This window comes from Saccopteryx leptura, chromosome 5 (genome assembly GCF_036850995.1).
Source record: "Saccopteryx leptura isolate mSacLep1 chromosome 5, mSacLep1_pri_phased_curated, whole genome shotgun sequence".
NCBI classification, from domain to species: Eukaryota; Metazoa; Chordata; class Mammalia; order Chiroptera; family Emballonuridae; genus Saccopteryx; species Saccopteryx leptura.
The window spans coordinates 119,354,648-119,643,005 of record NC_089507.1 but is presented as its reverse complement, the minus strand read 5'-3'; the positions used below and the strand labels follow the sequence as shown (position 1 = coordinate 119,643,005).

The 288,358-nt window shown below is 40.2% G+C and overlaps 3 protein-coding genes, 1 long non-coding RNA gene, 4 other non-coding genes and 2 pseudogenes across 10 annotated transcripts; 7 read left to right on the top strand and 3 right to left on the bottom strand.

The window, feature by feature from the left end:
• Positions 1-22,819: 22,819 nt before the first annotated feature.
• Positions 22,820-41,707, top strand: LOC136405604 (ankyrin repeat domain-containing protein 7-like). Its single transcript, XM_066385103.1, has 7 exons — positions 22,820-22,946; positions 23,650-23,707; positions 29,077-29,191; positions 29,317-29,490; positions 32,537-32,708; positions 35,870-36,095; positions 41,672-41,707. Exons 1-6 carry the CDS (start codon positions 22,820-22,822, stop codon positions 35,884-35,886), a joined length of 663 nt encoding a protein of 220 aa, XP_066241200.1. The 3' UTR covers positions 35,887-36,095; positions 41,672-41,707.
• A 46,595-nt stretch (positions 41,708-88,302) lies between these two features.
• On the top strand, positions 88,303-88,408 carry LOC136407291 (U6 spliceosomal RNA). The gene has a single exon (XR_010751846.1). It is a non-coding gene; the product is annotated as a U6 spliceosomal RNA (small nuclear RNA).
• Positions 88,409-92,785: 4,377 nt separating this feature from the next.
• Positions 92,786-93,501, top strand: LOC136405603 (RWD domain-containing protein 1 pseudogene; annotated as a pseudogene).
• A 4,055-nt stretch (positions 93,502-97,556) lies between these two features.
• On the top strand, positions 97,557-97,630 carry TRNAP-UGG (transfer RNA proline (anticodon UGG)). Its single transcript has one exon. It is a non-coding gene; the product is annotated as a tRNA-Pro (tRNA).
• A 3,733-nt stretch (positions 97,631-101,363) lies between these two features.
• LOC136406756 (uncharacterized) lies at positions 101,364-106,791 on the bottom strand. The gene is made up of 4 exons (XR_010751697.1): positions 106,751-106,791; positions 102,174-102,316; positions 101,720-101,743; positions 101,364-101,638 (listed from the first exon to the last, which is right to left on the bottom strand). It is a non-coding gene; the product is annotated as an uncharacterized lncRNA (long non-coding RNA).
• TRNAG-ACC (transfer RNA glycine (anticodon ACC)) lies at positions 102,091-102,170 on the bottom strand. Its single transcript has one exon. It is a non-coding gene; the product is annotated as a tRNA-Gly (tRNA).
• Positions 106,792-106,838: 47 nt separating the features above from the next.
• On the top strand, positions 106,839-260,526 carry ARHGAP12 (Rho GTPase activating protein 12). 3 transcript variants are annotated; one of them, XM_066386878.1, is made up of 19 exons: positions 106,840-106,988; positions 131,025-131,063; positions 132,764-133,515; positions 180,693-180,956; positions 196,494-196,634; positions 198,328-198,408; positions 213,722-213,847; positions 217,676-217,750; positions 227,081-227,142; positions 234,314-234,395; positions 248,497-248,598; positions 250,784-250,882; positions 252,558-252,660; positions 254,015-254,131; positions 256,245-256,343; positions 257,598-257,675; positions 257,779-257,913; positions 258,135-258,237; positions 259,015-260,526. In XM_066386878.1, exons 3-19 carry the CDS (start codon positions 132,841-132,843, stop codon positions 259,187-259,189), a joined length of 2,517 nt encoding a protein of 838 aa, XP_066242975.1. In that variant the 5' UTR covers positions 106,840-106,988; positions 131,025-131,063; positions 132,764-132,840; the 3' UTR covers positions 259,190-260,526. The 3 variants fall into 3 exon arrangements, with proteins under 3 accessions (XP_066242976.1, XP_066242975.1, XP_066242977.1); XM_066386879.1 differs by lacking the exon at positions 217,676-217,750 and having other exon boundaries at positions 106,839-106,988; XM_066386880.1 differs by lacking the exon at positions 196,494-196,634 and having other exon boundaries at positions 106,841-106,988.
• Positions 169,763-172,086, bottom strand: LOC136406753 (nucleolin-like). The gene is given in 3 exon segments (XM_066386896.1): positions 169,763-171,276; positions 171,279-171,921; positions 171,923-172,086. Coding segments are annotated over 3 exon segments (2,091 nt in total). The 5' UTR covers positions 172,070-172,086; the 3' UTR covers positions 169,763-169,975.
• Positions 210,860-211,019, top strand: LOC136407187 (U1 spliceosomal RNA). The gene has a single exon (XR_010751796.1). It is a non-coding gene; the product is annotated as a U1 spliceosomal RNA (small nuclear RNA).
• A 10,140-nt stretch (positions 260,527-270,666) lies between the features above and the next one.
• LOC136407208 (U2 spliceosomal RNA) lies at positions 270,667-270,808 on the top strand (annotated as a pseudogene).
• The last annotated feature ends 17,550 nt before the right edge of the window (positions 270,809-288,358 follow it).

Here is a 288,358-nt window from a genome sequence, read left to right as displayed (position 1 = left end):
ATCTGGCTGATGGGAAACCGGTGTCCGTTGGTTCATCTTGGGCCCACCTTGGTTTGTCTTCCTCTAAATAGGGAGACAGCTACAGCCAGGGAAGTCCTCGCTCGCTCAGTCTGAAAACCTTGTATGTGCAAACCCTATGGAATGGCCAGTGAATTTGTCCCAGAGCATGGGACGCGGTTGACTGAACCACAGCCGTGAAAGTGGCTTCGAGCTCCTCCACAGTCGCACTGCAGTCCAGGTTGCCAGCACAGGTGTCCGGAGCATCAGCCTCCAGCTTCTCCCCAGCAGATGTGAACACTGGGCCAGCACTGCACGCTTCCACCTCATTCTCTAACTCCTTCTCTTCACAGCTGCTTCCTCCAAAACTCCAGGTCCAGGTGTTCCGTGGCTCCGTACCCCAGGTCAACTGCTAAGCTGCTTGTTCTCCTCCTGGTTGCCAGGGTCTCCGGGAAAGCGAGCAGGGAAGAGGGACCCGGGCGCCTCCAACTTCACTTCGCTGGGGCTCCAGTCCCTCAGACTCCAGGCTGTCCCCCTGGTCCCTGTGCCCCGTCCCCAAGTCACTCTCTGCCTGGAGGTGCTGGCTCACCCTCAGTCTGGGCTCATACAGGAACAGATCGATACAGATCAATGCTTCCCTCTCTCTTTCTTCCTCTCTCTCTCTCTCAAATCAATAATAATTTTTAAGAAATCTTAAAAAAATAAAAAAGATGCACCGTCACCCCCAACCAGGAACACCAACCACCTCAGCCATCCGCAGCAGCCGCCTGAGTCAGAAGTTTTAGGTTCGTTATCTCAACTACTCTGCCCCAAAACAGCGTGTGTGTGTGTGTGTGTGTGTGTGTGTGTGTGTGTGTGTGTGTGTGAGTGTGTGTGTGAGTGTGTGTGTGTGTGTGTGTGTGTTTGAGATATCGATCTATTTTCACAGGTGACAGACCTGAGGACGTTAGAAAAGTGTATCAATGGCCTGATATTAAAGAGGTTAACCCATTGGATTTCTGACCTAGACTGCTGCTGATGTAAACTAGGGAGTTTCACTCAGTCTGTACATGTTCAACTAGTGGTTTCTACAACATTTCCCCTGTTGGGCCCTCCCCAAACACAAGCTTCATGTCTAAACCCAGACCCCCAGCCTTCACGGAGACATATCCATAGTCTCTATATACTCCAGGTCAGGCACACCGGAAGAATGGCAAGTCCCACTACTGCTTACCCCTCATCTCTTGGGCGCTTCTCATGGGTGGGTGGGCACAGATGTTAGGAAAGTTTTGTTTGCTTTGTTTTATCCAGTGCTCTGGAAGGACATCAAACTGTTCTGCTTGTTACCTTCCCTCCACCCTTTCCATTACTCACACTGACCTCCTGCCTGCTCCTGCCCTGCCAGGTCACCCACCCACCCCACCCTTCTCTGCTGGCTCATCCCCTACAGATGGCCTGGTGATCTACTTCATTTCCTTTTGTGTTTCTTTTTCTGTTTTGATTGTCTTTCTTTTCTTCTTTTTTTTTAAACTACTTACCATAGTTCTTCAAATATACATTATTTTTTCTTTTTGATTGATTTTTGAAAGAAATAAAAAGAGGGAGAGAGATCTATACAAACATTTATTTGTTGTCCCACTTATTTATGTATTTATTGGTCACTTCATGTATGTGCTGTGGCCAGGGATCAAATCTGCAAACTTGGTGTTTCCAGACAACACTCTAACCCACTGAGTTAACTGCCCAGGGCCTACATTCTTTTCCTTCATCCTGGATCTGTTTATTGTTAGTCAACTGAAGTAACTCTGCAATATCATTTTAACTACATAACTACAAAATCATCTGCAACCATTGCACATCAGTAATAAGAAGAGATAGATCACTGTCTTTGTCCTTGGCCTGCCCTCTGACTCTGACAGAGTTCTGCTGGCACTCTTCCTCTTTTTAGACACAGGTGACCCCTGTAATAGATGGTAAATGGATCAACTCTTTCCATTTTCCCCCTTGTGTGTCTGGCACTGTGGACCATGTGAAATGCCTTTTGGAATCATCCTATAGATCTTATAATCAAGGTTTCTAGAGCTCACCTTTTGGGAGCTCATTAGAAACAACAAATTGTTCTTTGAATAGTCCCATGGTTTGTCCCATTTTCTTTTCCTGCTTTCTTTTTTCTTTTTTAACACCTGTTGCATTCCTTTCTCCTGTTTGGAACCCCAGGAGAAACAGCAGACACCAGACCAGTGCTGTTTCCTCTTACCTTTCAACTCCTGTTAACACAATGTCTGCCTCATTTATCTCTGCAGTATTTCCTCTGTGACTGACCTCTTTCTCAGCACCTGTCCTCCCCATCACCAGCATGTGCCTGCTTTCTCACACTTTGCACACCACTACCCTCCCCAGCCTTCCAAATCTTTCTCCTCCAGTCTTCCCAGTTCCCTTGTCCTATGCCCTCCAACCCCCATCCTCTCTCCTCCTTAGTCTTCTCAGAAACCTTCCCTTTCCCAATAGGTAGCACATTTTAGTTTTATGAAAATAGATTATAAAAGAATGTTGTCACCATGATTATCATATAATACCATGTTACCTTTTACATAAACCATTTAAATCTCTTTTTTTGCCATTATTCATGAGTCTACAGAATTTAACTTAAGAAAATACAGCCCTGGCCAGTTGGCTCAGTGGTAGAGTGTCGGCTGGCATGTGGATGTCCTGAGTTCAGTTCCCGGCCAGGGCACACAGTAAAAGCACCCATCTGCTTCTCCACCCCTCCCCTTCTTGTTCTCTCTCTTTCTCTCTCTTCTCCTCCCCTCCTGCAACCATGGCTCGATTACAGCAAGTTGGCCCTGGGCACTGAGGATGCCTCCGTGGCTTCTGCCTCAGGTGCAAAAAAGTTGGCTCTAGTTGCACTCTGGTTGCAATAGAGCAAGGGCCCCAGATGGGCAGAGCATCACTCCCTAGTGGGCTTGTTAGGTGGATCCCAGTCAGAGCACATGTGGGAGTCTGTCTCTGCCTCCCCTCTTCTCACTAAAATAAAAATTAAAAAACAACAACTCACAGAGATGTATGCCATATTATAACAGAGTATAGGTAATTCCATATACATATAGAGATTGATGTATTATAGAAGTTGGCTTACATAATTATGGAAGCCAGGAAGTCCCACCATCTGCTATCTGTAATCTGGAGAGCCAGAAAAGTTGGTAGCATGATTTAGCCTGAGAACCAGGGATCATCAATGTCTAAGGGCAGAAGATGATGTTCCTCCAACAAAGAGCAGATTTGCCCTTCTTTGTCTGTTTTGTTGAGGCCAGCAACGGATTGGATGATGCTAGCACCCATTGAGAGGGCCATCTACTTTCCTCAGTGAACCAATTCAAATGCTGATATCCGCTAAAAACACCCAGGCAGGCATACCCAGAAATAACGCTCCACCAGTGATCTGGGCATCCTTTAGCCCAGTCAAGTTAAAACATGAAATGGACCATCTCACCATCCAAGGCAGTAATATGGAGGGCAGTAAACAAGACCCGGGCTACTTAAATCAGGGGTCGGGAAACTTTTTGGCTGAGAGAGCCATGAACACCACATATTTTAAAATGTAATTCCGTGAGAGCCATACAACAACCCGTGTACGTTACACTTTATCCAATAAAAATTTGGTGCTGTCCCGGAGGACAGCTGTGATTGGCTTCAGCCACCGCAACCAAGAACATGAGCGGTAGGAAATGAATGGATTGTAATACATGAGAATGTTTTATATTTTTAAGGTTATTATTTTTTTTATTAAAGATTTGTCTGCGAGCCAGATGCAGCCATCAAAAGAGCCACATCTGGCTCGGAAGCCATGGGTTCCCGACCCCTGACTTAAAGGGTTCTCTCATGGAAGATGGGAGAACTTGCACAAAAAGGTGAAATAAAACTTATAATTAGGAAACTACTCTGCATCTTAGCCTTGATTTTTAAAATAGTACAGAAACATTTACAATTCAAAAATTCTTAAATTTTGTGGGGTTTTTTTTTTCTGAAGCTGGAAACGGGGAGAGACAGTCAGACAGACTCCCGCATGCACCCGACCGGGATCCACCCGGCACGCCCACCAGGGGCGACGCTCTGCCCACCAGGGGGTGATGCTCTGCCCCACCTGGGCATCGCTCTGCCGCGACCAGAGCCACTCTAGCGCCTGGGGCAGAGGCCAAGGAGCCATCCCCAGCACCCAGGCCATCTTTGCTCCAATGGAGCCTTGACTGCTGGAGGGGAAGAGAGAGACAGAGAGGAAGAAGAGGGGGAGGGATGGAGAAGCAGATGGGCGCTTCTCCTGTGTGCCCTGGCCGGGAATCGAACCCGGGACCTCTGCACGCCAGGCCAACACTCTACCACTGAGCCAACCGGCCAGGGCCAAATTTTGTTTTTAATAAATATTATAACACTGCAATTAAAAATTCTAGCATAAGGAGACAATATGGAGATATAAAAGAGATTTTATCCTAAGTATCACCTTAAGTCTCTGTAAAACTTTTAAAAGACTATTGTTTCCAGACCAGGCAGTGGTGCAATGTATAGAGCACTAGCCTAGGACACTGAGGACCCAGGTTTGAAACCCTAAGATTGCCAGTTTGAGAGTAGGGTTGCTTGCTTGAGCGTGGGATCATGGACATGACCCCAAGGTCGCTGGCTTGAGCCCAAAGGTCACTGGCTTAAGCAAGGGGTCACTGGCTTGGCTACAGCCCCCTGGTCAAGGCACAAATGAGAAAGCAATCAATGAACAACTAAGGTGCCTCAACTATGAGTTGATGCTTCTCATCTCTCTCCCTTCCTGTCTGTCTGTCCCTGTCTATCTGTCTCTTTCTCTCTCTCAAAAAAAAAAAGGAGATTCTATTGTTGCTACCAATAAACTGAACTGGTTTTATAGCTTGTTCCAATCTTAGGCTGTGGGACATGAAATCTAGAACTTTTTCTCACCTACTGCCTACTGTTGGGGATAGAAAAAATTATGGGGGAAGGAGACGCTAAAGGAGAAAACAAGGAAATCAAATAAGAAAGAAGGAAGATAAGGAAGGAGTTAGAGGAGAAAAAAATGAAACAGGTTGAGAAAAATAAAAGGGGAAAAGTTGGATGCAGGAGAAAAAGTGTGATGAAAAGAATATAGGAAAGAAACTGAAAAATGAGCTGCTTATGCAAACAGTGTTTACATAAAACTGGCTTCTACCTTTACAGATTGGGGTATACCATCTTGAGGGTTTTTTAAACTTGGCTTTCATTATATCTGTGCTTTAAAAAGCTAGGAATTCTTATCATTTTCCTTTTCTTCTCTCCCAGTCTCTTCTCACCACCACCTCCCCACAACATTAGCCTAGAATTGAGGGGAGCAGAAGAAGGGGAAAGAGAGAAAGACACAGTTGGGCATCTGGAAATGTGAAGCTAGTCATTAGTGGCCCAGTTCTTACAGAGACTATGGGGAGAATGTTTACTTGGAAAAGGTGAACCTAATGGAGTCTCCCCTGTGATGTAAGCAGCTGAGAGACATGAATACAGATATGTGGTTTCTAAGGCACACCCTGCTGTCTGGGCAGTCATAACGTATCTGCTCTGGACAGGGCTTTTCCTCTGGAGAGTCAAACCTCTTGCCAAACCATCTTTCAGCCAAAAAAAAAAATGTCATTTTCCTCTAATTTACAGGAAAAAGAGGAAGACAACATCCCACCCATCCTTTTTGGAGCTGGTTATTTTCCATTTCAAATTAATGAGCTTCCCACAGTGTGCTGAATTTGCTTGGCTCAGATAATAAAATCATACTTTTGTTTCACATGAGGCCATTTGAACTGATGTGGGTCTCAGCCACTTAGAGACAAAGCTCTTCATGTGGCTGAGAAGGACCACTACCATTTTATTGTGATAAAAGTTATCTCTAAATTTCTCTGCTCAACATGGACATAAAAATCAACAGTAAGAGTTTAATATTCATTCAAGGTATTTCAAATATGCATCTATATTTTGAGAGTCTTCTCGTGGCTGGTAAATGTTTCAGAATGCACACTGAGCCCTGGCGGAGTAGCTCAGTTGGTTAGAAAATCTTCCTAATGCATCAGGGTTGTGGGTTCAGTCCCAGGTGAGGGCACCTACAGGAAGCAGCCAATGAGTGCAATGAATGAATGGAACAACAAATCAATGTTTTTCTCTCTCTCTTTCTCTTTCTCGCTCTCAAAAAAAAAAAAAATACACACACACACACACACACACACACACACACTGAAAACACTAAAGTGTGGTGATTCTAGACCAGGTATTATCCATCACCATCCCATTTCCACAGAATACTAACCTCACAGAAAAAGTCACACCTCTCTGTGTTACTGTATGAAGAAACACACTCTGAGTGGAAATGTGTGAGGCTATGCACCTGGTAATCATGACAGACTCACACCTTACAAGGAGTAACTCACAGAAAAAGTAAACAATGAATTCCTGTTTTGCTCTACTACCACCTTGGAGTCCTTAAAGTGAAAAGAATTAAAAGCCAAGCTAAAATTTATTCCTGGGCACAAACAGGAATTACTTTCAGTTAGGAGAATCAGCAAAGCGATCTGTAATGAAAGTCCTCAAACCATAGGTATCAGAAGGACTAGCTTCTTTGAAAAAGAAGGGATCTGGTAAGGGTATGGAGATTGTATATCAGAGAGTTCAGAGAGACAAAAATAAGGGCAGCAAGGGGAAAATCATGGTGGAGTTGAGGGCAGGGACACACGTGGTTCTTCCTCAAATATTGACTTGAGGGATTAGAATAAAATCTAAGTGATTAGTTTTCAAATGATTAATGTGAAGTACAAGCATTTTTTATTGGTAAGCATGAGTTTGCAATCTGAATAACTGGTAGTTTTTCAGTTGAAGAAAAAAAGGTCAAAGAGTAGAAATTTACATTGGTCAACTTTTTTTTAAGAATTTTTTTTAGATTTGTATTTATTTATTCATTTTTATTGGGGGGGGGAAGATAGAGAGAACAGGGGGAGGAGCAGGAAGCATCAACTCCCATATTTGCCTTGACCAGGCAAGCCCAGGATTTTGAACCAGCAACCTCAGCATTCCAGGGTGATCCTTTATCCACTGCGCCACCACAGGTCAGGCTACATTGGTCAGTTTTAAGCACAATGATTCATTTTATTATATGCTTCATTATGTTTTAGCCACGTCCTAGAAGATGGTGCCACCAATAAAAAGTAGACTAGGACATATCCTGAAGCAACACACTAATCACCCTTACTTTCACATCTATGCAGAACCAGGGAGTAAAATTACACACAAAAGAAGCCATGAAACACCTAAGCATCATATTGTGGAAGGCTGGTTTAACATAAGGAGAAAAGTTCACTCATTCAACCAATATGTATTTAACATATACTATGTGCTAGGGTATTGGGTGCTGAGGGTGCAGCGGCAAGTGAAATAATGTACTTATGGGACATTATTCTAGTGGGGTAGACAAATGGCAAACAAATAATACATTGTTTGGCAGTGAGAAGCTATAGAAATAAAATTAAACAGGCCCTAGTCAGGTAGCTCAGTTGGTTAGGATTGTCTTGATACACCAACGTTGTCTTCAATTCCAGGTCAGGGCACATACAAGAATTAAATAATGATGGCATGAAAAGGTGGAACAACAAATTGATCTCTGTGTGTGTGTGTGTGTGTGTGTGTGTGTGTGTGTGTCTCCCTTCTCTAAAAATCAACTTAAAAATGAAATAATATTAAGCAGATTAGAGGAATAAAGAGGGAGGGTGATGCTAATTAAGTAGAATAATCAGTGAAGAAAGATCTCTCTAAATGGCTGCCTTCCAGCAGAGACCTAAATGAGGTAAGGAAGGGAGTTAGGTGCTAGGTACAAAAAAAAAGAAACACAGTGAGTGCAAAGGTCCTGAGGTAACAGGTATATGCTTGAGGCAAGAAGCATATGCAGTATGAAATACGCATGTGTTACATGCAAGAAGGCAAGCAGGGCAGGAGTGGAGGTAAGGTGAGTTCACTGATCTGAATGAAGTCTCCCTTTTATAGTAAAGAAATTGAATGGCAAGGAAGTTAATTACCTAATACTCACAGCTTCTATCCAAAAGGATTACTGGTAACAAACTTGTAAAGGTGAACTGACTTATGTGAGTTTAATCCATTGGTCCTTGACAGAATCAGGACAAATCTTTTAAAACTACTGCTATTTTATCTGGTAGCTTTGAGCAAATTAGGAAAAGGTGTCTCTTCCTCTCAGAAAATGCCACTTTGCGCTAGGATGTACCACTCGGCTGATGGGGGTTGGCCTGGATTTCAGCTCTCACTTGCCCTCTCAGTCAGGCACCTAGGGCTGGGCTCAACCTGCACAGTGTCATGCCCAGAATTGATAGTTTATTCCCTGCACCATAATACTTCTCCTAGTAACGATCATATAGTCCCAAGTAATCAGTGTCACGGTTGAACTCTTAATGAATTCTGATCATATAGCTCATTGCACAATAGTTGTGCAACACCACACTCCCTGAAACCCCTTGGTCTAGGCTGGAAATGGTTGACTAGTGGAAAAGATGAGACAGTTTGAGCATAGATGCAGTACAAGATGTGTCTAAGTCTTTTGCTGCTGTAACAAATTACCACAAATTTAGTAGCTTGAAACGACATAAATTATCCATGGTTCTAGAGGTCAAAAGTCTTGAATCAAGGTGTCAGCAGAGATCCTTCCTTCAGGAGACTCTAGTGGATAATTCATTTCCTTGCCTATAGAGGGGTCAGGGTCATTCTCTGGCCAGTTCCACCTTCAAAAAATGTTACCTGGCTCTGGCTGGGTAGCTTAGTCGGTTAGAGTATCATCCGGAAACACCACGGTTGGATGTTTGATCCCTGGTCAGGGCGTATGCAGGAAGCAACCAATGAGTGCATGAATGAGTGAAACAACAAATGAATGCTTCTCTCCCTCTCCCTCCCTTCCTCTCTCTGTCTTTCTAAACTCAGTCAATTGAAGGAAGGGAGGGAGGGAGGGAAGAAAGGCAGGAAAGAAAAGAGGGAGGGAGGGAGAGAGAGAGGAAGAAAAAGAGAGAGAGAAAGTAAGTCACTGAAGAGGGATCAGGACTGAGGTGGTTTGCCCCTGCATGGTCTGGAATGTGTAAACCATTTGACCCCAAGTATCCTTGGTTAGGATAGATAATATCTTGTGGTTTATTTTCTGGGCTGTAAATTGCTTGGCCATTTAACTATCTGCCTCAGTTTCCCCACTCCACTTGCCAAGGAATTTTCCTAGCTTCTTACTATCCTGCCTAACTATTATTACCCCCATTTAACAGGTGAGGAGACTAAGATTTGGGTCAAACAACCTGACAAAGGTCAGATAGTGAGGAGGTAGCCGAGCTGAAATGTGAACCCAGAATCACTGAAGTCCAGGGTCTCTGCTTTTTCTCAGTATAGACTAGACTTCCTCTAAAGCATCAGTGGGAAACTGCACACCAACCTGGGATACAGGGCTGGGCATGGCATTTGGGTAAGGATACAGAGATGAGACTGAGAAAAGAAAGCCAGGTTATCTTGAAAATGACAAAGGCAGTATTCTCAAAGTGATTGAGATTTGCAAAGGAAATAATTGTAGTCCCAGGGTTGACATTATGAGCCATTTTAAAATTCAGGCATCTGGGATTCAGGCAAGCTTGCCCTTCCTTCTGCTCCTCTGCTCCTCCCCTCCCACCTCTGCGCTTGGGGAGGCCACAAACAATGGCCAGCTCCAGGAAACTACACAGTGATTTTGTTTCTAAATTATTAAACACTCAATTCAAGACTTTAGAAAAGAGGAAAAGAAAAAAAGAAAATCCTGAAAATAGCAGAAGGAAGAAAGTAATATGATTTATAAATGAACAAATTAGAAACAGTACATAATTTAAATGAACAAATGCACTCAAAAGGGATTTCTTTAATAAGAAAACTTCCCACCAGAAAGACTAATCCTGAAGTTTCCATAGAACAAAACACAAAGAAAAATCATAAGAAATAAGAAAAACCATGGAATAGATTACATAAGATACCATTATAAACAATTTTTTTTGTTATTATTAAATGATTTGGCAGGGAGGGGGAGCATTTTTTTGTTATTCCCCTTAGTTGTGTCTTCACTGGTGGTTTCCATATGTGTCCTGACCAAGGATGGAACCCGCAACCTTGGTGTTTTAGGATGATGCTCTGAGTAGACTGGCCAAAGCTGATCATCATAAACAATTTAATATATGTTTTAACCTAGACAAATGTAATTTCCCAGAAATTAACAACAGAAGAGATGTAAAACAGGAACAGACCAAATAGGAATGTATTCCCCTGGCCTAGGTCCCATTAAGTCCTCCCATGAACATTCAAGAATGCTCTGTGCATCTCTGCAGCCTGAACTCCTACCCCTGGCTTCCTCCTTTCTTTTTCTGCCCTGCTTCCACCCTGCTTATCCTGCCCAGAGCCTCCTGACAAAGCCTTCCGGGAGCACTAACACTCCCATTCCACCCTGCTTATCCTGCCCAGAGCCTCCTGACACAGCCTTCCGGGAGCACTAACACTCCTCCTGTTCCACCCTGCTTCTCCTGCCCAGAGCCTCCTGACACAGCCTTCCGGGAGCACTAACACTCCTCCTGTTCCACCCTGCTTCTCCTGCCCAGAGCCTCCTGACACAGCCTTCCGGGAGCACTAACACTCCTCCTGTTCCACCCTGCTTATCCTGCCCAGAGCCTCCTGACAGAGCCTTCTGGGAGCACCACCACCCCTGTTCCACCCTGCTTATCCTGCCCAGAGCCTCCTGACACAGCCTTCCGGGAGCACTAACACTCCTCCTGTTCCACCCTGCTTCTCCTGCCCAGAGCCTCCTGACACAGCCTTCCGGGAGCACTAACACTCCTCCTGTTCCACCCTGCTTATCCTGCCCAGAGCCTCCTGACACAGCCTTCCAGGAGCACTAACACTCCTCCTGTTCCACCCTGCTTATCCTGCCCAGAGCCTCCTGACACAGCCTTCCGGGAGCACTAACACTCCTCCTGTTCCACCCTGCTTATCCTGCCCAGAGCCTCCTGGCACAGCCTTCCAGGAGCACCACCACCCCTGTTCCACCCTGCTTAACCTGCCCAGAGCCTCCTGACACAGCCTTCCGGGAGCACTAACACTCCTCCTGTTCCACCCTGCTTATCCTTCCCAGAGCCTCCTGACACAGCCTTCCGGGAACACTAACACTCCTCCTGTTCCACCCTGCTTATCCTGTCCAGAGCCTCCTGACACAGCCTTCCGGGAGCACTAACACTCCTCCTGTTCCACCCTGCTTCTCCTGCCCAGAGCCTCCTGACACAGCCTTCCGGGAGCACTAACACTCCTCCTGTTCCACCCTGCTTATCCTGCCCAGAGCCTCCTGACACAGCCTTCTAGGAGCACTAACACTCCTCCTGTTCCACCCTGCTTATCCTGTCCAGAGCCTCCTGACACAGCCTTCCGGGAGCACTAACACTCCTCCTGTTCCACCCTGCTTATCCTGCCCAGAGCCTCCTGACACAGCCTTCCGGGAGCACTAACACTCCTCCTGTTCCACCCTGCTTCTCCTGCCCAGAGCCTCCTGACACAGCCTTCCGGGAGCACTAACACTCCTCCTGTTCCACCCTGCTTATCCTGCCCAGAGCCTCCTGACAGAGCCTTCTGGGAGCACCACCACCCCTGTTCCACCCTGCTTATCCTGCCCAGAGCCTCCTGACACAGCCTTCCGGGAGCACTAACACTCCTCCTGTTCCACCCTGCTTCTCCTGCCCAGAGCCTCCTGACACAGCCTTCCGGGAGCACTAACACTCCTCCTGTTCCACCCTGCTTATCCTGCCCAGAGCCTCCTGACACAGCCTTCCAGGAGCACTAACACTCCTCCTGTTCCACCCTGCTTATCCTGTCCAGAGCCTCCTGACACAGCCTTCCGGGAGCACTAACACTCCTCCTGTTCCACCCTGCTTATCCTGCCCAGAGCCTCCTGGCACAGCCTTCCAGGAGCACCACCACCCCTGTTCCACCCTGCTTAACCTGCCCAGAGCCTCCTGACACAGCCTTCCGGGAGCACTAACACTCCTCCTGTTCCACCCTGCTTATCCTTCCCAGAGCCTCCTGACACAGCCTTCCGGGAACACTAACACTCCTCCTGTTCCACCCTGCTTATCCTGTCCAGAGCCTCCTGACACAGCCTTCCGGGAGCACTAACACTCCTCCTGTTCCACCCTGCTTCTCCTGCCCAGAGCCTCCTGACACAGCCTTCCGGGAGCACTAACACTCCTCCTGTTCCACCCTGCTTATCCTGCCCAGAGCCTCCTGACACAGCCTTCTAGGAGCACTAACACTCCTCCTGTTCCACCCTGCTTATCCTGTCCAGAGCCTCCTGACACAGCCTTCCGGGAGCACTAACACTCCTCCTGTTCCACCCTGCTTATCCTGCCCAGAGCCTCCTGACACAGCCTTCCGGGAGCACCACCACCCCTGTTCCATCCTGCTTATCCTTCCCAGAGCCTCCTGACACAGCCTTCCAGGAGCACCACCACCCCTGTTCCACCCTGCTTATCCTGCCCAGAGCCTCCTGACACAGCCTTCCGGGAGCACTAACACTCCCGTTCCATCCTGCTTATCCTGCCCAGAGCCTCCTGACACAGCCTTCCGGGAGCACTAACACTCCTCCTGTTCCACCCTGCTTATCCTGCCCAGAGCCTCCTAACACAGCTTTCCAGGAGCACCACCACCCCTGTTCCACCCTGCTTATCCTGCCCAGAGCCTCCTGACACAGCCTTCCGGGAGCACCACCACCCCTGTTCCACCCTGCTTATCCTGCCCAGAGCCTCCTGACACAGCCTTCTGGGAGCACCACCACCCCTGTTCCACCCTGCTTATCCTGCCCAGAGTCTCCTGACACAGCTTTCTGGGAGCACCACCACCCCTGTTCCACCCTGCTTATCCTGCCCAGAGCCTCCTGACACAGCCTTCGGGAGCACTAACACTCCTCCTGTTCCACCTGCCCCTCCCTACTCATCTTGTGTACTGTGGAGCTCAGGTTCAGTTCCGAACAAACTTCCTTACAAGTCAATGTACTTTTAACTAGTTATTTACTTGAGTTATTGTGTTAATCATGAACAAAAACAGAACAAAGTCCTTGTTCTCTGATCATTTTATTTTCAGTGGTGGAAGTATGATTAGTGTGATACAGGTGACGAGGGAATGAATGAAACTAAAGTTGGCACTGAGACTCCCCGGTGCTGAATGTCTGGCTGCCTGAATGTCGGTCAACAACTGCTAGATGGATTGCCTTCTGCCTCCTCTGTCACTGGATTCTCTCAAGATTCTCTGACACATCTTGCTCTGACTATCTAGAATAAAGTTAACACATAGGCATAGCAGGTCCTCGTGACAAGCTGGTAAGGTAAATATAATTGTTATCAGCACATTTTTTTTAGAGATGCAGAAACTGAGATACAGAGGGATCAAGGAACTTTCTCCAGGTCTCACAACTGAGTGGCTGAACCGGTATTTGAGCCAGAGTGCCTGTCCCAAGAGTCCACGCATGTCACTCCTCCAAGTCGGTCCGCATACCTGACTGAAGTAATCTGACAAGAGCTCCTTCCGCTGTCCTCTATGCTACAAAACTGCTATGTGTTTTCTTCTCCATATTTGTTCAAAAATCATCATTTCTCATTCTCAAGCTTCACCCCTGCACCTGTCCCTTTCCTTTGTACCTTCCGAGACCCTTTCACATTCTTCTTTTACCTTTTTCAAATAAGGAGCAGGTTACTAGTATGAGATTAGTGCACTGTCTTGTTCTCCTGCTCAGGGCAGAGGCCTTTGCCCTTGCTGTCCAGAGTTGTCTGTAAACTTGAAAAGAGATTAGGATTCTTATCACAATAATGGGAGCAATTTCTAAAAGAGAGGCATATCATCTTTTGACCTGCAACATAGGATGATACAACAAGAATGTTGCCTTTGTTTGTCCCCACCCCTAGCAGTACCGGGCCCTGACTTCTGAAGGCCCCACAAAAACTCAACTTGACACTTTTTTCTAATGACACCAAGTTTGGTTTTATATGTGCAATTTTAACATTAATAGTACATAATATCTTTATTTATTTAAAAATATGGTTAACCTATATTTTTATTTTCCCTGCCTCTCTCTCTTTTTTAAGGGGCCCAATACTTTTCTTCTGTGTCTGGGGCTTCAACTGACCTGAATCTGCCTCAGCTGAGGAGGATGATTGTGTTGGGGAATGGCTGCTGCCGACTGCCCACCTGGGCCTCTGAGAGGTTACCTCTTGCTTTTTTTGCCAGTTCATGGGGCTCAGCCACTTTGAGGGAGATTTGGTTTCCATGACAAAACATCACTTTACACTACTTTAGTTCTCCTGTCTTTCTTATTTCTGCTTCTAATATTTTACCTTTTCTTACACTTTCCCTAGTTCCATGTCCTTCTTTTGTTCTTGAAATGTGAGTATTCTCCAAAGTTTTGTCCTCAGCACTTTTTCTTTCCTTTACTGATCTCATTTTTTTTCTTGTGATATTAACTGTTTATACTTCATTTCTTAATACATCGAAACATGGAGAACACAATGGCAGCACACGTTCTTCTCAACAGAGAAATAACTTCCACATCTCTTTCACATCTAATCCTTCCCTTCCGTTTCTCCGTCCTGGTTCTAGCGGTTATCGCCCACCCAGATAACTCCTATATGATTCCTACACGCCGGTGTAATCTTTTTAAGACAATGTTTTCTCTATTATCACTTTCCCATTCAAAGGTTTTACGTCTTCCTGAACTCATGGAATTCAAATCAAACTCGTTAGTCTGGCATTAGATTTGTCCACACTCTGTCCCTAACCTTCTCCGTAGCCTTTTCTTCCATTTTTTCTCCTATATGGTTCCTGTGACGCCCTCCCCTCCGCCCCATTTCATCCCTTTGCCTTGCTCTTTCCCAGCTCCGGGCACCTCCTAGGTCCCGAGAGAATCCTGAGAGAAGTGACTAGTCTAAGCCAGCGTGTGCAGTGCTTTGGATTAGCTCCTGCTTTGCGGTGGCCAGTGTCTGCGAGTCCGGGCAGATCTTCCGACTAGAGCATGGCTCCGCCTGCCATTCTTCAGTGTCAGAAGCCAGGGGCCAGGAGTGAGTCTCAGCTTTGCCGACTCTCCTTCCAGATTAGCTCTTAGCCCCGCCTGTGCGCTTGTCCTGCTCTTTGTTCTCCTCTGTACTTCTGCGTGTTTCCTTAACAGAAATGATGGCCTTGTGTTCTGCACAACTCTGGCCAGACTTGAGTTTGATTCTGCCCAGCTCTCCCGACTACTGCATGGTACTAACAGCTGAATTTCTCTGCGGAAGACTCTGCTGCTGAATCAGACCTTTGTGAATCACCTGACCCTGTTTAAAGCCATTGGGTACTGGGAGAGAACATGACTTGAACTACTTTACTTAACTGTTCTCGCGGACCTCAAATGCTACTGCCTTACACCAACTCTTCCAGACTTGTTCATAGTCACTGTCAGCCTCTGCTGCCAAAGGTCACATAAGGTACCTGAGAGTCTTTCTGAGATTGGTCAGTTTCTGCCAAAAAATATTCTCCTCAATCTTTTCTGCCCAGTGAGCCTTTGATGATAGTGTTTCTTATGCCCAGACATCTCCACGAATCACGAATGCTTATAAAGTTTCTACCTATCTTTTTTTGAGTGTGTGGTAAAATATATTTAACATAAAATTTACCATTTTTAAATGTACAGTTCAGTGGCATTGAGTACATTGTTGGACAATCATCACTATACCCATTTCCAGAAATTTTTCTCTTTTTTTAAAAATGGAATTTATCAGGATTACTTTAGTTCACAAAACCATACAGGTCTTAAAGTGTACAACTCAGTAAAACCTGATCTGCACCCTGCACCATGTGCCCATCAACACGAGCAGAGCCTCTTTCTGTCTGCATTTCCTCCCCTTCACCCATTTCCACTTCCCCCAGCCCCTAATATCTGGCTATCACTTTATTGTTGTCTGTGTGTTATGTGTATGTTTTTCAGCTAATCCCTTCACCTTCTTTCATCCAGTTTCCTCACCCTATCCTCTCTGACAGCTGTCCATCTGTTCCATGTGTCTATGCCTCTCCTTCTATTTTGTTCAGTTTACTTTGTTCATCAGATTCCACGTATAAGTAAGATCATATGGCACTTGTCTTTCTCTGACTGACATATCTAGGCCATCCATGCTGTCACAAAAGGTATCATTCCAGCACAAACTCTGTACCTAGTAAACAATAACCCCCCATTCCTCTCCTCCCAGCCCCTGGTGACCACCATTCCACTTTCTGTCTCTATGGATCTGCCTATTCTAGGTATCTCATATAAGTGGAATCATATGATTTGATACATTAAATATATTGAAATGAATACAATGCCCATTTCAAATGCCACATCCTCTAATAAACTTACCACACTATAAACTTCAGGGAAAGGACCATTCTCCTATCCCCATGAAGCCCAGCACAGTGCCTTTCACATAGTAGGTACCCAATAAATATTTAATGAATGAAAAGTTAATGAGTGAACATAATAAATACAAATAAGAATCCTTAACTTTTTCTACCTTTTTATTAAAAATGACTAGATTTAGCCTCCACAATCTTATTATTTAAAGAAGAATATGTATAGTCTCCTTATCAGCTTGTCAAAAATAATTATTTGTAATCATCTGATTATCTAAATATTATCTAATTGTTCTGTTAAGTCGAAATAAACCCGTGCTTTCTGTGGGGAGGAAAAATTGACCCATATAAGTAATTATATAAAGAATTTTATTTAACTATCTAATCATATATCTGATCCTTTTGAGAAGCCACACTCTCAGCAAAGTTATTTAATTATGGAAAATGAAGAAGCCATATGGTTATTGCACGAAATTCAAAACCTTGCCTAATGTGAATGTTACTCAACAAAGTTTCAGATTGAGCAAAACAAGTTGTTCCTCAGTAAAACTCAATATGCAAGTTAAAATTGTTTTTAGAGAGCTAATGGTGTGAAAGAAAGGAGAAAAGCAATGAATATTTTATTACTAACTAGAAATACACATTATTCCATGCACATTTGAATTCTATGATTCAAATTATGTGAACACTCTTTTGAGCTAAAAAAGTAAATGTGAAAAACAAGTTTAAAAAGCAGTTCAATACCCTTGCACGCTGTTGGTGAGAATGTAAATAGGTTAAACCACTATAGAAAACAATATGGAGGGTCCTCAAAAAATTAAAAATAGAATTACCATGTGATCCAGCAATTCCACTTCTGGCTCTCTCCTCAAAGAAAATGAAAACAGAGTTTCAGAGAGTTATCTGCTCTTCCATGTTCATTGCAGCGTTATTCACATGAGCTAAGATATGGAAACAACTTAAGTGCCCATCAGTGGATGAATGGATAAAGAAGATATGATACACCTATATATCGTAGTTCCACACACATTCGATGAAATATTACTTAACCAAGAGAAAGGAGGACATCCGGCTATTTTCAACAATATGAGTGGAACTTGAGCATATTATACTAAATGGCAGAAGTGAGACAAAGACAAATACTATATGATATCACTTATTTGTGGAGTCTAAAAAACAAACAAACAAACTCATGAAAACAGAGAGCAAAATGGTGATTACCACAGGACGGGGGCAGGGAGACAGGTCAGATACTGTTTAAAGACACAAACTCACAGACTGCAGTAAGTATGCTCCAGAGATCTAAAGCACAGCATAGTGAATAAAGACAACATCGGATAATGACCATCAAACATACTAAGCGATTAGAACTTATTTATTTCAACTACTAAAAAGAAAGTATAACTATGTAACATGATAGAGGTGCTAATTATTGCTACATGGCAATCATATTATAATACATAAGTGTATCAAATTAACAGGTACACCTTAAATTCACATAGTATTATGTGCCAAATATATTTCAATAAAAGTAAGATTTTTTTAAAAAAAGATCTTAAGCAAGTGAATACAGAGATTTATATTAGAATATCTACCTGTGCCTTAACTGTAATGTCATTACCACAATCCTGTAATTTTCTCATAAACTGCCGGCAAGTGGCAAACAGATACGACTAATATTTTCAGCTAATCTTCCTCAGTTGAGTTGCTGAAACTTATTGTACAAAGTATTAGGCTGCCATCTGCTGGTTTCCCCTAATATTCATGGGAAAGTAGGGGTGGAATCCACAGAGCTCTCTCCTAACCCTTCGCCTTTTGGATCATCACCCAGATGTGGCCACAGTAAACTGGAAGGAGAAAGTGGAGGCCTTTCATCTTGGTACCTGGTAGTATACCCCGTATTTCCCCATGTAGAAGATGCTCCTGTGGATAAGATACACCTTAATTTTGGAGCCTGAAATTAAAAAAAAAAAAATGTATTACATAAAGCTATTGAACTCAAGTTTTTTTCTTGTTTTTTTTTTTTTTTGGGTGGGGGGAGTTATTCATCATAAAATTCATACAACTTCTCATCACTGTCAAAACTCCCACCCATTAGCTTGTCCTCATCTGTGTCTGATGACGAATCACTGTCTTCACATATTGCCTCATCCTCAGTTCCATCTATGGCATCTGAAATGTCACACTTCTTAAATGAGACTTGACAACGATCTCAATCTTAATATTATCCCAAGATCTTTTTACCCAGCTACAAACTTCTCCTATAGTTGGTTTCTTCACTCTTCCTGCTGGTGCCAAATTGTCCCCAGAAGACATCATCCATTGGTTCCATTTGTCTCTCACGGCAGCTTTGAAGGGTTTGTTAATGCTGACATCAAGTGGTTGGAGCTGGAATGTCAAGCCTCCAGGTATGACGGCAAGTGTTGTTTTTAGCTCTGCAGCAATCTTCTTTGTTTTTTGTTATGTGTGCCCTGAACTGATCAAACACCAATAGGGCAGATTTGTGTAAGAGCCCACCTGGTCTCCTTCTCCAAACTTTCTCAAACCAGATCTTCATCCCAACCAGATCCAGCCAACCCTTGTCATGAACATGGACAATCACTCCTCGAGGAATGTCTTCTTTTGGCATTGTTTTGCATTTGGAAATCAGCATAGGAGGCAGCTCAGTTCTGTCAGCACAACAAGCTAGAACAACTGTATAATGGCTCTTTTCATGTCCACTGTCTTCACAGTTACAGTTTTCACCCCCTTCTTATCAACAGTTCTATTACTTGGGACATCAAACTAAAGGGGGACTTTGTCCATATTTGCAATCTGTCCCAACTCAAAATGATGTATCTTCCTACATTGAATGACAAAATGACAAAATTCAAGGTCCTTCTGCTCATATGTTTCAGGCATCTTTTGGGGAAGTCTGGTGCATGTACGCATGCTTAGTCCATTCTATTTCATGAACCTGAAGCACCAATTGTGTCCTCATTTGAAATTAGTAACTTCTTTTTCATCAGTAATTCTTCTTGCCTCATGCTGAACCATCTTTGTGGACACAGGAATTCCAATTGCCCTTTGCTCTTCAATCCATATTTTCAATTCCTTCTCTAAATCAGGCCATTTTGCTGACTTGCCTCTCATGGCCTTCTTCTGCCATGGCGTTTTCAGTAGGGTTTCTTCTTCCTGTAGCCAGTCTCGGATTGATTTCTCAGTTGGAGGAGGACCCAACTTACATTCAGCAACACAATTTCCATTCACTTTTGCAAACTGGATTCCTTCTAACTTGAATTCAGCACTACATGAAAATCTTTCCTGAGCCATTTCTGGGCAGAATGTGGCAAAATGTAATCTATCATAATAGACTGGTGACAAGTGCGAAAAAAGCAGGAAATGCAAGTAAAAAAAACTACAACCACTGTATAAGATGCATCCAGTTTTTAGACCCCAAATTCAAAAAAAGGTGTGTCTTATACATGGGGAAATATGGTAATTCAGCCTCTGACTTCTATAACGATTCTTGGGTAACCAAATAGCACACTCTAACACTATGGAGTGATGACAATACTCTAAGACCAAGAGATTTCAGAAAACAAACAAATGTCTTGTTTCACAGCAATAACATGAGCATTTCCAGGGAGTAGGGTATGGGGCTGGGGAAGAATGAGCCAAACCAGAGAAGATGACTTCACCTGAAAATTCGATGGTGCTCATTGCTGCTTTTCTGTGCAACAGGATCAGTGGCAGGCCGTGAAGAAATTTTCCAGCAACAGCCTGGACTCTGTCACTGTCAAAAAGGAGTTTTGCGCAGTGTGGGGCCATTGGATGGAATTCAAGGACACAAGTCAGACCTGCACTGCCCAATACAGTAGCCACTTAACCACAGGGTGCTATTATGCAGTTGAAATATGGCCACCCTGAATTGAGCTGGGCTGTGAGTAGAAAATACTCACTGGATTTTAAAGACTTAGCATAAAAAGTAATGTAAAAATATCTTGCTAATTAGCCATAGTGGTTAGATGTTAAAGTGATGATATAATGAAGTATTGAATTAAATAAAATATATTATTAAAATTGATTTTATATGTTTAATTTTTAATTTTATTACTAGAAAAATTTTAAATTACATATGTGGCTCAGATTGTTTTGCTTCTCCACAGAGTTGACAATTGTGGCTAATGTTAATTGAGCACTTACTGAGTGATCTGATGGGTATGTTATGCCAAGGGTTTTGTGCACACTGGTTTTTCACTTAATCCTCCTAATAGCAGTATTAAAAATATGTATTATTATGCTTTTCAACTTTACAGGTCATGAAACTGAGACTTGGAGAGACTCAGGACCAAGACTTTATAGTTGGTAAGTGGCGGCTGTGTCTGGACTTGAACCCAGATGCTTAAGAATCTGAATCCAAGATGATCTCACCCATGATGCACACTCTTCCTGCAGGCCAACTTTGATTTCAGCCTATGAGAGAGTGTTCCTTGTTCTCATTCCCATTCCAGTTCTGTGGCTTTCCTATCAGCCATTTTACCTCTGTAAGGACACCTTATAAATGCTATAGTCAGGTGAAAAGAAGTTTCTCTCACTAGACCCAGATTAAAAAACAAATTTGGAGGTGAATGGTATATGAAAATAGAATTCTTTCCAAATACTCCTTATTTTTGTCCATTTTGGCTTTCAGTGTCTCAAGGCATAAAACTTCTCAGATATCATAAGTCCTTGAGAAAGTGCTTTAAGTGGTTTTAGACAAAAACAAATTTTCCAGATTTGCTTGGAATTTTTGTCGCTCTGTTCAAAGAAGGAAAATTCTGTTTATACAAGAGCACTAGAGAGAATATCTATAAGCCTCAATTTTTTCTTGTTATTTTTATACATGGAGAACACACACACACGGTCATTTATAATCTCTCTTACAAAGACTTTTGATCTTTTTTTTTTTTTTTTACTTTTGATCTTTTTAGTTTTTGTAAAGCAAATCTTAAGTTTCTAAAATAAGCAAGAACTGTTATTGATGGAAACATTATTCAGGAATGAATAAATGTAGCCTCTCCTGTGTGTTCAATCATTTCCTGATTTATCTCTAATTGCTTTTGGTTCTCTCCAGCTGTAAAATGCCAAGAGATTGTTAGTAGTGTACTGCAGAGTAAAACCCCAACAAATGCTACACAGAACACAGTTTTCTAGCAAAAGCAGAGGAAACAAAGATTACATTTGAACAGTCTGGGCCATCTATCCACCTGTCCCTCACCCATCAATCCATGCCGGGCACAGGGACTAGATATTCAATGAAAAACAAAGCAGAACTCAACCCTGACTTCTCAAGAGTTTAAGAAAGACAGACAATAAGCAAATAAACCCCTACAAATGGATTTTAGTCCTATAAAGGAAGCAAATTGGGTTCAGAGATAGAGAACAACCTACTTTATTTATTATTTAAAACATATTTTTATTTATTGATTTGAGAGAGAGGGAGAAAGAGAGAGAGAGAAACATCGACCTGATGCCCCGCCCATTCATGCATTCACTGGTGGATTCTCATATGTGCCCAACTAGGGATCAAACCCACAACTCTGGAGTATTGGGAAGGTGCTCCAGTCAACTGAGCTACATGTCTAGGGCACAACCTACTAGAGAGAGAGAGAGAGGGAGAGAGAGAGGTGAAGAGAAAGACAGAGTGAGAGAGAGAAACGTCAATTAGTTTCTTTTTGTTAGGACCCCATCACTTCCAAGCTGTGTAATCTGTACAAGTTCCAGTCACCTCTATGAGCTTCCATAGTAAACCCACTTGTAAATTCCAGGATAATAACAACCAAAAAATATACATTATAAAGGACTTGGCATACCAGCAGGTACAATATAGATTCTCAAGAAAATATAAAATCCTTTCCATTTTCCATCTTTTCTTCCCTCCTTTCTCCTCTTTCCACAAGTGAAATGGCAAAACACTGGTAAAATTCCAAGAATGTGAGTCTTCAAGTAACAGTTCATATTCAGTCTTTGTTTCTACAGAGGTAGGAGCTGGGCCACCCAGCCAGATGTCACAAAGCAGACATTTAGAACCAGTTTTGTTACCCTTAACCCAATAACACCTTGAGGATGTAAAATACTTGCAGTTGGAGATTAGACAAAATATCTCAGGAGGGTGTGATTTGATGTGCTGTGAACGGTTCTTTGCCAATGATAATTGCCCAGGGCAGATGGTGTCTGATGTGTACTTCAGAAATGGTAATCTACAGGCAACTGCATAGCTGAAACTGCCAGCAGCACCAGGGTGGGCAAGGGGGTGTGTGGGTGTCGGGGGTGTTTTGGAAGAGACAGTACTGGGCGGTGTTGGGAAACTGCCTGTGCGCCCTGTAATGGTGGAGCGGCGGATCAAAGGGGAGTGTTTCCTATGGGCCAGATGGGGTTCACCTGGGAGAGTCTTGCTCGGACTGTCGTAAATCCTATAAAACAGCGTAGCCCAAAAGATCCAGAGAATCTCAGCAGAAGGAAACCAGAACTGTTCTCCAGATTCAGAGATCCAGGAGGTAATTTTGCTTGAGTACAGTGTGTCCGTAAAGTCATGGTGCACTTTTGACCAGTCACAGGAAAGCAACAAAAGACAATAGAAATGTGAAATCTGCACCAAATAAAAGGAAAACTCTCCCAGTTTCATACCTATTCAGTGCAGTTCGATGTGGGCTCACGCACAGATTTTTTAGGGCTCCTTAGGTAGCTATCCCATATAGCCTCTACAGACTCGTCCCTGACTGATGGCCTACCAGAACGGGGTTTCTCCACCAAACTGCCGGTTTCCTTCAACTGCTTATCCCACCAAGTAATGTTATTCCTATGTGGTGGCGCTTCGTTATAAACGCGCCGATATTCACGTTGCACTTCGGTCACAGATTCGAATTTAGCAAGCCACAGAACACACTGAACTTTCCTCTGTACTGTCCACATCTCGACTGGCATGGCCCTGGGCTGCTCTGCTGTATACACGGTGTTACGTCATCATCTGCACATGAGCACATGCTGCCACATCATCCTACAGAATCTGGGAGGGTTTTATTCTGGGTCTGGTGGTACCCATACTCTCTGGGTACCACCGGACCTCTGTGTACCTGCACTGATGTCATTGGCTGAGGCAGGCGCATGCGCACTTGTGTTTAGTGGCGTTGCTTGGTTACTGAGCCTAAGGGCAGAGATTCTAAACTGCCAGACTACGCTGCTGGGACATGGTGGCGTGAGGTGGTTGGCTCTTCAGGAGAAAGATTACTGTGCTCAGGAGGGGCAAAAAGCAGAGGAGGTGAGTCTTCTCTTAAGCTTATAGCTTCTTTGCGGTGAAGATGCACCCCTTTGTGGGGAGGTTGAGGCTGTTAACATCCAGCCCAGGGAGCAGCAGCGCGGGAGGCAGAAGACTCGCGCTCCGCCTCCGAGGCAGAGATGGGGAATGATCCACAAAGCTGCCGGTGCCGGTGCCGGCAACGTCCGGAGAGTGAAGCTGATTATGTTTTTTGTTGTTGTTGTTTGTTTTTTTGGGTTTTTTTTTTTTTTTTTTTTTTTATAAATGGCGTAGATGATGGAGATAGAATGAACAGGTAATCGAGTCAGCCGGGCGGCGGCCATTGGTCACCGGGAGGGGGCGGGCGCACCTGGGAGAAGTGTTCACCTGCCGGGGCGCAACCAGGGGGAGCTCAGCCTTCCTGTCACCAGCGCTTGGCTGTCTTCCCTCCTGGGCTTTTTAGAGCACCTCGGTGATGGAGACCTTTCCTGGGGTCTAGGGCTCAGGCTGTTTTTATGAGCAGCAAAAACCAGAACTTAAGGACCCACATAATTCCCCACAAAAAGGACTTTGCTGAAGACTTTAAAGTGATTTAACTAAATATCAATAATAGAAACAAAGTCTGTACAGCATTTATACTTGATGTTCACGTTTTTATACTGTGATGTCACATATCATAGAAAAGTACATAATGAGAGAGAGAATTCCCAAGTAGATCAACTTCAGGGCTCAGTTCTCTGGATAAAATTCACTAATCATTTTATATCACTGTCCACGGATGCATAGATGTTCTTTACTGAGAGACCTCAGAAGGGAACTGGGAAGTGGGAAGATGGCTGTGGCCTTCATCGGTGTAATGCTGGTGGCCGAGGCCAGGCAGGTCCACATTGGATTCTGGCAGATGGTAGAGAAACTGCGGAGCTGGAAAGTGTCAGGCCATACCCGTTTATTGGAGGCTCACAGACAGAAGAGCTAATAAACAAAGGAAAACCTGCTATTTGCAGTAAGGGCAAGGAGCAAGGAAAACCACACCTCACAGTGGTGGGAGAGCAATCTGAGAGAATCGCACCCGGGGAGAAGCACCCATAACCTTATATAGGCTATGCACTCGTGCCTCTGCCACGTGCTCATGCACTAATCAAGCAAAGTGCTTGCAGCTGGTAAACCTGTGAGCAAGCCTAACACAGCTACCCCACAATCAGGAAGACCCAATTTCTCAGAATGTGTGTTCTCCCTATAATTTTCAATTTTACAAGCAAAAGAAATAAGATTTAAAATTTTTGTGTACATGTTATCTCTTATTGTGATAAAATTAAGAAAAATTGTGTATAGTTGACAAAGGTCTATCTTTATACACACATGCTACAAATTATTTATTTACTAATAGCTGAAAAGACAGATGAATGATTCCAACATAATGAAAACTGACCACCCACCCAAATATATGTAAGATATTAGCACTTGATAGTGATGACATTTCATGTTCATAGGAAAAGGTGATTGCCCCATAAGTGGTGGGGAAATATCTGTTGAGTATTTTTAGAAAATGAGCTAAATTTTTATTTCTCCCAAATAAGTTTCAGATTAAAAAATTTAAATATATGAAATGAGAAAAGTACCAGAAAAAAATCACAAATGCCTATTTATACATTTTTTAATGTTGACAAAGACTTCAAAAGCAAGATTTCTAGAGGTTGATTGAGCAATATAAAAAAGTAAAACCGGCCCTGGCCAGTTGGCTCAGTGGTAGAGCGTCGGCCTGGCATGCAGGAGTCCCCGGTTCGATTCCCCACCAGGGCACACAGGAGAGGCGCCCATCTGCTTCTCCACCCCTCCCCCTCTCCTTTCTCCCTGTCTCTCTCTTCCCGTCCCGCAGCCAGGGCTCCATGGGAGCAAGGTTGGCCCGGGCGAGGATGGCTCCCTGGCCTCTGCCTCAGGCGCTAGAATGGCTCTGGTCGCAACAGAGCGACGCCCCAGTCCCAGTTGCGCAGAGCATCGCCCCCTAGTGGGCATGCTGGGTGGATCCCGGTCGGGCACATGCAGGAGTCTGACTGACTGCCTCCCCGTTTCCAGCTTTGGAAAAATACCAAAAAAAAAAAAAAGTAAAACCTATCAGAAAATAATATTTTCTGTTATATGTACTGTTATAAAGTGAATTACCTTAATTCCACGGGTTACATAGAGACACCAAGGCAGGATACAGAAGAAATTTTAGGAGGAGATTTATGAATAAACTGGCTACATATGTCTTACACGGGGTATAGCTAACCCAAATTGTGCAGCTTCGAATATAGCTCTGAGGCTAGTTATATAAACTTGATCACATACAGGTTGGGGGAAAGGAGGGGGAGCATGACATAATAGTCAATCATTAACAAGCTTACAACATTTATTTATAGGATCTATTAAAAGGAAAAAAACATCCCTACACATTAAAACTTACAAGGTAACACAATAGTGATAAATGTTTTACATATTAAAGATATTCCCAAATTTTCTAGGGTCGTTGCCACAACAGTGAAAAGTTTTAGCTTAGGATAAGGAAATAGGAAATCACCTTTGCTAAAAGTGTTGGGGCTAGCTTTAGTTTACAAGTTTTATACATAGAAAGGATTTCAAAAGGGATGATTATTATGATTACTAGAAAGCATACGCAGGTTTTTCAGGCAAGGGGAGTGGCCTCGTGATCCCTTTGACTAGAGGTATACTTTACTCTGAGGACTCCAGGAGGGGAGGAAGAGTTAAAATCAGTGTGGGATATGTAAACATTGTCTCCTAAAGGATCTTATTGAAGGGGAAGAGAAAGTTCTCAGATAACCTTTATCATCTTTGTTGTCTAGCAAGTAGTGGCCTCAGTCCTTCCAGAGAACTATAGTTAAATTATGACTAGATGACCCATTTGTCCTTGTAAGCCAGGAAGCTTCTGCATTCTTTTCCCTCCATTCTCCACAGAAAGGAGGGGGCAAGAAGCCTGACTTTTCCTCTTTTTTTTTTTTTTTTTTTTTACAGAGACAGAGTCAGAGAGAGGGATAGACAGACAGGAATGGAGAGATGAGAAGCATCAATCATTATTAGTTTTTCGTTGCGCGTTGCAACACCTTAATAGTTCATCGATTGCTTTCTCATTATGTGCCTTGATTGCGGGCCTTCAGCAGACTGAGTAACCCCTTGCCTGAGCCAGTGACCTCGGGCTCAAGCTGGTGAGCTTCGCTCAAACCAAATGAGCCCGTGCTCAAGCTGGCGACCGTGAGATCTCGAACCTGGGTCTTCTGCATCCCAGTCCGACGCTCTCTCCACTGCTCCACCGCCTGGTCAGGCCCTGACTTTTCCTCTTTAAAATGGCGTTGCCAATACTAAGTTTTACAGTTCTTATCACAGTACCTGCCAAATATTTACAATGTAGGTATATCAAAGAAAAAGTTTTATCTTCCTTTTACAGAGAAGTCTTTGAACTCAACAAGAAAAAAACTAATTTGAAAATTGACAAAGTACTTTTAACATATCTACAGTGAATACATATCTACATACTAAAATATCTTGATAAAATAATTAAATTGTATACAATTTTTCTTAGCATTGCTTAAAATTGCAATGTATTAACAAAAAAATAAGTTTGATTATACATACACACAAACAGACTATGATCTCACACTAGCCAAAAATATGTGTAAAGTGTGATAGAATTTATTTATGAACATTTGTATTTTTAGTGAAAATTTCCTTTTTAAAAAATGTGATTCCTGCAATAAACCTGTATAGAAATTCTAGTAAATGAAATATTAGTATGAATGAAATAATCTGGGGAAGAGCAGTCATATGAATCTTGCACATATAAAAATAATTTCTCACTTTCTGTATTATTTTTACTTTTATTTTTGAGGGTTGGTATCTTCTGACAACTCTTAGCCTTTTCAGAAGTAATGGGAATCTTTATCTGTGCTTGTAGAGTGTGTATATATATCTAATTATGCTCATATGCTTTTTACTTTAAGTACCTTTATTCTATAAACATGTTAACAATTATAGATTAATCCTTTTAGTTGTATGCTTATGAAAATAAAAAATAGTAAAAAGTGATGATTACTATTGCAGAAGTATTGCTATACTTTATAAAAGTTTTCTTTAAAAATATTGAACTCCGTCTATCCATTCTTTCAATCCCTTTATCCATGAAATATAACCGGAATGCCTGCTATGTAGCTGACATACTCTATTCAGGACCCTTCCAATTTCTCCCTCGGGCCCTTTTCTTCCTTAAAATCTCCTTGTTGCCCAGTGGACAAAATGAGAAATTTAAAATTAAACTATTAGGACCTCATCACAGTTGATGCTTTTTCTCCATTATTTCAAACAAACATGTATTTCTGAAGGTAGGAAATTGTAAAAGGTAACTTTTTCCTGCCCTCTGAAAATGTTAATAGCAATACAGTAAATACTAATATTGATCATTGGAAATATCTGATTTCCATACAATATAGAAATCTAAATATTGAACAAAATGAGCCATCCCTATTTATTTGAGTCCTGATTTTCCTTTGGCTCAAATTTTCTTGAAAATTAAAGTAAGAATTGCTTTTTTCAAAAAATTCTCATTTTGCTCTTTTAGTTCTCTTTCACCTGTAAGTCTTTTAAGAACTAAAATTTAAAAGCTAACCGTATGACTGGAACTGCAAGAGATCTGTTGTATTTCTCATTATTTTACTTAATGTGAGACCGCAGGGATGGGATGTATGATGCCTGGTTTATTATGTACCAGTAAGAATTTTTTTTAAATGCTGCCAATTATAGTTTTAAGACATTCTGAATTAGGAATTGCATTCCAATGTCAGAGATATTAAAGTGTGACAAATGAAGCATTTTAGAATCTTTGAAATACTATGTTCTTTTTAATCATTAGAGCATCTGCATAGTAGATATAATAATATTGTTTCACTTAATTGAAATGTTGTCTTTGTAAAGTCGCAGTAATAGTAGTGATAATATTTTAACAATTATTGAACTGTCTTTTTGTGCTAGGAACTAGAGTACACACTTTGTATAGATTCTCCTTGAAACACACAATGATGTTCTGTGAGATAAGTTTCTATCCCCACTTTGCTGATGAGAAAGTCCAGGCACAGAAAGGCTGAGTGGTAGCTAACACACAATGGAGTTAAAATAGGATCAGACCCAAGTTGAGCTGAATTCCCAGGCCATGCTCTCTCTAGTCATTTAGGCTGCTCCTTCACTGATGTGGTGAGTAACAAGAACTAATAAATAGTGTAGTCTCCAGAATAAAACTGCTATTTGTTTTGAAGGCATAGGGATAATATTTAATGTTTACAGTTATGTGAGTAATTGTATGTTTTGAGATGATGAACTCTAAGTTCCTAAAGAGTCCTCTCACTTTGTAGGACTGCTCTGCATCTGGCCTGTGCCAATGGCCACTCAAGAGTGGTAAAGCTCCTCGCAGACAGGAAATGCCTGTTGAACCTCTGTGACAATGGAAACAGGACAGCTCTGATTAAGGTATGTGGTAGCCAACTATGTCATCGTGAGATGGATTTATTTTAATTATTTAGAATAAAAATGAATTTAGTATTTACTTTAAATTTCTAGAATTTACCATCTATTTCTTGGCATAATTCTTACAGGCCGTGCAATGCCAGGAAGAGGAATGTGCAACTCTTCTGCTAGAGCGCGGCGCTGATCCAAATGTAATGGACATTTATGGCAACACTGCTCTCCACTATGCTGCCCTTGGGGAAAGTCAGGCCCTTGTAGACAAGCTGCTTGAGTACGAGGCCAATATTGAAGCAACAAACAAGGTATATACAGATCAACTAACTTTATATACAACATATCTGAAATACATGTGTTTATTTTAGCCACAAGCCATTTCTTCTTTACACACATATACTGACTACAATCTATCAGGCCCTGTCACCTTGGAAACACCTCCAAAGCCAAGTCAGGAAGGGCTGGAGGAACGTGGTGTCCCCAGAAAAGGCAAAGCTCTGTCTCCCAGCTATCCTCTGCCCCAGAGGAAGAACTTCCTGTTAGGGCCTGGGGGTGGGTGATGGGCTCAGAGCCTGCGGGGCACTGAAGGGCTGGGGGGAGTGGAGTGATGGTGGGCTGCGGGTGGGTGGGAGGAGGAGACCTAGCACCCAGCAGGGGAGCAGGTCCATGCAAGGGGAGGGAAGCAGCAGTCCACAGGCAGTGTAATAAGGGCAGTGTGCCAGGTAGGTACTGGGACAGGAGCAGAGAGCTTCTGGGAGCCTGTGCTGTGAATGTTTGAAGTGAGGTTTGGAGAATGATGTTGCAGTTAACCTGCTGAAGAGAGAGAGGAGGGCATTTTAAAGAGAAGGAGCAGCAGGTGGCAGCACAGGAGCAAGGAGGAAGCGGCCACTTTTTAGTCACTTTCTATATTATACGTCTAAGTTCAGAGGATCTTTTTATAAGTTTTAAATTCAGTTTGGATATACGTAACTTGATAAGCTATAAATTGTTTTTGCTGCTTTACGGGATAACCTCACACAACTTTTGTGAGGTCGGTTGGCAATGGGGGAAGGTCACATGAGGAACCACCCACACCCATGACCGCCAAAAGAAACAGCCCAGGAGCATTTTGAAAAAATCTGTCAGCCAATGAAATTTCGCCACGACCTATCACCCCCCCACCACCCCCCCCAATGCTATAAATTACCCCCCCCCCAGCAGGAGAAGCTGCACGACTTCCCTGGCCCTGTCTTGTGGACCAGTGAACCTCGCCCGAGAGCGCTCTAAATAAAGCTTTTGCTATTCCACATTTGGTGTCTACGTCCTTCTTTCTTCCTCTGTGGAAAATACCTTACAACTTTCACTTGCTAAAAGTGAAAACTAGAAGTAAATGGTGGAACTTTTTTTTTATTTAATTGTGTTTACATAGATTCTAGGGTCACCCTGAATGCCTCCCCCCTCCCCCCTATTCCCCTCAACATCTCCCTTGCCCACCTCCCTACAGCGCCCTCCTGCTTCCCTTCAGGTTTATCCCATCCTATCATCCCCTTTCCCTCTGTTCTCTTTTCCTGTGGTCCCTTTGATCTCTCTGTCTCAATTCTGTTCCTCAGTTCTCATTATTCCTTGGATTCCTCAAATGAGTGAGGTCATATGATATTTTTCTTTTTGTGCCTGGCTTATTTCACTCAACATAATTGTTTCCAGGTCCTACCATATTGTTGCAAAAGGTAAGATTTCCTTCTTTTCATGGCCCCATAGTATTTCATCATATATATGTACCACTGCTTTTTAATCCACTCGTCCACTGACAGATACTTGGGCTGTTTCCAGATCTTCACTATTGTGAACAATGCTGCCATAAACATGGGGGTGCATTTCTTTTTTTCAGTGGGTGATATGATATCCTTGGGATATATTGCTATAAAATTAGAAATGGAACTGCCCTTTGACCCAGCCATCCCACTTAGAGATGGTGGAACTTTTATTGAATAGAGGGGCAAGGGTCAATCAGATGGAAAGGTACAGTTGTTTGTTTTTGGAGTTCAGGGGGTTAGCCCAAACAACCTTGCCCTGCCCATTGCTTTTCTGGTTCCAAGTTTGTAGGATCCCTTAGAGTTTTGGAGATGCATGTTGGTTGGGGAAGGAGCGAGGGAAGGGAAAGGTGAGGGCGTGCTTCTGGGAGGGAGAGTACTCTCTCTCTTTTCTTTCAGTGCTAGTATTGTCCTAGAATGATAGCAGTAATTCAAGTCAGGAAGATTTAATTAATCAGAAGAGGATTAACATAATTGTGAAAAATAACACATCATCAGGTAGAAAAGCAGTTTTTCTGACTGGATTACTGGAAGGACAGCACACAGCAGGACTCATCTTCATTTACTTTACTGACTATTGTCATTTGCAATCTGATCTTTTTGGTCATAGGATCTTATATTAGCTAGAGAGGTTTCATATTAGTTTTACTAGTTTGATATTGTGTAGACTCTATTAGTTCTCTTTATGATGCAGTAGTGGGCTTAGTCTCCTTACTGCTCTTTAACCTTTACTTTGTGTATAGCTTCCCTTAAAGGTGCATGGGAAACATAAATAGCAATTGGTCTTGTCTTTTGGATGACTCTTTGCTTTAAATTGCTTTCTGTGACAAATACTGATGTTATTAGGTTATCCCTAAGCCGCTGTTAACTGCTACCAGATAGTATGGGCTCATCAGTTTACCTTCTTTTTCATTTCTAGTATATTTTGACATTTCAACTTTTAATTGGTATGGTGGGAGGAAGAAAGGCAACTTTTTTAGTTTTTAATTTTTTTATTTTTCCAAAGTAAGAAGTGGGGGGAGGCAGACAGACAGACTCCTGCATGCGCCCGACAGGGATCCACCCAGCATGCCCACCAGGAGGCGATACTTGGCCCCTCTGGGGTGTTGCTCTAGCACCTGAGGTGGAGGCCTTGGAGCCATCTAGCCATTCTAGCACCTGAGGTGGAGGCCATAGAGCCATCCTCAGCGCCTGGGCCAATTTTGCTCCAATGGAGCCTTGGCTGTGGGAGGGGAAGAGAGAAATAGAGAGAAAGGAGAGGGGGAAGGGTGGAGAAGCAGATGGTTACTTCTCCTGTGTGCCCTGGCCCGGAATTGAACCTAGGACTTCCACACATGGGCCAATGCTCTACCACTGAGTCAACCGGCCACGGCCAGAAAGGTAACTTTTTTTTTTTCTTTTTACAGAGACAAAGAGAGAGTCAGAGAGAGGGATAGACAGGGACAGACAGACAGGAACAGAGAGATGAGAAGCATCAATCATTAGTTTTTCGTTGTGCGTTGCGACTTCTTAGTTGTTCATTGATTGCTTTCTCACATGTGCCTTGACTGCGGGCCTTCAGCAGACCGAGCAACCCCTTGCTGGAGCCAGCGACCCTGGGTCCAAGCTGGCGAGCCTCCGTTCAAGCCAGATGAGCCTGCGCTCAAGCTGGCGACCTCAGGGTTTTGAACCTGGGTCCTTCCACATCCCAGTCCAACGCTCCATCCACTGTGCCACCGCCTGGTCAGGCCAGAAAGGTAACTTTAATTGAACAAACTTTCATTAATGAAGACAAGACATAGGTGGGCGATAAAGAAAAAAGAGATGGACTTTCAGGTCACACAAGATGGCATGTAATGCCTAGCGTTCCTGCTTGCCAGGTCTGTGACCTTGGGAACATTACTCGTCACCAACTATGTTCCTAGTGTAAAAAGGAGAATAAGAGTATATCCTTCCAGGGTGGTTGTGCATAACATTATCTAGCATTTAATTTGATGTCTAGCACATGCTTATCAGCATCATTAACTCTAAGTATGATAATTATTATTATAACTATTAATATTATTGTTTCAAGTCTGCCAAAGAGTTGTTACTTACCTGACCTTTGTCTGACTTTGAAGCACAGTATGTCAGACTAAGGATGAGACAGGAAATCCCACATTTAAGTCTTTGCCTTCTTAAATGAGACTACTAATCTCAGCATAGTTTCGTCTCTGTCAGAGGACTTGAAGCTAGCAGCTTCTACTATGTAACACCCAAAAGGGACAAGAGGCTGCCTCTCATCCCTGCATTTTAGCCTTGGAAGTAATTTACAAAGATGAACACTTCAGCATGTAAATGGCCGGTGTACACAGACAAGCAGGGTATTAACCTGGTGATGTATATCCAGTTAGCAGTTTAAATAACTTAAAGTTCCTGAGGGCGCTGTAAGAGAGCAGCCCTCACACTGCTGTGAGTGACCAGTCCACCAATGCAGTCGGCTTCTCAACAAGATGCGGACGTCTGTTCTCAGGGTGACTACGATTGGGATGCAAAAGAATGTGCTTTCCGTGGTGGTTTTAATTTGTAAGTGTTTGCATTAAAGTGTTAGTTATCACTGAAGTGAGGTTGAAACCAATATAACTGCTACTTTTCATGGAACATGTGAGATTTCATAGTTTGATTCAGGCAGTTTGGGAATGGCAGTGAGTTAGTCAATGTCATCAGCCAGAAACCAAGCAACGGGCTAGACTAGTTAGAAGTTGCAATGGGTACAGGTTCTTTATCTCAGAACTTTTAAGATCTTTATCATCAGGGACCCTGACATTATCCATTTCATTCCACATAGAACCCCTGTGCATGGGGTACAAATAAAGTCACATCTCTTTATGCTGCTGAAGTTCTCACAAGTTCATTGAGCATCCTTATAACTAGTGTTTTGAACTCTGCCTCTAGTATATTGCTTGTCTTCATTTTGTTTAATTCTTTTTCTAGACTTTTGTTCTGTTATTTGGGATATGTTTCTTTGTCTCCTCATTTTTGCAGCCTTCCAGTGTTTGTTTCTGTGCATTGGGTAAAGCTGCTACATCTTCTGGGCTTGAAAGAGTGGCCTTATGTAGTAGTTGTTCTGTAGGGTCCAGTGACACAGCCTCCCAGTCACATAAGTTGGGCACTCCAGGTACGCACTCCCCCTTATGTGATCTGTGTGCAGTCTCCTGTTGTAGTTGAGCCTTGATTACTGTTGGCATATCAATGGGAGGGAATACTGGCTGCAACCCCCAACCACCATGGAGAATCAGCTGTGCAGAGCCCACCTCATGGAGCAGGACTTACTTCAGTGGGGTCTGCTGCCTGTAGAGTCCACCCCTTGAGTGTGTCACTGTTGGAGGAGGTTGAGTGGTGCTTTGATATGATCTGAAGCTGTCCACTGGGTGCACTGTCTCTGGGCCTCCTAGGAGCTGCATGCCAAGGTCAGCCACTGCCTATGTTCTGCCCGGGGCCACCCGAAATGAGCTACAAAGCCATCTGCAGATGGCTGCTACTTGTGCTGGGCTTGCAGGTGCCCTGGTGAAGCCAAGCTGCGAACCAAGGTCAGCTGCTGTTCAATGCTGGGCCTGGTGCCGCTTAGCAAGATAGGGGACATGCTGAGGCCACATGCTTGTTGTTTGAAAAATTTTAGTAAAGTCTGAAGCATGACACAACTCAGGCCATTGGTATGGAAAAGCCACTGAAAAACAGCTTAAATGGGCCCACAGTTTGGGTACAATGTGGTTCAGGAAATCACCAAGGTTGGGCAAACAGTGTGAACAAAGTTTGTTTGTTTGTTTTTAGCGAGATAAGAGAGGGGCAGGCTAGGATATACAGACAGGAAGGTAGAGAGATGAGAAGCATCAGTTCTTCACTGCAGCACCTTAGTTGTTCATTGATTGCTTTCTCATATGTGCCTTGACCAAGGGGCTCAGCCAACCCAGTGACCCCTTGCTCAAGCCAGTGACCTTGGGCTCAAGCTGCAACTTTGGGCTTCAAGCCAGTGACCTTTGGGCTCAATCCAGAGACTGTGGGGTCACATTGTGATCCCATGCTCAAGCCAGAAACCCCATGCTCAAGCTGGTTACCTTGGGGTTCAAACCTAGGTCTTCAGGGTCCCAGGTCAATGCTCTATTCATTGCACCACCACCTGGTCAGGCTTGATTATGATCTTTGTTATTATCACTAGAGGGAGCCTTGAGACAAACTATCCTTTGTTTTTCTAATCTACATAAAGGCAAGCATGTTAATAGGGAAAGATTAATACAGCAGTGGAGGGCAACATAATTGACAAAGTGGCTAAAAATAATTAGGTGGTCTGCCCTATGGGGTGGGGAACACAAGCAGGTCCCACCTCCAGTGCCTTGGTGACAGTGTTATGAGCAAATTGCCCCTGGGACTGTTTTAGTTCATTTTGATCACCAGCTAGGTCATCTTGTTCTCCCTTAGAGGTCGTTGCTCTAAATTATGCCTCGGTGCTGAAGGGTTAAAATCTCCAAGGCAATGAGTGTGCTGTGCGGGGTGGTGAAAGCAAATCCCTGACAGTGTCTTTGAGGGGTGGTTTGCTTTTTAATCTTAACCTGGTTTACTAAGCATGTCCAACTGCATCCTCAAGAATCTGGTAAACACAGCCTTTCAAGAGGCAGCAGGTGTTTTCCTGATAAGCTGTCTACATCACTGATGGCCATCTCTTTCCTCCAAACTAACAAGAAATTCGCCTCCCAAACATATGTCCTTCTTTACAACAATTTAGAACCTAAACTTGTACATAGTAGGTCTGCTAGGACACATTTTCAGTGTTAAAATGTTTTTTAATGGAAAATTCCATTTACTACTGTGGCAACTTAAAAAAATGCAGATACCCTTGGGAAAAAATTGAATACTAAGCACTTGTGTTTTACAATCTTCACAGGACTCAGGAGAAGCTAGCAGAGGTCAACACTGAACTTCTGCAGAAAGAGCGGAACACGTCTTTACTCAGCACTGTTAATAGGAGGCCTGACCCAGAGACGCCTTGTGTGGGAAATATTAGAAATAGTTTTGTACTCAATAGAATTTCTACTCCAGGAGAAAACTTGGTAATTCCTACCTCAAAGCCATGGACCTCAAATAATAACATGGAGACTTACTTAATCAAGGTTTGTTGTATTCTCTTTTTTTCCCTTGGGTTTCAGATTTCTGATATTCTTGTGTTTCTTTTGGTGAAAATTTTTATTTTTAGTGAGAGGAAGGGAGGCAGAGACAGACTCTCACATGCGCCCTGACTGGGATCCACTTGGCATGCCCACTAGGGGGCAATGATCTGCCCATCTGGGGATCTTGCTCCGTTGCAACCAGAGCCATTTTTTAGTGCCTGAGGCATAGGCCATGGAGCCATCCTCAGTGCCCGGGCCAACTCACTGTAATCGAGCCATGGCTGCAGGAGGGGAGGAGAAGAGAGAGAGAGAGTGAGATAGAGAAAGGGGTGGAGAAGCAGATGGGTGCTTCTCATACCAGGCTGATTCTCTACCACTGAGCCAACTGGCCAGGGCCTCATTTGGTGAAATTTTGAGTTAATTGGCACAGTAAGGAAAAGTCTTAATTATTTGTGCTAATAGAGAAAGGAGACAGAAATTTTACAATCTTTTTTACGTCCCTGGGTCTCTCATTTTTAAGAGATACCTATCATTAACTTTATTCAATAAGTGAATAAGTGACACATTTTTATTTTTTTGAAAAGCTACATTAAGTTCCACTTTGGAGATGAAGCATTATTGTCTAATAACCAAGGCTGCACTCGGAGATGCTCTGGCTTCCTTTCTAATGGAGTTCAGTTTGGCCGTGGTTCATAACAATTTAAAAGTTTTGCTGCACCCCAATTTTTTCATCCCTAAGCATAAGTGAATGATGATATCCAAACACTTAACCATATATGGAAGTTTATGTTTTAAATAAAGTGGAGATAAATTGTTTTTATGAATTAAATAAACTTGTATCACTAAAAGGATTAATTTTTGTTAACTGAAAATTTTTGTCATCTTACATGAGAGAACATTCTTAATTGCTATTTACTTACAACATTTTTATTTCAATTTTTATAAAATTATTTGCTGAGCTATTGTACATTTTCAAATAGTAAAATTAAACAAATATGTGAATTTTTATTTTTTCAATTTATTTTTTTTAATATTTTAATTTTTAAAATAAAGGTCTCTAATGTCTGTATATCTTGCCAGCACTGGAATGATTGATGACTAAGATGGCAATGATGGGGAGTCTTGAAATAGCAACTATCTTTCATTGATTATCTTTGTTATTAATATACATTCTTCATCTTATTTGTTGACATTTCAGCTCCAGAATTTCTGTTTGGTTCTTTTTTATAGTTTGGTAAAGCACTCTGCCTATACATTAATTTTATTCCTGAGCTCACTGCACTATCTTTTGAGTTTTCCTGTATCTTGTTGAGTTTCTTCATGACTGCTAGTTTGGTTACTGGGATTTAATTAACGCCACTAAGAAACAAAATAATTGTATCAGAGGTGGTTGCATGTAGTCTAAAGTGATAGAACTATGTGGGTTTTGGGTGGGACATTACAAACCCACAGACTTCTAAAGGTTTTTAGCCATGATGCTAGAGAGTAAAATGTTAAAAAGTAACATTAATATTGATTTGTTCATCAATCCTCTTTATTTGTAAGGCTTTTATGTAAAACTTTGGACTATTCCTATGGTGAGGTTCTGTCATATCCAGCATTGTTACTCTAACCATAAGAACAATAATTACAATATTGTTCTAAGTCTGTCTTATCAGTTGTAATGGTTGCTGAAGCAAGTTTTTCCACTTTCAGAATATTTAGATTTGTTGCCTCTCTCACCATGACATGAAGTTCAGCTTTGCCCACTGATTTTATTGTAGTGGTATAGGTGACTACATATCTGTTTTGCTAATTTTTACCTTTAGTTTTCACATTCTAGTTTAATTCTGGGATGTTTGTCCTAAAAATCAGAAGTAATTTTGCAGTTTTATTCAACTGTGTTATTTAATGATATTATAAAATACAAAAGTGAGTATTTGCTTGAACAGATATGTGACTATATTTTCTTACACATAGAATTTTTTTCTTAGAACTGAAAACTTAAAAATTTATTTCAGACAATTCTTTAACGTGAAATTTCTCTGGTTTCAATTTTTTTTTTTTTTTCAGTATTTGTGTTCCTAATGCAATGTATGACATGATGGCTTCTCAATCAGTGTCTTTAAATCTGTGTTTAACAAATAGGAAGACTCAATTTTACATTGATTGATTTGGACTTTTGGTCCACTCCTGACACTTTCAGAAAATTTCTCTTTTATTTAAGTAATTTTTTACATTTCTCAATGTATATTCAATTTAGCAACTTTTTTTACACAAATTGATGAAAACTAAAACAGTTAATATTGCTAAGACTTTATTTAGAAAATTAAATTTAACAGGGTGACATTGATCAACAAGAGTACATAGATTTTGGGTAAACATCTCCACATCATTTGGACAGTCGATTATGTTGTATAACCATTACCTAAAAGTCAAATCATCCCCCGTCACCTTATATTTGTCCCTCTTTCTATCCTTTCCCCAATCACCCTCCCACATCTTTCTCCCCCTGGTAACCACTGCACTCTTATCTATGTCCGTGAGCCTAATTTTGTATCCCACATATGTGTGGAATCATACAGTTTTTAGGTTTTTCTGATTTACTTATTTCACTCAGTATAATGATATCAAAGTCCATCCATGTTGTTGTAAATGATACAATGTCATAATTTCTTATGGCTAAGTAATATTCCGTTGTATATATGTACCACATCTTCTTTATCCAATCCTCTATCAAAGGGCACTTTGGTTGTTTCCATGTCTTGGCCACTGTGAATAATGCTACAATGAACATGGGCGTGCATGTGTCTTTATGTACCAGTGTTTTCAAGTTTTGAGGGCATATACCCAGTAGAGGGTTTGCTGGATCATATTGTAATTCTATTCTTAATTTTTTGAGGAACCACCATACTTTCTTCCAAAATGGTTGTACTTATTTACATTCCCACCAACAGTAATGAGGGTTCCTTTTTCTCCACAGCCCCTCCAAAACTTGTTATTACCTTTCTTGTTGATAATAGCTAATCTAATAGGGATGAGGTAGTATCTCATTGTAGTTTTGATTTGCATTTCTCTAATAGCTAGTGAAGATGAGCATTTTTTTCACATATCTGTTGGCCATTTGTTATTTTATTTTATTTTTATATATTTTTTAATCTCTTTTTTTTCAAAGATTTTATTTATTCATTATAGAGAGGGGAGAGAGAGAGAGAGAGAGAGAGAGAAGGGGGGAGGAGCAGGAAGCATCAACTCCCATATGTGCCTTGACCAGGCAAGCCCAGGGTTTTGAACCGGCAACCTCAGCGTTTCCAGGTTGACGCTTTATCCACTGCGCCACCACAGGTCAGGCTCTGTTGGCCATTTGTATTTCTTCTTGGGAGAAGTGTCTGATCATATCCTCTCCCCATTTTTTTACTGTATTGTTTCCTTGTTTGTTGCTGAGTTTTGTGAGTTCTTTTATATCTTGGATATTAACCCCTTATCTGAGCTGTTGTTTGCAAATGTCATCTCCCATTTAGTTGGCTGTCTGTTTTTTGTTTGTTTGTTTGTTTTGTTTTGTTTTTGGTATTTTTCTGAAGTGAGAAGTAGGGAGGCAGAGAGACAGACTCCCGCATGCGCCCAACCAGGATCCACCTGGCATGCCCGCTAGGGGGCGATGTTCTACCCATCTGGGTCATTGGTCCATTGCAAATGGTGCCTGAGATGGAGGCCATGGAGCCATCCTCAGTGCCCGGAGCCAATTTTGCTCCAATGGAGCCTTGGCTGCAGGAGGGGAAGAGAGAGATAGAAAGAAAGGAGAGGGGAAAGGGTGGAGAAGCAGATGGACGCTTCTCCTGTGTGCCCTGGCTGGGTATTGAACCCAAGACATCCATACACCGGGCCAATGCTCTATCACTGAGCCAACTGGCCAGGGCCTCGCTGTCTGTTTGTTTTGATGTCAGTTTCTTTTGCTGTGCAGAAGCTTTTTAGTGTGATATAGTCCCATTCATTTATTTTTGCCTTTGCTTCCCTTGCCTTTAAGGTCAAATTCATAAAATGTTCTCCATGGCCAAGATCCATGAGTTTAGTACCTATGTTTTCATTTATGTGAGTTATTGTTTCCAATCTTATATTTAGGTCTATGATCTATTTTGAATTAATTTTGGTGCAAGGGGACAAATTGTAGTCAAGTTTAATTCTTTTGCATGTGGCTTTCCAATTTTCAGAGCACCATTAACTGAAGAGGCTTTCTTTTCTCCCCTGTGTGTTTTTGGCTTCTTTGTTGAAGATGATTTGCCCATATATATGTGGTTTTGTTTCTGGGCTCTCAATTCTGTTCCATTGTTCTGTGTGTCTATTTTTCTGTCAATACCTTGCTGTTTTGATTATCATGGTTCTGTAATATAATTTGAGGTCAGGTATTGTAATGCCTCTGGCTTCGTTCTTTTTATTCAGGATTGCTTTGACTATTGGAGATTTTTTTATGGTTCCATACAAACATGGTGATTTTCTGTCCCATTTCTTTAAAAAATAACATTGGAATTTTGATAGAGATTGCATTAAATTTGTATATTGCTTTGGGTAATATGGCCATTTAACTATATTTATTCTTTCTATCCAAGAACACTGGATATTTTTTTATTTCATTGTGTCTTTTTCGATTTTATTTAATAACACTTTGTAGTTTTCAGTATATAGATCTTTTACATTCTTTGTTATGTTTATTCCTAGGTATTTTATTTTATTTTTGTTGCCACTGTAAGAGTGATTATTTTTTTAGTTCATTTTCCAAAGTTTCATTGTTGGCATATGTGAAAGCAATAGACTTCTGTATACAGTGGTACCTTGAGATATGAATTTAATTCATTCTATAACTGAGCTCGTAAGTCAGTCAACTCGTATATCAAACTGCCAATACTGGACCCGTGCGCCAATGCACCTACCAGTGGCAGCTTCCCAAATCAGGACTCGTATCTCGGAATTTCACTCGGATCTCGAACAAAAATATGGACTGAGTTGCAGCTCGTATCTTTAAAAAATAAATAAATAAATAAAAATAAAAAATAAAAAATTTGTATGTTGATCTATTCTTATCTCAAGGTACTACTGTATTAATTTTGTATCCTGAGATCTTATGGTATTGGTTTATTGTTTCTAAGAGTCTTTCAGTGGAGTCTTTGGGGTTTTCTATATACAAGATCATGTCATCTGCAAATAGAAAAACCTTTATTTCTTCTTTTTCCATATGAATGCCTTTTATTTCTTTCTCTTGTATGATTGCTCTAAAACTTCCAAGACTATGTTGAATAGGAGTGGAGAGAGTGGGCAGATTTGTCTTGTTTCTGATTTTAAAGGAACAGCTTTCAGTTTTCACCAGTTAGTATGAAGTTAGCTGGTGATTTGTCGTGTATGGCCTTTATTATGTTGAGGTATTTTCCTTCTATACCCATTTTATTGAGTGTTTTAAACACTAAAGAATGTTGTATCTTATTGAATGCCTTCTCTGCATCTATTGATAGGATTATGTGACTTTTGTTCTTTGTTTTGTTATGGTGTATTACGTTAATAGATTTATGTATTTTTTAATTTTTTTAATATTTTTTATTTATTCATTTTAGAGAAAGAGACAGACAGACAGAAAGGAGGAGCAGGAAGCATCAACTCCCATATGTGCCTTGACCAGGCAAGCCCAGGGTTTCGAACTGGCGACCTCAGTGTTTCCAAATCGACACTTTATCCACTGCGCCACAACAGGTCAGGCAAATAGATTTAGGTATATTGAACCATCCTTGTGCTCCTGGGATGAATCCCACTTGATCGTGATATGTTATTTTTTTAATGTGTTGTTGCATTTGATTTGCTAGTATTTTGTTTAGGATTTTTGCTTCTGTATTTATTAGTGATATTGGTCTATAGTTTTGTTTTGTTTTTTTTGTATTGTCCTTGCCAGGTTTTGGTATGAGTGTTATGTTGGCCTCATTTTTTTTGGAAGACATTGAGAAGGATAGGAACCAAATTTTCTATGAATGTTTGGTATAATTCACTACTGTAGCCGTCTGGTCCTAGACTTTTATTTTGGGGAAAATTTTTTATAGTTATTTCTATCTCCTCCCTGCTTATGGGTCTATTTAGGCTTTCCACTTCTTTGTGACTCAGTCTAGGAAAATTATATAGTTCTAGGAATTTATCCATTTCTTCTAGATTGTTGAATTTAGTGGCATATAGTTTTTCGTAGTATTCTACAATGATTCTTTGTATATCTATGATATCTGTGGTGATTTCTCCTCTTTCATTTTGTATATTGTTTATATGAGTCCTTTCTCTTTGTTCCTTAGTGAGTCTTGCCAGGAGTTTGTCAATTTTATTGATCTTTTCAAAGACTCAGCTCTTTATTGTATTAATTTTTTCTATAGTTTTTCTGTTCTCTATTTCATTTATTTCTGCTCTAATTTTTACTATTTTTCTTCTGCTGGTTTTAAATTGCCTTTGTTCTTCTTTTTCTAGTTCCTTAAGATATGGTATTGTTTACTTGGGCTCTCTCTTGTTTCTTGATATTTTCCTGTAATGATATGAACTTCCTTCTTATTACTGCTTTTGCTGCATCCAAGAATATTTTTTTGTGTGTGTGACAGAGAGAGAGAGAGAGAGATATGGGGACAGACAGACAGGAAGGGAGAGAGATGAGAAGCATCAATTCTTTGTTGTGGCTCCTTAGTCTCCTTCGTTGTTCATTGATTATTTCCTCATATGTGCCTTGACTGGGGGACTTCAGCAGAATAAGTGACCCCTTGCTCAAGCCAGTGACCTTGGGCTTCAAGCCAGCAACCTTTGGACTCAAGCCAGTGACCATGGGGTCATGTCTCTGATCCCACACTCAAGCCAGTGACCCCATGCTCAAGCTAGTGAGCCCATGCTGAAGCTGGATGAACCTGTGCTCAAGCCAGTAACCTCCAGGTTTTGAACCTGGGTCTCCTGTGTCCCATTCTACGGTGCCACTGCCTGGTCAGGCCTAGAAATTTTGATATGTTATGTTGTCATTTTCGTTTGTCTGTATATATCTTTTTTTTTTTTTCTGAAGTTGGAAACGGGGAGGCAGTCAGACTCCTGCATGCGCCCAACCGGGATCCACCCAGAATGCCCACCAGGGGGCGATGCTCTGCCCATCTGGGGCATTGCTCTGTTGCAACCAGAGCCATTCTAGTGCCTGAGGCAGAGGCCATAGAGCCATCCTCAGTGCCCGGGCCAAGTTTGCTCCAGTGGAGCCTTGGCTGTGGGAGGGGAAGAGAGAGACAGAGAGGAAGGAGAGGGGGAGGGGTGGAGAAGCAGATGGGCGCTTCTCCTGTATGCCCTGGCCAGGAATTGAACCCAGGACTCCTGCATGCCAGGCTGACGCTCTACCACTGAGCCAACCGGCCAGAGCCGTCTGTATATATCTTTTGATCTCTGCTCTTATTTCTTCTTTGACCCAGTCATTTTTTAGAAGTGTGTTGTTTAATTTCCACATTTTTGTTGGTTTCTTTACTTCTCTTTTTGTAGTTGAATTCTAATTTCAATACCTTATGGTCAGAGAATATGCTTGGTATAATTTTAATCTTTCTGAATTTGTAGATGTTAGTTTTGTTGCCCAACATATTGTCTATTCTTGAGAATGTTTCATGTACACTGGAGAATACTGTATACTCTGAAGTTCTGGGATGAAATGTCCTGCAGATGTCTACTTTGTCCATTCTTTCTAGTGTTTCATTTAAGGCCAATATCTCTTTATTGATTTTCTGTTTGAATAAATGATCTAGAACCATCAATGGTGTATTGAGATTTCCAAGTAGGATTGTATTTTTCTATTTTTAAATCAGTTAGTAGATGTCTGATATATTTTTGTGCTCCCTGGTTTGGTGCATATATATTAAGAAGTGTTGTGTCTTCTTGATACAATGTCCCCTTTATCACTGTATAATAACCATCTTTGTTTCTGGTTATTTTTGTTGTCTTGTAGTCAGCATTGTCAGATATGAGTATGGCTGCACCTGCTTTTCTTTGGATACTATTTGCTTGGAGAATCTCTTTCCAACCTTTTATTTTGAATCTATTTTTGTCCTTACAGCTTAGTTGTGTCTCTTAAAAGCAGCATATGGTTGGATTTTTCTTTTTGATCCCATCTTCTACTCTGTGTCTCTTTATTGATGAGTTCAATCCATTTACATTTAGAGTAATTACTGACACTTGAGGATTTCCTATAGCCATTTTATATATTGCTTTCTGATAGCTCTGTGTCTCATTTGGTTCTTCTCTTTTGTTTTTCTGTCAGTTTGTTTTGTTTTGGGGTTTTTTTTGGTGGTATTCCATTTTTCTTTCCCCAGTTTTTTCTTTTGTTATGTTTCATTAGTGGCATTTACGTGGGTGGTTACCATTGGGTTATTAAAAGAAAAATTGTCATATTAAAGAATCCATTATCTCATGAGTGCTTTGGCACTCCATCCTCCTTTGCTACTGCTTGTCATTATCCGCTCCCCTCTTATGTTATTGTTGTTACAGATTATCCTTGTTTTTATCATGATCTTGTTGGAGCTTTTACTTGTTGTTTTGTTTTGTTTTCTTCTTTGTATCTGGTTATATCCCCTTTAGTATTTGCTGCCATGGGGGTTTTCTGGTGATAAATTCCCTTATCTTCTCTACGTCTGTAAATGTTTTTATTTCTCTTTCATATTTGAAGGATAGCTTTGATGAATATAGTATTCTTGGCTGGTACTTCCTCTCTGCCAGTACTTTAAATGTTTGGGTTCACTCTCCTCTGGATTGTAGAGTTTCTGATGAGAAATCTGATGACAACCTAATGGGCCTTCCTTTATGTTGTTATATTCTTCTTTTCCCTAGCTACCTTGAGAATTCTTTCTTTGTCATTGATTTGTGACAGTTTCATTATGATGTGCCTTGGAGTAGATCTGTTTGGGTTGAGGTAACTCAGTGTTCTGTTTGTTTTTTTGGATTTGAAGTTCTCTTTCCACAGGCTTGGGAAGTTCTCATCAATTATTTGTTTGAATAGGCTCTCCATCCACTTCTCCTTCTCTTCTTCTTCTAATATACCCATTATTCTTATATTGCTCTTTCTGATGGAATCAGACAATTCTTGTAGGGCTCTCTCATTTTTTTAAATTCGTGAGTCTCACTTCTTCTCTCTGTAGTATCTCTAGTTGCCTGTCTTTGTTGTCACTAATTCTCTCCTTTATCTGGCCTGTTCTATTAGAAAAGCTTACTACCTCATTTTTCAGTTCATATATTGATTTCTTCATCTTTGTTTGGTTATTTTTTATACTTTCAATCTCCTTGGTAAAGTACTCTTTTTGTCTATTTTTTTTTTGAGCTCACTAAATTGCCTGCCATTGTTTTCTTGTATCTCATTGAGTATTTTTATAACTTCAATTTTGAATTCTCTGTCATTTAACTCCAGGGTTTCCATGTAATTGAGATGTTTTCTGGAGATTTTTTATCATCTATCTGAGCTATGTCTCTGTCTTGTGTACCCATGATATTTGATTTCTCCTTCTTTGATGGCATTTGAAGTGGTATTATTAATAATGCTAACAAGAGACAATTAAGAAATTAAAAATGAAAACTGAAAAAATAAAAATTCTAAAACAGATAAGTAGAAAAAACTATAGAGAACATAGAGCAAGAACTGAGAAATAATAAAAAAAAGAGAAAAATGAAATAAAAAACAAATAAAACACCACAAAAAGAGTAAAAATACAATAATTTTAAGAAAAATGAATTTCATATGAGAGAAAAAAGAAAAAGGAAGAGAGAAAAAAGGTTTAAAAAGTATCAAAAATAAAATCCTCACATAAAATAAGAATATAAATATAAAAACTAAGGATAATGAAATTCATATGGGAAAAAGAGAAAGAAGAAAAAAGAAAGGAGAAAAAACAAGAAAAAGAAAAAAGTATTTTTTTGTTTTGAGAGGGTACTTTTTTCTTTTTCCAGTAGGTGTCGCTGTACTACAAGTTTTGGCTCTGTGAGATTCTCCGCGGACCTCTACTATGGCATTGCTGTTCTAATGATATAAGTAGGGCCACAGTAGTGTTTGTGGGTGGGGCTGCTTGTTAGGACTTTACAGTTTCCACTTTACAGCTTTAGCAGTGGCTTTGCAGTTTTATGGCTCTAGCAATGGCCATCCTGGGCACTCTTCCATAGGTCCCAACAGACCAGGGGATCAAATGCGGAGGTTCCTTTGCCTCTCAGGGGAGAGAGTGGCCCCAGAGAGTCAGCTGTGGGGGATCTGCCACGGCCACTCCTCCTACTAAGGGGAGTAAGGCGGCACCTGGGTAGCTGGAGAGCCACACTTTGGTCTTCTTTCCAACATTGCCCAAAGTGCAGAACGTGTGTAGAGCTGGGACTGCCCATTGCGAGCTGATGGCACCAAGCATTGCACCCGTGGAACTCAGCACACCAACCCAGTGCAGATTGAGCATGCCTCAGCGCTGCATAGACAGAACTCTGCTGGGCTAAGCAGGAGCAGATTGAGGGCATACTGCAGGCTGTGTATGCACCCTGGTTCAGGGAGCTCAAGTGAAACCCAGTGATGCAGACAGGCTACAGGAACCCTGGGTGTGTCCCTGCCCTTGGTCGCCCAACCTTATTTCAGCTCCTTCCCTTCTGCCCCTCAGTCTCTCCACCTCTCCCTTCTCCAAAACAAAACCCATGCTGAATGTGTTTCACTCCCTCAGATCATCAAGGAAACAGAAAAATTTGGTCTGCTAGCTTCTCTCCTTTCCAGAGTCTACTGGGAATGCATTCTATTTTCTGCCACCCTTTTAAACTTATCCCATCTTCAGTCCCTTCTGTGGGTGGATCTTTCAGGCACTATTGTGAGCTCAGCTGGGGTTCCTTCTTCCATTATAGTTGTTCAATTTGTTGAAATTTCAAGGGGAGAAATCAGGAGTATCTCTCATGCCGCCATTTCTCTCAAGTGGCCCTAAGACTTTAAAGTCTTACATGGCAGGCCCTGGCCGGTTGGCTCAGCGGTAGAGCATCGGCCTGGCATGCGGGGGACCCGGGGTTCGATTCCCGGCCAGGGCACATAGGAGAAGCGTCCATTTGCTTCTCCACCCCACCCCACCTTCTTCCTCTCTGTCTCTCTCTTCCCCTCCCGCAGCCAAGGCTCCATTGAAGCAAATATGGCCCGGGCGCTGGGGATGGCTCCTTGGCCTCTGCCCCAGGTGCTAGAGTGGCTCTGGTCACGGCAGAGCGACGCCCCGGAGGGGCAGAGCATCATCCCCTGGTGGGCGTGCCAAGTGGATCCCGGTCAGGTGCATGCGGGAGTATGTCTGACTGTCTCTCCCCGTTTCCAGCTTCAGAAAAATACAAAAAAAAAAAAGAAAAAAGTCTTACATGGCAGACAGAACATTGTGTCTCAACAGAATTTGGAGTCATACTTCTTCCCAACTGAAAACAGTCTTCACGTTTCCATTCCCAAGGCAGTGCTTCTCTACTCTGAATATTAATGCAATCAAACCATCACAGCAGGTGTGCTGCTTTCTCCTAAGGCAGAGACAGAGTTTATTAAACTTGTTTATTGTAGCAATGATATGCTCTATATAATTTCTCATGTCCCTACTTCACTTTGTCCACTTTGACAAATACCCTGTAGTCATTTTATTTTTTGAGGGATACAGATAATTGCTCAACTTTTTTTTTTTTTACAGAGACAGAGAGTCAGAGTGAGGGATAGACAGGGACAGACAGACTGGAACAGAGAGATGAGAAGCATCAATCATTAGTTTTTTGTTGCGCATTGCGACACCTTAGTTGTTCATTGATTGCTTTCTCATATGTGCCTTGACCGTGGGCCTTCAGCAGACTGAGTAACCCCTTGTTTGAGCCAGCGACCTTGGGTCCAAGCTGGTGAATTTTTGCTCAAACCAGATGAGCCCATGCTTAAGCTGGCGACCTTGGGGTCTTGAACCCGGGTCTTCCGCATCCCAGTCCGACGCTCTATCCACTGCGCCACCGCCTGGTCAGGCTCAACTTTTTCTTTTATTCATTTTCTCTGTAACTAAATTTTTAGCTCTTTGATCAACAAATTTTTTCTCAGTCCTGTTCTCTGCAGCAAAATACATGTTTTAATATTTACAAACTAATCAATATTTTCTTCTAACATTTAACCTGTTTACACTTGGATAAATTATTCTTGGATACAGTGGTTCAAATGGGCAAATGTACTTGATTTTATTATTTTTTATATTACAGTTCTTTCTAAAACTTGTGAAATAAGAATGGTATCAAATTTTAACTTGAAAGTATCAATAGTTACTGAAATATATTAAATTTGAAAGAGTGTATGTGTTTATCAAATTGGTCTTAAAGAAAGAATGCAACATCATTTTTGAACCTGTAATCTCAAATATAATTTAACAGTAGCCTGTCAATAAATTAGTGTGATATAAATGAAAATATATATTATTTATTGTGCTTTGCTGTTGTTATTGGCTTTACTATCTTTCTCTTTCTAAAATGTAACTTTTCCCTTCTTTAAAGTGGGGGTTGTTTTGAACAATGTACATTAAGTATAAAGGGAAGGAAGAAAAAACATTTCTCTAAGTGTTGTGCAGTCCTCTCCCTTGTTGGAGCTGTCGTGGGGTAGGTGACAAAATGACTCCCCTTCTGAGATGAGAACACAGGAGTCAGGCAGATGGAGATGAACTTACTAGCCTGGTTACCAATGCGTAGTGATGCATTGGAGGATGAGGTTTACACGTGCTGCCACAGTGGGCTTCTGAACACTTATCCCAAGGGAGGCACTTCCATGCACAGGTGTCAGCAGAGGAAAGAAATGCTTGGCCCCTGTCCAGGGGCAGGCTGCTTACTGTACAGAGGAGAGCAGACCCGAATTCATGGTACTATGGGCAGATGCAGCTTTTCAAAGGAGAGATTTGGAACCAGGCGAGCATTCTTAGTTCCTTCTCTCAAGTTCACCCATCAGGTAAACCTCTGCTTCTCCTATGAGGAAGATAGGGAGAGTCTAAGTCCTCATATGGAAACTGGAGGACAGAGAAATGAAGGCACTCATTTCTGATTGGGTTTAAATCATAACCGAAATTAAGCTCATGTCTTTTGTACACACCAACTAAGGATGAGAGATGGACAGAAGTACACTAGATGGTAAGAAGAAATCTGTTTTGTGTTTTAAATTTTACTGTAGAAAACCCACACGTCAATTCATTTTTTGATTGATTTGAGTAAACCAAGTTTTAATTGGAGGGAATAAATAGTTCTTTTAAGGAAGTTTTTCTTGGCCCTGGCTGGTTGGCTCAGTGTTAGAGCATCGGCCTGGTGTGCAGGAGTCCCAGGTTTGATTCCCAGCCAGGGCACACAGGAGAAGCAACCACCTGCTTCTCCACCCTTCCCCCTCTCCTTCCTCTCTATCTCTCTCTTGCCTTCCTGCAGCCAAGGCTCCATGGCAACAAAGTTGGCCCGGGCGCTGAGGATGGCTCCATGGCCTCCACCTTAGGAGGTGAAATGGCTCCAGTTGAAGCAAAGCAATGCCCCAGAGGGGCTGAGCATCGCCCCCAGGTAGGCATGCCGGGTGGATCCTGGTTGGGCACATGCAGGAATCTGTCTGTCTGCTGCCCCTGCTCCCCTTCTCACTTTGGAAAAATACAAAAAAAAAAAAAAAAAGAAGAAGTGTTTTCTCAATCTCAGTTTGCTTGTTTTAACCAAAAGATTTTCTCCACGTTTCTTATTCTGTGGTTTAGAAAAAATTTGTGATTTCTAACTTGAGTGTATTGACTCCTACTAATAAGAGTTATGATATTAATTTCTGTTCCTTTATTTTTTTCATAACTTTAAAACTTGTAACTTACTTAGAAAGCTAATATTTTGTTTCTCATGCCTCAACATTATGGAGCTACATGACAAGGTTGTATGTATACATGTTCTCTGAGTTAGAGTTAAAAATCTATGTATTTTTCCTGAGTGTGGGGAAGTAAGAAGACATAAAGGCCATGTCTGCCATGCAGCTCACTGGTTTTGTGACCTCAGGCAATCTGTAATCTCTCTGAGCATTTATTGCCGCTTATGTAAAATTAGGCACTTAGACTAAATCAGTGATTTTCATACCTTGAAGTTTTGTGTTTTTTTAAAGACAAGACTTTCATTTTTTAATTTTGCATGGAACAGTATTACAGAGACCAGAGACGAACAGAGCTGCCTAGCTGCAGGGGGATGGGGACCGAAGCTCTGTGATCCTGCAGGAGTCCCCGGGGGACGGTTCCCATGGGCACAGCTGGGGAACTACCAGTGATGAGAAGACCTAATTATAAATCCTATGAATTAAAAGTTCCTGATCCATTTTTTTATGTGTATAATTTTCTTACCTTTTTATATTTTTGATAAATGGAAAAATTAAATTACAGATGTGTTCTTATTATCGTTGGACTTCAAGCTACTTCCATTGTTTGAACAGTCCTTACCTAGAAATAAACATAAACATCACAGAAGTAAATATTTAGTTAAAGAGCTTTTGGGGGGAATGATAACAATGTTATATTGGTAGTTTCTTCATGTTGTATAAAAATGTGGTTTACTAAAAAAAAATGTGGTTTACTTTATACATAGTGTTTGTTAATTAAAACAGAAAATTGATTCAATAAAGGCCTATTAGTTAGTATTGAGTTATTTATTTTACAAGGCCTGTCTAGTAATGTTGTCACATTATTCATTTTATAAGGCCTGTCTATAATGCTTTGTTTAAAAAAGTGTTATGAAGAGCAGCCTCTGAAAACATTGGGGAACATGTTATCCAACAAATTTGTCTTCACACCTAAAATTTGTAAAGACATTGGATGTCATACTGTCATTGTCATTGTCATTGGTGCTTTATAAATTCAGTATACTATTTAAACCCTGTCTTGGGTGTTTAAGAGGATACCTTTTATAAGAATGGTTTAAATCAGAACAATCTCAATTGGGACATTTGTAATATAATTTGTAATACTCCCACACATTTCATAATTATGTAGACTATAATTAGTTGAATGTTTCCAAATTTAGTTCAAATTACTAATAAGCAAAATTAAAATTAAAGAATTACAGTTTTTGTTCTTCAAATAAAATATTTTCTGAAATCTTTGTGTCCACATGAATAAAGTGTTTCAGTCATAATACGGACAGCAAAATAGTTTTAGGGGGTTTTTTGCCAGTGGAATTTTTACATGACCTTTTGACAGTACCACTTTCATTATTTTAGGCTGAAAAATTAATAGCATAGAACATACCTTAAGATTTTAATTTTTAAAAGTATAACAAGAAGTTCATTTTAAGGAAAATTCCATTAAAGTAAAATAACTAATTAAACTTTTATATAGTGTAGTTTGTCTAATAATTGCAAAGTAATGCATTTGGTATCAAATATGGCTTGACTTGTTTAAACTTGTTTGAACCAGGGTATCAAACATTACTTTTACTTTCCTGAAGTTATGTTTATTCAGTAGACCAATATTAATTGTATTTTTTATCAAATTAATTAAATAGCATTACATATATATGTTCTCTATTATCTAAAATTTTAATAATAGGAATTGATTTATTTTATTTATGAGTTTATTTTTTTCTTTACACATTCCCTGAGTTAGGTCTAGTCTCTGAAAGTATTTTTTTTTATTCATTTTAGAGAGGAGAGGGAGAGAGAGAGAAGAGAGAGAGAGAGAGAGAGAGAGAGAGAGGAGGGAGGAGCAGGAAGCATCAACTCCCATATGTGCCTTGACCAGGCAAGCCCAGGGTTTCGAACTGGCAACCTCAGCATTTCCAGGTCGACGCTTTATCCACTGTGCCACCATAGGTCAGGCCTGAAAGTATTTTTTAAATGACATATTTTATAAGTTGTATCTAATTCTTATAATAATGTCTCTTGTTTAACTCAAATACTACAAATGATATTTGACTTATTTCAGATATGGCAGGAGTTTCAAAAGTTTCTAAGTAAAGAATTAAAACAAGGTATGTTTCCATAATTTATTAATTAAATTTAGAGGGCATGATTTCTGATATAAACTGTAGAGAGTAAATTGTATCCGTTTCCATGTTTGGACAACAGATACTGTGTGAAATAATACTTCCTTATACATAGTGAATGAGAAATATGAAAGCATAAACATTCATAAGGAAGATACAGTTATTGTGAATTAATTCATCACATTCCATAGCTTTTTAAAAATCTCGAAAGTCCATGTACGTCTTTTCATTCCTGGCTGTCCCTTCCTCCCCTCCCCACGCCAGTCAACCTGCACACGGAGCTCTGGTCAGAAAACCGGCTCCATCCACCTCCCGTGTTCTTGCTAGTGACACAGGCCTAATAACCAGACTCATCTAGTAACACTTAGTCTGGCAGTTTCAGTTCATGTAGCTGTCACCCGAGGGGCAACATTTAAATCTCCAGTCATTGACTCTGTCATTGGTTTACCTTTGACACCCAGGAAAAACTCCAAATTCCTTTGCATGAAGTAAAACTACAGAAATACAGATAGTCCCTGGCAAATAAGTCAGCCTTCTCTCTGCTACTGCCCCTCCTCTGCCCCTTTGCTAGCATCTCACCAAACTGGACTTCTAATAGCACCGGTGTTCCCCTCACCTCCAGTCTGGGGGTCTGCTTCATTTCTCTTTCTGGCTACTCCTTGTTTTGTCCTTCTGGTGTCAGCTTACACATCACCTCCACCAGGAAGCCGACAACATTGACACAAACCTGGGTGTCTGTTCTGTGTGTTCCAACAGTGCCCCGTTTTATACTTCTCCTGGTTTATATGACTCTGAGTGGAAATTGCCGGTTCCCCTGTCTTTTCAGTTTATAGTACATGACTGTTCACGGGTGAAACATGTCATCTTTATCTTATAACTCCAGTACTTGTCAACCTTAGCACATGGTTGTTGAATAAATGAAAGAAGGACAAGAAAACCAGAAGCTCTGAGACTCGGCCACAATAGCAATCAATTCAGTGTGCAACCGTGGGCAGATTTATCTTAGTAATCTTGTGCTGTGAGTTGTAGCCATTGTTTTCCTTCTTCTTAACACTTACTTTAAATAAAGAATATAATTCTTTCATTTTATTTCCAGAAGTGGCTGAATTTGAATATGAATGCAATATAGCATATCATGCAAGACAGTGCTATCAGTGATTCAAATGAAGATCGACTTTTGAAAGCAAAACAAGAATTTTCAAAGATTTTAAAGAAAATTATATGACATAAAACAAATAGCATATGGCCTGACCTGTGGTGGCACAGTGGATAAAGCGTCGACCTGGAAATGCTGAGATCGCCGGTTCAAAACCCTGGGCTTGCCTGGTCAAGGGCACATATGGGAGTTGATGCTTCCAGCTCCTCCCCCCCTTCTCTCTCTCTGTCTCTCCTCTCTCTCTCTGTCTCTCCCTCTCCTCTCTAAAAATGAATAAATAAAAAATTAAAAAATAAAACAAAAAAACAAACAGTATCATATATTACAAGTAGTAAAACAAATTTACTGTTTATATCACATTTTAATTGTTTTCTATTAAACATATCATATGTAGAAAATTTTAATAAAGAAAAATCTTTTTGGGCATATGTATGTGATGTAAACTTATCTAGTATTTTAAACTGTTTCTTGGCATCTGTTTTAAGCAGATTTTGTTAATGAAAGCCAGCAGTATAGAGTTTTATATACTCCAACTTCCCAATTTAATACCAGCTGTTTAAACCACACTCAAATAACCAAATTGTCATTCATACTTTAGTGCTGTTAGTTTATAGCTTTTTAATATATTCCAATTTTATCTCTATATTTGGTCCTAAAGATTTAGACCTCCTTTTAATATCTGCTGCATTGGCTACCATCAGAGTTTGGAGGGATTACAATTTTTTTTTTAATGTATTTTTATTTTAGAGAAGAGAGAGAGAGAGAGAGAAGGGGGAAGTAGCAGGAAGCGTCATCTCCCATATGTGCCTCTCTACCAGGCAAGTCCAGGGTTTTGAACTGGCTACCTCAGCGTTCTAAATCAACACTTTATCCACTGTGCCACTACAGGTCAGGCAGGATTAAAATGTTTATAGTGCCATTAGACTTATTATATGTAATTTAAAACACTGATTCATAGATCTTTCCTCGTGGAGGAATAGTTTGCCAAAGTATTTTCACCTTTTCTATTGACTTACTGATTTTTTATTTATTTTTTTGAAACAGTTTTAAAAATTAGAAGTTCTACGTTTAGGTAAAGGGAACTCTTTCCCCCCAAACTATCTGAGAGCAAATCTCTGGCTCTATGCCGCCGCCCCTGATCCTATGATGTCTACTTCCTACCAGTCAGTACAGTCCACCCAGCCCACCACCCTCACAGTCAGAGGGCTAACACTAGTACATCCCATTATTTCATCCTCACAGTCTTTTTAGTGTGCCACCTGTCCATAGTATGGGTTATAGCAAATTATCCTGGTCAGATCCATGGATTCCATTTAGTTGTCATGTCCATTTGTCTCCTTCAGTTGGTAACAGTTTCTTAGTATTTCCTTGACTTTCATGAGTATGAATCTTTTGAAGAGTAAGACCCAGTAATGTAGAATGGCCTTCAATATGTATTTTTCAGATGTTTCCTTACGATAAGATTCAGATCATACGTTTTTAGCAAAAGCGTCACAGAAGTGGTCCTGTACTCTTCTCATTGCTTCCTGTGATGTGACCCACACTTTCCAATGTGCCATGCTTGGTGACATGACTATTGGTCACTGAAGGTAGTACTGGCCGGGTTTCTCCTCTGTAGGGTTTTCTCTTTCACTTTGCAATCAATTAATGTTGTATAAGAAAATACTTTGACACTATGTAAATACTTCTTTAATAAACTTTTGATTTTTTTAAATCAAAATGGATTCATGGTTTATTCAATGGGTAATAGTTTGTTAAATTTTTTTTAATTTATTGTTTTTAGAAATATTCTGCATTGGCAATTTCTGACTTCTAGAAAAGTTGCAAGAATAGTAGAAATAATTCCTGAATGCCGATCCCCAAATGTTAACATTTTACTGTATTTGTTTTAATCCTTTCACTCTTCTTCTCTCCTTCTAGATAAATATAAATGCAGGTAGGTTATAAATATGTATATATGAACCATTTGTAAGTTGTAGACATGATGCCTCTTTACTCCTAAATGCTTTAGTGTGCATTTCCTAAGAAAAAGAAATTACCTTACATAATGTAGAATATTTTATCAAAATCAGGGAATTAAAATTGGTTCAGTATTAATATTTAACCTTGGATCTTATTCATGTTTTCCTACAGTTTCCATAATACAATTTGTAAGGTCGGTGGATAGGGGCATGGTCACGTAGGAACTCAGACCCGCCCACTTTGGCTAGGACCGCCCACAATCAAGCCCGCCAAGGGAAGCTTCCCAGGAACCATTTGGAAAGAAGCTATCGTCTGCCAGCCAGTGAAATTTTACCACGTCATAGTAGCTCCACTTCCCTAGAGGGACCCTTTAAATATCTGCCACGCGGTTTAATCTTTGCAACTTCCCTAGCCTCCATGTTTCTTTACTCGGGGCCAGGGAACCTTGCCGGGCGGGGTGTGCGCTCTGTACTCAATAAAGCCATTTATTATTCCACACTTTGCAGCTCCGGCCCTCTTCCTTCCTTCTCGGCGGGGAAAAATACCTTACATTTTTGGTGTCGAAAACCGGGAAGGAGTGAGAAGTCTGCAAGGACCGCTCCTTTCTTCTCCCCTCCGAGAAAGAACCAGGAGAAAGAACCAGGATCTCCGATCTCCAACCCACTTCGGCGCACGGTGCGGTAAGTCCCCTGCCTCCAGCTTTCCTCTCAGTTCTTTCTTCCGTCCGTCCGTCCATCCGAGTGAGCCTATGCTTGTGGAGACCTCCCCAAGCACATCCACTTTCATCCGTGGCTGGACATTGAGTTTTTAGGACGCTAATGCTCAGGTCTGACCACTCCGAGAACTGAGTGCGGCTGTTGGGGCACAGGAATCTCCCTCCCTAAGGAAGAAGAAACTGTTCTTCTTCTCCGCTATGGCCAGGCCACAGAACCCACTCAATTAGCCTCCTGAAGGGACTTTCGGTGTTAACACCCTCACCAATTTAACTATCGCCAAAAAAGCTGGGAACTGATTGGAGATCTCTTTCATACACGGTTCCTAATTATTTGCGCAACTGTCCTTAATCTCTGTGCTGCCTGTTCCACCGCACAGGCCTTTTTCTGGCCAGAGAAACCTTACCTAAAACCTCTATTCCTAATCTTTCCTTCTCCGCGGACTCCAAACTCTCTCTCTCCTCTCCCTTCGCAAAAACCTGCTTCTTATTCGCCATCTACTACCATCTTTTTCTCCTCCCCTGCAGGCCAGGGGCCCCTCCCTTCACTGTGTTCTCTAATCCCGCCTCCGTCAGGCCTTTCTCAGCCTGGCATTGGCTCTTACACCGGTTTTCAGGACGTCCAACCCCAATTTTCTTACAGGAAGTTCCTGCCCGTTCCTGCCTTTGGCTTCAGCGTATCCTGCAGGATCTGGGTGCCGGGCTCCACATGAGGCCCCCCCCCTCTTATTTCCAATCCCCCAAACCCCTATCCGGAACCTGTGAACACGGCATTTAAAGTTTTTAACGGTCCCAACTAGTAGAAACAGGCCTGTTCGCCAGGCCCCCATGCAGCAGAAGGTAATGCTCCAAACCCCGACTCTTGTGGCAGCCCTGAGACCAGCAGAGCCACCAGCAGCTTGCTTCAAGTGTGGCAAGCAGGACCGCTGGTCCCGGCAGGGCCCCTGCCGGTGGCTGCCCACTGAGCCCTGCCCTGACTGCAAGCAGCTCAGTCACTGGCGGAGTGAGTGCCCCTTTGGGCAACAGGTTTTGTCCAAATGGAAGGCCAATCCAGCCAGGTGGGTGCATCGCTCAAACTCCTAGGACACGGCCTGGACTCGGAGAACCCAGGGTTCTGCAACAAGTGGGTAAGTCAGTCCATCTCATTTCTTGTGGACATGGGGACTGCCTTCTCTGTTTTTGCCTTTATACTCTGGACCTCTAGTTCCCTCACAGGTTTCGGTTATGGGAATGGATGGGACCCTCTTCTTTTCCCCTTTTTACGCCACTCCTGACATGCAGTTTTGCCTCAAGCTTGCCTCCTTATAGGACCTCTGGCAGTCGGAACCACTGGACTCCATCCATCTCCAGCTCACCAAAAGGCTAGACCCTGCAAATTCCCCTATTACTCCTCTCTTTTTTTTTTAAATCCTTACAGGACCACATCTGCGAAGTTTCTACTGTCACAGCCACCACCTTCTGATCTCCCCCTCCCCACGACACCCCTATTCAGCAGGAAGTAGCCAGATGAATAAATGGCGCCCCTTTTTCTATTTTACACAAAAGGTCAGAATGTAAGGTCGGTGGATAGGGGCATGGTCACGTAGGAACTCAGACCTGCCCACTTTGGCTAGGACCGCCCACAATCAAGCCCGCCAAGGGAAGCTTCCCAATTTCACCACGTCACAGTAGCTCCACTTCCCTAGAGGGACCCTTTAAATATCTGCCACACGGTTTAATCTTTGCAACTTCCCTAGCCTCCATGTTTCTTTACTTGGGGCCAGGGAACCTTGCCGGGCGGGGTGTGCGCTCTGTATTCAATAAAGCCGTTTATTATTCCACACTTTGCAGCTCCGAGCCCCCTTCCTTCCTTCTCGGCGGGGAAAAATACCTTACACAATTTATAGTCAAAGAACATCCAAGATGATGTTTTGTGTCCAACTGTCCTGTTCCTTTAGTCTCCTTCAACCAGGGACAGTTCTTTAGGTTTGCTTCCCTGGCTTTCAGGGTGTTGACATTCTGAAGAGAACAGGCCAGTGATTTTGTAGAGGTCCTCTCAGGTTAGGTTTGTGTGAAGTTTCCTCCATTACGCCATTCGGGCAGGAACCTCACACAAGCAATGAGAGTTCCCGGTACAGCACACCTGGAGACAGGAGCTCGGTTCCATCACTGGCAGTGCTGAGTCTGGTCATGGGGTAAGAGCGTCTGCCAGGTTCTCCCACAGTGAGATGACTGTTCACCTGCTGTATTTAACAAATGCTCGTGAGGAGGCGCTTTGAGTCTCTGTCAATACTTGGTTTGGCCTCAGAATCCCCCCCCCCCCATTGTAGATTTAGTATCCATTGCTGATTCTTGCTTGAATCAATTATTATTATTACATTTTTGCCCAAATGATGTTATTTTATCCTTCCTCCTGGATTGCTAAACACATAAAGTCAAACCAACCAAACAATGGGGGAGATTGGAAAACTTTATTTTGGTGCTTAATGTCCCCCAGCTTTGGCCAGTGGTAGCCATTTCGAGCTGACTTCATGTCTTTTGACCTGTCCGCATTATTCCTTGAGCACATCCTTACTCTGACAACAGGATGTTCTGAGCTCATCTTATAGTTTTCTGCCCCAGCCCCGGAGTCAGCCACTTTTCATAGAAGCCCTGATTCCTTTCAGGGGCGAGTGATATTTAGAAACCAAGATCCAGGCACGAGTTGTGGTAGGTGTGCATATTGCGTTAGGGGCTGTCATTGCTCACAAGCCCCCTCAGTGAGCATCAGGGAATCGTGTGTATACACATAAATACACATACATGCACACATTAATCTGTAGTTCTGAATCAATATTAAAAAGCTGAAGTTTTTACCAATACTTCCATTCTGATCCAATCCCACACGGTTCATTCTAGTTTTTCCTTTCAATATCTACCTCCCCAAGAGTAAGCTGGCTCCCATCTTACTAAGTAGGTTAGTTATTTGTTCAATCTTCTTGTTTGTGACCCATGTCTGTTGTCCTGGCCCCTACGCACATGTCTGTCTCACTCCCACTTGGATTGCAACCCCTCACATTGGGTTGTCTCCACTGCTGTCCTTTTCAAGTATACGCCCCCCTTCACCCCATCTCTTCCCAGACACCCTGTGCCAGGCCACCTCTTTTGCAGATGATTTTCCCTTGCGAGGCTCTGGAAACCCAAGCTGGGCGGTCCTTCTGTCGCTGTTGGATGCCTCCTGACCTCGTTTTGACCTTGACCTCTCATCCTATGTCATTCGCCTGTCAGGGTTGCCCTGACTAGAGCTCCAACACCGAGCAGAGCCGGGGGCTCCCAGACTGACACGTGCCTCGTTCCAGCCAGGCTCCAGCGCCTCACTCTGGGCCACCCCCCATCCGGCTACTGTCCACGTGCCCTTGAACTGACATGCTTGGGAAGGAGAAAGAAGAAAATGGAAAGGGCTCCATCTCTCTCTTACAATCAACTTGTCAGACTCTACAAATACACCACAATAATTTTCACTGGACTTGTATAAGTAAATGGTGGAGAAAGGGCTTTTATAATACTGAGTTTTCCAAATAATTTAATAGCCTTTCTCATTAATTCTTAACATTTAAAATATTACTGAGACATCTTGCATGCATTTTTTAGATTTATTTTCAGTTATTAGTACATTTGATCCTAGTATAAATGTCCTTTCAAAATTCTATTGTCTTTTTTTTTTTTTTGCTGGCTTTTAGGAATAAAATTGCTACATTGCATTTTGAGCTTGGATTCACTATCTTATTAAACACTCATTTTTTTAACTTAAATATTTTATCTTTCAGATTTTCAACATAAACAAACATGTAATATATGTAAAACATGTAACATATGATAGTTCTGTTTCTTCTTTTCCAGTTCATAGAGTTTTCTTTTTCTTTCCCATTGCAAGAAAGGTCTCAAAACAGTGGGGATCATCGGTATCCACGCCTTGTTAAAATTGCAAAGGAGAAACTGAATATAATTCTATAATTACATAAATAGTGAATTTTAAAAAAAGTATAATTCTTTATTAGTGCCTTAGTTTCTCTTGCTCTATTACAGATCACCTACTACTTAGCATTTTAAAATCACACACACGTATTCCTTCATACTTTCATGGGTCAGGACTATGGGCGTGGCTTAGCTGGGTCCTTAGCTCAGGGTCACAAGGCTGCAGTGAAGGTGTCAGCCGGGCTGCTTTGTCATTTGGAGTCTTAACTGGAAGAAACTGCTTCGAAGCTCATTTAGTTTGTTGGCAGAATTTTTAATTTCAGGACTATATATGTATCTTCCCATCTGTTTGCTGGCTGTCAGGTGAAGGCTGCCCTCAGGTCACAGGGGTCGCCAACAGCTCCTGAGAGGCTTGTCTGAGGACGTGTGGACTGCTGTGACAAGTACTACAGACTTATAAGCAACAGAGATTGACTTCCCACAGTTCTGGAGGCTGGGAATTCCAAGATGAAGCACTGGCAGGTTGTGTCTGGTGAGGGCCCACGTCCCTGTTCATGGAGACCAATTTTCCGTGGCTCATGGCAGAGAGTTAGGGATCTCTCTTAGCCTGTTTTATCAGGGCACTAGTCTTGTTCATGACATCTCCCAAGGCCTCCACGTCCAAATATGATCACATCGGACATTAGAATTTAATATGAATTCTGGTGTGGGGAAAAGATACAAGCATCTGGTATACAGCAACGTCATTCAAGCTCTTGACCATATGGGCTCACTCCATATGGCTGCCTACTTCATGAGGCCGGCAGAGGGACTCTCTCACTGCAGGGAGGGCTCAGTGTTCTCTAATGGTTTTCACCTGATTAAATCAGGCTCATCAGAATAATTCCCCCTTTGATTAATATAAAATCAACTGAATTAATTAACATTTGCAATATTTCTTTAGAGTTGACATATTCTAATGACTAGAGAGAAGTCACAGACCAGCCCACAGTCAAGGGAAAATGATTTAATGCAGGGGTCTCAAACTCGTGGCCCGTGGGCCGCATGCGGCCCGCCGAACAATTTTGTGCGGCCTGCAGACTAATCCACAAAGTTCAAAATATTTTGGATAAAATTAAGTAAGCCTAGGGGCCTACTTGTATTTTTCATTTCTCTAGCATCCTAGCTAGATATTAGCTTAGTTAACAGCAGTTGTGATGCAAACTACAGTTTCTGGTCGTTTTGTGACACTGAGTAAACTGCATGTACGATTGTGCTTGTTGTACTGATTTTTTTTTGTTTTCAACTGCAGTGAGAAAAGTGTTGCGTAACAGTTGCCTTTTGTAGACCTAGTGCGGCCCGCCGAACGGCTGTGATCTTGCTCTGCGGCCCACATGCTGAGTTGAGTTTGAGACCCCTGATTTAATGGATGGGAACACCAAAAGGCAGATATTAGGAGGTCATTCTATTATTAGGTCCTTCTACTACAATTATGTTAAGGAAGTTCACTTACAATACCAGTTATCTGAGTTTTAATCATGAGTGAGTGTTAAAAGTTTTTCTTTTTTTTTTTTTTGTGACAGAGACAGAGAGAGGCAGAGAGAGGGACAGATAGAGACAGACAAACAGGAAGGGAAAGAGATGAGAAGCATCAATTTTTCATTGCAGCATCTTAGTTGTTCATTGATTGCTTTCTCCTATGTGCCTTGACCAGGGAGCTACAGCAGAACCAGTGACTCCTTGTTCAAGCCAGCAACCTTGGGCTCAAGCTGGTGAGCTTTGTTCACACCAGATGAGCCCACGCTCAAGCTGGTAACCTCAGGGTTTTGAATCTGGGTCTTCCACATCCCAGTCCGACGCTCTATCTGTTAGATTCAGGGAGTACTGACATGCTGGGGCTGCCAAGAGTGTACAAGGTCCCTGTGACGCTGAGAACAAAGAGTTCAGCAACATCCTGCATTGAGTCAGAGACCCTTATCAGAAGTTTATGTTTGAAATTCTCCACTGAGCAATACCCCCCCCCCCATAACTGCGCACGACCTCCCTAGCCAATGACTAACAGCCACATCAGCTTCTGTATGATGCTTGTTCATCCTAGACAGCCACCCTATAAAAAGGAGCCATTTTGGAAGCTCGGAGCTGCAGTCCCTATGCAGGTTTGGGGGGCTGCAGTCCCTGCGCAGTTTGTTGGCTGCGCAGGTTTGGTTGGCTGCAGTGCTCCAGTCTCTTCGGAGGCGTGGGTTGCCTGCAGTCCCTGCGCAGGTTTGGGGGGCTGCAGTGTTCCCCTGTGTGGGTTACCTGCATCCCTGTGCAGGTTTGGGGGGCTGCAGTGCTCCCTTGCATGGGTTGCCTGCAGTCCCTGTGCAGGTCTGCAATAAAACTTATAAAATTTACTTTGGGTCTGCTGTAGTCTTTCTCGCTAGGATGTAACACTATCCACTGCGCCACCACCTGGTCAGGCTGAATGTTGAATTTTACTTGATGTATACTTTGCATTTATTAAGATTTGTAAAAAATTTTGTTAATTTGAACAAAAAATAATGAAATTATTTTTTCTTTTTAAGCCAACATTGTATTTCTCAGGAAAACTGACCTTGGTTATGATTTTTTGTTGTTGCTGGTTTGTTTTATACATTGATGCTTTTGGTAACTAATATTTTGGTGAGGACTTTTCCCTCTCTGTTCATGAGTAATGATAATACAAAGAGTTTGTAATGCTCAACTTCGTTTGTAATTCTCCAAACTTCTCTGTATTGTTACTTTGTGTTTGAATTCTGACTTGTACTTTTAAAAGGCACTAGACATACTTATAACGTTTTTTTGAAGAGACAATGTTCATTTAGCCTGACCTGTGGTGGCGCAGTGATAAAGCATTGACCTGGAATGCTGAGGTTGCGAGTTCAAAACCCTGGGCTCGACCAGTCAAGGCACGTGTGGGAGTTGACACTTCCTGCTCCTCCCCTCTCCCCTCTCTCTCCCTCTCTCTCTCTCTCTCTCTCTCTCTCTCTGTCTCTCTTCTCTAAAATAAATAAATAAATAAAAATAATTTTAAAATAAAAATATTTTTTAAAAAGTCAATGTTCATTTAAATTTACTGTTGGGCAGATAAAATGTATTATGCTCACTTTGTTAAAGATTACGCTGCCCACGAGGAGGCCGTCACCCAGGTGATATTAATGTGTGTTGAGAATCCTTGTAGCCTGGGGCTTGGTTTTGGGATTAAGCCTTTCCCACCCTTTTTGATGTGGGGTGGTACAATCCAATCATGCCTCAGAGAAGTGACTTTGTATTAGGGACTTCCCTACTTTGTATATTGGATTAGAGGTTGTGAAGCTACAATATAAAATGGGGGCAGAACGAGAGTTTGCGCTCTTGGTTCCTGAGATTATCATTAGCAGAGAGAGTAGAGCCAGCAGCGGAAGGAGGCCACGTGGAGGAGGCCAGGAGAAGCAGCCAAGATGACGGAGTGCTGAGTGAGATGCCAGTTTGTGTAGTATTTGTATCTGGGATAAGGAAGGAGATGGGGAACTGAGGAGAATAAGGCTGATGAGCTAGAAACCTTTGATTCTAGGAAACTTGGATAAGTCAGTGGCTTTGTGAGCACTGAATGTGAGTGGGTTTTGGAGCCCAGTGTATGTTTTTACTTGCCCGCCGGGTGCAAGCTAGAATTAAAGATGACAACCCATCAGATATTGGTTCCGTTGTTTCTTTACTGACTGTCCGAATCCAATGCGAACCTGCAGGGGCCAGAAGGCTGCTTTGATAGTAGTGGCCCTGGCTGTGCCTCCTGGCTTTACATTTACCAACATTTTTTATTTCTATCTGGAATAATTTTCCTTTTGTTGGTAGTGTACAACCTTCAAAATTTTCATCAGTGAGACACCTGGGCCATGAATCTCTGTTTGAAAATGTTCTTACTTCTTTTACTTGAGGCATACGTTTTGAGTGCACAGAGAAGTTTAGGTTGGTGGCCGTTGTCTTTGATGGGAGGAAAGATGTCGTTCTGCTGCTTCTGGCTTCCATAACTACTGTAGAGAACCTGGCTCTCCAACTGTTCCATCTTTGAACATGATCTATTCCCCACCCTGACCCCGAACTTTGGTTACTTCGAAAAATTTCCAATTTGTTTTTGGTTCATATAGCAGGAACAAAATAATATTCAGAGTCTAGGGCTTTTATAGGGCTGGGTTTAGAAGTTTGCAGCACACTATTTTATGCCATCTGATTGTGGCAAATTTGTTTTTCTTTCTATCCTCTAATGATTCCTGGCTAACACTTTATGTCTTACACAATGTGAGGATAGACATGGTGCCAAGCAGACTGGCTTCAGAATTTAGATTACTACAGCTTTAGTCAAACTACACTGATGTCATACACAAGTGTGTAAGGGCATTTTAAGATGTATGTAGAGGTGTGGGTTGGCTTCCCCTGTTTAATATGGTTTTAAACTGAATTCAGAGCCAAGAGAGGAATCTACAGAGGGCCAACTCGTGGATTCATATGGCTTATACACAGAGTTTTAAGAGTCATTGCCCATAGAAAGGTGCTAGAACATTATTAACCAATCTACAAGACGTGTGCTTTCTTCTGTATATATATAAAACAATGGCACATTCTTGGTTTGAGGTAGAGAAATATGTTTGTGAAGCTATTTCAAGCCCAAAACCCCAAAAAGCAATTCAGAAATCCTGTGCCTGGAGGCATTGATATCAAGGAGTCAGTTTGCAAGGTGAAACCGGAGTGTTTTGAAAAGTGTGCTTCCACATAGGTGGGATGTAAAACTGAGACTCATGGACATAGATAAAAGTGAAGTGGTTGCCAGGGAGAGGGGGTTGTTAGGGAGGGGGGTCAGGGAAGGAGAGTAAGGAGGGAAAAATATATGGTGACAGAAAATGATTTGACTTTAGGTGATGTGTACACACATAATCAACAGTTCAAATACTATAGAGATGTTTACCTAAAACCTGTGTACTCTTGTTGCAGGAGAGCAAAACCTTGGAAGATTGACATTCAGACAACTTATAAGAGGAAAAAAGAGAATTTATTAAGCCAGCGGAGTACATGGTGCTATAGCTCCAAAGACACGTGCTCCCCGAAATTAGATTTCTTACATCTTATATACCCTTTACAGAACATAAGTTCACATTCATCGGTCCCTTATTCCTCTGTCGTTAATTACATGATTTCAGGATGGAAGGGGCCTTAAAAGATACCAAGGATAAGCATTTGTAAATCGCCCATTAAGGAGAAAGAAAGGGGAAGAGGAAAGGGCTACTCAAGGCTCTCTTCCCCCTCCCCCATTCCTGGCTGTTTTACCTTCTTTAACCCAAGTGTGGAGAAGGGAGGGGGTCCAAGCTTACTGCCTCCTTCTATTCAAAACCTTCCAAGTATGAAAAACCTCTTTATTTACATTATAACAGCCCTTCCTAAGCAGAAATATAATTGGCCATCTTGAGATTTTGTAAATTACCCAAAAAATCTTATTTACAAACTCTTTCTGAACTCTTGGCCTAAATTATAAACTATCCTTGAAGCCTCTTATTTAAAGGGGGTCTCCTTCCTCACTCTTATAGATCAACTGTTTGTTCATCTAAACCTGGATTAGAATTCCTCTGTAGATTCCGTTTAAATAAACAGCTTTGATGAGAGGGTCATAAAGCATCACATCACATCTTGCTGATATCAAGTTTAAGAGTTGCTACGACAAGTAACTCTAAAGAAGTCCATACTCCAATATTTATTATGAACAATTAAAGGATAAATAAATTTTCTAAATAAAAATTCTTTTTGCTATTTTTCCTACCAGTCTTTTGGTTTAGGAAAAAAGCAACCTGTAGACGTATAGATTTCCAAACCCACCACGCCCCCCCCCCCCCAATACAGGCACACAACTCTTTCCTGTCTTATAGTCTGTTGGGCAGATAAAATATATTATGCTCACTTTGTTAAAGATGGCGCTGCCCACATGGAAGCCCGTTGCCCAGGTGATATAAATGTGTGTTGGGGGCGGGCTGTGGGCAAGCAGGATCCTTGTAGCCTGGGGCTTGGTTTTAGGATTAAGCCTTTCCCACCCTTTTTGATGTGGGGTGGTACAATCCAATTATGCCTCAGATAAGTGACTTTGTATCAGAGACTTCTTATTTTGTATATTGGATTAAAAGTTTTGATTTCTACACTATAAAATGGGGGCAGAATGCGAGCTTGCTCTCTTGGTTCTTGAGATTTGTATTAGAGAGCAGAGAGCAAAGAAAGGCCACATGGAAGAGGCCAGGAGAAGCAGCCAAGATGGTGGAGTGCTGAGTGAGAAGCAAGTTTGTGCAGAGAGAAGGAAGGAGATGGGGCATAACAGAGATGAGTAAGTCTGGTGAGCTAGAAACCTTTGACTCTAGGAAACTCAGATAAGTCAGTAGCTTTGTGAGCACTGATTGTGAGTGGGTTTTGCAGCCCAGTGTGTGTTTTTACTTGCCCGCCGGGTGCAAGCTAGGATTAAAGATGATGGACCATCAGTTTTTGGCTCCTACTGTCCGAATCCAATGCGAACCTACATGTGAATGGCCATGATGGAGGCTCCTGGCCTTACATGCTTACTTTGTTAAAGATGCCACTGCCCACATGGAAGCCCGTTGCCCAGGTGATAATATTAGTTACCCTTCTTGGTTGGGATGGGTGTGATTATATTAATGTGTGTTGGGGGAGGGCTTTCATGCCAAAAGGTTTTAAAAGGAAGAGAGATCACGTTGTTCCGGGGAAGAGTGATTATGTTCTTCACTAGTGGCCATTCACATGCAGGTTCGCATTGGATTCGGACAGTTGGTAAAGAAACAGTCACTAGTGGGCCTTCCAGCTTTCATGGTGGGCCAATCGTGGTGCCGTTTAGTTGCTCTGCTATGGCCAACCATGAAAGTTGGAACGCCTACTAGTGGGTGGAGGGACCAGGTTGACCAGCATTGTAAAAGTGGGCGGTTTTTATAAAAAGGTTCGCAATCACGGTTCTAGGACGAGTCCATGATGGAGGAAAGCAGAGAAAGATCACGTAGAGGAGAGGAGAAACAGCTAAGATGGTGGAGTGCTGAAAGAGAGGCCAGTTTTTGCATAGAGAAGGAGATGGGGAACAGAAGTTGTAAGGTACTTTTCCCCGCCGAGAAGGAATGAAGGGGCCAGAGCCACCAAGTGTGGAATAACAAAAGGCTTTATTGAGTACAGAGCGAGCATCCCACCTGGTGAGGTTCCCTGACCCCGAGGAAAGATGGAGGCCAGGGAAGTTGCAAGGATTAAACCACGTGGGAGATATTTAAAGGGTCCCTCTAGGGAAGTTGGGCTAATATGACATGGTGAAATCTCACTGGCTGGCAGACGGTCGCTTTTTCCCAAAGGGTTCCTGTGAAGCCTCTTTTGGGGCGCTTGGTTGTGGGCGGTCCTAGCCAAAGTTCGTGGGTCTGGGCTTCCCACGTGACCATCCCTCATTATCCACTGATCTTACATTCTGACCTTTTGTGTTAAATAGAAAAAGGGGCACCGTTTATTCATCTGGCTACTTCCTGCTGATTAGGGGTATTGTGGGGTGGGGGAGATTGGAAGGTGGTGGCTTTGAGAGGTGTCAGGAGGAACATCTGTGTGGCTGTGAGTTGATAAACTTTGCGGATGCAGTCCTGTAAGGATTTTAAAAAAAGAGTAATAGGGGAATTTGCAGGGTCCAGCCTTTTGGTGAGCTGGAGATGAATGGATTCCAGTGGTTCTGACTGCCAGTGGTCCTGTATAGAGGCAAGCTTGAGGCAAAACTGCATGTCAGGAGTGGCATAAAAAGGGGAAAGGAAGGGGTCCCATCCATTCCAATAACCGAGACCTGTGAGGGAACTAGAGGTCCAGAGTGTGATGGCAAAACAGAGAAGGTAGCCCCCATTTCCACAAGAAATGAGATGGACTTACCCACTCGTTGCAGCATACCCTGGGTTCTCTGAGTCCAGGTCGTGTCCTAGGAGTTTGAGTGATGCACCCACCTGGCTGGATTGGCCTCCCATTTGGGCGGCTTGTCCTCCACGTAGAGGTGCTGAGGAAATGCCTGATGCCCAAAGGGGCAATCACTCTGCCAGTGACCAGGCTGTTTGCAGTCAGGGCAGGGCTCAGTGGGCAGCCACCGGCAGGGGCCCTGCTGGGACCAGTGGTCCTGCTTGCCACACTTAAAGCAAGCTGCTGGTGGCTCTGCTGGCCTCAGGGTTGCCACAAGAGTCAGGGTTTAGAGAGTTACCTTCTGCTGCACGCGGGCCTGGCAAACAGCCTTGGCCTGTTTCTACTAGTTGGGACCATTAAAAACTTTAAATGCCGTGTTCACAGGTCCAGGATAGGGGTTTGGGGGGGGGGGTTGAGAATAAGAGGAGGGGGGCTTGTGCAGAGCCCGGCACCCAAATCCCACAGGAAACACTGGAGCCAAAGGCAGGACAGGGCCAGAACTTCCTGCAAGAAAATTGGGGTTGGACGTCCTGAAAACCAGTGTAAGAGCCAATGGCAGGCTGAGAATGGCCTGATGGAGGAGGGGTTTAAGAACACAGTGGAGAGGGAAGGGCCCCTGACCAGCAGGGGAGGAGAAAGAGAGTGGTAGTGGTGAATAAGAAACAGGTTTTTGTGAAGGGAGGGGAGGGGGCTCTCAGAGGGAAGAGACCCGAGCACAAAAGAGGTCCACAGAGGGGCCAGAGAAAAGTCCCGAGAGAGGGGCACCCCCAGGGGTCAGACAGGAAAGAGAGAGAGTTGGGAGTCCGCAGAGAAGGAAAGATCAGGAGTGGAGGTTTTAGGTGAGGTTTTAATGGCCAGAAAAAGACCTGCGCAGTGGAACAGGAGGCACAGAGATTAAGGACAGGTGCACGAATAATTAGAAGTGAATGTAAGAGATCTCCAATCAGTTCCCAGCTTTTTTGTTGATAGTTAAATTGGTGAGGGTGTTAAAACCGAAAGTCCCTTCAGGAGGCTAATTCAATGGGTTCTGTGGCCTGGCCACAGCAGAGAAGAAAGACAGTTTCTTCTTCTTTGAGGAGGGAGATTCCTGTGCCCCCACAGCCACCCTCAGTCCTCAGAGTGGTCAGATTTGAGCATCAGCATCCTAAAACTCAAGGTCTGGCCATGGACGGAAAAGGTAAAGTGGATGTGCTCCGGACGTCTCCATAAGCACATGTACTTGGACAGAAAAGACTTCCCTGACATAGCTACGGTTTCGGACAGGGAGTCTCGGAGGAAAGAACTGAGGGGAGATTGGAGGCAGGGGACTTACCGCACTGTGCGCCGAAGTGGGTGGAAGGTCGGAGATCCTGGTTCTTTTGCGGAGGGAATGAGAAAGAAGAGCGGTCCTTGTGGACTTCAACTCCTCCCAGGTTTTTGGCACCAAAATGTAAGGTATTATTTTTCCCCGGTGAGAAGGAATGAAGGGGTCAGAGCCACCAAGTGTGGAATAACAAAAGGCTTTATTGAGTGCAGAGCACGCATCCCGCCCAGCGAGGTTCCCTGGCCCCGAGGAAAGATGGAGGCCAGATGGAGGCCAGGGAAGTCACAAGGATTAAACCGTGTGGGAGATATTTAAAGGGTCCCTCTAAGGAAGTTAGGCTAATATGACATGGTGAAATCTCACTGGCTAGCAGATGGTGCTTTTTTCCAAAGGGTTCCTGTGAAGCCTCTTTTGGGGCGCTTGGTTGTGGGCAGTCCTAGCCAAAATTCACGGGTCTGGGTTCCCCATGTGACCATTACCCATTATCCACCAACCTTACAAAAGTGAATAAGGCTGGTGAGGTAGGAACCTTTGATTCTAGGAAACTCAGATAAGTCAGTGGCTTTGGGAGCCCTGAATGGAAAGGGAAGTGTTTTCTAACTGTGTGTATTTCTCACCCACTGGGTGCAAGCTAGTATTAAAAGGTAATGGCCCACCAGTTCTTGGCTCCGTTGTTTCATTACTGTCTGTCTGAATCAACGTGAACCTGCATGGGCCAGGTGGCTGTGATGGTGGCCGTGACTACTGGCTTTACACAGTCATTTCCCAATGTTTTCCTCAGATTCATGGCTTTTTTCTTTTTAACTATTTACGGCCTTAATTGCCACTTCATTTTTGTCAATGTCTATATTGTTGCCTTATGAATAAAAGATTGAAAGTCAAGGTTATGTCTAGCCACTAAATATCAATATGTTTTCATTTTAGTAGGTGGAAAGAAATAGGAAAGATGACAGGTATCAAAAATATGGTTTAAGAGATGACCACAATTGGGATTTTGTAAGTGGAAGCCGTAAAGATCCCAGATGTGACTGTACTGCTGGAGATTTGGTGTATCTTGAAGATGCAAGTTAGTGGTATCACGGAAGTCAAAGAACCACGAAGAGAATGTGTCACACATGTCCTCAATGTTAAGGGGACCACTCATCCTCCTTTAGGGAGGACAGTCCTTCTTTTGTAAGTTCCGTCCTCCCTCAAAAAGTGTCCTCCTACATGTCCTCCTTTTTGCTATTGGAAGACTAATCTGTAAATGTCCGTATTCGATCATCACAGAGTCGATACATTGCGTGTGATGTGACATATTTGTATTTGACATGATGATTCATGAAGGATCAGTACAGTGCTACGAGATGTGATTCTGAGACTCATGTGCTCTGCACGGGAGACTTTGAGAGATTGTGCAATATATGGACATACCAAGGGTGCAAATGGCTGTGTACTTTTTACTGAAACACGACATGGCACATCCGACATTGTAGACTCACGATTATTTCTTTCTCAGTAAATATTCAATCATAGACAGGTAAGCACAATTCACATTTCATTAATTCATTATCTATTTAATAATTTCCAAATACATATAATTTTATTTACAAGTATTTTCCCAAAATTCGAGTTTTAAAATGGAAATCTAACCTCAAACCATATCTATTAATAATGCACTTTGATTAAATAGTTGCATAAAACAGATGTTTTTTTAAACAGATGTTTTTAAATTAGAAAATGATAAATACACCCGAATATCACTCCATATTAGTGGTTTTGTTTGATATTTCATTTTGTTAATTTACTTTCCAAAAAATTTGCCTACTATGATGTAACATTTTCAGTTCCTAATGTATTTGCATTGTTCATGTAGCTCTATATTTTATTTTTAATTTTAAATTTCATTTAAAGATGGAAAAATAAAAAAAAGAGAAAATACCATTTCAACGATAAATTGAAAAAAGGAATTTCCATTCCTCATATCAAAGAAAGATACCATTGTTTTCTAGAATATTTGCAGCAGAGAATTTTGCATTGCAGTTGGGGGCAGAGCTATGATAACGAAACACTTGACCACCAACAAACAAAAGCAATCATTAGATGCATCAGCTTCCAGTTGTAAAGTACCAAGTTTTTGTAAAACTTTAAATTATTCTGAAGATTAAAAACAGTTGGCTGCAATGAATGGAGGGAACATTTGCATTTCATACCATAATTCACAATCAAAGTTTTCGTAGTATGGATTCTGCAACTAAATTATTGAAAAAGTTTCACAATGCAAAATTTTCATGTGCCAGGACAAAATACAAGGCTATTTTGAAATTAGTGTTTAAAAATTACTGTGACAAAATACTTATAGAGGACTTGGAAACTGCAGCATTTGTAACAGTTTTATCTGATGCATCAAATCATAATGAAATTAAATTGTATCCAATAATAGTAAGATTTTTTTTTTTAAATTGATGATTTTAATTTCTATATAAAGTTCTATTTTTATTTATTCATTTTTTTTTTAGAGAGGACAGAGAGAGGGAGAGAGAGAGACAGGAGAGAGAGAGAAGGGGGGAAGAGCTGAAAGCATCAACTCCCATATGTGCCTTGACCAGGCAAGCCCAGGGTTTCGAACTGGCGACCTCAGCATTTCCAGGTCGACACTTTATCCACTGCGCCACCACAGGTCAGGCAATAGTAAGATATTTTAATGTTACCAAGGGCATTCAAGTAAAAATTTCAAATTTAGAATTCATTGAGGGCAAAACTTCTGAATTTTGTCAAACCATCTATACAGAGTAATAAATGAAAACAATTTGAAATCCAAAGTTGTTGCACTAACGGCTGATAATACAAATACAAAATTTGATGGGCAAAGACGCAAAGGGGTGAATAATGTGTATGTAAAATTACAAGAGTTATTCAAAAAGAAAATACTAGGAATAGGTTGCAATGCACATATTTTATCAAATGCAAATAACACAGCATCATGTGCCATGACAATTGATGGAGAAGTAATAATAACTGTTGTAAGGTACCGAAAGTTACAGAATTAATATTAATATTTTACGAAGCTTAAAGAACATTTTATTAATTTGGGCTAGGCATGTGGAGAGATTTTGTAAATGATCTTTGTACTTGTGTGTTTAGCATCAAAACAATGATGGCCGATAGCATTGTATTGAAATGCAGAGGGAAGGAGAGTTGGATTCTCTGACCTCCCCCCACACCTATAAGGAAGCAAGTGAATACTAGCCAGGTGCAGAAAGAGAAAGATTAAATTAAACCTTTTCTTATATTGATGGGCCATTTACAGGCATTTGTCCCCATGGAAACTACTGAACCCCTCTCCTCCTGAAAGCATGTAGTTAATGTGTATATATATCTGAACAAAGGAATGGCAGGTGAACACTAGAAAATATAGGAATATCTTTTAATATGTAGAGTGACATTTTTTGCTATTGTGTTACCTTGTAAGTTTTAATGTGTAGAAATGTCTTTTTATGAATCCTATAGACCAGTGGTAGTCAACCTGGTCCCTACTGCCCACTAGTGGGCATTCTAGCTTTCATGGTGGGCGGTAGCAGAGCAATCAAAGTATAAATAAAAAGATAGATTTAACTATAGTAAGTTGTTTTATAAAGATTTATTCTGCCAAACTTAGCGAAAATCTGACATAAAGTACTTGGTAAGTAATTATTATTATATGCTTTAATTTGCTGTAACTCTGCTTTATTAATTTTATAAAGTAAAGTTACTTCCCTACTTTATAAATCACCATTACTGTGGAACTGATGGGCAGTTAGAAAATTTTACTACTGGCCTGACCTGTGGTGGCGCAGTGGGATAAAGTGTCGACCTGGAACACTGAAGTTGCCGGTTTGAAACCCTGGGCTTGCCGGGTCAGGGCACATATGGGAGTTGATGCTTCCTGCTCATCCCCCTTGTCTCTCTTTCTTTCTCTCTCTCTCTCTCTCTCCCCCTTCCTTTTTCTTTCTCCTCTCTAAAAATTTAATAAAGTCTTAAAAAAAATTTTAAAAAAGAATGTCTGATATTATAAAAAAAAAAAAGAAAGAAAATTTTGTTACTAACGGAGATATAAAAGTGGGTGGTAGGTATAAAAAGGTTGACTACCCCTGCTATAGACAAATGTTATAAACTTGCTAATGAATTGTGTCCCACTTCCCCTTCATTCTTTTCCCAAACCTGTATAGGTGAAAACAATGGTTATAAGCTTATGCCGTGATGTCAGGCTTTTTCTCCTCCCATGTATAATTAAGGGTATATAACCAGCCCCTAGAATAATAATCAGACACATGATTTGGGATTGCTGCCCTGTATAAACTATATGCGGTTGGCATATTTAATAAATTTCCTCCTTCAATAAAACTTTTCCAAATTCATCTGAATTGGGTGTCTCTACGTGAACTTGATGAAATGAAGTATGGTACCTTTCAGAATCTGGGGTGCAGTACTTTATAACATAACTACAATTTATTTGCATTTTAGTCATTTTACCATTCGTGTTGCTACTTTAAAACAATTTTGTGAAAAAGCCAATATTGAATACAAAAACTTTTAGGATATTCAAAAGTTAGATGGCTTGCCTAACACCTCCTATGGAGCATGTTCTACAAGTATTTGAGCCTAGTGTTCACCTGCCATTCCTTTGTTCAGAGATATATATATATATATATATATAAACTTCATCCTTTCAGGAGGAGAGGGCTAGTTTCCATGGGGACAAATGCCTGTAAATGGCCCATCAATATAAGAAAAGGTTTAATTTAATCTTTCTCTTTCTGCACCTGGCTAGTATTCACTTGCTTCCTTATAGGTGTGGGGGGAGGTCAGAGAATCCATATGTTTAGACAAATGTCCTAAAATTCTGGAATTGTTTTGCAATAATAAAATATCTCAGATATTAATGTATTTTGTACATAATCAAGCATCTATTTTTCACAGAATGATTCAAAAGATTGAAGGTGAACACATTTCAGCTACGGAAATTATTTTTATTTTGAATGACTTTATCCTTCAATATAAATCTCATTTTGAAGAAAAATTTCTTCCTTTAATTATAAAAAGAAAATTGTCAGACTTAGAGGAATCAAATCCGGGCATAACAGAAAACGTTATCAAAGAAGTGCAGAATATTTATCAGACATGTTTTCAATATATTGAAGAATGGTCTGAAACAAACATCACGAGAAATAACAGTTTTCAATGGTGTTTTTATACTTCATTGCAAGTATATTGGACAGATATTGAATCTCATCTTGAGTTTTTATCTAAAGAAATGCCAGACATCAAAATAGATGACAATTGTCTCCATGAAAAAATTAGAAGACTGAATGTATATTTAAATTTTGAAAAATTAATACAATGGAAAAATGAACACATCGAAATTAATAAAAGATGGGTGGAAATATTCAGCCATTTCAAAAATGAAGAGAGATTTGAGTAGCCCTTTCCTCTCCCCTATCTTTCTCCTTAATGAGTGATTTAAAATTGATTATCCTCTGGCATCCTGTAAGCCCCCTCCCATCCTGAAATCGTGTGATTGATCAATATACCTCAAGACAAAGGAATCACGAGATGGATGAATGTGAACTTATGTTCTGTAAAGCAGTAGTCTCCAACCTTTTTGGGGCCATGGACCTGTTTAATGTCAGAAAATATTTTCACGGACTGGCCTTTACGGTGGGATGGATAAATGTATCATGTGACCAAGACAAGCATCAAGAGTGAGTCTTCGACCAGAGGGAATCTGGTCATTTAAAAAAAAATAAAACATCGTTTAGACTTAAATATAAATAAAACAGAAATAATATAAGTTATTTATTCTTTCTCTGCGGACCAGTACCAAATGGCCCACGGACCGGTACTGGTCCGCAGCCCGGGTGTTGGGGACCACTGCTGTAAAGGATATATAAGATGTAAGAAATCTAGCCTGACCAAGCGGTGGCTTTTGGGCAGATAAAATGTATTATGCTCACTTTGTAAAAGATAACATTGCCCACGTGGAGGCCGTTGCCCAGTGATATTAATGTGTGTTGGGGGCAGGCAGGATCGTTGTAGCCTGGGGCTTGGTTTTGGGATTAAGCCTTTCCCACCCTTTTTGATGTGGGGCAGTACAATCCAATCATGCCTCAGAGAGGTGATTTTGTATTAGAGACTTCCCTATTTTGTATATTGGATTAAACGTTTGGATTTCTACACTATAAAATGGGGACGGAGTGGGAGCTTGCTCTCTTGGTTCCTGGGAGATTAGCATGAGAGAGCAGAGAGAGTAGAGCCAGCAGCGGAAGGAGGCCATGTAGAGGAGGCCAGGAAAAGCAGCCAAGATGGCGGAGTGCTGAGTGAGATGCCAGTTTGTGCAGAGTTTGTACCTGGGATAAGGAAGGAGATGGGGAACTGAGGAGAATAAGGCTGGTGAGCTAGAAACCTTTGATTCTAGGAAACTCAGATAAGTCAGTGGCTTTGTGAGCACTGAATGTGAGTGGGTTTTGGAGCCCAGTGTGTATTTTTACTTGCCCGCCGGGTGCAAGCTAGAATTAAAAAAAATGGCCTATCAGTTTTTGGCTCCATTGTTTCTTTACCGACTGTCTGAATCCAATGCGAACCTGCATGTGAATGGCCATGATGGCGGCTTCTGGCTCTACATTTGGCGTAGTCTGTGGCAGGATTCGATACAGATTGGCAAGGAGCCTTTGAGTAGTGGAGTAGAGGACTGACTAGTGTTAGGGTTCCCCATGGCTGTCCTCTTGGGGATTGTAGGCTGGCTGACTTTTAAAGCCAGGCGTGAGGAAACTGAGAGCTCTGTGGAAGAGGCTGCCTGGGACCTGCAAACCGAGCAGGGGAAGGAGCTGGAGCAAACGTGGGAGAAAGAGATGCTGACCCTGGAGCTGAAGGAAGTGCTGGAGGAAGAGGCCGACCAGGTTTGCGAGATTCGCCTGGAAATGGAGCAAACGCTGGAGGAGGATTCAGAGGTTCATGAGTTGCAGATTGCCCTGGATGTTGTGGAGAGCCAGCAGCGGCAGGAGGCCGTGGCTGAAGCTGAGCCCGGGTCTGGAGCTGCAGGGTCTGCGGAGCAGAAGGCAGCAGCGGCCTGGGACTTGAGCCCGGCAGTGCGAGCTGGTGTTTTCAGTTCCTCTTTGGAGGATGAGGAGAATTGGGCTGGAGTTGTGATCTGCAGTCTTCAGAAGATGAAAGCCCAGCTGGAAGGAGCACCTACTGCGGCCCCGGTAGGTCTGCAATGTTGGGACATAGGGCTGGACAAGCTTGCCAGAGCAGAGATGGAAATGCTGACTGCCATTGCCATGTGCTCCTCTTTGGGACAGTGTAAGACCTGCCAGGATGGCAGGAATGAGGGGGGTGGCTGACGCCCTGTTGGGCGGATAAAATGTATTATGCTCACTTTGTTAAAGATGCCATCGCCCAGGTGATATTAATGTGTGTTGGAGGCAGACAGGATCATTGTAGCCTGGGGCTTGGTTTTGGGATTAAGCCTCTCCCACCCGTCTTGATGTGGGGTGGTACAATCCAATCATGCCTCAGAGAAGTGACTTTGTATTAGAGACTTCCCTGTTATGTATATTGGATTAAGGGTTTGGATTTCTACACTATAAAATGGGGACGGAACGAGAGTTTGGGCTCTTGGTTCCTGAGATTAGCATGAGAGAGCAGAGAAAGTAGAGCCAGCAGCGGAAGGCGGCCACGTGGAGGAGGCCAGGAAAAGCAGCCAAGATGGTGGAGTGCTGAGTGAGATGCCAGTTTGTACAGAGTTTGTATCTGGGATAAGGCAGGAGATGGGGAACTGAGGAGAAGAAGGCTGGTGAGCTAGAAACCTTTGATTCTAGGAAACTCGGATAAGTCAGTGGCTTTGTGAGCACTGAGTGTGACTGGGTTTTGGAGCCCAGTGTATGTTTTTACTTGCCCGCCGGGTGCAAGGTAGGATTAAAGGCTATGGCCCACCAGTTTTTGGCTCCATGGTTTCTTTACCGACTGTCCGAATCAAATGCGAACCTGCATGGGCCAGGCGGCTGTGATAGTGGCCCCGGCCCTGGCTGCTGGCTTTACACGCCCCATGTACATGGACTGATTTCCTGGACTACGACCGGAGTGGGCATTGGCTCCTTTGTTGGATGGACTTACGGATTACGGATTTTGGACAATGTAAAATACCCTGATGGGGGTGGGGGGCGGCTTTGCTGGAAGCACTCCCCTGCCCCAGTGTTGGGCAGATAAAATATATTATGCTCACTTTGTTAAAGATGACGCTGCCCACGTGAGGCCGTCGCCCAGGTGATATTAATGTGTGTGTTGGGGGCAGGCAGGATCATTGTAGCCTGAGGCTTGGTTTTGGGATTAAGCCTTTCCCACCCTTTTTGATGTGGGGTGGTACAATCCAATCATGCCTCAGAGAAGTGACTTTGTATTAGAGACTTCCCTATTTTGTATATTGGATTAAGGGTTTGGATTTCTACACTATAAAATGGGGTTGGAGCAGGAGCTTGCTCTCTTGGTTCCTGGGATGACTAGCATGAGAGACGGAGGGAGCAGAACAGAGAGCAGAAAGAGGCCATGTGGCCAGGAGAAGCAGCTAAGATGGCGGAGTGCTGAGTGAGATGCCAGTTTGTGCAGTTTGACGCTGGAGAAGGAAGGAGATGGGGAACTGAGGAGAATAAGACTGGTGAGCTAGAAACCTTTGATTCTAGGAAACTTGGATAAATCAGTAGCTTTGTGAGCACTGAATGTGATTGGGTTTTGGAGCCCAGTGTGTGTTTTTACTTGCCCGCCGGGTGCAAGCTAGAATTAAAGACTATGGCCCACCAGTTTTTGGCTCCGTTGTTTCTTTACCGACTGTCCGAATCCAATGCGAACCTGCAAGGGCCGGGCTGCTGTGATAGTGGCCCTGGCCGTGGCTCCTGGCTTTACACCCGGGAAACTTTTTCCGTGGCTAGAAAAAAGGCTGAGGACATTTTGCGCTTTTGGGCTAAGTGCTGAGAGACTGGTGAAATGTACCTTTGTGATTGTTGAAACTGTATAATTTCTGCTGTTGTAATTTGTGTAATGTGCCTAATTTCCTTGCACAGGGATGCCGGTGATGTAGATTGTGGGTAGTAAAGTGAGCATAGGAGTGGATTGTTGGGCAGATAAAATGTATTATGCTCACTTTGTAAAAGATAACGTTGCCCACCTGGAGGCCGTTGCCCAGGTGATATTAATGTGTGTTGGGGGCAGGCAGGATCATTGTAGCCTGGGGCTTGGTTTTGGGATTAAGCCTTTCCCACCCTTTTTGATGTGGGGCGGTACAATCCAATCATGCCTCAGAGAGGTGACTTTGTATTAGAGACTTACCTATTTTGTATATTGGATTAAAGGTTTGGATTTCTACACTATAAAATAGGGGCAGAACGGGGGCTTGCCCTCTCTTGGCTCCTGAGATTATTATTAGAGGAGAGAGCAGAAGGAGGCCATGTGGAGGAGGCCAGGAGAAGCAGCCAACATGGCGGAGTGCTGAGTGAGATGCCAGTTTGTGTAGAGTTTGTATTTGGGATAAGGAAGGAGATGGGGAACTGAGGAGAAAAAGACTGGTGAGCTAGAAACCTTTGATTCTAGGAAACTCGGATAAGTCAGTGGCTTTGTGAGCACTGAATGTGAGTGGGTTTTGGAGCTCAGTGTGTATTTTTTACTTGCCCGCCGGGTGCAAGCTAGAATTAAAGATGACAGTCCATCAGTTCTTGGCTCCGTTGTTTCTTTACTGACTGTCCGAATCCAATGTGAACCTGCATGGGCCAGGAAGCTGCTGTGATAGCGGCCCTGGCCTTGGATACTGGCTTTACAGTGGTGCAGTGGATAGAGCGTTGGACCGGGATGACGAGGACCTAGGTTCGAGACCCCAAGGTCGCCAGCTTGAGCGCGGGCTCATCTGGTTTGAGCAAAAGCTCACCAGCTTGGACCCAAGGTCGCTGGCTTGAGCAAGGGGTTACTCGGTCTGCTGAAGGACCGCAGTCAAGGCACATATGAGAAAGCAGTCAATGAACAACTAAGGTGTCGCAATGCGCAACGAAAAACTAATGATTGATGCTTCTTATCTCTCTCCGTTCCTGTCTGTCTGTCCCTGTCTATCCCTCTCTCTGACTCTCTCTCTGTCTCTGTAAAAAAAAAAAAAGTAAGAAATCTAATTTCGGGAAGCACGTGTCTTTGGAGCTATAGCCCCGTGTATTCCGCTGGCTTTTATTAATAAATTCTCTTTTTCCTCTTATAATTATCTTAGTGTCAGTCCTCCGAGGTTTTGTTCTCCTGCAACAACCTTATCAATGTATATGTTGGAATCACCGTGAAGTTGAAGGAAGGAGCATAGCAAAAACAGCAAGGGAGTGGAGGATGAGCTCCTTGCTGAAGTTACCTAGGCAACAGATAGTGCGGAGGATTGCAGAGATAAGGAAGAAGTGTCCAGGGCTTGGAATGAGAAAGGGGACTTTTGTCATGGAGATGAAGGTGTGGAAGCTGAATGAAGAGCAGGAAGTTGGCCACGTCCTCTTCTCACCGGGTCAGGGGTTATGTGAGAAGAGGCAGGCAGGGAGAAAGACAGGCTTGTGTTAAGGCAAATTATTCAATCACCCATTTGACAAATACAAATCAGGCACCTGACCTATGGCAAGTGATACACAAAATGACACTGTGTGTCACTGTGAAGGGTTTGGGTAGATGTACTTATGCCTGTGAAGCATCATCCTCTCTTCAGCGATGTGGACTGGGAAAATCTGCAGCATCAATCCATGCCTTTCATCCCCCAACCGGATGGCGAAACAGATACGTCCTATTTTGAAGCCAGAAACAATGCTCAGCACCTGACTGTCTCTGGATTTAGTCTCTAGCACATAGTTTGCCCTTTAGTCTAACCTTGTCTTATAGAGTAAGATACCACAGTTATATACTCCTTACTACTAGATTGATTTAAGGGGGGAAGTCATTATTTTACCGGGATCAATCAGCTTTTAATGTATGTTACAGCTTCCACAGAGGTAAAGGGCTATCAAGAATATAATCAATAAAATGTTAATTTCAGAGTTGTACATAGATCTTCACAGCTGCTTTCATCTTACTTATTTTGTCACTGCACTTTATGAGAATTAATGTATCAATAAAACTAGGGTGGCACCACCACTTGAGAGAAAGTGAGCCTGGAGCTTGATGTTCTTCCTCATCTGTTCATTTCAGTCCACCATTCAGTTTGGTGTTAAAATAGCAATCGCACTGTATGGTTTTATTTTAACGTAATTTATTTGTATATGATTTCCTCAAGGGCAGTCCTTTCAGGCTGGTCTTATGACCTCCAAATGCAGCTGGAGAATCCTCCCCTCAGTCCTGCAGCTCCTTTTGGGAATGAGGGATAAACAAAAGAACTGCAGTCTTAGCTTACTGTCCTGTGAATACAGTTTTGCTAACTTAACTGCTTCTGGAACTTTCTCTACAATACATTGTAATACATTTTCCCCTGTGGAGTAAGAAGGAAGGGGCGTAGCCATGAAGTGTGGAAAAATAAAAGGCTTTATTGAGTATAGTGCTTCCCGCCTGACGAGGTTCTTTGGTCCCGGGGACAGAGGCCAGGGAAGTCACAGAGGGTGACCCATGTGGAGGATATTTAAAGGGTCTCTAGGCTGACCTGTGGTGGCGCAGTGGGTAAAGTGTCGACCTGGAAACACTGAGGTCGCCAGTTCGAAACCCTGGGCTTGCCTGGTCAAGGCATATATGGGAGTTGATGCTTCCTGCTCCTTCTTTCTGTCTGTCTGTCTGTCTCTCTCTCTCTAAAATGAATAAATAAAAAATAAAAAAAATAAATAAAAAATAAAGGGTCTCTAGGGTGGTTGAGCTAATATGACGTGGTGAAATCTCACCATGCTTTTTTCAAAAGGGCTCCTGGGAAGTTTCTTTTGGCACGTATGGATGTGGGTGGTTCTAGCCAAGTTCCCAGGTCTGGTGTCTCACGTGCCCTTTCCCCTTGCCCAACACCCTACATTCCGACCTTTGGTGTTAATTAGGGGCGCCGCTTATTCATCTGGCTACTTCCTGCTGATTAGGGGTGTCATGGGGAGGGGAGATCAGAAGGTGGTGGCTTTTTTTTTTTTTTTTTTTCATTTTTCTGAAGCTGGAAACAGGGAGAGACAGTCAGACAGACTCCCGCATGCGCCCGACCGGGATCCACCCGGCACGCCCACCAGGGGCGATGCTCTGCCCACCAGGGGGCGATGCTCTGCCCATCCTGGGCGTCGCCATGTTGCGACCAGAGCCACTCCAGCGCCTGAGGCAGAGGCCACAGAGCCATCCCCAGCGCCTGGGCCATCTTTGCTCCAATGGAGCCTTGGCTGCGGGAGGGGAAGAGAGAGACAGAGAGGAAAGCGCGGCGGAGGGGTGGAGAGGCAAATGGGCGCTTCTCCTGTGTGCCCTGGCCGGGAATTGAACCCGGGTCCTCCGCACGCTAGGCCGACGCTCTACCGCTGAGCCAACCGGCCAGGGCCTAGAAGGTGGTGGCTTTGAGGGGAGTCAGAAGGAACATTTGTTTGGCCGTGAGTTGAGAAACTTCGCGGATGCAGTTCTGTAAGAATTTAAAAAAGAGGAGCAAATATGAGTTATATGCTGATAATTAGAAGAAGATTTAGGATAGAGGCAGCCTAGGTAAGAATGGGTGGCTGCCATTAAGAGTTAAGTGGCTTGAAAAAGAAAAAAAGAGTTAAGCGGGTTGTAGGAGAGATTTTTGCTTAATTTTTCTCACAGACTGTTGAGATTGAAGCCTCTTTTTTCAGGCCAGTCTTACTGAACAGCATTGCTCCCTGCTTCAGCTCACGCTGGTGGCAGGTTCCTGGTGGGAGAGACAGAAGCAACAGGAGGGTCTGCTCTTCCTCAGGAGTGTAGGAAGGTTTCAAGGAGGTGGAGAGAAACATGAGAGGAGAGGGGAGGCTCCCAGGATGAGGTTTCGAGTTGTCGGGTCAGCCCGATCATTTCCCAAGGTCATCGGGTCTTGAGTGGTTTGATAGCCCCTACAATGTACCACAGCCACCTCAGCGGGAAGCTGTAATGTCTGCAAAAGTTTAGAAATGAGGGTAGCATTGATTATGGGGGAGCCCTTGGTAGTGAGGAAGCCCCTTTCCTTCCAGAGGGCAGAGTGGCTGTGGGTGATAAGAAAAGCATATTTAGAGTCAGTATATATAGTTATGCGTTTTCCCTGGACCAAGTTAGTGCCCTCGTGAGGGCAATCAGCTCTGCTTTCTGGGAGGTGGTGCCCTCTGGCAGCTATTGGGCTTCTAGGGTGGAGGAGGAGGTGACCGCCGCGTCGGCCACTCATCGTCATCTGTCAGGTCCCTGTACAGAGCTCTCATCTACAAAGAGTATTAGATCTTTCAAAGGAGAATCTGATAATCCATCTCGAGGTCTGTTGAGGAAATCTATTACCTCCATACAAGAGTGGGTGGGTTCCGGAAGTGTCGTTGGAGCTGGCAGTAGAGTGGCTGGGTTGAGTCTGGGAGAGGGAAAAGAGTGACTGAAGGGTTTTCGATGAACAGGAGGTGAAACTCTTGTAGGTGGAAAGGACCCAATAGAGAAAGAGATTTTTCCAAAAGGAGGTCAGTGAGCCTGTGGAAGGAGAAGACAGTGATGGGTTGGGAAAGGGTGAGTTTAGTAGCCTCCTGGGTGAGTTCAGCTGCCGTGCCCAGTGCCCGGAGGCAGGGCTGCCAGACTTTGACGGTGGTGTCTAATTGTTTAGAGAGATATGCCACAGGGCGGTATGTAGGCCCCACAGGTTGAGTTAACACGCCAACAGCATTACCGTGCTTTTCATCAGTGAAAAGATGGAAGGGGCGTGTGGAGTCGGGTAAAGCGAGAGGGGGAGAGGAGATGAGGGCGTCTTGAGGGTACAGAAAGCCCTTTTGATGGTGTTGGGGGATGTGAGAGGTCCCGTGGGAGTCTCTTTTGCAGCCTCGTAGAGGGGTTTGGCTAAGAGAGCAAAATTGGGAATCCAGTGTCTAAAGAAGTCATTAGACCAAGGAAAGAAAGAATCTGATTAACGGTGGTAGGTGGTTGGAGACTGTGGAGGGCCTGAGTTCGATCTAGAGTGAGACCTCGGGTGGTGGGGGTTAACGTGATGCCCAGATAAGACTACAGACTGAGAGTGAAGTTGAACCTTAGTAGGGAGACACAATATCCCTTCATGGCGAGGAAGTTAAGAAGGGTGACAGTGTGTCTTCTTGAGGTGGACAGGGAAGGGATTCTTTAAGTGGATGTGTACAGGTGGGTGGTGGGTTGCTACCACAGGGGTAGAAGTGTCGAGACCTGAGGGTCGACAACATCTGGTGGAATAGGAGGTGTGACTGGGTTAGGTCAGGAGTGGTAGAAGTAAGTGGGAAGATGCTGTCAGCTGGATAATGGCTCTGAGACTGTGTAGAATGTCCCGACCCAGAAGGGGTACAGGGCACGATGGCACAAAAAGGGGATTCTGTTTAAACTACATGTCAGGGGTGGTGTGTGAAGAGGAAAGGAAGGGGTCCCATCCACTTCCATAACTGACACCTGTGAGGGAACTAGAGGTCCAGAGTGTGATGGCAAAACAGAGAAGGCGGCTCCTGTGTCCACAAGAAATGAGATGAACTTACCTGTTCCTGCAGCATTACCCTGGGCTTGCGAGGGTGATGGGGGGTCTCTGAGTCCAGGCCGTGTCAGCCGTCGATGAGGTCAAGGAGTTCGAATGATGGGCCCATCTGGCTAGCTTGGCCTCCCATCTGAGTGGCTTGTCCTCCATGTAGAGATGCTGAGGATGAGCCTGCTGCCCAAAGGGGCAATAGCTCCATCAGTGACTGGGCGGCTTGCAGTTAGGGCAGGGCTTAGTGGACAGCCACGGGCAGGGGCCCTGCTGGGACCAGTGACCCTGCTTGCCACATTTAAAGCAAGGTCCTGGTGGAATTCCTTTTTCCGGCCTGGATTTGGATCAGGCACTTTTTATGCCTTGCCCTGTTGCTCTGCTGGCCTCAGGGCTGCCACAAGAGCCTGGGTTTGGAGCGTTACCTTCTGCTGCATGCGGGCCTGGTGAACAGCCTCGGCCTGTTTCTACTAGTCGTGACCATTAAAAACCTTAAATGCCATGTTCTCATGTTTCAGATAGGGATTTGGGGGTTGAGAATAAGAGGAGGTGGACTCCTGGGGAGCCTGGCACCCAGATCCCGCAGGAAACACTGGAGCCAGAAGCAGGACAAGGCCAGAATTTCCTACAAGAAAATTGGAGTTGGGCATCCTGAAAACTGGTGTTAGGGCCAGTGGCAGGCTGAGAATGGCCTGAGGGAGGAGGGGCTTAAGAACACAGTGGAGAAGGGAGGGGCCCCTGGCCAGGAGGGGCCCCTGGCTAGCAGGGGAGGAGAAAGAGAGAGACTAGTATTTGCAGGTGAATGAGAAACAGGATCCTGCGAAGGGTGGGGAGGGGCTCTTGGAGGGAAGAGTCCAGAGTGAAGAGGTCTGCAGAGGGACCAGAGAGGGGTCCCGAGAAAGGGGCACCCCCAGGGGTCAGGCAGGAAGGGCAGAGAGTTGGGAGTCAGGCGAAGGAGGAAAGATTAGGAGCGGAGGGCTTAGGTGATATTTCTCTGGCCTAAAAAAGGGCCTGCGCCATGTAGCAGGTGGCACAGAGATTAGAACGGGAGCGCGAATAACTAGAAGCCCTGAATGTAAGGGATCTCCAACCAGTTCCCAGTTCTTTTGGCAATAGTTAAATTGGTGAGGGTGTTAACATCGAAAGTCCCTTAGTTAACATCGAAGCTACCTGGTTCGATTATCCAGTGGGTTCTGTGGCCTGGCCACAGCAGAGAAGAAGAATAGTTTCTTCTTCTTTAGGGAGAGAGAGATTTCAGATAAGGCACTCCAGGGGTGTTTTTGGATTAGATTTAGATTCCTGAGCACCCATGGCTGCCCTCAGTCCTTGGAGTGGTCAGAGTTGAGCATTGGCGTCCTGCAACTCAAGCTCTGGCCACCAGATGAATAAGGTAAAGTGGATGTACTCGGGACGGTCGGGCACACACACACTTGGAATGGAAAGAGGTCCCTGATGCAGCTGCAGTTTCGAATAGGGAGTCTCAGCAGAAAGAACTGAGAGGAGGCTGGAGTCAGGGGACTTACCGAACCGTGTGCCGAAGTGGGTGGAAGGTTGGAGGTCCTGGTTCTTTCTCCGAGGGAAAGGGGAGGGGAGCAGTCTTTGCAGACTTCTGACTCCTCCTGGGTTTCAGCACCAAATGTAAGGTATTTTTCCCCACTGAGGAAGAAGGAAGGGGCTGGAGCCACAAAGTGTGGAATAATAAAAGGCTTTATTGAGTACAGCGCTTCCTGCCTGACGAGGTTCCCTAGTCCTGGGGACAGAGACCAGGGAATTCGCAGAGGGTTACCCACATGGGGGGTATTTAAAGGGTCTCTAGGGTGGTCGAGCTAATGTGATGTGGTGAAATCTCATTGGCTGACAGTAGTCGCTTTTTTCCAAAGGGCTCCTGGGAAGTTTCTTTTGGCACATATGGATGTGGGTGGTTCTAGCCAAGTTCCCGGGTCTGGTGTCTCACGTGACCTTTCCCCCTGCTCACCATCCTACATACATATTGTACAGTACTGAAAGCTTAGGCATGATACACTGTAGCAATTTTAACAGCTCTTTCAGTTATAATAAAACTCATGATGGCCTGACCAGGCAGTGGTGCAGTGGATACAGCATCAGCCTGGGTCGCAAAGGACCCAGGTTTGAGGCCCCCAGGTCACTGGCTTGAGCTGGGCTTACCAGCTTGAGCACAGGATCTCTGGCTTGGGTATGCGATCATCGACATGATCCCATGGTCTCGGGCTTGAAGCCCAAGGTTGGTGGCTTGAAGCCCAAGGTCACTGGGTTGAGCCCAAGGTCACTGGCTTGAGCAAGGGGTCACTATCTTGGCTGAGGCCCCCTGGACAGGGTACATATGAGAGGGCAGCCAATTAACAACTAAGGTACTGCAACAAAGAATTGATACTTCTTGGCTCTCTCCATTCCTGCCTGTCTGTCCCTATCTATACCTCTTTCTGTCTTGCAAAAAAAAAAAAATCTGTGATGGTTTACATTTATTTATTTTTATTTATTTATTTATTTATTATTTTTTTTTCTGAAGTTGGAAACAGGGAGGCAGTCAGACAGACTCCTGCATGCGCCCGACCAGGATACACCCGGCACGCCCACCAGGGGGCGATGCTCTGCCCATCTGGGGCGTCACTTTGTTGCAACCAGAGCCATTCTAGTGCCTGAGGCAGAGGCCACAGAGACATCCCCAGTGCCCGGGCCAAACTTTGCTCCAATGGAGCCCCGGCTGCGGGAGGGGAAGAGAGAGTCAGAGAGGAAGGAGAGGGGGAGGGGTGGAGAAGCAGATGGGCGCCTCTCCTGTGTGCCCTGGCCAGGAATCAAACCCGGCACTCCTGCATGCCAGGCCGACGCTCTACCACTGAGCCAACTGGCCAGGGCCTGTGATGGTTTACATTTTAAAATAATTTGTTTAAAGCATATGTATTATTATCAGAGACAGCCTGATTCTTTAAAAAAATTTACTTTAACTTAATATAATTGTAATGTAATATATATATACACACACACATTAATTTTCAGCTTCAAATGTCATATCTTAAAATAATTGAAGCTCTCACCAAAAGAGTAGAGTTCAAATTTAAATAATTTTCTGTTAATCTATAAAGACTTTGTTCTTTTTGCACTTGGCTTTATGTTTTTCCTCTCCATTACCGCTCCAGTAAGAATCCTGCTAATGAGTTTGAGAAAGATTGTATATGTGTAAAAATCACAGAGACAAACCATTATAATAAGTGCTATATAACTGAATTCATGGATTAATGTTTCTACTGAGCTCATTTTAGTGATGATTAGTTTTAATAATCCTAATACTCACCTCTTCTAAGAAAACATTCAACATAAGTTTTTTAATTTTTGTTTAATATAAATTACCTGTTTCCCCTAATTAAGCAAAAGCATAAAATTATTCTTCTTCTCTGGTATTTTCAAGTAGTAGAAAGGACAATGACTATAGAATCAAGCAAAAAGTTTAAAGAAGCACATTTCAACTGGTGCACCACAAGAACTTGAACAGCATGGGATACCTGACTATTCCATCAGAGGCACTTACCTCTCTTCCCTTAGATTGTCAAATAAAAAAAACAGCAATAGTTGTCCAGTATAAACGAATCAAAATTACATCTATTTTATGTTAGATTGGCAAAAAAATTTAACATTGTTTGGTGTGCTGCAGAATTTTAATTAGTTTTTGTGCCATGAGATGAAAAGGTTGAAAACCACTGGTCTTAACCATTGCTCTGCTACATTAAAATACATTGGGCAGGTAAAACTCTTAAGCAACTGACTGTTTACCTGTACATTGTATGTTAATAAGGAACAAGCAATAAAATATGAATAAACTTTAAAAATAAATAATAAGGAGCCTGACCAGGCAGTGGCACAGTGGATAGAGCATCAGACTGGGATGCAGAGGACCCAGGTTCGAAATCATGAAGTTGCCGGCTGGAGCATGGACTCACCTAGTTTGAGTAAGACTTACCAGCTTGAGCCCAAGGTCGCTGGCTTGAGCAAGGGGTTACTCGGTCTGCTGTAGCCCCCTGGTCAAGGCACATATGAGAAAGCAATCAATGAACAACTAAGGTGCCACAATGAAGAATTGAGGCGTCTCATCTCTCTCCCTTCCTGTCTGTCTGTCCATATCTTTCCCTTTCTCTGTCTCTCTCTGTCTCTGTCACAAAATGAATGAATGAATAAATAAATAAATAATAAGGACCAAGCCAGTTTCTTAATGGAACTGCTAAGGACACTGCTCTTATCAGAGACTTGAAACATTCCTGAGTAATAGGGGAAATGTACAGTAACCCTATTCCCAAGGCAAGCAATGGTGCCTTTAAGTAGGAACATTTGCTGTTATGACCTAGCATGTGCAGCTATAGTCACCTGAAACTCTGAATGCTGTAAAGGTGTTTACTGAAAACAAATGATTTATTATCTAAACTTAAACCCTTTAACACAACTGTAAAATGTTGTAGATTCAGACACTCATTAAGACAAACCCTGAGGCTTCAGATCAAGATGGCAAAGTGGTTAAACATGATACTAGCATGCTCCCATCAAAATTACAACTAAACTTCAAAACAACCATCATTGAGAACTACTTGAAGTCTGACTGAAAAGAAATATCATAACTAAAAATACACAGAAGTGTTCATTTAAGCAGCACATGTACTAAAATGGTAATGATACAGAGAAGGTTAGCATGGCTCCTGAACAAGATGACACACAAATTTTTGAAGTATTCCTTACTTATAAGACTGCACTAGAAAGAATCAACAAAAGGTTAGATGAAGTGGAGAATTGAATCAGCAATTTGGAGGACAAGATAAACATTATAAGCACAGAAACACTGCATCAAAAAGAAAAGAGTCGCAAGAAGGCTGAGGAAAGTCTAAGAGCCCTCTGAAACATCAAGCAAAACAACATCTATATCATAGGGGTTCCTGAAGGAGAAGAGAATAAACAAGGGATAGACAACTTGTTTAAAGATATTATAGCTGAGAACTTCCCTAACATAGTGAAGAAAAAGTCACACAAGTTCAAGAAGCACAGAGAGTGCTATTAAAGATGAACGCCAAAAGGTCCACAATAAGACGCATTATAATTAAAATGAGAAATGCACTGGCTGGAGCCCCCCTGGTCAAGGCACATATGAGAAAGCAATCAATGAACAACTAAGGTGCTGTAACTATGAGTTGATGCTTCTCATTTCTCTCCTTTCCTGTCTGTGTGTCCCTGTGTATCACTCTCTTACTAAAAAAAAAAAAAAAAAAAGGGAAAAAGAAAAAGAAAAAATAACCATGTTTGTATGATTTGAATTATTTTGAATTTATTGAAATCTGTTTCATAGCCTATGTTATAGTAACTCTTGAGAAATGTTTCTTGTGCTATTTTAAAAGCATGTGTTTTTGGCCATGGTTCAGTGTACTGGTTTATAACTTGGGTTAAGTTTGTTGAAAGTTGTTCTAGTGTACATTATTCTTATTGATTTACTTGTTCTATCAATTAGTGAGAGATGAACACTGCCATCTACATGATGTTGGACTAAAGTTGTGGATCTATTTATTTCTCTCTGCTTTCTGTCAGTTTTCTTGCTTCATGAATTTTGAAGTGCTGATATTAGCTACATCACATTTAGAGTTTTATATCCTTGTGATTTTTTGACCCTTTTATTATGAAATGACCTTCTTTATTCCAATTAATATTCTTGGCTCTGTAATTTATTTTGCCTGACATTTACATGGTTACTCTATATTTCTTGTGATTAGTGTTAATACTATTTTTTCATCATTTTACTTTTAAACTGTGTTTTTATATTTAAATTGTATATAAAGGTTTTATGTTTAAAATGCTGCCTTTTATTTTGGTTGTTTAGAACATTTACAGCTAATGAAATTTTAAACTTATTTTGGGTTTAAACTTCCTTCTTGCTGTTTGTTATAAATTTATCCCATCTGTTCTTCACTCCCTTTTCCATGTTATTATCCTTCCATTTTAACTTCTTTATTGGTTTATTGGCATAGCTCTTTTTTTGTATTATTAGTGTTTCTTATTACGGTTTAGAAATTATCATACGTCTTTAAATTATGACACTCTACCTTCAAACAGAATTTCATGTGAATTTAAGAATCATAACAACTTATCTACATTCCTTTTCTCAATCTTTATACTATTATGGTTATTCATTTTATATGCACTTATAAGCACCAACATTCTTTATTACACTTTAAGAGTAAAACACATGAACAAGAAATTTAAAAATGTTTACCCATATATTTACCATTTCCTATTCTCTTCACTCCTTGGTGTACATCCTGATTTGCATGTGGATGAAATCCTCCTCTGCCTGAAGGACTTCTTTCACATTTCTATTTTTATTTTAATTTAAAATATATATTTACTTTGAATTGACTTCATATTTACAGAAAAGTTGTAAACACTATTGTTTTCATCTGTCAGAAGAGTGAGAACATGAAACTTAAAAAGTCATTCATTTTGTTTTGTAGCATCGAGGCTAATATGGAATTAGATCCTAAAGATGGATTGTTAAAAGTGCACTATTAAGTCTGAGAGAAGTTGTCCACACTTGGCTTTGTTATTCCTGTCAAAATACAGCAAGTTGCAAACATTGCACAGAAATTCTGCAAGCAAGCAATTATTCTTAAACAGGTATAATATTATATTTTTGAAAACATGGCTATTTTGAGTTCATTGCATTAGAATATTTTAAGGGCTTCTAAAATTCAACATCAGAAAGGTAAACAATCCAATTAAAAAATGGGCAAAGGAACTGCATAGACACTTCTTCAGTGAGAACACACAGATGGCCAATACACATATGAAAAATGTTCAACATTGCCTGACCAGGCGGTGGCGCAGTGGATCGAGCATTGGACTAGGATGTGGAGGTCCCAGGTTCGAGACCCCGAGGTCGCCAGCTTGAGCATGGGCTCATCTGGTTTGAGCAAAGCTCACCAGCTAGGACCCAAGGTCACTGGCTTGAGCAAGGGGTTATCGGTCTGCTGTAGCCCCCTGGTCAAGGCACATATGAGAAAGTGATCAATGAACAACTAAGGTGTCGCAACAAAAAACTGATGATTGATGCTTCTCATCTCTGTGTTCCATTCTGTCTGTCCCTATCTATCCCTCTCTCTGACTCTCACTCTGTCTCTGAAAAAAAAGTGTTCAATATCACTAAATATAGAGAAATGCAAATTACCAGATTTTTCGCTCCAAAAGTGGAGGGGAAAATGCCTGTGAGTCTTATGAAGCAAAAAATATGGTATTTTATCGTATATTAAATATTTTATTTGGTTCAGAATATTTTTTTTCTTATTTTCCTCCTTCAAACCCTAGGTGTGTCTTATGGTCAGGTGCATCTTATGGAGTGAAAGATATGGTAAAACTACAATGAGATACCACTTCACACCAGTCAGACTGGTGCTCATTAACAAAACACTCAATAAGTGCTGGCGAGGATGTAGAGGAAAGGGAACCCTCCTGCACTGCTGGTGGGAATGCAGACTGGTGCAGCCACTGTGGAAAACAGTATGGAGATACCTCAAAAAATTATAAATAGAACTGCCTTTTGACCCAACTATCCCACTTTTAGGAATATGTCCTAAGAATTCAAGATCACTGATTCAAAAGAAGATATGCATTCCCGTGTTTATTGCAACGTTGTTTACAATAGCCAAGATCTGGAAACAGCCCAGGTGTCTGTCAGTGGACGAATGGATTAAAAAGCAGTGGTACATATACACAATGGAATACTATGTGACCGTGAAAAAGAAAGAAATCTTACCTTTTGTGATGGCATGGATGGACCTGGAGGTTATTATGTTAAGTGAAATGAGCCAGGCAGAGAAAGACAAATATCATATGATCTCACTTATATGTGGAATCTAATGAACAACGTGGACTGAGGAACGGAATAGAGGCAGAGGCGGGGTCGCAGGGAGCAGAGGGACAGCTGTCAGAAGGAGGGGGGATAAGGGGAGGGGAATCAGAGAAGGTGAAGGAATTAGTGAAATTATATATACATAACAGAGATACAGATAACAGGACAGCAAATCCCAGAGGTAAGTGGGGAGGGGGACAAAGAGGGTGTAATGGGAGACATAGGGGTGGGGGGTGAGGGTGTTATATTCAGCGGGACACTTGAATCCATGTTAACACAATAAATTAAAATTAACAAAAATATTTTAAAAAGTTATTTGCACACTGCACATAAAATAAGGAAAAATCAATTAAAAGAAGACATAACAAAGTGAATTTTGAGCTTGGAATTAAAGGAAGACTGAGTTTTTGAATCAGAAAGAACAGACATACTCAAAGAGCCAAGGCACCAAGTTTCAGATGCTACTGAAACACAGGGTGCCTTATGAGGGAAAGAGTTTGGTGGTGAAGGTCACAGCAAGGTTAGTGCATAATGAAGAACGTTCTTGTACACCGTGTCAAGGAGACAGATAATGAGATGATAATAGCTGGTTTTAAACAGGTAAGTGATATGATGGCTATGTGCTGAACAGGTAGACTGTGGAAATGACCAAGAAGAGAGACCAGTGCATCAGCCTGGTGATTCTCTAAGAATCTACCCCTTGAAAGCAGGCAGAGGACTCCTTTAAATAGAAGATCCTTTAAGACCCATGCAAGTAACATGAAAAAAATGAAAAAGGAGAATATAATATTCTGTTTTTCTAAAAGTTTTCCAAATGAAAAGCAATAATAACACCTTAAATGCCTGTTACAAAGCCAATTTGGTACCGTGGTCACTTAGCAAATCAATTTCACAAGTGTTAATGGTGTTCTACTAGCCTAAAAATACCAAAGGTAGAAAACAAAGTCCTTTCACGTTTCCTGAGGGGTTGGTCAGCTGGCAGCATTTCTAGGTCTCAGAATGTCTTTATTTTACCTAGTGTTGTGCAAGATCTCGTCAGTAAGTAAAGAACTCTTCCACACTAGGTAGCGATCAGAGGCCTGCACAGGCTGCTGCCCCCCTGATGGGGACCTTGGGCCAACCCCCTGCCCCCGTCTGCTTCATGTTGGGCTGTGGTTCCAGTTGGCTGAGGCCTCACTGCAGCACCCGCCTGGGTGTCCAGGCATTCCGTGGGCAGCAGCTAGGGCCCCAATGGCAGATTACAGCGAGGAGTAGCACAACAAGCTGGAGGAGCTGGAGTCTATCTGCAGTAACTCCTTGACAGTATCATCAGACAGTCTTCCCAGCTTTGCTATTACTACAGTGACAGCTGAGGCTGGAGAAAATGATGGAACTGCCCAGATGGCCCTCAGTTTACATACAGAGAGAAATACCCAGATGGCACCCCCCTTTGTGAAATATTCTCCCAGGAAAGTCTACAAGATAATGATGTGTCAGGTATTTTAAAATTATTAGCATTAAAGGCAGAAGAAAACCTTGGTATGGTGATGATCTTCAGTGACAGATATGCAAGAAAAATTAAAGAAATAGTGGAACAAATAAAAAGTGGAAAGAAGAAACAATCAAACAAACAAATAAAAAGCAGAAGCTGAAAAGCAATTATTTCATGGCACTCCGGTTACAACTGAGAACGCAGTTCGAAAGCCAAATTTGATGCAGAATTCTTGGAAATTAAAAAGAAACAAATGAAAGAAGAACAAGCAGGAAAAAATAAATTAAGTGAGAAACAGCTATCTGAAACAGGTCATAATCTTGAGACATCTTTCCAGTTCTTGGAGGATGCTGGAAACAACGTGGAGGTAGATGATGAGCCTTTGTTCCAGGAACCAGAGGACAAGTCACTGGGGGATGAGGACAATGGTCCAGGCTACAATCCTGCGGAGCCAGATGATGGCTTGTCAGGCTAATGGACTATCCCTGTCTGCAGAGAGGCTTGATCGCCACAGCACATGTGGCTGTGCTGAGAGGGTGTTGATTTTTCCTTTTTTATCTAAGAAAATACAATTTTCAGGTAGTTTTCTGATAGTTTTCTTATTGAACTTAATAAACTGACTTTAACATTTTAAAAAAGAAAAAGAAAAAAGAATTCTAGGTTGGCTGTTCTTATTTTTTAAATTTTCATTGCTTTAAGGATATGGCTGTATTCTTTTCTAGTTTGCATTATTTCTGAGGAGATGTCTGTCTATTTAAGGTGTTTTTTTGTTTGTTTGTTTTCAAGTGAGAGGAGGGGGGAAAGAGAGAAACACTCTCACATGCACCCCAACTGGGATCCACTGGGCAACCCAGTTTGGGGCAGATCCTGGATTGACAGAGCTATCTTTAGCACCTGGGGCCAAGAGAGAGAAGGGGGAGAGAGAGGGGAAGAGAAGCAGATGGTTGCTTCTCATGTGTGACCTGACCCTGGATCAAGCCTGGTAGATTTGCAGTGGGGCTGGCGCTCTATCCACTGAGCCAACCAGCCAGGGCCTCCTGTTTTTTTTTTTTTTTTATGCTATAATTTTTAGATGCTAGATTTTGTGAATTTTCCATTACTTTTTTTCCCTATAAATATCTTTTGAGCTTTGATCTGGGATGCAAGTAAGCATTTTGGCAACCATTTTTTGTGACAGAGATAGAGAGAAGGACAGATAGGGACAGGCAGGCAGGAAGGGAGAGAGATGAGAAAGAATCAATTTTTCATTGTGGCTTCTTAGTCTCCTTAGTTGTTCATTGATTGCTTTCTCATATGTGCCTTGATTGGGGGGGGGTTCCAGCAGAGCTAGTGACCCCTTGCTCAAGCCAGCGACCTTTGGGTTCAAGCCAGTGACCATGGGGTCAAGTCTATAATCCCACACCCAAGCCGGAGAGCCCCCACTCAAGCCTGATGAGCCTGCGCTCAAGTCAGCGACCTTTGGGTTTCAAACCTGGGTCCTCCGCTGTCCCAGTCCGATGCTCTATCCACTGTGTGATCGCCTGGTCAGGCACTATTTGATTCTTTTGAGGCTTACTTTTACCCTTTGTGAGAGGAAATCAAAACAGCCTTTAGTTGACAGCTTATTTGGGCCCTAACCTAAGGCAATACCCTTCTGAGTACTGAGTGTATTTCATGTCTAATAGTTATGAGGTTTTCATTTTGGCTGGTGGGAATACATCCTCTTCCCAACCCTGTTTGACCTCTGAGGATTATTCTGCCTCCTCTCTTCTTGTGTCTTTCTCTAGTCTCAAGGAGTTTCCCACAGGTATGTGCTGGTCGATACTCAGCTGAAGAGCTGAGCGGAGCCCTCCATGGCTCTCTGAAGCTCTCCTTCTGTGCAGTTTTCTCTCCAGCATTCCACCCAGCACATTCTAACTCCCTTTGCCTAGACTCTGTCATGTTCAGTTCTGGTTCCTCAACTAAGGAAACCCACTGGGTACTGTTTGTGTGTCCCCCTCCTTGAGCTATAGCCTGGAAACTTCAGACAGCAAGCTGGGACAACAGGAGGGCCCACCTCATTTGCTTTTCTTCTTTAAGAAACAATGTCCAGAATCTGTGAACCTGTGTCTTATATATTTTTCCAATTTCTTAGTTAAGGTGGGAGGGTAAATCCAATTCTTGTTTTATCATGGCCAGAAGCAGAAACTACTTTATGATTTTTGGCTCTACTAAAATGACCTTATTCATAGTCTGATACCTAATAATAAAACAAACAGGCCTATATAATTGGAAAAATACACTCAGTTAGTTAGCCACTGTTTATTAGTAACATTTTTGTATTATGTGCTACCAAAGAAGCACTCTTCCTTTAAAGTTTTTAAAAAGACTATTCTCTTCAGTTTTGGATATTTTTCCTTCCAACTTTTTATTTTGAAAAATGTACAGCCTATGGAAAATTTGAAAAAACTTAAATAATAAAAAAAATAGTACTTCACCTAGATTCACAAATTAATATTTTGCTACATACGCTTTATCTCCCTACACATATTTATCAACCATTTGGAAGTAAATCTCATAGCTAAACATTTATTTTGCATCTCCCAAGAAAATCACTTTCTCTTATATAACCCCAATAGCATCCCACCTAAGAAATTTAATACTGCTACAATAATATTAGGTAATATAAAGCTCACATTCAAATTTCTCTAATTATTCATTTCTTTTTCTAGAATCACAATCCATTCAAGAATCACTCTTATCTGAAATAATCTCCTTTCTACTACTATATTTTATAATGTTGGCAATATTAAGGAGCTCAGGGTTGCTATCTTGCTTAATTAGATTTTTTAAAAATTGATTTTAGACGGAGGGGGAAGGAGAGAGAAATATTGATTTGTCATTCCACTTCTTTATGCATTCATTGGTTAATTCTTGTGTGTGCCCTAGATCAAATCCACAATGTTGGCTTATCAATTGCATTAGTGTTAGTAAATTTAATGTCAATTTGGGAAAGAGAAACTCCTCATTATTTTGGAATGTTATTCATCCTGACACTTTAAAGACTGATAAATTTTGAATATGAATAAATTGTATTTTATTTATTTTTTAATTTTTTTTAACTTTAGATTTTATTCATTTTAGAGAGAGGAGAGAGAGAGAGAGAGAGAGAGAGAGAGGAGAGGAGCAGAAAGCATCAACTCCCATATGTGCCTTGACTAGGGAAGCCCAGGGTTTTGAACTGGCGACCTAAGTGTTCCAGGTCGATGCTTTTACCCACTGCACCACTGCAGGTCAGGCATGAATTGCATTTTAAACGCTAATATACCTGAAAATTGCTCAATGACTCAAGTGTGCTATGACAGAACTTGTAAGTGGAAAATATCTAACACTGCATTTTTCCCTGATGAAGAAAAAAGCAACTGAGACATTTTAGCTCTGGTTTGTCAGTTTTGTTTTATAGTCATAGGGTTTCTTAAGAATCTGGCCCAATTTTTTCACAAACACTATTCTTGCATGATCATTATGGAAGGTCATCTCTTTCATCTACTCAGCAGCTGAACTAGTACACTCCCCCAAGTGAAATGGAGTGGAAAAATGCTTGTTGTTTTAGAACCCCAGATTATGCATGAAAGAAAAGAAATCTGTACTTAAAAAAAAACTTTTCTGCTGATGAAAACCACTTCATTTTACCTCTGAAATTTTCAAAATGAACATCTGGTAGTCAACCCTGTTCTTCCACCAGATGGCAATAATCCATAATGGGTGAGCAGGATGAATGGAATGTACACAAGGCGTGAGCTCTCAATGTGGTCATGTAGGAAAATGATTCCTGGGAGAAGAGGATAAATAATGGGTTGCTAAATCTGGCATGCTGGGAGCTAACAACCACCATCATAAAAGGATCATATCATTCATCTTTATTAGGATAAAATTTAAGAATAAAACAAGTTGCTCCATTTGTGACATTTTTTTGTTTTCAGAATCATATATTAAAGAACAGCTCATAGAGTAGAGAAGTTGTTGACATTCAAGTAGAATTAGTCAAATTCAGCAGCAAAGAGACACTGTATGGTTCTAACAGAAATCACAAATTCAGAGAGTATTTTAAGAAAAAAGAGGAGGAAAGGAATCATCAGGAACCACAGTTGAAAACTGGAGGGCATTTCTCTACCATGACTTATTGAAGAACCCTGTTAACACCTTTTCATTGGTCTTTCAAAATCTGTTTAATTGGATATACCTATTTGATTTTGATTTTAGGTGTTATCATAAAAATCCAACGCAATGTTATGCTATTGCATACAAATAATTCACAACGTGGTATAGACCAAAATTCCTGTACAATTCTATTCTTGACAGACTTTATGAGAAAGGACTTTTCCCCCACAAAATATCTGCCATTTTTTCCTCTGGGTTTTTTTTTTCTAAATACTGAACACTCCTCTGAACACTCCTCTAACAGAGGCCATACCGTTCTTTATGAGTCTTAATTGCACCTACTTTTATCACTTTTTAAACTGTTTTCCTTTCTTCTTGAAAAATAACAATATGGTCACTTAAATATTTTTAGCCCTGGCCGGTTGGCTCAGCGGTAGAGCGTCGGCCTGGCGCGGGGGACCCGGGTTCAATTCCCGGCCAGGGCACATAGGAGAAGCGCCCATCTGCTTCTCCACCCCCCCCCTTCCTCTCTGTCTCTCTCTTCCCCTCCCGCAGCCAAGGCTCCATTGGAGCAAAGATGGCCCGGGTGCTGGGGATGGCTCCTTGGCCTCTGCCTCAGGCGCTAGAGTGGCTCTGGTCTTGGCAGAGCGATGCCCCGGAGGGGCAGAGCATCGCCCCCTGGTGGGCAGAGCATCGCCCACATGCCGGGTGGATCCCGGTCGGGCGCATGCGGGAGTCTGTCTGGCTGTCTCTCCCCGTTTCTAGCTTCAGAAAAATACAAAAATATTTTTAAAAAGTTCTAGCTTGTGAGATATGGATTCAAATTATTTTAAAGGCATTTTCTTTAAACAATTTTTTTATTGATTGATTTTAGAGCGGGAAAGAAACATGATTTGTTGTTCCAGTTATTTTTGCACTCACTGTTGACGCTTGTATATGCCCTGACTAGAGATGGAACTGCAACCTTGGTGTATCAGGATAATGCTCTAACCAACTGAGCCACCCGGAACAGGGCTGAGATTTGAGTTTTAAATCTCAGTCTGAAAACAACTATTATTAACATTTTAGGTAGTATACTTCTTCCAAAGTTTTTTTTCAGGAGATAAGTTTTTCTTTTTCCATCTTAAAAAAAATCTGTTTTTGTTTTCATGGTTGGTCCATGGTTTGTATAAACTGATTTCTCACACTAAGTGATAACATATGTGTTTTCCTTTGGAATTAGAAACCCTTAAAAAATAACTTGAATTGCTTTACTGTGTTTTGGTAAGGATGAGCCATCCTTTGACATTTTGTTGGACATTTACTCAGTTTCTCCTTTCTGGTATTAAAATTGCTCTGTGATAAATGTGTTAGTATATACAAAATATTTTCTACATTTAGGCTATCTTAGAATGAGTTCCCAAGAGTGAAATTACTCGTTCAAAAATCACAAAAGATTTTGATCCTTTAATTTTGATTTGCATTACTGCCAATTTTCTTTTGAACAGCTGAATGGGTTTCCAGTGCTACAAGCAACGTGCAGGAAAGCAGCTTTCAAAGGATGCCATTGCCTAGAACCATAAAACACCACCGCTTTGCTAAAAGTCTTTCATTAGGGCTTTAATTTACATACATTGGATGAGTAGTGAAATGGAACCATTTCCCACTGTATGTTAAATGGGTGAATTTCCTCTTTTGCGAATCGTTTACTTATGTTATTTGTCTGTTCATCTCTTGGGGTCTTTGTTATCCCTATTACCAAGAGGATTAACAAGTACAGCCCAGAGAAGGCCTTCCGTATGCTGTGCTGTGGAATTCCTCCCCTTGAAATCATTCCAGACAGCATTTGAGTAGCAACACAAAGGGACAACCAAGAAGAGTAAGAAAACTAAGTGATATATATTTCTCTCTGCTGAACAAGGAAAACGATTTGTGTTACCATGTAAAATGACACTGTTCCTTACTCAACCCAGCACTCATTTTAATACTGCATTCAGTATGCTTTGACCACTTAGCTAGCAATCCATTGTATATGATACACCAGGAATACACCTCAGCACGAGTCACCGCAAAGCCATGCTAGTTCCCAAAATGTTGCCGTTCCAGGGTCATCTTTTAAAATCACTTACTTAAATGTGACTTAATTTAATTGACCTTAGAGTGCCATCTTTTATTCTGTAACCACGTATTGAAAGGCTGGCACTTGCATGTTTACTTTTGTTTATGGATACAACTAGAGCTAGGGCCAGAAGGGGACTTCAGTGTAGTCTTGCTGTTGGACCAGCTGAACTAGCCTCATGCTGAGCTGGTGACTATCCAGACTCAGGCTCAAATAACTGGCAATGGAAGGCTCAACACCATTAAATAGGATGCAATGGCTAAGAATGGCTCTCTGTTTTTGTTCCATTTGGTCAAATAAGGAACCTCCCTTTTTCTCCCTATTTAAAAAATGGATTATAATAGTTCTGCTTCTTATCCAAGGGATATTTTAAAGATTAGGTAATAAAAAATGTTTTGAGGTTAAAAGGAATAGCATTAAGTGCTATTATATTGTGGTAAATATTGTTTTAAAATATAACTCAGAATCCAAAAATGACTTCCTGTGTCAAATATCTTGAGGTCATAAATAGAATCAAGGAATATTGGGAATGAATAGAATCTTAGAATCATACAAGCCAACTCTCATTCGATAGAGGAAGAAGGCTATGAGAGGTATCATCTAATACGACGCTTGTACAACATATACTACTAATTAACGACAGCAAGAATGCTAATCTGGGAGTCTTGAATGCCCTCAAGAAATCATTCCGCTGCCTCCCTTGCTTCTATCCTATAGGTAGAGAGTTACTAAGAACCATCAAGTAAAGAATTCAGTTTTATTTCCTTATCACCTTTAATAGAAACTCTTTCCAATGGCCCCTTTATGTCTATGAATTAAAAATTTTGTTTATAGCCTGACCTGTGGTGGCGCAGTGGATAAAGCGTAAACCTAGAAACATTGAGGTTGCCGGTTCAAAACCCTGGCTTGCCTGGTCAAGGCACATATGGGAGTTGATGCTTCCTGCTCCTCCCCTTTCTTTCTCTCTATCTCCCCCCATCCTCTCTAAAATGAATAAATAAAATTAAAAAATAATTTTGTTTATAGTAAAAGTAATTGTTCAATAGACTAAAATAGGCACATAAATTTTTCTGATATACAATGTTTTAAAATTTTATTTATTGATTTTAGAGATAGAGGATAGGTGAGAGAGACAGAAACATCCATCTGTTCCTGCATGTGCCCTGGCTGGGGATTGAACCTGAAAACTCTGCACATCAGGATGATGCTCTAACCAACCAAGCTATCTGGCAAGGGTAAATGTGGATTTATTTAAATGTAAAACATTATATGTCTAAAATGTTAAGCATCAGAGAGCAGGTTTTAATCAAAAGCAGGCGGCTTATACCACTTGCAGCATAATACGTTTCTCTATCAGGTGGTGAGGTACTGCAAACCCACAGGAGAATGAAGGGCACTAAAATGAAGTGGAACCAGTTTGACAGAGAGTGTGCAATCTCGTTTCAACAGATTGATTAATATGAGAAGAAATAAATTTGTTAGCCACTAAGGAAGAGGGCTCTGGAATCTTTGTGACTTTAGAGAACACACCCTTATTTTCAGCTAAGTGGAAGTGTGTGTAAACTCTCTGCAGAAATACTGTGGATTGCAATAAAGAAACTGGATATCAATACCTTGGAGAACCCTCTTTATCAAGGACTGCGAAAACAGGCAGCAAGTTGCTATATTTGTGAAGCTATTGGAAATTTTATTAGTAGATACTTTTAAATTGTCAAGAACTCAGACATGAAATAATAAGTGGTGTTAGCAAAGCTGAAACTAACTTTGCCAAATCAAGGGGAGAGGGTTTTTCTTCCGTACCTTTTTTAACTATTAAAGAACTTTTGCTTTCTTTCATATATTTTCCCTAACCTAAGTAGGATTTAATATAGGCTTAGATAGAAAAAATTCCCTTCTCTTTCATTCCACACATAGACACACATACTACCAATGAAATTTGGCAAAAAATAGTTAAACAGAAAAAAATGGTAAGAAGGTTCTACAACAGGGCAAGAAGTTTTTTGGTGAGTTTTCAGAGTAGCTGTATTATTTGCCTGTTGCTTATTTTAATTCCTTTAATTAAAATAAATCTTTGAACTTAGCACACTGTGAATACTCCATGTTTCAGATCATTAGACAGTTGATTCTGATTTTACGGATTTTGTACAATATGCAAAGAGCACAGGAGCTTAAACCACAACTTAGACTTGAATTTGGTAGTTCTGATAATTTTAGATTCTGTGTGATATTATAGCAGAAAATGAAGACAAAAGTGATCTCGTTTTAGCCAATTAGCCATTAATTTCAATCTCTTCTCTTGCTTTCAAACAAAACTGGTAAGGTGGCAAAGAAGTGTTTTACTTTCTCTTTGACCTTGCATTCAAAAGATGAAAGTGAAGAATATATTGTAGATTGCCTAGAAGACAAAAAGAGAAATAAAGGCTGCACAATAGCATAAAGTAAAAATTTGTATCAAAATCAATGAAAATCGACTTACAGGAATATTTAATGAAGCCAACACCTTGCTTTTTATTTTTATTTTTTTATTTTTATTTTTTTTGCATTTTTCTGAAGCTGGAAACAGGGAGAGACAGTCAGACAGACTCCCGCATGCGCCCGACCGGGATCCACCCGGCACACCCACCATGGGGCGACGCTCTGCCCACCAGGGGGCGATGCTCTGCCCATCCTGGGTGTCGCCATGTTGCGACCAGAGCCACTCTAGCGCCTGAGGCAGAGGCCACAGAGCCATCCCCAGCGCCCGGGCCATCTTTGCTCCAATGGAGTCTTGGCTGCGGGAGGGGAAGAGAGAGACAGAGAGGAAGGCGCGGCGGAGGGGTGGAGAAGCAAATGGGCGCTTCCCCTGTGTGCCCTGGCCGGGAATCGAACCCGGGTCCTCCGCACGGTAGGCCGACGCTCTACTGCTGAGCCAGCCAACCGGCCAGGGCCACCTTGCTCTTTAAATGTCACAGATCACATAGTAGCTGCACTTTACATCTCATTTGATGATGCCTATACAACACTGAATGAGAGCATTGGTATTTTCCTGACGCACACGACAGCAGCATGCTGCCTGATGAACTATTCTTGCTTCCTGGGTGTTTCAAGACATTAATGAAAGATTGCATTATGATTTCCATGACCACTACCTAAATGCTATTGTGATAATACCAACAGCTGTAGTATAGTGTTCCCTGGAAGTTGAATTTTTTTCCCTTCCAAAATCTCAGTAATTTTAATCCTTAAAGATTTTCAGTTACTATGCAAAGTTGACTTAAAAATTGGTAATGTCTTTTTTTCTTAACTAGATAGATGACCATATTAAGATATAACTTATCTTTTTACTTAAAATTTACATAAAGTTTATCTACAGATTTACTTGTTCCTGGATACCTGGTAAAACCACCAGTACAATGTTGACTAGAAATGGTGAAAGCAGATCACCTTGCCTTATTTCCAAAGTTAGAGAAGTATCTTTATTTTTAAATCAAGAAATATTATTTCTGTCTTACCTGTGTTTCACATGGAAACTTTGCACTACTGCCTAATTGTGGCAAATACAGTTTTTCATGCAGTGTAACTAGGCTAATGAATTACTGATTATTGATTTTACTAATTTGAGGGTCATTTCCATAGTGACTATATTTATGTTTGAGTTATATATAAAACTGAAATGAATGCATATTTAATTTAAAGGGTATAAGCAAAACAAATTATCAATTAAAAGATATCTGAATTATTGATTAGCTAATTATATAGCTTAAATTGTAAGGCCAATTACAAATTTTCTTGTGTTAGGCCAGGGGTTGGGAACCTTTTTGGCTGAGAGAGCCATGAACGCCACATATTTTAAAATGTAATTCCATGAGAGCCATACAACGACCTGTGTACGTTATGCATTATCCAATAAAAATTTGGTGTTGTCCCGGAGGACAGCTGTGAGTGCAACCATGAACATGAGCGGTAGGAAATGAATGGATTGTAATACATGAGAATGTTTTATATTTTTAACGTTTTTAAAAATTTTTTTTTATTAAAGATTTGTCTGCGAGCCAGATGCAGCCATCAAAAGAGGAGAGGTAAATCATTCTCATGGCTTGGATATAAAAAGTTTAAATATGAATACATTGAAAAGTTTCCTATGTCTTCCATCCACTGATTTCTCATACCTCAACAGTTAGTTTATCCTAGTTTAATGCATATATAAGCCAATACATTATTTGGCACCATTTTCCTTCTTATTTCTCATTTAACAGAAAAATCTTGGTAATCTTAATATTATACATAAGAAAATTTGTCTTTTTTGTTAACAGCTATATAGCACATACTCAAAAGTATAAATATATCATAATTTTTTATTATTATTATGTGAAGGCAGGGAGGCAGAGACAGATTCCCAAATGCGTCCAGCTGGGATCCACCTGGCAAGCCCCCTACCAGGCAATGTTCTGCCTATTTGGGGCCACTGCTCTGTTGCTCCGCAACTGAGCTATCTTAGTGCCTGAGGCAAGATCATGGAACCATCCTCAGCATCCAGGACCAACTTGCTTGAACCATCCAAGGCATGGCTGCAGGAGAGGATGGGAGGGTCGAGAAGCAGATGGTCACTTCTCCTGTATGCCCTAACAGGGAATCGAACCCAGGACTCCTACACGCTGGGCTGATGCTCTACTGCTGAGCCAACCAGCCAGGGCTGATATATCATAATTTAACTAGTGTCCTGTTGATGGATATTTAGGTTGTTCCCAATAATTTTCTGCTTTCAGCAATACAAGAAATACCTCATCATTTTTTAGAAGTGAAATTCGAGGTTTTGTTTAGAGTACACATACATTTGAAAATTTGATAGCTACTGCCAAATTACTGTTTTTTTATAGTGTAGCCAAAGCCGTGATGCCAGATATAATTTTATGCTTTTTCATTTAGAAATGAACAAAGAAAAATGGGTTACCTATTAAAGAATGAGAAGGAAGGCAGGATAAGCTTATCCAGCAATTTACAGACTACATTTTCCCTCAAAAATACATTCAACAGAAATTTATTGTGCATGCCAAGTGCTTTAAGAACTTGGGAGATATGTAATCAACCACACACACACAAATTCAAAATCTCTTCCTTTCTGGAGCTTATATTTGATTTTTTTTTTTTTTTTTTTAAGATTTTATTTATTCATTTTGAAGAGAGGAGAGAAAGAGACAGAGAGAGAGAAGGGGGGAGGAGCAGGAAGCATCAACTCCCATATGTGCCTTGACCAGGCAAGCCCAGGGTTTTGAACCGGCGACCTCAGCATTTCCAGGTTGACGCTTTTATCCACTGCGCCACCACAGGCCAGGCTGGAGCTTATATTTGAATTCTACACTTTGGAACTCTATGCTACTTCATAAGAAGCCAATTAAATGTCAATATCCTGAACACAAACTGCTGAGATTCTGAGCACAGGGGCCCATATGCTATCACTGTTATTTAAAAACTAACTAGAGGCCCTGGCCGGTTGGTTCAGTGGTAGAGCATCGGCCTGGCGTGCAGGAGTCCCAGGTTCGATTCCAGGCCAGGGCACACAGGAGAAGCGCCCATCTGCTTCTCCACCCTTCCCCTTCTCCTTCCTCTCTGTCTCTCTCTTCCCCTCCCGCAGCCAAGGCTTCATTGGAGCAAAGTTGGCCCGGGCACTGAGGATGGCTCCATGGCCTCTGCCTCAGGCACTAGAGTGGTTCTGGTTGCGACAGAGCAACGCCCCAGATGGGCAGAGCATCGCCCCCTGGTGGGCATGCCCGGTGGATCCCGGTTGGGCACATGCAGGAGTCTGTCTGACTGCCTCCCGTTTCCAACTTCAGAAAAATACAAACAACAACAACAACAAAAAAAACCTAACTACAGTCACTGTTGCATTATGATTTCACAGCTCTCCATCAGGTCCTTTTAAAACACCACACTTGGATGAGATCTTTTTATCTGACTCCATCTGCTGTGGGTAGTGATCAGCAAATTGTGGTATCATCTGAGATTAGGTTGTGAAATAGGAAGTGGAGTTACAGGCAGATCAGCAAGTACATGCAGACTGTTGCTGAAACCAAGGATATCCAATTCAGGTTTAGAGTAGGCAAGATAAGGTTATCAGTACATTCCCATCAAGGCACAGTTTCCCTTTTGCAGTCTGTCCTTGTTTTGATTCTATAAACAGATCACAAGGGAATTCAACAAGAAATAGTTTCAGAAGCATACAGCAGCAATAGTGGGTATGCTGAACATACTGAGGGAATGGAAAAGGCAACGAGTTAGAAACTGAGGGAGACAGAAAAGACCACTGGTACCCTGGAAAGGGTGGTAACAAGTACAAGAAAGAGACAGTACGGTCTCAGGCTCATTTTAAGTATTTTTCCTTTGAAAAAGGAGAATTTTAAAACTTTAGCCCTCCATTAGATTCAATTTTCTAAGAGGGTCGTTCATAAACTACAGCTCTTCAAGTCTTGCCAATATTCTAGTGGGTTCCTTGCAGCCTTTAAAGAGCAATTGGGAGTTCAACTTTGTGATAAGAAAGCCAGACACAGTGTCATCTTCAAGTATGAGGTGAAGAACAGAAAAGAGTTAATTCCGGGGAGTGGCTCTTGATTCATGTTTTGGCTGCCCACCACCCCCATTATTAAAATTTCATCCTGGCATCTTAACAGCCACAATCAACAACTGGTTACTAAATGGGTGGTTTCTGAAATCCTAATACTTATCAGTTATGTTTTCAGTCAGTCATTGAATTTTAGAACCAGAAAAAAGAGACTTTGAGTTCAATCAACAAGTTTCTTTGATAGCTGAGGTCGAGAAGGGTGGAGTGACAATGGCAGAAGTCAGGTCCCTTTCTAGATTTCCAGTCCAGCAGAACTCTGCCGCAGGATCACCATGAAAAGCCTTTAATGCCTTTGACTTCTGGGCTGCCACACTGCAAACTGGGATGACTTTGGACAATGTCACCGTGGCCCATAGTGGGGAACCGTAAACAGCAGACCCATGGATGGCTAAATGCTGAAAGAGTGGTCGTGCTGCTCTGAAGCACCTGACCGTAGGGCCTGGCCTGTGTACCCAGGGGCCTCCAGTGGCCCTGAGTGCGCACAGCTGGCCCCGCACCGTTGCTCCTGTGGTTCCGGCAAATGACGGCTCCGCATGGGCCGGGTAGTGGACTTAAGAGTCTCCAGAGTTCCATTTCAACGCACTGAGGTAGCACATGACACTTATTTCTGAGTCTCCCCGGGATTTCGGGCCAGAAGCCTAACCTAGCCCAGCAGCAGCTCGCAATAGGCCAGGGGGCAGAGGACGGGAGCGCCGGGGGCCACCGCCCCACTATCTCAGCTGGGGCTTCAATTCTGCTTCCCCAGAGCTGGGTCCGTTTCCCGCTCGGCCTTTCCTCATTTCCCACTGAGCGTTTTCTCAGCGCTTCCCCCTCCGTGTTTACCAAGTGCTCACACCCACTAAGTCAGCAGCGCCCTCACCGCCGTTCCCTCTGCTCTCCCTCCCTCTCCCGGATCAGCAGAGGCCGACTCACCCCGCGCTGCCCCGCCGTCACGTGGCCTGAGCCCCGCCCCCGCATCACGTGAGCCGCCGCCCCGCCCCCGCGCCGGCGCGCTCCGACGTGCCCTGGAACTTACCCTCCTGTGGAGACTCGCCTGCAGGAACCGGCCAGAGGCGGCCGCTGAGGAGTGAGCGCCCTCCTGTCGCTTCGGCATCCCTGGCTCGGTGCTAGGTGAAGGGGGTGCTGCCCTTGTGAGTCCGCCGGGCCTTCGGTAAGGAAATGGGCGCGGGTCCTGTGGACGACGGGCGATTAGCGGGGCGAAGCACAAAGGCGCTCGGGCGCCGGGGCTGCGCCCGCTGAGGGCGACGGAGTTGGGGAGGGCGTGTGCGGGAGGGGCGTCGGTGCCCAGGTGCGCGAGGTGGGGCCGGGGTGCCGCCCGAGGGCTTGGCCGGGCGCGGGCGTTGGAGGCGCTGCAGCCCGCCCGGGGCTGACGTGGGCGACAGGGTTTAAATGGCTGAAGGTTGTGGCGCCACTGCCCCCCGGGTTTCCTGACTTCCTGTGTGAGGGCAGTGCCCGCCCCGCCCCGGGAGGGAGGGTGTGTGTGGGGGTTTGTGCGTGTGCCTGTGTGGTGCGTGTGCGCCTGGTGTCTGGGCGTGTGTTGTGTGTGTTGTGTGTGTGTGTGTGTGTGTGTGTGTGTGAGTGAGTGTGGTGTGAGTGTTACAGGCTGCCTGGTCCGCCCGCCCGCCCGGCCTCCTGCCGTTGGGTGCGGCCCCCCGCCTGCTGCAGGTGTTGAACCTCCGCCCACCGGGGAGCCCCCGGGCCCCTGCGCGGGACTGTGGGCCGGAACCCGGGCACTGGCCGCTCTGGGTCTGGAGGCGCCGCCCCTGCGCAGTGGGTGTCTGCTCTCCCCCACTTTCCTGGGGGCAGTCTCCTCCAAGTCCTTGAATTGAAACCGTCCTTGTCCAAGCCGCCGCCCTCCTCCTGTCTTAGGGAACTCGGGTGTTTTCCACGACAGTCACTGACCCTGCGTGTGTTGTGTCTAAGGTTGCTGCCGACCTCTGAGAAGACATGCCCACAGGTCATGGTGCGAGAAATAGGCATGCCTTCGGTTCGAGGCCTGTGATGTTGCCTCTGGTTTCTGCAGCGGTTTTATATGCTTTTGTAAAGGCCAGAAATGCAAAATGTTTACAGCCTGACTTTATGGAAGTTCTAATGTGAAGGGTTTGTTGTGGGTAAAGGCTGTTCACACTTGCATTGCTTTATGGTTAAGAATGACGTGGATGTAGATGTTATTGACCATTTATGTATTACTAAAGGGAGGGTAATGTGGAGAAAGGAGCGTGGAATGAGGAGTCATTTGGGTTCTGGTTCAGATTATCCCACCCATTTCTAAGGTGAGAACTTGCAAGACTGGGTGTTACAATGAGAGGTTGTTAAAAAGTATATAGTCCTCAGCCAGATCTCTTTCATACTTAAAAGTTGGGAAATGGTTGCCTGGATATGTAGTTGTCCGTATCCAGTGCTCCTTATCTGATCTACAGGAAGGTGTATTAAAGAATGGTTATCTTTCTCTACCTTTTCTGGCCTGGTTGTTGTCAGTATTTTTCTTTCTCTTTGTTCTAAAAATGCTCCTGAAGACGTTTTAGAGCAGGAATTAGGGAGCCCGGAGCAGTGCCTAAGAGCAGGCTGTGAAGATTTGACCAGGAGCCGCCGAACCTCAAGAGCCAGACAGGCTGGGCATGTAGGCGTGTCCCATAGTTCCACGTAGCTCCGTTGCTGTGGCGGTGTTCCTCAGTGGTGAAAAAATGTAACATACTGTGGGTGGGTGTTATGTGTGTAAGTATATGCTCCAGCCTTTGTTGATAGGTCTTTTGTAGGAGTTGAAGAAGATTGCTAGCTCACTGATTCTCAATGCCATCTGTATACATCAGTTCGTGTATGGTCACTATTTACATAACTTCATACATTTTTTAACTTACTACACTGGTTGTTGTGACACACATGTGCATGTATGTAAATCCTGTAGAAAAACAGCATATAATTTGTAGTTGATCATGTGGCTTTTCTAACATTAATTAGAAAATAACTGCTTAGAGCTTTTTGTAAATGGTCTTAGAAAGTGGGCTTTACAAATTTAAGTACTTTAATTGATGCAGTTGACATTTTTGAGAATAAAAGGCTAATAAAATTTTAATTTAACTAAGAGTTAATATGGCATGTGTAAAATTATTAACTGATAGTACTAATGTTTTGCTTATCTGAGAAAATTTGGTGCTAGGAAAAATCAGCTTAAGGTGAATCTGCCTAAAACAGGTATTATAATTTTATTATAGTCGGAGAGAAAAATGAAATTGGACTTTTATAACAATTTTAGTTTTGTGTTGCAAACGTTGCAAATATGCACTATTTTGGGGAATGAATTAGATATAAAAAGGTGTAATGGTACCATGTAGCATCATTGTACTTCAAACCCTGCTCTTTTGAGGAACCCATTGGGCCACTAACTTTGTGGTTTTTCATTTCTTCAATTATTAACTGGTCTAATTGTGCCACATCCTCATTTGTGGATGGCTTTGCAGTGATTCAGCCATTTTCCTATTACTGTTATTGACTTATTAAAAATTCTGCAGTTTCAGTTTGCTGTTGATACAGCTTTTTCTTTGAACTGAACTGCTAATTCTTTTTAAAAAAATTTATTTATTCATTTTAGAGAGGAGAGAGAGAGAGGAGAGACAGAGAGAGAGAAGGGGGGAAGGAGCTGGAAGCATCAACTTCCATATGTGCCTTGACCAGGCAAGCCAGGATTTCAAACCAAAGACCTCAGCATTTCCAGGTCGATGCTATATCCATTGCGCCACCACAGGTCAGGCTGAACTGCTAATTCTTTTAAGTGCCTCTCCCCTATTGGTAATCTAGTGCTTTTGTGGGGGGAGGGGAGAAGAATCAATCACCTGACCTCTAACAAGACCCCAGGTGATACCCATGGTTGCTCTTCTGCCCAGAACATAGTACACTGCTGTTGGTTAGAAATAAATGCCAGTCACCTGTGTGATTTTGAAGTTTTAAGTAGTTCCCTGATAAAAATTAAAAAGTAAAATAACAAACAAGAAAAGAAAAACAAAACCCAAGTAAGTTTTTATCATTTTATCATGTAATCAATATGAAACTATTAATGAAATATTTTACATTTTCTTTTTCAGACTAAGTCTTCGAAATCTTGTGTGTACTTCACACATCTCGGTTTGGATTAGCCACATATTAAATTCTTGGTAGCCACATTTGGCTAGTGGCTGCTGTATTGAACAGAACAGGTTTGGAGTCTAGAATCTGTATCATTGCTATTTTAAGTGTATTTTTAGTATACAGTCTTTGGGAAATTGAGGCCCTACCTCATACTTACTCTCTTTAGAATATCTGGGTTTCAGTAACTTGTGATTTCCCCTAATGTTAGATAGTAGGGGAAATTGTGGACAGGGAACTCTGTTCTATTTTTGCAGTAGTCCTGTAAATTTGAAATTCATCACAAATAAAGTTTATTTCTTTTTTCAAGCAGCTCACTGGGTGATTTCATTGCTCACTAAAATTTTGAGCAACAGTGATCACTATCAGTGGTTTTCAACCATTTTACACTTGGGGACTGGTGAAAGTAAGAGAATTATTTCAGGGACTGCTAAGGTGGAAATTATCCTGAGCATTATTATGTGAATTCGATTAAGGTCACTGGATCTATAATGTTCATACAACATCAGGGTAGTTAACTTTTGTGGGCTGGTCTGTGGACTGATGGTTGAAAAGCACTGATTTAGATAACTAATAATGACCTACACTACTGCAGCTTGGGTGGGTGGGATAGAGGCTAGTATTAAATCTGGTAGGGTAATAATAATAGAATTTTTGTAATAAGAGCTAAAACTTATAAAGCACTTACATGTACCAGCCATTATACCGTGTGCTTTACACATGTCTACTCTAATGAGTTGTTTTACAAATAGAAAAAAGCTGAGGCTGTGACTTAGGTCACATTGCTAGCAAGAGGCAGAGACTGATGTTTGAGAAGGGAGTAATTGTGTAAGTGATCAGTTCATTTGTATTTTTCTACTTTCACAACTTTTGGTGCTTTGAGTAAGCAGTGATTAGTGTTGATACTTTGTGTAATTCCTTATAGTTTATAAAATACTTTTTCTCTTGGGTTTCTCATAAAGATCTTTTGAGGTTTGTCTTGTTTCCTTTTTCAGGTAAGTTAAAGTGCTCATGATCTGAGAGCAGATAAATGGCAAGTCCTAGGGGCCCTGGCTGGTTGGCTCAGCGGTAGAGCGTCGGCCTGGCGTGCAGGAGTCCCGGGTTCGATTCCCAGCCAGGGCACACAGGAGAAGCGCCCATCTGCTTCTCCACCCCTCCCCCTCTCCTTTCTCTCTGTCTCTCTCTTCCCCTCCCGCAGCTGAAGCTCCATTGGAGCAAAGATGGCCCGGGTGCTGGGGATGGCTCTGTGGCCTCTGCCTCAGGCGCTAGAATGGCTCTGGACACAACAGAGCAACGCCCCAGAGGGGCAAAGCATCGCCCCTGGTGGGCATGCCGGGTGGATCCCTGTCGGGTGCATGCGGGAGTCTGTCTGACTGCCTCCCTGTTTCCAGCTTCGGAAAAATGAAAAGAAAAAAAAAAAAGGCAAGTCCTAGATATACATTTCAGGCCTCTAACACTTAAGTTCTTTGTTCTTTCCCTTTATTACAAGAGAATTTAGACTACATTTTGAAGGTTGAGGGATATCTTTAAAAGTTTGCTGAAAATTACCTATATTTTGCTATATATTAGTGATTTGTTTAAAGATTCAGTTTTGTTGCGGTATAATGTATGTACTGAAGTACACTGACACTCAACAATGAAGAGTACAGATATATACACCAACATGACTGAGTCTCAAGAGCATCATTCTACGTGAAACAAGCCAGACATAGGTTACACACTAATTTATGACTACTTTTCTGACAGTTTTGCTTCCTTGACTAAGCAATATTTAGTGTGATACTTTATAGTTAACCTTTTCTTTCCACATTTTTTATTCTCACAGGATTTTTTTTTTTTTTTGTATTTTTCTGAAGCTGGAAACAGGGAGAGACAGTCAGACAGACTCCCGCATGCGCCCAACCGGGATCCACCCGCACGCCCCCCAGGGGGCGACACTCTGCCCCTTCGGGGCGTCGCTCTGTTGCGACCAGAGCCACTCCAGCGCCTGGGGCAGAGGCCAAGGATCCATCCCCAGCGCCTGGGCCATCTTTGCTCCAATGGAGCCTCGCTGAGGGAGGGGAAGAGAGAGACAGAGAGGAAGGAGAGGGGGAGGGGTGGAGAAGCAGATGGGCGCTTCTCCTGTGTGCCCTGGCCGGGAATCGAACCCAGGACTTCTGCACGCCAGGCTGACGCTCTACCATTGAGCCAACCGGCCAGGGCCTCTCACAGGATTTTTTGAGATTTGTATTGTTTGTTGTTTTACAGTTGGATGTATCACAATATGTTTAGGCATTCACCAGATGATAGGTCTTTGGGTTGTTTACCATTTCTGATTCTTATGAATAAAGCTGTTATGAATGTCCATGTAAGGCCTATGCTTGAACTTTTTTTTTTCCTCTTAGGTGAACTACTAGAAGAGGAATTGCTAGTTTATATGGTAAATATATGTTTAACGTTAGAAGAAACTGCTGAAATGCTTTTCCAAAGTGGCTGTATCACTCTGCGTTCCCACCAGCAATGAATGAGAGTTTCGGGATGTTATCCTTACTGAATACAAATATATATGTTTAATTCCATTCTGGTTAGCAGGATAGTGATATCTGGGAATTTTAATTTGCATTATTATGGTTTTATTAACAGCCTTATTGATGTATAATTACTGTATAACAAACTGCATATTAAAGTGTGCAATTTGATGAGTTTTCACGTGTGTATTTGTATCTGGGAAGTGTATATCATTATCATCACTATTAAGGTAGTGAACATATTTATCACCTCCCTCCAAAAGGAAAGTTTTTCTTTGTAATTCATAGCCCTTGTTCTATGGTGACGTTTTAAAACAGATTTTAGAGAGGAAGTGATAGAGATAAATACATTAATTTGTGTTCTGCTTATTTCTGCACTCATTGGTTGATTTTTGTATGTGCCCATATGAGGGATCGAATTGACAACTTTGGGATATTGGGACAATGCTCTAACCAGCTTAGCTACCTGGCCAGAGCCTTCCTTGGTGACTCTTGCTCTGCTGTCACTATAGATGTTTATATATTCTAGAATTTTTTGAAGATAGAATCTTTATGTATAGTATGCTCTTTCTTGTCTTTTTTTTTTTTTTCTTGTCCCAGTAGAGCCCATGCTCTATGTCGATCAGGCGTCCCTGATTCGACTTCCCCGTGCAGTGGGACACTCCTGCTGTTTATCAGCAGGCCTGGCAGCCATTTTGCTATGAGGATTCTACTTATCAGTGCCGACACTAACTGCCACCAGAGGAAAAACACGACCGACACAGAGTTAATTGCAATAATCACACAGGCAATTTATTACTCAAAAATCCTTTTGGCATGCCTAGGTACAGCTTAAGAAGGCCTAGTTGGTGTGCTCCTTTCTGCTGTCTTTGGTCAGAGTTGCTTGGAGACAGTCCACGTTCATGTTGGAGTCTGGGTGACTACTGCAGCAGGTACCTTTTCTGGCCAGCGCCTTCTAACAGGTGTCAATCTACAGGATTATCACCTCAAACCACCTTTTTGGGAGTTCCTAGTAGGGAACTCCTTTTATGTTAATCTGCCGAAATGTTTACGTCAAATTACTTTTTAAGATGTTCTTATTTACGTTAACTTACAAAGTTATGACACCAAGCCACTTCTTATCTATGTATAACTTCACACACACACTAACTGGGCCCTGCTCGAAAGTCAGAGTCTGTTTATCACATCTGCACCCACTATATTAATTCCTATCCAGAAGGCGTAACTTTAATTTTAATAATTATTTTTAAAATTATATTTTAATTACTTTTATATATCTTCCATATTTTTGTTTTTTATATTTCTATATATTTAATTACTATAACATATTACTAAAAATTCCTCCACTCAGCAAAATTATTCTGAGATTCATCCAGTTTTTTGTGTGTATGAATAGATTATTCCTTTTTATTGGTGAATGATAGACCCATTGTAAGGCCAGCAGCTGCTGCTGTTGTGGCCATGCACGTTTACATTGGATTTGGGCAGATGGTAACGAAACAGTGGAGCCAAAAAATGGTGAGCTATTCCGTTAAAGTCTTGCACTGGTGGAGCAGCAAACAGGCAGGGAAAACATTTTCCTTCATTCAGGGCTCCCAAAGCCCTGACGCATTCTCTGATTCCACAACCAGGAGAATCTTCTCCGTTCCTCCTAGAATCAAAGGCCCCAACCAGCCTCAGTGGAGCTCTCAAAGTCCCTCAGCTCTGGTTCCTCATCTGCACACCCTCTCTCTCCCTGCAAAAACTGCAAAGAAAAGAAAAGAAAAAAAAAGACTCCTCTGCCAGCAAACATTAGTAAAACAGTGGCCCCTCCCAAGCAGGAATGCAATCAGCAATTTGCAATGAATTGCCCTGCTCTGAGGGCAAGCACACACATGGCTGCCCAGCGCCATTTTCTAAGACTAAAAGTGAGGAAACTCAAAAAATACAAATTTTATGAACTCATTTGCCCAACAGTTACAAATACATATTTCTATTTGGGAACAACCCAAATGTCCAACAGGTGAGTAGATAAACTAGTAGTAGTATTTCCTACACCACTGAGTGAAAGGGAAGTGTTTTCCCTATGTGTTTGCTCCTCAGCTGGTGCGAGACTTTAATAAAGGAATGGCCCACCAGTTTTTGGCTCCACTGTTTCTTTACCACAGGGGTTCCCAAACTTTTTACACAGGGGGCCAGTTTACTGTCCCTCAGACCGTTGGAGGGCCGGACTATAACAAAAACTATGAACAAATCCCTATGCACACTGCACATATCTTATTTTAAAGTAAAAAAAGAATGGGAACAAATACAATATTTAAAATAAAGAACAAGTAAATTTAAATCAACTAACTGACTAGTATTTCAATGGGAACTATGGGCCTGCTTTTGGCTAATGATGGTCAATGTGCTCCTCTCACTGACCACCAATGAAAGAGGTGCCCTTTTCGGAAGTGCGGCGGGGGCCGGATAAATGGCCTCGGGGCCGCATGCGGCCCGCAGGTCGTAGTTTGGGGACCCCTGGCTTACCATCTGCCGGAATCCAATGTGAATGTGCATGTGAATGGCCACGACAGCGGCGGCCACTGGCCATATAGTAATATATTACAAATAAAACTGCAGTGAACTTTCACATATAGGTCTTTATGTTATGTGCTTTCATTTATTTTGGATAAATACCTAGGAGTTTTCCAAAGTGCTTTTACTATTCTACATCTTCTCTAGCAGTGTGTGAGTTCTAGCTGTTCCATATTCTCAAAAACACTGGTATGATCAGTCTTTTAAATTTTAGCCATTCTAGTAGATATGTAGTGTTGGGCAGATAGGATATATTATGCTCACTTTGTTAAAGATGGCGCTGCCCATGTGGAGGCCATCGCCCAGGTGATATTAATGTGTGTTGGGGGCGGGCTGTGGGCAGGCAGAATCCTTATAGCCTGAGGCTTGGTTTTAGGATTAAGCCTTTCCCACCCTTTTTAATGTGGAGTGGTACAATCCCATCATGTCCCAGATAAGTGATTTTGTATTAGAGACTTCCCTATTTTGTATATTGGATTAAAGGTTTTGGTTTCTACACTATAAAATGGGGGCAGAACGGGAGCTTGCTCTCTTGGTTCCTGGGATTAGCATTAGAGGAGAGAGCAGAGTAAAGAGGCCACATGGAGGAGGCCAGGGGAAGCAGCCAAGATGGTGGAGTGCTGAGTGAGAGGCCAGTTTGTGCAGGGAGAAGGAAGGAGATGGGGAACAGAGGTGAATAAGGCTGGTGAGCTAGAAACCTTTGATGCTAGGAAACTCAGATAAGTCAGTAGTTTTGTGAGCGCTGAAAGTGAGTGGGTTTTGGAGCCCAGTGTGTGTATTACTTGCCCGCCGGGTGCAAGCTAGGATTAAAGATGAAGGCCCATCAGTTTTTGGCTCCGTTTCTTTTTTTTTTTCTGAAGCTGGAAACGGGGAGAGACAGACAGACTCCCGCATGCACCCAACCGGGATCCACCGGGCACGCCCACCAGGGGGCGATGCTCTGCCCACCAGGGGGCGATGCTCTGCTCCTCCGGGTTGTCTCTCTGCCGCCACCAGAGCCACTCTAACGCCTGGGGCAGAGGCCAAGGAGCCATCCCCAGCGCCCGGGCCATCTTTGCTCCAATGGATCCTTGGCTGCGGGAGGGGAAGAGAGAGACAGAGAGGAAGGGGGGGGGGGTTGGAGAAGCAAATGGGCGCTTCTCCTATGTACCCTGGCCGGAAATCGAACCCGGGTCCCCCGCACACCAGGCCGACGCTCTACCGCTGAGCCAACCGGCCAGGGCAGCTCCATTGTTTCTTTACCTACTGTCCAAATCCAGTGTGAACCTGCATGGGCCAGGCTGCTGTGATGGTGGCCGTGGCTACTGGCTTTACATGTAGTATTATTTCTTAGTGGTTTTAATTTTCATTTCCCTAATAACCAAGGATTTGGGGCAACTTTTTATGGACTTATCATCTACATTGCATAAGTACCTGTGTATAACTTTTGCCCATTTCTATTGGGCTATTTGTGTTACTGACTTCCGTAATTCTTGGTTTGCGTTACTGGAGATCCTTGTTTAGGAAGGACATTGTGCTGTAGTTTTTCTTTTTATAATGTATTTGGTTTTGGAATGATGATAACATTGATCTCATAGAATGACCTGGGATGTTTCCCTGTCAATGTAAAAACAACTTCCAAACCTGTAAGAATTTTTTATGAGTTTATTTGAGCCAAACTGTTGACAATTGCCAAGAAGCAAAGTCTCAATGAAGTGAAAAAGTGTCTGGAAAATGGCAGTTCCACCACTTATTTTATACTTCAGAATCAAAGGAGAATATGTAAGAGGGTTATTACATGAAATTCATTGGTGATAGATTAGGGAGGCAGGAGAAGGCAAGGGGGGAATATCTCTGAGATTGGTTAAAAGTGAAAATGTATATGTTGAAAGGTTTACAGAGGCAGGAACAGGACAGTTAACAGTTAATGGTTTACATAATAATAACAATGAGGGGTTTATTGGCTTCTGCTCTGGTGGGATGGCTGGCCTGATGAAGAAGGAAGATGATCCTTGCATTCCAAAGGCATGTCATCAGGTGTATTATTGTAGATACAAAAGACAGCAGACAGGCTTGAGCAAAAGCAAGCATTGACCTTTGCTTAGAGAAAGTTTCTCCCTAGGATATGACTAGCCACCATAAACTGCTTCCAGCTAGGTTTGATTTAGATCATCCTGTGTTTACCTTAGTTCCCTGAGTTTGCAAGGTCACCTTGCAGGTCCTCCCAGAGCCTGCCAGGCTCAGTTTGTGGCCGCATCTTGATTTCCTAAAAAAAAATTGTATTTGTCCACACTGCATTCAGTTTTTTTGAGATGTTTATACAGAATGTGTATTGTCTTCTTTACATTTTTTGGTAAAATCAGTGGTGAAGCCATCAGGGCAAGGGTTTTTTGTGGAAAAAAATTTTAAAGACATGTTCAGTATTTTTAATAGATACAGGGTTGCTAGGATTATCTGCTTCTTCATAAGCAAGCTTTGGTAAATTGTCTTTTAATAAATTCATCCAGTATTTACATTGAAGGAGGATCTGTAAAATACATATAGGTGAGTATTTTAGTGACGTTTGTGGGTTTTGGATAGACAGGTATAAGGTGATTTAAATGGCATTCTTCATTATGTGTCTCTCTTTTTTTTTTTTTTTTTTTGAGAGGAGGGTAGATAGTGAGACAGACTTGCATGTACCAGACTGGTACCCACCTGGCAACCCCTGTCTGGGGCCTATTCTTGAATCAGCTGAACTATCCTCAGCACCTGGGGCTGATGCTGGAACCAGTTGAGCCATTGGCTGTGTTGGGCAGATAAAATGTATTATGCTCACTTTGTTAAAGATGGCCCTGCCCACGTGAGGCCATTGCCCAGGTGATATTAATGTGTGTTGAGAATCCTTGTAGCCTGGGGCTTGGTTTTGGGATTAAGCCTTTCCCACCCGTTTTGATGTGGGGTGGTACAATCCAATCATGCCTCAGAGAAGTGTCTTTGTATTAGAGACTTCCCTATTTTGTATATTGGATTAAAGGTTTGGAATCTACACTATAAAATGGGGGCAGAACGGGAGATTGCTCTTTTGGTTCCTGGGATGATTAGCATGAGAGAGCAGAGGGAGCAGAGCAGAGAGCAGCGGAAAGAGGCCATGTGGCCGGGAGAAGCAGCCAAGATGGCTGAGTGCTGAGTGAGATGCCAGTTTGTGTGCAGTTTGTGTAGAGAGAAAGAAGGAGATGGGGAACTGAGGAGAATAAGGCTGGTGAACTAGAAACCTTTGATTCTAGGAAACTCGAATAAGTCAGTAGCTTTGTGAGCACTGAATGTGAGTGGGTTTTGGAGCCCAGTGTGTATTTTTACTTGCCCGCTGGGTGCAAGCTAGGATTAAAAGAAAATGGCCTATCAGTTTTTGGCTCCATTGTTTCTTTACCGACTGTCCGAATCAAATGCGAACCTGCATGGGCTGGGCGGCTGTGATGGCAGCCCTGATAGCCCTGGCTTCTGGCTCTACAGGCTGCAAGAAGGGAAGAGAGAGAGAAGGGTGAGACAGTGAGAGAGAAGGGTGAGACAGTGAGGGAGAGAAGCAGATGATAGCTTCTCATGTGTGCCCTGACTGGTATGTCCACTGAACCAACTGATCAGGGCTTCCAGTGACTTTAATGTGGCAATATATACCTGTAATATTTCATTGTAGGTATATACTACTATTTTTTTAAAGCCATTCATCCACCTGTGGACATTAAATTTGCTGTTGTGAATTATGTGGCTATGAACATAGCTGTTCATATATCTGTTCAAGTCCCTGCTTTCAATAATTCTGGATGTTTATCTAGAAGTGGAATTGGTGGGTTATATGGTAATTTTATTTTTAATGTTTTGAAAAAATTGTATGCTGTTTCCACCAGTGGCTGCACTGTTTTACATTCCCAGCAGCAATGCACAAGAATTCCAGTTTTTCGACCTTCTCACCAACACTTGTTATTTTTTTTCCCCTCTTACAATAGCCATCTTAATGTGAGTAAAGTGGTTTCTTATTGTGGTTTCCATTTGTATTTCCCTAATTCTTACTGATGTTGAGCATCTTTTCATGTGTTTATTGTCCATTTGTGTATCTTCTTTGGAAAAAGGTGTATTCACATCTTTTGCCTAGAGTGCTATTTCTTTTCTCAATGTTAATTTGAAGTAGATTGGCATGATATAAGCGCTACGAAGAATACATACTTTTTTCTGTTTGTAAGTACCGTATTTTTCGCTCCATAAGATGCACCTAGGATTTTAAGGAGGAAAATAAGAAAAAAAATATTCTGAACCAAATGGTGTGTTGAAATATTTAATAAAATATACCACAATATTTCAATGTAAACTCAACACCAGTATTAGCAACCATTACTACTGTTATTAACAAATAAGAAAAGACTTTAATGTTCAGATACTCTCTAGTTATCTAGAAACCCCAGGATCTCATCATCGTTAGTGTCAGAATTTAAGAAGCTCAGTTGCTCACAATCACTGGTATCACTTTCTTCGTTATTTTCATATATGATACCATCTTCAGTGCCATCTAAGGCATTGCTAATGAGCTGGTGTTCATTCTACATATAGTTACTGGCGCAGCACCCCGCAGCAGCTAAAAAAATGAACATTTGCTCCATAAGATGCACAGGCGTTTCCCCTCCACTTTTTTGGGGGGAAAAGTACGTTTTATGGAGCAAAAAATATGGTAAATTACTGATATCTGACTAGTACTTGGCAAGGGTCAGACCTTAATAATCACCACATTTGTAGATGTATTTGCCTTTTTTTTGTGGGATATATATCTTTTTAAACCATGAGATTTTGTAAACATTTGAAAGTGTTTGAGTGTAAGTAGTCATTTGTAAAGCCAGTAGCCACGGCCACCATCACAGCTGCCTGGCCAATGCAGGTTTGCATTTGATTCGGACAGTTGGTAATGAAACAGTGGAGCCAAGAACTGGTGGGCCGTCCTCTTTAATCCTAGCTTGCACCCGGCGGGCAAGAAATACACATACTGGGCTCCAAAACCCACTCATTCAGTGCTCACAAAGCTACTGACTTACCCGAGTTTCCTAGAATCAAAGGTTCCTAGCTCACCAGACTTATTCACCTCTGTTCCCCATCTTCTTCTCTCTGCACAAACTGCACAAACTGGCTTCTCCCTCAGCACTCCAGCATTTTGGCTGCTTCTCCTGGCCTCCTCCATGTGGCCTTTCTCTGCTCTCCTACAGCATGGGCTCCTCCTAGAACGTAAACACTCTTCTCCCCAAACAACGGAATCTCTCTTTCTTTTAAAACCTTTTGGCGCAAAAGCCCTCCCCCAACACACATTAATACAATCATGCCCATCCCAAAGCAGTCACCTGGGCAACGGGCTTCCATGTGGGCAGAGCCATCTTTAACAAAGTGAGCATAATATATTTTATCTGCCCAACGTCATTTCAAAGATTTTTTCTTTGAGAGTGTAATGTGGTGTGCAGTTTCAGAGGAATATCTGAATGGGTTTGTGGGAATGGTATGCCTGGGTAACCAGTAGAGTTGGGCAGTTGTGATGTGAATGATGTTTTTCGTCTAGAGTAACTTGTTAGAGGTTTAGAAATTCTATTAAACTTTATAAAGACCAAGGTTATTTTCTTATTACTATATAGCACCTTTAATAACTGGGCATTGGGTGCTTACCCAAAGGAAAATCATACTACTACAAGGGGGTGGAGGGGCAGGTGAGATGCTGCAGAGGCAACATCAAAATTATATAAAGCATAAAAGAAAAAAAGTTCTGTTTTTTAAAACAGATTGTTTTAAAAAGTTCTTATTAAGAAATTGAAATATAACACTTGCATGTTGAGGACATAGAAGGAAGACTCAATTAATTGGAATCAATTTACTAGGAAGTAAAGAAAGCTGAAAAGTTTAGAAGCAGAATGATCATTATAAAAGAGTATTTTTAAAGGTTGTGAAGCTATTATCCATATGGGTAGTAGTTTTTGATGAAATAGAATATGAAGGAAAAGGAAATTAACTTTTTTGTTGAAGAAAATAATTCTTTTAGTTATTATTATTTTTTTTTAGAGAGAAAGACAGCCAGGAAGGGAGAGAGATGAGAAGCATCAGCTCATAGTTTTGGCACCTTAGCTCATTCATTGCTTTCTCATATGTGCCTTCACCAGGGTGGGGTCTACAGCAGAGCCAGTGACCCCTTGCTTAAGCCAGTGACTTTGGTCTCAAGCCGGATGAACTCGCACTCAAGCTGGCAACTTCGGGGTTTCGAACTTGGGTCCGATGCTCTATCCATCACACCTCTGCCTGGTCAGACATCAGATCTTTTTTCTATGTAAACATTTTGGTTCATCTTGTTATTTTAAGAGTTCTTTGTATATTTTTGGTACAAGTCCTTCATCAGATGTCTTTTACAAAAATTTATCCTTCTGTGGTTTGTGTTTTCATTTTTTCACAGGGCAAAAGTTTTAAATTTTAATACATTTCTACTTAATATTTTCTTTCATGGATTTCCATGTGGTAGGTGTATTTAAAAATTCATTGCCAATTCTAAGGTCATATTTTTTTTTCCCCTGAAATTGAAATATTTCTCCATTCTCATAACAATCCAAGAAAAAGTCATGTTCACCCATTTCTGACTAAGAAAGACTTCATGGCACAAGTCTTCCTAAAATACCTCATGCAGATATAAATTTTATTGAAATATACCTGCTTCCTCAAACACTTTCATTGATTCTTCATTTTTGTTTCTGATTTAAATATTGGTTTTGAGTTTCTTTTACCAGTTTTCACTTGACTCTGTTCTCTGCTGATTTCCATTTAACCAATTATTTCCTGTATCCTATCCTTTCTGCAGTTTCTACTTTCTTTATTTCTTTATGGCCAGAATAGTTTATAATATTAATCACCATATTTTTCTTTACTTTTTTAGGCCTAAAGAAATGCCTTTTATATGTGTGTGTGTATTTTTTTTCTCCGAAAACAGGGATAATAAATTAAGAAAAAAATTATTTTTTTGTATTTTTCGTGAGAAGTAGAAAGGCAGAGTGACACTGACTCCTTCATGCGTCTGACCAGGACCCACCCAGCAAGCCCACTAAGGGGCGATGCTTCATTGCAACCAGAGCCCTTTTAGTACCTGAGGTGAGGCCATGGTGCCATCCTCAGTGCCTGGGCCAACTTGCTCCAGTGGAGCCTTAGCTGCGGTAGGGAGAGAGAGATAGAAGGGATGGGGGAAGGGTGGAGAAGCAGATGGTCACTTCTCATGTGTGCCCTGACCAGGAATCGAACCTGGGACATCCACATGCCTGGCCACCACTCTCCCACTGAGCCAACCGGCCAGGGCCAAGAAAAACTTTTTAAGTGCCTTGTAGTGGCCTATGCTGTCTTGGTAACTGTACAGTTTACAGAATTATTTCCTGCAGAATTTCTTTTACTGTAATTGTTCTTAACGTTTTTGTTGTGCTCATTAAGTTTAATTGATTTCTTTACCAGAGACTTGTTTAAGGAGTGTTAATTTGAAACAAATACTTTTAAAACTGCTTGGACAACTTTGTATAGAGAGTCAGTACTTAAATTGTGGTATTTTTAAGTTGGTTAAAATTTACACGTGAGGGTGTTGTAACATTTTGTTGTTCGTAATATTAGAATTACTAAATAAGCAATTGTTATGTGTCTATATCTATTGTTGAAACATTAGAAAGACTGGTAAGAGGTGTGAAAAACATAACTACTTACAAAAATTAGGGGATATTTCAAGACAAATATGAAGTTATAAAGTATCCCCTAATTTTTGTGAGCAGAATATAGGGGTATTTTTGAAATTGCAAAGAAAAGCAGTTGGTTGGTCCTGGGCAGTAGATATGCAAACACATTAAATGTACTGGTGGTTAGGTATTTAATAGTTGTTACTGTGTGTGTATAATGAGTATAGATGCAGGAATGTGGTAATGAGTACAGAATAGATATATATTTTTAAGTGACAGGAGGTGAGATAAACTCCAGCATGCACCCTGATTGGGATCCACCAGGCAAGTCACTTATAGGGTTATATATACTCAGCCCATCCTGGGCTGTCGCTTAGCAACCCAGCTGACCTATTTTTAGTGCCTAGGTGTGGAGACTCCACCTAGCCATTCTCAGTGCCTGGGGCTAACTGGATTGAACCAATAGAACCATAGCTGTGGGAGGAGAAGAGAGAAAGAAGGGGAAGAGGGAAGGGTAGAAAAGCAGGTGGTCATTTCTCTTGTGTTCTCTGACTGGAAATCAAACCCAGAACTCCAGGCTAATGCTGTACCACTGAGCCAACCAGCCAGGGCCCAGAATATATTTCAATTAGAGTGGTGTTCTCAGTGAGTGCTATAGTTGAATGAGTAACCAGAATCCTTGAGAGGCTACCAGGATGAACCGTTCTCAACCTAAAGAGAAAAATCTGTAAATTTGGGGAATAGCCAAAGAAACAGGCTAAAGTTAAAACTATCAACATTTATTTCAATATATATAGCTTATGTTTTGTTGTGTGTGTGTGTGTGTGTGTGTGTGTGTGTGTGTTTTGTATTTTTCTGAAGTTAGAAGCAGGGAGTCAGACCCATGTGCCCGATCGGGATCCACCCAGTATCCCCACCAGGGGGCGATGCTCCGCCCATCTGAGACTTCACTCCCTGCGGCTGGAGCCAGTCTAGCACCTGAGCCGGAAACCATGGAGCCGACCTCAGTGCTGGGGCCAACTTTGCTTCAATGGAGCCTTGGCTGTGGGAGGGGAAGAGAGAGATAGAGAGGAAGGAGAGGGGGAAGGGTGGGGGCGCTTCTCCTGTGTTGGGAATTGAACCCGGGACTTGTACACATCGGCCGGACACTACCGCTGAGCCAAGCGGCAAGGGCCTAGCTTATGTTTTTAAATAAAAATAGGCAACATCAGTTATTTGCACATTTGCAGATAATTTTCACTTAGATCTAAGTTCTTAATTTTTTTTTGGCTCCATAGTGTATAAAAAGGCTTTTATTTTCATTTTTATTTTATCTAACTTTTTCAAACCTTGGATTATAATACATAATTGCTACTGTGTGATTTTCTAGCAGTTTATAATTTTATTAGTCTCTATTAGGGGCTTCCCAGTTTCATTCTTCATCGTCCATCCCAGTATTACTGGGAAATCTATGTCAGCTCCTGTTCTCTTATTCCATTGTGCCCACTCTTGCTTATGTAATGTGCCTTCATATCTAACTACTTTTTTAATGTGTAGATGTCTTTTTTTTTTTTTTTTTTTTTTTTGTATTTTTCTGAAGCTGGAAACGGGAGGTAGTCAGACTCCCGCATGTACCTGACTGGGATCCACCAGCCATGGCCACCAGGGGGTGATGCTTTGCCCATCTGGGGCATTGCTTTGGTTGCAACCAGAGCCACTCTAGCGCCTGAGGCAGAGGCCGGGCCAACTTTGCTCCAGTGGAGCCTTGGCTGTGGGAGGGGAAAAGAGAAATAGAGAGGAAAGAGAGGGGGAGGGGTGGAGAAGCAGATGGGTGCTTCTGTGTGCCCAGGCCGGGAATCAAACTGGGACTCCTGCATGCCAGGCCGACGCTCTACCACTGGGCCAACTAGCCAGGGCTGTGTAGATGTCTTATGACTAGTTATCTGTATTCCTTGTCTTCCCAATTCTCATTGCATTTAAGTAAAACTTTAGATTGGATGTCTCATGTTGAACTTATTAAACAGACTTCTTTATTTTTCTTCCTAACACCTCCTTCATACTTACCTGCTAGTCATTGGGGAACATGTAGTCATCAAGCTTGGCAGTGAAAGAAACAAAACATGGATTGGCCTTTGAACCATTCTTACTCTCTGTATCATAGCTTCTTTCTAAATAGCATGCAATTATAGTTTTTACTTATTATATTTCATGTTTCTCCACTCCTATGGGTACCTGTCTGATCAATTATAGTATGTCTGAGCTACCGTAACCTTCTGCAGATTCCTTTGTTTCACTATCTTAAGCAGTATTTTAGATATCTATTTCTTTTTCTTTTTCTTTTTTTTTTTTTTTAAGTAAGAGGGGAGGAGATAGAGAGACAGACTTGTGCATGCACCATGGCTAGGATCCACCCAGCAACGCCTGTCTGGGGCCAGTGATTGAATCTACTGAGCTGTCCTTGGTGTTTAGGGCTGATGCTTGGACCAACTGAGCCACTGGCTGTGAGAGGGGAAGAGAGAGAAAAAGGAGAGGTAGGTTGAAGAGAAGCAGATGATCGCTTCTCATGTGTGCTCTGGCTGGGACACCACAGGCCGCCGGGCTGACACTATCCACTGAACCAACCAGCCAGGGCCTTCAACAGTATTTTAGAAGTTATTTTATTATTTTCTGGGAAGGAAAAGAATGAAACAGGATTCAAGATTGTGTCAGAGTAGGTGGAACATATACTCGTCTCCTCCCAGGTCTAACCTGGAATTAATTACACCTAAATTATAGAATAATCATTCTGATTAATCAACTGAAGACTAGCTGAAGGGAAATCTTTTAAAGGAGGATTTACAGAAGAAGCTACATTGAGACTGGTAGGAAGAGTGGAGATGTGAAAAGGGCTGGCTCTGTTTCCACCATGGCAACTGAAGTTCCAGAAGGATATCTCAGCTGTGGGGGATTTCCCCAGAATAGTGGGGTCTAAACTCCAACTGGGCTCCTCAGGTAAGAGCACCAAAGCTAGAAAGAGGTGTGCACATAACTGACTATGGAAAACAGTGCAGTTTTTGTTCTCTAGGGAGAGTCTGGATTCTACTAGAGACAAAGACATTCTCTTAAAGGGTCAACACAGAAAATTTTGTTTGCAACCACTCACCCTGGACTCTGGCTAGAAGAAGGGCAGAGTGGACTAGAGTTTTATGAGGAGATTCTGAGTTTTGTGGATCTTAGAAGGGTACTCAAGGAACTGTTGCCATGATTCCTGTGCTGTCATTCTCTCATACGGCAGATGCCAACTTTCTTGAGTATAGCAGTTCTACCTGTGGTATCAGCCAGGGGGAAAGTGACAGTCCTATCCTTTGGATTCCCTCTCACCATACCCTGTGTAGCTTAAACCCTACTCAGGAGTCACCTGCCTTGGGCATGATGTAGAGGTCTGGGCAGACTCAAGGGGTGTCAGTGACTGAGTTGTGTGGCTTTGGAGTGGGGTCGTTCTCCCTACATTCCCGTGAATCTGACTGGCACTTCCTCCTCACAGGCGAACTGCTAGAAATACCCTCTGAGTTTCAGGCAGATGCACCCCAGAGGATCCTCTGGAGGCCCCAACTGCCTGACTATTCATGGCTCTGCCCTGCCAAGCCAAGTTTGGGGCAAAATCTGGGACAGACTGGGTAGTGTGGATCTGGGATAAGGTCCATCCATACCTTCCCTGAAACCTAACTGGTAACTTCCCCTTTTCAGAAGATCAACTAGCCCCATCCTCCTGACTCTTGGCAGCCACCCACCATACAGGATCCAGTGAGCTTCATGAACTGCATAACAAGAGGGAGATCTCAGCAGGCACCAAACCTGGCTGAGGTGAAATCCACTTTGTGTGTGTGGTCCACACCTGTACAGCAGCTTGCATGCTGTGTTTGGGCTAAGCCTCCCAGTCAGCTAGCCTGAGGGCCATTTCATGCATGAATTGGCCATAGCAGTCATGACTCAATTACAACAGGAGGGCTCACATCCCAACAAAAGACATTCCTGGAGTCCCCAGTTCAGGTGATCAAGAAGACTGTACCACTGGACTCCACATGACACCTGCCACATACAGCCACTCCATGAAGACTGGTAATGATAGCATATCTATCTTATATATAGAAACAAACACAAAGGCAGCCATACTGGTGGGACAAACAGGCCCCAAATGAAACAACAGGAGGACATTCTAGAAGAAGAGCTACATAAAATGGAGGCAAGGAATTTAGCAGATATAAAGTTCAAAGCAGTGGTTTTAAGGATGTTCAACAGTATGAAAAGGACATATAGAAACCATAAAAAAAGGACAAGTCAAAGGTAAAGAATACAATATATGAAATGAAGAATACAACTGAAAGGAATAAACAGTAGGTTGAATGAAGCAGAGGACTGAATCAGTGATTTGGAAGACAAAGTAGGAAGAGACATCCAATCAGAGCACCAAAAGGAAAAAATGAAAAAAAAGAATAGTTTAAGCTGCCATTGGGACAAGATGAAGTGTAATAACACCTGCATGATAGGGAAACCAGAAGGAGAAGAGGCCGAGTGATCAAGAATTTATTTGAAGATATAATGTTGGAAAACTTCCTTAACTTGGTGAAAGAAAAAGACACACAAGTCCAGGAAGCGTGGAGAGTGCCAAACAAGATGGACCCAAAGAGGCTCACTCAAAGATACATCACAATGAAAATGGCAAAGGTTAAAGACAAAGAATCTTAAAAACTGCCAGAGAAAGTTACCTACAAGGGAGATCCCATAAGACTGTTAGTATATTTCTCAATAGAAATGTTGCAGGCCAGAAGGAATTGGCATGAACTGTTCAAAGTGATGAAAACAAGGACATAAAACTATGATTACTTTACCCTGCAATACTATTATGTAAAATTGAAGAAGAAATAAAGAGATTCCCAGACAAGAAAAGGCTAAAAGAGTTTGTTACCTCCCAACCACTATTACAAAAAAATATTAAATGGCCTGCTTTAAGAAGAGAAAGAAGAAAAAAAAGAGGAACATAGTTTAAAAGATCAAAATGCAATAAATATGTACCTATTAATAATAGTCACTTTAAATGTAAGTGGCTTAAATGTTCCAATTGAGACACAGAATAGCTGAATGGATAGGAAAACAAGACCCATATATATGCTGTCTACAAGACACCATCTCAGAATGAAAGATACACAGACCAAAAGTGAGGGGTGGAAAAAATATTTCACTCAAATGGGAAGGAAAAAATAAGCTGGGATAGCAGTACTTATATTTTACAAAATAGACTTGAAAGAAAAAAGGCTATCATAAGAGACAAACGGGACACTACATAACGATAAAGGGAACAATTCAAAAAGAGGATATAACCCTTGTAAACATTTATGTACTCAGCATAGAATGAAATTTTGATGGACATAAAAGGACTATATGGTTTTATACTAGGGAATTTTAATACCTTGTTAAAATCTATACCAATGGATAGATTTTCCATATTGGAAATCAACAAGGAAATGATGAATACATCAGTTGGAATTGGTATCTTCAGAGCATTTCAACTCAAAGCAGCAGAACATACATGTTTTTCATGTGCACATGGAACATATTCTAGGATAGACCACATGTTAGGACACAAAACAAGTCTCGGTAAATTTAAGAAGTATGCAATTGTATGAAATATCTTCTCTGACCATAATGGTATGAAACTAGGAATCAATCATACAAAAAACCTGAAAAACACACAAAGTCAGTGGAAGCTAAATAATGTTACTAGCCAGCCTGAGGGTCCTCCAAGCTATGAATAGCTTGACAATGATGATCAAGGAAGAAAAACGATACCTTGAAACAAGTGATACAAAACAAATGAAAACGAGAACACACAACCTATTGGACACAGTGAAAGCAGTCCTCAGGGGAAAATTCATAGTATTACAGGCTTCTCTCTCTCTCTCTCTCTCTCTCTCTCTCTCAAGAAAAAAAGAAATTCTCAGTCTTTACACTTAAGCTTGAAAGAGAACAACAAAGTCCAGAGTGAGTAGAAGTAAGGAAATAATAAAGGTGAGAGCAGAAATATACAAAATAAAGTCTAAAAAAATACAGAAGATTATAAAACAAAGGATCATTGAAACAAAAAACTGGTTCCTTTAAAATATAAACAAGATGGATAAACCTTTAACCAAACTCAAGAAGAAAGTAGAAGATCCAAATAAATCTGACATGGAAGAGGAGAAGTAACTGACACTAAATAAATACAAAGGATTGTAAAAAAAATTATGAACAACTATATGCCAACAAATTGAAAAATCTAGAAGAAATGGATAAATTCCTAGAAACATACAATCTTCCAAAACTGAATCAGAGAAGATCATATAATCTGAATAGACAGGTTACAACTCATGAAATTGAAGCAGTAATCAAAAAACTTCCAATAAATACGACTTCTGGTCTGGATGACATCACAGGTGAATTTTCCAAAACATTCACAGAAGAACTAACACCTAGCCTTCTTAAACTATTCCATATAATTATAGAGAAGGGAAGACTCCCAAATTCATTGTAGGAGGCCAGGATTACTCTTATTCCAAAATCAGATAATGCCACTCAAAGAAAGTTACAGGTCAATATCCTTAATGAGCATAGCTACTATGAAAAGATTCTCAATCATCAGTGAAATAAATAATTAAAAGCACAATGAGATATCACCTCATACTTGCTACACATGGCTATCATCAGTAAATCAAGGATGTGAAGATAAGGGAACCCTTGTGCATTGTTGGTGGGAATATAGGTTGCTGCAGCTATTTTGTAAAACAGTATGGTGTTATTTCAAAAAAGTTAATTTAATTGCCTATGACCCAGCAATTCTACTTCTGGGAATTTATTCAAAGAAACCCAAAACACTAATTTGAAAGAATATATGCATCCCTGTGCTCATTGTGTTGGTGTTTACAATAGCCAAGATTTGGAAGCAGCCTAAGTGCCTATCAGTAGATGAGTGGATAAAAAAGGAAATAATTACTTTTTGTGACAGCATGGATGGACCTGGAGAGCATTATGCTTAGTGAAATAAGCCAAAGAAAGACAAATATCATATGATTTCACTCACATGTAGAATCTAATGAACAAATGATCTAACAAGCCAGAAAAAGACAGACTCATTGATAGCAGGCTGACAGCTGTTAGGGTTGGGGGTTGGGAAAGAACTCATCGACATGGACAATAGTGTGGTGATTGTGGGGCATAAAGTATGGGGGCAGGTGAAAGAGGGTTTGGGGGATAGATAAATGGTAGAAAGAGACTTGGGGTGGTAAACACACAATATGGGGTACAGATCATGTATTATGGAATTGTGCACCTGAAATCTGTCACCCCAATACATTCAATAAAAAAGAAACAAAAAAACAGTCAATGGTAAATATTTCAGTGTGAAGTTTTGAAAATTTGTTGGGAAAAATTTATGTAGGTAAAAGGATTAGATCACATAGTGACTAATGTCCTGGTAAAGTGTGAAAGTAAAGGCTGGAGATTTGGAAGATTAGAATTTCTATTTTCTAAGAGAGGAAAGATCATGCAGATTTGCCAGGGCTCAGGTCGGGCAGAGATAAGTGGATTTTGGATATGGTATGTTGTAGCTATCTTATTAAAAGGTGGATTTGAGAGTTGTGTGTATGTCATCACTTAATTTAGAAGAATCTCCCTCTTTTTTTCATTTTTTTATGGAATTAATTTTTTTTTAAAGAATTCATGTCTGTTGTTTAATAGTATATCTCATATTCTGGATTTGTTTGTAGCCTAATAATTAGTTTACGGTTAAATAAACATGTTTTTTGACAAAAGTACAACGTATGTGACATTGTAATATCTTGCTGCCTAAATTTGACCACTGTTTAAGCTCCTGACTGACAGATTTTTCTATTGTAAAGGTATATTTCCCCCCTTTATAATTAGTAAGTAATCTGTGGGGGATTATATTAGGGCTCCCAATTATTTTAACATTAGTTTTTGTTCTGTTACTTGAAAAACAGTTCTGTCGTTTTAATAATTTTTCAAAAGTTGAGGTATTGGAAGTTTATAAAGCTATTCTGCCAGAATGAAAATAAGTAGAAATGAAGTGGAGACAATGTGGAAATAAAGTAGGAAAGGCAGTAACAAAGCATACTTGTGTTGGGGGGGTGGTGTTGGCAAAGTGGTGAGATATGGTAAATCTGCCCGGGCAAATCTGCATGATCTTTCCTCTCTTCACAGTACTGTGTTCCCTATAACCATGAAGTTTATGCTTCTAAAATGTGAGCAACATTGTATTTGTAACTTTCTTTAAGCAGACCTGGCTGGAATTAATTAACTTCTTTTTTTTTTTAATAGGTTTAAATGTAGTACTGGATATTTATTTCTCCTTTTACGGTAAGTTTTATTTGTATTTTTTTGAAACAACATTAGTATATTAAATTTGTTATTCGGGTAGTTTGGCTAGAAAGTAAATTTTAGTTACTGAAATTGTATCACTAATTTATCACTTGGGCTTATGGGTTTTTCTGTTACAGAATAATTGTCCTCAGGGGAATGATTGTTAGTTGCTGCAGTATAGCTTACAACAATATCATACCCAGTATTTAGGTGCTCAGGAAAATTGTCAGTGTCATGAAACTGTGGATAAACATTTTTTGGTACACTTAATGCTCACAATTGCTTAGATTGGCTTTATGATCCCTGAGCATTGACTGTGTTGAGTGTACTGACTTCCTAGGGCTGCTATACAAAGTGCCACACATGAGTGGCTTAAAACAACAAAAACTCATTCTCTCACGTGCTGGAGGCTAGCTGTCCAAAATACAGGTGTCAGTAGATCTGTGCTTCATTTGAAGGCTGGCTCAGGGAGGATTCTTTCTTGCCTCACATTCAACTAGCTTCTGGTTGTGTCTGCATCCCTGGTGTTTTGGCTTTTAGCTGAATCACTCCAATTTCTGCCTCTGTCTTTTTGTGGGCTTTGTTCCTCTGTGTCTCTTTGTTTTCAAATCTCCCTCTCCTTAAAAGGCAGTAGTTACTGGATTTGGGGACTTGCCCTAATCAAGTATAACTTTATCTTAAATGGATGACATCTGCACAGACCCTTTTTTCAAATAAGACCTTGGCAGGTCCTGGCATTAGGACTTCAGCATAAACTTTTTGGGGGAACATACTTCATCCCACAGTGGTTGGAGCTTGACTTGAGTTATAGGAATATTGAGATGCTTTGATCATTTTGAAGCTTGAATGCTTGCTGTGTTGTATGAGGTACAAAATGTTTTGGAATTGGTATAGAAATTAAAGTGAAAACTAGATTTCTTAATCCAGTTTAGGGCTATTTTTAATAGACTTCAAATGCTGTGTGTGTGTGAGTTTTTAACATTTCCAAATACAAAGCCTGGTTATTTGTTGGCATTTGTGGGATTCAACCTAATAAGAATCATGGTCCTCCAGAGGTAGAAATAATGGGGAAACAAAGTAAACAGAAAGTGTCTTTATCAGTGTCTTTTGCCTAACAATAACAATGCTATTCTTTTTATCTTAGGGAATGAAACTTATGTATAACTTTTTTTTTAAACAAGCTCCTTCATGCTCTTGATTATTAGAGAGAGAGAGAGAGGGAGAGAGAGAGAGTATAGGGGTTATTGAAATTCAGCTTCAACTTCAAAGATGATTTTAGATAAGGCATATAGTGAAACTAGATCTCAGTGCCTGACCCTTGGGAAGTGCCTAATACACATTAGTTATTATTAGGGAGCCTTTCTAAGAAAGTGAAGGAGGTTTGAGATAGTCATGAAAAGAAGCAAAGTTTTTCTCACTGCTTATTTTTGATAGTCTTGTGTTGGGCTGGTTAGTGTATTTACTGTTCCAGTCATGGATTTGGTATTGGTCATAAATGACTGAAAAATGTAGATTACAGCGTTTTGAGAGTTTTTAAATGTAGGACAATAGAAAACAGACACATGTTTACTTTTGAGTTTGAGATTTGAAGATTATTCTTTAAAAATGGCTTGTAATTATGTGATGCTTATGAGTAAATATTAAGAATCCAGATTAATTTTTTTCTTCATTCTGTTCTTCTATTAAAATAAAAATAGCCATATTAATACAACAGACCATAAAGCCATAATGTGGCGTACCATCCTTTTTGAGAGTTGAATATTATTGAATAAAAATGGCTGACAGAAGTGGCAAGACTGTTACAGGACAAGTATATATTGAAGTGGAATATGATTATGAATATGAAGCAAAGGACAGAAAGATTGTGATAAAACAAGGAGAACGATATATCCTTGTGAAAAAGACCAATGATGACTGGTGGCAAGTCAAACCAGATGAGAATTCCAAAGCGTTTTATGTGCCAGCACAGTACGTTAAAGAAGTCACCCGCAAAGCTCTGATGCCACCTGCTAAACAGGCAGTTGGACTGCCGAATAATTCTATGAAAATGATACAGAATTTTCATCTTCAGAGATCAACAGAAAATGTGAACAGATTGCCTGAGCTTTCAAGTTTTGGGAAGCCATCGTCTGTTCAGGGAACAGGTCTTATTCGTGATGCCAATCAAAATTTTGGACCCAATTTTAATCCAAGTCAGACTGTCAACCTAAGCCTAGACCTGACCCACAATAATGGAAAGTTTAGCAGTGACTCACTTTCTCCTAAAGTTTCCAGCCAGAATAGAACACGCTTATTTGGTCACTTTCCCGGTCCAGAGTTCTTGGATGTAGAGAAAACTAGCTTCTCCCAGGAACAGTGTGGAGATTCAGCAGGAGAAGGCTCAGAAAAGCTGCATCAGGATTCTGAGTCTGGTGATGAACTTAGCAGCAGCTCCACGGAACAGATAAGGGTAAGATTAAAAGTAGAACAATGAAGCATTTGTACCTTAATAAAAATATTAATTATAGATTTTAATTAAAAAAATCTTTATAAGTTAAGAATAGTTTGTTTTGCTTTATGTTTTTAGAATAAATGCATCCTATCCTGAATTAAAGAGATAGAGAATATGTGAAATAATTCGGTTTACTTTATGGTTTTTATAATTCTTCTTGTACCTTTACAGGGCTAGAACTACTTCAAGTATGGAAAATTTTTTTGATTTCTATTGATTATGCATGAGGTAGAAAGGACTTACTTAATTTACCTAGTGATGATGTTTCTTTTATTTGAAAAAGTTCGTTTTCTATAGGTACTCATTTTGACTTGTTTCTGATAAGTCTCTAGGCAATAATGGATATATGTCACTGGAATGTTAGCCACTAACTCTTGTTCTTTGAAAGTTGTGTATTAACCTTGAGTATTAACAGAAATACAGAGCTCACAAACCTTTATGTCCATTCATGCACTTTTGTATCTTATGTCTAAGTATCCATGCTTACTTGCATTGCTTGGAAAAAAATTTTATGTATCTGTGGTTTGGTTTAAAAACAATTTTTTTTTAACCTAATTTTATTTTCAGATTAGTTTATGCCATTTTATTATTAAAGTAAAGTGAAGTATTTTTTTAAAGCACCTACATGAAATTGAAACTTAAATGTATTTGGAAAAGTCTAATTTAAAGTGAAACTTGAAAAATAATACATTTTTAACTTAGAGCTCTGTTGGAAGATTTACTCATCAAGTTAAATCAGTGAATAATTTTATAGCTGCTCTTAAGGTGTGATCTGGTTATAATGGAAGTATGTTCTTTTTCTGAGTTTTAATTTTTCTCGTGACATTTTGATAGAAATAGGAAAAAGGGAAGGTTCTCTAGAAAAACTTTCGATGTTTGAGATCAAGGCAGTTACGTAAAGTAGCACTGTTAGCTTATCGGTCCTCTCAGTAAGCTTTCTTTTCTTTTTCTTTTTTTCTTTTTTTTTTTTTTGGTATTTTTCCGAAGTTGGAAACGGGGAGGCAGTCAGTCAGACTCCCACATGCGCCCGACCAGGATCCACCCGGCACGCCCACCAGGGGCGATGCTCTGCCCATCTGGGGCGTCACTCTGTTGTAACCAGAGCCAGTCTAGCCCCTGAGGCAGAGGCCACAGAGCCATCCTCAGCGCCTGGGCCAACTTTGCTCCAATGGAGCCTTGGCTGCAGGAGGGGAAGAGAGACATAGAGGAAGGAGAGGAGGAGGGGTGAAGAAGCAGATGGGCACCTCTCCTGTGTGCCCTGGTCGGGAATCGAACCCAGGACCCCTGCACACCAGGCCGATGCTCCACTACTGAGCCAACCAGCCAGAGCCAGCTTTCTTTTCTTTATGTGATACTTTGACCTAGAATATATAGTGTTTCTTGGAATTGTTTTTTTGAGCTAGGAGGATTTGAGAAAGACATGCTTTTTCTCTTTCATCTTGCCATCACCACTGTTTTACAGTTCAAATTACATTTTTTATGTAGGTACACTGGCCTGCCTACCTATGCTCTCTTCATTATAGTCATCTTAAATTCATGGCATGCAAGTTCATGGCTCTTGACCTCTCCTGGGACCATAAAACCTTTTGGAAATTTTAGTAGATTTCTCTAGCCAGTCCTCTTCCTCATTCTTCATGGCCACCGCTCAAACCTATTCCATTATCTTCAGTCCTCCGATTCACCTTCTTTTTCCTGTTCTCTATTTAGGTAACCTTTCCTTTTGTTTCACAGCAAAAATAAAAGTCATAGGGTAGAAACTGCTTCAGCTTTGGGAAAGTGTTAATAGCACTCATCAACAGTTACTAGCATGAGCTTTTGATTTGAATCTGGAGTTTGTAAAGTTTCACTCTATGGTTTCCATAGTTCTGTCACTTTCCAGCTGTCTGATAATTGGGGCAAATTACTTCTGTGTGTCTCAGTTTTTTCATCTTAAATAGCAGATCATGGGGTTGTTGAGGATTAAGTGGATTACTATATCTAATATGCTTAGCACTATGCCTGGCACATAAGTATGTCATTTAAATTACTCCCAACTTTAGTGGCTTAACACAGTCAACATTGATTACCTCACTGTTTCTATAGGTCAGTAATTCAGAAGCAGCTTAGTTGGGTAGTTTTAAAGACTTAGGGTCTCTCATGAGTTTGCAGTGTTATGAAGGCTTGGCTGGGGTTGCTTTTATGGTGGTTTACTCATGTGGTGCTAGTAGGGCCTCTTTACATATGCTTGAATGTTGTTTCTAGCTTTCCCTCGAAAGGAGCAGTGCATTAGAGAACAAGATAGAAGCTGCATTGTCTTTTTTGCCCGAATCTTGGAAGTTGCACACTGTCGTTTTTTATTAATTGTACAGTTCAGCTCTATTCTTTGTGGGAGGAGACTACATTGGGTGTAAACATCAGGATATGAGAACGTTGGAGCCACCTTATCAATAAGTTATATAGCTGTCATTATTTTTGTCATTGTTATTTCTATTATTATTTCCACCATCAAATTGATAAGTAACCTGTATCAGCAATCATCTTTACCCCCAGTATAATGCAAGTGTTATCTCTCTTATCAGAGGGCAGTCTCTTTATATTTGCTTTTCTCTTTCTTCCACAAACGTTTTGCTAAAGATTACACTGGGGAACAATTTTTTTTTTATTTTCTGTTGCATGAGGTATTAGAACTGTTTCTATATATTTCTGCATTCCTGATTCCAAATCTGAAATCCGTTTTTTAGTGCATGCTCCAGTTTTTGTTTTTGTTTTTTGTGTTTTTTTTTTTTTTTCATTTTTCTGAAGCTGGAAACAGGGAGAGACAGTCAGACAGACTCCCGCATGCGCCCGACCAGGATCCACCCGGCACGCCCACCATGGGGCGACGCTCTGCCCACCAGGGGGCGATGCTCTGCCCATCCTGGGCGTCGCCATGTTGCGACCAGAGCCACTCTAGCGCCTGGGGCAGAGGCCACAGAGCCATCCCCAGCGCCCGGGCCATCTTTGCTCCAATGGAGCCTTGGCTGCGGGAGGGGAAAAGAGAGACAGAGAGGAAAGCGCGGCGGAGGGGTGGAGAAGCAAATGGGCGCTTCTCCTGTGTGCCCTGGCCGGGAATCGAACCCGGGTCCTCCACACGCTAGGCCGACGCTCTACCGCTGAGCCAACCGGCCAGGGCCAGTTTTGTTTTTTTTAAGACTTTATTTATTCCATTTTTAGAGAGGAGAGAGAGAGAGAGAGAGAGAGAGGAGGAGGAAGCATCAACTCCCATATGTGCCTTGATCAGGCAAGCCCAGGGTTTTGAACTGGCAACCTTAGCATTCCAGGGTGATGCTTTATCCCATTGCGCCACCAAAGGTCAGGCATGCTCTAGTTTTTATGCAATTTTAATTTCTTTTTGTTACAGTTAATGGCATGCATTGGTTTTTAAATTGGAGTTAGAGGGCAATGACTCTTGGATTGAACATAACCACAAGGCAATTAATGTTTTACAAACATCACTTTTACATAATTGTAGTTGTTTTTAAATGTAAAAAATTATCTGATAAAAATACGCTCTTATTTTGTTTTAAGATTGAATCCTGGCTTCTTCGAGTAGGTGTAAATGTTAGAATAGTCCTGACACCTTCTGTTACATATATGGCTGTTACACACTTCAACGTCAAAGGCGCAGTATTTCATCATTTGTGACACGTGCATATATTGCCTATTTTCAAGTTCCCCTTGGCGATCAAGACAAGAATTGGGCTCCTCATATTGTGTGTCATAATTGTGAGGAAATGCTTCATGACTGGACAAAAGGAAAACACAGAGGAATGCCTTTTGGTATTCCCATGGTTTGGTGTGAACCTAAGGACCATAGCAGTGACTGTTATTTCTGTCTGATCCATACAAAGGGCGTCGGCAAGAAAAATGGCATATGATCGCATATCCTAATATTCCTTCAGCAATACGACCTATCCCACACTCTGAGACACTCCAGGTTCCAGTTTTCAATGGTTTTATTTCTTCTAAGGATGAAGAAAGTGAACATGGTGATCAAGTGTATTTTGATAAGATGCATGAGGAAATAGTTGTAGAATCTGAGGGGTCTTCTTCTGATGCCAAGCAGTCATTAACCCCTCAGCAGTTTAGCCAACCCGAATTGAATGACTTAGTAAAGAGATTTGGGCCTATCAAAGAAAGCAGCTGAGTTATTAGCCTCCAGGCTTCAAGAAAAGAATGTACTTCACTGGTCAGCTAAAGTATCCCATTTCAGGAAGCATGAACAAATTTTTGTGGACTTTTTTTTCGAAGACATACCCTTTGTTTACTGTCATGATATCAGTAGTCTTCTCAGCCAGCTAGGTGTTACCACTTAGAGTCCAACAGAATGGCGGCTATTTTTGACAGCTCTAAATGGAGTCTGAAATGTGTTTTCCTACACAATGATAATGTTTATGCTGTGGTTCCAATTGGTTATTCAACTCATCTGCGAGAAGATTATAATGATAGAAAAATTGTGCTCAACTTCTGAAGTATGAGGAGCATAACTGGATCATTTGTGTGGATCTTAAAATGGTAAATTTCCTGCTAGGCCAACAGAGAAGTTTCACGAAGTATCCTTGCTTTCTGCATTTGTGAGACAGCCCAGCTCGGGAGAAACACTGGACACAGAAGGAGTTGCCGAAATGTGAAGCTCTGGAAGTAGGGATGCAAAATATTGTGAATGAACCTGTAGTTAATGGAGACAGGATCATTTTTCCCCCACTTCACATCAAACTTGGCTTAATGAAGCAGTTTGTTCAGGCTTTGAATAGAGAGTAAGTGCTTTCAACATATTGTTTCTGCTTTTCCTGCCTTGTCTTTCGAGAAGATAAAAGCAGGTGTATTCGATGGACCTCAGATTTGAACCCTCATATGTGACGAAGAATTTGCCAGGAAGATGAATAAGGAGGAGAAAGCAGCATGGCAGTCTTTTGTGGCAGTTACAAAGAACTTTCTTGGTAACAAAAAAGCAGAAAACTGTGAACTTCTGGACCAAAGGATGCTGTTGACTTTCCGCGACATTGGATGTAACATGAGCGTTAAGATTCACTTCCTGAACAGTCACCTTGATAAGTTTCCCTAAAATCTTGGAGCTGTTAATGATGAGCAGACTATTGCTGGAGCATCAAACAAGATTGTCCTCAACAAGTACACAAACGCAAGAGTGACAAACGCAAATTTTTGCCTGAATAGAATTTAAATAAGTTTTGCACAAATTTTATGATTAAAGTAAGTATTTTAATATGCTCTATTTTGAAATTGTAGACAAAGTCTGATGCAGTCATATCTTTTAGTGTATTAGTGTATTTACTGCATTATATAAATTATTATATTTTCACAAAGATGATGCCCAAGAAGACATTCTACTTCATTATGTTAAACTAAATTGAAAATTTTACAATAAGATGAAAACCTAAAATCTTGAATTGCAAAAAAACTGTAGCTTACAGAGAAAAACTAATGTCAGATTTGAGATCAGCACACTCGAATTAGGTAAGAACAAGTGTTTTTGTGGATGCAACAAAAATTTTGTTCCCCAGTGTTATATAGCCTTGTGCTCATATACCTTTAGATTCGTTACTTACCAAGTTTTTTTTCCACTAACATTTAAATTTGCTCATGTTTTTACCATTTTTGCAAGCTCTTCAATGGTACCTTCCCGTCTGAGTATCACTTATCCTTTCTCTTTGGAGGATAAGAAGAGTTGTATAAATTATAGATTTGCTTCTCTGCATTTGCTCATTTCCCACTCATTCCTTAACCTATTCTAGTATGTCTTCTGACTCCACCACACCACTTAAATGGCTTGCAAAACTATTATGTCACAATCAGGATATTTACTTTGGTACAGTAGAGATACTGAGCATTTCCATTTCCACAAGGGTCCTTTATGGTTTCCTTTTATAGCCACACCCACTTCACTCTTATCCCTACTCCTCTTTACCTTGGTCACAGCTAATATACTCTCCATTAAATTTTTTTGTTATTTTGGCCCTGGCCAGGTCACTCAGTGGATAGAACATTGTCCCAGCATGCCAAAGTCGCTGGTTTGATCCCTGGTCAGGGCACATACAAGTACAAGTAGCAACCGGTGAGTGCACAACTAAGTGGAACAAAGAGTTGATGCTCTGTTCCCCTCCCCTACTTTCCCCCCTTTCTCTCCTCTTTCCTCTCTCCCTCTTCCCTTGTCTCTCTTGCAAATCAATGGAAAAAAAATTTAAATTCTGTTATTTCAGGAATGTTATCTTAATGCATTTGTATGTTATATACTCTTTTAGGATTGGCTTTTTCATTCAGCATAATTCTCTGGAGATTGATTCAGGTTGTTGTATCAGTGTTTGTTCTTTTTGTTGCTGACTAACTAGCATTCTGTGCTATGACTTTACCATACTTTGTTTTGCTTTTCACCCATTGAAGAATATTTTGGTTTCCAGTTTTGGGCTATTGCAAACAAAGCTGCTATATATAAACATTTTGGCACAGGTTTTTGTGTGAACATAAATTTTTATTTCTCTGTCATAAATGCCCATGATGCCATTGCTGATGGTAGTTTCATGTTTAATTTTTCAAGAAATAACCAAACTGTTTTCCATAGTGGCTCTATCATTTTATATTCCTATCAGCAATGCGATCCAGTTTCTCTGCATGCTCACCAGCATTTGTTGTTGTCATTTTTTTATTTGAGCTATTCTGATAAGTGTATAATATCTCATGATTTTAATTAACATTTCCCTAATGGCTCATGGTGTCAAACATCTTTTCATGTACTTATTTGCCATCAGTGGATCGTTTTTATTGAAATATCTCTTCACGTCTTTTGCTCAGATCTTTTTTTTTTTTTTTGACAGAGAGAGAGAGTCAGAGGTAGGGACAGATAGGGACAGACAGACAGGAAGGGAGAGAGATGAGAAGCATCAATTCTTCGTTGTGGCTCCTTAGTCTCTTTAGTTGTTCATTGATTGCTTTCTCATATGTTTCTTGACTGAGGGACTCCAGTAGAGTGTGTGACCCCCTTGCTCAAGCCCCAGTAACCTTGGGCTCAAGCCAGCTACCTTGGGCTTCAAGCCAGCCACCATGGAGTCACATCTATGATCTCACACTCAAGGTAGCGACCCCTTGCTCAAGTAGGCGAGCCCTCGCTCAAGGTGGTGAGCCAACACTCAAGCCGGCGACCTTGGGGTTTTGAACTTGTGTCCTCCGCATCCCAGTCCGACGCTCTATCTACTGTGCCACCACCTGGTCAGGCCTTTTGCTCATTTTCTAATTTGACTGTTTTTGTACAGTTGAGTTTGAAGAATTCTCCAAATAATCTACTAGTTATTCCTCAGACACATGGTTTGCAGATATTTTATCATTATGTGTAGCTTGTCTTTTCATCCTCTTAATCAGGTCCTTTTGCAGAGCAAAGGTTAGTTTATATTTCCTTTTATGGGTCATGCTTTTCTGTCAATGTAAGAACTCATTGCATAGGTGTATTAGTCAGTGTTCTCAGGGAAACAGAACTGAGAGAGAGAGAGAAAGGTTCAGAGAGAGAGAATAGAGAGAAAGTATTATTTTAAGGAATTGGTTTATGTGATTATGAAGGCTGGAATCTGCGGGGGGGGATGGTATGCTGGAGACCAGGGAAGGGCTATTGTTGAAGTTTAAATCTGAAGATCTGCTGAAAGAATTTATTTTTGCATGGGGGAAGTCAGTCTTTTGTTATATTTAGGTTTTCAACTGATTGGATGAGGTCTACCATATTATGGGGGTAGGGGGGTGGCAATCTGATTTACTCAAAGTCCTATGATTTAAAAGTTAATTATAAATCCAAAAACACCCTTACAGAAACATCCAGAATAATGTTCCAAATATCTGGCCCAGCTGAGTTGATCACAATAGACCTAGAATCTGAAGATTTTCCCCAATTTTTCCCCCTGTAGTTTCACATTTTACACTTGGATCTGATCCATTTTGAATTTAATGTTTGTATAAGGTGTGAGATTAAATCAAGGTTTATTTATTAAATGTTTTGGCTTGTGGATATCTAATCATTACAGTACCATTTGTTTAAAAGGCTATCTTTGCTACAATAAATTGCTTGTATACTTTGTCAGAAATCAGTTGCCATATGTGTGTGGGTCTGTCTCTCTTTCATTCATATACAAGGTTGGGCATAAGTAAGTTTATAGTTGTTCGTTTAGAAAATAATATAATAATTAATAAATAATACAAGAGTAAATTCTATTTCATGTACTCAACAACTGTAGGCCTACTTTGTTCCTTCCCTGTATGTCTGTCCCTTTTCTAATATCACACAGCCTTGATTGTAGCTAATATCATAAGTCTTGATATTGAGTGGAGTGATTTCTCCCACTTTATTATTTTTTTTCAAAGTTGTTTTAGCTATTGTAGTAGGCTGAATAATATCCACCAAAGATAATGGGTCCTAATCCATGGAATGTGTAAACGTTAGCTCTTTTGGGAAGAAGGTCTTTGTAGATATGATTAAGTTAAGGGTTTTGAGATGAGAACATTGTTTTGGACCCTACATGCAATCACAGATGTCATTCACAAGGCAGAGGGGGCACCAATATACAGAGAAAAGGAGGCTGTGTAAAGGAGAAGCCAAGAAAATTTTTAAAGATTTTGGCCTTGAAAATAAGAGTGACGCGGCCACAAGCCAAGGAGTGCCAGTTGCTACCAGAAGCTGAAAGAAGGCAAAGAAATAATTCTTCTCCTAGAACCTCTGGAGGGAGTGCAGCCCTGTCAACATCTTGATTTTAGCCCAGTGATCCTGATTTGGATTTTGGCTCTCTAAAACTGTGAGGGAATAAGTTTTCATTTTTTTAAGCCACTGTTTGTAGTAAGTTGTTAACACATCCACAGGAAACTAATCACATTTATTCTAGTTCCTTTGCTCTTCCTCATACATTTTAGAATAATTTGATTTATATCTACCAAACATTTTGCCTGGGATTTTGTTAGGGATTGCATTAACCTGTATGTCATTTTGGAGAAAATGAACATTTTTACTATATTAATTCTTCCAATTCATGTATATTGTGTGTCATTCAGTTTATTTAAATCTCTTTATATTTCTTTCATCAGCGCTTGTAATTTTCAGCATAAATCTTGTGTGGTTTTCTTAGATTTATATCTGAGTATTTAAATTCTTTTGAAACAGTTTTAAGTGATAATCTGTTTTTTTTTTGTTTGTTTGTTTGTTTTTGTATTTTTCTGAAGCTGGAAACGGGGAGAGACAGTCAGACAGACTCCCGCATGCGCCCGACCGGGATCCATCCGGCACGCCCACCAGGGGCGATGCTCTGCCCACCAGGGGGCGATGCTCTGCCCCTCCGGGGTGTTGCTCTGCCGTGACCAGAGCCACTCTAGCGCCTGGGGCAGAGGCCAAGGAGCCATCCCCAGCGCCCGGGCCATCTTTGCTCCAATGGAGCCTTGGCTGCGGGAGGGGAAGAGAGAGACAGAGAGGAAGGAAGGGGTGGGGGTGGAGAAGCAAATGGGCGCTTCTCCTATGTGCCCTGGCCGGGAATCGAACCCGGGTCCCCCGTACGGCAGGCCAACGCTCTACCGCTGAGCCAACCGGCCAGGATAATCTGTTTTTAATTTTGGTATTCACGGCCCTGGCGGTTGATTCATTGGTAGAACATCTGACTGGTGTGTGGATGTCATGGGTTTGATCCCGGTCAGGGTACACAAAGAAATGACCATCTGCTTCTCCACCCCTTCTCTTCCCTTTCGCCCCTTCCCCTTTTCTCCCTCCCCTGCTCCCCCCGACCCCCACAGCTATGGCTGAGTTGATTTGACCAAGATGCCCCAGGAGCTGAGGATGGCTCAGTGGAGCCTTTGCTGCAGGTGCTAAAAATAGCTCGTTTGCTGAGCAACAGATCAACGCCCCAGATCATTGCCCTGTAAGGGGCAGAGCATCACCCTATAGGGGGCTTGCTGGGTGGATCCCCATCAGGGCACATGTAGGAGTCTGTGTCTCTGCTTCCCCTGCTTTCACTTACCACATTTCCCCATGAACAAGATGCACCTTTTCCCGAAAAAAATGGGGTCTAAATACTGGTTGCATCTCACACAGTGGTTGTAGATAGTTTTTACTTGCATTTCCCACTTTTTCGTGCTTGTTTTTGTGCTAATTGTTGAAGACAGTGATTCGTCATCAGATACAGATGAGGACAAGCCTAATGGATGGGAATTTTGACGTGATGAGGATATGTATGAATTTTATGATGAGTAAAACTTGAGTTTGATAATTTTATATAATACATTTTTTCCCTAAATCTTGGACCTCAAAGTTAAGGTGCTTATTATACATGGGAATGTCTTATACATGGGGAAATACGATAATTAAAAAAATTTTTTTTTGTATTCACACATTCATGGCTAATAAGGAAATACAATTAATTTCTTTTTATTTTGATTTTTAATGAAATTTTTTAAAGAACAATTTTAGACTTACGGAAATATTGTGAAGAAAGTACAGAGTTCCTCCATGCCGCACACCCAGTTTTCCCTATTATCAACATCTTATATTAGTATCATTTATGTTACACAATTAATGAACCAATGTTGATATATTATTAACTAAATCAATACCTTATTCAGATTTTCTTACTTTCTACCTCTTGTCGTTTTTCTTTTTCAAGAATCTCTTCCAGGATATAACATTACATTTAGTAGTCATGTCTGCTTAGTCTCCTCCTGGCTTTGCTTCTCATGCTTTCCTTGTATTTTAATGACTTTGACGGTTTGGAGGCAGATGGGTCAGGTTTTGTAGAATGAATGAGCTTGTGTTGGAGTTTTCCTGATGTTTTTCTTATGATTGGACTGTGGTTATAGTTTTTTGGGAGATAGAGCACAGACACAAAGTGTTTTTAATCACATCATATCAAAAGTATAAATTACTGACAGGATTAATCACTTTTAATGTTGACCTTGATCACCTGATAAGGTATTTTTTTTTGTCAAAATTTTTCTCTGTAAGGTCACTCTTTTATTTCTCCCTTTCCACACCATATAATCTGTGGAAAGAGGTCATTATATGCAAACCATGCTTAAGTGAGTGTTTAAATTAAAAAATAAAATAAAAATAAAGAAGAAGTGAGTGTTATACCTCATCTCACTGAAGGTATAATTTCTACATAAATTATTTGGAATTATTTTGTATGGGAGATTTTTTAAAAATTGATTTTGAGAGAGAGAGAGATAGAAAGAGAGAGAAGCCTCAACTCCTAGTTGCTTTACTTCAGTTGTTTATTGATTTATTCTAGTATATATATGCCTTGATGCAGTGGCTCCCTCAAGCTGAGCCAGTGACCCCTTGTTCAAGCCAGCGACCTCTCATAAGCCTGTGCTCAGGCCAGTGACCTTGTGCTCAGGCCAGCAATCTTGGAGTATCGAACCTGGGACCTCAGTGTTCCAGATGCTTTATCCACTACACCACCACTGGTCAGGCTGTATGGGAGCCTTTTATCTTATAGTTTATTTATTCAATTATTTATGTCTGTATAGACTCATGGGCTTGTTTTTTGTTTGTTTTTTTTACCTTGGATTACAGTCCAATATTACTATATTTTGCTGCTCAATTATGTGAGCTTTGGCTTTTGGGAATTCACGTTATCTGTTTTAGCATTGCCCTATTTTCTGGGTCTACATACACATCTTGTATATTTTTCTACCCCTGTCTAGAATCAGCTATTTCTCCAAGGAGTCTTTGTTCGCTTACCTGGAGAATGGTATTTAGAAACTAGGATCTGTGCTAGTGTGTTCATTGCTACCGTGATGTGATAGTTTCTAGGCCCTCTCAGATGATAGAGCAGGGAATACACATTGGTATGCTAACCTGTGTATATACACATAACCTATAAATATTCTCACTTGCACCTATCTGCATCTATGTTAAACTAAAAATGAGTTCATATTGATGTCTTCAACTGTAATCTATAACCACATGGATCATTGCTTATCTATAAACTTTCACTCCAACATTGAAAAACTTAGCTCCCACTGTGCACCATCATTGCATAGTTGTTTAATTTAAGTATACATGTATGGAGTATTAGAAATATTAACTTGTACCCATGTGGAGTACAACTTTATCAGCTAGAATATAGTACTTCATGTGCTGTTTTTTTGTCTTAATAGACTCTACTCATTTTCAGATTTTCTTTGATCAGCATCTTTTATCCTCACCTGGTTTAATGAGCTTGTTTCATACATTTGTAATAAAGTAACTTTTTCCCCCGGTCATATTCTGTTTTGATGTTTCCCTGGGATTTTTCTACCTCACCTTGTATTTCTGCATTAAAAAATTGCATACATCAAGGTTTGCTCTTTGTGATTAAAGTTCAGTGGATTTTGACAAGTGCACAGTGTGTGTAGGCACAATTACAGTATCTTACAGAATAGTTTTACTGCCCTAATGCCCTGTGCTTCATCTGTTCACTGCCTCCCCTTGTCCCCTCCAGCCCTCGGAAACCATTCATTCTTTTACTCTGTGTAGTTCTATCTTTCCCAGAATGTTTTTTTCTTCTTTTCCAAATGAGAAGAGGGGAGATAGATTCTCACTTGCACCCCGACTGGGATCCACCCAGCAACCCCCACCTGGGGCCGATACTCTGCCAATCTGGGGCCATGCTCCCAGGGGAGCTGTTCTAGCACCTGAGGCAGAGGCTCCATGGAGCCATCCTGAGCATCTCCCCCTCCTGCCTCGCCCAGTGCACTCCTACCAGTCAAGCCGGTGGAAGGGGAGGAGTGAAGAAGCAGATGGTTGCTTCTCCTGTGTGCCCTGACTGATAATTGAACCCAGAACATCCACACGCTGGGCCAACACTCTACCAATGAGCCAGCTAGTCGGGGCCAAAAGAACCACATTTAGATACAATTGTGAAGCTTTTAAACTGTTTAGTAGCCTTAAACTTTTCTTTGTATTTTACTTCCCTGTGTAAAATCTCGAAGTCATCATCTTCTCTTTCTGCTTCCTGGGATCATCTTGTCAACTCTTGCTACCAATTCAAAACAGGAAAGAATAAAAAATTTTAAAAAAATTTTGTTTTTATTTGATTGACTAATTTCATATTCAGAAAGTATACAGAACTGTTACAATTTGATGAAAAATACAAAATCCTTTCTTTTAAAGAAGTGTACATATACACATAATTTTGCTGTAATTTCAAGATACTCAGAAACCTAGATTCTTAAAGTGAAAGTTTGGGGCCAGTAATTGTTGAGTAAAACTTTAGAAATCTTTAAGGAAATTTAGGCACAAATATCTTGGTAGGTAGAAATTCTGGAGAGGAACTAGATCAACCTGAAATTATACTTGGGTCAAATCTGAAGGCAAAAGTGATTGAGATATTTTAGGATGACTGATTTGACCCTCTTTGGCACACGTGTTCTCCAGGAAAATAACACCTGGTTATAACTGCCGTGTTTTAGAAACAATCGGATATTAGAAAGCAAAGGCTTTGTTATCAATACTTAGCTTGTTTCTGAACACAAAGAGCCTATTTTGTTTTAGCATAGATCTCTTTATCAGGCCCCATCCTCCTTAATTGTGTGGTTGTGACCTTTTTGAAGATGTAGTGAAAGTCATAGGCCAGGGGTCCCCAAACTACGGCCTGCTGGCTGCATGTGGCCCCCTGAGGCCATTTATCCGGCCCCGCTGCACTTCCGGAAGGGGCACTTCTTTCATTGGTGGTCAGTGAGAGGAGCACAGGATGCATCCCGGAGTACCGTATGTGGTGGCGCTGCAAAGTGCGGCGGCGGCGCTCACGTACAGTACTATTTCTGGTGACGTGAGATGCACGCGTCACAGCTCTGGAAGCATGTCATATCACTTGTTATGGCTAGCAGTGACAAATATGGAACCAGACATTGACCATCTCATTAGTCAAAAGCAGGCCCATAGTTCCTGTTGAAATACTGGTCAGTTTGTTGATTTAAATTTACTTGTTCTTTATTTTATTATTATTTTTTTCTTTTTAATTTTTTTCTCTTTATTTATTCACTTTAGAGGGGGGGGGGGGGAGAAAGAGAGAGACAGAGAGAAGGGGGGAGGAGCAGGAAGCATCAACTCCCATATGTGCCTTGACCAGGCAAGTGCAGGGTTTCAAACCGGCGACCTCACTGTTCCAGGTTGACGCTTTATCCACTGCGTCACCACAGGTCAGACCTGTTCTTTATTTTAAATATTGTATTTGTTCCTGTTTTGTTTTTTTACTTTAAAATAAGATGTGCAGTAAGCATAGGGATTTGTTCATATTCAATAGTTTTTTTTTATAGTCCGGCTCTCCAACGGTCTGAAGGACAATGAACTGGCCCCCAGTGTAAAAAGTTTGGGGACCCCTGCCATAGGCCATTTTTCCGAGAAATACCTTACATGTATATTCAGGCACACGGTTTCATTGGGTTCATGCTCAACATAAAACTCCTCTTGTGTCCACTTCTGTAAAGCCAGTAGCCAGGGCTACCATCACAGCCGCCTGGCCCATGCAGGTTCGCATTGGATTTGGACAGTCAGTAAAGAAACAACGGAGCCAAAAACTGGTGGGCCATCATCTTTAATTCTAGCTTGCACCCGGTGGGCAAGTAAAAACACACACTGGGCTCCAAAACCCACTCACATTCAGTGCTCACAAAGCTATTGACTTATCCGAGTTTCCTAGAATCAAAGGTTTCTAGCTCACCAGACTTATTCACCTCTGTTCCCCATCTCCTTCCTTCTCCCTGCACAAACTCTGCACAAACTGGCTTCTCACTCAACACTCCGCCATCTTGGCTGCTTCTCCTGGCCTCCTCCACGTGGCCTGCCTCTCTCTGCTCTCCTCTCTGCTGTCTCCTCTAATATTAATCTCAGGAACCAAGAGAGCAAGCTCCCATTCTGCCCCCATTTTATAGTGTAGAAATCAAAAGCTTTAATTCAATATACAAAATAGGGAAGTCTCTGATACAAAGTCACTTATCAGAGACATGATGGGATTCACCACCCCACATCAAAAAGGGTGGGAAAGGCTTAGTCCTAAAACCAAGCCCCAGGCTACAAGGATCCTGCCTGCCCACAGCCCGCCCCCAACACACATTAACATCACCTGGGCAATGGCTTCCACGTGGGTAGCGCCATCTTTAACAAAATGAGCATAATATATTTTATCTGCTCAACAACTTCCCTTTCACCTTTTTCCAGACCCTTTTCTCACCTTTTTCTTTTCTAAGAAAAGTTGCTCTTTTTTTTTTTTTACCTTTTTAAACCGTCATCCTCTGCATGGTCCTAGATGCATTTTGCTTTATTTTATTTTACATTTATTTCTATTTTGTGCTTTAAGCTATGTGTATTAAAACTTAGTTGTAAGTGGTAAAAACCCAGTTGTGACTAGTTTAGGCAAAAGGGAAATTTATTGACTCGTGTAACCCAACTACAAGAAAGGTTTATTCATCTAGGCCAGTGCTGGTCAACCTGGTCCCTTCTGCCCACTAGTGGGCATTCCAGCTTTCATGGTGGGCAGTAGCGGAGCAACCAAAGTATAAATAAAAAGATAGATTTAACTATAGTAAGTTGTTTTATAAAGATTTATTCTGCCAAACTTAGTGAAAATTCAACATAAAGTACTTGGTAAGTAATTATTATTATATGCTTTAACTTGCTATAACTCTGCTTTATAAATTTTATAAAGTAAAGTTACTTCCCTACTTTATAAATCCCCATTACTGTGGAACTGGTGGGCGGTTAGAAAATTTTACTACTAACAGAGATACAAAAGTGGGCGGTAGGTATAAAAAGGTTGACTACCCCTGATCTAGGCATTATGGGTGATTGGACCTAGGGCCTGTTTTGCTGTCAGGATTACTTTTCTCTAATTCTTTCTTCGTTTTCTCATTCTTCCACACAGACTTTTTCCATATGGCTGTAGACAAGTTGCTGGTAACTGCTAGGATCACATCCTTAGTTTTTCTGTGAGAGTATCTACTTTTCTGCCCTTTGTTCTAATTCAGAAAATGTTAGAGAAGGAATCTGGCTTGTCTTGGGGATATGCTAATACTATGGCCAGGGGCATAACAGGAACCTACCCAAACTGCATAGTTGGAATTAGATGGCGACAGTTCCTCAAAGAAGTAGATATGCTTTTCCCAGAATAAGAAGAGATGCTTGGCATCAAAGTAAGAGTTGTCCACCATATCCTTGTTTTCTGACATGGAGTCTCAAAGTCTTTCCATGTTATACTTCTTCTCTACCAGGTCTTTTTTTGACATCAGCTGCTAGGAAGGCCAAGGAGAGAGCTGCAAGGACATTTTCCCAGACTGATTCTAGTTCAGCATAGGAAGCTTGTAGGATCCATATTTCCAGTAGAAAGGAGTATGTGTGCTGTGAAATAGAAATAGCAAACTAATATTCTCTTGTGCATGTCTTGTTCTCTTTAGAATATAGTCTTGAAAGCCAAAGATTGTGTCCTATTTCTGCCAGCAAACTTTGACCACAAATAATGGAGTGAATAATCTGTATAGTGGAGATTGTGTATATATTAAGATAAAGCAGAGAATTGAACCTCCTTTCAGTAAGAAGGAATTCTGCTGGCACACTGCTTTTCAGCCTTTTTTTTTTTTTTTTTTTGACAGAATCATAGGGAGGGGACAATTAGGAAGGGAGAGAGATGAGAAGCATCAGTTCTTTGTTGCAGCTTCTTAGTTGTTCATTGATTGCTTTCTCATATGTGCCTTGACCGGCGGGCTACAGTAGAGCGAGTGACCCCCCTGCGCAAGCCAGAGATCTTGAGCTTCAAGCCAGCGACTCCATGCTCAAGCCGGATGAGCTCGTGCTCAAGCTGGTGACCTTGGGGTTTTGAACCTGGGTTCTCTGTCCCAGTCTGTCATTCTATCCACTGTGCCACTGCCTAGTCAGGCTGCTTTTGAACTCTTTTTTTTTTTTTTTTAATTTTATTTATTCATTTTAGAGAGGAGAGAGATAGGGAGAGAGAGAGACAGAGAGAGAAGGTGGGGAGGAGCTGGAAGCATCAACTCCCATATGTGCCTTGACCAGGCAAGCCCAGGGTTTCGAACCGGCGACCTCAGCATTTCCAGGTTGACGCTTTATCCACTGCGCCACCACAGGTCAGGCTGCTTTTGAACTCTTAATTGCACCTTTTTCATTGTTTTCCAGCCTGCCTGCCTGTTTACCCTGAAGATTTTGAACTTACCACACCTCTACAACTGCATGAGCCAGTTCCTTAAAATAATTTCTCTTTCTCATATTCCTCTCTCTCTCTCTCTCTCTCTCTACACACACACACACACACACACACACACACACATGTGCATATATTGTATATGTACTTTTGGCTGTATATGTTTCTTTTGAGAACCTTAACTAATACACAGGGTATAGTCTCTGACTGCTCCAGGCTTTAATCATTACTGTTAGATCCAAAAGAAAGGCCTCAAGTTTATCTTTAAAATCCTTTCTTAGGGATGTATCAGCCTGACTTAATTAAGTCATGCTCATCTCTGGGCCAGTTACTCTGGTAGGAAGGTTGAGCATTGTGGTTTTTCAGATTTTGTGCCAATTTATATTTTGTGCTAATTCCTTCACAGAGAAAGTGTGATGTGTGCAGGGTTCCGTGGTTGGCAGTCCCATCAGAAGCACATCATTTGGGGGAGGGCAGATAAACCAACAAAAGGAATGGTGGTGTAGCTGGTACCTGAAAAGGAGGAATGCTAGGCAGTCAGAAGTCAGAACAATAAATGGTCATTTAGCACAATTATGCTGTACATTGGGATCTATCTCTCTTTCTGAATATGAATGAATATTATTATTATTAAGTGAGAGGAGGGGAGGCAGAGACAGCCTCCTGCTAGCGCCATGACCGGGATCTACCTGGCAAGCCCCCTACAGGGATTTTCTGCCCATCTGGGGCATTGCTCCATTGCTAAGCAACCAAACTATTCTTAGCTCCTGAGGCAGAGGCCATGGAGCCTCCTCAGCACCCAGGGCCAACTTGCACCAGTTGAGCCATAGCTTCAGGAGAGGGAGTAGAGAGGGAAGCGAGAAGTGAGAGGGGGAGGAGTAGAGAAGCAGATGTTTGCTTCTCCTGTGTTCCCTGACTGGGAATCGAACCTGGGAAATCCACACTCTGGGCCGATGCTCTCTCACTGTGCCAACTGGCAGGGCTGAATGTATTCTTTATGTTTCAGAATTCTTGGATACTGTGTAAAGTCAGTTGCATATAAATTCACATCTGTGGCCAGATTCTGATAGACTTAAATGCATGAATATTTCAGTCTGTGATTTCAAAAAGTCTTATACGTTATATTTAAAGATTAAAATCATGGTGCCAGTTAACTTGAGGCATGGGTAATTTCTCTCCATCTCTGCCTCTCTTTCTCGACATATGTGTGTAAATACACACATATATATTTATTGTATGATTGTAGTAGAGTAGCAATAGAAGAGATGTTTGAAAAGATGGCAGAATCTTAATAGAGTCATTAAAAAAATGTGTATATTAAAATGTTTTGTGTTTTCACCCTGTTTTTGTCCTTGGAAAAAATTTGCTAATCTAGGTGACATATCAACAAAAACAACAGATGGTAGAAACATTTTTGTTAAGAAAATCTCATCTGTATGCATAGAATATCTTTAGCAATTGCTTTAGTAAGTGCAGACAGATGGTTTAAACTCAGAATGACTACTCAATTACTTTGAATGTGGTATAACACTAGAGCTCACATTTCTGGAAAAGAATGACTGCAGCTTGGTACATTAGAGAAAAAGGTGCAAGACTAGGTTTGTGAGCCAGAGAAATTTGTCTTAGCCAGTCTACAAAATACTGAACTTCTGAAGCCCTGTTTTTGTAAACTACGGTTAAATACTACATACTTATTTGCCTTTCTGTCTCATAGCAGAGTGCATTGAGTCACTTGAAAGTAATTGGACAATAGGTAAGTGACAACTTGGTTTTTAATGAGAGATAGAAAAATAAAAGACCAGAGGATATTCATCAAAATAACTAATATAGTGAGAGCATGGTGAAAGGAACTAACCGTTGTTGAGCATCTTTAGTGTCAAGCAGGTGAATAGATGCTGACATGCGTGGTTTCCTCACAGCTGCTTTCTATGGTAGGCTTACATGTATTTTTTTTTACACTGAAGAAACAATTTCTTATTCTTGGAAGAGTCAGGGAAGAAATTTGTATTTTAAAAAATAATTATAGCCTGACCAGCGGTGGAGCAGTGAATAGAGCATTGCCCTGGGATGCTGAGTACCCAGGTTCAAAACCTCGAGGTCGCTGGTTTGAGTGTGGGCTTACCAGCTTGAGGATGGGGTTGCTGGTTTGAGCGTGGGATCATGGTTGCTGACTTGAGCCCAGAGGTGGCTGGCTTGAAGCCAAAGGTGACTGGCTTAAGCAAGGGGTAGCTGGCTGGAGCCAAAGGTTACTGGCTTAAGCAAGGGGTCACTGGCTTGAGTAAGGGGTCATGGGCTCAACTGGAGCCCCCCAGTCAAGACATACGAGAAAGCAATCAATGAACAACTAAAGTACCGCAACTGTGAGTAGATGCTTCTCATCTCTTTCCCTTTCTGTCCGTCTGTCCCTGTCTGTCCCTCCTGCCCCTCTTGCTAAAAAAAAAAATTTTATAAAATTTTTGACATTCTCATTTGATTAAGTTAAACTAGTCACTTTTATCATGGAACACCAGTTTTACTTGTAAGAATGACTAACAAACTGGTTATTCATACTGGGACATTTTTAGACATTTTGTCAGAAATAAACAATACAAGTCTGTCATTTTTAGGAAAACAATTCATTTTTTTGTTGCAAATAATTGAATTTATGCTTTCAGGTGAAAATTAGAATTCTGAAAACTTTTATCTGCTACCATGAGCTTACAGCTGATCACCCAAAACTTTTTCTGTGAAAATAGTGGTGATATTCAGTTTGTTTTGTTTTTTGGTTTTGATTTTATATAATGAAATGTTTCAGCATTTGGAAGATAAAATTAAAGTAACTAAGTGAATTAGTATTTCTCAAATGACCAATGAATCATGAGTACAACAGTCATTCAAAGACAAGATAGACCAGGCCTGACCTGTGGTGGTGCAGTGGATAAAGCGTCAACCTGGAAATGCTGAGGTCGCCGGTTCGAAACCCTGGGCCTGCCTGGTCAAGGCACATATGGGAGTTGATGCTTCCAGCTCCTCCCCCCTTCTCTCTCTCTGTCTCTCTCCTCTCTAAAATAAATAAATAAATAAATAAATAAATAAATAAATAAATAAATAAATAAATTAAAATAAAATAAAATAAAATCAAAGACAAGATAGACCAATGAATTTTATGTGACAGGGTACAGATAGCTAATTAATGTGATTTTAGATTATACATCGCAAGTGATCTTATTTTTCTATTCTTTTTTTTTTTTTTTTTAATTTTTCTGAAGCTGGAAATGGGGAGAGACAGTCAGACAGACTCCCGCATGCGCCCGACCGGGATCTACCCGGCACGCCCACCAGTGGCGAAGCTCTGCCCCCCAGGAGGCGATGCTCTGCCCCTCCGGGGCGATGCTCTGCCCCGACCAGAGCCACTCTAGCGCCTGGGGCAGAGGCCAAGGAGCCATCCCCAGCGCCCGGGCCATCTCTGCTCCAATGGAGTCTTGGCTGCGGGAGGGGAAGAGAGAGACAGAGAGGAAGGAGGGGGGGGGGGTGGAGAAGCAAATGGGCGCTTCTCCTATGTGCCCTGGCCGGGAATCGAACCCGGGTCCCCCGCATGCCAGGCCGACGCTCTACCACTGAGCCAACCGGCCAGGGCCATCAAGTGATCTTTAAGAAGTTTATCACTCGAGTTTTGCTGGTATGTCAGAGAAGAATGTCCACAATTATCTCTTTTATTGCATAAGGCCGTTTTTTCTTTATGTACTTCAACCAAAACAAGAAATGGCCACAGATTTAATGTAGAAGCAGATATGAAAATCCAGACAATGAAACGATTAGATTATAGTTGTAAAACTGCAATTTTTATCACTAATGTGTTTTTGGGAGACATTATCATTTTGCATAAGTATACATTTATGTTAACATGTAATGTGTTTATTATTTTTAAAATTAATTTCACACAAATAGTTTTAAAATTTCTTAATTTTAACTTTGAATGCTAAATATCAGTAGATAACTTATGTAACAAAAGTTATTTGGTGTCCCAAGTGATTTTTAAGAGTGTAAAGGAGCTCTGGGACTAAAACTGTGAGGATTGCTGTTTTGGTGAGACTGTCTACTTTGGCTGAGTGAAAGTGGTATTTAGTTGAGGTCTTGCAAGATTCTTTTTTGTAGGATTAAATCCCTCTATGTACATACAGGGCATATATGTTAGTGGTTTAGTGATTGAGGATAAAAAATTTTGATAAAGATGTTTTAAAATTTTGCTAAATTTTTTTGGCTAAACTTTTTGAGAGGAGGTAACTGGTAGATGATTTCTTTATTAAAATCTGTGTTAATTTGGAAAACATGTCAGTGGTTTTTTATTAATACATGGAATTTAATTTTCTTGTAAACATGCAGTCTTATGAACTATAATGATACTACAATGTTGGGGATTTCTTGCCTAAGAAAAAGTTACTACTTATGTCAAAAAGTCACATCCCTTAAGGCAGGCACAATGTGAAAGTGCTCAGTTTTGAGATCTGAGAACCCTGAATTAACAAAAAAGAAATGACAAGAAGTGACTTACGTCTGTAGTAAGGATGGAAAAGAGGAAGGAAACATTTCCTGTAGTCAGTGTTTTAAATATTTTTTGTGCTGAAGTTAGAAAATGGAAAGCTTACCAAGAAAAATAAAGATTGCCTACTATATTGGTTCTTCCTTAAGCCACACATTGTATGCAGTGTGAGAGATATCTTATAGGGATAGAACTCTTTTTTAATATTTAGATTATAAATTGAATTAACACAGTTTCTCTGCTTTTATCTGTTGAGCTTGTTGAACTAAAATTTGAAGCAAGTTTGGGGAAGGGGATAATTAATGTTAAGTCTTAAGGAATAAACATTTTGTGTGTGTGTGTGTGTGTGTGTGTGTGTGTGTATGTGTGTGTGTGTCTGTGACAGAGAGAGAGAGGGACAGATAGGAATAGACAGGAAGGGAGAGAGATGAGAAACATCAGTTCTTGTCTGTGGCATCTTAGTTGTTTGTTGATTGTTTTCTCATATGTGCCTTGACCAGGGTGGGTAGCTACAACAGAGTGAGTGACCCCTTGCTGAAGCCAGTGACCTTTGGGCTCTCTCTAGTCAGCTACCATGGGGTGCTATCTATGATCCCACGCTCAAGCCAGTGACTCAGTGCTCAAACTGGTGAGCCTGTCATCAAGCTGGATGAGCCCATGCTCAAACTGGTGACCTCAGGGATTTGAACCTGGGTTCTCTGCGTCCCAATCCAATGCTCTATCCACTGTGCCACCACCTGGTCAAGCAGGAATAAACATTTCTTAATGCAGTGAAACCTCATTCAGTTTTCCTGGGGAAAGAAATTGTTGCCTAATTGAAATTCCCTCAGTAAAACAGGGATATCCAATATTTAATTTTCATTTACCGCTTATTGAAGGCTTTCAATAAAGCTAGATAAAGTGCAAAGATTTATCCAGTTTCAACCTACCTTTAAAGAGCTTATAGTTTAGTGTATTTTAGTACACTCCTGTTTTCTTCATAGTAGTATATTTATTAGTGTCGACAGGACATACTCAATGTTACCTTTGGAGAAAAACTAAAAATTATACTATTAAGTATCATTGCCTAACTTGCTTAAAACTCAGATGTTGAAAAATTCTAGGTAATAGTTTTTGTTAGGTAGGCTTTGACTGCTATAAATTTTTTTAATGTAGACATTCACTTTTTTGTTAATCTGATTAAAGAAAATATACCAAGCAACAACAACAACAAAAAACTTGTTTTCCCTACTTTCTAAGTTGGAAACACTTGTTTCCTTATTCTGTGAACTCTTAATTAGCAAGTTTATTATTTCTGACATTTATTTAAAATTCTATGGGTGTAGACTTATAGTTTTATTTTAGTAACTCTATCCTATGAATTTTGTCTATCATTCTTGGCCCCTTAACACCCAGAGGGTACATCTGGCTTTCTTTTTCTTTGTAGCTTCTCTACAGATGAAGACCATAGGAAATGTTAAAGTCTCCTAAGTACCCAAGAAGATAATCTAGCTGGAAGGTTCACATTACTGGAGTTTTTCTTTCTCCCCCTCTCGGAGAAACTAATTGCATGGGAGGGTGTCCTATTCCTTACTTTGAGAGGACAGACAGAGGTGTAGTGCTCTAGTCAAAAATGAATTTGAAGCTCATTTTAAAAGAAATTGGTGGGTGTGTCGTTAGCAGTTATTTTATCATTTCTGAGTGATTTCTTTTTGTTACTTCAAAGTTCTGAAGAACCATGAGAATTAATGTTGAGAATTTTTTTTCTGCTTAAAACTCCCTACTTCCGTATACTTACAGGTACTAAATAAGTTAGATGACTCTGTATTGGAGCAAATAATCAGTTTCCTAGTGGAACATACTTTTGCACTGTTATTTTGCATAGCACAATCAGTTGGAGAGTTAGAAACATTTTGAGCTTGGATTTTGGGTTGTGTCATGGAAGTAAATGTCTCTACAAATCCCAAACCAAATATTAGAACATTTGTTCTGATGAGTGTGAGAAGTGAGAATGTACTTCTGGGAACAGGAGGAGACAATACTTTAAATCTGAACTGAGCTGGGTAGTTGCCATTCTCATAGAGAGGATCACATTATTTAATTATTTATAATATTTATTGATTAATTATGCTATACCAGGCATGTTTTAGGAAGTAGCAGGACATTTTTATTTTATTTTTTTAAATAATTTTATTTTTTTAATAGGGCGACATCAATAAATCAGGATACATATATTCAAAGATAACAAGTCCAGGTTATCTTGTCGTTCAATTATGTTGCATACTCATCACCCAAAGTCAGGTTGTCCTCTGTCACCTTCTATCTAGTTTTCTTTGTGCTTCTCCCCCTCCCCCTTTCCCTCTCCTTCTCCCCCCTCCCCCCGTAACCACCACACTCTTATCAATGTCTCTTAGTCTCACTTTTATGTCCCACCTACGTATGGAATAATGCAGTTCCTGTTTTTTTCTGATTTACTTATTTCACTTCGTATAATGTTATCAAGATCCCACCATTTTGCTGTAAATGATCCGATGTCATCATTTCTTATGGCTGAGTAGTATTCCATAGTGTATATGTGCCACATCTTCTTTATCCAGTCATCTATTGACGGGCTTTTTGGTTGTTTCCATGTCCTGGCCACTGTGAACAATGCTGCATGAACATGGGGCTGCATGTGTCTTTACGTATCAATGTTTCTGAGTTTTGAGGTATATACTCAGTAGAGGGATTGCTGGGTCATAAGGAGCAGGACATTTTTAAATCTTATACTAAAAGATAGGCAGACTGGAATTAAAGTTAACACTTAACAATATTTTTAACTTTTTCTTTTGTAGCTTCAGGAAGAAAGAATGTGCCAATTTTTAAATTTGAGAATAATTTTACAACTGTAGTAACAAAAATATTTATTAAACGTAGCTTTAAGAAATGATTACTATTAACTTCTACTTGGTAGGGACAACATAGGTAGTGAGTAATAGCCTGAACTTTGAAATCAAATAGACATAGTTATGAATTTTGGTTCTGTAACTTCCTTATGGGAAGGAATAATTAACTCCTGGGGTGTTGAGAAGATTAACGAAATGAGTAAGTCAAATGCCTCAAACAGTATGTGTTTAATAAGTATTAATTGCTATGTATTATTTTTGTTATGGTCGAAGGAAAATTTTACTGAAAAAAAAAGACATTTGGGAACTTTGTGAATTTCAATTTTAGACTCTCCAAAGAGCTTTTCTAACCTCTAAGGAGGCAAGCAAAAAATTTAAAATGTAAAGTTAGTATATTAGTTTAGAATTGAATTGTTTGGATGGGTATTTTATGTAGTTTGTGTACTGTATTACACCTCTTGTGATATATTTGGGGGCCCAAGACTTTGTTTTGTTTTTAACCTGTATGAATAATGTTACTGCTTTAGGCAAGTGTTTCTTTCTTTTTAAATTCAGTATATTGGAGGTAACACTGGTTTAATAACTGTAAGTTTCAGATGTACAACTTTGTAATACAACATTTGGATACTGACTGCATTGTATGCTTACCACTCAAAGTCTAGACTCCTTTCGTTACCATATGTTTGATCCCCTTTACTTTCTTTTTATCCTTCCCTCACCCTGTACCCCTTGATTAGCTATATTCTTAATTTGCTTAGTGCTTTTTGTTTTATATTTCAAATGTGAGTACAATCACGTGGTTTTAATCCTTTTCTGTGTAACTTATTTCAGTTAGTGATACTCTTAAAATCTATCCATGTTGTTGAAAATGGCAATTTCATTTTTTTATAGGGCTGAGTATTATTCCATTATATAAATGTACCACATCCTTTTTATCTAGTCATTGGTCAAAGGACACTTAAGATTGTTTCTATGTCTTGGTTATTGGGAATAATGCTGCAGTGAACATAGTAGTACATATATTTTTTTATGAATAAGTATATTCGGGTAGATACCCAGGAGAAGGGTTGCTGGGTCATATGATAATTCTATTATTAATTTTTTGAGGAACCTCTATACTGTAGTGGCCGCACCAGTTTACATTCCCGGGACCAGCAGTGTACGAGGGTACCCTTTTTTCCATATCCTCTTCTTAACACTTACTATTTTCTTGTCTTATTGATAATATATACTTTAATCAAGTTTAAAACTTTTTTAACATAACATTGCTCACTATATTCATATCATGTTTTATAATCCTTTGTCAAATTTAATATTCTTACAGAAAACTGGTGTGATAAGTATGGGGGGAACTTAGGATGTGAAAGTCTGGGACATACACTTGACTGCTTTGAGTCTTCTCAAGGATAGGGACTTGTCTACTACTTTTTTCAATCCCTTCAATCAGGGATGTATTGCCTGTTCGTTGAATGTAAAAATAAATGAAAGAGCATAAAAAGCAACTAGAAAAATAAAAAGATGACATTAAAGAGTGTGATTTTTGAGTTGTTTCCTAAGTTGAATAGTATACATTGTCAAACAAATATTTTGTTTTACTGGCACAGGTCTTGTTCTTTTTCCAATTTAATCTGTAATATACATCTAAAGAGGACTTGAATTTGGTGTGATTTACTTTCTATAGCGTATAATTGTTAACCCTTTATAAAAACAATACTATGTTACATTTATAACTTTGATAAGGTATAAAGACAGCATACTACAAGAGAGGCAAAAACATGAGCATGGACTCTGGAGCTGGATTGCTTGAGGTCAAGGTCCAGATTGGTCACTTTCTACTTGTTTGGTCCTAGACAGGTACTCAAGATATTTTTGGAACTCAATCTCAATCTGTAAAATGGGAATGATAGTAGTACTCATGTCATAGGGTTTTTTGGAAGATAAATGAATTAGTATAAGTAGTTAATATAGTGCCTGGTTCACAAAATATACTATGTGAATGGTTTTTATTATTGTATAGATTTAGATTTACAATCTTGTTACTTCATGTCAGACATATAGATAGCACTATATAATTTTGATGTTTTAATTAAAAAGAGAAGAAAGGAAAAATAGCTTGACTATTTTAATATATATATTTTTTCTTTTCCTTCCTCCTCCTTTTGTGACAGAGACAGAGGGACAGACAGGGACAGACAGACGACAGGAAGGGAGAGAGATGAGAAGCATCAACTCCCCTTTACAGCACCTCAACTGTTCATTGATCACTTTCTCACATGTGCCCCGACTTGGGGGAGGCACAGCAGACTGAGTGATCCCCTGCCCAAGCCAGCGACCCTGGGCTCAAGCTGGTGAGCCCCACTCAAATCAGACGAGCCTGCGCTCAAGCCGATGACCCCAGGGCCCCAAACCTGGGTCCTCCACGTCCCAGTCCAACGCTCCATCCACTGCGCCACCACCTGGCCAGGCTTGACTATTTTAATATTTACTTAGGAAATAAAGTTTACTTAGCAAGTGAATGTATGACTTATAAAGGTCATAGAAGTACAGTGATCTATCTACTTGAAGTATTAAAAGTAGAACTTTATTAATTACTGGTGATAATTTGATATAGATACTTATATGAAGTGATGTGAGGCCATTTGTTCTAGATGAGCATTTTTCTGAGACCATAACAAAACATGTATTTGAAAATAGAGTCTGCAGAATCTGCCTGTATTTCAGAGAAGCTTGAACCCATCAAATTAAACAATATTTTTTAATATCCATTATGAATTATAGGGGCTTAAAAAAACTTATTTTTTCATACATATTTATTAAATATTGTAATTATTTTTTATTTGGAAAGTAAGAGAAAACAGGGAGAAAGAGAGACATGATCGTAGAGCTGCTCTTGTATGTGTCCTGACTGTGAAATTGAACTGGCAACCTCTGTGCCAGAATCATGCTCCAACTAATGGAGTTATTTGGCTCGGGTTTTATTGATTGAGTTTTAGAGAGAGTAGGAAAGGAGAGAGAGGGGACAGGAAGGGAAGCATTCATTTGTTGTTCCACTCAGTCATGCATTCATGTGTTGCTTCCCATGTGTTCACTGACTGGGGATCAAACCTGCAACTTTGTTGTTTTGGGATGACACTCTTCACCAACTGAGCTAACTGGCCAGGACCTTAACTTTTTTCATTTTAAAGGAAACCACTAAAGTTCTTTGTGGTAAGTGTTTCAATAGTTAAGCAAAAGAAATATTTTGTCTTTTAAATAGGTGTTAATATTTGCAGATCAATTAAGAAAATCAGTTGAAAACTCACTGTTAACATGAAAGTGACATTTTTACATAATTGAAGATAGTGTTTTCTGTTCATCTTTTCTGAGGTTTATAGAAGAGTAGTAATGCCTGTGTTTAAGGGATCTCAGTATCATAACTATTTAAAGTAATTACTTTGGAAGAATGCAGTATAATACATATAATTCTTCTGTAGTTTTAATAAAATCTAGCTTTAAATGGGGAGAGCATTTTCATGGGAGTTGGCAAATTTCTTCTGTAAAGAACCAGATATTTTAGGTTTTGAGATCTACACGGTCTCTCACAAATTTTCAACTCTGCCCTTGTAGCTTAAAAGTAGTCAAAGATAACAATATGCACAGAAACGAATATGGCTGTGTTTCAGTAAAACTTTATTTACAAAAACAGGCCACAGTCTCGATTTGGACCAGAGTTTGCCTATCCCTATAATTATAAGGAAATATAGGGAACTGCTGTACTATTTATTTCACTTTTCATCTTTTGTCTTATTTTAATAAGTGTATACAGTAGAATGCTGAAATACAAAATTGTGGAAGCTTTGCCATACAGATAATACCTTAGACTTTTGAGAGGATTGTTGCTGTTATTTGAGTGCTCAAAAGTTTATTAGCTGGTATAAGACAGTTCAGATTTTTATATTAAAGGAATCTCAGGAATTTCTTATGAAATTATGGAAGTGCAAGATGTTTAAAGTAAAGGTTAACAGCCTATATCTATTGTTAAAACTTCATTCAAGATATCAACAGGGGCTTGACCTGTGGTGGTGCAGTGGATAAAGCATTGACCTGGAAGCCAGTTCGAAGCCCTGGGCTTCCCTGGTCAAGGCACATATGACAAGCAATCAATGAGCAACTAAAAGTGAAGCTATAACTATAGTTGATACTTCTTGCTGCCTGCCACTCCCCCTCTGTCTGTAAGCTCTTAAAAAAAAAGGTATCACTTGAGTAGTAGAATCTTGGAGGTTTTTTTCTTTTAACTCTATTCTGTTGTCCAGTTTTTTTGAAAAAAGAAGATAGAGTACCTTTTTGGTCTTTTGTATCTATACTTCATAATTTTTTATTTTTATTTTTTATTTTTCTGAAGCTGGAAACGGGGAGAGACAGTCAGACAGACTCCTGCATGTGCCTGACCGGGATCCACCCGGCAAGCCCACCAGGGGCGACGCTCTGCCCACCAGGGGCGATGCTCTGCCCCTCCGGAGCATCACTCCGTTGCGACCAGAGCCACTCCAGCGCCTGGAGCAGAGGCCAAGGAGCCATCCCCAGCGCCCGGACCATCTTTGCTCCAATGGAGCCTCGGCTGCGGGAGGGGAAGAGAGAGACAGAGAGGAAGGAGAGGGGGAGGGGTGGAGAAGCAAATGGGCGCTTCTCCTGTGTGCCCTGGCAGGGAATCGAACCCGGGACCTCTGCATGCCAGGCCGATGCTCTACCACTGAGCCAACCAGCCAGGGCTATACTTCATAATTTAAAGAAGAGTAAATCTAACATTTTGTACGGCATTCATTTATTTATTTATTTATTTATTTATTTATTTATTTATTTATTTTAGAGAGAGAGAGAGAGAGAGAGAGAGAGAAAGAAAGGCAGGCGAAGAGCAGGAATTGTCAAGTGGTAGTAGTTGCTTTTCCCATGTGCCTTAACTGGGCAAGCCCAGGGTTTTGAACCAGTGATCTCAGCATTCCAGGTCGACGCTTTATCCACTTTTCCACCATAGGTCAGGTTTGGACAGCTTTTAATGCGTCACTTTTCTAGGGAGTAAAGTGTTGTTTCAAAGTTTTATTAATTATCTGCTAAAATATCCCTTAAGTACTATGTCAGATTTTCCTTCATTTGATGTATCATGCTTATTACTGAAAAGCATTGTTAAAGCCCCATGTTATATGAATGGTATTGCCAACATATACATTGGAATTAGAACTTTTTTTTTATAGAAAAACCAACTATTTCATGTATCAATTAAAGTAATTTTTCTTCATTGACAGTTTACTACAATTTAAATGAGTTCCCGAAAAATCTGTTTATCAGTTATAACAACGTAGCCAGATTTTCTTTAGGCATAGTCAAGTGGAAAAGAGTGTGATCTTTTTAATTTTTGAGCTACAGATTTAAAGATTTAAATGGGAACTAATAAATCTGGATGTTCTTCTAGTAACTAAATGTAATTAGAAAAACAGTACATACTTTTACAGGAGTAACTTACTCTGATATATTATTATTGATACATAATAGCTTTTCTGTTGGTTCATTCACTAAAATATGACATGAAGACTGAAAATTGTGATAAGCAGACTTGTTTCTTCCCATGGCTAGTACTTTCTTCTATTAAGAGGAACCAGGCATTATTATGGCACTTGGTATGTTTCATTCTGAAGAGCAGCGGTACCCCAAAAGGACACTAGTTTAAAAGTTAGTAAATCTTACCTGAATTTAGATCTCTGTCACAGATTTTCTCATTTCTCTTTTATCTGTAGAGACTTTTGAAGCCTGAATAAAAACCATTTTATTGCTCTTGTGAATGTTCACATACCTGATGGAAAGGGACAAACATATAAATAACTGATTTGGAACCACAGGAAGTCAACATGTCTCTAGTGAGCTTTGGAAGAGAGTAGAGTAATTCTGAGTCTTTAGAGAAGGAAGGTCAGGAGTTAATATGATTTATGGGAAACGTATCTGTGTATTTAAGAATCTTTTCTAAAAATTCTGAACTGAGAGCTAGTTTTGATGAGGAAGAGAATTTGGAGGGGCCCTAATAGGAGACTGAGATATTGGAAAACAAGCTGCAGTTTTGACTAACTAATAACTCTTTATAGAACTGAAATATGTTTATTAGATGCTTTTGTTTCCAGCACTTTGAAATAAAAGTAGATGTTTTATATTTTTCTCCCTGTGAATTAGGAATATATGAAGGGGTCATGAGGAACAAAATTAAATCGCTTTTAAACTTAGCTGCTCCCTCCCCATTTTGTATTAATGGTCTTTAGTGTATATGTAATATGTTGTGAAGTGGAAAACGTAAATTATCAGTGTGTGTTTTTATTGATGACCTTTAGAACTAATGGTAGCTTTTACTTGAAGAGTTTCAAAAGAAAAGGACGCTGTGTATAAATTTGTATTACTCAGGGTTCTCCAGAGAAACAGAACCAGTAGGAGATATATAAGAGAAGATTTATTATGGGAATTGGCTCATGCACTTACGGAAGTTGAGAAGTCCTACGATCTGCCTTCTGCATATAAACGAGCAAAGCCATAATGTAGTTCAGTCCTAGTCTGAAGGTCTGAAAACTAGGGTGGGCTTGGGGAAAGGCCCTGTTAGAGAGAGTCCTGAGACCTGAGAACCAGAAGAGCCAATGTCCTGGGGCAGAGGCCATGGATGTCTCAGCTCAAGTGGGGAAAGGGAACTTGCCCTTCCTCTGCCTTTTTGTTCTATTAAGGCATTTTGTTTATTAGAGAGTGTCTATCTGCATTGGTGAGGACAGTCTTCTTTATTGAGTCTACTTATTCAAATGCTAATGTCTTCCAGAGACACCCTTAAAACACACCCAGAAATAATGTTTTTTCTGCTCTCTGGGCATTTCCTTAGCTTAGTCCAGTTGACACACAAAATCATCACAATACTTAAAATCAAAAGTAGTGACTTGAACAGGTAGTCGTATGTCCATGTTTATAGCAGCGTCATTCATAATAGCGAAAAGATGGAAGCATCCCAAGTAGATGAATAAAGAAAATACGATATGTACATGTAATGGAATTTTTATTCAGCCTTAAAAAGGAAGGAAATTTTGACACATGCTACAACATGGATGAATCTTGAGGACATAAATAAGCCATTCACAAAGGACAAATATATGATTTACTTAATATGAAGCACCTAGAGTAGTCATATTTGTAGAGACAGAAAGTTGATTATTGGTTGCCAGGGACTGGGGGACAGAGGGAGATGGGGACTTTATAGGGTAATGTTCGCAGAGTTTTAGTTTTGCAAGATGAAACAATTCTGGAGACGGATGGTGGTGATGGTTGCAAAGAGAAAAGAGCTGGGGATGATTAGTGTCTAGATAGGCCCGTTTCTGAAACTTTAGATGAAATGCTCAAAGAGGTGCTAGACTTTTGACCACTATCATAATAGCACAGTATTTCACCTATCTTAACCTTTTCTTAGCCTACTCTCTTTTATCAGCAGTTTGGAGAACTTGATAATGGTAATGGTATTCTCATCGTGGCTTATTATGAGGATTATAATTCTAAGCACAGTGACTACATTTCTGGTTTACAATGAACCTAACGTATTTGTGTCTTTGAACCAGCCTTTCCTTATTGCCTACTCTAGATTTTTCTTGGTAAACTTGAGTATGGTATTAGCCTCCATGGTATCATGTGTTCTTACCTCTGTTGCTTAGGTTGTAGAACTTTAAGGATCATTATAAAATTGTTATGTGGTTTTAAAACTAATATTTTTTTCATTTTACTCTCACTTCAAAATACATGCATTCATTGAAGAATAAATTAGAAAACACAAACAAAAACAAAACAGAATCAGTTCTACTTCCATGAAATAAGTTACAAAAACTTTCATAGACTTTTGATTTTTTTTTATTTCTGTACGTGTATGAATATTTTTTACATTTATTGATTCTTACTATGTTTTTACGTAACTATTTTGAATATTTTAAAGGAATTCGTGGCTTAAGTATTTGTTCCTTTAGTGTAAAATCGCCACTAAATGATGGAAATTTATGTGGAATGATGGAAACTACTAAATTTATGTAGTTTGTATAAGGTTTCAGTATCACTTTAAGGAAATAATGCTTTAAACCTTATAACTACACAACCAGTTAGGAATTAATATAATAATAGATTATCCAAGTAACTGTATTACAGTGTTGTCATGTAACTTGCTAATGAATTGCTACATGTGGTAAATTAGAAACATTCTTTTGGGTGTGTTCATTCAAAGTTGACAGTTTATAAATTCTTTCTTTGGAGGTTTTCAAAGTGTAATTTCAGAATCCTAGTTTTGAAAAAAGAACCAAAGAAAAAAGAGTGGTCATGGCTGACAGTGGTGGCTTAATGGATAGAGAGAGTCAACCTTGGATGCTGAGGTTGCTGGCTTGAATACAGGCTTAGCCAGTTTGAGCACAGGCTTGCTGGCTTGAGCATGGCGGTGCTGGCTTTATTGTAGGATCATTGACATGATCCCATGGTTGTTGGCTTAAACCCAGAAGTTGCTGGCTTGAGCCCAGAGATCGCTGGCTTGAGCTAGTTTGTCACAGGCACATATAAGAAGCCATCAGTAAACAACTAAAGTAATACAAACTACAAGTTGATGCTTCTCATCTCTCTCCTTTCCTGTCTGTCACTAAAAAAAGAAGAGTAGTCATTTATCAGAAAAGAAGAGGAAGATTGGAAGGGTGGTTTGTCAGCTATTTAATTTGTATCTTTTTGAAATTCATTATTATGTTACCATTGCCAGAAATCTCAAATTCTAAACTTATACTTGAGTATATGTGCTTTCAACAAGTAAAGACAAAAGTTTTTTTATTTGTAATTGTACCATGAACTTTTTACTCTAGAAATTTCAGGTCATCCTCTGAATGCTGATTATACAGTTACCATTCAAATCTAGAGGGAGGGAGATTCAGAATAATGGCAGTGTACCAGGCCTTTGCATGTTGATTCATCAGCGTAAAATAGTGAATCTTGCTATTTCAGCATAATGTCTCAATTTAGCTTAACCGAACAAGGACAAACATATCTGGTTGAATACTTGCAACACAAATTAATAATGAAATTTCACCAATAAATATTATTTTATAGCAGCTATCCTTTACTTTTTATTTCTTAAAATAGTCTATGGATTGGATTTCTCAGTTTATATTTGTGTTAGTGCTGTTCTGGATGCACAGGAAACCTGTGAATTATGCTGTTAAAGAAGAGAGGAGCATCTTCAGAAGAAAGTGATGTTTGACCCAGCTTTTTATGGTTTTATATGTGATTTACTTGTTGGTGGTTAGGGACAAGATATCTAAAAGGGATAAAGAAAATACTTAATATTTGAAGATATTTGGGAGGAAGGGACAGCCTGATATTAATAGAATTGTGAGTAATATACAGTCAGATATGTTTTTAGAGAAAAACTGTTGGTACTGTGAAGGACCAGTTGGATGAGGTGAAGAAAAATAGAGGCATTCATCATTTAGCAAAAAAGATGAAGAGGACCTAGACACGTGATGGTGAACCTTTTTATAAAAACCACCCACTTTTGCCCAGGCCGGTTGGCTCAGTGGTAGAGCGTCGGCCTGGCGTGCAGAAGTCCCAGGTTCGATTCCCGGCCAGGGCACACAGGAGAAGCACCCATCTGCTTCTCCACCCCTCCTCCTCTCCTTCCTCTTTGTCTCTCTCTTCCCCTCCCACAGCCGAGGCTCCATTGGAGCAAAGATGACCCGGGCGCTGGGGATGGCTCTTTGGCCTCTGCCCCAGGCGCTAGAGTGGCTCTGGTAGGGGCAGAGCATCGCTCCCTGGTGGGCAGAGCGTTGCCCCCTGGTGGGCGTGCCGGGTGGATCCCGGTTGGGCGCATGCGGGAGTCTGTCTGACTGTCTCTCCCCGTTTCCAGCCTCAGAAAAATACAAAAAAAAAAAAAACCAACAAAAAAACCCACCCACTTTTGCAGTGCTCGACAACCTGGTCCCTCCCGCCCACTAGTGGGTGGTCCAGTTTTCATGGTGGGCCAATCATGGCACTGTTTGGTTGCTCCACCCACCATGAAAGCTGAATGCCTACTAGTGGGCGGGAGGGACCAGGTTGACCAGCACTGCAAAAGTGGGCGGTTTTTATAAAAAGGTTTGCCATCACGGGTCTAGATGAGTGTGGCTATCTTACAATACGAGCAGAAGGAATTGAAGATAAATTAGGGGGAAGATTAGTAGAACTTTGTTGGGGTAAAAAGAAGAGACAGAAGATGACTTTGAAATTAATTTTTTTTGATTTATTGATTTGAGAGAGATTAATTTGTTGTTCTACTTATTTATACATTCATTGGTTGATTGTTTTACGTGCTCTGACCGGGGATCTAACCAGCGACCTTGGTGTAACACGACAGTACTCTGACCAACTGAGGTATCCAGCCAGGGCTGACTTTGAAATTTTTAAGTGAGTATTTTATGATGCTATTATTTGAATAGGTGAACATGCAAGGATGATGTGTTATGGAAAATAAGAATTGAAAGAGAGAGAAGGGTATACTCAGGGACATTGAGTGCTTACAGAAAATGCCTCTGGAGAGGTGTGGACTTGGTCTCGGAGGGGAGATTTATCTTTTGTTCCTTTTTTTTTTTATAAATTTTTCTGAAGTGAGAAGCAGGGTGGCAGTGAGATTCCGCATGCACCCGACCGGGATCCACCCAGTATGCCTACCAGGGGGTGATGCTCTGCCCATCTCAGGCATTGTTCTGTTGCAACCAGAGCCACTTTAGCTCCTGAGGTGGAGGCCATGGAGCCATCCTCAGCGCCCAGGCCAACTTTGCTCCAGTGGAGCCTTGGCTGTGGAAGGGAAAAAGATAGAGAGAGAGAAAGGAGAGGGGGAAGGGTAGAGAAGCAGATGGGTGCTTCTCCTGTGTGCCGTGACTGGGAATTGAACCTGGGACTTCCACACGCAGGGCTGACGGTTTACCACTGAGCCAACCGGCCAGGGCTGAACTCAAGTTTTCTTCATCATAAAATTCATTCAACTCCTTATCACTGTCAATACTCCCATCAATTAGCTTGTCCTCATCTGTGTGATGACGAATCACAGTCTTCAACAATGAGCACAAAAACGAGCGTGAAAAAGCAGGAAATGCAAGTAAAAAAATGTATAACCACTGTATAAGATGCACTCAGTTTTTAGACCCAAAATTTTTCAAAAAAGGATACATTTTATACATGGGGAAATACGGTACTTTTCAGTTAAAATTGATATGCAATTTTTCAGGAGTGAAACTAAAATTTTAATCTTTTAACTGAATATTGGCTTGTTGACAAATTTTTTTTTGTCCTTTATTCTGTTTAGTGGCCTAATGTTATAATAATTAGCTGTTATGATAAGGCAGAGTTTAAGCAGATAAATTACCAAAGGCACATAAATGACTTTTTTCCACATGAATTAAAATAGAATCCCCCCCCCCCCCCAGAGTTTAGGACTTTTAATTTGTCCCAAAGTTGCTTAAGCAAAATCACCATAAAACATTCTGCTCTCCTATAGACTCCCAGCACACACACAAAAAACTATTTGTAGGAAAAAAGTGGTTTTGTACATGGGAAGAAACAATATAAATTCAAAAGTTACCTATAAGGGTTAGCTCTATCACTCTTCTCTTTAAGAAGTTTATATGAATATCCAGTCAAAACCAACAGGGTGTCTCCTTTGAAATGTTATCTATGCATGTTTCCAAGTAGACCACAGGACTGGATACTGTCTTGGAATGTCCTTAGAAGGCTCTGTCATTGATCAGGTAACAATAAAACCCCCAGAGTCCTTTCTTTCAAATGGAAGAGGGAAAGACAGGGACAGAAGAAAACTATTCAAACTTCGTCTTTTTTCCTTGTGGCTTGTGGTCTCCGCCACCTCCTCTGCCTCCTCGGAAGCCTCCCCGACCTCCAAAACCGCCCCGACCTCGGCCACCAAACCCGCCTCGGCCTCCTCTGCCGCCGCCTCGCCCTCCAAAGCCACCGCGGCCTCCGAAGCCACCTTCACCCTTAGGCTTGGCCCAGTCCATAGTAACTTTGTTTCCATCAATTTCCCCATCTTCCATGGCCTCCTTAGCAGCTTTGGCATCTTCCTCACTGTTGAAGTCTACAAAACCAAACCCTTTGGAAGAGCCAGTCTCCCTGTCAGTGACTATCCTTGCCTGAACAGAGCCATCAAAAGACTCCTTTAATGTCTCTTCTGTAGTCTCCTCCGACAGACCTTTGACAAACAGAGTTTTGGATGGTTGGCTTCTTGCATTAGGTGATCCCCTGGGTCCTTGCAATTCCAGCCTGATTGCTCTGCCCTCAATTTCTCTTTTATTACAGGAATTTAAAGCTTCTTTAGCATCTTCAAATGAAGCAAATTCTATAAATGCATACCCTTTAGATTTGCCATTTTGGTTCTGGGGCACTTTGATAAAAGTAGCCTTCTCAAATACTTCCTGAGGAGTTTCTTCTGTTGCACTGTAGGAGAGATTGCTTAAAACCAGAGTTTTTGATTCACCACTCCAAGTGCTATTCTTTCCACCTCTGTAGTCTTGACTTTGACCTTTCTCTCCAGTGTAATATAGGGATATAGATCGCCCATCTATTTCTGTTCCCTGTTTTTCTTCCAAGGTTTTCTCTGCATCAGCTTCTGTCTTAAATTCAATATAAGCAATCCCTTTACTCTTTCCATTCTTGCTGACTAGTCTGATCTCCGTAGCATCTTCAAACACTTCTTTCAATTCATCCTGAGTAACTTTATAAGGCAGATTTTTAGCCAAAAGTGTTCTTGCATCTCGATCTTTTTTACTATCCTTTCCCTTTGGTTTTTCTAGTTTAATTTCATTGCCAAAGACTTTTAAACCAGTGAGTTCCAAGGCGTTTTCCAGGTCTTCAGCTGACTCAAAATCCACATAGCCAAACTTCCTGGACACACCAATTCTGACATCCACAACAGCAAGATCGTTTTTAGCAAAAACATCACTGATACCCATTTTTAATTCAGGAGCAGATTTGCTGAAGTTTAGGTTTCCAACAAAGAGATTGAAAGCTGTAGTTGGTTTTGTGCCTTCCACCCTCTGTTTCTTGGCTTCAGGAGCAGCTTTTTGTTTGGCCATTTTCTTGTTTCGTTTTCCAGGTGCTTCTTTGGCTCTTCCTCCTCTTCATCGTCCTCCTCTTCCTCCTCCTCCTCCTCATTCTCTTCTTCATCCTCTTCATCTTCATCCTCAGCTGTGCTCTTGGCATTCACAAGAAGAGCTTTTATAGGAGCTTTTGTACCTTTGGCTAGTGCCAGCTCCATAGGCTCTTCTTCAGAGTCATCTTCTTCGTCGACATCCTCATCATCTTCATCGTTCTCATCGTCATCTTCCTCATCATCCTCATCATCGGAGGCAGGAGCAACAGCAGCCGCTTTCGTCACTGCTGGCTTCAATTCATACTCATCTTCATCCTCATCCTCCTCATCATCCTCTTCACTATCCTCATCGTCTTCCTCATCACTGTCTTCCTTCTTGGCATTATTACCATTCTTTGCTCCCTTGGCAGGGTTGGCTGCACCCTTTTTACCAAGGGTTGCTACCCACGCTTTGCCTAGTGTGCCTCCCTTCTTGCCAGGTGTGGCTACTGCTTTGACTGGTGTAACCACTGCCTTTTTGCCAGGGGTCGGCATAGCCGCTGCCTTTTTGCCAGCGGTGACAACTGTCTTCTTGGCTGGTGCGACGACCATAATCCTTCTTGGTGGAGAAACCATCACCTTCTTTGCTGGAGTTGTGGTAGCCTTCTTGCCTTTTTTTCTGAGGAATGATAACCTCTTCTCCACTGCTTTCATCTTCTTCGTCATCTGACATTTCCTCATCTTCACTATCTTCTACCTCCTTTGGAGGAGGAGCCATTTTCTTGGGGTCACCTTGATTTTTACCAGCCTTTGTAAGCTTCACCATGATGGCGGCTGATGACGGCGCAGAGACCAGAAGAACCAAACGACGTCGATGGCGGCCGCTGGTACTGAAAAGCTGGAGCGCATAAGTCTCGCTGCCAGCAAGAGCTTGAGACTCGAATTAAAATAGAATTTAAAAAATAATTTAAATTTTGATTTGGAGTCTGATACTTTGGTAAACTTTTTCTCCCATAAATCTTAATCGGAGCTACAATTATAGTCTGTCGGGACTTATATTAATCATTCATAATACATGTAATATAAGTATAATCTTGCATTTATAGTAAGTCAGATACCTAAGAATTAATACTGAGTATCAGCATAATTAGTTAAGATGTGAGGTGTAGCTCCTTAGTATGATATGTATTCTGTTGTTCTCTAAAGTTTATTTTAGAAGCAGTTCTTAAACTACATATGTCAAAAGTAAAAAGTGGACAAATCTGTCTTTGCGGTATTAAAAAAGTAATGACTCAAGCATACTCTAAGTTGAAAGTTACCTTTTTATATGTGGTTCCCCAATTTTTCCTTTCTGTGGATAATGGGAGGGCTATTTTATTCTATGTATAGATAAAGTGAAACAGGCCAAGTCTTTTTTTAAATATAAAATTGGGTCATGTACAGAGGTACTAGTCCCAATTCATTTGTTAATTAATGACAGATAAGGCCCATAAAATTAACTTTTTTTGTTCTCCTTTGGAAGGTTTTGGTTGTTTTTTTATTTTTGGTATGTAAAATCTAGTTATTTTTGTTGGTGAAAATAAACAAGGTTCTTCAATTTAAGTGCAGAATACTTTCTTATAAGTATTAGAAAAGTAGTTTTTATTTGATTCATTTATTATAAATACTTTTTTTTAACTCTTTCCTGTGATTTATGTGCAGAATAAGAATCAACAAATCAATGGTATGGATTTCAGAATTGTCTTTAAGTATTTATATTAATATATTTTATAATACAAGTTTATTAAGCCAGGGCAACCAGTTTCCCGTAAGTCCATTCAGGAAAATTGAAGTCTCTTAATGTGTTTTGATCAATAGTATACTCACATAAGGTATTTTAACAATACCGTTTCTTGACTATAACCCCAGCACTGTCTCCCCCACCTACACCCAGTAAGTCTGGGATATAACCCAAGAAATTTAATAAGTACCCAGGTGAGTGGTATAGATGAGCCACTTACCATCCCTTAAGAAACACTAGTTTAATTAGTGTTAATCCTATTGCTCTCACCTTTTAAAAAATATATTGATTTGGGGGAGGTAGAGAAAGATAGGCAGATGGGCAGCTTTTTTTTCCTCTGAAGTTGGAAACAGGGAGGCAGTCAGACATCGCCCCCTGCTGGGCGTGCTGCGTGGATCCCGGTCGTTCGGGCACATGTGGGAGTCTGTCGACTGCCTTATTTTTTTTAATGTTTATTTTATTGATTTTAGAGACAGAGGAAGGGAGGGAGAGAGAGAGAGAGAGAGGAACATTAGTCTCTTCCTGTATGTGCCTTGACCAGAGATTGAACCGACAACCTCTGCTCTGCAGGATGATGCTCTAGCCAACTGAGCTATCCAGCCAGGGAGTTGTTCTACTTATTTATGCATTCATTGCTTCAATCTTGTGTGTTCCCTGGACTGGGGATTGAACCTGCAACCTTGGTGTATTGGGGTGATGCTCTAACAACTGAGCTACCCGGCCAGGGCCTGATCTCACTTTTATGAGTCATTGGACTGGATAGGTGCCCCAGATTCTTACCTTGATCAAATTTTATCTTTTTTTTATTTTTTATTTTTCCGAAGCCAGAAACTGGGAGGCAGTCAGACAGACTCCCGCATGTGCCTGACCGGGATCCACCCGGCATGCCCATTGGGGCGATGTTCTGCCCATCCGGGGCGTAGCTCTGCTGCAACCAGAGCCATTCTAGCACCTGAGGCAGAGGCCACAGAGCCATCCTCAGCGCCTGGGCAAACTTTGCTCCAGTGGAGCCTCGGCTGCGGGAGGGGAAGAGAGAGACAGAGAGGAAGGAGAGGGGGAGGGGTGGAGAAGCAGATGGGCACTTCTCCTGTGTGCCCTGGCCAGGAATCGAACCTGGGACTCCTGCACACCAGGCCGACGCTCTACCACTGAGCCAACCGGCCACGGCTTGATCAAACTTTAAAGGTAATAAGTCTCATTTTAACAAAATTGGAAAATAGGACACATAGAAAAGTATCATATATAATCAATCCCTTTTAGTTAGAGTTTAGTCGGAAGTTAGAACTAGTTTTATATTCTCCTTTTCTCATTGACCTCAACAAATTTTCTTGTTAATACAAAAATAATTAACATTTTCAGTGCTGGTATAGTTTTGCCTCAAATTGGGTCATGATTTACTTAACCATTCCTCTGTTGGGATTTTAGATAGTTTCCAGTTTATATATTATAAATAACATTAGAATGTACATTTTTGTGGGGAAATACTTTTTGGTATCTAAGATTACCTCCCTCACTTGGCTGAGGGTCCTAAAATATTTTTTAAAGCTTTTTTTTTCCTCTGAAGTTGGAAACAGGGAGGCAGTCAGACAGACTCCCACATGTGCCCGACCGACCGGGATCCACCTGGCACGCCCACCAGGGGGCGATGTTCTGCCCATCTGGAGTGTCGCTCTGTTGCAACCAGAGCCATTCTAGCACCGGAGGCACAGGCCACAGAGCCATCCTCAGCGCCCGAGCGAACTTTGCTCCAATGGAGCCCTGGATGCGGGAGGGGAAGAGAGAGACAGGAAGGAGATGGGCAGGGGTGGAGAAGCAGATGGGCGCTTCTCCTGTGTGCCCTGGCTGGGAATCGAACCCGGGACTCCTGCATGCCAGGCTGACGCTCTACCACTGAGCCAACCGGCCAGGGCCTAAAAGCTTTTGAAACATACTGCCAAACTGTTTTCCAAAAAGGTTCAGCTAATTAAAATTACTAGCAGTAAACTAAAATTGTTACATTATACCTTTATCAGCATTGAATATTTTTGTTAACAAACAAACAAACATCATTTTTGGTTCATTAGACAAAATGGTATACAGTTGCTCAACCATTTTGTTGTAGTTAATATATGTTTTGTGTATATGTAAAAATTAGTTTGATATTTTATACTAAGTGTTTTTTTTATCAATAATTTATATTTCAAGAGTTTTGAGGAAAGAATCATTAGTGATCAACTAATGGTAATTACTTTGAAGTTTTCTCAGTGGTCTGAGCTGTTGATAATAAAGACAGTTTCTTTTTCTAAATTTTTTTATTTTTCTGAAGTTGGAAACGGGGAGGCAGTCAGACAGACTCCCGCATGCGCCCGACTGGGATCCAACCGGCATACCCACCAGGGGGTGATGTTCTGCCCATCTGGGGTGTTGCTCTGTTGCAACCAGAGCCATTCTAGCGCCTGAGGCAGAGGCCACAGAGCCATCCTCAGTGCCCGGGCCAACTTTGCTCCAATGGAGCCTTGGCTGCGAGAGGGGAAGAGAGAGACAGAGAGGAAGGAGAGTAGGAGGGGTGTGCCTGGCCCGGAATCGAACCCGGGACTCCTGCACGCCAGGTCAATGCTCTACCACAGTTTCTTTTTGCCAGAGATGAGAACGTTAACAAAAATGCTGAATGTTTTTCTGTCTCCTCCCACACACTCTTATTGAAAGTTTAAGGTGATTTTAAGTATGGAGTCAAATTAATTAAGAAAACAAAGTTCTTATTTCTACTAGAAACTGTTTCTAATAACAAATGAACAATGTATCAAATGGCCATCTATCAAAAAATTTAACCGGTAGAAAGTGAGAATGTGAAATGTTAAAATTTTTAGCATTTTTTCAATTCCAATAAACCTCTTTTAATTACATATTCTATTTAGAATTACTGTTATAAATCTTGATTTCAGACTCACTATTGCCTCTATTTCTTGGTTTATCAATTTTGAAGAATACCAACTTTAAAAATTCTCTGATTTAAAACAGTGGGGACCAGCCTGACCAGGCGGTGGCGCAGTGGATAGAGTGTCGGACTGTGATGTGGAGGACCCAGGTTCGAGACCCTGAGGTTGCCAGCTTGGGCGCGGGCTCATCTGGTTTGAGCAAAGCTCACCAGCTTGAGCTCAAGGTCACTGGCTCGAGCAAGGGGTCAGTCGGTCTGCTGTAGCCCCCCGGTCAAGGCACATATGAGAAATCAATCAATGAACACCTAAGGAACTGCAATGAAAAATTGATGTTTCTCATCAGTCTCCCTTTCTGGCTGTCTGTCCCTATCTGTCCCTCTCTCTGACTCTCTATCTCTTTTCCAAAAAAATAAAAAAAAAATAGTGGGGACCATTCTTTTCTTTTTCTTTCTGTAGTGTTTGATATTGATTTTCATTTCTTGTAGTATGTCATTTGTTGCATTAAGCAATAAATGTAAACCTGTAGCACTGTCCTTTTCACTTACTGAGCTTGCTAGGCTCTACTTGGGCTCCTCCTCCCTGGGTTGTGTTCTGGAAACCACCTCTAGGCAGAAAGCATGGGAGTGGCAAGCTCACATCCTTTGTTTTTTTCTCAGGAAACAGACCTGTGCTGCTTGTTGTACAATGCAGGAAAATAATTCTCTGTGTTTTATTGATTTTTCTGCTTTTTTATGAAAGGAAGATAATTTTGGATTCTTGTAGATGGAAGCTGAAGTTTTATGATGACTTCTTAATTGCTGAATCTAGGGATTGTTTCAGAGCCTTTATATTGAAGTTTTGGATTGGTACTGTCAACTCACCTCTCCTTCTTTAAAATTTTCCTTCTCTTAGACTCTTTTTTAATTTATTGATTTGGGAGAGAGAGAAATGCATTCATTGATTGTTTCTTGTATGTGTCCTGATGGGGGATCAAAACTGCAATCTTGGTGTATCTGGACAACGCTTTAACCAACTGAGCTACCCAGCCAGGGCCTCATTGACTTAAATACTATGTTTTCCTGTTATACCTTCTACATCTGACTTAACTATGACATCAAGAAGAAATCAAGATACCTTGAAACAAATGATTTAAAAAAAATCGAAAATGAGAACAGAACAACCCCAAACCTTTGGAACACAGCAAAAGTAGTCCTTAGAGGGACAAGTCATAGCATTACAGACCTATCTCAAGAAAAAAGAAAAATCTCAATCTAACTTTACACTTAATGGAGCTTGAAAAAGAACAACAAAGGCAAAAGTTAGTAGAAGGAAGGAAATAATAAAGTTCAGAGAAATAAATAAACAAAATACTCTAAAAAAGCAATAGAAAAGATTAGTAAAACCTAAATCTGGTTCTTTGAAAACATAAACAAGATTGACAAACCTTTAACCAAAATCATCAACAAAAAGGAGAGGATCCAAATAAAATCAGAAGTGAAACAGAAGTGTGAACTGACACCAAAAAAGTATAAAGGATTTTTAAGAAAATATTACAAACAGCTATATGCCAATAAATTGAACAATCTGGACGAAACAGATAAATTCCTAGAAGTATATAATCTTCCACACAATCAGAAACTGAATTGATAGCATTACTACTAGTAAAATTGGAACAGTAATAAAAAAAAACTCCCAAGAAAAAAAATACTGGACCAGATGCTTTCACAGGTGAAATTTACCAAATATTCACAGAAGAACTTAAACCTGTCCTCGAACTATCTGAAAATATACAAGAGGAGGGAAGATTTCCAAGCTCATTTTACCACGTCAGAATAATCCTAATTTCAAAACCAGATTAAGCACCTCAAAGAAACAAAACTAGGCCAATATCCCTGATGAACATAGATGTTAAAATTTTCAGCAAAATATTAATAAAGCAGATCCAGCAATACATTAAAAACATCATACATCTTGATCAAGTGGGATTTATTCTGGGGAAGCAAGGTTGGTATAATATCCACGAATCGGTAAACATGATACACTCTGTAAACAATGTAAAGGAAAAAACCTCATGTTCATATCAATAGATGCAGAAAAAGCATTTGATAAAATCCATCACCCATTTATGATAAAAGCTCTTACCAAAGTGGGAATAGAGGGAACATACTTTGATGTAATAAAGGTCGTATGTGACAAACCCACAGCCAACATCATACTAAATGACCCATAACTACAAATATTTTCCTTAAGATTGGGAATAAGACAGAGATACCTGCTTTCAGCACTTTTATGCAACATAGTACTGGAAGTCCTCTAAGCACAGCAGCAGTCAGAGACGAAGAAATAAAAGGCATCAAATTTGGAAAGAAAGAAGTTAAACTGTCATTATTTGCAGATGACATGATACTATATGTAGAGAACCCTAAATATTCCACCAAAATACTACAAAAACTGATAAATGAATCTAGTAAATTAGCAGGATACAAAATATCCAGAGATCAGTTACATTTTTTTTACACCAGTAACTATCAGGAAACTAAGAAAACAATCCTATTCACAATTCCTTCAAAAAGAATAAATTATTGAATACTTAGGAATAAATTTAACAAACGATGTGAAAAACCTGTACTCAGAAAATTATAAGACACTGAAGAAAGAAACTGAAGAAGATGCAAATAAGCAGAAGCACATACACAGTTTTATGGATAGGAAGAATTTAACATCCTTAAAATGTTCATAGTACCCCAAAATTTGTAAATTCAATGCAATTCTTATCCTGAAACCAATGTATTTCACAGAACTAGAACACATACTCTAAAAATTTATATAAAACCACAGAAGATTCTGAATAATTACAGCTAACTTGAAAAAGAAGATGAAAGTTGAAGAAATCACACACCTGTTATCAAACTATACTACAAGGCCATAGTAATCAAAACAGCATTTTACTGACATAAAAGCAGACATTTATAGATCAATGGCATGTAATTTGAGAGCTCAGAAATAAACACATGCCTTTATAGTCAATTGATAATTGACAAAGGAGGCAAAAGCATATAATAGGGTAAAAATAGTCTATAAATGGTGTTGGGAAAATTGGACAGATACATGCAAAAGTATAAACTATATCACTACCTTACACCATACACAATAAACTCAAAATGTATTTTAGACTCAAAACCATAATTTAGAAGAAAATATAGGCAGTAAAATTTTGGACATTTCTTGTAGCAATGTTTTTTCTGATGTTTTTCCTCGGGAAAGGGAAACAAAAGGAAAACTTTTAAAATATGACTATATCAAACTAAAAAGTTTTTACACAGCAAAGGAGACCATCAACAAAATGAAAAGACAACCCACTAAAGGGAGAATGTATTCACCAATACATCTATAAAAGGGGTTAATATCCAAAATTTATCAAGAACTTAAAACAAAACATCAAAACAAACAAAAAACAGTCTAATTAAAAAATGGTCGAAGGACCTGAATAGACACTTCTCTAAAGAGGACATACAAAAGGCTAGTAGACATATGAAAAGATGTTCAATGTCCATAATCATAAGAGAAATAAACCAGTGAGATACTATCTCACATTTGTTAGAATGGCTATCAATAAATCAGCAAATAGCAAGTGTTGACAAGGATGTCCCACTATTGGTGGTAATGAGATTGGTGCAGCTACTGTGGAAAGCAGTATGGAGGTACCTTAGAAAATTAAAAATGTAATTGCTTTATGACCCAGCAATTCCACTCAGAATTCATTCAAAGAATCACAACCCACTAATTTGAAAGAATATGTTTATTGCAGCATGTTTACAATACCAAGATTTGTAAGCAGCCCAAATGTCCATCATTAGATATGTTGATTAAAAAGCTTTGTGATCCATTTATACAATGGAATACTACTTGGCCATAAAAAGGAAATCTTATTTTTTGCAACGGTATGGATGGATCTGGAGAACATTATGCTAAATGAAATAAGCTGGTCAGAGAAAGATAAGTATCATATGATTTCACTCATATGTGGAATATAGTGAACAAAATGAACTAGCAAGCAAAATGGAGACAAACTCATAGATAGAGAACAGGCTGCCAGCTGCCAGGTTTGGGTGGGGGGCTTATAAGGGCGTGTGGAAGGATTGAGTAAAAGGGGAAAACTCATGGATATAGACTAAAGTGTGATGATTGGGGGAGGAGGGGTAAGTAGAGGAGGGTATATGGGGTATAAATGAAATGGTGATAGAAGGAGACCTGACTTGGGGAGGTGGTGAACACACAATACAGAGTACAGATGATGTGTTGTAGAATTGTGCACCTGAAACCTGTATAATTTTGTTAACCAGTGTCACCCCAATAAATTCAATAAAAAGGAAATAAATGTATATTTTGATGGTTTTATGAATAATTGCTGAGTTACTCATGTGTAAGGCTTTTTAGATTTTAAAAATTGTTTAAAATCATTTAGAACCAAAGTTTAGTTGTTTAATATAGTTTTCTCCAAGTGTTAAAAAATTAATTTTGGTAGAGGTGAAATGATACAATTCAATGTCATACACCTTGTTAGTGACAGTTGTGCATGCTTTGTGGTGAGGGAAAGTTAATTATACTTCAGATTTTATTTGCATCTTTAATATTTTCAAATTGTGAATATTAAAGCTGTTGAATTGTGATTTCTTTAGAATACATACAACTGTATATGTTTTAAAATAAATTTTAGTATGTGTGTTTAGAAATCTTATGCCAATGTAAACATGAAGACTTCAAATTTTTCACAGGCAATGACACCTCCGAATCAAGGACGTCCAGATTCTCCCGTCTATGCTAATCTACAAGAACTGAAAATATCCCAATCTGCTCTTCCCCCGCTTCCTGGGAGCCCAGCGGTTCAAATTAATGGAGAGTGGGAAACTCATAAAGATAGTTCAGGGCGTAGCTTTTACTATAACAGAGGAACACAAGAAAGAACTTGGAAACCCCCTCGATGGACTCGGGATATAAGCATCAGCAAAGGAGATTTACAAAGTCCAGGAGATCAAGAGGTATGAATACTCTAGGAGTTTACCAGTGAGTTATGAACCTTTTTTTTTCCATTATTCAGAAACAGGAGTGGATAGGTTTGTATCTTAGAATTGAAATTGTAGAACATTTGAATTCTGTAACATAGCAAATCTTCTTTCTAATGTTTATTGTTAATGCTAGTTACTACTTAGTCTCTAACTAGTAGACAGATAACTTCTTAGTGTTATTACTAATTACAGAATTAACTGGATTAAAATTGCCTAGTTCCAATGGTTTCCCTCATCTGCTAATGTGCTAGACGACAGTGTTATTGCCCAGGCATTGACTTATTTTTAGAAAAAGGACTACTTCTGAGTTTCTGTTAGAGGTAAATGATCACTTTTTTTTTTTTTTTTGTATTTTTCCGAAGCTGGAAACGGGGAGGCAGTCAGACAGACTCCCGCATGCGCCCAACCGGGATCCACCTGGCTCGCCCACCAGGGGGCGATGCTCTGCCAAATCCACGGCGTCACTCTGTCGCGACCAGAGCCACTCTAGCGCCTGGGGCAGAAGCCAAGGAGCCATCCCCAGTTCCTGGGCCATCTTTTACTCCAATGGAGCCTTGGCTGTGGGAGGGGAAGAGAGAGACAGAGAGGAAGGAGAGGGGGAGGGCTGGAGAAGCAGATGGATGCTTCTCCTGTGTGCCCTGGCCGGGAATCAAACCCCGGACTTCCGCACGCCAGGCCGACGCTCTACCACTGAGCCAACCGGCCAGGGCCTAAATGATCACTTTTAATTTATATATAAGGGAAATATAATCTAACACAGTGGTTTTCAACCTTTTTACTCTTAGGGACCAGTGAAAATAGGAGAATTTTTTTGGGAACCACTAAGGCAGAAATCACCCTGAGCGTAACTATTTAAATTTGACTAAGATCATTGGGTCTGTAATCTTCATACATCGTCAGGGTGGTTAACTTTTGTGGACTGGCCTGAAATTTCTGGTGGACCAGTCTGGACTGGCGATTGAAGAACATTGAATTAATATCTGCTACAAATGGATCATGCTATAAATCTGACAGTTCATTTAAAATCATTATTTTCTGTAACAGGGTTTATACACTCTTCTCCTTGACTGCCCTTAGTTTCACCTTTCCCCACACTTACTGAAGGGTATGCAGTGAATTGCCCAGCTGTGTCGATAGTTAGAAAGGTAGAGGTAGGGGTTTGGGGGTTGATGTAAGGGTGTTAAATCTTGCTGTTTAATCAACTGGGGCCTTGCACCTGCATGGGCACCTTGCTCTTGTAAAAGACAGGAGGCTTGAACAATAAAAACAGAACTCCAGGAGCTGGAAAAATCAGGTAACACCTCCTGTGTTTATCAGAACTAAAAGCTGTTTGTAGTTAATAACCCCTTGTCTTGTCCTGTGTTTCAGTTATTTATAGCTTTGGTTTGGTGCTCTCTTTTACTTTTAGTGTTCAAGAATGAGTTGAGAATAGTGAGAGAAATTGTTTCTGGTTACTATAATATGAAAGTGGTAGGAAAATTTTTGAATTGTAGATCTAGAAAGATTTGAAAATTAATTATCCTGTTTATCAACAATAAAGTCTTGTAATTTGGGAGAACTGAGGAAAAGGCTAAATTAGAGAATAATTTAAAGGAATTTAAAGTACACACAGGAACTTTATTTTTTATTTTTATTTTTTTATTTTTTGGTGTTTACATTTTTTGTATTATTAAATTTAATGCAGTGACATTGATAAATTAGAGTACATATGTTGAGAGAAAACATCTCCAGATTATTTTGACATTTGATTGTGCTGTATACCCCTCCCCCAAAATCAAATTGTCTTCTGTCACCTTCTATCTGGTTTTCTTTGTGCCCCTCCTCTCCCCCACCCCCTCTTTCCTTCCTCGCCCCATCCCCCCTCCCCCACCTCGCCACCCCCGTTGCCATCACATTCTTGTTCATGTCTCTGAGTCTCATTTTTATGTCTCATCTATGTATGGATTCATATAGTTCTTAGTTTTTTTCTGATTTACTTATTTTACTCCATATAATGTTATCAAGGTCCATCCATGTTATTGTAAATGATCCGATGTCATCATTTCCTATGGCTGAGTAGTATTCCATAGTATATATGTACCAAAGCTTTTTAATCCACTCGTCCCCTGACTGGGCTGTTTCCAGATCTTCGCTATTGTGAACAATACTGCCACAAACATGGGGGTGCATTTCTCCTTTCGGAGCTGTTCTATGGTGTTCTTGGGGTATATTCCTAAAAGTAGGATAGCTGGGTCAAAAGGCAGTTCGATTTTCAATTTTTTGAGGTATCTCCATACTGTTTTCCACAGTGGCTGCACCAGTCTGCATTCCCACCAGCATTGTAGGAGGGTTCTCTTTTCTCCACATCCTCGCCAGCACTTATTCTGTGTTTTGTTGATGAGCACCATTCTGACTGGTGTGAGGTGATATCTCATTGTGGTCTTAATTTGCATTTCTCTAATGATTAGTGATGTTGAGCATTTTTTCATATGCCTATTGGCCATCTGTATGTCCTCTTTGGAGAAGTGTCTATTCATTTCTTTTTCCCATTTTTGGATTGGATTGTTTGTCTTCCTGGTGTTGAGATTTACAAGTTCTTTATAAATTTTGGTTATTAACCCCTTATCAGACGCATTGTCAAATATGTTCTCCCATTGTGTAGTTTGTCTTTTTATTCTGTTCTTATTGTCTTTAGCTGTGCAAAAGCTTTTTAGTTTGATATAGTCCCATTTGTTTATCCTGTCTTTTGTTTCACTTCCCCCTGGAGATAAATCAGCAAATATATTGCTCCAATAGATGTTGGAGAGCTTACTGCCTATGGTTTCTCCTAAGATGCTTATGGTTTCACGGCCTACATTTAAGTCTTTTATCCATTTTGAGTTTATTTTTGTGAGTGGTGTAAGCTGGTGATCTAGTTTCATGTTTATGCAGGTAGCTGTCCATTTTTCCCAACACCATTTGTTAAAGAGGCTGTCTTTACTCCATTGTATTTCCTTACCTCCTTTGTCAAATATCAGTTGTCCATAGAGCTGTAGGTTTATTTCTGGGTTCTCTGTTCTGTTCCATTGATCTATATGCCTGTTCTTATGCCAGTACCAGGCTGTTTTGAGTACAATGGCCTTGTAGTATAACTTGATATCAGGAAGTGTGATACCTCCCCCTTTATTCTTCTTTTTTAAGATTGCTGAGGCTATTCGTGTTCTTCTTTGGTTCCATATAAATTTTTGGTATGTGTGATCTATATCTATATCTTTGAAGTATGTCATTGGTATTTTAATTGGTATTGCATTGAATTTATAGATTGCTTTGGGTAATATAGACATTTTAATGATGTTTATTCTTCCTAACCATGAGCACGGTATATGCTTCCACTTGTTTTTATCTTTCTTGATTTCTTTTATCAATGCTTTGTAATTTTCCGAGTACAAGTCTTTAGTCTCCTTGGTTAAGTTTACTCCTAGGTACTTTATTTTTTTGGTTGCAATAGTGAAGGGGATTGTTTCCTTAATTTCTCTTTCTGACTGTTCATTGTTGGCGTATCAAAATGCCTCTGATTTCTGAGTATTGATTTTATATCCTGCCACTTTGCTGAATTCATTTATCAGGTCCAGTAGTTTTTTGACTGAGACTTTAGGGTTTTCTATATACAATATCATATCATCTGCAAATAATGACAGTTGTACTTCTTCTTTTCCAACTTGAATGCCTTTTATTTCTTCTTCTTGTCTGATTGCTGTGGCTAGGACTTCCAGGACTATGTTAAATAAGAGTGGTGAAAGGGGGCACCCCTGCCTTGTTCCTGATCTTAAGGGTATTATTGGTTTTAATTTTTGCCCATTGAGTATGATGTTGGCTGTGGGTTTCTAATAGATGGCTTTTATCATGTTGGGGTATGTTCTCTGTATTCCCACTTTGCTGAGAGTTTTGATCATGAATGGGTGCTGGATTTTATCAAATGCTTTTTCTGCATCCATTGAAATGATCATATGGTTTTTCTCCTTCTTTTTGTTTATGTGATGAATCACATTGATTGATTTTCAAATATTGTACCAGACTTGCCTCCCCAGAGTAAATCCACTTGATCATGGTGTATGATATTTTCCATATATTGTTGGATCCGGTTTGCTAATATTTTGTTGAGGATTTTAGCATCTATATTCATCAGAGATATTGGCCTTTAATTTTTTTTCTTTGTGTTGTCTTTGCCTGGTTTTGGAATCAGAATTATGCTCGCGTCATAAAAGGAGCTTGGAAGTCTTCCTTCCTCTTCAATTTTTTGAAATATTTTAAGAAGGATAGGAGTTAGTTCTTCTTTGAATATTTGGTAGAATTCAGTTGTGAAGCCATCAGGCCCCGGACTTTTCTTTGTTGGGAGTTTTTTGATAACTGTTTCGATCTCATTTGTTGTAATCGGTCTGTTTAGGTTTTCTGATTCTTCCAGACTGATATTTGGAAGATTGTATGTTTCAAGGAATTTGTCCATTTCATCTAGGTTGTCTAGTTTTTTGGCATACAGTTCTTCATAGTATTTTCTTACAGTATTTTGTATTTGTGTTGTGTCAGTTGTTAATTCTCCACTCTCATTTCTAATTTTATTTATTTGAGTCCTCTCTCTCTTTTTCTTGGTGATTCTAGTTAAAGGTTCATCAATCTTGTTTACCTTTTCAAGGAACCAGCTCCTAGTTTCATTGATCCTCTGTATTGTTTCTTTAGCCTCTATGTCATTTATTTCTGCTCTGATCTTTATTATTTCCTTCCTTCTACTACATTTGGGCTTTACTTGCTGTTCTTTTTCTAGTTCTTTTGTATTTTTCTGAAGCTGGAAACGGGAGAGACAATTAGACAGACTCCTTCATGTGCCCGACCGGGATCCACCCGTCACGCCCACCAGGGGCAACTCTCTGCCCCTCCGGGGCATCGCTCTGCCACGACCAGAGCCACTCTAGCGCCTGGGGCAGAGGCCAAGGAGCCATCCCCAGCGCCCAGGCCATCTTTGCTCCAGTGGAGCCTCAGCTGCGGGAGGGGAAGAGAGAGACAGAGAGAAAGGAGGGGGGGGGTGGAGAAGCAAATGGGCGCTTCTCCTATGTGCCCTAGCCGGAAATCGAACCTGGGTCCTCCGCACGCCAGGCCGACGCTCTACTGCTGAGCCATCCGGCCAGGGCCCTTCTATTTCTTTTAGATGCAGGGTTAAGTTTATTTGAGCTTTTTCTCGCTTCTTAAAGTGTGCCTGTAGTGCTATGAACTTCCCTCTCAGTACTGCTTTTGCTGTGTCCTATAAATTTTGAGTTGTATTCTCATTGTCATTCTTTTCTAGGAATTTTTTTATTCTTTGATCTCATTCTTAATCCATTCGTTATTTAACAAGCTGCTATTTAGTTTCCATGTGTTTGAGAATTTTTGAGCTTTTCTGTTGTGGTTCATTTCTAGTTTCATGCTGTTGTGATCGGAGAAAGTGCTTGATATGATTTCTGTCTTCTTAAATTTGTTGAGACCACTTTTGTGCCCTAACATGTGGTCTATGCTAGAGAATGTACCATGAGCACTTGAAAAGAATGTATATTCTGCTGCTTTAGGGTGAAAGGTTCTGAAGTTATCTGTTAAATTGGGTTGGTCTAGTGCAGGGGTCTCAAACTCAACTCAGCATGTGGGCTGCAGAGCAAGATCACAGTCGTTCGGCGGGCCGCACTAGGTCTACAAAAGGCAACTGTTACGCAACACTTTTCTCACTGCAATTGAAAACAAAAAAAAATCAGTACAACAAGCACAGTCGTACATGCAGTTTACTCAGTGTCACAAAACAACCAGAAACTGTAGTTCGCATCACAACTGCTGTTAACTAAGCTAATATCTAGCTAGGATGCTAGAGAAATGAAAACTACAAGTAGGCCCCTAGGCTTACTTAATTTTATCCAAAATATTTTGAATTTCGTGTATTAGTCTGCGGGCCGCACAAAATTGTTTGGCGGGCCGCATGCGGCCCGCGGGCCTTGAGTTTCAGACCCCTGTTCTAGTGTGTCCAATAAGTCTGCTGTTTCTTTGTTAATTTTCTTTCTTGAGGATCTATCTATTGATGTTAGTGAGGTATTGAAATTCCTTACAATTATAGTATTGCTGTTGATTTCACCTTTTAAATCCATCAAAGTATGCTTTATATATTTAGGTGCTTCTATATTAGGTGCATAGATATTTATAATAGTTATATCTTCCTGTTGGATTACTCCCTTTATCATTATGTAGTGGCCTTCTTTATCTCTTACTATATCTATATACTTTGTTTTAAGGTCCAATTTGTCTGATATAAGTATTGCTACCCCAGCTTTTTTTTCATTTCTATTTGCATGAAATGTTTTTTTCCATCCTTTAACCTTCAATCTATGTGTATCTTTTGTTCTAAGGTGTGTCTCTTGTAGACAGCATATGTATGGGTCATGTTTTCTTATCCATGCAGCTACCCTATGTCTCTTGATTGGATCATTTAATCCATTTACATTTAAGGTTATTTTGATATGTAGTTGTTTATTGCCATTTTATTCTTTAAAGCTGTATTCCCTTTTTTGCTATGTTCTTTTCCCACTTTGATCTGTTTACAGCAGGCCCCTTAACATTTCCTGCAGCATTGGTTTGGTTGTAATGAATTCCTTGAGTTGTTTTTTGTCTGGGAAGCTTTTTATTTCTCCTTCGATTTTAAACGATAGCCTTGCTGGATAAAGTAGTCTTGGTTGTAGGTTCTTGTTCTGCATTACTTTGAATATTTCTTGCCCTTCCCTTCTGGCCTCAAGTGTTTCTGTTGAGAAGTCGGAGGTCATCCTTATGTGGGCTCCTTTGTAGGTGATAGCTTTTTTTTCTCTTGCAGCTTTCAATATTTTCTCTTTATTGCTTAGCTTTGGTATTTTAATTATGATGTGTCTTGGTGTAGGTTTCTTTGGATTTCTCTTTAATGGAGTCCTCTGTGCTTCTTGAACTTGTGAGAGTTTCTTCTGCATTAATTTCGGGAAGTTTTCAGCTATGATATGATTGAACAAAGTCTCTATCCCTTGTTCTTTTTCTTCTTCTTCAGGAACCCCTATGATGCGGATGTTATTTCTCTTCATGTTGTCACAGAACTCTCTAAGAGTTTCCTCAGACTTTTTGAGTCTCTTTTCTTTTTTCTTTTCTCCTTTCATGCCTTCATTCCAGTTGTCCTTCAACTCGCTGATTCAATCCTCAGCTCTATCTATCCTGTTTTTAATTTCCTCCATTGTGATCTTTCTTTCTTTTTTTTTTTTGTATTTTTCTGAAGCTGGAAGTGGGGAGAGACAGTCAGAGAGACTCCCGCAAGCGCCCGACCAGGATCCACCCGGCACGCCCACCAGGGGGCGATGCTCTGCCCACCAGGGGGCAATGCTCTGCCCCTCCAGGACGTCGCTCTCTTGCGACCAGAGCCAGTCCAGCGCCTGGGGCAGAGGCCAAGGAGCCATCCCTAGCGCCCAGGCCATCTTTGCTCCAATGGAGCCTCGCTGCAGGATGGGAAGAGAGAGACAGAGAGGAAGGAGAGGGGGAGGGGTGGAGAAGCAGATGGGCGCTTCTCCTGTGTGCCTTGGCCGGTGTGATCTTTATTTCTCATATTGTGTTTATCTCCGACTTATTCTTTTTTATACTTGCTATTTCTTTATTTAGGTGTTTATAATGACCATCCACTGTTGTTCTAAGATCCCTAAGCATCCTTACAATCATTATTTTGAACTCTGTACCTGGAAGTTTGATTATTTCCATATCACTCAGTTCATCTCCTGTAGATTTCTCTTGTGGTTTCATTTGGATTGCACTTTTTTGTCTTCTCATTATGTCTGTGTGTTTGGGTGTTTTGTTTGTAGAATTGGTTGAGTCTAGGCTTGGTGTTGTCTGCCTCCAGTTTTCAGTTGTGTTATTTCTAGATCTTCTTCGGTTGGTATCAGCTATTATTTGTAATCCACTTTCGGATTTGGGCAGCTTTGAAGTCTTGATTTGTTTGTTTTCTTAACAGGTGATAGTCTTGTTTACTGATCTCAGCAGGGGGCTTCCTTGAAACTGTATCCAGGAATGGGATGGGTGTAACCTGAGACTCTGTAGGCCTCTTCCACCAACTAATCTCTCTGGGGGCAGGTTGTTTTCTCAGCTTCAGTAGGGGGAGGTGTATCTCAGATCTCCATGGAGACCTGAGTTACTGCCCTTCCTCCCCACTTCTTTTTTTCAGCTGTGTATTGTTGCCCTGATTGGAGCTGGAGAGATGTCTAGAGATCTCTGATCCGGAAGCAATTCAGTACTGTTTTGTGGGGAAGGATCAGTCCCTCCTCCAGCTATGGCTGCCTCCAGCACGGATGAGTCACCGTTTTTTCTTTTTAGGTCGTCTCCTGCATTCCTTAGCTCCTCACAGTCTGTCCCTCTCTCTTTCCTTTCCACTTGGGAGATAAGCTGGTGTTTTCAACACACTTCGCTCCCTGGTCGCCAGGCATGTGGCTGTGAGCAGTATTTTCTGCTCTTTTTTCTGGGGTGATGTAAAGCCAGAAGCCAGGGCCACTATCAGAGCAGCCTGGCCCATGCAGGTTCGCATTGGATTTGGACAGTCGATAAAGAAATAACGGAGCCAAAACCAAAAACTGATGGGCTGTCATCTTTAATTCTAGCTTGCACCCGGCGGGCAAGTAAAAACACACACTGGGCTCCAAAACCCACTCAAATTCAGTGCTCACAAAGCTACTGAATTATCCCAGTTTCCTAGAATCAAAGGTTTCTAGCTCACCAGACTTATTCACCTCTGTTCCCCATCTCCTTCCTTCTCCAGCGTCAAACTGCACAAACTGGCCTCTCACTCAATACTCCGCCATCTTGGCTGCTTCTCCTGGTCACATGGCCTCTTTCTGCTCTCCTCTCTGCTCTCTCCTCTAATGATAATCTTAGGAACCAAAAGAAAGCAAACTCCCATTCTGCCCCCACTGTATATTGTAGCTTCACAACCTCTAATCCAATATACAAAATAGGGAAGTCTCTAATACAAAGTCACTTCTCTGAGGCATGATTGGATTGTACCACCCCACATCAAAAAGGGTGGGAAAGTCTTAATCCCAAAACCAAGCCCCAGGCTACAAGGATTCTCAACACACATTAATATCACCTGGGCGATGGCCTCACGTAGGCAGTGCCATCTTTAACAAAGTGAGCATAATACATTTTATCTGCCCAACAATCCACCCCTATCCTCACTTTACTACCCACAATCTACATCACCGGCATCCCTGTGCAAGGAAATTAGCACATTACACAAGTTACAACAGCACAAATCATACAGTTTCAGCAATTACAAAGGTACATTTCACCAATCTCTGAGCACTTTACCAAAAGTGCAAAATGTCCTCTGCCTTCTTTCTAGCTATGGGAAAAGCTTCCCGGGGCAGGGGAGTGCTTCCAGCAAAGCCAACCCCCACCCCCATCAGGGTTTTTCACATTGTCCAAAATCCGTAATCTGAAAGTCCATCCAACAAAGGAGCCAATGCCCACTCCAGTTGTCGTCCAGGAAATCAGTCCACGCACATAGGGTGTCAGCTACCCCCCTCATTCCTGCCATCCTAGCAGGTCTTACACTGTCCCAACGGGGGGCACATGGCGTCCAGCCCTATGTCCCAAAATCATAGTCCTACCAGGTCCGTAGTAGGTGCTGCTTCCAGCTGGGCTCTCATCTTATGGGGAATGTGGATTGCAACTCTAGCCCAATTCTCCTCATCCTCCAAAGAGGAACTGAAAACATCAGCTCCTGTTGCCAGGCTCGAGCCCCGGGCTGCTGCCGCCTTCTGCTCCGCAGACCTTGCAGCTCCGGACCCAGCCTCAGCCTCAGCCTCAGCCCCGGCCTCCTGCTGCTGCTGGCTCTCCACAATGTCTAGGGCAAGCTGCAACTCACAAACCTGTGAATCCTCCTCCAGCAGGTGCTCCATTTCCAGGCGTATCTCACGAACCTGGTTGACCTCCTCCTCTAGTGCTTCCTCCAGCTCCAGGGTCAGCATCAGTTTCTCCTGCATTTGCTCCAGCTGCTTCCACTGCTCGGGTTCCAGGTCCCAGGCAGCCTCTTCCACAGAGCTCTCCATTTTCTCACGCATGGCTGTAAAACTCAGTCAGCCTATGTCCCCCAAAAGGACAGTCATGGGGAACCATAACAGCAGGCACTCCTCTACTCCACCACTCAAAGGTGGTCGTGACTCCATACCGATTTGTATCGAATCCTGCCGACTACGCCAATTGTAAAGTCAGAAGCTAGGGCCACTATCAGAGCAGCTTGGCCCATGCAGGTTCGCATTGGATTTGGATAGTCGGTAAAGAAACAACGGAGCCAAAACCAAAAACTGATGGGCTGTCATCTTTAATTCTAGCTTGCACCCGGCGGGCAAGTAAAAACACACACTGGGCTCCAAAAGCCACTCATATTCAGTGCTCACAAAGCTACTGACTTATCCCAGTTTCCTAGAATCAAAGGTTTCTAGCTCACTAGACTTATTCACCTCTGTTTGCCATCTCCTTCCTTCTCCAGTGTAAAACTGCACAAACTGGCCTCTCACTCAATACTCCGCCATCTTGGCTGCTTCTCCTGGTCACATGGCCTCTTTCTGCTCTCTGCTGTGATCTCTAGCAGGCAGGGCCACCATCACAGCCGCCTGGCCCATGCAGGTTCACATTGGATTCGGACAGTCGGTAAAGAAACAATGGAGCCAAGAACTGGTGGGCCATTATTTTAATTCTAGCTTGCACCCGGCGGGCAAGTAAAAACACACTATCCGAGTTTCCTAGAATCAAAGGTTTCTAGCTCACCAGACTTATTCACCTCTGTTCCCCATCTCCTTCCTTCTCCAGCGTCAAACTGCACAAACTGGCCTCTCACTCAATACTCCGCCATCTTGGCTGCTTCTCCTGGCCACATGGCCTCTTTCTGATCTCCTCTCTGCTCTCTCCTCTAATGATAATCTCAGGAACCAAAAGAGAGCAAACTCCCGTTCTGCCCCCACTTTATATTGTAGCTTCACAACCTCTAATCCAATATACAAAATAGGGAAGTCTCTAATACAAAGTCACTTCTCTGAGGCATGATTGGATTGTACCACCCCACATTAAAAAGGGTGGGAAAGTCTTAATCCCAAAACCAAGCCCCAGGCTACAAGGATTCTCAACACACATTAATATCACCTGGGCCACGGCCTCACGTGGGCAGCGCCATCTTTAACAAAGTGAGCATAATACATTTTATCTGCCCAACAGATGAGATCCCCTCTGGACTCTCAGTCTCTCTCCCCCCTCCGTTCCTGTAAGCAGGGGAGATTCTGGCGCTCTCTCCCAGGTTTGTTGTGGCTTCTTCTTTGCTCCTTGGTTTTTGAGAGCTGTTCTTGTAGTCCAGAGTTGGTTTTTCATGCTGATTTTTCCTAAATTGATTTGTATTCCAGTTTGATGGTGTGAGCTGGGCGTCTGTGCGTCCTCCTACTCCACTGCCATCTTCAGGTCCTCCAGGAACTTTTTTTAAAAATTATTTTTATTTATTCATTTTAAGCGAAGAAAGAGAGAGAGAGTTAGAGAGAGAAGGGCGGGAGGAGCAGGAAGCATCAACTCCCATATGTTCCTTGACCAGACAATCCCAGGGTTTTGAACTGGTGACCTCAGAGTTCCAGGTCGACGCTTGATCCACTGTTCCACCATAGGTCAGGCCACACAGGAACTTTTAACAGTGTGTGTTTTAACTTCTATTTCAATAAATTAAAGAATGATTTTTATGTCAGAGTATCAGCTTGCATGACCAGTCTCTGCACAGATTGCATAAAAATAGATATTTCCAAAGGGGCAGGAGCACATCTTGTAGTAACTTTTTGAGAAGGGTTGTACACGAGAGGCAAAATGGAGACTGTGTGAAAATGTCTATATTGTGTTCTCGTATATAATCGCTAGTTTGCCTGAATGTGGAATTCTGGTTCGAAATCATGTTTTTCTCACAAGTGCCAGGCGTTTTGTACTTTTCCTTATGGCAGACTGGGTCAGTTGCTTGTTCAGCAGTCCCCAGTGTTAGAACCATTAGGTCTTTCCTTTTAAATTCATCAGTTTCCCAGAAAATCTTAAATCTTTTTTTCTAGAAAGTTCAGGCTGCCAAGGGGTCTTGCAGTCAAGTTGCACATAATGCCTTAGTCTTCCTCTTTCTGTTTGGTACCCATATCCCAAATATGCTGTCTGAGTTGTCTTCCAACTCAGAATCATACTGTTTTTTCCTCTTGAGAGGGAACAAAAACTTGTACTTCTGCCAGGAAAGGGAGCTGCCCGCCCAGCAGTCAGGCATGAAGAAAGGGATTCTGGCAATTTTAGCCCTAATTTTGGTACACCTGCTTTCACCTTCAGTTCCAAGAATACCTAATACTGTCAGCTTCTGAGCCATTCAAAGATTCTTCTCTAAATTTTGTTGGATTTCTTCTTCCCTTCTCAACTCCACTTTTCACTTCCACCAGTTTAGATTCTGCTTTGTTGTTCATCTCTCTCTCAACTTCCAGAGTTTTGTGACTGTTGTCTCTTGTGTTCTCCTTGTTCTTGTGGGTTTAGGTTTTTTAAAGCATAGCTTACTTTTTTTATTTTAGTAGAGTTGGAGATGGAACAAGTGTTCAGTCTTTTATCTTAACTTAGAGGTAATTATTTTAGTAGTCACCCTAGAACAACGCTCTAAACTGGGGAGAGTTTTGCCTGGGCAGAGGGGTTTAGGCAATATGGAGACAGTTTTGGTAGTTCAGCTGGGAGAGTGCTACTAGCCTCTAGTGGATGGAGGCCAGAGGTGCTGTTGAATAGCCTATGATACAGAAGACACCGCCTACAAACAATTCTCTGGTCCTACATGTCAGTAGTGCTGCTGTTGAGAAACCCTGCCTTAGAAACTCAAATACGCATGCTATCAAAGTGTAAAGTTAGTATTTTCTTTCTCTTTAGAGCCATACAAGCTGCTTACATGTTGTTGTGCTGTTGTCTTATATTTTATTTCTATTTTTTGTCCCCTTATTGTTGTACATGGTGACTCTGAAAATTAATCTTCCTATTTACCACTTTTTAAAAAATCACATTTTTAAATGCAAATTAGATGATCTTGGATAGTTTCTACTAAAGTACATACATTTAAATTTCTTTAGTGAGGATCCCGTTAATGATAGAATCCTAGTTTTTGTTTATCTGGAAATTTATTTATTTCGTTCTTATATTTGAAGAATGTCTTTTACTGAGTATACAAATTTAAGTTAAATGTTTACTAGTTGCTTTTTTTCTGATTTATTAAAGATTTTATTCTCATGTCTTTAGGCTTCCACAGTTGTTGATGACAGTTCAGCTGTCAGTCTGATTGTCTTTCCTTTAAGGGTAGCTGTGTCTTCTTGCTGGCAACTTTTACTATCTTCCATCTGTAATTGCACTGTGATGTGATTACATGAAGGTATCTTTTATGTTTTCTGCCAGGGCTTTGTTGGGACCCCCTAAATTTCAGGAGTCCTATCTTTGAGCAGTTCTGGAAAATTCTTAGCCATTATTTGTATGTAGCTTCTGTCCCATTTTCTCTTCTTGTTCTGGAACTTTGAGTAGGTGAATGTTTAGTCTGCTCACTGTTTGTCATGACTCTTGATTTCCCTAATATTTAAAAATGTTATCTCTCTGTCTCTTTGCTTTATTCTCAATAATTTCTAGGTGTAGCTCTTGTTCACTATTTTCCTCTTTATCTACATTGTTATGTTACATTAAACTAATCTTTGACTTTTTAAAAGGTGTTCTTTTTATTTGTTTGTTCTTCCTCTCTTAGTATGAAAAGTTTTAAACCTACAGAAAACTGGAAAGAATAGTACAGTGAGCATCCATATACCAGTGATCCTTCGTGCAGATTTACCAACTGTTAATATTTTGCTACATTTCCTTTTTATCTTCTTCCTCCCTCCACTCTCTAGTAACTCTTTTTTGAACCATTTGGAGCAGACAGCATAATTATTTTATTCTCTTAAGTATATGGACATTTTCCAGGAATATCATTATTTTGGTGAAAGATGAATTTCTCACAGAAAAAGTTTTAATGTTGATGTATTATTTAATACACAGTTAATATTCCATGTTCCTTGTGCTTGTCAAGTAATACCCTTTATAGTTTTTTTTCCTGCAGTGAAGTTTCTAGTGAAGGATCATTTCTTGCACTTATTTGTTATAACTCTTTTTAGTCTTTATTTTACTTTTGATAATTCCAGTACATAATGTATTTGAAAGTCTGATATACTGTCTTTTTCTGCTGTCACCTGTTTTGTGTGTGTGTGTGTGTGTGTGTGTGCGCGCGTGCCTGCGTGAGATCATAATTCTTAGAAATTCATGTATAGAAAGTCTTTAATACAGGGGTTGAAGTTTGTTCTTTTAGAGAGGGTTTGCTGTTGTGCCGGGCAGGTGCCCAGGCAAAGTAGTATTCTGTGAACATTAGAAACTAAATATTCAGCTTTAGTTTTTATTAGCCACTTACCGTATTTCCCTGTGTATAAGATGCATTTTCCCCGAAAAATTTGGGGTCTAAAACTGGATAGTCTTATACAGTGGTTGTAGATTTTTTGCTTTCATTTCCTGCTTTTCCATGCAGATGAGGAGTTCTCTGAATTTCATGATGAATAAAACTTGAGTTTAATAACTTTATGTAATACATTTTTTTTTTTCAAATTTCGGGCCTTAAAATTAAGGTGCATCTTATACATGGGAGTGTCTTATACATATGGAAATCGGTAGATAAGTAATTTGTATTGCATGAAGGTAGGCTTGTGATTAGGGATTCCTGTACATTCCCCATTATTGGAGAGGATTCCTGTCATTTCCTTTGTGTGGAATAAAGAGATATATTTCTTTTTGTGTGTGTGAGAGAGAGACAGACAGACACAGGGACAGACAGGAAGGGAGAGAGATGAGAAGCATCAACTGATAGTTGTGGCACCTTAGTTGTTCATTGATTGCTTTCTCATATGTATCTTGACTGGGGAGCTCCAGCAGTGCCAATGACCCGTTGCTCAAGCCAGCAACCTTGGGCTCAAACCAGCAACCTTTGGGCTCAAGCCAGCGGTCTTGTGCTCAAGCCAATAAGCCTGCACTCAAGCTGGAGACCTTGGGGTTTTGAACCTGGCTCCTCAGCATCCCAGGCCAACACTTTATCCATTGTGCCACTGCTTAGTCAAGCTCAAGTGTTCATTTCTATGATACATGATCTACGTATTGCATTGTGTGCCCATCACCCAAAGTCAAACCATCTTCTGTCAACATATATTTTAATTTAATTATAGTAAATTTTTCTAAGGTTTTATTAATGTGATAAAATAATTATTATTAATTTTACCTCAGCACTTACAATATACCATTTAAAAGAGTGAACAGTTTTTTAAAAAATTATTCAAATATATTCAAGATATTGTGATACTTTTAGTCAAATAAAGTTGATCTCTTAGATTTTCAACTGCTACATACTTGTATTATTCAAAGAAGACAAATCCTTATGTTTCTGACTATTTGTAGCTTCTTTCATCAGAAGAAAACTACCACAGGATTTGTTACAGCCAGTCAGATAGTCAGTGTGGTTCTCCACCAAGGGGTTGGTCAGAAGAGTTGGATGAACATGGGCATACCTTATATACCAGTGACTATACTAATGAAAAGGTACATTCTTTTCTCCTCATCTAATTTTCTTGGTTGAATCCTCTCATTAAAATCATTGTATACCGAACTTTTAGTAGTATTTAAAAAAAACTCAAGAAAACATTCTTTGTTAAAATTCTGTAGTCATGTCAATTGACATCATGAAGACTCAATATGACTACTGACTCATGCTTTTAAACTGCTTACAATTACATTGATTTTCATGGTACCAGACCCACTTAAGACAGACCTTTTTAGTAGTAGGCCTGTTGAGTGTGATTGTTTAGACTTCTATAAACATACTTTTTTATACATTCATCCATTGGTTTCCTTAGGGCCTTGGTTGGCAAACAGAGGCTAGCAAACTGCATGTGGCTTTTTGGCTCCTTGAATGTTTAGCAAAGGTCAGTTTAGGAGTATCCTAATTAAGTTAATAACAGTGTATCTACCTATATAGTTTAAGTTTAAAAAATTTGGATCTCAAAAGAAATTTCAGTCGTTGTACTGTTGATATTTGGCTCTGTTGACTAATGAGTTTGCCAACCACTGCTTTAGGGGTTTGGTCCCAGGACCCTCTGCTTCCCCCACAGATACTATTGTATAATCTCAGAATGCTTAAATCCTCACATTATATAATATGGCATAATATTTGTCTATAACCTATACGTATTTGCACATGGACTACTACAGCAGGGTCTGTCCATATGTCACTTCATTTGCTTGGACTCTGTGTAGTGCTTGGCACATGGCAACCCAAGTTTTATGTTTTGGAACTCTGGGATTATTTTGGGGGGTATATTTTTAATCTGCAGTTGGTTAAATCTGCAGATGGCAAACCTGTGTATACCAAGGGCCAGCTGAATTTTTCTTGGGAGAGTAGATTTTTGAGAGTAGTTTTCTTAGCATGTTACTATGATATACCACCATACTTCTTATACTCCATTTTCTTTTATAACCAAGTTATGTAAAACAAAAACATTGAATCTGGTATTTTATGATTAACTAGTTTGGGAATTCACAATGAAATTTTATGTGTATGCTACATCTTGTATCATCAGCGAAGGTAAATGGTTGGTTGGGTTGGTTTAGGATATAAGCCCTTGGGAATGAATAGAGGTAGGCTTTTACCCCTTACTTCTGCTTTAATTATTTGACACTAAGAACATAAGGAAACAGTAGTATTCATGTATATTACAATCAAGAGCATATATTTGTATAGCAATACTTAGTCTTTTCCCTCTCATATTATCTGTATTGCATTGTATGGAATAGTTTTTCTATTATTATTTAACCATAGTGAGTAAGATGTCTTGGCTGCATAAAGTTGACTTAAATTGTTGAGTAGTTCTCTACTTAAAGATTGAAGAAAAATCCCCTTTTGTTAATTTCTCAATCCTGGTTCCAGGCCGAGTATGGCCGAATGTTCATATATATCTGCGTATATTTGTTACATATTTATGTTGTTAAGTGGTTCTTGAACTACTTGGTTGACTTTGGAGGAAAGAGAAAATAAACTTACATTTAGTATTGAGTTTATTTAATCTTAACCAAACTTAAATTGTTGGTCTATTAGCATAAGGTTATTAAATTTTTTTACATTTTTCTAAAGTAAGTAGAATAAAATTCATATGAACACTGTCTAATATCTCTAGTTTTAAGAAGCTAAACTCACTTTTATTTAAGTTAAAAAATAACACGTCTTCTGTTTTTGTAGTGGCTCAAGCATGTTGATGGTCAAGGTAGACAGTATTACTACAGTGCTGATGGATCTAGGTCGGAATGGGAACTGCCAAAGGTAATACTTCCTAACACTGAATTTCTATTTAAAAATAAATGAAATAATATGAAAATGGTTTCAGTAGATTCAGTTTTAAACTTTTATTCAACTTTTAAAAAGCAGCAAGGTCAGTTTCTTTAGAATTCCTTGAGAATCCTGTGACTGGCTAAACTGTGCATTATCTTTGCTATATATTATTGATCATTCCTCTTAAAAATTTTTTTTTGGTTTAACTTAAAGTTGGTTTTTCATTATTCCTGGAAATAAGAATATTTTTCAGTTCGAGTAATGCCATCTTATATCTAGTTATCTCAAATATATTAAGTTTCCTGCATGAAGTTGGTCTTATGTTTAATCTTTATTTGTAGAGAAAGAAAAACAACTCAATATTCAGGTTTATTCTTGTATGAAATGTGTGTTATAACTGAGTCAGTTATTGGCCGAGATAGGTAGCCTGTGGTGAGAAGGTCTCCTAGGGTGTCACTGGATATATCTTTTCAGGTAAGTACACGAGGACTGAGTTTAAATGATAGCTGAACAAACATTTACATTTTAATTGGTACCTTCTGATATTTTAGAAAATGACTGTAAGCATATCTGTGGCATCAATTATCAGACAGACTTCAGTTTTTAAAGAAATTTTTTCCCCCCAAAATAAGTCAATTTAAAGAAATATATTACTAGTATAAATAAATATACATGATATAGAAAAAAATCACTAGATGTTGTTAAATTGACTGAGTTTGGAAACACTGATCTAGTGAACTATGGCTAACAGTATTTTTTTCCTGTGTGAGTGTTATCTGCCCTTTAAATATTTTATGAAATTACAAGGCTTTGATACTCATAGAGTTAAGATATACAGCCTGTAGTTGATTTCTAGGAATATGCTTTGTAAATTTGTATTGAACCAGTAACTAAAGACCTCCGTTATAACTCTGATAACTTTTAAAATGTTATATTGGGTCCTGGCCGGTTGGCTCAGCGGTAGAGCGTCGGCCTAGCGTGTGGAGGACCCGGGTTCGATTCCCGGCCAGGGCACACAGGAGAAGCGCCCATTTGCTTCTCCACCCCTCCGCCACGCTTTCCTCTCTGTCTCTCTCTTCCCCTCCCGCAGCCAAGGCTCCATTGGATCAAAGATGGCCTGGGCGCTGGGGATGGCTCCTTGGCCTCTGCCTCAGGCGCTAGAGTGGCTCTGGTCGCAACATGGCGACGCCCAGGATGGGCAGAGCATCGCCCCCTGGTGAGCAGAGCGTCGCCCCATGGTGGGCCTGCCAGGTGGATCCCGGTCGGGCGCATGCGGGAGTCTGTCTGACTGTCTCTCCCTGTTTCCAGCTTCAGAAAAATGGAAAAAAAAAATGTTATATTGGTCAACTTACATTGATCTTATGGATCAATGTAGATTGTTATTATGGAAAGTTGATGGGATTTGGGGAGTGTGTTCTTTTGGTTAATTTGGCTATTAAGTATATAGCTCTAGAATTTTCTTATAGTTAAAAAAGCTTTATCAAAACTTCAAACATGCATTTTTTTGGTATTTTATTACATATTTTACATAGGGAATTTGTTTTTGGCCCAGCTCAGCAGAAATAAAACTATTTTATATTTTTAACTACTCTGTTGTTTACATTCATACTTTCTAAATTAGAAATGATACAAATGATATTAACAAATGGTATTAGACAATATGATTTTAAAATTACTATTTGCAGCTTAACATATTGGTGTTAATGAAGATTATTGTTTTAATTACAAAAGTTCCCATGTGCAAAGAGTTGAGAGGATATTATTATATTGTGAGGCTTTATTTTTTTAGAGCAGTTTTGGGTTTATGACAAAATTAAGAGGAAAATAAATTTCCTACGTACCTCCTGTCCCTCACATGCATAGGCTTTCCTATATCAATGTCACTCACCAGAGTGATACATTTTTTACCAAGGGTGAACCTACATTGATACATGATCACTCACAGTGGTCTAGCTTAGGGTTCACTGTTGGTGTTGTGCATTCTGTGAGTTTAGACAGAAGTATAATACTACTTCCCTACCATTATAATATACAGACTATTTTGACTGCCCTAAAAATCCTGTTATTTTCTTATTCACCCCCTTTCCCCAGTAAACACTGATCTTTTTGTTTCTTTTTATGTAACATTGTTTTTACTTAAAGTTAACCATAAAATAGTACCAAGAATGAAGAAAGATTCAAATAAAAATGTATTTAAGGCCCTGGCTGGTTGGCTCAGTAGTAGAGCATTGGCCCGGCATATGCAAGTCCTGGGTTCGCTTCCTGCCCAGGGCACACAGGAGAAGCACCCAACTGCTTCTCCACCCTTTCCCCTCTCCTTCCTCTCTCTCTCTCTCTCTCTCTTCCCCTCCCTCAGCCAAGGCTCCATTGGAGCAAAGTTGGGCCCAGTGCGGAGGATGGCTCCTTGGCTTCTGTCTCAGGCACTAGATTGGCTCCAGTTGCAACGGAGCAACGCTCCGGATGGGCAAAGCATTGCCCTCTAGTGGGCATGCTGGGTGGATCCCTGTTGGGCGCATGTGGGAGTCTGTTTCTCTGCCTCCCTGCTTCTCAGTTTAGGGGGAAAATATATATATATTTAAAAATGCCATGAAAAATAAAAAAAATTTTATAAAGCGGCACAAATTGCTCTTCACATATTTTAGGATTAAAAGTTTTATATTATTACTCCTTAAAATTATGAATTATAATTCAATAAATCATTTGTGGATTTTTAAAATTTTATCATTAATTTGTACTTTTAAATCTGATTCTAACTGAAGGTAATATTATACTACTCTTTAAACATTGAAGTTGTCCTGAGCCCTCTGATCATTATAATATTCTTTTTAAAAAAATTTTATTTTTTTATTATTATTTTATTTATACAGAGGCAGAGAGAGAGTCAGAGAGGGAGAGACAGGGACAGACAGGAATGGAGAGAGATGAGAAGCATTATTTAATCATCAGTTTTTCATTGTGACACCTTAGTTGTTCATTGATTGCTTTCTCTTATGTGCCTTGACCATGGGCCTTCAGCATTCTGAGTAACCCCTTGCTCAAGCCAGCAACCTTGGGTCCAAGCTGGTGAGCTTTGCTCAAACCAGATGAGCCTGTGCTCAAGCTGTCGACACCGCGGGGTCTCAAACCTGGGTCCTCTGCATCCCAGTTCGACACTTTATCCACTGCGCCATTGCCTGGTCAGGCTATAATATTCTAATTTTATGAACAATGGCATATCAGTTGAGTGATATACTAGCAACAGTTAGGGTTTTTGTTTTTTGCATACACATGCGTGGTAGACAGAGAAAGAGAGAGAGAGAAGGACAGATAGACAGGAAGGGAAAGAGATGAGAAGCATCAGCTCATAGTTGTGGCACCTTAGTTGTTCATTGATTGCTTTCTTATATGTGCCTTGACTGGTGGGCTACAGCCAAGCTAGTGACCCATGCTCAAACCAATAACCTTGGGCTTAAGCCAATGACCTTGGGCTTCAAGCCAGCAAACTTTGTGCTGGAGCCAGCAACAATTGGGCTATGTCTATGATCCCACACTCAAACCAGCAACCCTATGCTCGAGCTGGTGAGCCCACGCTTAAGCTGGATGAGTCTGTGCTCAAGCCCACAACCTCAGGGTCTGAAACCTGGGTGCTCAGTGTCCCAGATCGACACTCTATCCACTGTGCCACTGCCTGATCAGGCGGGATATTTTGTTTTTTACATTTTCCAAAAATTGAATAGGAATAATCTAGCTTTCTTTTTAAAATGTAATTGTGTCTCTTTTAAGTGAAAAATTAATATTTCAAGCTTAATATTGCTGTTCCAAAATTTTAGGAGAAAAGGGCTATGCACAATAAGATTAATAATATTTTTGGTTTTTAAATGTACTAGAAAGGATTTGAAGAACATGTCAGGTGTTACTTTTTACAACTGGTACCATTTATAAAAACAATTTAATTGTATGTAGTGATTAAATTGGAAAGGAAAATATCTGTGGATACTGATGCCTAAAATGGGGATATAACTGTCCAGTATTGAAACCTGTCCCTCGCTGGTTAGCTCCATCTGTTAAGAGTGTCGTCTTGTAACAACAAGGTTGCAGGTTCGACCCCTGTCAGGGCACACAGGAAGCAACCAAAACATGCACAACTGATTGTTAAAACAAATGCTTCCCTACCCTCTTCCTTTCTCTGTCTCTCTAAAACCAATAAAAATTTAAGCCCTGGCCAGATAACTTGGTTGGTTGGAGTGTCATCCCGCAATGCAGAGGTTGCTGGTTCAATTCCCTGGCCAGGGCACATACAGGAACAGAAGCTGTTCCTGTCTCTCTCTCTCAGAAAAAGAGAAAGAAAAGTATATAATAGTGGTTGGTTCTATTAGGTTTATAAAATATGAGATCAGATTTTGACTTAAAAAAAACCAGAAGAAAAATCTGCTGAAAGTGTTTCACTGAAAATGGCTTTGAATATATAAGACTACTATTTCATGAACATAATATTAATTAAATAATTTAAACATATGTTACATTGTGTTCCTCTTGAGAAATTTGAATTGTAGCTCCTATTAGTCTGATTCCTTGGAGTAATGACATCAAACATAAAAGTTCTCCTTTGAGTGATTCCCCTCCTCCCCCCAGGTCAGGGTCCACTGAATGGATGGACTCCCAGAATGACTTTACATAAGGGCTAATTTGGAACCTTTACTTAACTGGTGGCTAAATATTCCTATTGGGTTTCTTATTAACTTCTGTTCATTCCTTGGTCAGAGGATGTGTAGGCTTTATTTTGGGACTTCTGGAGATGACCTGGGTGAAAGAATGAAGAGAGGCAATGTATTGAGTTATAGCAAAACTGTAAAGGGTAGTTAGTTCTACAGCAATGGAAACAGATGCTAATTGTGACCAGTTTTGAGTTACTAGTTTTGTGATCTTATTTTCTCTCTCCATTTGCCACTAAGGATAAAGTGTCAGAAGGTTTTGGCAATATCCTGTACTTCCAATTAAATTTGATGTGGCAAGGAGGCTTGAGTTGGGTACAGTATGAATAAGGAAATAAGAAAAAATGTATAGAACCACTATTTAATGGATTGTTACTGTATGATAAAACTGCAGATTAAATCCTGTACCCTGGCCCTGGCCGGTTGGCTCAGCGGTAGAGCGTCGGCCTGGCATGCGGAGGACCCGGGTTTGATTCCTGACCAGGGCACATAGGAGAAGCGCCCATTTGCTTCTCCACCCCCCCTCCCTTCCTCTCTGTCTCTCTCTTCCCCTCCCGCAGCCAAGGCTCCATTGGAGCAAAGATGGCCCGGGCGCTGGGGATGGCTCCTTGGCCTCTGCCCCAGGCGCTAGAGTGGCTCTGGTCGCGGCAGAGCGATGCCCCGAAGGGGCAGAGCATCGCCCCCTGGTGGGCAGAGCTTTGCCCCTGGTGGGCATGCCGGGTGGATCCCGGTCGGGCGCATGCGGGAGTCTGTCTGACTGTCTCTCCCCGTTTCCAGCTTCAGAAAAACACACACACACACACACAAAAAAAAAAATAAATAAATAAATTCTGTACCCTAAGAAAATTTTTTTTTGTATTTTTCTTAAATGAGAAGTGGGGAGGCAGAGACAGACTCTTTGGATGTGACCGACCAGGATTCACCCGGCAAGCCCACTAGGGGAGTGATGCTCTGCCCATCTGGTGCTGTAGCTCTGTTGCAACCGAAGCCATTCTAACCACTGAGGCAAGGCCATGGAGCCATCCTCAGCACCTAGGCCAACTTGCTCCAATGGAGACTTGGTTGTGAGAGGGGATGAGAGAGATAGAGAGAAGGGAGAGGTGGAAGGGTGGAGAAGCAGATGGGCATTTCTCCTCTGTGCCCTGGCCAGGAATCGAATCCCGGACATCTACATGCTGGGCTGATGCTCTACCACTGAGCCAACTTGCCAGGGCTGTACCCTAAGAAATTTAACATTGAAAGTGAGTCTTAAATAACTTCTGTCAGGTAGATTTGTAACCCTGAATTATAGACACTGGAAATTTAACTACTATTTTCTCAATACATTTTTGCTGCTCAGTACTGTATAGGTGTTGTGTTGGATACTGTACAGGGTATGGTCTTGACCCTCAATGAGTGTTTTATAAATTTGGAAAGAAGCAGCATGTTCATATGACAGCTAAGTAAGAGTATATGTACACACATACTAGATATCCCTGATTCTAGACTGGGTATAGGTGAAGGGAACTACAAGCCCACTAGACAGAAGGAAGGATTGGGAGGGAAATATAAAGAAGCATGAATTGAGGCCAGGGCACACAGGAGAAGCGCCCATTTGCTTCTCCACCCCTCCGCCGCACTTTCCTCTCTGTCTCTCTCTTCCCCTCCCGCAGCCAAGGCTCCATTGGAGCAAAGATGGCCCGGGCGCTGGGGATGGCTCTGTGGCCTCTGCCCCAGGCGCTAGAGTGGCTCTGGTCGCAATATGGCGACGCCCAGGATGGGCAGAGCATCGCCCCCTGGTGGGCAGAGCGTCGCCCCATGGTGGGCGTGCCGGGTGGATCCCGGTCGGGCGCATGCGGGAGTCTGTCTGACTGTCTCTCCCCGTTTCCAGCTTCAGAAAAATGGAAAAAAAAAAAAAAAAAAAGAAGCATGAATTGAGAGAGAGGAAACAAACAAAGCATCTCTCACTCAGAATGACTGTTCTTCAGAATTCCAAATAAAACACATGAAGAGCTCTAAATGCTGGCATAGACATGGGAAAATCAAGAATCAGATCATTGAGACTTTAAATATGTTGATCTTCAGGGAGTTAAATGAAGGCTTTTGTTTTAAAAGAACAAGAAATTATTTTAAAATCAAAACATGTTACATGGACAGGTAAATGCAATGAATAAATTAGAAATTTTTGAGATAAAAAAGATAGTCATTGAAATAAAAAGTGTAGTGAATAGCATAAACTATAGAAGGAAGACAAAAAGATTAACATTAATGCATAATTAAGGGAAATGGAAGATAGATGAAGTTTTCTGTACTTATACTAGTAATTCCAAAAGAAGAGAATGGAGGAAATGCAGAAAAATAATATATAAAAATAAAAACTTCTCGGCATTTTCTAAAACTAAAGGAAGAATAGGTAAAAATCAGTCCACATACTGACAAACTTTATTGGATCTGTAGAGCTTCAGTATAGGTAGACAATCTTTTGTACACCCTTCTTTTTCCAAGTGAGAGGAGGGGAGATAGAGAGACAGACTCCCACATGTGCCTCAACCGGGATCCACCTGGCAACCTCGTCTGGGGCTGATGCTTTGCCCATCTGGGGCGGCTAGCAACTGAACTATTTTTAGCATTTAAGGTGGAGGCTCCTTGGAGCCATCCTCAGCGCCCAGGGCTGATACACTCAAACCAGTAGAGCCATGGCTGCAGGAAGGGTGGAGAAAAAGAGAAGAGGAGGAGGAGTGGAGAAGCAGATGGTCGCTCTCTTGTGTTTTCTGACTGGAATTCGAACCTGGGACTTCCACATGCTGGGCCGACACTAATACAGAGGTCAGGAACCTATGGCTTGCGAGCCAGATGTGGCTCGTTTGATGGCTGCATCTGGCTCGCAGACAAATCTTTAATAAAAAAAATGTTAAAAATATAAAACATTCTCATGTATTACAATCCATTCATTTCCTACCGCTCATGTTCATGGTTGCGTGTGGCTGGAGTCAATCACATCTGTCCTCTGGGACAACACCAAATTTTTATTGGATAATGCATAATGTACACAGGTCATTGTATGGTTCTCATAGAATTACATTTTAAAAATGTGTCTTTCATGGCTCTCTCAGCCAAAAAGGATCCTGACCCTGCTGTAACAATTGAGCCAATGAGCCAGGGCCTGGTGACAGTCTTGAAAGCCATAAAAAGGTAAAAGATCAGGTTTCCTGCTGGGGTAGATTACAGGAGTCATTGAGGCCATTCTTTACCCACTCCTGTATTTGTGCTCTTTGTGGTGTATATTTGTGGTGGCCTCCCACTGTGAATCGGCTGTGTTGTCCCGTCATTAACTGCATTCAGTCATGTGATTTGCTTTCACTGATAGGATGTGAACACATGTGTCACTAGCATAGCACTGAGATGGGTTTGTGTACCAGAGCTTGCTTTTTAACCTCTGCTGTCGCCATGGGAGGAATATGCCAGGCCAGCTTTCTGGTCCCAGGAAGAATAAATAGGTGTTTTTAAAAAGTAAACAAAGCCTTAGAGATCTGTGGGAAAACACAAAAGATCTAACTTTTGTTTTATTGGAGTTCCAGAAGGAAAGTAGAAACAGTAATGCAAGGCTTGCAAGGCTGAAAAATACAGAAAAAATGTTTGAAAATGTTCCAAATTTGACAAAAGACAAACCAACAGATTCTGGAAGATGAATAAACACTAAACAGTATAGAACACTAAAGGGGATAGACCCAAAGAAATCCACATTTAAGCACATTGTAATAAACTTTCTGAAAACTAAGGACTCTTCTCCCACCCCACTCCTTCCACCACCCCAGCCTTCCAGTCTGGAAAGCAGCTCAGTGAAACAACACATTACCTGCAGAGTAATAATGATTTGAATGGCAGATGTCTTTTAGAAACTGTGAAGCCGGAAGGAAGTGGTGTAACATTTTTCAAATGTTGAAAAAAAAAAAGACCTGTTAATCCATAATTGTATATCCAGCAAAAATATCCTTCAGGAATGAAAGTAAAATAAAGACATTTTCAGATGAAAGTAAACTAAGAGATTTATCACTAGCAGTCCTTTTCTTAAAAATAAAAATTGCTATAGGAAGTTTTCAAACAAAAGGGATAAATGATAACTGAAGAAAACTTGAAATGTCAGGTATGAAGATACAGTGAATATCTGAGGAGACTTTTGTCCTGAATTTAAAAATTTGTTTGACATTCAAAACAAAAATTACAACATTTATGAAATGCAGCACTTGTGTGTAGAGATGTTTAAGACAGCTATATCAATAAGGGAGGAATGTAGTGTGATATAATTATTGAAGTTTCTACAGTCTACTTGAAGTAATGAAATGTTGATTCTAGTAAAGGGATAAAGTAAATTGTAATCCCAAGAGCAAGCACTAAAAAACTAACTAGATACACTCAGGAAACTACAGACAGTCCTGATTTACAATGGTTTGATTTATGGTTTTTTTCACTTTATAATAGTGTGAAAGTGGTTGGCATTCAGGAAGACCTGTACTTCAGATTTTTAATTTTGATCTTTTTGTGGGCTAGAGCTAAACGTACAATATACTCTTGTGACACTGGGTACCGGTAGTGAACTGCAGCCCCAATCTGGCTTGTGATTATGAGGGTAAACAACAGATACTTGACAGTGTTGTGTTGCCAGTTTTTTGGAGAGTTTTTTGTTTTTGTTTTTTTCTTATTTTTAGCTATTCTGTTCTGAGAACCTTTTAAGGTAGGCTTGACTAAGCTATGGTGTGCACTAGATTAGGTGTATTAAGTACATTTTCAACTTATGATATTTATAACCTACAAAGGATTTTTTTTGGGGTGTAATCCTTTTAAGTCCAGGGTGCATCTGTATAAATTAAAATATGGTAGTAGCCTACATGAAAGGAGAAAGGAGAAACAGGAATAAACAGAACAAAATAATAAATAGTAAAAAAAACCCTGACTTAATCCTAACATAATTACATTAACTGTGAATGTTCTGAACACATCTTTTAAAAGATTTTCAGAATGGTTAAAAAACCATGACCCAATACATTTCTACAAGAAAATCACTTCAGATGTAAATGACATACTATATCACGCTAGAGTTTATCAAATAATCTACAATAAATCTCATACTTCATTGTGAGATTACAGAGGCTTTCCCATTAGGGTTAGGAACTATATTAAAACTTCTCTGTCACTGCTTCTGTTCAACAGTAAAAAGAAAGAAAAAGAAATACTGGCTTATCTTGCTCTCGGAAAGGAGAGCATTCCTGTGAAACCTTTTGTAAGCCGAAATGGCATAAAGTGGCAGCTTTTTCATAAAAGTTAAAGTCTTCTGGATTTTTTTTGCTAGTGATAACATACTAATGTAGGTCTTTAATAAAAGGGAAGTGGCATAATATGAACTTTTGTAAAGAGGAGGATAGCTGTAACAATTGAAAGTTACAATTGCTTTTTTGATTATCAGAAAATCAAGAGACACTGCAAGCTCAAAACTGATGAGAGTTCAGTAGAGTTGCTGGGTATGAAATCAACATAAAAACTACTCATTTCTGTAGTAAATAGTTTGGAAATGAGGTGGGAATAAACATCTTTTTACATTAGCACCAGTATCAGCTATAAGAAGAATCATGACTAAGAAGATGCCTATTGAAATTTGTAAGATTTGAAGTAAAATTTCATAATTGAAGGCCATAAAAGAAGACCTAATAAGTAGTGCAGTATACCATTATCAACTTGCATTGGGAGGCTTAATTTTATAAGTGTCCACATTAGTCTGTAAAATTCACTGCATTTCCATTTACTATCCTCCCACCTCACCTTTTTGTAACTCATGCTAAGTTTTATTTGCAAGCAAAGGTCTGTGAAGAAGCAAAATATTCCTGAGTAGGGAGAATGTGTGTGCATGGGGGCACATGTGACAGATGGGGTTCCCGCCATGGTGATGGGGTGGGTAGTATGGGCACCTTATAGAGAAATAGACCAGAACAGAATAGGAAGCTCAGATGTGGCATTATAGATCAGTGCATTGAGCAAAGACTGAGGAGCCACTGAGCCACTTCACCCGCAGGTGTTGTAAGGTACCAAAAACTACAGAATTAATATTAATATTTTAAGAAGCTTGGAGAACATTTTATTAATTTGGGTTAAGGTGTGCAGAGAAATTGTGAGAATAGTCTCTGTACTGTGTGATTGGCATAACCAGGAAGGCCCTTGGCATTGTATTGTAAATGCAAAGGGGAGGAAAACATGGATTCCCAGACATTCCACCACACCTGTGGGGAAAGGGGTGAATGGCTAGCCAGGTGCAGGGAGAGAAAAGCCAAAATAAACCTTTTCTTATAACTATGAGCCATTTGCAGGCATTTGTCCCCACGGAAACTACCTCTCCTGTGTAAATGCGTGTGATTCTGGACAGAGAGATAGCAGATGAACACTAGATAATATGGGAATGCCTTTTAACATGTAAAAAGATATCTTTCTGCCATTGTGTTGACTTGTAAATTTTGTTTTCTCCAAAAGGATGTATGGCTTGCAAATTGAATATGGTCCTATCATGTTAAAGGACATATGACTATAACCAATAGTGGTAAGGGGCTCCTAATTACAATTTTTGCTTCTGAACTTCCCACTTACAAAACTATAAAAGCCAAGTAGAACAAAGGGCCGGCGCGTGCTCCCTCAGACCACTGTCGGAGTTCCCGCCGCTTGGCCAAGCTAGACAATAAAGCTTTGGTGTGTAATCGACGGACTTTGTTCGTGTCTTCAATGTTTTGGGTCCCTCCAGATTAGGCTTAACAAGACTATGCAATAAATGTTGCTAAGATTATTGGTTATTCACATGAAAGAAAAAAGAACTACATGTAGACCTTACCTCACCTCATACTTTAAAGGCTGTAGAAGGCTTTATCAAAGAATATCTGACTTCAGAGTAAGAAGGATTTCTTACGATTATGAAAGGAAAGATTGACAGATGTGACTGTTACAAAATTCAACAAAATGTCTTCCAGTGTAAAAAATACAATACACAAAGGAGAAAAGATGAGCTACAGACTAGGAAAAGATACATTCAACTCACACAGCTTACAAAAGTTTAGAAACTCCAAAATAGAGAATTTTGTGGGGTTTTTTTTTTTTTGGTACATACCAGTAAGAGAAAGGGCAAAATACATGACTAAGCAAATGCACAGAAGGGGAAATAACATGAAATATTTATATGAAAAGATATTCAGCTTTACAAATAACCAGAAAAATGTAAATTAAAATGAGATAGCATTTTACCCTTCAGGTAGATTTTTAAAAATGTGTGCATATGTACATAGATTTATTTTATATATGTAAATGAGTATGAGTTCAACAATACCAGGTAGGGCAGTGCAAGGCGCTGTGGTTTGCTGTTAAGAGTGTAAATTAGTACTTTGGACATGTCTGTTTAGAGACAAATGATTAGATTGTGGTATTATGTAGACATGAAAGTAAATTAATTAGAGCTGTATACTCACTAATATAGGTAAGTTTTTAAAATAAAAGCATGTCGATTGAAAAGAGCAAGTTGAAGAACGATGCATGTAATACTCCATTTATAGAAACTTTAAAGCAAGTAGTATATGTTTATAGATACATAAGTATATATCAAATTATAAAATGCTTGAGAATAATGTACACTGAAATATGTGGTGCTGCTGGGGAGGAAGAGAGAAGAATGGAATCTGAAAGCTGTATTCAGAGCCTCTAATATGTCTGTAATGTTTTGTTTTTTTATAAAAACAAGGTACCACATATTTACCTGTCAGGAGAAATACCATGATTAGAAGGTGGTTTCCCCAGGGCGAGGCTTATCTGTTGCACTTCGGATGTGCTGACCCCTGTGATTTCCCCAATGTGGGAAATGTGACTGAATAATTTGTGTTAATGGGGACTGAGTTCGTGCTCTCCCTTGGAAAATAACACAAAAAAACAAAAAACATGAAAAAAATCAAGGTACCTGAAGCAGATGTCTTATGTTAAATATACTAAAGCTTGATGGTAGGTTTTCATTTTAGTCTCTAACTTTTTTTATATGCTTGAAATAATTCAAATAAAAATTTAATTTTTAAAGGATAAAGGTATTTTTAAAGGGATTAGAAAAATGTTAAGTTTTAGCCATCTTGTTTAACTAGGGGGAGTGTGTGTGTGTGTGTGTTAACTGGGGTCTTATTTTTCTTTTCTCTATGACACTTTATTTTTGTCTCCTGTCTACACTAGATTTTATATTTCATGTTTCATTTTTGCTTTTTATTGGCTTTTATGAAAATACTGTTGCCTAGTAAAACAATTAGCACATTTAAAATTGTGATTATTACACAGTTTACTTTTACACTATTTTTGTTGCCAAATAGAAAGGATTTTTAAAGTTGTGGGAATTGCCTGACCTGTGGTGGCGCAGTGGATAAAGCGTCGACCTGGAAATGCTGAGGTCGCCGGTTCGAAACCCTAGGCTTGCCTGGTCAAGGCACATATGGGAGTTGATGCTTCTAGCTCCTCCCCCTTCTCTCTCTCTGTTTTTCTCTCTCCCTCTCTCTCTCTCTCCTCTCTAAAAATGAATAAATAAAATTTAAAAAAAAATTTAAAAAGAAAAATAAAGTTGTGGGAATTATAAAGGTAAAAAATTAGGGTGGGTAACAATTAAAATTTATATAGAAGCTCTCACACAATTGTTCATTTTCCTTATTGCTAATGATGATTACTTTGAAAGAAAACTGTAGCCCTGTTTAATAATTGGGTGTCTTTTCACTTAAAACTTCTGGCATAGAAGTTTTTGGTAGCCTTTAAGCTTATTTGTTTATTCTAGAAATAACCCCTTTGTGAACAGTGATACATTTTAAGATTAAGCAAACACCCACTTGTATTTGCCTGGCTTTGGCAAATTTTAATGTGAAGGATGAAGTCACAGCTTTGGGAAACATTTGAGAGGGGCCTATATGGACTTAAGTTGAAGAGAAAAAATGGCATATTGTGGAGAAAGGTGTTAGAAGAGTTTTTAATATAAAAGAATCCCCAAAGATACTTTCATTGAAATTATAATCAGACTCATTAAATTTTAATATTTACTGTTTTTTCTCCGGGTATAGGATAGTCAATATACATATTAAGGATCTTTTGGTTTCAGTAGAAGAATGTATCCATTAAAATCAGATTACTTTTCTTTTGTTATATAATTTATACTTTACTAAATTACCTATGTAAAATATCATAACTCTTAAACCTCACATTTCTCAAATTTTTATGATTAGTGATATGATTGCCATTTCAAACACTTAAATGATTTAATGCCTATGGATAATGTGTTTTTAATTTTACGTGCAATTTTCTTGGCAGTTAGTTATTGAGCCTCTGTACACATTGATCTTCAGACTTAGGATCAACTCTACCTATACTTGGTTATATTTTACCTTTCATAGAAACAAATAGTGTGTTTAGCCTGTAAGTGGGAACAAAAGTAAAAACAAATGAGAAAAAAATCCCTTTAAAAGTGAGAATACTGTTACAGTGTATATAAGCATTATTTTAAAAACCCAAACCAAAAATTAAATTCATGTGATTTTATTTTTTTTATTAAGTGAGAGGTGGGAGGCAGAGAGATAGACTCTCACATGCGCCCCGACTGGGATCCACTGGGCAAACCTCCTACCCAGCAATGCTCTGCCCATCTGGGGCCGCTGCTCTGTTGCTCAGCAGTCCAGCTATTTTAGTGCTCGAGGCGAGGCCATGGAGTCATCCTCAGTGCCAGGCCCAACTTGCTCCAACCGGGAGGGGAAGAGAGAGAGATATAGAAAGGGTAGGTCCAAACGGGAGGGAGGGAAGAGATAGAGAGAGAAAGGGTAGGGGGAGCGGCGAAGTGAGATGGGTGCCTCTCCTGTGTGCAAATCGAACCCAGGACTTGACATGCAGGGGCAAGGCTCTACTGCTGAGCCAAACGGCCAGGGCAGAATTCATGTGATTTTAGAAGTAGCAGGAGGCCCTGCTCAGGTAGCTCAGTTGGTTTGATCATTGTCCCTGTACACTAGGGGTCCCCAAACTACTGCCCGGCCGCATGCAACCCCCTGAGACCATTTATCTGGCCCCTGTTGCACTTCTGGAAGGGGCACCTCTTTCATTGGTGGTCAGTGAGAGGAGCACATTGACCATCTCATTAGCCAAAAGCAGGCCCATAGTTCCCATTGAAATACTGGTCAGTTTGTTGATTTAAATTTACTCGTTCTTTATTTTAAGTATTGTATTTGTTCCCGTTTTGTTTTTTTACTTTAAAATAAGATACTCACAGTGTGCATAGGGATTTGTTCAAAGTTTTTTTTATAGTCCGGCCCTCCAACGGTCTTGAGGGACAGTGAACTGGCCCCCTGTGTAAAAAGTTTGAGGACCCCTGCTGTACACAATGGTGTAGATTTGATCGCTGGTTTGGGCACATATAAGAAACAATGAATGCATAAATAAATGGAACAACAAATCAATCTTTCTCTCTACCTCTCACTTCCTCTTTCCTTTCTCTCCCTCTCCCTCATCTTCCCCTCCCTCTCCAGTCTCTTCCTCTTCCTTTGGGAGCCAACCTGTTTAGGTTTTTGTTTTGTTTGTTATTTATGAAGTATATTCTTTTTCTTTAGTATAATGCTTCATCCCAGCAACAAAGAGAAATAATTAAAAGTAGGAGCCTGGACAGGCGGCTACAAGAACCAATAGTATTAACAAAGTGGAGACATAGCACCATTGTGCTGGACACCAATGACAAGGTAAGACTTTTTGAGAAATTCTGTTGGGAATTTTGGTAAATTCTTTATTATTTTATTTTCTCCTTAGCTGAATCTCATACCTTACTGACTGCTGTTTTATTGTATATGGCATCAGTTTGTCCTGAAGTAGGTTTTCGGTTAAGTGTTTTACTTTCTGCACAATGTACCCTCTAACCTGTAGCTTAATTATGTACAGGTACCTTGATACATTTGAGCCTGTAGTTGACAGGTTTTTTTGATAACCTTATTTTAAAGTCACATATCTGTTCACTGTCTTCCATCTCTAGCAGGTTTTATAAGTAAACACATGTAATTAATTTTTGCCACCCAGGGTAGGTTGGAATCCTACACTCTCTGTTTCTCTGAATTCTCTCCACGAAAAGTGTTTATCAATCTGAGAAGTAATGTTCTCTGTTTCAAATAGGGGATGAATTTAGATGCAAACATCAGAAAGGGAAAGCCATAAAGTTTATAACTTCCTGTGACTTACGTCTTTCCATGGCGGCTTCATTTGGAGGATGGAGTAGGAAATCAGTACAGACTTATACTTGCAGAACATTGGTCATACTAATGTTAAATTGTGAAAGTGGCAGTAACACCCCAATACTAACTAAATTATTTTAGAAATATGTTTGTTATTGGGGACTTTTAAAAAACATTTACTGTATTCTTTTCTTTTCTTTTTTTTTTTTTTTTGCATTTTTCTGAAGCTGGAAACAGGGAGAGACAGTCAGACAGACTCCCGCATGCGCCCGACCGGGATCCACCCGGCACGCCCACCAGGGGCGACGCTCTGCCCACCCTGGGCGTCGCCATGTTGCGACCAGAGCCACTCTAGCGCCTGGGGCAGAGGCAAAGGAGCCATCCCCAGCGCCCGGGCCATCTTTGCTCCAGTGGAGCCTTGGCTGCGGGAGGGGAAGAGAGAGACAGAGAGGAAGGCGCGGCGGAGGGGTGGAGAAGCAAATGGGCGCTTCTCCTGTGTGCCTTGGCCGGGAATCGAACCCGGGTCCTCCGCACGCTAGGCCGACGCTCTACCGCTGAGCCAACTGGCCAGGGCCTGTCAATTGACAGGTTTCCTGCATTTTTATGTTTGTTACTGAAAACAGAATGAACTCTCCTAAGGCATATTTCTCTATATTTGGATACTTTCAGTCTTTAGTTCCTTTATAAATTATCTCAAGTGATCAAAGGAAGTATTTTTTTTTCTTTTAGTACTACAAGTGACTGAAATTGGTCTATGTGGAGTTAAAAAGTGGACTTTTGTGGAGCTGTAGAAACTATCTTCACCCATTTTAAGATGGGCTGATAGAACAACAGTGAAAGGAGTAGTTCAGTTTCTAATTTCTGTTTTGTAAAGTTGAATGTAGAGTCATATTAAAGGATTGAAATTCTGGGGTTTGTGCTATTGAAGAATGCTTGAAAGTTGAGGTTAATCTGAATAGGTAAGATTCCTGGAGATTTTAGTAGAAAAACTCATTATATTCCAAGAACCAGCTTTTACAATTTAGGGTGTATAGAAAGCTCCTTGTATACCATATAAATGCTCTAATGTAAAAGCCATTGTTGCTCCAATTCCACTGCCTCTTAATACTGAGCAAAAAGGATGATTATTTTGGTAATACAGGCTTAAAATTTCTTACACTTTTTAAATATTTCTTGCAATCTATTTTTAGTCAATTAGAATAACTTTCATAAAGTTTTTATTATATTTCTTTTTTCATCTAATTATTTCAGAGTTGTGAGAACATGATTTTCTTTAGATCAGAGATTGTCTTATTTTTGGTAGAAATGTCTCCTTCTCCCTCACTTTACCCTTTATAAATAGAATCATAGATTATTGCTTCACTAAGTAAGCTTTACTTTTTATTATCATCACCTAATAATTCCTTTTTAAGATTTGATGCTATGAAAGAGGGACTATACCAGAACAGATTAGCTGACTAATAAAAGGGGTCAAGTTTGTATAACTTGAAATGTAGTCATAGAAACCTGCTACTGTGTAGCAAATGTTAGGATGTTAGTTGTTACTGACAACCTTGGAGGAGGGAGGTGTGTGTATATATGGTGTATCTGTTTGTTTCTGCTTGTGTATATTTTTTACTAAAACCTGTTTGGAGACAATTAAGCTGTATTTACATATGTATATATATTTATTTATAAGTATACATAAGTAAATGTGAAATTGTTTCTTATTTATAATAATTAAAATTGCTATATACTATATAATTACTCCATTTGATGTTTTTATTTCTGTAGGACTGATATGGTATGAAAAATAAATTATAATTAGCATTCATTTTATTCATTTGTTTGTTTTTTAGTTTGTGGATCATCACATCATTCCTCTTCTCACTGTTTTAAGATTAGACATTCTTTTAGAAGTTAAGAAATTAAAAGTGAAACATCTGAAGCAATAAAAAAAAGTACTTAACTGAGGCTAAACTGAAATTTGGACATTAAGTGTAATTTCTTTTTGTAAAGAGTTTGGTCTGAATATAATATTTTCTTCATTAATAGTGTAAATCAGGGATGTTTGATTTGGAAGGTTGTTTCTTTAAGGGTTTTTCCTGTAATCTTTCACTTTCTGCCTGGTTTTTATGTTTACAAATTATATAGCATAGAAATCTGAAGACTTCCCCAAAAAGCATGTTAACAGTTTTTGCATTGTGACTTAATACAAGTTTCCAAGTTTGTTGATAATACCTTATCCAGTTTCATAAGCATAGAAGAGTGTATTGAGATAGATGTGAAGATGAATGTCAGAGATTATTTGGTTTTATAGGAAAATTGATAATAGGTATTGTCATACGATTTTTTGAATTCTCTCTTCCTGAAATGATTTAAAGCATAGGGAAATGGAGAAAATTTAAATAGCGCTTGGCTAATGCTACCGAAAGTATTTCTTCAGTCTTATCCTCCATGAATAGCCATATAAACATCTGTGGTAGAAATCACATAACATGTTTTAATAATTAACAAAGCAGAATTGCTTTAGAAATGCATATTAACAGTTTGCCTCTATTGTATTATATGCTTAAACCTTAAAAAAAATTTTTTGGCCTGACCTGTGGTGGCGCAGTGGATAAAGCATCGACCTGGAAATGCTGAGGTCGCCGGTTCGAGGCCCTGGGCTTGCCCGGTCAAGGCATATATGGGAGTTGATGCATCCAGCTCCTCCCCTCTTCTCTCTCTCTGTCTCTCTCTCCTCTCTCTCTCCTCTCTAAAAATGAATTAAAAAAAAAAAAAAAAAACCTAAAAAAAAAAAATTTTTTTTCTGGTGAATTATTAACCTTTAAATCTGAAGTGTCTTTATTGCATTTAAAAAATCTTATTTCTAATAATTGGAGAGTTAGCTGTAAATTACTTGAAGCATTAATAACAATTTAATTTCTTATATAGCTGTTTACTAAAATAAATTTCTCCTTCTGGCAGTTGCCAAGTAATTCCTGTGACTATTCCTTGCATAATTCTGGCTATCCATTCCTGCAATGCCATTGCAAGCATCTAGATTTTACCTATTTTAAATATGGTTAATTCAAGCTGATGTAACATCATGATTTTAAGGCAACATGCATCATTTCTTTTGAGTAAATCTGTATGTGGTATTTAAATTTAACTGTAATTGGTATAAAATATGCCATATTTCATAAACTTTCTATCTGTAGTTTTCAGATCAGCACCATATTAGTTCTAGAGCTCAATATAGAAGGAAAATAACTAGGTAAATAATTTTCTTAGCTTCCTCTCTTAAGCTCTCCCACTATGAGTAGAAGGAGAAATATAATTACATAAAATAGAATAACACTTTTCATTACTTATTTTTTATAGGAATCTCCACCTGCCTCAAAACCCTGCTTTCCTGAAAATGAGTCTTCTCCCTCTTCACCAAAGCACCAAGATGCAGTTAGTATGATAGCAGATAGTAGCACAATTTAGTTCAGCTACTTCTATCAATTCAATAAATTAGTTTTCTCTAAGCATAATGTTTAAATATTTTTTGGCTTCTCTTAAATTTCCTTGGTTTTTAAATATATATAATTACAGTTAAAATAGATTTAAATTAAAAATCAGATTTTTATCGATTTGAAAGCCCCTTTTTGTGCAAAATATGGTATCTTCATGATTAATTTATATGCTATGTTTGTAAGTGATGAATTTGGTTTTTAAAAATAAATATAAAAATCTCTGGAGAATGCTATCAAATTATACTTGACCTTTTTTCCTCAGGCCATCAGTCCAAAGGTAAGAAGCATTTCCCTCCTTCTCAATGAGTATAGGTGCCATTGTTTTTTTCTATACTGTAAAATACATTGTCAAGTCTATGCAAGGTGAATATTGGGGAGATGTAACTCACTTTAAGTTTCCCCTAAACTGAAAAACTTCGAAGTGACTTCTCTCTAGACATCTGTCTTAACTGGAATGAAAGTTGACCTGCTCTCTGTATCTGAAGTTCCTCCCAGTCTATTTGGTAATTTGTTGATCCTGCTCTTTCCCATCAATGGCTTCCCTTTTCTTTTAGAATAAAGAGGCAGTTTTAATCAGGACTACGAGAGTGTGCATGCTCTGGCTCTTGACTGCGTCTCCAGCCTCCCCTCATACTTCTGGATCTCAGTCTTTCCTCGTACTCTTTTGCTGACCACACTGCCCTTCTTCTGTGTATTCCTCAAAGAAGTCTGCTTTTCAGCTTGAGCTCCTTGCACTGTCGTTCCTTGCACTGAAACATTTTTCTTCCATGTCTTTGCCTGATGAACTTCTCTTTAATCATTCGAGATAAGTTCAAACTTTACTTCCTCAGAATTTTATTCAACTCTAGATTTGGTCAGGTTTCCCTGTAATACCCTTTGTAGCATTTAATTATATGGTACTTGATTGCATTAAATAAAGTCACTCTTTGCATTTTTTGTGTCACCTAGGAACCTTAAACCCTCTCTTAATGCCTTTCTTCCCCACTAGACAAAGAAAAGCTTCATTTGAACAGCAGTGGAGTCACCTCAATAATTATTAGAGTGGCAGATGGTAGCTGTTCAGTAAATGTTTGTGAAATGAATAAATGAAACTTGTAAAGCTTTTGAAACAAACTTTTGTTACTACTTCCTTATTTTTTGAAACTATAATAGACTGTTATTTATTAAGATACTTCTGATTTCTTAGAGCCAAGGATTTCCAGGGGTGCCAAATTTGACTTTTCTCTTTCCCCATTTCCTAACCTAGTCAGGTCTTTCATGGTTCACATCTGCTGACATTGCTCAGGTTGTTCCCCTGCCACCAATGTCCTTGGCTTTTCTTAGTTACACTTTAGAGTTAAAATCTGTGTTGGTTGTTTCGGAGGCCTCACCAGACTAACCTCAGCATGATAATGATCTTTTTTCTGAACTCCCAAGTCACTTAATACATTGAATGGTTTGAAAGTTTCCTCATGGTCCCCTTGTCACCCTACCAAGGTTTTAAACTTTCAAGGGTAGATAGGGACTATGTTTCTACTTTGTATCTTTTGCATTATTTAACACAATCCTGGGTTTATAAACATTAAATAAAGATAAATGTGAACGTAATTTTATTGGTTTTGTTAGAAACACTGTATGACTCTAAGATGTTATTACTACCATACTCTGTCAGTTCACCTAGAAAAAAGTAGAAGCACTTTTAAACTTATTTTAAATATAGGTAATATATAATTCCTAATAAGATTTTTGTAAGTTATTTATATTTTAGTAGAAGGGAATTCCTGGACCTGGAATTCTGCACAGAGTTACAAACGACTGTTGACCAATTATTTTTCCATGCATTAGCCATTTTCTGAATCGTTTGAAAGCCGCCATCCTGCACTCACAGGACTCTCTGATGGCCATCACAGAGAACTGGCTCACCAGTGTTTCTTCTGTTTCATTCTTTTTGTATCTTCAAGTGGAACAAACAAAACAAAGCAGTGAACACCGTTAACTCTGCCTGAGGCCAATCTGTTTCCACAGAGCCGCTCCTTTCCCTCGGAATGGGGAATGCTGGAAACTGCGCCTTTTCCATGCTGGCAGCCCCTCCTTGCTGAGGCTTCTGCCCTCCTTGACTTCTCCTCTGCTCTCTCTTCTCCTTTTGCCCAGGGTTCACCAAGTCTTGCCTATCTTGGTGGACAGGCAATACCCTGCAATAGCAAGGTATTACCTTTACCCCGCTAGTACAAGGAGTCCCCGTCTTTCTTTGTGAAATAAACTTTGGTTGGTATAAAGCCATAAATGGTAAGAAAAAGGAAGTTATAAATTTAGAGATGAAAATTATAAGCAGTGTTAGCTATTGATGTCATTTTAAAATCTCTGCAAATTGCTCATCTACCTCTTCAAACCATTTCATTTTTTTTTTAAATCAAAGCTTTATTGAAATGTAATTCACATCCCATGCAGTTCACCCATTTAAGGTATATAATTCAGTTGTTTGGTATATTCAGACATGTGCAGCCATCCTCACAGTCAACTTTAGAGTACTGTCTTCATCTCAGAAAAAAACCCTGTACCTTTTTTTTTTTTTTTTTAGAGAGGAGAGGGAAAGAGAGAGAAAGAGAAAGAGAGAGAGAGAGAGAGAGAGAGAGAGAGAGAAGGGGGGAGGAGCTGGAAGCATCAACTCCCATATGTGCCTTGCCCAGGCAAGTCCAGGGTTTCGAACTGGCGACCTCAGCATTTCCAGGTCGACGCTTTGTCCACTGCGCCACCACAGGTCAGGCAAAATATTTTATTTATTGATTTTTTAGAGAGAGAGGAGTGAGAGAGAGAAGGGGGAGGAGCAGGAAGCATCAACTCCCATTTGTGCCTTGACCAGGCAAGCCCAAGGTTTCGAACCAGCAACCTCAGTGTTTCCAGGTCGACGCTTTATCCCACTGCGCCACCACAGGTCAGCTGTACCTTTTTTTTATATCACCTCTCTACCTTGAGCCAACAAAGCCTTAAGCAGCCAGTAATCATTCTTTTCTCACTGGTTTTGCCTCTTCTGGACATTTCCTATAAATAGACTCATATAAAATATGTGGGTTGTTTTTGAAAGGCTTTGTTTACTTAGCATGGTATTTTTATTCAATCTCTTCTAATGAAACCCCAGATTTAAAATTCCATTTCTTAATATAAATTTTAATCATGTTCATTTTTTATTTCATTTCCAGTTTTCAAATACATTATTTTTTATAGTCACTTCAAATTACTTTTGGAAAAAGTCAGTGTATACATTTTTTAAGATTATATTTTCTGCAAGATTAGTATAGTATGTATTAACTAGGATTTTTGAGCTGATTTAAGAACTTCATTTCTTTATCTCAATGTGCCTATTAAAATATGCATTTTAAACTTGATTACTGAATCCTGAATAAAATTTTACAATATACAGTTTGGAAACTTGAGCTTTTCAATGTGGATTTTCAATTATGGTATTAAAATACAATACCCATCTTGGAGGAAAGGACATTTCAACAGTTTCTTTCTTTTCTTTTTTTTTGTATTTTTCTAAAGTGTGAAGCTCGGAGGCAGAGAGACATTCCCGCATGCGCCCAACCAGGATCCACCCAGCAAGCCCACTAAGGAGTGATGCTCTGCCCATCTGGGGCATTGCTCTGTTGCAACAGGAGCCATTCTAGCACCTGAGGTGGAGGCCATGGAGCCATCCTCAGCACCAAGGCCAACTTTGCTCTAATGGAGCCTTGGCTGCAGGAGGGGGAGAGAGAGATAGAGAGAAAGGAGAGGGGTAGAGGTGGAGAAGCAGGTGGGTGCTTCTTCTCTGTGCCCTGTCAGGGAATTGAACCCCAGATGTCCACATTCCAGGCTGATGCTCTACCACTGAGCCAACTGGCCAGGGTTCAACAGTGTCTTTTAAAAATATATTAATGGGACAAATTTGGTAGTTTTTTTTCTTTGAATAATACTATTTTAAAGCCTTTTTAAAACAATTTTTTTTCTTCCCATTTTTCTGAAGCTGGAAACGGGGAGAGACAGTCAGACAGACTCCCGCATGCGCCCGACCAGGATCCACCCGGCACGCCCCCCATGGGGCGATGCTCTGCCCACCAGGGGGCGATAATCTGCCCATCCTGGGCGTCGCCATGTTGTGACCAGAGCCACTCTAGCACCTGAGGCAGAGGCCAAGGAGCCATCCCCAGCGCCCGGGCCATCTTTGCTCCAATGGAGCCTTGGCTGCAGGAGGGGAAGAGAGAGACAGAGAGGAAAGCGCGGCGGAGGGGTGGAGAAGCAAATGGGCGCTTCTCCTGTGTGCCCTGGCCGGGAATCGAACCCGGGTCCTCCGCACGCTAGGCCGACGCTCTACCGCTGAGCCAACCGGCCAGGGCTTAAAACAATTTAAATAATATTTTAGTAACACTGGTTTGAAAATACTTTATTAAAGTAAAATTTATGTAACAAAACCATTAATCATCTCAAGCTACACAGTTTCAGGCACTCCATATATGCTTACACTGAGCAGCTCCCTCTTCTGCTTAGTTTCAGGACATTCTCGTTCCTCTAAGGGACGCTCACATCCCTAAGCAGTCAGTGCACATTTCCCTTCCCTCTCCTCCCTGCAGCCCCTAGTTTGCCTTCTGTCTCTGTGGACTTTCCTGTTCTGCAAGTCTCTGGTTCTTTTTCAACACTATATCATTACAAGTTTATTTTTTCTCTATTATAAGAATATTAGTATTAAATAATTATGATATAATTAACTGAAGATAATGATTTTAATGGATTGTATTGATTTTGATACATGATACTTGTTAGCCAAAATTGGGAAATGCCTGTTTTACTAAATAAATGTCAAATTGATTAGAAGTTCTGGAGCCTGCAAAGTGATTAGGAACTTGTTTTCTAATCTAAAAGTTTTCACAAATTACTTAATGGAACTGGCATTTTATTATTTTTCTTGCCTTATTAGGATGGAATAATCTTATTACAATCTTTTCTGGAGCCCTGGTCAGTTGGCTCAGTGGTAGAGCATCTACCTGGCATGTGGAAGTCCCAGGTTTGATTCCCAGCCAGGGCACACAGGAGAAGCACCCATCTGCTTCTCCACCCTTCTCGCTCTTTTTATCTCTGTCTCTATTCCTCTCCTGCAGCCATGGCTCGGTTTGAGCAAACTTGGTCCTAGGCACTGAGAATGTCTCCGTGGCCTCATCTCCAGCACTAAAAATAGCTCGGTTGCCAGCAACAGAGCAATGGACCCAGATGAGCAGAGCATTGCTCCCTAGTGGGCTTACCAGATGGATTCTGGTCGGGGCACATGCAGGAGTCTGTCTCTCTGCCTCCCGGCCTCAATTAAAAAAAAAATCTTTTGGTTAAAATTTATATTTTGCTAATCCTCATTAAAACACTTCTACTTATTTTATGAAGTTTTCTTTGTCTACTGTGTTTAGACTAAGATATGTTTATGTGTAAAAATGGGCATTTTTACAGGACTTATTAACAAGATATTTTTTTGAAGTTATTTTAGTAAGCAACACAAAGACATTGGTTAATTTTGAATCATGTTAAGTAGAGAAAAAATGCACCAGATAGTTTGAAATAAAGATTTAATCCACCCCCCCACCCCAAATCTGTCACCTATATAGCCAAATCTATATTATTCATCTGCTAGCTTGGCATTTTTATGTCAGATTCAGAAACTTCAGTATGTGATGGTTAAAGCTTTCTTTTTTTATATTGATAGTTCTTTCATGTGATAGCATTGTTAACTTGATTTATTCAGCAGAATTGTATTGAAGGACATGTCAGATGCTGCAGTAGGCACTGGTCTTACATTGATGGTATAAGTGATGTGGTCCCAGCATACAGCCTAATGGAGTAGACAGTGAATAAAGACTAGACACGTAGTTGTACTTTGCATTAGGTGCTATGAAAGAAACAAAATGGGGGCAGTGGTAAATAATGGGAGGGGTGGGGGAGCTCCTCTTTAGAGTGGTCAGGGAAAGCTTATCTAAAAAAGTGTCACTGAAACTGAGAAAGCACCATCTACTACCCAATGGCTCAAGCTTGGGAGTTTCTCTCAACTCTTCCCTCTCACCATCACTCAGTCCCTGTCCATACTGTCTCCGAATCTCTCTGAGTTGGACACTTCACTCTATCATTGCCCTAGCTCAGGCCTTCACCATCTCTTATGGAAACTATTAGAATAGTGTTCTAGCTGGGTCCCAGTCTGCCACCCTTTCTTAATTCATTCTTTCCACTGCTTCATTACTTGCTATTTTGTCTCACCCAATACTTTGAGCAAACTTGCCCTCATATGATACATGCTATCTCTAGCTTCTGTGCGTTTATACTGTCTGGTTTTTTCATCTGTTTCCATCTAGCCAATTCTTACTTCTTAGCTCAAGTGTCATTCTCCAGGAAGCTGCCTTTCTCTCCCAGATTGAGTTAGATACATTTTTTTCAAGGCACAAGGACATTATTTTTGTATTTGCACATTGCGGATATGCCAAATCTTGTTCTTATTTTATGTTCAAGTTAGAGTACTTAATATTTCTATAGAGCATCAGTAATTGGGTCTTCATCCCTATGAGAATTTAGTGAACATTTTGGACTGTTTCCTTGAATGTTGCACATAGGTACATTTATGTACCAGTTTCAGTCTATCCGTTGATTTAGGAAAGAGTCTGTGTCTCTCATCTTTAAGCATAGGCTGTTTGTTACTGTGGCTGTCCCTCCGTACTTTGACGCTTGTGTTTCCTTTTGCCTCTGCTTTGCTTCTCTGCACAGTTTGTTTTGCCCCTTTTATAGACTTGATTTCTATCTCTACCCCTCCCGTTCCTGTGCTCACATAATCAGTACCCGTCCTCCCCAACTTGCATTACTTAGTTCCTGTAGCATTAAAAGTTTCTTTCCCTCTCTGCATCTGATAATAAATTAACCCTTTGAGTAGTGAGGTTTTTTTAATGCTCACTCATCCCCGAGAGTGAGGTTTTTTTCAAAAAATGAAATTTTTTGAATCCTTTGAGTAGTGAGATTTTTTCATGCTTGCTGACCCCCAGGAGTGAGTGTTTTGTTTTTTCCAAAAAATAAAAAATTTTGAATTTTTTTAAAAAAATGGATGGTCAGGAGGCTAGAGGACATACATGAACGTTTGCACTACTCAAAGGGTTAAGGCATGGTCTTATTGAACATTCTGTGCATACTTGTAACTGTGTACTTGATGTTTTTGTTGAGAGACAAGAAAGAGCTCTTATGAAAAGTATCAGGCTTGTGTATCTAAGGAGATAAAACCTATACCTTATGAAACAATTTCAGTGAATCTTCGTATTTCCCTAGTTCTGGTGACCAAAATGTGGGTCAACAGCAGTGTCAGCTTTGTTTAAAGACTTAAGGTTCTATCAGACCAGGCCAACTTTCAAACATTAATTTTTAGACATGATTGAGAAAATATTTAATATTATGTTAATCTCCCATACAAGAAAGATTTTTTTGTGTGTAATTAAAGCACATGGAGAAAATAGCTTAGGTGAATTAAATAATAAAGTAAATTCTGAATTGGGAGTAATCTTTACTGTATGTGTGTAAGTGTTTCAGTTGCAGTAAATTGCTGTCATGTGCATACAATGCTTCCCAGTGCTGATAGTTACTATAGACACCAACTCATTTTGATTAAGGTCATTTGACTATAGGAAGCTAAACCAATGAGAAAGTGCTGCTTTAGTTCCACCTGGAAGACTTTTAAGATAGCATTTAACTTGAGTGCAGTGACTTTTACCTTCATAGTGTTTAATGATAAACCTATGTCACTATTTTTTTTTATAATTAATTTTTATTTATTTATTTATTTATTTATTTATTTTTTACAGAGATGGAGTGAGTCAGAGAGAGGTATAGACAGGGACAGACAGACAGGAATGGAGAGAGATGAGAAGCATCAATCATTAGTTTTCCATTGCACGTTGCAACACCTTAGTTGTTCATTGATTGCTTTCTCATATGTGCCTTGACCGAGGGCCTTCAGCAGACCAAGTAACCCCTTGCTGGAGCCAGTGACCTTGGGTTCAAGCTGGTGGGCTTTTGCTCAAACCAGATGAGCCTGCGCTCAAGCTTGCGACCTTGGGGTCTCGAACCTGGGTCCTCTGCATCCCAGTCCGATGCTCTATCCACTGCGCCACCGCCTGGTCAGGCAATGTCACTATTTTGACATCAACTGACTAGAATATCTGGTTTATCCAAAGCCTAGTTTGCCATCTGATAATATATTTAATAAAGGAGATACTGAATTTTTTATGCCACATTAAGGCCAGTTATCTGCATAGTGCCATTACTTTTGAGTATTTTATTAAATATAGTCACTGCATTTGTTCTCCCTACTCACTTTTACATTCTGACAAAGGGGGTTCGTATCTGAAGTAATTTTCAGATTATATTGTTGTACAGCAGGGGTCCCCAAACTTTCACTGTCCCTCCGACTGTTGGAGGGCCGGACTATATAAAAAAAAAAAGAACAAATCCCTATGCACACTGCACATATCGTATTTTAAAGTAAAAAAACAAAACGGGAACAAATACAATATTTAAAATAAAGAACAAGTAAATTTAAATCAACAAACTGACCAGCATTTCAATGGGAACTATGGGCCTGCTTTTGGCTAATGAGATGGTCAATGTCCGGTTCTATATTTGTCACTGCTAGCTGTAACAAGTGATATGATGCACTTCTGGAGCCATGACGCGTGCGTCCCGCGTCACCGGAAGTAGTACTGTACGTGAGCGACGCCGCCCTTTGAGGCACTGCCACATACAGTACTCCAGAATGCATCCTGTGCTCCTCTCACTGACCACCAATGAAAGAGGTGCCCCTTCCGGAAGTGCAGCGGGGCTGGATAAATGGCCTCAGGGGGCCGCATGCGGCTCATAGGCCGTAGTTTGGGGACCCCTGTTGTAAAGTAACAGCAAAGTATATAATTTGTTTTTTTGTGGTATTTATTATAGCATTGTATCACTTTCTTTGAACAGAAAGTTATAAATATTTTTTCCAATGCTGACTTTTAGCATTTATGTGAAAATATGATTTGATAGCAAAATACCTATGGCTCATGTGAATTGAGGAGAGGAAGTTTTAATTATAGAATGACTGAAAATATATAACTTGACAGATATATTAAGAAGTTATATTCTTAAAAAGAACTTAATCACATTACATACTAATTTTTTCTTTTAAGCTAATTTTAAGAGATTTTTTTGATTCAGTCATATTAAAGATGTGGACTTTATTGTCTGTGAGTGATATGATAATTCTGTTTCATAGGGCCAAGAGAAATATGGATTATTAAATGTAACAAAAATTACTGAAAATGGAAAAAAGGTTCGGTAAGTACACAAATCATAAATGATCTGACATTTCAAATGATTGAAGTAAATAATCTATGAATATAATTATATTCTAGTAGAAATGTTTAAAAGTTTCATAAGAATTTCAAATAATATATTTTCTAATATAGGATTATCATGAAATGTATGAAAATTTTTCTTTGTCTTGACATATTAAGGTGAAATTAAATTCAGAGGTGAAGAGGCAGAGGATTCTGAGCAAGGATTAGCTTTATTTAAAAGTTTTTTCAATATGTAAGAAATGCACAGGATAAAAAATAAATATTAGTTAAGAAAAACAGTATTTAGTCAAAAGTCAGTGAGTCACCCAGCTATCAATTCTTGTCTCCAGAGGCAACCAGTTAAATCTAATGAGATTTAGTGTTTTTGTTTAGAGATAGAACATATATTTTATATGTGCATAGATTCCTTTTTTAAACACAATCTTTTGACAGTTTATCTTGGAGATAGTCTCATTTCCTTGTTGTAGGGCTGCCATATTATTTCTAACCGCTGCATAGTTACATATTAACTATTAGTTATTTGCAAGTATGTGGTAAATATGCCTATCAGTGGACATTTAGGATATTTACAGTTTGTTTTTGTTTTTTTTGCTATATGAATAGAATTTATGCCTAGTATTTTGCATAGTTTATTTTGCAAGTGTATATATAGTTTATTTTGCAAGTATATTTTGTAAAATCTAAAAAGTTAGATTTTACAAAAGTAGAATTGCTAGGCCATATACAATGGTCATTTGGATAGTGACCAAATTGTTCTCTAAAGCACTGAATCAGTCAGTCCATACTTCCCAGTAGCAGTGGATTTCTCCACACCTTTGCCAGTTTAGTATGTTGTCAAATTCTTTGATTTTGCTAATAGAGATTGGAGAGAAAATGGTATTTTCATTCACACTTTTACGTGTGTATGGGGTCATTGTATTTTTGTGTTTTTCTTTTTGTTGTTGAATTGTCAGTTCATACTCTGCTTTTTTATTGGGATGTTGGCTTTATTGTTTAATGTCTTTGTAAGATAAGTTGCATTTTCCCCAGTTTTTATAGTCAAAATGAGATTAGTCTATTGTTTAAGAAAATGTTTAAATTCTACATTTAGTTTAGCTTTCAAATCTTTGTGGTTGAGCAATCAAATCTATGCTTTAATTAAACTGTCTTTGTCAGATTTTAGTCCTTAGAAGTTGTAAGTACTCTGAAATAGCTTTACAAATACTACAATGATCTATTACTTAAGCTGTTCTTCAGTAGATGTCACTTGTAAATTGGGTCTATATATTTCTCTCTTTTGAATGTATGTAGTGCAGGTAATTCCTTGTACACTTTGTTTTTATTGTTGTTTAACGGTGATAATTAGTCTTTTAAGTTTTCTACTTCTTTCGGAATACTTTTGGTGATTTATATTTTCCTAAGCATATCATCCATTTTATCATTTTCAAATTTATTTACATAGACTTGAGCAAAGTGGTCTTTGAATTTCCTGTATATCAGTGGTTCTCATATATTTTGTTCTGAGGACCCCTTTAAACTGTTAAAAATAATTACTGCAAAGAACTTTTGTTCATATAGTTTATAAATATTTACTGTGAGAAATTAAAACAAATTTTAGGAATATTTATTATTAACTTTCAAAACTAATAACATGTCAGTGTGGATAACATATTTATGGAGAAAAACCCTTTTATTTTCCAATAAAAAATATGTCCATGATACACATGGCATTGCTTTACTTTTATACACATTCTTAGTATCTGGCTTAATAGAAGATAGCTGGATTCGCATCTCTGCTTAGTCAGTTGTGACATACTATTTTTGGTTGAAGTGTATGAAGAAAATCCTATTAAACAGATAAAGTTGGAAAGGGGAAGAATATTTTAATAGCCTTGTCAGATAGTTGTGCATATTTTTTTCTGCTTCACCAAACTCCACAAATGTTAAATGCAATGAAGATTCTGAAGAACTTTTCTGCCGTGGACCAGCGCAGCTCCTAATAACGGTGCAGAATTAAGGAAACATACTCATCAAGAAAAAATGGGACCGAGAGGACTCTTCAAATGCTGATGGCAATATCCGAGTGCCGCATAGCCCCAGTTTGCTTTATTATATAGCCATATGCAAATCAAAAAAGTCCTTGATACAAAGTTACACATCCCAGGCTAAAACAGGAACTCTCCCAAGGCATAAACAGGAATCCCCCACCATGCATAAGTGAAATCAACCAACATCTGAACAAACAGAGTAAGAGGAAGGGCATGTAAATTGCTTCCAGCAACTCAAGCAAGCAAGTGAAGTGGGTGCAAATACTCAGCATCATAGCCAATATGGAGGTGAAGGGGGGAGAACTTAGCCTTTTGCTAAGCCTCGAATCTACAATGGCTTTTTGCCTTTTACGGTCCACAACACTTTTCACATTCAGTTACATTAAGATCTATGGGTCTGTGTTGAAATTTGAATGAATTTTTACCTGTGCATAATTTTGTAGCACCTTGTAGGTCATTTGGAAAATACTGGTTTATTAAGTTTGCTGATTTTAAATTTTGGCATTTTATTTTATATCAAAGAATCACAAAGCAGTATATCAGAAAAACCATTAAGTATTAAAAAATTGCCAGCATCACAGTGTCAGATATGCCAAGTTTTCCAAAATCTATTTTCTGTTTGAAAACTTTAATTTTTTTATTTTTAACAAATGTATGTTATGTGCTATTGAGTCAGCTCCGATTCCTGGCCACCCAGGATGAATGAGGGACATCTGTAATGCCCTGTCCTCAATAGCCCTGCTCAGCTCCTCTAGACTCATGCCTGTGGCTTCTGTTATGGAGTCAGTCCATCTCGTATTTGGTCTTCCTCCTTTCCTACTGCCTTCTACTTTTTCCAGCATTATTGTCTTTTCCAAAGCTCCCTGCCTTCTCATGATGTGCTTGAAGTAGTTAGGACACCTTTAGATTTTGCCTCCAGTGGTATTTCAGGCTTAATTTACTCTAGGACCCCTTGTTCGTCTTCTGGTGGTCCCAACACTATGTTTCAAGTCAGTTTTTCCTCTCAGTGTTCTTCACTGTCTTACTTTCCCATCTGTACACAGAAATTGGGATATGAAGATATGGATAATCTTAGCCTTGGACTCTAATGACACATCTTTGCTTTTAGTAATCTTTCCTAATCCTTCTATTGCTGCCCTTCCGAGTCTCAGCCTCCTCCTCTTCATTTCTTGACTACAGTCTCCATTTGAATTGATGACTGAAGCAAGGTAAGCAAAATCTGTTAACAATTTTAGTGTCTTCATTGTCTTATGTTAAAGTTGTGCATTTCCCCTGCATTCGTGATGATTGTATTGTGTTCAAATGCAGTGCTGCTTTGGAACTTTCTTCTTTCACTTTCATCAGAAGTCGTTTCAAGTCATTGCTACTTTTCACCAGCAAGATGGTGTCATCGCATATCTTAAGTTATTGATATCTTGCATTATGGATATTCCATCAATTTTCACTCCTTTCAGTCTAGCCCAGTTTTTTGTATGATCTGTTATACATTTTACAAAGTAAACAAATAGGGAGATTAAAATACGCTCTTTATCTAACACCTTTTCCTATAAGAAACCATTCTGTCTGTCCATATTCTGTGACAGTGACTTTTAGTCCACCGCACAGGTCAGGACAATCTAGAACTGAGTCATAACTGTTTCAGCTGTGGGTTGCCCGTTTCAGAACAAGCCATAGCTCTTTATACTTCCCTCAAAAGCTTTACTGTGGTCTATAAAACATAGACTTACCTTCTTGTGAAGTTCTTTGTGGCCCTTCAGTATCCAGTTAGTGTTCACAGTGAGATCTCACTGTCTCTTTTTTCTTGAATCCAGCTTAACCATCTAACATGTCAATAAACACTACTATTTATTGTCTTTGAAACAAAAGAGACTTAATTTGAGATCTTCACTTATATTTGAAATAATGTCTACTTAACAAATAATCAAGTTTAAATAACCATTATGTGTTCATCTTTTTTTTTTTCAGGCAAAACTTGGGTTCCCTGAAAAAAATGTGACTAATTGTGCTTGCAACTCATTCACACAAGTGTTTCAGTCCTTGAGACACAACTCTTAATTCAGTGTTTTCACATTTTAATATTCTTTCGTATATATGTTCTGTTGTTTTTATTTTGAAAGTTAAGCTGAAATTTACTTAAAGTGGAAGTATACTTTAGCGTTTTTTAGTGTAGGTCAGAGGTAGTCAACCTTTTTATACCTACCGTCCACTTTTGTATCTCTGTTAGTAATAAAATTTTCTAACCACCCACAGGTTCCACAGTAATGGTGATTTATAAAGTAGGGAAGTAACTTTACTTTATAAAATTGATAAAGCAGAGTTACAGCAACTTAAAGCATATAATAATAATTACTTACCAAGTACTTTATGTTGGATTTTCACTAAGTTTGGCAGAATAAATCTTTATAAAACAGCTTACTATAGTTAAATCTATCTTTTTATTTATACTTTGGTTGCTCCGCTACTGCCCACCATGAAAGCTGGAACGCCCACTAGTGGGCGGTAGGGACCAGGTTGACTACCACTGGTGTACGTAGTCAGTAGATGCTATCTTAGGACAGAGATGGAATATAAAAAAATTTACAAATAAATTCTTCCAAAATGTTTTAAGACATCTATAGAAAACAAAAGAGTAAAATAAAATATAACAAAATGGTGACAGAACAAGCACTTAACGTATCTATCATGTCAGTATCAACAAATGTAAATGGACTTGACTCATCTATTGAAAGTAAAAGGTGCTCAGACTGAAATACAGAACAGAACCCCACTAAATATTATATACAAAAAAATATGTCTAAAAATGATTCAGAAAAGTTAAAAAAAAAAAAGTAAAGGCTTGTCAAAGATACCTAAAGTAAAGGCAGGAATAGGAGTCTTAATACCAGACAAGTTCAATTCAGGGCAAAAGAATTAAGCATCACAAAGATGAGTACTTTAAAATGAGAAAGCACTGTGAATAAATCCACATTAAGAATAGACATTCACTAAATAAACATGAGACAACCATAAGCAACAAGAACAGAAAATAAGAAAAGCAGTAAGAACCGAAAATAAGATAGAAACTCATCAGTAAACTTTTTAAATTTAAAGTGTCTTTTTTCCATTTTATTGAGAAATAATTGCCGTACATCACTGTATAAGTTAAAGATGTACAGCATGATGATTTGGGTTACATGTTATTCTGAAATGATTACCACAATAGGTTCAGCTAATATCCATCATCTCTTATAGATACAACAAAAAGAAAAGAGAAAAGGGGAAACATTTTTTTCTTGTGATAAGACTCATAGGATTTACTCTTTTAACAATTTCTCTGTATATCATAAAGCAGTTTTAGCTATTGTCATCATGTACATTACATGCCTAGTTCTTATTTATGTTATAATTATGAGTTTTTACCTTTTGACCACCTTCCTCCAATTTACCCCACTTCCCTCTTGCCTCTTTTTCTATGAGGTTTTGTTTTGTTTTTGAGATTTCACATATAAATGAGATCATACATATTTGTCTTCCTCTATATGACTTAGCGTAATGCCTTCAAGGTTCGTCCATATTGTCCCAAATGGCAGGATTTCCTTGTTTTTGTTTTTATTAATAGCTGAATAATACACCACTATATGTATAGGTACTACAATTTCTTTATTCATCCATCTATCAGTGAACTCTTAGGTTGTTTCCTTGTCTGGGCTATTGTGAATAACACTGCTTTGAAAATGGAGGTACAAATATCTTTTTGAGTTAGTGTTTTTTATTCCTTTGGATATATTCCCAGAAGTGGAATTGCTGGGTCATACAGTAGTTTTATATTTAATTTTTTGAGGAAACTCTCTACTGTTTTCCATACTGGCTTTACCAATTTATAAGTTCATCAATAGTGCACAAGGTTTCTCTTTCTCCACATTAGTTGTTGACTCTTGTCTTTTTGATGATTGCCATTCTGACAGGTATGAGGTGATATCTCATTATGGTTTTAATTTGCATTTACCAATTCCTAGTGATGTTGAACATCTTTTCATGTGCCTGTTAGCCTTTAATATATGTATTTTCATTGAAGAAATGTCTGTTCCGGTCTTTTGCCTAGTTTTTAATTGGGTTGTTTTTATTGCTGTTGAATTGTGTGAGTTGTTTATATATTTTCCATTATTTACTCCTTATCAGCTATATGATTTGTACATTTTTCCCCATCCTGTAGGTTGTCCTTTCACTTTGTGGATGGTTTCTTTCATTGTGCAGGGCTTTTTATTTTTAGTTTGATACAGGCCTATTTGTTAATTTTTTATTTTGTTGCTTGTGCTTTACTTGTCACATTTAAAAAATGACTACCAAGACCCGTGTCAAGGAGCTTTATTCTATGTTTATGTCTAGGAGTTTCATGCTTTCAGGTCCTGCATTTAGATATTTAATCCATTTTGAGTGAATTGTTTTGTGAATAGTATAAGGTATTGGTCCAGTTTTATCTTTTAAGTGTGAATATCCAACTACCCCTGCACCATTTATTGAAAAGACTTTTTCCTTTGAGTATTCTTGTCAAATATTAGTTGACTGAGTAGTAGTAAACTTTATTTCACTTTTCTTAATCTTTGAAGTTTAAGTAGACATAAAAAGAAATAAAATGATAATATAAGTCTGTACTCTGAAAATGGAGAATGAACCTTTTCATGAGTGCTTGTAGGGTTTTCACAAAGCTGGCCACATATTTGGCTATAAGATACTCCTTTAATAATTGCTGTAGTAGGCAGCAATTTTAGCTTGTCAGCTATTGAATTACCCTTATAAGATAAACATTGGTTACCTCTGGAACATGGGTTGAATGAGAACAAATGGGCTTTTCCTTTATATATTTCTATATACAGAGTGATGGATTAGTACCATGTGGACATAATTAGGTAGACAGTATCTCTAATTATCTTCATTGATTTTGGGACCTTTAATGGTCTGGTTGGGACCATGAAATGATCGCAGTTTTCATTAGCATTATATCCCCAATAAAAACAATTAGAATGTCAGTAATGATGGTAAAGTGTGGACAACATTGATAACAACTAAATAGTCTTTAATTTTTAAAGTTTGGTAGGAAAAACTGGGGAGTTGAACTTTCATTGGTTATCTTTATAATTACAGAAAGAGCTGGCTGTCTTCTTGGGCTGTGTTGCAGGGTTCATCTTTACTCTTTACCAAAACTCAAGGAAATAGCACAAGTTGGGTACGTATTTCTTCTTTTTGTAGGTTTTACATTACATAGATGGTATTGTACCTAAGTGGATGAAGTATTCCATAGTCCTTCTAGCTATAGCTAGTATGGAAATAAAAGTAAATGGAGCCTGACCAGGAGGTGGCGCAGTGGATGGAGCGTTGGACTGGGATGCGGAAGGACCCAGGTTCGAGACCCCGAGCTCGCCAGCTTGAGCGCGGGCTCATCTGGTTTGAGCAAAAAGCTCACGGGCTTGGACCCAAGGTCGCTGGCTCCAGCAAGGGGTTACTCGGTCTGCTGAAGGCTCCCTGTCAAGGCACATATGAGAAAGCAATCAGTGAACAACTAAGGTGTCACAACAAAAGACTGATGATTGATGCCTCTCATCTCTCTCCATTCCTGTTTGTCCCTAACTATCCCTCTCTCTGATTCTCTCTCTGTCCCTGTTAAAAAAAAAAAAAAAAAAAAAAAAAGTAAATGGAAAGATGGAATCGTGCCATTTGCGAGAACATGAATACATCTCGAGAATATTGTGCTAAACCAGGGGTAGTCAACCTTTTTATACCTACCACCCACTTTTGTATCTCTGTTAGTAATAAAATTTTCTAACTGCCCACCGGTTCCACAGCAATGGTGATTTATAAAGTAGGGAAGTAACTTTATAAAATTGATAAAGCAGAGTTACAGCAACTTAAAGCATACAATAATAATAATTACTTATCAAGTACTTTATGTCAGATTTTCGTTGTTTGGCAGAATAAATCTTTATAAAACAACTTACTATAGTTAAATCTATCTTTTTATTTATACTTTGGCTGCTCCGCTACTGCCCACTATGAAAGCTGGAATGCCCACTAGTGGGCGGTGGGGACCAGGTTGACTACCACTGGGTTAAATGAAGTACCATATTCCCCATGTATAAGACGCACCTTAATTTTTGGGCCTGAAATTTGAAAAAAAACAACAACAACAGTATTACATAAAGTTATTGAATTCCAGTTTTATTTATCATAAAATTTATACAGGAATGAAAAAGCGGGACATGCAAGTAAAAAAAATTACAACCACTGTATAAGACACACCCAGTTAGTAGACCCCAAACTTTTTGAAAAAGAGTGTGTCTTATACATGAGAAAATATGTAAGTCTGATGGGAAAAGTCAAGAACCATATGATTTCATTCACATGTGGGATGTAAAGAAGCAACAAACTGACAAACCAGACCAGCAAACAGAAACTCGTAGTCACAGACAGCAATGTGTTGGTTACCAGAGGAAAATGGTGACAGGATACTTGGCTTTGGGTGGTGAGCATACAATGCAGTACACAAACAATATACTATAGAATTGTACATTTGAAACCTATATACTTCTTTTTTTAAGAGTGAGCAGGACAGACAGGGAGAGAGATGAAAAGCATCAACTTGTAGTTGCATCACTTTAGTTGTTCATTGATTGCTTTCTTATATGTGCCTTGTCTGGGGGGCTCCAGCTGAGATGGTGACCCTTAAGCCAGCGACCTTGGATCACGTTGATGATCCCACACTCAAGTTGTCAACCCTGCACTCAAACTGGATGAGCCCGCACTCAAGCCAGTGACCTCGGGGTTTTGAACCTGGGTCCTCAGTCTTAGGCTGACACTATTCACTGCACCATCGCCTGCCTGGTCAGGTAAAACCTACATAATCATATTAACTAGTATCACCCTGATAAATTTAATAAAATTCAAGTAAATGAAGTTTTCTTAATAAAAGATACATTTTGACTCATCGGGCAGAGAAGAGGACTAGTTAGAAAAGTTTGATTAGTAGTTGTTTTATTAAAATCAACAAATTCTATGTCATCAATTAAACTGAATGGTAGGTGTACTACTTGGGCATGATAGAACAAATAAATTTGTTGATTCATTTTCTGGATGTTAAAGTTCTCCTATTTGTGACTTTGCTATTTCAAGTCTTTAGTCAGAAAATTAGTTGTCATATTTCAAGCTCTGCCTTGAACTGTGATCTCGTACTTGTCAGTGATTCAGGTGTCCATGTCTATATATAATGTCAGCCAGCTTTGAGAAAAAAAGAAATGACATCATTACTTGTAGGATTTTGAAGCTTTTTGTATATTTGAGTGTTTACTATTATTATTTATCAGTTATTTGTGGTACAAATGCTGAAAATTATAATTTGTAAAATAATTATAGCAAACACTTCTTGAATGCTTTATGTGTATTAGTTATTATTAAGTGCAGTCACAGAAACATAGTTTAAAATTCACTAAGCTAGCCAATATTGAAATTATAGAATTCTTAATAAAATTTGACCTTTAGAGATTTATTATTTGAATTTTTGCCTTTAAATGGTATTTTATTAATATACTATTAATAATATGCAATAATTACTTCAGATTGGTATTATACAAGTAAATATAGTCACACTGTGTTTTTTTGTCTCAGTAAAAGTAAACAAAGGTGAAATATGGTAATATGCTCAGTTATTCAGTCCTTAATTTTGATTTCAGGGCACATTTAAGAATCTCAGACTGCCTTGCTTTTTTCTTCTCCTGTGCAATACATACTTAGGAAATGAAAGCTAATTTAAATTGCCTAAGTAAAAGCAATTAAGATTATTCAAATAAAGAATGTATATATATGTATAGGCCCTGGCTGGGTGACTCAGTGAATAAAGCATTGTCTCAGCACACCAGGGGTCATGGGTTTGACCCCCCATGAGGACATGTATGAGAAGCAATCAGTGAGTGAAAAACTAAGTGAAAAAAGGAGTTGATGTTTCTCTCTCTCTGTCCCTACCTCCTATTCAGTCCACCTCTCACTCTCAAATCAATGGAAAACCTTTAGAAAAGTGTGTATAATGTTTTTTGGCATATACAACATCTATAAATATTAAAAATTGATTAAATATTCAGGATGCTTCTTTTTTGTAGCCATTTTTATTTCTGGTTAATCCCTTATGAGTTTCATCATATAAAAGTCAGCAAATACAATACATATATATCTTACATTTTCTTTCTTTTATAGACAAAAGCTATCACATTGTATATACTTTTATATTTTGCTTTTTTCTCTTAGCAGTATATTGAAAATGACTTGAGTCAGCCCATAACAAGCACCTTCAGTCTTTTTGAGGGTTACATAATATTCCATTTTGTGAATGTTCTATATTTTGTTCTAAGGATAGACATTTAGGTTGTTTCCTAACTTTTCTGTTACAGAATGCCAGATAAGGTGCTTCTTAATTAACTTTGTAATGATTGTTCAAAAAGGATTTCAAAGAATCCTAGTTTTGTTTCTTTGCTCGGTCACCAATTAAATAAATTATAGGTAAAATGTATCCTGAATATATGGTGAAATTACATCTTACCTGAGGATTGAGATGCTAATGCTGTCATATTAGCCAAAAAGACAAAAATCACCTGTAGTAAAAATTGCCCTTGCATATCTTTTTGGAAGATACTCTATTAGAGCTTGGTCTGTAGCAGAGCCAGTCTTGTCCTTGAATGCTAGAAGAGATAGCTTTTCCTTTAGTTGAGCCTGGATGGTTTATGTTAAGGGGTCTTGTTATAGAATTATAGTTCTTTAAAAATTAGATTCACACAGGGCAAAAACCTAAACCAAGATCTAGTTGAGGAAGTAGTGAGTTCAAATTTTCTACTCACTCCTCCAGGGCATATTCTTATTGATGGAATGCTGAGCAAAATCATTCATGCTTTGTGTTTAGTTTGGTTCCATGGATAACTGAAATTGAGTAAGTGATACCTACATATGTGGCGTGCACCTCCACGGTGTGAGATACATTTTGCATAGATTCTGTGTCATTCAAAAACCTAGTGAGCCTTTCTTTCTCTATAAGGATAGACACATTCCGCTAGTGTTCTGGAAAATATTAGTTATTTACTGCTTTGTTATATCAGTAGTATAAATTATACTTGCTTTTTTCTTACCTTATTTCACATCATTTTTCAACAAATACAAAATCCTGCTATGTCTGGAGCATTGTATTAAACTTTGGGGTTTAGCAATAACCCCACGTGATGTCCCTGTCTCCATAGCTTATATTATAATGGGGAAAATCACATGCACAGTTATAATGCAATGTGCCATATGCTTCCTCTCAGATAACATTCATCATATTCTTTGAATATTTTAAAAATTATCACACAAATATTGAGTTATTCAAATTTATACACGATTTCAAATCTCTAAAAATAGTTACATTTGGGGACAGATTGTTCTTTGTTGTGGTGGCTGTCCTGTGTATGGTAGGGTGACTAGCAGATGATAGTAGCACTCATCCCTCTTGTTGTGACAACTAAAAATGTCCCCAGACATTGTCAGATGTCCTCTGGAGGACAAAATTGCTTCTGTTTGAAACTGCTTTCTAGAGTAAGAGGAAGGCGGCCTAGATAGAAGGGCCATCTAAGAAGACATGGAAAGGGGGTATCAGAGGACATTGCCCAGTAGGTCCCAAGAAGGAAACTTTAGGATTTCTGAGGAAAGGCTGAGCAGGTGGAAGAGGATCAGAGTTCCCTTAAGTTGTTTTTCGTGATTATAGCTAAGAAAGTCTGTTTAATGTTTAATATTCTGTCAAGCATTAGTCTTAAAAATAAAACAAGAATTTATTTAATAACAAAGTTAGAAAATATTCTGAGATACAATTAGGGCCTTTGCAAAAGTATTTGGAAGTTTAGCTTTGTTTTGTGACTCCTTGTAGAAGTTTGTTTTTATCTTTCTTGGCTCCATTATACTTTCCTCTTGTGTGTCATTTTGCCATCGTGCTGTGTTATCATATCATCATTTTCTTCCGTTTCCATCAAGTCATTCTACCAAGAAGGCTCGGTTTCTGAGCTCTTGCATTCGCTGCTTTCTTCTTGGAAAAATTCTGTCAGTTGTTGGCCTGCTGTCACATCTGTAATGTCTGATCCTGCTTCAGCTGTCACTGTATGTGATCTTGTTGCATGGTCCTTGCCACAATAATTTATTTTCTCTGCCATAAATGCTTGGAGGAATGATTATAGCAGAGAAAAGTGAAACTATATATTGAAAAAGAGTGAAAAACAAACCTAGGTTTTTCCAGTCATATTCAATGCATCTTTCTAGGATTCCATGTCATGTTATTGTATTCATATTTGGTAGCTACATCTTATTTGGTTGGTTATTTGTATCTTATGTGTAGTGAATCATCTATAGAGTATATTATGACAAGTTAAATTAAATTGATTTTTATTATTTTATTAATGTGTACATTTAAGATAATTTTTTTTTTTTTCAGAGACAGAGAGTCAGAGAGAGGGATACATAGGGACAGACAGACAGGAATGGAGAGAGATGAGAAGCATCAATTCTCAGTTTTTCATTGTGGCACTTTAGTTGTTTATTGATTGCTTTCTCATATGTGCCTTGACTGTGGGGCTACAGCAGACCGAGTAACCCCTTGCTTGAGCCAGCGACCTTGGGTCCAAGCTGGTGAACTTTGCTCAAACCAGATGAGCCCGCGCTTAAGCTGGAGACCTCGGGGTCTCAAACCTGGGTCCTCCACATCCCAGTCCAACACTCTATCCACTGCACCACTGCTAGGTCAGGCTAAGATAACTTTTGAGATTTATCATTTTTACTCCAATTTGTCTATGCTCATTGTATATTTATGGTTAATTTAAATGACTTTTGAATGACAAAAGGTACTTAAGAAGACTAAGAATTTGTAGAAGACAGTTTTCATCATTATTTTGATTATGATTTTACTAATAAGAATTTCATATCCTAAATTTTATTAAACAAGTAATTATTTAAGTCCACATTGCTAGCTGCAAAGTTGAAGAAAAAGTAAAAAGATGAATTTTGACCATTTTTAAATGTCAAGCCACTGAGTAGAGTTGCTGATATTATTAATAGTGAATAAGTTATCACAAGGTTGGTAAGATCCATTTTCAATGAAAAATCTAATTGGACTTGAAAATATAAATATTAGCAAATGAAATTTCCTGTAACAAATGTTAATGACTTAAAGATTACATTTTTATCTGCCCTTCAAGATTTTTTATTAATTTTTTATTTTATTAATTTTTATGGGGTGACATTGATAAATCAGGGTACGTATGTTTAGAGGAAACATCTCCAGATTATTTTGACATTTGGTTATGTTGCATACCCATCACCCAAAGTCAGATTGTCTTCTGTCACCTTTTATCTGGTTTTCTTTGTGTCATCCCACCCACTCACCCACCCCCCATTACCATCATATTCTTGTCCATGTCTCTGAGTCTCTTTTTTTTTTTTTTTTTTTTTCATTTTTCTGAAGCTGGAAACAGGGAGAGACAGTCAGACAGACTCCCGCATGCGCCCGACCGGGATCTACCCGGCACGCCCACCAGGGGCGATGCTCTGCCCACCAGGGGGCGATGCTCTGCCCATCCTGGGCGTCGCCATGTTGCGACCAGAGCCACTCCAGCGCCTGAGGCAGAGGCCACAGAGCCATCCCCAGCGCCCGGGCCATCTTTGCTCCAATGGAGCCTCGGCTGCGGGAGGGGAAGAGAGAGACAGGGAGGAAAGCGCGGCGGAGGGGTGGAGAAGCAAATGGGCGCTTCTCCTGTGTGCCCTGGCCGGGAATCGAACCCGGGTCCTCCGCACGCTAGGCCGACGCTCTACCGCTGAGCCAACCGGCCAGGGCCTGAGTCTCATTTTTATGTCCCATCTATGTATGGAATCATACAGTTCTTAGTTTTTATTTATTTATTTATTTCACTTTGTATAATGTTATAAAGGTCCATCCATGTTATTGTAAATGATCTGATGTCATCATTTCTTATGGCTGACTAGTATTCCATAGTATATATTGATATGTTCCAAAGCTTTTTTTTTTTTTTTTTTTGTACCAAAGCTTTTTAATCCACTCGTCCACTGACAGACACTTGGGCTGTTTCCAGATCCTCGCTATTGTAACAATGCTGCTATAAACATGGGGGTGCATTTCTTCTTTTGGAAAAGTTCTATGGTGTTCTTAGCTATTATTCCTAAAAGTGGGATAACTGGGTCAAAAGGCAGTTCGATTTTTAATTTTTTGAGGTATCTCCATACTGTTTTCCACAGTGGCTGCACCAGTCTGCATTCCCACCAGCAGTGCAGGAAGGTTCCCTTTTCTCTACATCCTCACAAGCACTTATTCTGTGTTGTTTTGTCAGCACTTATTCTGTGTTGTTTTGTTGATGAGCGCCATTCTGACTGGTGTGAGGTGGTATCTCATTGTGGTTTTAATTTGCATTTCTCTAATGATTAGTGATGTTGAGCACTTTTTCAACTGCCTATTGGCCATCTGTGTGTGCTCTTTGGAGAAGAGTCTATTCATTTATTTGCCCATTTTTGATTGGATTGTTTGTCTTTCTGGTATTGAGTTTTATAAGTTCTTTATAAATTTTAGTTATTAACCCCTTATCAGACGCATTGTCAAATATGTTCTCCCATTGTGTAGTTTGTCTTTTTATTCTGTTCTTATTGTCTTTAGCTGTGCAAAAGCTTTTTAGTTTGATATAGTCCCATTTGTTTATCTTGTCTTTTATTTCACTTGCCCACGGAGTTAAATTGGTAAATATATCGCTGCGAGAGATGTCGGAGAACTTACTGCCTGTGTTTTCTTCTAAGATACTTATGGTTTCACGACTTACATTTAGTCTTTTATTAATTTTGAGTTTATTTTTGAGAATGGTGTAAGTTGGTGGTCCAGTTTCATTTTTTTGCAGGTAGCTGTCCAAGTTTCCCAACACCATTTGTGAAAGAGGGTGTCTTTACTCCATTGTATGCTCTCTCTACCTCCTTTGTCAAATATCAGTTGCCCATAGAGCTGTGGGTTTATTTCTGGGTTCTCTGTTTTGTTCCATTGATCTATATGCCTGTTCTTATGCCAGTACCAGGCTGTTTTGAGTACAATGGCCTTGTTGTATAACATGGTATCGGGAAGTGTGATACCTCCTGCTTTATTCTTCCTTTTCAAGATTGCTGAGGCTATTTATGTTCTTTTTTGGTTTCATAAAAAGTTTTGGAATATGTTTTCTATATCTTTGAAGTATGTCATTGGTATTTTAATTGGTATTGCACTGAATTTATAAATAGCTTAGGGTAGTATAGACATTTTAATGATGTTTATTCTTCTTAACCATGAGCACGGTATATGCTTCCACTTGTTTGTATCTTCCTTGATTTCTTTTATCAATTTTTTATACTTTTTCAAGTACAAGTCTTTAATCTCCCGGTTAAATTTATTCATAGGTACTTTATTTTTTTGGTTGCAATGGTGAAGGGGATTGCTTCCTTAATTTCTCTTTTTGACAGTTCATGGTTAGTATATAAAAATGCCTCTGATTTCTATGTGTTAATTTTATATCCTGCCACCTTGCTGAATTCATTTATCAGGTCCAGTAGTTTTTCGACTGCAACTTTAGGGTTTTCTATATACAATATCATAATATCTGCAAATAATGATAGTTTTACTTCTTTTCCAATTGGATGCCTTTTATTTCTTCTTCTTGTCTCATTGCTGTGGATAGGACTTCCAGGACTATGTTGAATAAGAGTGGTGAAAGGGGGCATTCCTGCCTTGTTCCTGATCTTTATTGGATTGCTTTTAATTTTTGCCAATTGAGTATGATGTTGGCTATGGGTTTGTCATAGATGGCCTTTATCATGTTAAGGTATGTTCCCTCTATTCCCACTTCTCTGAGAGTTTTGATCATAAAGGGGTGCTGGATTTTATAAAATGCTATTCCTGCATCTATTGAAATTATCATGTGGTTTTTCTCCTTCCTTTTGTTTATGTGATGAATCACATTGATGGATTTGCGAATATTGTACCAGCCTTGCCTCCCCAGAATAAATCCCACTTGACCATGGTGTATGATTTTTTTCATATATTGCTGGATCTAGTTTGCTAATATTTTGAGGGTTTTAGCATCTATATTTATCAGGGATATGGCCTATGATTTTCTTTTTTTGTGTTGTATATGTCTGGTTTTGGAATCAGAATTATGCTCACCTCATAAGTGGAGCTTAGAAGTCCTCCTTCCTCTTGAATTTTTTGAAATAGCTTGAGAAGGATAGGAGTTAGTTCTTCTTTGAATATTTGATAGAATTCATTTGTGAAGCCATCAGGCCCAGCACTTTTCTTTGTTGGGAGTTTTTTGATAACAGTTTCAATCTCATTTGTTTTAATCGGTCTGTTTTGGTTTTCTGATTCTTCCAGATTAATTTTTGAAGATTGTATGTTTCAAGGAATTTGTCCATTTCATATAGGTTTTTGGTATGCAGTTCTTCATAGTATTTTCTTACAATATTTTGTATTTCTGTTGTGTCAGTTGTTATTTCTCCACTCTCATTTTTAATTTTATTTTTTTGAATCCTCTCTTTTTTTTTTTTTTTGGTGAGTCTGGTTAAAGGTTCATCGATCTTGTTTACCTTTTCAAAGAACCAGCTCCTAGTTTCATTGATCCTCTGTATTGTTTCTTTAGCCTCTATGTCATTTATTTCCATTCTGATCTTCATTATTTCCTTCATTCTACTACATCTGGGCTTTACTTGCTGTTCTTTTTCCAGTTCTTTTAGATGCAGGGTTAAGTTGTTTATATTAGCTTTTTCTAGCTTCTTAAGGTATGCCTGTAATGCTATGAACTTCCCTCTCAGAACTGCTTTTGCTGTGTCCCATAAATTTTGAGTTGTTGTATGCTCATTATTTGTTTCTAGGAATTTTTTTATTTCTATTTTGATCTCATTAGTAATCCATTTGTTATTTAATAACCTGCTGTTTAGTTTCCATGTCTTTGAGAACTTTTGAGTTTTGCTGTTGTGGTTGGTTTCTAGGTTCATGCTATTGTGATCAGAGAAAGTGCGTGATATGATTTCAGTCTTAAATTTGTTGAGACCACTTTTGTGTCTAACATGTGGTCTATCCTAGAGAATGTACCATTAGCACTTGAAAAGAATGTATATTCTGCTGCTTTAGGGTGAAAGGTTCTGAAGATATCTATTAAATCCAGTTGATTTAGTGTGTCCTTTAAATCTGCTGTTTCTTTGTTAATTTTCTTACTTGAGGATCTATCTAGTGATGTTAGTGCGGTATTGAAATCCCTTACTATTATAGTATTGCTGTTGATCTCGCCCTTGAAATCTATCAAAGTCTGCTTTATATATTTAGGTGTGTAGATATATATAATGGTTATATCTTCCTGTTGAATTGTTCCCTTTATTATTATGTAGTGGTCTTCTTTATCTCTTACTATAGCCTTTGTTTTAAAGTCTATTTTGTCTGATAGAAGTATTACTACTCCAGCTTTTTTTTTTATTAATGTTTTTTTGTTTGTTTGTTTGTTTTTTCCATTTTTTCTGAAGCTGGAAACGGGGAGAGACAGTCAGACAGACTCCCGCATGCACTCGACCGGGATCCACCCGGCACGCCCACCATGGGGCGACGCTCTGCCCACCAGGGGGCGATGCTCTGCCCATCCTGGGTGTCGCCATGTTGCGACCAGAGCCACTCTAGCGCCTGAGGCAGAGGCAAAGGAGCCATCCCCAGCGCCCGGGCCATCTTTGCTCCAATGGAGCCTTGGCTGCGGGAGGGGAAGAGAGTGACAGAGAGGAAAGCGCGGCGGAGGGGTGGAGAAGCAAATGGGCGCTTCTCCTGTGTGTCCTGGCCGGGAATCAAACCCGGGTCCTCCGCACGCTAGGCCGACGCTCTACTGCTGAGCCAACCGGCCAGGTCTCCAGCTTTTTTTTTTCATTTCCGTTTGCATGAATAATTTTTTCTTTCCATCCTTTTACCTTCAGTTTATGTGCATCTTTTTTTTTTTTTTTTTTTCATTTTTCCAAAGCTGGAAACGGGGAGGCAGTCAGACAGACTCCCTCATGCTCCTGACCAGGATCCACCCGGCATTCCCACCAGGGGGCAATGTTCTTCCCATCTGGGGCGTCGCTCTGTTGCATCCAGAGCCATTCTAGCTCCTGAGGCAGAGTCCACAGAGTCATCCCCAGCACCCTGGCCATCTTTGCTCCAACGGAGCCTCGCTGCGGGAGGGGAAGAGAGAGACAGAGAGGAAGGAGAGGGGGAGGGGTGGAGAAGCAGATGGGCGCTTCTCCTGTGTGCACTGGCCGGGAATTGAACCTGGGACTCCTGCACGCCAGGCCGACGCTCTACTGCTGAGCCAACTGGCCAGGGCTGCATCTTTTGTTTTAAGGTGTGTCTTTTGTAGACAGCATATGTATGGGTCCTGTTTTCTTATACCTGCAGCTACCCTATGTCTTTTGATTGGATCATTTAATCCATTTATATTTAAGGTTATTATTGATATGTAATTGTTTAGTGCCATTTTATTCTTTCAAGCTGTATTCCTTTTGTGCTATATTCTTTTCGCCCTTTGTTCTGTTTACAACAGGCCCCTTAACATTTCCTGCAGCATTGATTTGGTTGTAATGAATTCCTAGAGTTGGTTTTTTTTTTTTTGTCTGGGAAGCTTTTTATTTCTCCATCAATTGTAAAGGATATCCTTGCTGGATAAAGTTGTCTTGGTTGTAGGTTCTTGTTCTGCATTACTTTGAATATTTCTTGCCATTCCCTTCTGGCCTCAAGTGTTTTTGTTGAGAAGTCACATGTCATCCTTATGGGGGCTCCTTTGTAAGTGATAGCCTTCTTTTTTCTAACAGCTTTTAATATTTTCTCTTTATCACTTAGCTTTGGTATTTTAATTTTGATGTGTCTTGGTATTGATTTCTTTGGGTTTCTCTTTAATGGAGTTCTCTGCTGCTTGAACTTGTGAGAGTTTTTCTTGCATTAATTTAGGGAAGTTTTCAGCTATGATATGATTGAACAAAGTCTCTATCCCTTGTTCTTTCTCTAGTTCTTCAGGAACCCCTATGTTGCAGATGTTATTTCTCTTCATGTTGTCACAGAGCTCTCTAAGAGTTTCCTTGGACTTTTTGAGTCTCTTTTTTTTTTCCTCTACTCTGCTTCCATGCCTTCGTTCAACTTGTCCTCTAACTCGCTGATTTGATCCTGTTTCATCCATCCTGTTTTTAATTCCATCCATTTCTGATAACTGTATTTGTCATCTCTGACTGATTCTTTTTAAATATTTCATTGTCCTTTTTTATACTTGCTATTTCTTTCTTTAGGTATTCTTAATGACCATCCATTGTTATTCTAAGATCCCTAAGCATCCTTTCAATCATTATTTTAAACTCTGCATCTGGAAGTTTGGTTATTTCCATATCACTCAGTTCATTTCCTGGAGGTTTCTCTTGGGGTTTCATTTGTATTGCACTTCTCTGTCTTTCATTATATCTGTGTGTTTGAGTATATTGTTTGTAGAACTGGTTGAGTCTAGGCTTGGTGTTGTCTGCCTCCAGTTTTCAGTTGTGTTATTTCTAGGTCTTCTTGGGTTGTCATCAGCTGTTATTTGTTTTCAGTGTGTGTGTGTAACTCCGGAATGCTCCGAGGATAAATTTTTCTGTTTCTAGTTGATAAATTTGTTGAGATTTTGGGGAGATCTGTCGGACGCGCTGCTCACGGTGCCATTTCCGTGACGTCACTCCTAGCTGTTATTTGTAATCCACTTTTGGATTTGGTTTTTCTAGTTGAGCCTCTTTGAAGTCTTGATTTGTTTGTTTTCTACTTGGTTTTCTTAACCCCAGGTAGTCTTGTTTACTGATCTCAGCAGGGGGCTTATTTGAAACTGTATCCAGGAATGCAGTGGGTATAACCTGAGACTCTGAAGGCCTGCTTTGCCAGTTACTCTCTCTGGGGGCGGGTTGCTTTCTCTGCTTCATTAGGGGTAGTTATATCTTGGATTTTCATGGAGACCTGAGTTACTGCCCCTCCTCCTCACTTCTTCTCTTCAGCTGTGTCTTGTTGCGCTGATTGGAGCTGGAGAGATGTCTGGAGATGGGTGACATGGAACCACTTTAATCTTGTGTTATGTGGAAGGATCAACCCCTCCTACATCTATGGCTGCCTCCAGCACTGGATCTGTCAGCTTCTCAAGCCCTTCAAGATTTTAAAACCTCCAGACCTTTCAATAACATAGGAATGGTATTTTCTAAGTTAACAGACTAAACAATTTAAGTTAATGATAGTGCAATACAGTGTAAGTCTATACTTTACATATATTTTCTGCTATTTGCTAATCTTTTTCTCATCTGGATAACAAAATATAATATCTAGTTAAGTGCTTTTTCTTCTCAAACTACCCTCGTCAACAATATTTCTGTTCTTTTCACATTCCTCATTAAATGGCTAAGGTTTCATAGCATCTGGCTTAGTTATAATTCTAACAAAAGCTGAATAGAGGAAGATGGGGCTTAGAGTTTTCTTATTTCATAAGTTATTGGTCGTTGTTTATAACCTAAATTGTTGATAAGGAAATAACTCTTGAAATCACAAAATAAGATTTTGAGAATGTTGATTAGGTGGAAAAGTCCTTGATATTTGCCAGATATAACGTATAATACATGGTGGGGAAAAGTAGGTTACAGTTGTTGATATGAAGAAGAATAAAATAATTAATAATACAAGAATAAACTTTTGCATACTCACAACTATAATCCTACTTTTGCCTACTTCTGTATATTGTCTTGCCTTTTTGAACATACACTTTTACATAGTCATATTAAATCTAGCATAAATGTGAAGGAGTGGAATTGCTAAGCCAAGGAGTACCTATGCTTGTAAATTTGTAAATAGAGAATTACCAATTTTCCTTCTCCAGTTGTTACACTTTATGCCCCACTTACATATGAGGGCCCATTATTACTCTATAGCCTCACCAACAGTTTTCATCAAACATTGGGATTTTCTTTTCTCTTTGCTACACTGTTGGGTATAAAAAGATTTTAAAGTGGCTTTATTTAGTATTTTTCTTAGGATAGAGGTAAGTCATTTATTTTTCTGTAAACTACATATTTATGTCTTACAACAGTTTTTTGAATTTAAAGTGGGAATTATTTTATAATAGAGAAGCATTTGAGATAATCACCTATTTTATTATTTACAATGTAAGATTGGTCTTAATTCTTTTTGAATGTACATGTGTACATGAATATCACATAATGTTTTTTCCTTTTTTTCTAAAATGAAGTTTGGGAGTAATCAGTCCAAACCCGAGTTCACAGTGGACCTTAAGGGGGCGACGATTGAGATGGCTTCCAAGGATAAATCCAGCAAAAGGAATGTATTTGAGGTAAAACACTTTCCTAAATTATAATTCACATTCTTAACTGTAGTAATTTGAATCTTTTTGAGTTATTTAGGAAATGGTCTTTCAATATGATTAGTTTTGGCAGATTTGGTCATTAAGTCAGTTTTTGTCATAATTTAAGCAAAAGAAGCTGGTGTGAAGATCTGGCCTTTATTTACATAAATTATTGTATCTCAGACTACTACACTGCTCACAAAAATTAGGGGATATTTTATCACTTTATTTTCATTTTGAAATATCCCCTAATTTTTGTGAGCAGTATATATAAGCCTTTGTTCCACAATCTCGCCTTCCCCAGCAAAAATAAAAAGGGTGTGATTTCTTTTACTTGCAAAATCTAATGTTAAGAAATAAAGACTTCATTTTGTCATTAAAAACCTGCCACAGTAATGTAAGATTCTGCATCAGTTATTTATTGCTGCATATCAGACTACCCACAGTTCAGCAGCTTAAGAAAAGAATCATTTTGTTTGCTCAGTTTGGCATGTACTGAGTTGAATAATTGTGATCTCAAGTGGAAACTTTCCTGAGGCTTCGGTCATCTAGTGGCTTGACTGGGGTGGGGTGGGGTGGGGTGGGGTGGTCTAGTTTGTAGTTCACATGTCTGGCGTTGGTGCCAGCTGTTTGCTAAGCCTCTTTCTCCACAGAATCTCTCATTCTCGAGGCTGCTCCAGGCTTCTTTACATGGTGTTATCAGGGTTCCAAGAGGGGGACAGTGGAAGCTGCAAGGCTTCTTAGAGGCCTAAATATAGAACTCACATGCTACTACTATATTTTGTTGGTGAAAATAAGTCAGAAGACCAGCCAAGAATTTAGGGTTGTGGGGAACTAGAGTCTACCTGTTCATTGAGAACTAGTAAAGTCATATTGCAGTAGAGTGTTGTGGGTACAGAGGTAGGAGAAATTTTGGGGGCTACCTTTGCAAACAGTTTTTCAGATCCCTGTCTTCCTTTATAACCTAATGTGTTAGTCCTTTCCTATCTTGTTGTCTAGGCAGATTAGATTAGTTGCTGTTTTCCTGCCTCTATGATTTTCACTCTTTACTATTTTTCCTTGGGTACTGACCCAGTCTCTGTTTGTCAAATGTTACCAATCTTTTAAGACCCATAAAAACATTTGCCACAATGCTGACGCTGCTTCTTTGTGCTTTTAAAGTATCATTCATTTTAGTGTAACCTGGGTTATGATCATCTGTAAGTTATTGCCCCCACTAGATGATAGTTGGGTTTTTTTTATCTTTAGCAGAGAAACTATATTTTTTTCCTTATCTTTAAGAGCCTATAATAGAATATTTTACATGTGCTGTAAATTCAGAATTGGTTGACTGACTTGACCCTCTTTCTAAAGAAATGCAGGGAAGGAAGTCACTGTTTTCTAAATTAGCCTTGCAATGTCAATACTGATTCCAGAATGAAAAAGATTCCATGGTCAAATACCTTTCTTAATATTACTTTAGGAACTGTGCTTGAGGCATATGTCTCAGAATGTTTGGGAAGTGTTGCCATGTGTTCTTGTAGGAAAAAGAGTATCAACCAGAAAATAGGAGGAGTGCTTTATTCAAGTCTCTTAAAGTTCTTCCTCAATCAAGTGTAAGAAACTTTGAACCAAAGAAATTATACACAATTTGGTATTGTCTTCCTATGCATAATAAAGTAGTATCCTTAATTCATGATTTGAGAGTTTAGTAATGTTTACTGACTTTAGTAATATTTCTGCCCAAAAGGGATGTGACATTAATCTATCATCTGTGCTCTGTACTGAGCCATTATATTTGCCTGTTAAATAGGAAATAATGAAATATGACTCTGTACATTCTTTTACTACATTTTTTAACCAGATTTAGAAAAATTTCTCAGATTTATGTGTAAATGTCATAGGTTTTTAGGTTTTTTATTCTTTCCAAATGAGTTGTTTCAGTTCTAATTTAAAATGTATAGCTTTGAACATATTTTTTTAATGGTAAAGTGTATTAGATTTCAGGATGTTTTATGGCATTTGTTGTGTTGTGGAGTTTGGGATCCTAAATTATTAGATTTACACTGAGACTTTATGGTGAGAAAAACTTCATGTTTTATAAAGTAATTCAACTGGTATTATTTTAATGTATTCATTCATTTGGTTGAAAGCACTAACCATACTTTGTTTTATTTTCTCTTTTTCTCTAAAGCTGAAAACCCGTCAAGGAACAGAACTGCTAATTCAGTCTGATAATGATAGTGTTATTAATGATTGGTTTAAAGTGCTTAGTACTACCATCAATAATCAGGTATGTGTTTGACTTAGGAATATTTTTTTACTTCAGAGCATCTTTTCTTTTTCACTTTCTAATTGGCTATTACATATATAGATTCCAATTTATATGTGAAAAAACACATTTTTAATATATATTTATACAGACGTGGAGAAGACAGTGGTAACTTTAGTAATTCCCAGGGGTTAGTGAATGATGATTTAACATTCTCATTTATATAGTGTTTAACTATTTAAAATATTTAAATTATTTTAAATAATTTTCACATGAGGAATTGGTCCAAAAAAGAAATAGTTGCAAAAAAAGACACACAAAGAAACAGTCAGCTTGTGCCTAGTACATAGTATTTATTCAATGACAGAATGAGTTGGAAATAGTACTATTTGATGGAAACAGGTCCTAGGCAAAATTGTGAAATTAATGGAACTATAGTCTCTTAATCAGCACTGTTTCTTTCCTAGTGACGCCTTTCTAGTACCCCCCCATAATTCCAAATGATTCATAAATTTACAGATTTGAGATTTTTGAATCTCGTTCAAAATTAGGTTTTCTGGTGGAACTTGAGAAGCTTACTCTAAAATTCATATTGAAAATTAATGGAATAAAAATATTCAAGACACTCTTGAAGAAGTAAGTGCAAGGACTTGCTCTGTCATATGTCAGGACTTTGTAAAGCTGTACAGCGTGGTGTCCATGCTGGGATAGATACAAACACCTATAGAGCAGACCCCTGTACCTTTGAACACTTCAGTCCAGATAGGGCACTATAGACTAATGAGAAAGAATATACCTTTTAGTAAATGATTCTGGCTCAAATGGATATCCAAGAAGAAATTTGAACATTTCCCTGCATTATACACAAAAATAAATTCTCAGTGGAGTAGAGACCTCAGTGTGAAAAGCAAATCAAGATCAAGTTTGAGAACTCAAATCAAGTTTTTTAACCTGTAAAAGTGATCATGGTTAAGCTGTAAATGAAGATCTGTAAGATTTAAAAAAATTCCTAAAGTCTATGAGTCTGTCAGTAGTATATTAACACAAAGCATAATTTTAAAAGCCTGTTGGTGTGAAAAATTAATACAGCAATGACTATTTAGCTTTATTTTGTACCGTTTTATCATAATGTAGCTCCATCCTATTCTGGTACCACAGATTGTTGCCTGACCCTTTAACTGTTAATACTGTTACTCATATGCAGTTGATTATAAAGAGGCCAGATGGCATCATTGTCATTGTAAATCCATTTTCCTGTGAATTATCTAATTTTTTCTTTCTGGAAATTTAGAATTAATGCCATATAGTGGGGAAAATATTTTGAAATGATTTATCAAATATGTAAATCATACCTGGTGGTGCACTGGAGCAAGCATCAACCTGAGATGCTGAGGTTGTAGGTTCAAAAACCTGGGCTTGCATGGTCAAGGCATGTATAGGAAGCAACTATAAATTGATGCTTCTAGCTCTTTCCTCTCGTCCCCCCATCTCCCCGTCTCCCCCACTTTTTCCTCCCTTCCTCTCTCCTCTCTCTAAAATAAAAAAATAAAAATCTTTAAATCACACCTACTACATATACTATTTGGTTCCCTAAAATCATTCAGAAGAGTCAGTCACTCATCATTCTGAAAGTTATGCCATTACCTCTAAAGTAATACCAAAAGTAATACTTGTTTGGGAAATCTCTAACCCATAGACAGTAGAAACTGATGAAGCAGTTGAAGAAGAGATACCAGAGTCACCAGGAATAGAAAAACATGATAAAGAAAAGGATCATAAGGATCCTAAGAAACTTCGTTGTAAGTTATTTTTTCTCTGTTTGGCTAATGTTTTGGTTGAGCTTAATTTCTTTGCTTTTCGAAGATTTTAAATAAGTATGTAAAAGCTGAGTGAAATCTCCAATGTTATAAGAGAGTTATTATTAAGTACTTGCAATCTCAACATCTTTGTACTCTCCTTGTTAACTGATTGTTTTTCAACCTCATCATAGGCATCCCTAGAGCATCATATTAATTTTGAGATATTGTGAAACTTCAAGACAAAAAAAAATGTATGGAGATGAACCTCTTTTTACTTCTCTAGGAAGCTGAACATTATTGATTTAAAAATATATAATTACTGTTTCTGATTCTAGATAGAATCTTACACTTTAAAAAATCAAAAGTCTTGGAATAGATACCATAGTTTCATACTGACACCTTGGATACGTCTGTGCACGTGCAGCTGCGTTTATTTCGCTCTCCAGGTTATAGATACAGGCGAGCATTGTCTTAACACAGCCCCTTGTGAAGTACATTGCCAAATAGGCCATTCGTTATGGCTCTGAACATTGTTAAATCTATTTTCACAAATTCACATATAACTGATCATTTTGGGGGCCTTCAAATTAACTGAATGATTAGAAAATCAGTTTTACTTTTGTTCTCTCATATTCCAGTGAAGTTTAGGCCTATTACTGACATTGATTGTCACTATATAACAGTTTAAGTAGATAAAAATTTTATTGTAATTCTTTACTAATATACTGTTTCCTCAAATATAATTATTTTTAAAGAAATTTACTTTCTGAATTTTTGTTATTGTTAAGGAAAATAGAAGTCAGTATCAAAGGCAATATAGAACATCTTCCAGAGTACTCCTAGTTCAGAGTACAGATAATTATAATGAGAGCCAAAACTACAGATAATTATGAGCCCCCACCCTTCTCCCTCTTCTTCCCTTGCCCCCAGTTCAGTAAGGATAGGGAGGAAGGATTTTTTTTTTATGTTTTATAAGTTTTTGTGTGTTTTGGGGTTTTTTTTTTGTTTTTTTTTTTTTGCTGGTCCTTTTTAACCTTCTAAAATTGGATGGAAGGTCAAGGAAGAAATGTTTTATCATTTATGAAATAGTGACTATAAATTAGAATAAGTTAGGAATACCTTGATACATATACCAAAGTGCTTAGTTATAAAAAGGAAATGTTTTGTTTGGTTTATCACTTTGAAATTGAGTCTGTGCTAGTTTGATGTTACTCTTAAACCATATTTAAGTTAAAATAACTGAATTTATTTTATACTGTGATTCTTATATATGAGATTAATATATCTTGAGTGTTAGGTAAAAAGCTTTTTCAAAAAGGTTTTCATTTTATGAAATGCTTAATATCTATTTAAGCTATGAAAGTGTCCAGCATCGATTCTTCAGAACAGAAAAAAACAAAGAAAAACTTAAAGAAGTTTCTTACACGGCGCCCCACTTTGCAAGCTGTTCGTGAAAAAGGTTATATTAAAGGTAGGTAGAAGTGGTATTTATAATAATAAACTTTGACCAAAATCAGAAATAAGACATTGTAAATTAAAAACTGAAAAATTTTCAAACTATAAAAATGTTCTTAATTCTTATTCATAAAGCTTTTAGGTTCAGTGATTAAAATACATTTGAGTAATTAAAATTGCTCTTTTTAATGAAGAGTTTATTTTAATTAAAGCATTGAGCGCAGACATAAATACTAAACTAAGTTTTTAGCAACCCTGTCTCAGAGGGAACTACGTGCACCATCTGATCAGGTGAGTGGCAGAGTTTTAGAAGACAGCCTTTTAGTTTTGAGTTGTACAAATCAGAAGAAATTTTGAATAGACAATCATTATTACAGTAGAAAGAAGAAAAATGTTGAACAAGCAATTTTATTCTTGATTGTGTTCAGTTTTAATTTAAGGTAATTTAAAAATTAAAGTGTTCTTTAATTTATACATTTGTTATTTCATTAAAAGTACTATAATGCACAATATTGTGTTTTCATAAGAAAGCATTCGTTAGAATCACATAATATTATTTTAAAGAATATATAATATTCTTGTATTTACCTTTAGTTTTTAAAAGCATGTTTAATTCCAAAGGTAAGTTTTTTAAATACATGACTCCAAACACTGGATATAGGTATATCTATAGTTATACCTATATCTATAGTTACTTGTAAATAAAGATACAGGTAAAGGGTGGTGGGTGGGTGTTGTTTGTCTCCAATCATGAAGTTTCTGACAAAGACCATCACTGGAACATCTGTTTGCAAAGCATCTAAATTAAAATACGTAAACGGGTTTCTTTGAAAAGATATTTACAACTTCTAGGAAGAGTTCAGCTAACTAAGTGGTTCAGATTAACAACCTTAAGAGTTATAGACAAACAAGTACTCCAAGATAATGCACATGAATTTAGCATTTTGAGGTTAAAAAATGCTGACAAATAAATGAACTGAAACGGCCACTTGTTTGTTCACCAGGTCTTTTCATTGAGAAATATAAACTTGCCATTTTATGGTGTTACTCATTACTTCAGATATTTGGTTTGTTTGTTTTCCTGAATGGTTACCATAAATGTGGCATTTTGGATTGAAAGATGAGAAAAATGGTCTTTAAAATATATTTTGTGAAATCAGTGTTGGCACCTGGTCTGCATATACATGCTTGTTTTAATACTAGAGTATTTACTAAGTGCTAGGCATGAATACCTATTGGTATTCAAGAAGGTCTCTGCCCTTATAAAACTTAATATATAAAAATGAGAGATGGAAAAAAAATGAGAGATGGACAATATAATTTAAGAGTAATGTCTTCTATGAGGAATCTAACATCATAATAAAATAGAGAGTGATTGGAAGTGGTTATGATAGATAGGATGTTCAGAGGATTTTCTTATGTAGATGACATTTAGCTGAGACCAGGAGTGATGAGGTGAGAAGAAGCCGAATTTAGAGGAATCTTGATTTCTGCAGATGGAGTAGAAACTAGTAAGGCTTTTAAGCAAATATAAGTTGGGGTGTTCTTGGGTTTAGAAAAGAAGGAAAACTGACATGAAATTGGAAGGAGTAGGCGGAGTGCAGATGACAAAAAGCATAAGGCGTGGTAAGCTGTTCTGGATGCACTGAATGGCTTCTGTTGCACCAAGAGTGGTTTAGCTGTTTTCTGAGCTAAATTTTAGCAAAGTGGTTCATTTTTTTTTTTTTTTTTTTCATTTTTCTGAAGCTGGAAACAAGGAGAGACAGTCAGACAGACTCCCGCATGCGCCTGACCGGGATCCACCCGGCATGCCCACCATGGGGCGATGCTCTGCCCATCCTGGGCGTCGCCATGTTGCGACCAGAGCCACTCTAGCGCCTGAGGCAGAGGCCACAGAGCCATCCCCAGCACCCGGGCCATCTTTGCTCCAATGGAGCCTTGGCTGCAGGAGGGGAAGAGAGAGACAGAGAGGAAAGCGCGGCGGAGGGGTGGAGAAGCCAATGGGCGCTTCTCCTGTGTGCCCTGGCCGGGAATCAAACCCGGGTCCTCCTCACGCTAGGCCGACGCTCTACCGCTGAGCCAACCGGCCAGGGCAAAGTGGTTCATTTTTATAAACAAATCTCTTTCAGATCAGGTATTTGGAGCCAATCTTGCTAATCTGTGTCAGAGAGAGAACAACACAGTGCCAAAATTTGTGAAATTATGCATTGAACATGTTGAACAGAACGGTAAGAAAATGATTTTTTTTTAACTGTTGAACACACCAGCCCTAGGGTTTATGATTTTGAGTGATGCAATCAAAAGTTCCTTATAGTTAGAAGATGTTGAAAGCATCTTGTTTGCAAAAATCTTGTACTTGTTTTAAATTAAGACATTTGTAGGCATCTATTAATTAATTAATTAATGTTCAGCTTGTATTGTTGCATGCTATTCTTTGAAGTCATTTGGAGTTGGCATTTGCTTAAAATGAAGAAAGTAGTGATTATGAAACTGAGTTTATTAAACAATGACTTGACAGTATAGAAGATATGGGAGGTTTGTGTTTATTTACTAAGAGAAAGTTTCTTCTGTTTAATAAAAATGAGATAATATTTTAAAATTTAAATCAGCTATAGTTATCTGATCCTTTTTATGTCATTTCCTATAAAATAAGACAAACTAATTTCTATTTTGGTTAATTTTAACATGTTTATAATATTTATTACTAGTTTTATATAAATTACCATATCTTGACTAATTACATTAACATATCCTGTATATCATCAAAAATATCTGTACAATGAAAATATTTGATAATTGGTCATTTCTGCCAGTTACAGATCTCATCTCTTTGACTCTGATAGTCAGCCTGACAGTGCAGACACAATGCTACTTGACTTTATTTGAAGCTAAATGAATAGCTTTGTTTAATGTGTACAGCATTATCATTTAATGAATTTTAGGCTTAATGTGAATTTCAAATGATTCTATTCCACATATAAAAGAAATTAGTACATTATCAAATTATCAGTTTTTATGGAACCATTATTTTACTTGCTAACTTGTATTAAATTTATTTATTACAAGCCCATATTATTAATATGACAAACATTTTTAGGAGAGGGCTTTAATATGCACATTGATTTAAGATGGCATATAAAAATGGGTGGGCTGATTTTATCAGTTGGCTTTCTTGACTATCCTCAGGTGTTTGTAGAAATCGATTGTAAATTGTTAGTATTTCAAGGTGAATGGGATGAACTTCGTTGAGATAATTCACAGGCTACATGATAAGATAGAATTGTTGTTGTTTATTAAACAGAATTCAGAGTGCATTGCCACTCTTCTTTCTCTGCCCAGCATCTATGAAAGGCCGGTTAGAGAAAAAGTATTTGCCCATTTGATTTAGGCTAATGTTAATGAATAAGAACTCTGAGACATGCGGGCATTTTTAGAAGAGGCAAACAAGTAAGTTAAACATACAAATATTATTTGTCCCTCAGGTCTGGATGTCGATGGGATATACAGAGTAAGTGGCAACCTCGCAGTGATTCAGAAACTGAGGTTTGCAGTCAATCATGGTAAGATCATATTCCCTGTTGTTATATCCAAAATCATCACTCTAAACTGTTAGAATTAGTTTAAAGTATTTAAATTGTTTTCTCTTTCGACTGTTTTTTTCAGATGAGAAATTGGACTTGAATGATAGTAAATGGGAAGATATTCATGTCATCACTGGAGCACTGAAAATGTTTTTTCGAGAATTACCAGAACCACTTTTCACATTTAATCACTTTAATGATTTTGTGAATGCAATTAGTAAGTATGTGATACTACTTTTTTTCCCTAGATATTGAAAATCCTCTCTACAGATTAAGTCACTGTTTTCTGTTTTATCTTTTTAAGTTTTTTTAGATTGTTTTACTCCAGAAATTATAAAATGTGACCACCAGATGTCACTGTGTATCACCAAATATCAGGTTCCAAACCTGTTTCTGCTTTCAGTTCCATGCAGTACTTGTAGTTACTTTCTTTTTCAGAACAAGAACCAAGACAGCGAGTCGCTGCTGTAAAGGACCTAATCAGACAATTGCCAAAGCCAAATCAAGATACGATGCAGGTCCTTTTCAGACATCTCAAAAGGTAAGAGTCTCAGCACAAGAGAAGAAGTAATGAGAAAAACAAAAAATCGCACTGCACAGCAAGGGGGCGCGGTTTTGTGTACCCATGGGGCCATGTCACTCAGACCCAGTTTAGATCCCAGCTATGCTACTTACTGTCTTTGCAACTTGAAAATGATAGCTCCTTGAAGCCTAAGTTTCTCATAGGTAAAATGGTTTAGTATAAAGAATACATTAAAGTAGATATTATATGTGAAATAATTATATATTGCCTACCAAGCATGTAGTAGGTGTTCAAAAATTGTGCTAAAGTAAATTAATATGAAGATGAGATTGGTTATTAATAAAATAAAGCTATTATTGCTCTAAGTTACTACATAGCTACCTTGATAACTGATTTTTATTTTCCTCTGAAATACCTTGAGAATACTAAAATAAATGACTCAGAGAGATTTTGAAAACAAAACAAAACGTAAAATAAGTAAAATTGAAAGTTTAATCTCTGTGCCCTAATGAAATTTTCCCCCTAACAACCTCGTGGAGTTATCATTGTTGCCTGAGTTGTAACTCATATTTAAGTTTGCTAGAGTATGTACAGTTACACCTTCCCACTATGTTTATCCAGTGGAGAACTTCACATGGCATTTGGACTGAATTCTCCAAATAGTTTTTATGTACCTTAGGAAAGTCAGCATTACTTCTCCTTTCTAGATGCAAACTGTTTATGTTTATAATACAATTTGAAGAATTTGTCTTTTTTTAAATTTTCTCTTTTAACAATGTATTTTTTCCCCCTTAGAGTTATAGAAAATGGAGAAAAAAATCGAATGACATATCAGAGTATAGCAATTGTTTTTGGTCCCACTCTGTTAAAGCCAGAGAAAGAGAGTGGTAATATTGCAGTTCATACTGTCTACCAAAACCAGATTGTAGAGTTAATTCTTCTGGAAATAAATTCCATCTTCGGACGCTGATTTCTTAATGAAGATAACCTGTGGAATGGGAGCCGGATGCCATCAGATTTCAAATCCTTAGACATGTTGTATTTTGTTTTTGGACCAAGCAGTGACTCTTTGATTTTGCACTTTTTTTTGAGGGATCAAAAGGGACTGGAAGAGTCAAGATGGGTATTATGCCCTCATATTTGCTGCTTTGTTGCCAGGTGATAAAACTATGTATAATTATGAATTAATTTTAGCCTGAATGTTTATATTTCATATTCTGAATTTCAGTAAAAATTAAAACTTGCAGTTATAACCAGTCATATACACTGGATAATTTGGTAAGAAAACAACATTTCCCCCCTCATACTGGGTACTGTAGAACTCATGATTTGCTAGGTTCATCACTTATGGAACAATACTTGCTATCAGTTATTTTGAAATTGCTCTTGGCATTTTAAACAAAATGAAGTATATCCGTTTTGAAACCTGTGTATTTTTTTTTCAGGGTTTTTGCATGCAGTGCAGTCTAAGTCCTAAAGATTATATAACCTAGATAGAATTCCTGGACAGAGGCTTGCTGTCTTTTGCTCTGGGCACAGCATCCTTACAGGATATCTTAGTTGCTTGTTTGGGAAGCACACTAATATTACTTAAAACACTGTGATTTACTGGAGTTTAGTTCAGCATAGGTCGGTTCAGGGTATTTTGGGGCTGTCTGTGCTACACTGATTTAGCTAACAATCCTAATTATATCTAGTGCCATACAGAGTTCTTGGTATGACCCTATGGAAACAGACGTTATTTTATGTAAATATAGGCTGAAGATGTAATGTCCTTCAGCTTTTGTATATAATTGTGTTGTATAGCCTCAGAGTACATTCTAACCCTACATTTCTAATCATGATATTGGTCATCTTTTCTGTGAAAATAGGTTTCCTCCCAAAATAGGTCATTATTAAAGTTAACTGTGTACACTTTTAGACTTTAATTACATTTATAGGCAGATCACTGTAATGCAAATGGTACTGGAAAAATACTGAACAGACTTGCTAAATGGTAAATGCACTACAAGAGGAGTCTTTCAGGTTAATATGTACAGAATACATTAGAAAATTACTGCAGAATTTTAACTCTATGGTTGACTAGTGGAAACCTATATGTAAATTAGATGGATATCAGATAGAAAATGACATTGCTAAATTTGAGAATTTCTTTTACATTACTAATGTAGATTGATTTGTATCATAAAACAGGGTTTAGAAGGTTTTGTTACAGAGAGCATGGTCTGTTGAAGATTTTTTAAAATGTATTTTTCTAGATTAACTGCTGTATATAAAATGTCTAATCTGAATAAAGAAAACTATAAGGTTTAGAGATATTTTTTCCCATTGGAAATGTTTATTTTGGTTTTTAATTTTTTGTGGGTTTTTTTTTTTTGCATATACTGGTATACCTCATTTTAAAAAGTCAACTGAATCTATTTTCTGAGGCAGATCTGTTTTCTTCATTTCACATCTTCTTGCTCCATGTCAATACCTCCTTTACCCTACTCCCATTTTTAATTTCTTCATCAGTATTTGAAAGTGAATGTTTTATAATCATGTCTCTTTTTCATAGAGTTACATTTATAACTTATAGCTTTCCTTCTTTGGGAACAAATATTTTTTGTATGATCTGACTAAAACCTCTCACCTGAGTTTCGTGGTAAAACTATTATTTTTCGTTGTGATCTTTTTAAATTGATGAAAAACCATGCTACTTGATGTCTATGGGAAAGCAAATTGTTTAGGACAGAGAGAATAAACCCCCAAATGAAAAGGTATGTATTTGCCTAAAAATATCCTAGCACTACAACATGATTTAGGAATAGCCTATATTGTGATCATGTATCAGGAAGACAATTAGACTCAACTTAATGATGTTTTTCTCTTGGTAGTTATGGATATATCAGTGATTAATATTGTCCTGTGTTGTTTCAAAGTGTATGTGAAGTCTTAACTGTTTTAATAGTTTACAGCTAATCAGTTTGTTGTAATAGTGTATGTACAGTAAGATCAGTGTCTTGTGTTTTCATCTTCTGTGAATTAAAATTTCTCACTTTGTTTATTGTAATAACAAAACCAGTAATACTTTCCTGTCTCAATAGCTTGAGTTTTAGCAGAAAATATATTAAAGGCTGAAATAGTCAAGTGGAATTTCATTTACTAAATTTACTTCAGCATGCCATTAAAAAAAGTAGTTGGAAATGAAAAGAAAAAAATATATTCAAATATGTTATGACATTCTAATTAGAAGAAAATGTTTAAAATTTAAAGCAGAGAGAAATTTTACCTTTTTTTATTTTTTATTTTATTTTTTTTTTTCTGAAGCTGGAAACGGGGAGAGACAGACGGACTCCCGCATGCACCTGACCGGGATCCACCCGGCATGCGCACCAGGGGGGACGCTCTGCCCACCAGGGGGCGATGCTCTGCCCCTCCGGGGCATCGCTCTGCCACAACCAGAGCCACTCTAGCACCTGGGGCAGAGGCCAAGGAGCCATCCCCAGCGCCCGGGTCATCTTTGCTCCAATGGAGCCTTGGCTGCGGGAGGGGAAGAGAGAGACAGAGAGGAAGGAGAGGGGGAGGGGCGGAGAAGCAAATGGGCGCTTCTCCTATGTGCCCTGGTCAGGAATCGAACCCAGGTCCCCCACATGCCAGGCCGACGCTCTACCGCTGAGCCAACTGGCCAGGGAAATTTTACCTTTTATTTGAAAAAATAATTATGAAATATCTGAAAAAAATGCTGTTACTTTTAGACAGAGGCAAACCTTTACATACTTTGTTCTTATGTGTAAAGCACAAATGGAATAATGCAACCAAATTTGAGGCTTACACAGATCTAGTACAAACACATACACCCCCGTGTGTGTAAATGTATGCATGTGTATGCACGCCATTGCTTTTATGCAAATGAAGATTCATCAGTAATAGTAATTGCAGAGACCTGTAGACATTTATACTGTTGGTTTTCTTGCATGGTTTTCTGTTAGCTTGTAATATTAGATATATTTTATTAGATATTAGATAACAGCAGTGAAAGGGAGAAATGTTATTCTGTAATTATGCCAAGAGATATTCTTTTAGGTTCATGGGAGAGGTTTCTAATTAATTATTTAAAGTAAACTTACAATTTCCCATGCCGCTAATTCCTCCAAAATCTTTATGCATTAAAAAAATACACAAGAGTCTATCACATGTAATTTTATTAAAGAAGAAAAGTAAGGCGGACAAGATGGTGATAGAGTAGGCGGACGTACCAACTTCAACCTCCCAGATCCAAAGTGGATTACAACTTAATTTTAAGAACCATCATCTAGAAAAACCAACTTTGGACTAAACTAAGAGGACTCTTCAACCAAGGAACAATGAAGAAGCCACACCGAGACTGGTAGGAAAAGCAGAAACGCGGAGAGGGCTGCCCAGCTCCCTGGAGCGAATGGCAGCCAGGAGAGACTTGCGTGGCAGGAAGTGAGTTTAGCAGACGGGAGGGTCCTGAGTCCCAAGAACAAAGCCCCAGACTGCAGCCCCAGAGCCTAGAAGAGACATACAGACAGTATTTAGCTGGAAACAAATCAGGATACCGTTTGTGAGAAAGAGACTGATATCTCAGTCCCAGGATTCTTCTTAACAGGAATGCACAGAAAACCTCTCTCACAACCACTTAGCTGGGGCTTTGGGGGATGGGGAGAGAGGAGAGGACTGAGCAGCGGGAAGAGAGTGTAGTCTAGGAGACACAGGGAGAAAAACTTTGAGAGACAGCCACCCTAACCCCTGGGACGAGTCACTCCCCCAATCTGAAGTGAATATTTCTCCTGGAAACAGCAATACCAGCAAAGAGGAGCAGGACATCAGCCAAACAAGCTCTCCCACAGTTCTTAGAGCAGAGTCACTTAGAAGGAGGGAGCTTTCAGGACTACAGTATGCAGTACTACAGTAGGGTCTGAGCTGCAACACCCCCACCCACACGGCTGATGGCTCACCCGAGGGTGGGTGGCGGCGGGATGCAGATGCGTGATTCTGTGAGCAAGGGCAGAAGCTAGCTGGCCACAACTGAGGCCCAGGTGTGAGCTTGGTCTTGCCCGGCGGTGAGGGGGGGGGGAGGAGATGCATGAATATGGTCAAGCCCAGTTGTGGGCTGCCTGCAATCTAGTCTGTGGGTGAAGAGCAGGAGCCTGGAAGGGAGAGAGACCTGCCATTGAGCAAGGAAGCAATAGCCCAGCCTCGCCCGGCCCGTGGAACCGAGGCTTGTGGCCTGATGTACGAGCTGGCTCCTCCCACAGTGGTGGAGCAAAAGCCCAGAATAGGCGGTGTCCCGTGACTGAGCAAGTGCACGCAGCCCCGCCCGGCCCGAGGAGCCAAGGCTTGTAGCAGATCCGCCAGCAGGCACCTCCTGCAGGGGCGGGGCAAAAGCCCGGAATCAGGCGGAGTCCCACAGCTGAGCAAAGGTGCTCATCCCTGCTCTTAGGGCTGAGCATAACCCCACCCATGGGGGTGGGGCAAAGGTCAAGACCACCGACGCTTGTACACCCGAGCACGTGATTACAGCCCCTCCCATGAAGGAGAGGCGGAAAGCACAGCAACATCCCCAGTGGCCTGGCACCGGCAACGCCCATACCCAAACGCCCTAGGCAGCCGAACAGTGGGTAATGGGTCTGCAGACAGACCACACCTCGGGAACACAGAGGCCACACCCAGTGGGCTCTAGTGGCCAAAACCTTTTAAACAGACAAAATTAGAAGGCAGAGAAATGCAACACAAACACATCGAGAAATCCCCAGAAAAGGACCTGAATGAGTCAGATATAACCAAATTACCAGATGCAGAGTTTAAAATAACGATTGTTATTCTCAAAATTCTTAGAACAAAAATAGATGGTCATTACAACACCTATATAGATAGCAAATATAAAAAAGGACATTGAAATCATAAAAAAGAATCAGAAATGACAAATACAATATCAGAAATCAAGAACACAATGGAAGCAATTAAAAGCAGGATGGATGAAGCTGAGGACCAAATCTGCGAGTTAGAGGATAAGATAAATGAGGACAGGGAAGCGGAGCAGAGAAAAGAGACTCAAAAAGTCAGAGGAGGCCTTACCTGTGGTGGCACACTGCATAAAGTGTAGACCTGGACTGCTGAGTTCACCGGTTCGAAACCTTGGGCTTGCCCAATCAAGGCACATATCGAGTTGATGCTTCCTGCTCTTCCACCCTTTCTGTCTCTCTCCTTCCATTCCCCCCCCTCTTTCTCTCCTCTAAAATGAATAAAGTCTGAGGAAACTGACAGCTCTGTGACAACATCAAGAGAAATAACATCCACATCATAGGGGTTCTTGAAGAAGAAGAGAAAGAACAAGGTATAGAGACTTTGTTCAAACATATCATACCTGAAAATTTCCCTCAAGGCAGGAAAATGTCTCACAAGTTCAAGAAGCACAGAGAACTCCATTAAAGAGAAACCTAGACAAATCTACACCGAGACACATCATAATTAAAATACCAAAGCTAAGTGATAAATAGAAAATAATAAAAGCTGCTAGAAAAAAAAAAGGCTATCACCTACAAAGGAGCCCCCATAAGGATGACTTCCATCTTCTCAACATAAACTCTTGAGGCCAGGAGGGAATGGCAAGAAATATTTAAAGTAATACAGAACAAGAGCCTATAACCAAGACTAGTTTATCCAGCAAGGCTATCATTTTAAATTGAAGGAGAAATAAAAAGCTTTCCAGACAAAAAACCCTCAAGGTATTCACTACAACCAAACCAATGCTGCAAGAAACGCTAAAGGGCCTGTTGTAACAGAAAAGGGAAAAAGAATAGAGCAAAAGAGGAATACAGTTTCAAAAAATAAAATGGCAATAAACAATTACATATGAATAATAACCTTAAATGTAAGTGGGTTAAATGATTCAATCAAAAGACATAGGGTAGCTGCAAGTGTAAGAAAACAGGACCCATACATATGCTGTCTACAAGAGACATATCATAAAACAAAATGTACATAGACTGAAGAAGATAAAAGGATGGAAAAAATATTTCACGCAAATGAAAAATAAAAAGCTGGAGTAGCAGTACTTATATCAGACAAAATGGACTTTAAGAAGGTCCCTATATAATGATAAAGGGAGCAATCCAACAGGAAAATATACCTTATAAATATCTACGCACCTAGTTTAGGAGCACCTAAATATATAAAGCAGACTTTGATAGATTTAAAGGGCGAGATCAACAGCAATACTATAATAGTAGGGGATTTCAATACCCCACTAACATCACTAGATATATTCTCAGGAAAGAGAATTAACAGCTGACTTAAAGGACACTAAATCAACTGGATTTAATAGATATGAAAACTTCCCTCAATTAAGGCAGGAAAATGTCTCAAGTTCAAGAAACACAGAGAACTCCATTAAAGAGAAACCTAAACAAATCTACATCAAGACACATAATTAAAATACCAAAGCTAAGTGGTAAAGAGAAAATGTTAAAAGCTGCTAGAGTAAGGCGCTCACGTACAAAGTAGCCTTCAGAACCTTTCACCCTAAAGCGATAGAACATGCATTCTTTTCAAGTGCTGATGGTACATTCTCTAGGATAGACCACATGTTAGGGCACAGAAGCGGTCTCAAGAAATAGAAGAAGACTAAAATCATATCAAGCATTTTTGTCTGATCACAACGCATGAAACTAGAAATCAACCACAACAGAAAAACTGAAAAATATTCAAACACTTGGAAACTAGCATGTTATTAAATAACGAATGGGTTAATAATGAGATTAAAGAAGAAATACAAACTCTAGAAATGAACAGTAATGAGCATATATCAACTCAATATTTATGGGACACAGCAAAAGCAGTCCTGAGAGGGAAGTTCATAGCAGTACAGGTATACCTTAAGAAGCTAGACAAAGGTCAAATAACCCTGCATCTAAAAGAACTAGAAAAAGAACAGCAAGTAAAGCCCAGAGGTAGTAGAAGGAAGGAAATAGTAAAGATCAGAGTGGAATTAAATGATATAGAGGCTAAAGCAGCAATACAGAGATCAATGAAACTAGGAGCTGGTTCTTTGAAATGGTCAAAAAGATTGATGAACGTTTAACCAGACTCACCAAGAAAAAAAAACTCAAATAAATAAAATTAGAAATGAGAGTGGAGAAATAACAACTGAAACAACAGAAATACAAAATATTGTAAGAAAGTACTATGAAGAACTGTATGCCAAAAAACTAAACCTAGATGAAATGAACAAATTCCTTGAAACATATAATCTTCCAAAAATTAATCGGTTAGAATCAGAAAACCTCAACAGACCAGTTACAACAAGTGAGATCAAAACAGTTATCAAAAAATTCCCAAAAAAGGAAAGTCCTGGGCCTGATGGCTTCACAAGTGAATTCTACCAAATATTCAAAGAAGAACTAACTTCTATCCTCAAGCTATTTCAAAAAATTCAACAGGAAGGAAGACTTCCAAGGTCCTTTTATGAGGTGAACATAATTCTAATTCCAAAACCAGGCAAAGACAACACAAAGAAAAGTATAAGCCAATATCCCTGATGAATTTAGATACTACAATGCTCAAAATATTAGCAAACCGGATCCAACAATATATGGAAAAAATCATACACCATGATCAAGTGGGATTTATTCTGGGGAGGCAAGGCTGGTACAATATTCTCAAATCAATCAATGTGATTCATAACATAAAAGGAAGGAGAAAAATTACATGATAATTTCGATAGATGCAGAAAAAGCATTTGATAAAATCTAGCACCCCTTCATGATCAAAACTCAGCAAAGTGGGAATACAGGGAACATACCTCAACATGATAAAGGCCATCTATGACAAACCCACAGCCATCATCATACTCAATGGGCAAAAGTTAAAAGCAATCCCTTCAAGACCAGGAACGAGGCAGGGGTGCCCCCTTTCATCACTCTTATTCAACATAGTCCTATAAGTCCTAGGCACAACAATCAGACAAGAAGAAATAAAATGCATGCAAATTGGAAAAGAATAAGTAAAACTATCATTATTTGCAGATGATATGATATTGTATATAGAAAACGCTAAAGTCTCAGTCAAAAAACTACTGGACCTGATAATTCAGCAAGGTGGCATGATGTAAAATTAATACTCAGAAATCAGAGGCATTTTTATACTAACAATGTACTGTCAGAAAGAAATTAAGGAAGCAATCCCCTTCACCATTGAAAAGTACCTAGGAATAAATTTAACCAGGGAGATTAAAGACTTGTACTCAGAAAAATGGTAAAACATTGATAAAAGAAATCGGGTAAGATACAAACGAGTGGAAGTATATATCGTGCTCATGGTTAGGAAGAATAAACATCATTAAAATGTTTATATTACACAAAGCAATTTATAAATTCAATGCAATACCGATTAAAATAACAATGACTTCACAGATATAGAACACATATTCCAAAAATTTATATGGAACCAAAAGAGAACACGGATAGACTCAGCAATTTTGAAAAGGAAGAATAAAGTGGGATGTATCACACTTCCTGATATCAAGTTATACTACATGGCCATTGTACTCAAAGTAGCCTGTTACTGGCATAAGAACAGGCATATAGATCAATGGAACAGAACAGAGAACCCAGAAATAAACCCACAACTTTATGGACAACTGATATTTGACAAAGGAGGTAAGCATACAATGGAGTAAAGACAGCCTCGTCAACAAATGGTGTTTGGAAATCCAAACTACCATCAACTTTCACCATTCACAAAAATATACTCAAAATGGATAAAAGACTTAAATGTAAACTGTAAAACCATAGGCATCTTAGAAGAAAGTATAGGCAGTAAGTTCTCCGACATCTCTCACAGCAATATATTTGCCGATATATCTCCACGGCAAGTGAAATAATAGACAGGATAAACAAATGGGACTCTGTCAAACTAAAAAGTTTTTGCACAGCCAAAGACAAGAACAGAATAAAAAGACAAACTACACAATGGGAGAACATATTTGACAATACGTCTGATAAGGGGTTAATAACCAAAATTTATAAAAACTTGTAAAACTCAATACTAGGAAGACTGGCAGTCCATTGAAGAAATGGGCGAAAGAAATCAATAGACACTTCTCCACAGAGGACTTACAGATGGCCAATAGGCACATGAAGAAATGCTCAACATCAGTAATTATTAGAGAAATGCAAATTAAAACCACAATGTGACACCTCACACCAGTCAGAATGGCGCTCATCAACAAAACAACACAGAACAAGTGCTGGCGAGGATGTGGAGAAAAGGGAACCCTCAGGCACTGCTGGTGGGAATGCAGACACTTGCAGCCACCGTGGAAAACAGTATGGAGTTTCCTCAAAAAATTAAAAATCGAACTGCCTTTTGACTCAGCTATCCCATTTTTAGGAATACACCCCAAGAACACCATAGCAGTGTTTGAAAAGAAGAAATGCACCCCCATGTTTATGGCAGTATAGTTCACAATAGTGTAGATCTGGAAACAGCTCAAGTGTTCTTCAGTAGACGAGTGGATGAAAACGCCTTTGTACATATATACCATGGAATACTACTCAGCCATAAGAAATGTTTACATTGGATTATTTACAACAACATGGATGGACCTTTATAACATTATACTGATTGAAATAAGTAAATCTGAAAAAAACCTGAGAACTATATGATTCCATACATAGTTGGGGCATTAAAATGAGACTCAGAGAAATGGACAAATGTGTGGGGGTTACAGGATGGGAGGGAGGAGAGGGAGGGGGTCGGAGGAGGGGAGGGGCACAAAGAAAACAGATAGTAGATGACAGAAGACAATTTGACTTTGAGTGATGGGAATGCAACATAATCAAATGGCAACCTGGAGATATTTTCTCTGAACATGTACCCTGATTTATTAATGTCACTCCATTAAAATTAATAAAAGAAAATAAGTATAGCCAAATAGGCAAAAAAAAAAAATATTTAAATGGCTGTCACACTCTCATGGTGTAATAAAAGTCAAATACTCAAATATTGCATCTAAATATAGAATTGAAAATTGGTGGGGACTAAGATTTTATGGAATTTACTAGCCTTTGAACTCTAGTCATCAGCTTTAATGATCTTTTTTTACAGAAAGCATTTCCCTGGTGCAGTCTAGAATAGGTTTTAAATAGGGATTTTTGCAGCCTATATGCTACAATCCTGGATGTGGGGCAAAGCTGTTTTGTTTTTTTTTAATAATATTCCAACATAACTAAAACAGTCCTGTTAAGTGCAACTTTTGTTTGAAACAGAAAAAGTGTAAAGAGTGCTGCAAAACAGAACCAACATTCTTAAAATAATGGTAAGACTCTATTGCAAGTGCACAGTGTAAACGCAGCCGAGCAGTCAGACTTCGTGTTCTGGGGAGGAAGAGGGAGGCACCAAGTGCCTGGTGAGGCATTCTGTAACTGCTGAAGAAAGACAAAGCAATTCTCTTGTGGAATCTCAATTAGTCTTCTCAGTTGAAGTTTTGTGGACCAGTGGTGGCTGTATATATATTCAGCTGGATTGAGCTTTTTACCAATTAGCTTTATGTGAATATGGCAAGTAAAAGAACTCTTTCATTTCCTTCATTGCTTCCCTTCCCTTCTCCCACAGGAAGAAAGGGAAGAAAAGAGCACTTTCATGGTGCGCTCATAGCAGAGCACTTGTAGAACAAGGTGGCTGTTTCACATACCACTATGATACGGATTTAGAAACGTCTGGTTCCTCACTTTTTTAATCTCATCAACCCTTCCCCCCTTTATTTTACTTCCTTCCTTGATATTTTCAGAAAAGGAGTTTTGGTTAATATTTTTAATTATTAATTCTGATAGCCTAATCTTTTCCATGGTTCTAATAGTTGTGGCTTGCACTGCAAATAGCACTGAAATATGTAATGTCATGAGCTGGGTAATGCTGATGAACTCTGTAGTGCCATCGGAACGACCAGATGCTGTGTAGAAGCTTGTAGCAGGGCCTGTGCAGTGGGAGGAATCCAAACCACTGTGAGGTCATGGTGGAAGACCTGGCGGGGGTTCAGTGTAGCATTCCAGGACTCCTTTCTTCCTGGCATTTTGAGAGACGGTTTATATTTAGGCAAGAGAAGTGGGAGTCTTAGTGATGTGAAACTGAGTCTCATCGACTGATAAAGTAGGACCAATAAGGACCCTCACATTCACAGTTTTGTTTTATGGGAGGCCAGAATTACTGTGAATGTTTAAGACTATATGGTCAGTTTGTGGCACCAAATGATAAACTGAAGGCTGACAGGAAGAAATGCCTTGATTAGTTACATTATTTCTATATTCAGCTCGTGATCAATTTAAGTAAGTAAAACATTCTGGCATGTTCAAATATCATTTGAAAAAGATGCGAGTAACTTGTTTATCTTAAATTATGGCCTTCTACTTTCAAGTTAGCTAATTTTTATTTATGTGGCATATTATCGCTTCTTGGCCTTTTGGCTAAGATCAAGTGTAGTATTTATGTGACATTGAAACTTCTAATTTTTTATATATTATATAAATCTACAATGAAACAGGTTGACAGAGAGTTGATATTTCTTTCTGCTGTCGTTCTAGGTGTATAGATAGTAAGCCAGTATTCTTCTCCCTCCCTTGGCCAATAACCAGACTTCAATGGTTCTGTTTCTACTCCCTGACATTCCTGGACAGACCATCGTATACACTAATTTTTGTTTAATATGAATATCTGCTTTCATTTGTGTTCTAGAACAACTGTTCGTTACTGCAGCAACAATTATATATTGTCTTGTGGCAATTTAAATTTCATTAAAATTAAATCTTAAAAACCCATTTAGTCACAGTAGCCACATTTCAAATGTTCAGTAGTGACATGGAGCTAATGGCTGCCATATCAGATAAAGCAGCTATGTAGTAACATTTCCATCCTCACAAAAAATTCTGGACAGTACTGGTCTTAGAAGGCTGGTTATGAAGAATAAGCAATTGCAAAATGCAAAATTATTTCAAGAAATGCATGACCTATTATAAGTCTGATGCAGTATTTCATAATCTTTTTCATGCTTATCTCTTAAGTATATGACACTAGAGGAGAGTAAAAGCAAAGAGAGAAATACATTTTTTATTACAGGTCTGCAAAGTTTAGAATATTTGTCCTGCTGTATGCTCTCACATTGGGGGTCGGGAGGGTGGTAAATGCAGTGGGACTTTCAATGTCACTTCTATCAAAATGCTTGCAGTCTGTTGCAAACCAGGTCAAAACTGGCCTTATAAAAGCCTCGGTTGATATTGTTCTCTGAGAAATTTAGGAATTTTGTACTGTGAGATAACATTTCTGAGGTTTATGTCATAATCTTCTTACTACCTTAAGATTTCAGGAATTTTTGCCTGACCAGGTGGTGGCACAAATGGAGCGGTGGCCTGGGACACTGAGGATCTAGGTTTGAAACCCCAAGGTTGCTGGCTTGAGTTTGGGCTCACCACCCTGAGTGCAGAGTCACCGATTAATCATGGGGTCATAGACATGACACTATGGTCGCTGGCTTGAGCAAGGGGTCAGTCGCCTGGCTCTGCTGTAGCCCCCCAGTCACAGCACATATGAGAAAGCAATCAGTAAACATCTAAAGTGCCGCAACTATGAGTTGATGCTTCTCATCTCTCTCCCTTGCTGTGTGTCTGTCCCCCCCCCACCCTAAAAAAAAATAGGAGTTTTCAATTTGATGGGAAAGATTTTCTGAAATCTTATTTTAGAAACTGTGTCTAAACAATAAAAGATGTAATTCTAATTAGAGCTTTCTCTTGGAATCCAAGCTATTTCACCTTGTATTTACTCTTGATTTTTAATGATGCCCTATATGAAGTTGAGATCTTGAAGAACTACACAAAACATTTCTTTTTAAATGGGAGCTGAAATATAGCCACGGATACAGGGAAATAGTTGGTAGTCTCAAAGCATGTTGGCAGGTCTGCACAGGATTTCACCAGCTGCCTGCTAAAGGGTGGATGGGTGTGGTATATAGTTCCCATAGAGGAGATGATCAAAACAATTGTTTATTCTAAGGCACCCAGGCCAAATTCTTTCAGAGTTGGTACTTCTGTGCATTTTTGACACATAATGCTCTGGTTGAAGAAGATGTTACTGATGTATTTTCAGCCCTGTTGTAAAGCCTTTCTATTGATAATTTCTATTAAAATTCTATTTCTAAAATAATTTCTCTTAAAATTCTTAGGTAGTGTATAGTTCTCATTGTCACAGTGCTTCAGTTAAGACTTAGCAGAAGAAGCTTTGCCATCTAGTAAAATTAATACCTAAATCCTCCTCTCATCTTCTCATTGAAACATGAAAAACTTTTTTTCTGTGTCTTCTGCCTTCACTTTGTCCTCCCTCCCCTCCCTGTCTCAGTAGTCGGTATTTACATTAAATCATCAGATGAGTGGTTTCTCACAGAGTTGGTAGTGGGACTTATTAAGGCCCTTGTGTCCATGTGTCTTGGAGAGTGTGGACTTAAAGAGGAATCAGAAGCCAACACCACTCTGCTGAGAAGAAAACCAAATCTTTTCTAAGGGGGAATCCAGTATCTTTGGATGACATAGTTGTGACTATGAGGTTCCCTGAATTCAACCCCTTAAGTTAGGGAACCATATCTGATGTGATATTTCTACATCTTATTAACTGCTATTTTGATTATGTCCTTGTCTCTCAACCTATTAGCCAAATTGATTGCCTAAGCATTGCTAATAACAATGGCTGAACCTTCTTACCCATCTTATCACTCCCGTAACTGCCTGTTCATTGGCATTGATTGTTCCACAAAGCCAGGATCAGACGATATGAAATTGCTCTTTTAAATAATGAGTAGTATTGAAACATCTCCCACTGAATAAGAGGTTGAAAAGAGACTTTAACTAAGATCCCATTTATTCAACAAATTCACTGAATTTGTTCTGGTGTTTAGTCATAGTGTCAACTTCCAGGGATACAGTGGTAAGCAAAAGAGAATCCCTTCTTTCGTGTTTACAGTCGAGATTGGTAATATGTCAAATAGTATATATTTAATTTTGACACATACCTATATTTAGAAAGTGAACTCAAAATGGTCAATCTCAGTAGTTTTGTTAGTGTGCCTTTTCAGTCAGTTATACATGTTGTCATGCTTGCCTACTGAGATTGAACAAAGATTTACTGCTAAACAGTTGTGTAGCATGTTGAAAATGACATAATTCTTGAGTACTCATTGAGTTGAAATAAGGCAGGTTTGTCAAATACAAGAAATGTTGAAGACTTTGATGAAGCATAGTTTCAGTTGATGAAGGCCTGGTTTTAAACAACAGATGGAGCATCCTGGCATTAGAGAGTAAAATGTGAAGTGGAACATTCTCAGTAAAGTGTCAGAAAAAGCATGGGTTTAACAACATTGGTAATGGTCACATAACCCACATCACACTTCCTGTATTAAAATTAAATATATGGAAGATTCTGGGAGCATGGTGGTGGTAACAATAGTTTCTTAATTTCCACCATAAAACAACATGGTGACAGTGACAGCAAAACTAAGTAAGAGGGTATCCTCACAACCCCCAAAATATGAGCAAATAGGGACAAAGTACCAATAGCTCTGAGATCTGCAATGATACTGGTATCTGAGAGAGGAACAAGAAGCAATAGGGTAACATCTGATAGATCCAAGAACAGAAGAACTGCAGTATAACCATCAAGAATGAAGTGGCTGCCTGACCAGGCGGCACAGTGCATAGAGCATTGGACTGGGATGCGGAGGACCCAGGTTTGAGACCTCGAGGTCACCAGCTTGAGCGCGGGCTCATCTGGTTTGAGCAAAGCTCACCAGCTTGGACCAAGGTCGCTGGCTCGAGCAAGGGGTTACTCGGTCTGCTGTAGCCCCACGGTCAACGCACATATGAGAAAGCAATCAATGAACAACTAAGGTGTTGCAACGAAAACTAATGATTGATATTTCTTGTCTCTCTCCATTCCTGTCTGACCCTATCTATCCCTTTCTCTGTCTCTGTAAAAAAAAAAAAAAAAAAAAAAAAAGATGGCTGACCCTGCCCACTAGGAATTCTCAAAACGAATTTGCCAGAGTTCTCTTCTAGGACACCTCACATTGAAAAGTTGCTGAGTCTAATAAAAATTGGACAGGATAGGGACAGTAGGAAAGAGGAATTACAGCCAGAAAGTCCCCGGATGAAGCTGCCATATTTTTTAATTGTAAAAAACAGAATGAATCACTGAACTTAGAGAAGCTTTCCTGAATCTTGTCTTATTCCAAAAGTTTAGGGAAATTAACATAAAAAGGAGTAAAGTAATAATACCAAGGCCAAATTTCATATAAAATTATAAGAAAAAAAAAACATGAATAAAACAGTACTCCTATGGAAACTGGAAGCATCCCAGAGACAAGCCCACAAAAGATAACTATAACATTTCCAAAATGAGCTCAAATTCTCTAAGAAATTAAGATATGAAAAAAAATAAATCTAAGAAATAATTTTTTAGATGGCAAAACAGGAAAGAATTAGAAATAAATTTTAGAATTGTAGAAAAATAAATAGATCATGCCTAAAAAGTAAAAAAAAAAAAAATTAAATGGAAGCTTTAAAGATACATATTTCTTGAAGTGGCATTTACATAGGCAAGAAAAACAGGATTAATAGGGTTTCACAAAGAAGAAAAGGCAAGCAAACGACATTAGGGGAAAAAAATGCTTTTTTTTCTGAAGTGAGACACACTCCTGCATGTGCCTGACCAGGCTCCACCTGGCATGCCCATTAGGAGGTGGTGCTCTGCCCATCTGGGGAGTTGCTCAGTTGCAACCAGAGCCATTTTAGTTCCTGAGGCAGAGGCCATGGAGCTGTCCTTGGTGCCCAGGCCAACTTTTCTCCAATGGAGCCTTGGCTGTAGGAGGGGAAGAGAGAGATAGAAAGGAGAGGGGGAAGGGTGGAGAAGCAGTTGGGCGCTTCACCTGTTTTCCCTGGTTGGGAATTGAACCTGGAAACTCCACACACTGGGCCAATGCTCTATCACTGAGCCAGTCTGCCAGGGCTGAGAAATGCTTTCTTGAAATTAGAAATTCTATATTGAGAAAGCACAACAAATACAGTGTGTCCGTAAAGTCATGGTGCACTTTTGACCGGTCACAGGAAAGCAACAAAAGACGATAGAAATGTGAAATCTGCACCAAATAAAAGGAAAACCCTCCCAGTTTCTGTAGAATGATGTGGCAGCATGTGCGCTTGCGCAGATGATGACGTAACACCATGTATATGGCGGAGCACGCCACGGCCATGCCAGTCGAGATGTGGACGGTACAGAGGAAAGTTCAGTGTATTCTGTGGCTCGCTAAATTTGAATCCGTGACCAAAGTGCAATGTGAATATCGGTGTGTTTATAACGAAGTGCCACCACATAGGAATAACATTCTACTCGGTGGGATAAGCAGTTGAAGGAAACCGGCAGTTTGGTGGAGAAACCCTGTTCTGGTAGGCCATCAGTCAGTGATGAGTCTGTAGAGGCTATACGGGATAGCTACCTAAGGAGCCCTAAAGAATTTGTGCGTGAGCCCACATTGAAATGCACTGAATAGGTATGAAACTGGGAGAGTTTTCCTTTTACTTAGTGCAGCTTTCACATTTCTATCCTCTTTTGTTGCTTTCCTGTGACCGGTCAAAAGTGCACCATGACTTTACGGACACATGGTAATTAGCATTGACCTAAAATGGCTAATACCAAGACATTCTAGTAAAATTACTGAAATGTAAAGGAAAAAAAGCTAGTCTTGGGCATCTGTTTAAAAAGGGATTATGATTTGTAAGAGAAAGGACAACTTTTAACTGCAACAATCCATATCAGATGAAAATGGAGCAATATATTTAAGATTCTAAAATCAGTCAAGGATTTTCTGCCCAACATAATAGACCTTCACAAGTATAAAAGGCATGGATTATTACTAGCATTTATGGATTCAAAAAAATACTTCCCATGATCTGATCTTGAAGAACCTATTACAGAATGAATTTTAGGCTATTGAAATAGCCTAAATAAACCAGCATACGGACTGCTGGTTGAGCATTAAATATTTAATTGCTTACAGAAATAGACTAAATGAGGGACAACAAAGAGAATATATAGTCCTTAATGGCCAAATATGCCCTTACAGATAGAGATTTGATACAACTTCTACAAGAAGAATGGGGAGCATGTATCTAAAAAATTTAATGTCTTCAGCAATCATTGGTGTTGATATTCTGGTTGTGATATTTTGTCCCCTTTGCCCTTGAGAATCAGGATTCTTGTAAGGGAAGAATGGAGTCACAACTGTAAAAAGTAAAAACTCTGCTCTTAATTTGGATTGGGAGTATCTATAAAGTCATGAGATAGTTTATATCTTTATATGTAAATATGTGTACTCTGTCTACTGAAAAGACCTAGAAAAATTATCAACCCCGGAATCATTTCTAGTACCTAAATTTTGACCTTGACATGTAATTTCTCATGAAAAGAAAGGTTTTTAGAGAGATGACTGATTGCAGGTGTTCGACAGGAATTGTACAAGATGACGCTGGAAGATCTTAGAGCAGATAGTAAGGAAGCTATCAGATGTTATTAAGGGTCTTGTCAAAAAGACCTGGAGGCAACATGAAAAGGATTCCAACTGGCCAAAGATAGAGTTACAATATTGAGAAGGATTGCAGTGAATTGAGACATTAATATGTTTTAACCCATGAATTCATAATGATACTTAAAAAAACATAACAGACAAACTATCTTAAGCTGGTAAATAGGTATTTCTGTATGCACTCAGGTAACTAAATGGCAGATGAAGGAAAATATCTCTATATAGAAGTATTACAACTAATTTAAAAAATATTACCTATTTTATACCCTTCATTGAGTTAATAAATGTAATGGTTTAATCATGCCTATGTAATGAAGTCTACTTAAAAGCTCAAAGGACAGGTCTCAGAGAACTTCTGGTCTGGTGAGCAGTTGGAGATGCTGAGTGATTACCCAGAGAAGGTGTGGCAGCTCTGTGCCCCTTACCACATATGTTGCTCTGTGCATGTCTTCCACCTTCCTGTCCTGAGTCTTTCCATTCATAACAAACCAGTGGTCTAACAAGTAAAATGTTCCTCTGTGAGCTGTCCTGACAAATTAATTGAACTTAAGCAAGGGGTCACTGAAAGCTGGTCTGTCAGAAGCCCAGCTGATAACCTGGGCTTGCCACTGGCATCTGAAGCAAGGTCAGAGGCAGTCTTGTAGGACTGAACCCTTCAACTGTGGGATGTACTACTATATGTGAATGGATAGTATCAGAATTGAGCTGAACTTCAGGACAGCCAGCTGGTGTCTGAAAATTGTTGGTGCTGAGATAACTCTTTCCCACAAATTGGATCTGTGTCCCAGAATCCTTTTAATTCTCAACAATAACATCCTTCACAAAGGAAGAAAAAGACAGTTTTCAGAAGAATGAAAGGAGAGATAATTTGTCATTTTCTTTCTTGATAAATAAAATAATGTTATTTAGGCATAAGGAAAAGGATCACAGATGAAAGAATGGAGATTAAGGAAGGAATGAAAAGTACTAAAAGGTAAATATGGAAAGATGATCCATTGTGTGTGTGTGTATGTGTGTGCTCACAGGGCTACAATGATGAGAAGCAAGTAAGTAAAGTCAAAGTCTTCTGAGTTATTGACATGGTTTAGGAATTGGTGAAAGTACTAATTTATATTAGATTTAATAAATCAGGCATTTTGTAATCTATGGTAATTATAAAAAATTAGCAAGGGATGTGAAATATTGAAAAGCATTATATTTAAACAAAGGCAAAAATAGAAGGGAGGGGAAACTAATGTAGGTTGAGTGGGAAAACAAAACAAATGCTAAGATTCAAACATAAAAATAATACATGTAATGTAAACAGCCTAAGTGCTTCAATTAAAAGTTTGTTGTACTGGACAAAACAAAGCCAAAACTTACAAATATACTACCCTAAATATACACATACAGAAAAGTTTAAAGTAAAAGAATCAAAAAAATATATCATGTAAACATTAATAAAAGAAAACTGTTGAAGTTACTAATTACGATAGATAAAGAGGGACATTTCATGTTGATAAAAGGGCCAGACACAAAAATTCTTAGTTGTATGCACTGTTTTACATAGCCTTAAAATATGGAGAGCTAAAAGTGACAGAAGTAATAGAGGAAATAGACATATCTACGATCATTGTGGGAAATTTTAACATACTTCTCAATAGTTAATAGAACATCCTTACAAAATATTGGCAAGGTGGTAAAAATTTAAACCCTACTCCCAACAATATTAGAATGCATATTAAAGTGCACAGTAAACTTACAAACTTGACCATAAGTTGGGTAATAGAATTTCAACAATTTTCAGTGGATTCAAATGATAAAGAGTAGTGGAGTTAAGAAATCAGTATCAAAATTATAACTCTAAAAGCCACATATGCCTGGAAATTAAGCAACACACTTTTAAATTTTTATTTATTTATTTATTTATTTATTTATTTATTTATTTATTTTAAAGAGGAGAGAGAGAGAGAAAGAGAAAGGGGGGAGGAACAGGAAGCATCAACTCCCATATGTGCCTTGACCAGACAAGTGCAGGGTTTTGAACCAGAGACCTCAGCATTCCAGGTCGATGCTTTATCCGCTACGCCACCACAGGTCAGGCAAAGCAACACACTTTTAAATAATGCATAGTGCTAGCAGGTTGAGGTTATTGGATTCCACAAGATAGAAATTGAGAGGAAACCCCAGAGAAATTTCCAGACAGATTTTATTAAGCTTATGCTTGAGCACAAGGGAGGCAGCACAGAGAGAAGGAAGGTCCTCTGAACTGGTTTGAGGGCTGGCTCTGCTTGAGAGTGCTATAGCTGGGGACAAAGCAGGCTTGTGTGAAAAGGTGGGTTCTTTCGAAAAAGGCAGGCTTGCAGGATTTCTCATTTCAGGTTTGGATAATTTCCTTTCCTAGCCACGTTGCCTGGTAACTATGTTTGCCCCTGTGTTGTGAGGACAAGTTGGTAGACTACTCATTACCATCACCCTTAGAATATACAGTGGTCAGAACTTGATTAGCTGTGGATTAGGGTCAGTAGTTTAAGCTGGCAGTTAGAAAGGAGATAAAAGCTAACCCAGTGCTTTTGAGTAGGGAGTGGAAAGTTTGTGAGGTTTATGTCTGAATTCCTTCTGACCACCTGGTCTTAACTTGACTTCCTGGTTACCCAGTATTTTCTGTTCTTAGGTCCAAATCCCTATGCTGTCTCAATAGGTATAAGAAGTAATAAAATGTAAATTTAAAAATATTTTAACTGAATGACAGTTCATATCATGTAAGTCAGCAAGTAACGCCTGACCTGTGATGGTGCACTGGATAAAGCGTCAACCTGGAATGCTGAGGTCGCCAGTTTGAAACCCCAGGCTTGCTGGGTCAAGGCACATACAAGAAGCAACTACTGTGAGTTGATGCTTCCCATTCCTCCCTGCCTTTCTTTCTCTGTATTCATTCTCTAAAAATCAAGAAAATAAAATATTTTAAAATAAATAAATAAATCAGCCAGTAATAGCAAATGAAATCCAAAGAAATAGAAGAAAGAAAATGAAGTTTAAAAAATAATTGAAAGTAAATGTAATATAGAAGGAATTGGTAAAGTCAAAGGATTCTTTGAAAAAAAAAAATAAAGCTGATAATAAATCTTTGGGTAGTGTTGGGCGGATAAAATGTATTATGCTCACTTCGTTAAAGATAACACTGCCCACGTGGAGGCCGTTGCCCAGGTGATATTAATGTGTGGGGGGGCAGGCAGAAGCCTTGTAGCCTTGGTTTTGGGATTAAGCCTGTCCCACCCTTTTTGGTGTGAGGTGGTACAATCCTATCATGCCTCAGAGAAGTGACTTTGTATTAGAGACTTCCCTATTATGTATATTGGATTAAGGGTTTGGATTTCTACACTATAAAATGGGGACGGAGCGGGAGTTTGCGCTCTTGGTTCCTGAGATTATCATTAGAGGAGAGAGCAGAGCAGAGAGCAGAAGGAGGCCACATGGAGTAGGCCAGGAGAAGCAGCCAAGATGGCGGAGTGCTGAGTGAGATGCCAGTTTGTGTAGAGTTTGTATCTGGGATAAGGAAGGAGATGGGGAACTGAGGAGAATAAGGCTGCTGAGCTAGAAACCTTTGATTCTAGTAAACTCGGATAAGTCAGTGGCTTTGTGAGCACTGAATGTGACTGGGTTTTGAAGCCCAGTGTGTATTTTTATTTGCCCGCCGGGTGCAAGCTAGAATTAAAGATGACAGCCCATCTGCTTTTGGCTCCTTTGTTTCTTTACCGACTGTCCGAATCCAATGCGAACCTGCATGGGCCAGGAGGCTGCTTTGATGGTGGCCCTGGCCTTGGCTCCTGGCTTTACAGGTAGATACTGAGAGAGAGAGAATGAACAATCCTTATCAAGAATAAAAAGAGGTGGACATCACAAATTCTAGAAATAGCTAAAAGGTAATAAGGATTTTATGGAAATAATGCCAATAAACTTGAAAATTTAGATAAAATGGAGAAAGTCTGGGGGTGGGGCTTAACCAAGAATAACACAAAAGAAACAAAGGAGAGAATCTATTATTTAAAAAAGGACTAATCTCCCTAATATTTAAAGAGCTCTAAGAAGTTAAGTAAAAGACCAGCCTGACCAGGCAGTGGTGCAGTAGAATGGAGATTTGTCCTGGGATGCTGAGGATCCAGGTTTGAAATGCTGAGCACATTTCAATCCAGGTCACCAGCTTGAGCACAGGCTCATCCAGCTTGAGCACAGGGTCTCCGGCTTGAATATGGGATCCTAGACATGACTCCATGGTCACTAGCTTGAGCCCAAATGTTGCTGGCTTGAAGCCCAAGGTTGCTGCACTGGCTCGGCTAGGACCCCCTGGTCAAGGCACATATGAAAAAGCAATCAATGAACAACTGAGGTGCTGCAACTTTGAGTTGATGCTTCTCATGTCTCTCACTTCCTGTCTGTCTATCCCTGTCTGTCCCTCCCTCCCTTCCTCTCTAAATAAATAAATAAATAAATAATAAATAGAAGACCAATAGTACAGTAAAAAATTTTTTGAACAAATGAAGGAAGAGAATAGCAACTATGAAAGTAATAAGTGGTTAAGTGGTTCAGGCAAGAATCATCTAGTAGTTGCTAAACTAGTTGGTGGAAGTTGAATGAGAAACAATACAGTCTGTTTCACCCTCTTTTGATTGTTCCAATTGTAAGTGCTTTTTTCCCAGTAGACTGTAGCCCTCCATACAGATTATTATTATTATTATTATTAATGCCTCCACTTGTTATAAACTAGTGTAATCCACGGGTTACATAGAGCCACCAAGGCAGGTTACAGAAGAAATTTTAGAAGGAGTTTTATTATTATTAAGCTGGCAACATACACGGGGTATAGTTAACTCAAATCATGCAGCCCAGCTCATAGTCCTCATGCTGCTTTTATAGGGACAATATCACATACTGGTGTAAGGCATTTTCCACCAAGGAAGAAAGAAGGATGTAGCCACCAAGTGTGGACAAGCAAAAGCTTTATTTAGAGCGCTCCCGGGTGAGGTTCACTGGTCGCAAGACAGGGGCCAGGAAAGTTGCGCAGCTTCTCCTGCCGGGGGGTGGGGGGGGGTGGGCGGAGGGGGGGTGTCATTTATAGCGTTGGTGGGGTGGTGGTGAGGTGATAGATCGTGGCGAAATTTCATTGGCTGATAAGACAGTTTCAAAATGCTCCTGGGCTGTTTCTTTTGGTGGTCATGGGTGTGGGTGGTTCCTCATGTGACCTTCCCCCATTGCCAACCGACCTCACATTCCGACCTTTTATGTTAGATAGGGGCTCTGCTATTCATCTGGCTACTTCCTGCTGGGGTGGGGAGGGGAGGTCAGAAGGTGGTGGCAGGTTCCTCATGGGAGGGACAGGAGTAACAGGAGGATCTGTGGGGCCTAACATTTTAGTGAGCTGGAGACAGTTGGGGCCCAGTGGTTTTGATTGCCAGTGGTCCTGCATGGGGGCAAGCTTGAGATAGGAAACATGGTACCAAGGTGTTTGCCCTAGGACAGCGGTTCTCAACCTGTGGGTCGCGACCCCGGTGGGGGTCGAACGACCAAAACACAGGGGTCGCCTAAAGCCATTGGAAATACATATTTTATTAAAAAATGTATTGTATAATAAATATGTATTTTCCGATGGCTTTAGGAGACCCCTGTGTTTTGGTCGTTCGACCCCCGCCGGGGTCGTGACCCACAGGTTGAGAACTGCTGCCCGAGGAGCTTGGCTGCAGTAGGAGAGTAGTCAGTATTACCGTATGGGGTCCCGTCCACTGGGGCTGTAGGGAGCCGGGTTGAAGTTTACTTAGAAGAACTTTGTCCCCTGGTTGGAGTGGGACTGCTGGATGAGCTTCATCTGGACCCCCTATGGGAGGGAGAGTCCGGTCCGCGTGTTCCTTGAGAAGATGGCGGAGTAAAGACAGAAAGGGGAGGTATGCGGCAAGAGGAGGGGGGATGACAGGTGAGTTGTGATTGATTAGGAATGGTCTACCGTAAACCAGCTCAAAGGGGCTGAGTCTAGTGGGGTTTCATGAGGTTGCTCTGATTCTGGTGAGTGCCTGAGGGGGGGGGGGGAGGTTTGGCCAGGAGAGTCTGGTCTCAATTGAAAGTTTAGTTAGTTGACCCTTCAGGATGCCATGGGCCCTTTCCACCTTACCCGACAATTGAGGTACCCGACAAATGATGCTTTTTCATCAGTGAAAAGGTGGAAGGGTGTCTGGGTAGGTAAAGTGAGAGGAGGAGAGGAGATGAGAGCATCTCAAAAGGTAGAAAGCTCTTTTAACAGTGTTGGGGATGTGAGAGGTCCCGTGGGAGTCTCTTTTGCAGCCTCATAGAGGGGTTTGGCTAAGAGAGCAAAATAGGAAATCCAGGGTTGAAAGAAGCCTATTAGTCTGAGGAAAGAAAGAATCTGATTAGTGGTGGTAGGTGGCTGGAGACTGTGGAGGGTCTGAGTTCAATCTAGAGTGAGACCTCAGGTGGTGGGGGTTAAGGCGATGCCCAGATAGACTACGGACTGAGAATGAAGTTGAGCCTTAGTAGAGGAGACACAATAGCCCTTCACGGCGAGGAAGTTAAGAAGGGTGACGGTGTGTCTCCTTGAGGAGGACAGGGAGGGGCTGCAGAGGAGTAGGTCATCTACATATTGTAAGAGAGTACTCGTCTCGAGATCGCATGCAGCTAGATCCTGAGCTACCACCTGCCCAAACAGGTGTGGACTGTCCCTAAATCCCTGGGGCAGGATGGTGCATGTAAGCTGCTGGGCTGCATTAGTGGCCGGGTCAGTCCAGGTGAAGGTAAACAGAAAGAGTCAGGGTGTAGAGGAATGGTAAAGAAGGCATCCTTGAGGTCTAGGACCATGAAGTGTGTGGTGTCTGACAGTAACATATATGAATCAGGGACCACTGAATGGAGGGGGACAACTGCCTCGTTAATTAGGCATAAGTCTTGTACGGGGCGGTAAGCCCCTGAGGGTTTTCGAATAGGAAGGATAAGGGTATTACAGAGGGAGTCCATAGGGATGATTAAGCCTTGATTTAAGAGGCAGGTAATTATTGGTTTAAGGACCTGTCGATAATTCACCACAATGGGGAATTGGGGTCTAGATGGGAATTGGGAGAGATTCTTCAAGCGTATGTGTACAGGTGGGTGGTGGGTCGCTACCACTGGGGTTGAGATGTCCCAAATTTGGGGGTTGACAATATCTGGTGGAATAGGGGGTGTGATCAGGTTAGGGAGATCTGTGGTAGTGGGAGAGTCTTCAGTCAGGAGTGGTAGAAGTAGGTGGGAAGATGCTGTCAGCTGGATAGTGGCTCCGAGACTGTGTAGAATGTCCCGACCCAGAAGGGGTACAGGGCATGATGGCATGACTGAGAACGAGTGTGAAAAGGGGATTCCATCCAAACTGCATGTCAGGGGTGGTGTGTGAAGAGGAAAGGAAGGGGTCCCATCCACTCCCATAACCAAGACCTGTGAGGGAACTAAAGGTCCAGAGTGTGATGGCAAAACAGAGAAGGTAGCCCCCGTGTCCACAAGAAATGAGATGGATTTACCCGCTACCTGCAGCATTACCCTGGGCTCAGCGAGGGTGATGGGGGTCTTCGAGGCCGGACCATGTCAGTCGTCCATGAGCTGAGAAGTTCAAATGATGGGACCACCTGGTTGGCTTGGCCTCCCATTTGGGTGACTTGTCCTCCGTGTGGAGGCGCTGAAGAAGAGCCTGTTAGCCGAAGGGGGCAATGTTTCACCAGTGGCCAGGCTGCTTGCAGTCAGGGCAGGGCTTAGTGGGCAGCCTCGGGCAGGGGCACTGCTGGGCCCAGTGACCCTTTTTGCCACATTTAAAGCAAACTCCTGGTGGGATTCCTCTTTGCAGCGGCCTGGACTTGGGTTGGGCACCTCCCGTGCCTTGCCCCTGTTGCTCTGCCGGCCTCAGGGCTGCCACACGAGCCTGGGTTTGGAGCGTTACCTTCTGCTGCATGCAGGCCTGGCATTCAGCCTCGGCCGTTTAACTCCCGACCATTAAAAACTTTAAATGCCATGTTCATCAGGTCTCGGGTAGGGGTTTGGGGGCCCTCCTTCACCTTTTTAAGTTTCCTCCGAATGTCTGGGGCCGATTGGGAAATAAAGTGAGTAGCTAATACAGTGGCCCCGGAATCGGAGGCAGGGTCTAGATGGGTATGGAGGACCATAGTGTCAGTGAGGTGGTTCAAAAAGAGGGCCGGTTTTCCTCAGGCCCTTGAGTGATTTCTCTCAATTTGTCATAGTTAGCTACCTTTTGTGCTGCACTCTGCATGCCAGCTATGAGACATTCAATCATTTGTTCTCATTGCCTACTACCTGTTTGTCCCATCTGGTAATCCTAGTTGGGGTCCGTGTTGGGGACCTCCTGTACCCCAACTGGCATTTGGTCGTTTGTGAGGTGAACCTGATCGGCATGAGTCTGTGCCGCCGTCCGGATCTGGTCCCGTTCATCAGGGGTAAGGATAGAAGACATGATAACACAGAGATCATGCCAAGTGGGGCCATATGCCTGAGTGAGATATTGGAATTCCTTGGTATAGGCGGTAGGAGTGGAAGAGTAGGAGCCTAAACGCTTTTCGATTGCAGACGGATCAGAGAGGAAAAAAGGAACATGAACCCGAACAACTCCTTCTACTCCGGCCACCTCACGGAGAGGGCAGAGAAGGTTGTCTCCCTCTTGTGGCTCAGAGCGCGATCTGGTGTGAGCACTGACAGGGGAGAGAGAGGGACTGGTATCTGCAGGTGAATGAGAAACAAGATCTGGCAGAGGAAGAGGAGGACCCCGATAGGGTGGAGGGGGTCATGCAGGAGGGGGAAGAGTTCCTCAAGGGGGTCGGCAAAGGAGGAAAGATCAGGAGCAGAGGGTTTAGTTGAGGTCTCTCTGGCTAAAAGGACTTGTGCCACAGAGCAGACGGCACAGAGATTAGGACGGGAGCGCAAATACTAGAAGCCCTGAATGTAAGGGATCTCCGACCATTTCCCAGTTCTCTGGTAATAGTTCCGTAAATTGGTGAGGGTGTTAAAGTTGAAAGTCCCTTCAGGAGGCCACCTGGTCTGGTTATCCAGTGGGTACCGTGGCCAGGCCACAGTGGAGAAGATCAATTTCTTCTTCTTTCGGGAGGGAATCTATGTTTGAGAGATTCCGGATAAGGCACCCTAGGGGTGTTTTTGAGTCAGGTTTAGATTCCTGTGCCCCTATGGCCACCCTCATCCTTGGGGTGATCAGAGATGAGAATTGGCATCCTGTAACTCAATCTCTGGCCACCGGACAGTCAGGCAGAGTGGGAGTGTCCGGGACATCTCCACAGGCACACACTCACATGGAAAGGGTAGGAGGTCCCTGACACAGCTGCGATTACGGACAGGGAGTCTCGGAGTCGGAAAGAACTGAGGGGAGGCCAGAGGCAGGGGACTTACCGCACCATGTGCTGAAGTGGGTGGGAGGTCAGAGGTCCTGGTCTTCCTTGGGAGTGAAGGGGAGAAGAGCGGCCCTTACAAACTCAAGTTCCTCCCACGTTTTGGCACCAAATGTAAGGTATTTTCTGCCGAGGAAGAAAGAAGGATGTAGCCACCAATTGCGGACAAGCAAAACTTTATTCAGAGTGCTCCTTGGTGAGGTTCGCTGGTCCACAAGACAGGGGCTAGGTGTAAGGTTGGTGGATAGGGGTATGGTCGCGTAGGAACTCAGACCCGCCCACTTTGGCTAGGACTGCCTACAATCAAGCCCGCCAAAGGAAGCTTCCCAGGAACCATTTGGAAAGAAGTGATCGTCTGACAGCCAGTGAAATTTTACCACGTCATAGTAGCTCCACTTCCCTAGAGTAACCCTTTAAATATCTCCCACGCAGTTTAATCTTTGCAACTTCCCTAGCCTCCATCTTGCATCTCCATCTTGCACCTCCATCTCCATCTTTCTTTCCTCGGGGCCAGGGAACCTTGCCGGGCGGGGTGTGCGCTCTGTACTCAATAAAGCCGTTTACTTATTCCACACTTTGCGGCTCCGGCCTTCTTCCTTCCTTCTCGGCGGGGAAAAAATATCTTACATTTTTGGTGCCGAAAACCCGGAAGGAGTTAGAAGTCTGCAAGGACCACTCCTTTCTCCTCCCCTCCGAGAAAGAACCAGGAGAAAGAACCAGGATCTCCGATCTCCAACCCACTTCGGCGCATGGTGCGGTAAGTCCCCTGCCTCCAGCTTTCCTCTCAGTTTTTTCCTCCGAGACTCCCTGTCCGAAACCGTAGCTACGTCAGGGAACTCTTCCGTTCGTCCGAGTGAGTATGTGCTTGTGGAGACCTCCCCAAGCACATCCACTTTCATCCGTGGCTGGACATTGAGTTTTTAGGACGCTAATGCTCAGGTCTGACCACTCCAAGAACTGAGCGCGGCTGTGAGGGCACAGGAATTTTTCTCCCTAAGGAAGAAGAAACTGTTCTTCTTTGCCGCTGTGGCCAGGCCACAGAACCCACTCAATTAGCCTCGTGAAGGGACTTTCGGTGTTAACACCCTCACCAATTTAACTATCGCCAAAAAAGCTGGGAACTGATTGGAGATCTCTTACATTCACGGCTTCTAACCGCGCACCTGTCCTTAATCTCTGTGCTGCCTGTTCCACCGCACAGGCCTTTATCTGGCCAGAGAAACCTTACCTAAAACCTCTATTCCTAATCTTTCCTTCACCGCGGACTCCAAACTCTCTCTCCCCTCCCTTCGCAAAAACCTGTTTCTTATTCGCCATCTACTACCAACTCTCTTTCTCCTCCCCTGCTGGCCAGGGGCCCCTCCCTTCACTGTGTTCTCTAGTCCTGCCTCCATCAGGCCTTTCTCAGCCTGGCATTGGCTCTTACACCGGTTTTCAGGACGTCCAACCCCAATTTTCTTACAGGAAGTTCCTGCCCTGTCCTGCCTTTGGCTCCAGCGTTTTTCCTGCAGGATCTGGGTGCCGGGCTCCGCATGAGCCCCCCCTCTTCTTATTCCCAATCCCCCAAACCCCTATCCGGAACCTGTGAACACGGCATTTAAAGTTTTTAACGGTCCCAACTAGTAAAAACAGGCCTGTTCGCCAGGCCCCCATGCAGCAGAAGGTAACGCTCCAAACCCAAACTCTTGTGGCAACCCTGAGACCAGCAGAGCCACCAGCAGCTTGCTTCAAGTGCGGCAAGCAGGACCACTGGTCCCGGCAGGGCCCCTGCAGCTCAGTCACTGGTGGAGTGAGTGCCCCTTTGGGCAACAGGTTTTTTCCTCAGCGCCTCTACGTGGAAGACAAGCCGCCCAAATGGAAGGCCAATCCAGCCAGGTGGGTGCATCGCTCGAACTCCTAGGACACGGCCTGGACTCGGAGAACCCAGGGTTCTGCAACAAGTGGATAAGTCAGTCCATCTCATTTTTGGTGGACATGGGGGCTGCCTTCTCTGTTTTTGCCTTTATACTCTGGACCTCTAGTTCCCTCACAGGTTTCGGTTATGGGAATGGATGGGACCCTCTTCCTTTCCCCTTTTTACGCCACTCCTGATATGCAGTTCTGC

Bases quoted from the DNA above. Each gene is read 5' to 3' on its own strand.
- LOC136405604 (XM_066385103.1), top strand. From the start codon at position 22,820: ATGGGGTTCACCTGGGAGAGTCTTGCTCGGACTGTCGTAAATCCTATA. The intron at 23,708-29,076 runs GTGAGTCTTCTC...CTCACTTTGTAG, and splicing joins AGGGGCAAAAAGCAGAGGAG to GACTGCTCTGCATCTGGCCT. The intron at 29,491-32,536 runs GTATATACAGAT...GGCCTTCAGCAG, and splicing joins ATATTGAAGCAACAAACAAG to ACCGAGCAACCCCTTGCTGG.
- ARHGAP12 (XM_066386878.1), top strand. From the start codon at position 132,841: ATGGCTGACAGAAGTGGCAAGACTGTTACAGGACAAGTATATATTGAA. The intron at 213,848-217,675 runs GTAAGACTTTTT...TATTTTTTATAG, and splicing joins TGCTGGACACCAATGACAAG to GAATCTCCACCTGCCTCAAA. The intron at 258,238-259,014 runs GTAAGAGTCTCA...TTTCCCCCTTAG, and splicing joins CTTTTCAGACATCTCAAAAG to AGTTATAGAAAATGGAGAAA.